The 286,882-nt window shown below is 42.9% G+C and overlaps 23 protein-coding genes and 1 pseudogene across 32 annotated transcripts in view; 10 read left to right on the top strand and 14 right to left on the bottom strand.

Moving 5' to 3' along the window:
- Positions 1–9,711, top strand: part of ankrd52a (ankyrin repeat domain 52a) — a 9,881-nt gene extending 170 nt beyond the window's left edge. Inside the window, exons 2-28 of the mRNA XM_084445456.1 lie at positions 801–884; positions 1,102–1,180; positions 1,403–1,473; positions 1,621–1,821; positions 1,948–2,035; positions 2,217–2,359; positions 2,593–2,805; positions 2,919–2,997; positions 3,111–3,225; positions 3,674–3,756; positions 3,861–3,978; positions 4,144–4,212; positions 4,541–4,681; positions 4,944–5,006; positions 5,348–5,459; positions 5,555–5,626; positions 5,730–5,943; positions 6,069–6,156; positions 6,283–6,400; positions 6,564–6,783; positions 6,908–6,998; positions 7,557–7,640; positions 7,792–7,937; positions 8,062–8,144; positions 8,297–8,379; positions 8,566–8,657; positions 9,244–9,711. Of these exons, the coding sequence (XP_084301582.1) occupies positions 801–884; positions 1,102–1,180; positions 1,403–1,473; positions 1,621–1,821; positions 1,948–2,035; positions 2,217–2,359; positions 2,593–2,805; positions 2,919–2,997; positions 3,111–3,225; positions 3,674–3,756; positions 3,861–3,978; positions 4,144–4,212; positions 4,541–4,681; positions 4,944–5,006; positions 5,348–5,459; positions 5,555–5,626; positions 5,730–5,943; positions 6,069–6,156; positions 6,283–6,400; positions 6,564–6,783; positions 6,908–6,998; positions 7,557–7,640; positions 7,792–7,937; positions 8,062–8,144; positions 8,297–8,379; positions 8,566–8,657; positions 9,244–9,515 (3,222 nt within the window). The 3' untranslated portion in view covers positions 9,516–9,711. The remainder of the gene's footprint in view (positions 1–800; positions 885–1,101; positions 1,181–1,402; positions 1,474–1,620; positions 1,822–1,947; positions 2,036–2,216; positions 2,360–2,592; positions 2,806–2,918; positions 2,998–3,110; positions 3,226–3,673; positions 3,757–3,860; positions 3,979–4,143; positions 4,213–4,540; positions 4,682–4,943; positions 5,007–5,347; positions 5,460–5,554; positions 5,627–5,729; positions 5,944–6,068; positions 6,157–6,282; positions 6,401–6,563; positions 6,784–6,907; positions 6,999–7,556; positions 7,641–7,791; positions 7,938–8,061; positions 8,145–8,296; positions 8,380–8,565; positions 8,658–9,243) is intronic.
- An 8,709-nt stretch (positions 9,712–18,420) lies between these two features.
- On the bottom strand, positions 18,421–21,534 carry slc39a5 (solute carrier family 39 member 5; the record flags this gene model as incomplete). The annotated part of the gene is made up of 9 exons (XM_084446153.1): positions 21,421–21,534; positions 20,869–21,249; positions 20,392–20,569; positions 20,129–20,298; positions 19,781–19,973; positions 19,488–19,643; positions 19,261–19,341; positions 18,929–19,119; positions 18,421–18,570 (listed from the first exon to the last, which is right to left on the bottom strand). The coding sequence occupies exons 1-9, from the start codon at positions 21,520–21,522 to the stop codon at positions 18,421–18,423; spliced, it is 1,602 nt and encodes a 533-aa protein (XP_084302279.1). The 5' UTR covers positions 21,523–21,534.
- Positions 21,535–23,308: 1,774 nt separating this feature from the next.
- Positions 23,309–27,176, top strand: rnf41 (ring finger protein 41). The gene is made up of 7 exons (XM_084445480.1): positions 23,309–23,445; positions 24,862–24,947; positions 25,160–25,275; positions 25,415–25,686; positions 25,982–26,117; positions 26,377–26,480; positions 26,633–27,176. Exons 3-7 carry the CDS (start codon positions 25,186–25,188, stop codon positions 26,985–26,987), a joined length of 957 nt encoding a protein of 318 aa, XP_084301606.1. The 5' UTR covers positions 23,309–23,445; positions 24,862–24,947; positions 25,160–25,185; the 3' UTR covers positions 26,988–27,176.
- Positions 27,177–36,156: 8,980 nt separating this feature from the next.
- Positions 36,157–47,111, top strand: dgkaa (diacylglycerol kinase, alpha a; the record flags this gene model as incomplete). The annotated part of the gene is made up of 23 exons (XM_084445458.1): positions 36,157–36,232; positions 36,974–37,050; positions 38,973–39,102; positions 39,280–39,354; positions 39,498–39,547; positions 39,650–39,724; positions 40,044–40,160; positions 41,186–41,303; positions 41,508–41,596; positions 42,026–42,145; positions 42,430–42,528; positions 42,796–42,882; positions 43,025–43,098; positions 43,182–43,256; positions 43,358–43,443; positions 43,593–43,682; positions 43,916–44,076; positions 44,168–44,232; positions 44,351–44,441; positions 45,815–46,001; positions 46,234–46,351; positions 46,741–46,801; positions 47,003–47,111. The coding sequence occupies 23 exons, from the start codon at positions 36,157–36,159 to the stop codon at positions 47,081–47,083; spliced, it is 2,202 nt and encodes a 733-aa protein (XP_084301584.1). The 3' UTR covers positions 47,084–47,111.
- Positions 47,112–49,123: 2,012 nt separating this feature from the next.
- On the top strand, positions 49,124–57,661 carry tamalin (trafficking regulator and scaffold protein tamalin; the record flags this gene model as incomplete). The annotated part of the gene is made up of 8 exons (XM_084445473.1): positions 49,124–49,333; positions 50,864–50,916; positions 52,033–52,087; positions 53,878–53,980; positions 55,165–55,258; positions 56,174–56,240; positions 56,785–56,851; positions 57,108–57,661. 8 exons carry the CDS (start codon positions 49,124–49,126, stop codon positions 57,659–57,661), a joined length of 1,203 nt encoding a protein of 400 aa, XP_084301599.1.
- A 7,594-nt stretch (positions 57,662–65,255) lies between these two features.
- gtsf1 (gametocyte specific factor 1) lies at positions 65,256–74,895 on the bottom strand (the record flags this gene model as incomplete). The annotated part of the gene is made up of 8 exons (XM_084446154.1): positions 65,256–65,345; positions 65,612–65,676; positions 72,726–72,796; positions 72,881–72,947; positions 73,141–73,224; positions 73,322–73,448; positions 73,571–73,677; positions 74,880–74,895. 8 exons carry the CDS (start codon positions 74,893–74,895, stop codon positions 65,256–65,258), a joined length of 627 nt encoding a protein of 208 aa, XP_084302280.1.
- An 8,199-nt stretch (positions 74,896–83,094) lies between these two features.
- On the top strand, positions 83,095–91,627 carry letmd1 (LETM1 domain containing 1). The gene is made up of 8 exons (XM_084445487.1): positions 83,095–83,192; positions 83,398–83,513; positions 83,628–83,710; positions 84,935–85,121; positions 85,267–85,368; positions 86,138–86,290; positions 86,545–86,641; positions 90,401–91,627. The coding sequence occupies exons 1-8, from the start codon at positions 83,186–83,188 to the stop codon at positions 90,469–90,471; spliced, it is 816 nt and encodes a 271-aa protein (XP_084301613.1). The 5' UTR covers positions 83,095–83,185; the 3' UTR covers positions 90,472–91,627.
- A 1,124-nt stretch (positions 91,628–92,751) lies between these two features.
- On the bottom strand, positions 92,752–98,422 carry cd63 (CD63 molecule). Of its 2 annotated transcripts, none has more exons than XM_084445492.1 (8): positions 98,332–98,422; positions 96,550–96,635; positions 94,833–95,006; positions 94,494–94,568; positions 94,307–94,402; positions 93,593–93,736; positions 93,357–93,440; positions 92,752–93,194 (listed from the first exon to the last, which is right to left on the bottom strand). In XM_084445492.1, the coding sequence occupies exons 2-8, from the start codon at positions 96,613–96,615 to the stop codon at positions 93,129–93,131; spliced, it is 705 nt and encodes a 234-aa protein (XP_084301618.1). In that variant the 5' UTR covers positions 96,616–96,635; positions 98,332–98,422; the 3' UTR covers positions 92,752–93,128. The 2 variants fall into 2 exon arrangements, with proteins under 2 accessions (XP_084301618.1, XP_084301619.1); XM_084445493.1 differs by lacking the exon at positions 98,332–98,422 and adding an exon at positions 97,470–97,490.
- A 999-nt stretch (positions 98,423–99,421) lies between these two features.
- nemp1 (nuclear envelope integral membrane protein 1) lies at positions 99,422–106,726 on the top strand (the record flags this gene model as incomplete). Its single annotated transcript, XM_084446156.1, has 10 exons — positions 99,422–99,622; positions 101,548–101,581; positions 102,417–102,538; positions 102,671–102,890; positions 102,998–103,070; positions 103,181–103,274; positions 103,371–103,485; positions 103,623–103,848; positions 103,980–104,156; positions 106,573–106,726. The coding sequence occupies 10 exons, from the start codon at positions 99,422–99,424 to the stop codon at positions 106,724–106,726; spliced, it is 1,416 nt and encodes a 471-aa protein (XP_084302282.1).
- A 2,338-nt stretch (positions 106,727–109,064) lies between these two features.
- ormdl2 (ORMDL sphingolipid biosynthesis regulator 2) lies at positions 109,065–112,805 on the bottom strand. Of its 2 annotated transcripts, none has more exons than XM_084445497.1 (4): positions 112,785–112,805; positions 111,616–111,790; positions 110,487–110,638; positions 109,065–110,196 (listed from the first exon to the last, which is right to left on the bottom strand). In XM_084445497.1, the coding sequence occupies exons 2-4, from the start codon at positions 111,787–111,789 to the stop codon at positions 110,061–110,063; spliced, it is 462 nt and encodes a 153-aa protein (XP_084301623.1). In that variant the 5' UTR covers position 111,790; positions 112,785–112,805; the 3' UTR covers positions 109,065–110,060. The 2 variants fall into 2 exon arrangements, with proteins under 2 accessions (XP_084301623.1, XP_084301622.1); XM_084445496.1 differs by lacking the exon at positions 112,785–112,805 and adding an exon at positions 112,431–112,742.
- A 3,935-nt stretch (positions 112,806–116,740) lies between these two features.
- Positions 116,741–127,607, top strand: pan2 (poly(A) specific ribonuclease subunit PAN2). The gene is made up of 26 exons (XM_084445499.1): positions 116,741–116,823; positions 117,127–117,429; positions 117,598–117,767; positions 117,946–118,066; positions 118,218–118,295; positions 118,405–118,675; positions 118,850–119,195; positions 119,329–119,425; positions 119,539–119,658; positions 120,245–120,364; positions 120,477–120,605; positions 120,763–120,962; positions 121,182–121,330; positions 121,506–121,612; positions 121,715–121,813; positions 121,983–122,071; positions 122,947–123,088; positions 124,392–124,529; positions 124,763–124,822; positions 124,948–125,038; positions 125,160–125,317; positions 125,660–125,803; positions 125,916–126,095; positions 126,288–126,381; positions 127,063–127,266; positions 127,385–127,607. The coding sequence occupies exons 2-26, from the start codon at positions 117,142–117,144 to the stop codon at positions 127,417–127,419; spliced, it is 3,630 nt and encodes a 1,209-aa protein (XP_084301625.1). The 5' UTR covers positions 116,741–116,823; positions 117,127–117,141; the 3' UTR covers positions 127,420–127,607.
- A 3,141-nt stretch (positions 127,608–130,748) lies between these two features.
- spats2 (spermatogenesis associated serine rich 2) lies at positions 130,749–143,760 on the bottom strand. The gene is made up of 13 exons (XM_084445465.1): positions 143,702–143,760; positions 141,152–141,464; positions 140,054–140,133; positions 139,747–139,855; positions 139,338–139,387; positions 136,757–136,979; positions 136,449–136,634; positions 136,220–136,355; positions 135,587–135,645; positions 134,690–134,799; positions 134,474–134,576; positions 134,128–134,276; positions 130,749–134,034 (listed from the first exon to the last, which is right to left on the bottom strand). Exons 2-13 carry the CDS (start codon positions 141,174–141,176, stop codon positions 133,768–133,770), a joined length of 1,497 nt encoding a protein of 498 aa, XP_084301591.1. The 5' UTR covers positions 141,177–141,464; positions 143,702–143,760; the 3' UTR covers positions 130,749–133,767.
- Positions 143,761–144,365: 605 nt separating this feature from the next.
- On the top strand, positions 144,366–146,673 carry pym1 (PYM homolog 1, exon junction complex associated factor). Its single transcript, XM_084445494.1, has 3 exons — positions 144,366–144,397; positions 145,295–145,388; positions 145,585–146,673. Exons 1-3 carry the CDS (start codon positions 144,367–144,369, stop codon positions 146,117–146,119), a joined length of 660 nt encoding a protein of 219 aa, XP_084301620.1. The 5' UTR covers position 144,366; the 3' UTR covers positions 146,120–146,673.
- A 1,440-nt stretch (positions 146,674–148,113) lies between these two features.
- On the top strand, positions 148,114–149,988 carry LOC311315487 (matrix metalloproteinase-19-like; annotated as a pseudogene). The gene is made up of 7 exons: positions 148,114–148,117; positions 148,383–148,487; positions 148,698–148,923; positions 149,031–149,113; positions 149,205–149,375; positions 149,581–149,701; positions 149,807–149,988. The product of its transcript is annotated as a matrix metalloproteinase-19-like (transcript).
- A 170-nt stretch (positions 149,989–150,158) lies between these two features.
- Positions 150,159–161,122, bottom strand: LOC311314936 (transmembrane protein 198-like). Of its 4 annotated transcripts, none has more exons than XM_084445476.1 (6): positions 158,927–160,891; positions 156,494–158,609; positions 154,717–155,126; positions 151,871–152,446; positions 151,608–151,744; positions 150,159–150,626 (listed from the first exon to the last, which is right to left on the bottom strand). In XM_084445476.1, exons 3-6 carry the CDS (start codon positions 154,871–154,873, stop codon positions 150,477–150,479), a joined length of 1,020 nt encoding a protein of 339 aa, XP_084301602.1. In that variant the 5' UTR covers positions 154,874–155,126; positions 156,494–158,609; positions 158,927–160,891; the 3' UTR covers positions 150,159–150,476. The 4 variants fall into 4 exon arrangements, with proteins under 4 accessions (XP_084301602.1, XP_084301603.1, XP_084301604.1 ...); XM_084445477.1 differs by adding an exon at positions 155,765–155,816 and having other exon boundaries at positions 156,494–160,891; XM_084445478.1 differs by lacking the exons at positions 156,494–158,609; positions 158,927–160,891 and adding an exon at positions 160,929–161,122.
- Positions 161,123–173,068: 11,946 nt separating this feature from the next.
- Positions 173,069–175,020, bottom strand: LOC311315488 (thyrotropin-releasing hormone receptor; the record flags this gene model as incomplete). The annotated part of the gene is made up of 2 exons (XM_084446157.1): positions 173,069–173,482; positions 174,232–175,020. 2 exons carry the CDS (start codon positions 175,018–175,020, stop codon positions 173,069–173,071), a joined length of 1,203 nt encoding a protein of 400 aa, XP_084302283.1.
- Positions 175,021–177,680: 2,660 nt separating this feature from the next.
- Positions 177,681–179,193, bottom strand: ocstamp (osteoclast stimulatory transmembrane protein; the record flags this gene model as incomplete). The annotated part of the gene is made up of 2 exons (XM_084446158.1): positions 177,681–177,980; positions 178,141–179,193. The coding sequence occupies 2 exons, from the start codon at positions 179,191–179,193 to the stop codon at positions 177,681–177,683; spliced, it is 1,353 nt and encodes a 450-aa protein (XP_084302284.1).
- Positions 179,194–183,981: 4,788 nt separating this feature from the next.
- Positions 183,982–191,806, bottom strand: slc13a3 (solute carrier family 13 member 3; the record flags this gene model as incomplete). The annotated part of the gene is made up of 13 exons (XM_084446159.1): positions 183,982–184,164; positions 184,257–184,394; positions 184,836–184,997; positions 185,211–185,323; positions 187,336–187,433; positions 187,553–187,657; positions 187,976–188,068; positions 188,290–188,415; positions 188,672–188,851; positions 189,138–189,198; positions 190,256–190,419; positions 190,807–191,072; positions 191,708–191,806. The coding sequence occupies 13 exons, from the start codon at positions 191,804–191,806 to the stop codon at positions 183,982–183,984; spliced, it is 1,788 nt and encodes a 595-aa protein (XP_084302285.1).
- Positions 191,807–208,294: 16,488 nt separating this feature from the next.
- Positions 208,295–209,469, bottom strand: tcf15 (transcription factor 15; the record flags this gene model as incomplete). Its single annotated transcript, XM_084445495.1, has 2 exons — positions 208,295–208,357; positions 208,984–209,469. 2 exons carry the CDS (start codon positions 209,467–209,469, stop codon positions 208,295–208,297), a joined length of 549 nt encoding a protein of 182 aa, XP_084301621.1.
- An 11,479-nt stretch (positions 209,470–220,948) lies between these two features.
- srxn1 (sulfiredoxin 1 homolog) lies at positions 220,949–221,541 on the bottom strand (the record flags this gene model as incomplete). Its single annotated transcript, XM_084445500.1, has 2 exons — positions 220,949–221,158; positions 221,398–221,541. 2 exons carry the CDS (start codon positions 221,539–221,541, stop codon positions 220,949–220,951), a joined length of 354 nt encoding a protein of 117 aa, XP_084301626.1.
- A 10,489-nt stretch (positions 221,542–232,030) lies between these two features.
- On the bottom strand, positions 232,031–236,489 carry scrt2 (scratch family zinc finger 2; the record flags this gene model as incomplete). Its single annotated transcript, XM_084445481.1, has 2 exons — positions 232,031–232,839; positions 236,336–236,489. 2 exons carry the CDS (start codon positions 236,487–236,489, stop codon positions 232,031–232,033), a joined length of 963 nt encoding a protein of 320 aa, XP_084301607.1.
- Positions 236,490–258,013: 21,524 nt separating this feature from the next.
- On the bottom strand, positions 258,014–261,251 carry slc52a3-1 (solute carrier family 52 member 3-1). Its single transcript, XM_084445471.1, has 4 exons — positions 261,185–261,251; positions 259,156–260,267; positions 258,772–258,895; positions 258,014–258,451 (listed from the first exon to the last, which is right to left on the bottom strand). Exons 2-4 carry the CDS (start codon positions 260,163–260,165, stop codon positions 258,242–258,244), a joined length of 1,344 nt encoding a protein of 447 aa, XP_084301597.1. The 5' UTR covers positions 260,166–260,267; positions 261,185–261,251; the 3' UTR covers positions 258,014–258,241.
- A 2,514-nt stretch (positions 261,252–263,765) lies between these two features.
- On the bottom strand, positions 263,766–280,651 carry peds1 (plasmanylethanolamine desaturase 1). Of its 4 annotated transcripts, XM_084445486.1 has the most exons (8): positions 280,507–280,651; positions 273,589–273,708; positions 272,166–272,257; positions 271,922–272,066; positions 271,555–271,767; positions 265,328–265,476; positions 264,881–265,006; positions 263,766–264,601 (listed from the first exon to the last, which is right to left on the bottom strand). In XM_084445486.1, exons 1-8 carry the CDS (start codon positions 280,640–280,642, stop codon positions 264,455–264,457), a joined length of 1,128 nt encoding a protein of 375 aa, XP_084301612.1. In that variant the 5' UTR covers positions 280,643–280,651; the 3' UTR covers positions 263,766–264,454. The 4 variants fall into 4 exon arrangements, with proteins under 4 accessions (XP_084301612.1, XP_084301610.1, XP_084301611.1 ...); XM_084445483.1 differs by lacking the exons at positions 263,766–264,601; positions 264,881–265,006; positions 265,328–265,476 and adding an exon at positions 267,715–271,338; XM_084445484.1 differs by lacking the exons at positions 271,555–271,767; positions 271,922–272,066; positions 272,166–272,257; positions 273,589–273,708; positions 280,507–280,651 and adding an exon at positions 266,550–266,604.
- A 2,795-nt stretch (positions 280,652–283,446) lies between these two features.
- cebpb (CCAAT enhancer binding protein beta) lies at positions 283,447–285,012 on the top strand. Its single transcript, XM_084445482.1, has one exon. The coding sequence runs from the start codon at positions 283,617–283,619 to the stop codon at positions 284,493–284,495; it is 879 nt and encodes a 292-aa protein (XP_084301608.1). The 5' UTR covers positions 283,447–283,616; the 3' UTR covers positions 284,496–285,012.
- Positions 285,013–286,882: the final 1,870 nt, after the last annotated feature.

The raw sequence follows: 286,882 nt of genomic DNA on the forward strand, positions 1-286,882 counted from the left end.
GTATCCTAGCAAAAATAGCTAGCTAGCTAGTTAGCATACACAGGGTTCAGACTACTCTCCGGAAAGGAGAGTTAGCTGGCATGGAAGGTCTCATGCGGATGTTTTTTTCTTTTTTTAGCATCGCGGCTTCTGTTTTAGCAATATCCCTCGGTGTTACCGAGCCACAGGGCCTAGCCAGACGGCTAGCAGCTTGAGCTAACGTTAGCTAGCTACTCAACCGGACCAAACGGGTATAACGTTCACGATTGTTAGCTAACTAACCTACATACAATTCCATGTTTATCTGGTTTACTAATTGTAGCTAGTCTAGCTAATATGAAGAACAACACCGATGTTTGTAATGTAAGACATTGCACTATCAAGAAACGTTTCTTCCACGTAATTGTCCATTCCAGCAAATTGACTGGGCCCGCCTCCTTATCTGCTGCAATCGTCATACTGTCACCAGCAAGCCTAAAAAGCAAGCCTAGCTATCTGGCATGGACATTGTTTTAGCTTGACAACTGACAGTAACACGATTTAACAACCACTAGCTACTAGGATGGCTAACGTTACCAAATAAATATGATACTGTTTTGATTCGGCATTGCGCTTGATTGCGACCGGTGTCACGTCTAGCTAGATGGCAAACTAGCCTAGCTAGCTCTCGCTACCATGCTAGCTAGCTATCTATACGTTAGGAAGAGGCCTGGCTAATTGCGCTAGCAGCTAGCTAACGTCTGCATGTTGTTCGTATAGAGATGATCAGTTATTTGCTGGACACCTATCTAGCTAACTAAATGTTGTACTTTATTTTCAAGCCACCTCTGGTCCAGGCTATCTTCAATAGGAATGCTGATGAAGTTCAATCACTATTGCACACAAAAGAGGATGTCAATGCACTGGTAAGTGGCCATTATTAAAGAAAGTCATTGGGGTTGGAAGATGTTACCACAGGCAGAACTATGCACCTTGTGCTATCTGTCTGTTTTACTTAACATAAGGGAAGACCCTTCCCCCCTTAAAAGATAGGACAAAATAGATACTGGAACACTGCAGTAACATGTTAAACATTTACATTTGTTACAAATTAAAAGTTTGATTTTTTTTTGAATGCCACAGGACCAAGAGCGGCGTACGCCGCTACATGCTGCTGCCTGTATGGGAGATGTCCATATAATGGACCTCCTCATTGAATCAGGTACGTTAGTGGAAGCTTCCTTTATTAGATTTTCTTTGTGGTGAGGAGGTGGATTGGGCATACACACAGCTACAGCTGCCCATTAAATCCTCCTCCCTCACCAATCACTGTTCATCATCATCATTATTGTGAAGTCATCGACTCACCGCACATACAACACACTTCTATTTTGTCTTATAATATTAATATTAACACTATCTCTTGAACTCTTCTCTGTCTAAGGTGCCAGTGTAAACGCAAAGGACCATATGTGGTTAACTCCATTGCACAGGGCAGCTGCCTCCCGCAATGAAGTAAGATGTAGTCTGATGTAGTTTTCTGGTATTACTCTCGAGTATTTAGGAATTTGTGCAAGGTATTTGGAGAACGGCGTTTCTGTTCCTACTCTCCACTGCAGTAGCCTAGATTTGTGTTTCTAATTTATTTCCCTCTAATCCCAGAGGGCAGTAGGGCTGCTGCTGCGTCGGGGCGCTGAAGCGAGTGCGCGAGATAAGTTCTGGCAGACGCCGCTGCACGTGGCAGCTGCTAACCGCGCCACGCGCTGCGCAGAAGCGCTTCTGCCGCAGCTGAGCAACCTGAACATGGCAGACCGCACTGGCAGGACTGCCCTGCATCACGCTGCCCAAAGCGGGTTCCTGGAGGTGAGGGGGAGGGGATGGATATGGTTCCTGTATGGTCTGCTGTTGATAGTCGTCCAATATTGTAGAGACTATATACATTTATTTTGCGTTATACATTTATTCTTGATTGTCAATTTGTCTTGTCAGATGGTAAAGCTGCTGCTGAATAAAGGGGCCAACCTGAGTGCCACTGATAAGAAGGAGAGGCAGCCTATCCACTGGGCAGCCTACTTAGGTGAGTCTCTGGTCTCGGGCTGCACTTGGAACACTGCACTGGGGAACACTAGCGCTTACAATCTGAACATGAGATGAATGGTTGCGGACGGACGACATGTCATGTTAAGCAGGCTGAACTGTACGAATGTGCTCCTTTTACTCTCTCTCACCATCTCCTCTCTAACTCCTCCCTCTTACAGGGCATCTGGAGGTGCTGAAGCTGCTGGTGTCTCGCAGTGCAGATAAGTGCTGCAAGGACAAGCAGGGCTACTCTCCTCTCCACGCCGCTGCCGCCAGTGGTCACATTGACATTGTGAAGCACCTATTGAGGCTCGGCGTAGAGGTGGGTAGCGCTTTATTGCAAGTGAAAATGTCGGTTTGTTCATTGAAATGACACACTTGGAAGTGTTTCTGTGCCACGACCTTGTATTGTTCTGTCTGAAATGGGTTGTATAGATGGCACGCAGGGGGATCAGTTATAAATGCCGATATTTTATCGTCTGGAGAATTATCTTTGTTTTTTGACTTCACGTTCAACCTTCCTCTTGTCTTTAATGTATGATCTGGCCACCTCAGATCGATGAGCCCAATGCCTTTGGGAACACTGCGCTCCACGTGGCTTGTTACACCGGTCAGGAGGCCGTGGCCAATGAGCTGGTGAACCACGGCGCCAACGTCAATCAGCCCAACAGGAGCGGCTACACCCCTCTGCACCTGGCAGCCGTGTCCACCAACGGTGCCCTCTGCCTGGAACTGCTGGTCAACAACGGGGCCGACGTCAACACGCAGGTCTGAGCCCAACCGATGTGATGGGAGTCTTGTGGGCCTTTTTGCCCTTCTGTCCTGATTTAATGAACGATTTGTCGTCTTCCTTAACATGTTTGTGTTACTATCTTCTGCAGAGTAAAGAAGGGAAGAGCCCCCTCCACATGGCAGCCATTCATGGACGCTTCACCCGCTCGCAGATCCTCATCCAGAACGGTAACGACGCAATGCGACCGCAATCACCGTGACAGTCCGTCCGAGGAGGTCGCGCTCTGTAGCGTCTCTCGCTTCCTGTCGGTGGTTTGACTCTCTCCTCTTGTCCTAACCAGGCGGAGAGATTGACTGTGTGGATAAGTACGGCAATACCCCCCTCCATGTTGCTGCTAAATACGGCCACGAGCTGCTGATCAGCACCCTCATGACCAACGGGGCAGACACCGCCAGGTAAGGGCTGCACAATTAATCGCGAATCAATCGAAATCGCGATTATGACCTCTGCGATTAACTAATCGCAAAAGGCCGCAATTAATGTGATTTAATCATTTTGCTTTGAATTGAGTGTGCTTGGACTACACAGACGAATCACATGCCCTTATGCTGTCTGACCAATCGCATGCGTTCCCGCTGAGTGCGCTTTGCACAGCAATTTCACTGAGAAGACAGATAGCAGTAGGTCAAGACAAGTGTCACAAGCGTACCTGAAGCCATGAGTAGTAAAAATGAGCGAAAACGACTATGTCATGATTGACAGGAGGGAGGGGCGGGTTCTTTTGAAAAAGATGACCAATCGGAGGCCTTGTTGACGTCAAACTACATACCCCACCCTTAATTTGCTGAACGAGTGAATGAAAGGCAGGGTCAAGTATAAGATCTTGTTTTGTGACCTTTCCAGACGAGGGATCCACGGGATGTTCCCCCTGCACCTGGCTGTGCTCTACGGGTTTTCAGACTGTTGTCGCAAGTTACTCTCCTCAGGTAGTCATGTTACTGCAGAGGCCACTCGTATCATACTGTAACACTTGAGCTTGTACACTCAAATCATTTGATTGCTCGTTCCTTATTGCCTGGCTTCTCTATAGGTCAGCTGTACAGCATCGTTTCATCCATGAGTAAGGAGCACGTCCTATCAGCTGGGTTTGACATAAATACACCTGACAACTTTGGAAGGACCTGTCTGCACGCTGCTGCCTCTGGAGGGTAAGAAGCTGATGCTGAATTAATTAAGTACACTTTACAATATTCTAAAACTAGACTTTGGCTGACTGAAACACCCCTTGGGCCTGGAATTCTACTCCCTACTACTACTGCTGCTACCAAATCTCATTCTCGTTCTTGTCTTCCTCTGTTCTCCCCTTTTGACAGAAACGTTGAATGTCTGAACTTGCTCTTAAGTAGTGGTACTGACTTGAATAAGAGGGACAAAATGGGAAGGTGAGTGTTTTCTTCCCATGCTAATGAATACCTAAGAATTACTACCTATTGGTGATTTAGAACAGGGATTTATATATATAAAATATAGGATAGGATTCAGTCATTTGTTTTAAATGGATTTAAGGGATTGATGGATTAGGGGATGGAGTTGTATTCTCATCTGTATTTTAAAAATGTCTGTAAATTCTGTAGAGTATCGCAATATATATTGTATTGTATCGCAACATATCGGGATACAGTCATATCGTGACCCATGTATTGTGATACGTAACGTATCCTGCGGTCCTTGCCAATACCCAGCACTAATTCTGTTGTCGGTGTCTCTCAGGACCCCGTTGCACTACGCGGCTGCTAACGGTCGGTACCAGTGCACTGTGACCCTGGTGAGCGCTGGTGCAGAGGTCAACGAGCCTGACCGGACGGGCTGCACCCCACTGCACTACGCTGCCGCCTCACAGGCCTTCAGCCGGTAGGACGTCCGTCCGTCCCTCCCTCCCTCCCTCCCTCCCTCACTCTCTCCCTCCCTCCCTCCCTCCCTCCCTCCCTCCCTCCCTCCCTCCCTCCCTCCCTCCCTCCCTCACTCTCCTCCTCCCTCACTCTCCCTCCCTCCCTCTCTCCCTCCCTCCCTCCCTCCCTCCCTCGCTCCCTCGCTCACTCACTCACTCACTCACTCCCTCACGCCACTCACTCAGTGACTGAACCAATGATGAATATGAATTTTCCAATTTCAGTGTGGACAGACATTTTTCTGGAAGTCATCAGAGTGAGGAGGAAGGAGCAAAGGAGTCGTACTTGTAAGTTTGTCTTCCTCACCTTAACCACGCCCTTGCCCTCAGCCTACCCCTCTTCCTCACCTTAACCACGCCCTGGCCCTTAGCCTACCCCTCTTCCTCACCTTAACCACGCCCTTGCCCTCAGCCTACCCCTCTTCCTCACCTTAACCACGCCCTTGCCCTCAGCCTACCCCTCTTCCTCACCTTAACCACGCCCTGGCCCTTAGCCTACCCCTCTTCCTCACCTTAACCACGCCCTTGCCCTCAGCCTACCCCTCTTCCTCACCTTAACCACGCCCTGGACCTTAGCCTACCCCTCTGTGTACACCATCTTGGTGCAGCCATCTCAAACCTTCTTACAGTTGTTTGGAGCATCTGCTGGACAACGGAGCAGACCCTTCTATGGTCAACTCTAAAGGGTACAGTGCTGTTCACTATGCAGCTTTCCATGGCAACAAGCAGAACCTGGAGCTGGTGAGTTCAAAAGCCTGATTCTTTTTTTAGACGATACTTAAATGATAGACCTCACCCCAAAATGTTATCACTCTGACTTCTTTCTCTCTGTTTAGCTCTTGGAGATGTCATTTAATGCACTGGGAGACATTGAGAGCAGTATTCCCGTGAGTCCGTTGCATCTAGCTGTAAGTGGATTGTACTTCTAATCTCTTACTTCCATCTTGTTGGATGTAGTTGATTTGAGTCGGTCCATTGAGTCTCCTCTCCTCTCCTCTCCTCTCCCGTCAGGCTGACCGGGGCCATTGGCAGGCGCTCAGCGTCCTGACAGAGACCGCGGCCTACGTGGACGTGCAAGACGCAGCAGGCCGATCGGTACTCTACCTAGCGGCCCAGAGAGGCTATGTCCGCTGTGTGGAGGTGCTGCTGGCCCAGGGGGCGTCCTGCCTCCTCAACTGCCTTCTCACTGACAACAGGCGCATGTGGACCCCTCTCCACGTAGCAGGTACTCCATCACTATAGATTCACTATGGGGGTGAAGACGCATTCAGAACGAGAGAACCCTGGTCCATCTGTTGGCGTCCATGAAACACCAAGAAACTAGTGAGGAATTTATTTGTTCCCTACCAGCTGCCAACGGCCATGCAGACTGCCTGCTGATGATGATTGACAACGGGGAGGAGGCGGATCTTACCAACGTCATGGACACACAGGGACAGTGAGTGGTCTACCATCATGCTTTGTGACCTTATCAATTCGAAAGCTTACCGGTGCAGGTGTACATGTTGTTGTTGTTGTTGTTGTTGATTAATTGTTATTGTGCATTTGTTCTCCTGCCTCTCAGGACCCCTCTGATGCTGGCTGTGCTGGGAGGCCATGCTGACTGTGTCCACCTGCTGCTGGAGAAGGGAGTCTGGCCTGATGCTAGGGACAAGAGGGGCAGCACAGCCCTCCACAGAGGGGTGAGTCACTCATACAGGGGCCTGCTGGGACATACAGACCCCCAAAACACGCCACCGACGAAAGGCATACTGTGAAATTGGAGGATGTGGCGCCACTTTTTAAGCAATAGCATCGTAACACTCCATCGGAAAGGCTGACCGTTGTCCCCTGTGCTCTGTTAAGGCGGTGTTGGGTCACGAGGACTGTGTGACAGCCCTTCTGGACCATAAGGCGTCTGTGCATTGTCGGGACGCCCAGGGTCGTACGCCAATGCACTACGCTGCATCCCACGGCTACGTGGACATCCTCAGCAGTCTGATGCAGGCAGCCGTGGCCTCCGACCCCCTGGACTCCCTGCTGGACCATCAGGAGTACACGCCGTTACACTGGGCTGCTTACAGAGGTCAGCAGGGTTACTTTCATAAAACTGCCTCCTTTCAAGGTGTCCAAAATTGATTAATTTCTTCTTTTTTTTCTTTCTTTTTTTTTTAAATTGGGGTTAAAGTTTTAATTCTATCTCCTTTCAGGGCATGAAGATTGTTTGGAGGTTTTACTTGAACACAAAAGCTTTTTGTCTCACAACGAGGGAAACTCTTTCACCCCACTGCACTGTGCTCTGTGAGTATTCCCAAGGTCCCCACCAGCCCTCATCTCAGTGGCTTCATATCCTGGGTTGTGATGGACGTTCTGTAAGGGATAGCGTACGGCCAGCCGGGGATTATGGGAAAAGAAGAGCCGGGCGGTGCGTTTGGAACCCGGAGGCGAAGCCGAGGGATTTAGTAACGCACCGAGGAGCTCTTCTTCGATAATCACCGGCTGGCCATACGTTATCCCATTTATTACACTTAACTACTCACCGATGACATTAATACTAATCAAACTACACTTTTTTATTTCGCCAGCGAAATGGTTCCGTGTGCTTGAGCAATGGGCGTTTTCAGAGATCGAACATAGCAGTCTACAACAGCCAAACCCTTATTGTTTACAATGTTCAAACTTTCAGACAACTTTCAACTGTCGCCCGCAGGCATATAATGTGTTGCTCGTAGCAGCGGTGAATATTCCTCGTTGCCAGTGAATTATCTGGAAATAATTCACCGGTAGGACGTGCGATTGACCAATCAGAATCGAGTATTTCATAGAGCCGTGTAATAGTAGAATAAACTTGGGTTGCAGGGTGAATGGCCATAGTGGTGCTGCAGAAATGCTGTTGGAATCTGCTGGCGTTCACATGATCAATACCAGAGATGCAAAGGGCCGGTGAGTATCGATCAGAAGGGCTCTCCCTGACCCGCGCACTACAAGACCAGGGTCATCGTATAGTCCAGAAACTACTACAGTACACGTGGTGTCCGAGAATCTGACCCAATGGTATCACGGTTCCAACGAGCATCCCTGTCCCCCCCCGCAGGACCCCGCTCCACGCCGCTGCGTTTGCCGAGGACGTGGCGGGGCTGCAGCTGGTCCTTCGCCACGGGGCGGAGATCAACGCCGTGGACCACACCGGACGCTCCGCCCTGATGGTGGCCTCTGATAAGGGGCAGAGCGGCACCGTGGGTAAGAGCGGGGAGTGGTCGATCCCGGCGATACGTTTTTGACTCTAGACGGCGTGCTGTATAGTGGGGTTGTAAGAATGGCGTGCAATGTGTCAGGTGGTGATGTGTGTGTCTGTGCTGCGCAGCGATCCTCCTGCACCGAGCCAAGGCAGACCTGACGCTGCTGGACGACAACAAGAACACGGCTCTGCACCTGGCCTGCAGCAAGGTAAGCACAGACGTCCGCGGGAATCAGATGACCGTCCCCCGCTGGAATCAGATGACCGTCCCCCGCTCGGCAGTTCATTTCCTGCGAACCGGGTTAGAGAAATCACTTTCCTCAGAACCGGCTGTAATTGGCATCTTCTGTTCCCCCCTCAGGCCCACGAGATGTGCGCCCTGCTCATCCTGGGAGAGATCCACAACCCGACTCTCATAAACGCCACCAACAGTGCGCTGCAAATGTAAGTTCGTAGAAGGCGAGTTATCTCATAAGCCAACGGCTACCGTCAAGTGTGGAGGGATTCAGTTTGACTGCAGGGCCAGTGGAAAGCCCCCCCCCCCCCCCCCCACTTCCGTGTGCTGTGCTCATTGCTGTGTGTGTGTGTGTGTGTGTGTGTGTGTGTGTGTGTGTGTTCTGGCTGTTCCAGGCCCCTCCACCTGGCTGCTCGTAACGGCCTGGCGACGGTGGTGCAGGCTCTGCTCAGCCGAGGAGCCACAGTCCTGGCGGTGGATGAGGAGGGTGAGACCATATTCCATCTGCACACACTCTTTAATTCTTAATGTAGAGCACATGGTTTATCAAACGATAGACTAGGGGTGTGGCGATACGCTCGGCTCACGATACGCGATATTGGGTTCACGATATCGATACGATGTTATAACTTTTTTTTTTTTAAACAAAACTTGAATGATGAATGTGTGACTGGAAAAATAATATTTTATGAAAAAGATACAAAATATGAAACAATGCTGTTGTATACCCTTAAGTTTTGTTTTGTAATGTTTTATAACTTGTGATATCAGGACTTGGATCAATTAAGACAAGCACTGATCTGTATTCTCTCTATGTTTGAGGAAACAAGGGTGCAAGCTAGTGAGTGGCTGTGGCTCATTTACAGCCAGTCCTATAATAATAATAATACATCAGATTTGTGTAGCACTCTTTTTTCTTTTTCTTTTTACCCAAAGTCGCTTTACATAAGTACAGTTTTTATATCGCGATATCTCATGGCACAATATATTGTTACACCCCTACAATAGACACCAGAGGGTTCACTGGCGCTAGCTTGTGTGATTAGAGTGTGTGTGTGTGTGTTTGTTCACAGGCCACACCCCAGCCTTGGCCTGTGCCCCCAACAAGGACGTGGCTGACTGCCTGGCTCTCATCCTCTCCACCATGAAGCCTTTCCCCCCCCGGGACCCTTCCTCCTGCCCCTGCTCCTCTCCCTCCGTCACCTCCTCCGCTGGTCTCAACTTGCTGAAGCACTGCGGCATCACCGCCGCCTGCGCGCCCCTCCCCAACGGCAGCCTCCACCACGGATACGTCAAAGACCGCCACGGCGCGCCCGTGGGCCTGGACGGGTGTCTGTCCGAGTGACGGTCAGCTACCACCCACCATCACCACCAGGGGGAGACTCCCTTTAACATAGCCCGGAGGAACCAGGAGTGCATCCCTGCACCCATCCACGCCCTTGTATGTACGTGTGTGTGACTGTGACTGTGAGTGGTCTTCTCTGAGGTGCAGTCAAACCTATATGCAATTAGATCCAACACCTCCATCTCCCCGTAGTGCTCCATACCCACTGAGACTGAGCTCTCTATAAGGTCACCGTGTGTCCAAGGTGGACGCTAGCAATCCGGACATCCAAAATCATGAATCCCTTTAATTCAAGTCGGCACAAATTTCTATCTGACAGCTGAAAGCAGAGACCTGTGTATCCCTGGGTCCCTAATCTTTCTCCATATCATTCTTTTATCTATCATTGGATTACATATCATTGACTATTACAAGTTGTGGTGGCCTTGTAGAGGAATGCCTTCCTTCCCAACAGAATGATCAAACGAGTGGTAGTAAGAAAGTGTAATTCATGAAGGAATCATGCAAGGTAAACATCCAAGTCTTGTTTAAGAGTGCAATGCTAGTGTACTACTACAGTCCTACTTTTTTTGAAAAGGAATACAAGATGTAGTTCTGTAGTATACTTTAACCTTTAGACCTAAAATTATTTGCCATTTTCGCAAAGGAGAATTTTGTAACGCTGCTGAACTTTGACGAATATGTAAGCACGTCTCCTTACAGAGGAGGACATAGTGTGGGTCGGCATAAATTTGCTCTCAATGCTGACGTTATTGTTTAAAACGTAGATAAGTGTTTGTTAAGCTAGAATGTTGCTAAGCATATAAGTTATGACCAAAGTTGATCAACACTACTATGGCTGAACATTATTTATTAGAGTTGTACTGTAATGTACTGAGACCGACAATAGATCTTAATATACCTCGTCAACTCATTTAGCAGCTGCTTTCATCTTCACCTACGGGCTGTAATATTCTCTCTGTGTAGAATTGAGAGGTACTGTAGGATAGACTAACTGACTGAGGCATTGTTCATCTTTAGATGAAGGCTTAATGAGCGATATCTGCCTAACTACATCTCATCGTTTCATCTTAAATCTGAGCTTGCAAGTGCACAGTCTCATAATTCTTTTCAAGTTTATTTCTAGTCTGTTTCCTTATGGGTAGTGTTTGAAAAATACTTCTGAAAACTGAATTAGAGTGCAATTAACATTTTGTTATGATTGAAAGCATCAATATGGCTCTTTTTGCCTCAATGCCAGCAGCATTCTGGTCTGAGGCTCTTGGAAAATTGAGTTTCATAAGAGGCAGCAGACTTGTTTTCCATCTTAAATGCTTGTACCTTGATGAGCACGGTGTTCAGCTCCTGGGAAAGTTTGAGAAGGTGGACAGAGATGCTCTTCCATTTGTTTATGTACGTTTTAAGCAATGGGCTTCTTATTTTCAGCCTTTTTCTTCATTTTTGAATAGACAATCACTGTCACAAGGGCTTTTGTTTTCCTCAATGCTTTTTTATGTTTACTCGCCCCTCCCTCTTTTTTTTTTCTTTTTTTTTTTTTAAATTTTATTAGAGAAGTGGTTCAACTCAGTGTGTGAAGGTCATTTTTCTGTCAGTGCTAGCAAACATGCACTGGACCGCCTTCATGGCATCTCATGAAATGCCTTTTGAACCATGCCTTCCGTAAAAAGGCCTGCTCAACATGACGAGTCCTAAGATTGTTCTCTTCTTACCTGCTTGGTAGCATGGCACCATTGGATCCTGGTCAGACCACCAGTGTATCTGGTGATGTGAAGACTCCCTTGTGGAAGATCATTCTTTCTTTCAAGTTCCTCATATCCTCAGTTCTTGCCTGCTCCTCAAAACGCATTACAGCAGAAGGTTGGAGGGGACGGTCCAAGGACTGTCCTCCAGTGTGGTGGGAGAAGCGTGTGGGAAGGGGGGGACAGAGGAATCTCTAGGAGACTTCAGATTCAACCTTAATGTGCTGTGGCGGCATTAATAACTAGCAGAAACTATGGGAACTGGGACAGGGAACTATGGTTACATCACCATGGCCAGTACCTACCATTTAGATGATCAGGAATAGTAAAAGCCAAAAATGTTAGTTAGTATTCCTTTTGTTGTGTATTTGTCTGGTACTAAGCATACTGAAGGTGATTGTATTGGACCTCTTGAGACTAGCATTTTCCCTCGACGTAATGTAGTTTTTAGGCATTCTGCTAAACTGCCAGACAATGGCCATGTTACAGTGATTCAGGACAATTCATTTCATAACTATCTCGAAATGGCACAATTACATGCATGCCTTAGTTTGGTTTGGCTGGATAGAAGATTGAGAACATGGCCTGTGTCATGAAATGCCACAATGACAATAGAAAAATTATATAGTCTCATTTCTATTGACCTCCACAGTTCACTGAAATTATTTGGGAATTATTTGACCCCCCAGCCCTTGTTCTCTGTGTCAAATAAAGTATAGGCACAAAGGGATAGTCGTTGGTGTAAAGGGATGAGTGTGTTCGTGTCTCAGGAGCTGTGTAACTGGTAAACATATCTCATGCATCAAAAAAAAGAAGAAAAAATGGGCTATTCATATTGAAGTTCTTCAGTGACACCTCTTACACACATAGATCAGATCCCAAGGCACTTTGTCAGTTGCACCCTGCAGCACTGTCTGTGTGCATACAGTACTGGCATACTGTACGTGTATGTAGCCTATGTTTACAATGTGTTGCTGCCTAATCTTTAGAGAAAAGGTTTAAAAAAAAAAAAAAAAAAGTTTTTTTTTTTTTTTTTAATAAAGTTTGCTTAAAACTAGGGCCCAGATTTCTTGACCTAGATTAATTCTCTTGCGTTGCCCCTGATTGGACAGTAGATGGGCTATTTTCTCTGCATATCCCATTTGTAACCATATCCTTGTGCCACAGTATTCCTGTTTGCACTAGAATGGAGCCTGAGATCACATTTTTTGTTGTAAATGAAAGAAGCGACTGGAGCATCTCTGTCTGGGGTCTGTCATGGGAAGCAAGGACAAGTTCACTTGTAGCAATAGAGAAGAGTGTGTGAGAAGTGTGCAGCACAAATATTGCACTGCCATTCATTTGGTCCAATTCACTAAATCGTACAGTAGCATAGATGCCAATGGAAAACTTATGCGGGTTAGATGCATGAATCTTAGGTCAGTCATGACCTATTTGCCAAAACAGTGTAGGGTAAATCCTTAGTAAAGCAGCAATGGATTTAGAGAATATGCATTTGTTCAAGCAGTTTACAGTCTGACCTTCAAACTGAGCCATGAATTTACTGACTGAAGTGAATGTAGGGTCGTATAAGAGCAGGACTACTATGTGCTTTCTCCTGGCTTTGCATATTGCTCTTAATTTGTCTTGCTTTGATGAAATTTCACAAGGTAGCATGAAATAGCCTAGCTTAACTCTCCTTTAAATTAGCTACATGACGGTATTATTAGTCTTCCTGCAATGGGAAATGGGTAGTTGTTGTGTAAAATGTACAAATGTAGGATAATATTCACTCATCTTCTTTCCCAATAGCTCAACAGTCCCTTAAGCTTATACATTTGTACCCTGTAGTTTATAGACTTGGATGTCATAACTTATATTGCTGTGTTTGTGTAAAAAGTACAAGGTAAGAAGATGGGAGGTTGGGAGGATTTAACATTCATCATTTCATAATACCATTGAGATTGCCTTATAGTACTTTGTAAAGAAAATAGGACCACAGTAGATGACATCACGCGTAACAGATACATGACTATATTTGACTAAATGCACCTACAATACATCCATTTAGTGCCATAGAAACCTTTGTTTGCCTTTTAAAACATGAATCATAGTAACTTGTTGGTCAGTAACAAATTCAGATCCTGCCAGGATTAGTCTATTTTGGGGGGTTTTGAGCTTTTTAGATGTTTGGAGCTGCATGTCTGATGTTCTTCACCGGTTATGGTAGTGGTGGGAGGTGGGGGACTCTAAAGCAATCAAGGTGGCAGAGAAGGTCGCATGAATTAGTAAATGGATGCAATTGTTTTGTGATAGTAGATGTAAATACTTGTATTTGTGATTGGACACCTTGCTGGGAAAATAATCAGTCTTGCTTCGTGGTATGGGCAAAACAATTCTAATGATTGTATATTTGTATAAAGAGGTTTGTAATTGTTTTATTAGAAACCTAATTTATGTCGGCAAAAGCATGGTGAATAGGGAATAGATTTGCCTCAATTGATGACTCTGTTCTTACTTGAAGTAAAGTTCCTATAAGGCAAATTGAATTCAATTTTATTTCATCCACTGTTGAGCCCTTTTGCCTTAAAAAGCTTAAAAGTAAACGATGTCTTGCAGTACTTAATAAGTTGCATCACCTCAAGAGTTATGCCTTTATGTTGGGTTGTAAAAATCTTGGCTAATTTGGCTCTTACAGACATCATCTGGTGTCCTAAAGCACACAAATCAATGTTACAGTAGCACAGAGAGCAAGGTTGCCATGGTGCAGAGATTGTTTAGGGAGGATTTTGCCATATTTGCCACTGTGAAGGAGTGATTGAGATTTCAGTGATTAGCAATTAAGACTGGCTTGTCTATATAATATCCCAAACCAAATAACACATGTTGATAAAGCACTGTACCTCACAATGACCAGAGAGAAAGGAGAAGGTCAACTTCTATTGAACTGTCATTGGAAGAATAGCTCTGCCTATATTAGACTAAACCTACCTAGCTAGAAGTGTTCAAAGTGTCTGCAGATGTCTACCTTCTAATGTAGCCTAATATTTACCTTGAGCAGAAAAAAAATGCACCTTGTACTTTCATTGGACCTGTAATTTTACCTCATTCAAACAGTGATAAGTGACAATGTTAGCAGTGGTCCTGTGTGATTTTGCTGATGCCAGTAGTTTAGATCTCTCTGTTCCGGTGCATATATCTGTGAGTGGATCAGTAGATGACCATGGTCGTGCTATACACATACTAGTCCAGTCCCTAGTTCAGTACTGTAAAGCATACTGTAACAATATCATCAGAATTTGTCAACGTTTTTTTCTTCTGAGTGACGGCAAGTTAAGTGAGTCACATTGAGACACGGTAGGCTACAGTCTCTTGGTGGGAGCAGAGGGAGAGTGCTATTTAGTCATATTCCTTTCAAGTCAGGAATATGGGATGGGATGATATTTTGACTGTCTCTCTGATGGGTTGTTTTTTTTCCTGCTGAAGCGTTTTACTTTTGTCCTGCTTCTCTCCTAGTCTAATTTTCCTCCATCTTACGGACCTGTGTGAAAACCAGCACAGTGGTGGCATGGTGCCTTTTCTTTGTTACTGCCGTAAGGTATGGTCTTCCATTTGTACTTTCCGGAAGCCTTATATACAAACGATCATGTGCAAGAAGAGACGGCTCGTCCTTCAGAACAGAATATTCTCAACCCAATGTGATGATGAGACTTATCCGTGAGCCTCAAGAGTCGTGTCACGACAGGGTGACAGGATGTAGACCCTGTTGAGCATTTATTACCCAATCTGCTGTCAGACGCGCCTACATTGGAGGGTCAGGGGACATTTGAAAGCACAAATCCAAAGATGGCACTTCCTGTTCCAAGATGGCTCTCCCAGTTCCACAGAGTCCAGAGCCAGGGAAGGTTAGAGATGTGAGCAAAGCATCAGACATAGCACGGGGGTTTGATTGTCAGCAACACACAGTAACGGTATGGTCTCGGATATCTAAGCATATCAATTCAGATTGTTTCTCTCGATTCTTTTCTATTCATAAATGACTAGTAACTGTACAGTACAGTCCCAAGTTGTGAGATCATAGGCTACATGCACCATAGTGATGATTATCTGTTGGTTGTGACTGTGTTGCAGATTGATTGTGGAGGATGTTTTTGTGTTAGGATAGATGGCTAGACTGAATTAAAAAAAAAAACTAGGGATTCTGTATTAGCTGTGTGCAGTGTTAAGTGTGATCATAGTATACAAGTGGTGTAATGTTGTCTTATAATGGCATTAAGGCATGAATCGTCATCTCTTATGATGCTGACCTCTTTTTTAAATTGACAGAAGCTCTAAGTGCAATAATATTTCCTTTTATCCTTGTTTCATCGGTTGGACCTATGCTCTCTTCCCACCGGAGATAGAATCTCTCCCTAGCCATCTCCCTATTCCCTAGAACTCAACAGCAATAGCCTAGGGACGAGGTCACTGAGAAGGAGGTCCCAATACTCATGTAGTAGCTAGAAGTGCATAGTAAGGCCAGTGACTTTGGATTGGGCTCAAATATCAATGAGTGACAGCAGCCATTGGAGGTACTGTATGGTTTGTGTGGTTGCTGATAGATGCAAATGAACAGATGTATTGGCATGTTCTGTGATTTGTTTGTCTCTTTGTTTAATTAGAAGCACCATAAATGTTGACCCCTCATTAAAACTTGCTATAACAATCCTATTTAAACTGGACTGATGCAGAAATTGATCTGCTACTGAGATATCCTGAACTGAAGAGAATATGGATAGGGTCGCCTGTGTCACAGTGGGCATCTTATCTGGGTAAATACCATAGAGCCCTTCTCTGGAGAGTTGGGGCATTTGGTCAGATACAATCAATTTGATTCACAATGCACCTTGAAGAAGAAGAAAAAAAAAAGATTATTATTTGGCTTGTCCGTCAAACATTCCAAAACATTTTTAAGCTTGGCCATTGGGAGAAAATAGCTCTTGCTTTGCTGGTAAATGGTCATGTACTATCCTTACTAACACTTGGCATATATGAATATGTGTGCCAATGACAGGGTTCCCCGTTTGACTGATTACCTCATTTACAAACCTGCATTGTATTCTACTGTGTGTGGAGGAGACAATGCTATCACCAGCATGGTTTCAACCTGAGACGACAACTGGACCAATGATGTAACTCCTTTTGAAATCAGCCTATTCATAACCTAACATACAGAGCAGAAATACACACTTCAAGTTGTGTTAGACTATGACTACGTCATATGCCTAATGGAACTATTTGTGTTAATTGTCTTGTTTGCATTTCTTGCTGTTTTCAGTCGTAGCATTTCTCCTACCTCCTTGTTTTGCAGCTTTATGTGTTGAGCTCGTCTCCACCTGTTTGATAGAAAACAAATATAGCCTATACAGTATGGGATAAGAGTTTATCATGAACAATGATAAAATACATAATGAAGTGTGCTTGATTGTACTGTATGTATACTGTGTCTATTAGACGTGAAATTATTTATGAAAAGCATTTATACAACAAAATACCACTGGAATGTGAAGCCAGAATCTGTTCTATGATGCTGATTATGATGATCATCTATCCCCTTAAACACTCAATGATGCATGGCCAAAACCAGCTTTTTGGGGATGAATAACCATACATTGGCCTTTTTTTTTTTCTTTTTTCATTGCCCATCCGTTTTAGATTATCTTGTGCATAACCTTATATATTTCATGTTGTGCACTGCAGTATATATCAAAGTTTACAGCTCCATAGAATGTGGATGTTTGTTGGGTTAGCTCTTGCATACAGCTGATTTGGTACTGCAACATATATCCATATAGTTTGAACAGGTTATGATGAGGAAGTTGGGCTATGGACGTGTTATCCTGTATGAGGGTTGGTTTTATCTCCTCAAACCATATACCTTCAACATCATCAATCCACTCCGAAGGACATTTTGATCTGGTCTATCTGCCTCCAAACTGCCCATCTATTTACTTCTTTTATTATTGGAGATTTAAGACTAGGTTTGAGGTTTCTGACCAGAACCCCTATCCTTAGCCTAGCTCCAAAACCATGTGCTTTCCCCATCCATAGCCAACTACCGATGACACTGTCAGGCTGGTCAGCCATGTTGTTCTAGCTAGTTGGTTAAAGCACATATTGTCCTGCAGCCGGGCGAACCCGTCCTGATACCAGGACAGGAGCAGTCCATCGGGCGAACCCGTCCTGATACCAGGACAGGAGCAGTCCATCACCCTCAGCTTCCTCCCACTATCCGCCTCAACCTCAAAGCCATTCATTTCTTTTTTTGAAAATGCAATCCTGAAAGCACTTTGCCTTGTTATTCCTTTGTGTGAACATGTGAATGATAATTTGTTACAAACAAATGTTACAAATATGTATATGATCATTCACAGTTTTGGAAAAACCTGCATCTGTCTTTCTGACATTAAAAAAAAGAAAAAAAAAGAATTTAATGACATTAAACCTAATTCTATTTTATACAATGTTTGCTGCAGCCAATTGGTCTTGTCCTTCAGTATTGTGGCTTAGGGTTGTTTGTGTTCAATAAAGTGCTATTGCTAGATATCTGCTGCGTCATGATTGATTTCTTACTGCCATTGTTATTTGATGTGGGATACATGTACATACATTTCATACAGGTTTACATACAGGTGACTTATCAGCTACATTCACTTTGCATTCATTTTACATCGAAGAGGCAGAAATGAGCCACATTGTGGGTAAAATTATCCAACATGATTTGACTTCATTACGTGATTTAACACACATTCCATTCTGAAACAATCATTGTTCAAAACAATGTAATAAAACACAGGCTCTCATTTCATGTTCTTACAAAATATGCATGTTGGTATAAAAGAATAAAAAGGAGGCATGGAGTGCATGTCAGTGATGAAGTAGTTCAAGTCCAAGGACTTGATTCTGTCAGGATGATTCTCAACTGTTCACATTAATCCATTCAACTAAAACAATGTGTCGATGGAGGCCATCGTGGTGATTTCTTTGTTTGAAGGAATGGTTTGCTTTTTACTGAGCACAGTAACCTGTTATCTGTGCCAAAGTCTATTCAGATAAGCAGTCATAAGGCTTGGCTGTATATCTCGAGTTAAAAGTGTTGATCTTCTGTCAGTTGGTTTTGGTGTGTCACTCACAGCGCTCCCTTAGCTTCAGCTCTCTCCCAGGTTGAATGCAATATGGTCCTCAAATAGAGCTATGCAGAGCATGATGGCCCCTCCTGTCAATAGGCCAAGGTTCTGTAGCAGGAAGCGAGTCAGTGGGCTCATCGGACCTGGATCTCCGTGCAGCATCTCAGGCATCTGTTGAGCAGAGTGGAGCGAGAAGCTCACGTTTTACATGGATGGGTCTTCCTTAGCTCTGGTCCAGGTGGGTATACTATTCGGGGCTCTACCCCGGTATACCGCCCTGCCAGGGACCATTCATTGCGCCATATACTTTTTTCACTCGGTCTACATTACCACATCTACAGACAATGGCCGGGTTTCCCGATAAAGAACCTTCTTAAGGAACCCTTCTTAAGCAACCCTTTGCATGGAAGTTAAGAAGTACTTTGGAGTTAAGAAGCTTCTTAACTCGTTCAGGAAACCCGGCCAATATCATTTTGTTGTTGTTTGAGCAAAGTGACTGACTCTTGAGTCTATAAAGACTCTGACTCACCATGTCAGCGAGGGCCACATAGAGGAAGATGCCAGCCGTGAGGGTGAGGATCCAGGGGGACAGCTGGGATGAATGTTGGCCAAGAACAGAGCCTGTCAGCAGGCCTGTGAAGCCCAGCAATGCTGACACAGCACTGAAAATAACAAGTCTACGCACGGGCCATCCCGCTCCTAGCAACACAGCCAGGTCACCTACAGAGCAGGCAAGAGGACGCCCCTGTTAGACTCTTCAAAGTGCACCACACGGCATACATCCTCCTGCATTCTATGCTAGTTTAAATCATTCACTTCCACTGAGGACAATCTGTGAGGAGGCGAGGTGTCAGTGTATACCTAGCTCATGAGGAAGCTCATGACAAAACACTGCAATTGTGGTGCTTAGACCTCCAGTCAGACTCTGAGAGAAAGCTGTACCTGAGAGAGAGAGAGAGAGAGAGAGAGAGAGAGAGAGAGAGAGAGAGATAATTAAAATATTACAGGATGTCGCCATGAAGGTAATTTTGCAGACAAGGTTTAACTGTACAAACGTATTAATGTTCCCTTGCCCCTCTAAAGAATACCTATAGCCAGTCCATCAGTAAAGTTGTGGATGCCGTCTCCCATGATCACCATCCACACCAAGCTTCCCATCCCAGCGTGCTCCTGGTCCGCTGGGCCATGTGAGTGGCCGTGGTGTCTGTGCTCAGAGGGCTGGGTTTGCACAGGGGCAGTGGAGCCTGAAATGATGAACAGAGTAGGAACAGTGAATATTACGATGAATGGAATCAAATCATCTTCAAGTTGTGAAGTGAACAAAAGTTGTGAAGTTTTAACATGGATTATTCCGATTAATTTCACAAATCCACCAACTCACTCTGCACGGCAATAAGCTCCCTCTCGGGATCAAGACGGATGTTCGCCTCCTGCTTCCTCTTATTGGAACGGACTTTGTAGTGGTTCCTCATTCCCAGAAGGCTTTCAATGACGAAGAGCAGGTAGAACCCCCCCAGCACACTGAGGCCCTTCAGGATGGAGTCGTGCTCTTCAGTGTGCGGCTCTGCTTTTGCCTACAGAACACAGACATGGCCAGCTTTCAACTGAACTCTCAACTTTCATCTGAATTCTCTGCACGCACAGACAGAATCCTGCAGAGTGAACTGTGTTATTATTACCTTCCATGGCTATGCAGACAGGTCAGAAGGTAAGGTGTGTTGGTACTTACGTGAGGCAGGAGATGCAGAAGGGCATCCCCACACAGAGTCCCCACCGCCATGGCTGCCATTGGGCAGAGGAAGGTGCGTAGGCGTGCAGGGGGCAGAAGGGGCACCAGACTTAATGCCAGCAGAGATGGGAGACTGATTAGAGCCAGAGCCAAGGAGCTCCAGCCCAGTGCTGGAGAATAGACACATAGAGATGTTCATTCTGCTTGAAAAATAAGCAATATTACATACCACCCCTCTCATGGATATAATTCTATGAATGTACCTTTGAGAAACGTCACACTGCTGTCTGTCTGGGCTCCATCAGTGTCAGTGTGGCGCAGACAAACTCCGCTTTCTATCTGGTACAGGAGGGCTGGGCACAGGAAGGTAAAATGGGCAGGAGTGATGTGGGATGCCTTCCCCAGGCCAAAGTTCCACAAGAGCTGAGAAACATTCAGGCACTGTTTGAGGGAAAAGGAAAGGGTTAATTTGTTGGGTGTGAGATGACTTTTGTATGTTGGCCGGTGATTGGTTATCTCTTCCTTGAAATACAACTGATACTGTTTGTTATTCATTGACAATGGATTGGGTTGCCACATGGCTTAAAGTATGAACTTTAAACTATGTTATTAAGACAGTGACCAAAGCGTATAGTGTTGCCTCTGTGTATGAAATGCACTATACAAATAAAGTTTGATTTAATTTGATTAAAGAATCGCTATTTGGAACACATTGACCATGATTATTATGAACCACTAACATTCCCATGAAGATGGGTCTGGGTAGGATGATTGGACAACATGGATTCCAGCTGTCCATTTCTGAGTTTAGAGGCCGAGTTTGCGGGCGACTGTGGAAGAAGATCTTCCTTCACCCCATCAGAGATGAGGCCCTCTTTGGAAGCAGATCCATCAGGAAGCCAGGCTGTGTTTGCAGAAGATGATGGGGGATTAGGAGTATTGGCTCCCTGATGGGAGGGAGGCTGAATGGAGGTCAGCGTGTTTTGCTTCAGTCCGCGGTGGCTGATCTCCAGAACACTGACCTCCCCTAGCCCAAGGCTACCCAGTAACTTCTGCAGCCCTTCATAGGAAAGAGTCCTATTATCTCCGTACTGTTGAAACAGACGGAGCAAGTAGTAGCCCTGGAGAAAGATGTTGACAATTATTTATTACAAGCTGAAATCATATTAGAACACTACTATCATGGAATTCCTAGACAGATATATTATTAAAAAGTGATTCTATATTTAATTCAATTGAAAAATGAAGCTGCAAATAGATGACCTGTGGCATATTTCACATTGTAGGCATACCTGCTCCACTAAAGCCTCATTGAAATGCTCTGATCTAGACCCTTCATGTTGGCTTCCATTTAATATCTTCTCCATGATATTATATGGTGGTGGTATATCCATGCCATTACTGAATGTCCCTTCTCCCAGTCCCAGTAAAGGCAGGCAGATGTATGTAGCAAGAACCAGCATATGGGACTTCCTTGAAGGGGGAAGCAAAGTCATGATGCTAAAACAGGTCAAACAAGGCACTTACAATTGTGAATTCAATTATCTTTATCATACCATTAGTATGTACAAAATACATAGATAAATGAATGTAATTAAATGCTTGTGTTGTGTAGTGTGGTGAAACGTCAGACTCAACACCAGTGATGTAAAATGTACTCAACCTCTTTACCTAAGGCTACAAAACACTCCGGAATCTTACTTTTATAGAAGTAAAAATCGACAGTGATAGTAACACATGTAAAAGTAATATTGTTTGTCAAATACATTAGCCTACTATATAATTGTTGTAATATTGTATTACTATGAATGAATGACAGACTGATAACGTCTAACATCAATTTAGTTGTAGTTTGAATGTTGCCATTTTTGGACCCAATGTTTCAAGCTTAAGTTTAGTCGTCGTTCATCATTGGCTAGGCTATTAAAACATGGTTTGGCTTGACTTTGAAATCACAAAGACCGATCACCTACGTTTCACCTGAAACCCAAATCAATGATTGGGGTTTGTTTTGATTAGATCATACGGCCGCTCTTTCTCATCACCCCCTCTTCTCGCTATTTTTTCTAGACTTAGCCTACTTGTGTTCCGCAGTCTGAAAATAAGTGCGTCGCTTCGTGGGCCCTATTGCTTTCGATAACAAATAAATAATAAAGAAAGTTTTAAGGAAACCGACTGAGGTAAAAACTGAGATATCTGTGCTCGAAGTGTGATGGGCCAAAAGGTAAGGCTACTGAAAATAGGCATGTAGCCTAGATCCTTTTTTGCAGGTAAGACTCATTGAGAGACCCTGCCATTAAAAAAAAGTGCTACTGAAAAATACTGCTACACACAGATCTGAAATCATTATTAATGATTAATGATAATTATTTCCATTGCTTGTCTATAAATAAAGTTTATTATACTCACATTAGGCTTCCTTGTTTTGCCAGAAGATAATAGTCGTGTCTGGTCCAGGGAAGTCGATAGACTTCAGTCAAGGGTGTTTCTCTAATAAGATGATCATTCAGAGCCGCCCCTGCAGCCAACGTCTCATGCAACGCTCGTGATAGGTTGTGTAAGGGTGGGTGGGTGGGTGTGTGTGTTTGTATGTTTGTTTGTTTGTGTGTTTGTGTGTTTGTTTGTGTGTGTGTGTGTGTGTGTGTGTGTGAGTGTGAGTGTGAGTGTGAGTGTGAGTGTGAGTGAGAGAGAGAGAGAGAGAGAGAGAGAGAGAGAGAGAGAGAGAGAGAGAGAGAGAGAGTGCACACTGCACGCACATACAAACTGAAAATGTACCCTTTAAAAACATTGGTAAATATTACACTTCACTCAATTCACCTGTCTGTATTTACATTTATATTTTAACATTTTTGTACCTTTTCAAGCTTCAAGATCTGTTTATAGCATTATATGATTCACACATACTAGGAACTAGGGTTAAGGCATACACTGTTGCTGTTGCAGACGACACAGGACAGGACAGGTTTTTGTGATGTAAACGTTTGTTTCCCATGCCAATATGAGTAAGTGAGTGAGTGTGTAATAAATATTACATTTAACTCCAAGTCTAAACTGTAGGCTAATCTGCATTTACGAACGTACGTAGCCAAAGGGTGGTCCACTTCTATTCGCTAGAGGTTTTCTACGTCGACGATGCACCCTCCCTGTTTGCGTAGGATACAACGTAGGATGTCATGTTGCTCGCCCAAGGGACGTGGCTAGCTATCTGGCTAGCTAGCCTAGCCTCCGTTAGTTTATCTCTTAGCTAGCTAGCAGCTTGGCTAGCCCATTGAAAATAAGACCCAAAATCAATCGGAATTTTTTTGGAACACAATTACGTAAGTGCTCAGTTAAATTGACTTTCGTTACATTCAGAAGACGTAAATATAGTTACCAGCTGCTAGCTTAGCGAGCCAGTGCTAGCTAGCCATCGTACAGCAACTGTCTAGTAACGTAACGTTAGCAAGCCAGATTGTCTGCGTAACTATCTATATAGCTAGTGCTAGCTAGCACTAGTTAAGTTTATGTCCATTGGTGGCGACTTTATACATGTGAAACAATGAATCTTGCATAATGGTTTGGCACATCTTTAAAACAAAGGGAGGGTAGCTATGGGTTAAAGCTACATAACAGAGGGTATCAACGCTAGCTAACGTTAGCAAAAATAGCCTGCTGCATGTAAACTAGTGGGTAACTAGGTAGCTAGGCATAGCTATACTGGTGATGGTGATGTCCTGCCATGTGTGGAATCTACATCGTTTATTTCATTGACTTAAACATAAGTAATTAGCACAGGCTGGATAGTGTTTTTGTTTTAGAATTCCACAAATATTTCCTTTGCTGGAAGCTTACCCAGGGTATTTATATTGCCACCCCCTACCCACGGGTCTGGAGGAGAGGATTTCTGTTGATCTCCCGCCCGCCCCCTCGTCCGTCCGTGTCTGCTGCGCTTTTCACACGCTGAAATTAGGTCACAATTCAACAGGGACAACAAAACATCTCCCTAGTGGAAGGAGCGTGCCCAGTCTCAGCAGTATTTCTCTCTTAGATACATATACCCAGGCCTATAGGCCTAGTCTCTGAAATCCTTCATTCACTGTGTTAAGCGTTTAATTGTACATGTCCCCGTTATACAGTATAACAATGCTTGAATCCATACTTTCTTCCCTTTGTAGGTTGTTGTGTGTGCATTCAATTTGAGGTGATGTTTGTGTAAGCATAGCTATGCCAGTCCTCTGTTATGTGATTGGAAATGTGAGGTTATTGAATGGAAAATGAAGACCTCATGTTATTATAATTATGGAGTTTAACATGATCCAGCCTACCTCTAGGTTGATGCAATATTCCACTCGATTGATTCGATTCAGATTATAAGGTCAAATAACATCCATTGTTGTTTGCTGCATCCATCTCCCACTAGCTATTTGCTGACAGAAGGCTTTTTCCATGGACAGCTATTCTTTAGACATTATGCACTCCTATCCTGCTTAATGCAATCACAAGCATTACAGGGTGCTGTAGCCTATGGTTTTAAACTTCATTATTTCCCCCACTCACAATGCAAATGGATTCTGTTGAGTGAAGTTGCTACTGTGCTAGTGCATTTTAGGCTAGTCTATGCTGAGCGTTGCTTAACGACATTGTACTTAGGTGTCTCATGATCATCCAACAGCGGTCCCTGGATGCATTTTTTGTTGAAAGGGATGGAGAAGTACTGCTGTTTGATGTTGATGCTATTCTGTCTTCCCAAACAGTTTCTCATCCAGATCGAGACCAACTGCTTGATGTGACCTTCCAAGGAGGCGGCTTAACAGGAAAGATGAGGGCATTTTTTAGTGAGGTAACTGGCCAAGAGCACAAATATTCTATTATTTCATTAATAATAACTTGAAAGGTAGCCTAGGTAGAATACACACACCACTTCTTGGGGTGCTAGGTTAAGCAATAGTCAGTGAAAATGAATGGAACCCGCACACTTTCATTAATAATAATTTGCACTGTATGAATGATGGAAAGTGCCTCAGTTACTCAAAGGGCAATGTTTTTCTGTAGGGATAGGCGCCTCTCAGTGATGTGCCATGGGGTACGACGTCAGCAGGTTCCAGGGAGAGGTGGATGAAGACCTACTGTGTCCCATCTGCAGCGGAGTTCTGGAGGAGCCTGTGCAGGTGTGTCCCCTCTTCTCTCTCTCTCTCTCTCTCTCTCTCTCTCTCTCTCTCTCTCTCTCTCATATATCCCGAGCTACAGCAGAGACTTAAAGTATCTCTAACATTTTCCTTTTCCCTCTCATTGTGTTCCTATGTATAGGCCCCTCACTGTGAGCATGCTTTCTGCAACGCCTGCATCACCCAGTGGTTCGCCCAGCAGCAGATCTGCCCCGTGGACCGCACCGTGGTGACACTGGCCCACCTCCGGCCTGTCCCACGCATCATGCGCAACATGCTGTCCAAGCTCCAGATCGCCTGTGACAACGCAGGCTTCGGCTGCAAGGCCACGCTGAGGCTTGACCAGCTGCAGTCACACCTGAAGGACTGTGAGCACAACCCCAAAAGGCCTGTGAACTGCGAGCAAGGCTGTGGGTGAGTGATAACTCTGGTATAGAAAAAGATGTCGGTGATAGCAGAGCAGCACAATTCAGCACAAGGGTTAAGAACACCTACAATTTGTTGTCTAGTGGTGGTATAGTGTTGCATATCATCTTGCTTAGGAACAAGTGTTCTGTATACCTGAGCTGTCTTGTGGACAGGTGTGTAGGAGAGGAATGCAGAAAGGCTACTGCTAGGGCTGCATGATAATGACAAAAATGAATAATTGTGATTATTTCATATCCTGACTTGCATGTCATAATTGTAAACGGTATCAATCTCTACACAGGCTTGAGATGCCGAAAGATGAGATGCCAAACCACAACTGCATTAAGCACTTGCGTAGCGTGGTGCAACAGCAGCAGACCAAGATCTCTGAACTGGAGAAGGCCTCTGCTGAGCACAAGCACCAGCTGGGGGAACAAGTAAGCGAGAACACATACAAACATTTAACATACCAGCTCCACGTCTCAGTATGTATACTGTAGGTGGCAAAACACCCCTATTGGAGCAGATGAGGCAAAGTCCAGGAGATGCAAAGACCACATACCTCTATAAAGCACATTCCAACCCAGTCGTTGATTATTATGCAAACAAATCATTCACTGAAATGATATGTGTAACTACAAGTGTCTGGTCACCCAGAGGTCTGGGCTCTGATTTTTGTGTGCGTTACTCTTTCAGAAGAGGGACATCCAGCTATTGAAGGCGTACATGAGGGCCATCCGCAGTGCAAACCCCAACTTGCAAAACCTGGAGGAGAGCATCGAGTACAACGAGATTCTCGAGTGAGACACCATTTTTCTTTTCCCTCTTCTCCCTGTCTCTTGAGCTTGAGCAGGCATTGAGTCCAGTACCATTGTTGGGTACTGGGTAATGCATAAGATGAAGTAAGTTTATGAGTGTGCTAAGAGCCCCTTGTCCTCCATCTTGCCAACAGGTGGGTGAACTCAATGCAGCCTGCCAGAGTGACACGCTGGGGCGGGATGATCTCCACTCCGGACGCCGTTCTCCAGGCGGTCATCAAACGCTCCCTCATTGACAGTGGCTGTCCTCTGTCCATCGTCAACGACCTGATCGAGAACGCCCACGAGCGCAACTGGCCGCAGGGCCTGGCCACACTGGAGACTCGGCAGATGAACCGGCGCTACTACGAGAACTACGTGGCCAAGCGCATCCCCGGGAAGCAGGCGGTGGTGGTGATGGCCTGCGAGAACCAGCACATGGGAGAGGACATGATCCTGGAGCCTGGCCTGGTCATGATTTTCGCCCATGGAGTAGAGGAGATCTTATAACCACACAGCTGTCAGGATGCCCCGGCCTGGAAAAGAGGACTACGGATGTATTGATCAAGAATAACTGAAAGTCATCAGTCCTCTCTAAAAAAAAAAAAAAATCCTTCTCAATTACGGCTATTTTACAAAGACAATGGAAATGTCAATTCCTTTCTCTCAAAAGATGAAGAAACTGTCATGAGATTGACATATTTCATATGTCATGAGCTTGACATATTTGCCTTAAAAGGACATTTAAGAATGATCCTGGAGAAAGAGAATCTGTGATAATGATCATGTAAAAGATGAAATGTTTACCAAGGCTCATCTAATTTGCTGTTTTAAGCTCTGATCATTTCCTAAGGTGAAAATATATCAAGCTTCTAGATCTCCCTGTTTGATGTCCTCCATTGTGTAAACTCTTGTAAATACAAATCTTATATCGAATCTAATATTATATTGAATCTAAACATAGGTTATGCTGACTGTAATTAGAATGTGACTTTTACCATCAGTTAGTGTCCCTCTCTAATGGCAGGGATGCTGAATTAGGGCAATGGTATTTTTTTGTTTGCATCATCAGCATCTTGTTTCTTGTTGTGGATATTTCATACTGAGACATTGGGGTTCTCTTTTAGATTGCCCAAATGTGTGCCATTCATTTTATTTATTGTTTATCACTTGCGAAAACGTTTATAAAATGAAATGTATATAAAATGAAGTGTATATAAGATTGCCATTTCAGTGATCATGTTTCTGGTTTTGCTTATAAATTTCTCTTTGCCTCGGTTGTATATAGCAAACATGAAGTTGGGTCCAATGGAAGTGTTCATTGAAGTTGAATATTTTGAATTTTAACAATGTGTAATACATTTCGATTAATACATTTAAATAATGGTTGACACTAATTTGTGTAGTTAGATGCAAAAATGATATATTATGACAAATGAAATACTGACATTTCTTTACCAAATCTTTGTTTTTGAGAGCTTTTAATGACTGTATAACAATATGAGGACTGTCTCCAAACAATGACCTAATCCTAAAGTATAACTGACATGCAGAGATGCCTTTGAAAATCTGCCACTCAAATGTTATCTTTTACAAAGATCTCACTACAGACATGCGGGTGGTTTCCTTGCTGTAGGAGGAAGTGGAACACCATTTGGCCTATGCATTACTCGATTGTTGACTTTTTAGAAATGTGACGTTGAACTCAGGAGTCTGGTTTCCTGTACTCAGATAAAAACTGTTTTTGATGGATAAATGCCCTGTTGAATTATCTATAGTTTTTTGTCCATGGCTAGGCTTAATCTGTCTCCAGGAAGCTCAGCCTGTCGGATCACTATGTTCTAAAGGGCACAGCAAACGGTGATCACTTTGAAAGTCTTTGGTCTTTTCTGTCTCATAAACTGTCTTGTTTTGTGTTTTTCGACATTTTTGTTTCGTGTCTTTATCTTTTGTGCTGTGGGGTACAGAAAAGAAACTAATAAAATACACACATTGTGATCAGGTTTGTTGTCTCTCTTGGCTTGTTACCTTTGGCAGGCTAATTTAAATCATGGTAATATTTCCCTAATTACAGCATGTCACCATTTTCAGGGAATTGGATTGTTTATTATCATCAAGACAGATTGGGATATCTTGATCTAATCAACATTATTCTGTAGTTACATATGAATTAGAGCTGCCAAGCTTTGTTTACTTAGACAACTGCAGCATCAAAGGAAATAGCTGATCGTATGGGGTCAGCTCTCTTTCTCCCTCTCTCTCTCTCTCTCTCTCTCTCTCTCTACCCCCAGGGATACTCCCACAGCAGTCATTGTCTGTTGCCTGCTTTTGCCAGCTCCAGCTCATGCTCTCTATTGAGGACTTACTTTTTAATCCTTCCAGTCGTGCATGGAATGTGAAATCATGTGCTTTGCCAAATGGCATGTTTTTTTCGTGTTAATGTTGTGTTCTCAGGTTAGTCATCTGAAAATTCAGAAAAGGACATTGCTGCATTATATGCAAAAGTCCTCATAAGGCATGGGACGGACCAACGGGGCAGCATATAGGCCTACGTCTAATGTATCTAGCAACGGGCTTGCAAAAGATGACTTGAGGCCATAAATACACTAAAATGGCCAAATAGACCACCCCCCCACCACCTATCTCTCTATTTCTCTCTCTCTCTCTCTCTCTCTCTCTCTCTCTTTCTCTCTCTCTCTCTCTCTCTTTCTCTCTATCTCTCTCTCTCTCTCTCTTCTGTCCGTCTGTCTGTCTTTCTGTCTGTGTGTGCCTATATAGGCTACAGTTAGGCTTAAATGGACCATAGGTAGTCAGGACAGGACAGCTACGCATCGTGCTCCCGGGCAAGCCCGACGTCCATCCCAGGGTCCGTCTAAGTCGGAGCACTGATGAGATGACCGTTCTAGGCGGTGCTTTATTGCTCGGGAGTCGGGAGGGACAGCGCGGAGTTGGGCGTGGGAGGCAGTAGTCAATCTTTCTTCTCTATACAGCTGACAATTTTGCTGTGCGCACACATTCGGCTGCCTTGCAGTAGACTAGCTACATATAGAAAGTTCTTTTTACTCTACCGCCGAGGGAATAGAAGGGTTTGGGCAAGCCCAACTGGTAGATAGGCTATTTTGAAGGACGGCGAACGACTCTTCGCGAAAGAAAGGTAGGCTATGACAGCGCCGCTAGAAAGTAACCACATTGCATGTCTGAAGTTCAGTTGAATCGTGCGAACTTTGCATAGGTTACAGTGTTTTACAGAGTTTAATATAATTAAAACGATTCCTTGTTGTCAAGTTTTGAATCGTGGGATAATATTGAGATTTTAGGAGACGCATTCCCCTCGCTACGCCTTCGCTCAAGTGTCTATTTATTTGATTGGGCTGCCTTAGTTGGCCATAGTTAAATTAAATGTTTACTCTGATTGGGAATTGATACAACGAAGAATTATCATAGATTAAAGCATAGCACTTTTCACAGACGTCAGGATTTGAGGTGATGTGTAAGCTACTGCCAATAGTAGGGTTTGTGTAGGCTTATTCATAGCATGCATAGTGTCAAATGCTTCTCATTACAACGCAATGTTTTGGGGGAAAAGCCATAGCTTAGACAACACCGATATCAGCTTTCCAGAACACAAAGCTGGTAGGCTACAGAGAAGAACTTTTCCATTGAGCAGCTTTCACTTACATCTGCATTTCACAGAGAGCCTTGGTATGTCGTCTCACAGTATGGGTTTCTCTTACACTCACTACACCCCTGGGAAGAACTGCTATTTAAGGGCTGCCGTGGGTGTAGCTGTCAAACAGTATAGAGCAATCTTTAGGAGGGGTCATATTCAGTATGGTCTCATAAAGCCACAGCTGTACATGCTGGTCACAAGGAAGGACTGCTCTCTGTTTTACTCTGTGTGTGCTGTGTGGTCTTGTCAGCAGGTAGTTTGCACTGCAGCAAAGGGCGCTGTCGTGTTGTGTTTTTATCCCATGCCACAGGGTAGTGTGAGCTAAAGAGAACGTTGCATGCTTTTGGGATGATTCATCCCTGAAGCCAGAGAGTTTCTGGTCTGAAAGAGCAGAGCTTTTTTGCTGGTTCTCTGCTTAACCGCTATGCCGTAGACTGTTTGTCTAAACGTGGTCCTTGTTTGTTCTCCTTTGTTAGTATGTTTCTTAGATATGAGCCCCCAAGTGTGACTGCCAGCCTTATGTTTACACTGAAAAAGAAAGGGGAAAAAAAAGAGTCATGAAAGACTGGTCTAGTTATTGTGATTCTTCTTATCCTTCATTGAGATGCAGAGCAACCATGTCTGATACACCCAGGTAAACAGGTGGCGATGCATTCCTGGACAGTCTGTGGGATAAACAAACAGTCCCTCTAGCCCACCGCCACTGGAATCAGGTCAACCTGGATGTTACTCTTCTCTCTGTGTGTAACTGCAGCAAATTCAGACCAAGGAATCAATAGTGTGTGTGTTGGTGAGGCCAGCGAGTGAGTGGTTTGTGTACATCAGGCCAGGTGATGTACAATTCAGAACATTTTGTCCCTGCGCAGAGATTTTTCAGCCACTGTGGCTGTGTTGTATCTGTCTTTGGGATAGATGTGCTCATAAATTCACAAGAAAGAGAACTAGAAATGCGGCTATAAGCCGTAGAGATGGTAATCATAACATAGACTACACGAAACGGGTTACCCAGAATGCAGCATGTCGTCTTGTCCTCTTTTGTTTGTTTGTTTTCAAAAGAAGACATGCTGTGCTTTATACCAGTCTCTTTGACGTGTGCCATTGCCAAGGCTCATACTGTGAATATAATGAGGTTGCTTGGTGAAAAGGGTGCACACTCACAAGTCCAGACTAGTTTGTTTGGGGTTTTGTATTCAATCCAGAGTATTCTGCAGGACCACTTCAACATACAGCAAGTAATTCATGTCAGCGGCGTGATGGGACACACCCCGCTTGGTTTGTCACACAAACTGAGAAGCGAGTCTCGCCTACACTTTAGTGATTAATATCGTGTTAGTCTCTTTTTCAGGCATACCTTGTCTGACATTTGACATTTTCTTGTTTACAAATGACTCATCATGCAATTCCCCCTAAAATGTGATACCTTGTTCAATTGTTCGATATGGTAGATATAGGATAGATGTTAGCTTGCTAAGGAAGTCAATAGACTAAAGGCTGTAAACACAGCGATGCATGCTACTGTCGAAAGGTCACTCTATGGTGCACCCTGAGCACTTTACTGTCCCCCAACCGATGACATCGAGGGGCGGATGGGGGGTATTAATTTGAACCTGGTACATTAGTGTGTGCATGGGGGACAATTAGTGGTCGGGCAGGGGTGTAGTGCTTGACCATGGATTGGTGGTAGGAAGGAGCTGTTTCTTTCACTGCCCTGTAGTCTAGCACCAGAGTTTTAAACTGGATGTGAGCTGCTACAGGGAGCCAGTGTAGAGAACAGACGAGGGAAGTTGTGTGGGAGAACTTGGGGCGGTTGAACACCAGGCGAGCTGCAGCTTCCTGGACAAGCTCCAGAGGGGCAATGGCCGACGCCGGCGCCCCAGCAAGGAGGGAGCTCCAGTAGTCCAGGCGGCCTGGATGAGCACCTGAGCTGTCTCATCAGTGAGGAAGGTGTGAATTCTCATGATATTGTAGAGCAGGAATCTGCAGGAGCATGTAGCCAATACAATGTTTGCCCAGAGCGACGGTCGGTCGTCCGGGTTAACACCCAGATTCCTTGCAAGTTGGCGCCGTCGGCATCACCACTGTATCGTCAGTGGTGATGGACAGGCCATGGTGCGGGCAGCCCTTACCCAGGAGGAGCAGCAGCTCAGTCTTGTCCAGGTTGAGTTTGAGGTGGTGTGTTGCCATCCACTCAGAGATGTCAGCCAAGCACACAGCAATACGTGCCTCCACTTGCATGTCAGAGGCCGAGGCCTGACGAGGCCAACTAAGGTGTCATCATACAGTTACAATGGAAGGAGATTCCAATGATGTGCTTGGCCGCAATGGAATCTGGTTGAAGTATGTGCGTCGCACGGTCAAAGCATGAGATTTGGCAGCTCTGTGTATTGTCCTGCTTCATGTCATGTCAAACGTTTATACGTGGAGCGACACAAGAAAACACTGAGAGCAGCGATAGATACTTATACCCTGTGAAAACCTGTATGCTTTTTGTCTAACCTTAATATTTGCTTACTGTGCAATCCTAGTTTGATAGGATCATGTTCACTACGTACTTTCGATTAAATGCCAAACCAAACAAAAATTTGTTTTTAAAAATTTTATTTTTTACTTTGTGAAACTCTGAAGTTGCTGATGGCATAGACTCACGAGTCAGTGTACTGACGGCATGGCCTGGTAAATGACCCCCTCGGAGCAAATGGTCCATTTATAGAGAGGGACGATTCACTTGTTCATGCGATGAGTCAAAGTGGTATTTGCATGTGAAATGCAATTTAGACTGCGGTCTCTTCTGAAGACCAACCAAGCTGAGCAGCGTGGGAGGGTGGGGGTGCAGCAGGGGAAGACTCACAACGGCTGGCTGGGCTCCCCCCGCCCCCCCCCCACCTCTCTCCCCTCCCCCCTCCCTCCCCCACGCCTCTCAGTCACCCATGATACCACTCTGATGGAGAGAGAGAGAAGCACTTTGCCTCCACTGTCAAGAATGGCCAATCTCCTCTCTGCTAACATGATGTAAGCCTGAGAAGGAAATGTTTCAGCTCTCTAATGGAAAAACCCCAGCAACATGAGGCGAACTGCTCGAAGTCCCTCGCCATCGTTTCCAACCACAACATGACAAAGTCAAGAGGTCGCGTTTTGTAAGGGTTACAACAAGGTTTCCTTGACACAAGGCGTGGGTGGGTGGAACGACAGCTTGCACAAATATTGGCCAGCGAGGAGGAAAAAAGGTAATCCCCAACCATACTAATCTAGTATAGAGATCAGATTGGCTTTCCGTATACAGTACGTAACTTGAACTATATGTGAATTATTCAACTATTAAAAAATGAAAAAGAATGCTTAGTTGTATACATAGATTGAAACTTTATACTCTATGTCAATGGTTGTGCAGAAGTAATATAGGCCTACTGTATATACTCACTGTATACGCACATTGAGGGTATGAAAACCCACAGGTGTGTGGTCTGACTTACTGATCCAAACTCTTCCTTATTCAGTTCCATGACATACAGAAATAAAGTCCAGAGTGTTTCAAAGATGTAGGGCCCCAGGATGGCGAGGCCAGGTTAGGGGCCCAGAGCATTCCTCCGTCAGATATGAACCTGGGCCGCGGCCGCTGATTCTGCATCACTTCCTTTGTCTTAATCACTGTACTCACATGTTCATCATTATAACCACATCTCTGGCTAAGTTATCTACAGCTATACACTTGTTTACAGCTGTTTATTGTATTGCACTCTTGCATATTTCGATTTTTTTGTATCTTGTACATTCTTTTTGTATATTTTTATAATTACTGAAAATATGTATTTAGTGTGTGTTTTTGTTGTCCTTACTGCTGTAACGCAACTATTTCTCCCAGGGGATCAGTAATGGATCTATTTATCTGTCTCTCTGGGTGTGTAGGAGAAGGGAGATTTTCGGGTACTATAATAAACAGAACAGGCCTGTCTCTGTTCCATTGCTGCTTAGCACACATTGTTCTGTCTGGTAGTGATTTTCACTCTGTGAACATAGTGCATGCAAATAAGTATCTGATCAGGAAGTAGAGAATCAGATTACTCAGATAGCCAGAAATCATTGTATTAGTAATGATGATGATGGTAGTGGTGCATGGACCGGTCATAAGTGAATTAGACAGACATGTGCATGTCTAGGATTAGCCAAGATCCAGAAGCATCTCTTTTTCTAATCTGTTTTATGGAAGTATGTTCCATATGGAAATATATTGTTTGCCTTGTGTGTGAAATGTGGAATTGAGGGAACATGTAGGTCCCTACTGTATATTGGATCAGTTCTGCTTTGAAGTCTGTGCCATTGCCTGCACAAAATACTGTATTCCCCTCTCGATCCCCTCAATGAATGCCACTTTGCTGTCAATTCTCTGCTGCCACCCGATTGGCTGCATAAACAAAACTGCTAGGCAACGCTGCTAACCTTTTGAGGGAATTAAGTGGGGACAGCATGACCCTTTGTTACCACAGAGAGAAAGTTGTTCCACATCATATGGAAAGAGTGGGCTATGGTTTCCTGTTCATTGCATCTGATTTCACATCCCTGTGATCTCCCTGTCAGTCCTTCCAAGATTAGCCAATGAGCTTAATGAGATCCAAATAAATCAAATCATTATATTTAATTTCTTAGTCTACCAGTCTTCAAAGTCCTCCCAGTATTTTCTACTGATACCATTGTAAATATGCTTTATCTGTGGTCTGTAGGGTACACTAGGCCTAGCCTAGGGCTCTGGAATCTTTTATCACAGCTAGATTTATTGATTTATTTATTTTTAAACATTTTATAGGAAAAAAACATGTAGCTACCTTGGGAGAAACAATGCATTTGAAAGATGAAAAATACTGTGTGACAGATGTAGACTCTACATTGCTCTTCTTATTGGGAAAATTTCTCACTTAAAACATACCATCCACCCAGCCACAAAGACTATTACTACATGATTACATCAGCCCATTCGTCTTTGACATGTAGCCAATGCATATGTCTTCACTTTTCTATTTTTTCACTTTTCTATTATTTTTTGTTGTCAGCTTCTAGTTGGGGGTTGGGTCGCTTATGGAGAAAATATCCACCGGTATATACTACAATATTTCAGAAAACCTTTCAGAGAAAAGGGGTCATTTGCTATAATTGATACTGCCCTACAGACACTTATTTAGTTGAAAAAGGCTAGATAATGAGCTCAACATTTGGAAAAAGGCTTGGAGTGCAAAACCTCTGGAGACATAGAGTCTAGGGTGTCTGTGGCCTGATATCACAAGCTATAGCCTACAGTTATGGGCCATATTTGCATGGGACGGTTAACGTTAGTCAGCAGTAGTGGGAAATGTGTTGCTTGAAGCTGTAGCTTGCCATAGTTTCAGAGTTACAATGCTGAAAGTATGTTTGGTCTGTCCGTGTTGCTCATCCTAGCAACAATCTAGTGAAATATGAGGTAGGCTAGTAAGAGGGATGTAGTTAAATAATTTCTCCTGAACCACAGGACCTTTACAAAAATAAATAAATAATAATAATTAAATCACTGGCAGTTCTAGTGGGTGGCAAGGGGTAGCAGATGCCACCCTTGAAAAAAATCTTGCCATCCCAGTTGCCATCTCAGAATTTTAAATGTGTATGGGGGAGATCACCTTGCCACGCTAGGTGATAAGCCTTGACACCCAAGGTAAAACGTGCTAGAACCAGCACTGCTAGGGAAAGGTGTTGAGGCTGAGGCTATTTGCAACTTAGCACCTGACCTCACCTAGTGTCAACCATGCACATTTGCAAATGTAAATCATGTTGGTGTGAAGCTGTTACTTTTTTTTTTCTTTTTTTGTCAAACGTGAGCAACGATCATATTTCTATCTTCTGTTTTGTTTTATCCCTCCATTTCAATTTTCCTCCTGCTTATTTCTCACCCTCTCTCTCTCTCTCCCTCCCACCCGCCCACCCTCTTGCTCTCCCTCTTTCTCTCTCTCTCTCGCCCATGCACAGGCAGTTAGTGCAGACGCAGGCACCATGTCCGCCCCCACAGACCCAGAGGTGAAGGAGCTGAACCCAGTCGACTTCATCCAGCTTCAGCACTACATTGACTGTGAGTTACAGTGAGGCTACAGGCAACCAGCTGCTCCTCAGCGCTCCACCTTCCTTCCACTTCCACCCACACACACATGCGCTGGTGTATCTGGAAGAGATGAGTGTCTCGTTCATATTTCTAAGTATCTGCAAATGTAGCAACACCCACACCGTGTGTCTTGGTAGACCTCAATTCAGACAAATTGTGAATTTATTTGTGGATATAAACAAGAAATGAAAAGTAATCGTTGTGATGAAAGGTTGCATTTAAAAATGTAAACTCCTAAGAACAGCTAGACCCTTACAGGTATGATAGTTTTGTTAGTAAAATATTTTCAGTATAATTTTCCATCCATAGAGTTCCTGGTGCTGTGTGTGTGGGCGTGCGAGAGATGTGAACATCAATTTGCGTGTCTCGTGTGCACCTGGAGTGTGTGTCTGTGTGTGTGTGTGTGTGTGTGTTGTGTTTCATATGTGCATCTGGGAGGGTGTGTGTGTGTGTGTGTGCGTGTGCGTGTGCGTGTGCGCGTGCGCGTGCGCGTGCGCGTGCGCGTGTGTGTGTGTGTTGTGTCTTATATGTGCATCTGGGAGGGGGGGGGGGGGGTGTATGTCTATGTCCGTGTGTGTGTGTGTGTTGGGTTTCATATGTACATAATGTATCTGGGAGGGGGGGGGGGGGGGGGGGGTCTGTCTATATCCTTGTGTGTGTGTATGTATGTGCGTGCGTGCGTGCACGTGACCTTTGTGTCTCTCCTCCCAGACTGCAGGCTGAAGGTTAAAGATGTGCTGAGGGAGTTTGATGCAGATGGCAGATTGGCGGAGCACAGACACGGAGAGGTGAGAGGAAACTGTAGTTGTATCTGCTCTCTAGAGAGATCTCTGCCTCTGAAGGGTGCATCACTAGATTGGATTACTAATCGTTATGGAATGGGCAGTGAGGCGCACATGTGATCTCTCTGTCAGTCATTAGTTTCCTTTTAGCAATCAAAATTGATTTTTCAAAGATTGATTATGTAGATAAACCCCACCCTCTAAGACGAATAGCAGATGAATCCACTAGGTGAAGTAGCAAAGGGAAATTCCCTTTTCAATTTTACTCATGCAGCAGAGTGCTTGTGAAGGATATGATGGCTACCTCCATGCAGAGTAAGTCAACAATAAGTGGTTTGAAAATACCCCTCCTACAGTATAATGAAGACATCAGCAGTGTTGGGCTAGCCAGCTCATTAGATAACGAGCTCATCGAGCTCTTTACCTAATGAGCATGAAATTTGTCTCTTAAATTTGGCACTTCAGCATGCAATCAAATTTATGAGCGGAGAGTGTGTGTACATGGAGGAAGGGCGAAAAGCAGGGAGCAGCAGCTGTTGAGAGTGATGCAGAGTGAATGCCTGTGTCGTCAGAGCACCCTTCTACTCTCCGCCAGGCTGCTGTGCTTTGAGGTCTGACTGCGTAGCGATGTCATTATCTATTTCTAGAGCAGCTTTGAGGCATATCAGCCAGAGAAATAGGGTTGCCAGAAATTGGTTTGTAGTTCAGTATTCTCCAGGGAACAGAGATGGTTGGAGCAAAATCATAATCATGGAAATATAAATATAAAAATGAACTCTGCCACACTTCAAACATCCCTACTAATCAGACTTCACAGGTTAATAACATCATAGAGTTAGGCCCAATCCCAATACCCCCCTTGGCCCTACACCTAGCCTACATTTTGCACGTTCACGTGTAGGGTAGTGTGTCCCATTCCTTTTAACTTCTAGGGCTAGGGGGCATATCGAGGGCTAGTGGACGTTCAAACAGCCCTCCAAAACGAGTTTTCAGATGCTGACTTGAAACCAAGGGGTAGATGAAAACTCACATAATGCTTTGCGAACCGAGGCAGTGATATGAAACATAGCTGCCAGTACCGTGAAAAAACATGGGAAAGAAACACAATATCTTCGCAAATAAACATTAAACATTTTTAAAATCTGCGGAATACTGTAGCTTAGTTTAAAGTAGATGCAAAGGAACAAGTCATTGGATTGTTATGACACGTATTTCAGAAAAAAATCGCTATTCACAATGTCAACTACATTTCATTGTTAGCCTAACTTAACAGCATGTTGATGTTCCAGTAGGCTACGGTGCAATGTTGAATCTAATCTAATCAATAGAACTTTGTGTAAACAACTATTTTTGAGTGACAGTTGATACCATGTCCCATTCATTAAGTCCGAAAAAATAATTCAGTAGCATTTTTTCTGCACTTCTCTGCTCATCTGATATTAGTGCATTTCTAACTAACTTACTAACTAACTAACTAACTCACGTTAACAGCCAATGTGTAAACATGCTTCCTGGCTGTACAATTGATTAATCTCTCTTGTTCTGTCCTGAAATCTGGTCAGATTTGTCCCTATAGATTTGTCACTATAATAATAGTAATCATACTGTAACATCCCAGGGACAGAAAATCAGGCAACTAATAAAATTCCGATTGAAGTGGTGTCCCAACTGGCAAGTGGTGTCCCATTTCTTAGGTAAAGATTTCATCCCCTATCCCTTTCTTGAGGGCCACTACCCAGTCGAGGGCACTCCAAAACTAGGGGCTAGGGCTAAGGGGAGTATTGGGATTGGGCCTTATACTCATACTTCCAAGAGTTTTACAGTACAGTACCTCCCCCCAAACCCCCCCCCCCCCCCCCCGCACACCCACGCACAATCGTCACACATGACTGAACACGATGATAAAATCTCTTTCATTTCTGTTCCAGTGCATAAACGAGGAGGGCTTCCGTCTCTTCCTCAAGACCTATCTGGAGGTGGAGGACTTCCCCGTAGACATCTGCCAGCGCCTCTTCTGCTCTTTCCAGAACTCCCAACCAGAACAGGAGGACAGCACCAGTCAGTTTACGGTCCCTATAAACAGACCTTACAGTCCTTAGTCATCAGTATCCCAACTTTAAACATGTGCTTGGTTATCTATCAAAGCCTACAGGCCGAGCGTATGTGGGAACTTTTATGTATGTATGCAGGCATCCTAAAATATTGACCCCAGCCTACTCCTCCTCTCTCTCGTAGAAGAGGTCTTTCTGAAGGACGTTTCATGTTACTTCTCACTGCTGGAGGATGGTCAGCCCAGGGATAAGCTAGAGTGTGAGTCCAGACTGTGTTCTCCCTTCTTCTGCTGCACCACACTGCAGTCCTTTCTTGTTTTTTGTGTGATGTATTTTTCATTGTGTGATGGATTGTTATTTTTTCCTTTCATTTTTCATTTCACCATGTTCCCTCCTTTTTAGTTGCTTTTAAACTGTACGACAGAGACGGCAACGGAGTCCTCGACAGCTCTGTGAGTCATCTACTCATTACCATGCTACCCTCAAATCAAATGAAGAACAATTGCACACCAGACCTCACGGGGCCTGTCTGGTCTTGTGCTGTGTTGATACAGGAGGTGGACCGGATCATTACCCAGATGATGCACGCTGCAGATTACCTAGGCTGGGATGTGTCAGAGCTCCAGCCGGTAAGATGCACACCCAGGGGCTCTGGATTTTGCAGAGGGGGACGCCTCATACGCCTCACATCTCCTCTCTGTTACAAAGGATGTGCCGCACACAAACACGGACACACCTGCACAGACATGCTCATCTGATTTTTTGATAAAAGCCTCCACGCATACTGCTGACAACACAACACCCCGACAACAACAACAATCACTACCAGGGCCTGACGGTATTAGTGGGCATAAAGACTGTTGAGATTCTGTGTGCTGACCCTGTACTGAGGTCTTTGGTACGGGCCTGTGTGTGTGGGTTGCTAAAGATACGCTGTTGTTCATGCAGGTGCTGAAGGATATGATGACAGCCATTGATGCTGACAGCAGTGGAACAGTGTCTCTGGAGGAATGGGTTGAGGGGGGGATGAACAATGTGCCTTTGCTGGTGCTGCTCGGGCTGAAGGTTGGTCAATCTGTATTTCCTTCCTTTCACTGCATCGACGGGTTTCCTGTGGTTACGGGTTAGACTTAAGACATTTGCAAATTGATGTGGATAATGTACCAAAGATTTGAATTACAATACCAACTCCACTTATGCATTTGTTATTCTGTCCATTTAATCCTTTCTGTCTCTCTCTCTCTCTCTCTCTCTCTCTCTGTCTTAGTCATATCCTCATTATGTACTAACACTAACACTTCGGTGTTGCAGATAAAGTTATCATTTTGAGGTCATGGTCTAGAGAGTTACAAGTCTGTGGAACTAGACTTTGGCTGGCCACTAGCTGACTCTGAGGTTCTGAACTCTGAAAAAGTCTCTCTCTGGGTCTCGCCTCTACAACAACGCCAGGGACTTCCCCACAGGCTATTTCTAGCCACCAATGAGAGGCCTCAGCGGCTTGTTTTAAGCTCTCTCGGCTGCTGTGGGTTGATTTAGCCGTGTGTGCTGCTGTGTGGGCTATGCCTCATACACTGACTGAAAGCACAAAGTCAATCAAGACAGTGTTTGTGAAAGCATGTTTGCCTCTGTAATCTGGGTGAGAGCTTTTGCTACATGATTAGATGAAAAATAACCTTATAATCCCAAGTACCGGACACAGGATTAGTGTGACACAGTATCCCAAAAAAGGAATGTTTTGTGGTGTGAAAAGAGAGTGTTATTAATGAGGTTGAAATATTTGTTCTTTGAGGTTCTGATCTGTTCTAAACCTGAGCTGTCTCTGTGGAACTGTGATGATGAGATGGAGGGACATTGAAGGCCATGTTGAAAAGCCCACTGCACAGATCACTGTCATTTCAGAGGGGTCCACTGACAGGGGCTATTATAGTTTTAACAAACAGTTAAACCCACGACACCCTGCTTTCAAACCGTGTGCAGCCATGAGCATATTATATAGGCCCCCGGAACATTCTTCCATGGATTAACATGCTATACCATGTCTTTACTCCTCCTCCTCCTCCTCCTCCTCCTCCCCCACCCTCCTCTTTCAGATGACCCAGAAGGATGGGCAGCATCTATGGCGCATGAAACATTTCAACAAGCCGGTTTACTGCAATGTGTGTCAGAGCATGCTGCTGGGACTGAGGAAACAGGGTCTCTGCTGTACCTGTGAGTGCCTGGTGTCTCCACCAGGGGGCGACATCGTCCTCTACAATTCTTTACTTTATTGCCCTCTGTAGTTGCTGGGTATATTTGACTGCTGGGGCGACCCCACTCATACTGTATTCTGGATTAATTAATACGTATGTGTGTAAATAGTAACTGAATATACATAGACACAATGTTTTTCTTGTTTTGTTTTATTTTGTACAGGCTGCAAATATACTGTGCATGGACGCTGTGCCAACAGGAACCCTGCACCTTGCACCAGGACCTATGTCATGTCCAAGAAAGACACAGGGGTAAGTGTGTGTGTCTCTTAACAACATATAACTAGACATCAGTAATTGCAGTACTGTCTATCCATCCATCGTCATCCGCTTATCCGGGGTCGGGTCGCGGAGGCAGCAGTTCCAGCAGGGGGCCCCAGACATCCCTTTCCCTAGCACCATCAACCTGCTCTGCCTGGGGAATCTTTAGCTGCTCACAGGCCAGTGGGGAGATGTAGTCCCGCCACCTGGTGTTGAGTCTACCCCGTGGCCTCCTCCCAGCCGGACATGCCTGGAACACCTCCCTAGGGAGGCGCTCAGGAGGCATCCTCACTAGATGCCCGAAACCACCTCAAGTGGCTCCTTTCTACTCCGAGTCTTGCAGTACTGTAACAAGTGTAATTACACAGTAATACGACTGTTATTAAGTGAAATGTCATGTTCATGTGTGTTATTTCACAGGTTCCAACCCATGCCTGGGTCAGTGGGAACTGTGACTCTGGGAAGTGTGACAGGTGCCAGAAGAAGATCAAGAGCTACCAGGGCCTGACAGGAAAGCACTGTGTGTGGTGCCATACCATGGTAAGGTGGTCCTCAGTAAGATACATACAGCACAGTACCATGGTAAGGTGGGAAGGCTCTCTGGGGTGGTCTGGCCAGACTTTTAGGAAATATCAGCGTGATTCCACACCTGTTATTCAGATCAGTGATGATTTCTTGCAGGCGCTTATTTATCCCCTACGGTTTTTTTTTCCAGGACTTGCAGTGCGGCCATTAACGACTCTCTAAGTTATTAGTCTGCATTCCTGCTCAGGTCATATCATTATGATATCATATCACCAATCATATACACCTTTGTGTTCCAGCGCCATGATGAATGTGTGTCTCAGGAGCCATGGGAATGTAACTGTGGTCCCCTCAGAGACCACATCCTTCCTCCATGGGCCATCTACCCTGTCATAAAGGTACACACCCACAGTATCATGTTCAACCACAGACCTGATTTTACACATTACTGCCAAGGCAGGCCTCGGGCAACCGCGCCCCGCCACAGCCAGTAATAGAAGAGAGCCTGTTATTGTTCTTGTAAAGATTTGCGTGACATTTCTTGTAATATCCCCATGTGATGCGATAGAAGCATTAGAGTGAGGAAAACCATAGTAGACCGTCATAATGTTACCCCGTGTTTGTGTTTTTGTTTTGCTCTGCGATGTCGTTGCTGGCCCCCTCAGGAGAGGCCAAACAGTCTGAAGAACGGATGCTTGGGGTCAGCGGAGGACAGTGACCACAACACCACCCCCGAGGGACAGGTGCTTCAGGTACTGTACTGCCCCCTGCTGACAGGACCGCTCCTTTCCCTGTCGTAGGACTCGTCGCTTGTATTTGGTCACTTGTATTTGGTCTGACGCTGAGCAGTGAATAAACTGAATAAGATTTGAGTCACGTTTTACCTCTGAACAGATCAACCCTGTTCCAGGCACTCATCCGCTACTAGTGTTTGTGAATCCTAAAAGTGGAGGCAAGCAAGGAGAAAGGTGAGGTCTGGGTGTTAAAGACGGGATTAAAGAGAATTCAATCAGGAGCCAGGCTTTTCTCAAGTTTACATTCTGTTTTTCAGGGTGCTGCGCAAATTTCAGTATTTGCTGAATCCGCGGCAGGTGTACAACCTATCAAATGGCGGACCAGGACCAGGGTGAGGTTTCAGCTCAGAGACGGAGCCATGGGCAGGGATTGTAATTGTTATGACCACTCGTGTACTACACACCCAACAGCTTGGTTCATCTGTATTTTCAGGCTGTCCTTCTTTCGAAATCTGCGGGATTACAGGATATTGGTTTGTGGAGGGGATGGCACTGTGGGCTGGATCCTTGATGCTATAGGTAGGGCGAGATTTAATATAATATACACAATTTCATTTTGAGTTCCAATTCTACGGGCACCGGACAACATCAATAAATCATTATGCATACAGAAGTGGTGTCAGAGCCATACTGGTGTCTCTCCTGCTCTCCTTTCTCGATCGATTTAGACAAAGCCAATGTTCAGGGGCGGCCACCTGTGGCAGTGTTACCTCTGGGCACAGGAAATGACCTGGCACGCTGCCTCCGATGGGGAGGAGGTGAGTGTGACACCCTCTCCATTTAGGATGCTGTGTGCTTCATGAAATTGAGTTTCCATTTGTGACTGAACATGCTTCTGTTTTGGAACGTTTGTCTAAGCTTGTGTGTGTGTGTGTGTGTGTGTGTGTGTGTGTGTGTGTGTGTGTGTGTGTGTGTGTGTGTGTGTGTGCGCGTGTGTGCGTGTGTGTGTGCGTGCGTGCGTGCGTGCGTGCATTTGTGGCCATCTCTGAAGGATATGATGGCATGGACCTAGGCCGGATCCTGAAGGACATTGAGGGGAGCTCCCCAGTGCTCATGGACCGCTGGAGGGTACAGGTGATCCCAGAAGATGATCAGGAGGAGGGAGACCCTGTGCCTTATGAGATCATCAACAACTACTTCTCCATCGGAGTGGTGAGTCAGCAGAAAAGAGGTTTGATCAGCAGGCAGAAAATAGCTGCTAACAAACTTCTCGTTTGTTTACTGTTCGACTGTATGTTGACAGGACGCCTCCATCGCACACCGATTCCATATGATGAGGGAGAAACATCCCCAGAAGTTCAACAGCAGGTCAGTCAGAACCTGGGAGGGAAGGAAAATCCTTGGCAGAGCACAGCAGGACTCTGATATTGACGGCAAGTTCTCTTGTTGCTATCCTATTTCTTATCAAGACACTTTCTGATTCCAGAATGAAAAACAAACTGTGGTATTTTGAGTTCGCCACCTCAGAGACCATCTCTGCCTCGTGCAAGAAACTGAACGAATGCGTCACAATAGAGGTCAGTACTTCCACCATCAGCACACAACCTCCCCAGAAATACATTGGCCCTCATTTATAAAAGGAGCGTAGATCCGAGCGCAGAAATTATGGTACAACAGCGTCCACGTGTGATCTATCTAACATTCGTACGCCGCCAATCCCATCGTATGAATGATCGGGCGAATGATCGGCCGTTGATAAATGTCATTTAAATATCACCGCCCTACATATTCTGACCTCGATCCTGTAGTTTACGGCATGGAAATACGAGATATGGCCAAAACAAGAAGTTTCTCCGACTCTCGTCCAATAACAACTCTTCACTCTCCATGAAAAGATCCCAGAAAACCATCTTGCATTTTACAAATTTATTTTAAGGGGTAGATTCACACAATCAGACAGCGTGCAAGCTCGGCAGCTTCCTTGTTTAATTGTGTAGCCTATCCAAACCCATTGCACATTGCTGTCAATTTGACTACTACTACTAATACTACTGCTACTACTAATACTACTACTACTACTACTACTACTACTACTACTACTACTAATACTACTACTACTAATACTACTACTACTACTCCTACTACTACTAATAATAATAATAATAATAGTAATACATTATTTTACCTTCCATACAGAAAAATGTATGATTATGACAGTACCAAAATCTCTAATTAGAGCTACTGTACCACTCAAATTAATAGCCTACCTCGCTCGCTCGCCCATCCTCTCACCTCGGCTGAACGATAGGACGCGCATAGGTCTTCTAGACCATGGCATTACCGATATGACTGTCAAAGCTCTTATTTAAAGAGCCTATGTGACTGATGCCTACCCATTGCTTTTCATTTGTTAATTTTGATTGGTAATAATTATGTCACCAGTACATTGATTGATTTGTGTAACATTAATTTCGCTTTCAGTTTAAGACTTGTAAGTTGTCCAAGTAAAGTGGGCTCAAAATGAAAGCGAAATTGCTTACACGAAAAACCTGTTTACCCTGTTACTTACAAACAATTGGAAAATAATAGGGTTGGCTACATATTTTGAAGTTATTAAAAGGCCTATGTGGCTGTGCTGCGCTTAGATGCCAGTCAGAATCAGTCTCATGACAATTCTCAAACTTGTGTACACGAGCTGAGACTTGACGAGAGATATTGGTCGCAGTCTCCGCTCACGTCCAAATTGATAAATGTGGAACTTGCCGTGGAAATGACCATACGCCCAGTTTTCTGTCCTTCGATCGCTTAGTAAATGAGGGCCCTTGAGTGTAACATTTTTCATTCTGCCTTATCGTTAGATAACCTGATAGCGCACGATTTTGTTTGCCGTTTGTTTTGTTATGTCTCTTTACCGAATATCCTGCCAGTCATGCTGTTGTTTGCTCCCCAGTGCTGTGGCACTCCATTGGACCTGAGTGTCCTGTCTCTGGAGGGGGTCGCTGTCCTCAACATTCCCAGCATGCACGGTGGCTCCAACCTGTGGGGAGAGGCCAAGAAGAGCGAAAGCAAAGGCGTGATGAGCCAAGAAGTGCCTGAAGTGATTGTCGACCCGGAGATCCTGAAAGTGAGCTCACAAGGTATGGTGGAGGGAATAATGACCACTACCTCACTATAGATTATATGCAACATAGTTGTGCCCAATGCTGTCATTTCTCACTACAAATAGTGAATCTATCCCGTAGTTGGAAGAGGGCCCCTGCCTGGGTTGTGAGACCAGGATCAGGGTTGAATGTGAGCAGAAGGTCTCAGCCTGAAAGACACAGTACCTCTGTGTGTGTGTGTATGATGTGTTTCACTCCGTTATGACAGATCTCAGTGACCGGAGGTTGGAGGTGGTGGGCCTAGAAGGAGCCATTGAGATGGGTCAGATATACACAGGACTCAAGAGTGCTGTGAGACTAGCAAAAACATCTCAGATAACCATCAGGTGAGTGAGCGTTGGAGATTTGTACTGACATGCCCAAACCTGCTCAGATATCATGAATAAGCTAATGTGCTCGTCACACAAGCTTAGAATGGGGCCCTTGAGTTTAGAATGGGGCCCTTGAGTTTATCTGGCTTTTGTCTTAGAGTAGCACTCCAGTCTCATATACTAGAATGTGTGGTTCTTAACATAAAAATGAAATTGTCTCACTCTTAATGTGTTATTTACTCAGCCATTTACAGTATGTGTAGTTTTTACAGTACATTATATAGCTTTTACAGTACATTGTTCACATTCTTCGAAATTCATTCTTCCACTCTCTAAATCATTTTACGTTAGATGAGGTGTACATTTCTTACTTCATAGTGATCCTTTTCTACTCCGTCTCGCAGGACGAAGAAAGCTCTACCAATGCAGATCGATGGAGAACCGTGGATGCAGCCTCCTTGCACAGTGAGTGGGCTACCAACACACACACAGACGAGGCTTATTTTACCAGTCCAACCTACCGAGCTACCTACAGTACCAACCACACTCAAATCACACACACACACACACACACACACACACACACACTGGTTTTGGAGAGTCTACAAATTGAATTACACATGGTAACATGAGTAGATAACACATTATTTGTCTTTACTCCCTCAGATTCACATCACTCACAAGAACCAAGCCAGTATGCTGATGGCTCCCCAGGCCAAATCCTGTAGCTTCTTCAACTACAAGTAGACTGCAGCATGCCTGCTCCTATAGGGACTTCTAGTATGCATTTGCTTATTGTACATTTAATCAAGGAATGAAGCAACAATTTTGTGATATCTGTATGTATATATTTCAGAGAAATATGAGGCACAGAGTAACCAAGTTATATCTTATAAATGGTTTATGAAACCAGCATGTGGTAATAAGTGGAAATATATGGCACACCTTACAAGTGATATGGCTTATGATTGTCTCATGATGCCTTTGGAAGATATATTTTGTTTATAGAGTGACCAAAATATTCTGACCAAACGTTCAGAGAGCTTAACACATTGCTTGTTTAGCCTCAGCGCAAGGGAATATTATCAAACCCTTGCAAACTTAAACTACGTAGTAATGCCTAATTTATGACTCTGGACATCATCACACGAAAGTTGGTTTATGTGCCTTTGATTGGTCTTATGTGTTATGGAGGGAAGAGGGAGTATGGTAGATGAGGAGGAAAGAGGGAGTAGGGTAGATGAGGAGGAAAGAGGGAGTAGGATAGATGAGGAGGAAAGAGGGAGTCGGGTAGATGAGGAGGGAGGGAGGGAGTATGGTTGATGAAGAGGAAAGAGGGAGTAGGGTAGATGAGGAGGAGGGAGGGAGGGAGTATGGTAGATGAAGAGGAAAGAGGGAGTAGGGTAGATGAGGAGGAGGGAGGGAGGGAGTATGGTAGATGAAGAGGAAAGAGGGAGTAGGGTAGATGAGGAGGAGGGAGGGAGTAGGGTAGATGAGGAGGAGGGAGTTAGGGAGTAGGGTAGATGTGGAGAAGGGAGGGAGGGAGTAGGGTAGATGAGAGGGGGAGGGAGTAGGGTAGATGTGGAGAAGGGACATAGTAGTAAACTACTGTTTGTCTTAAGCTGTCAAGCAAGATGATGGAGAAACGGATTCATATCAGTTGTATTTCTGCTGATTTGTAACATCCTGATTTTAAAGTATTTCACAGAGATGATATAAAGTCTAGTTTTATTATATTGTGTTCAAATGCATGTAAAGATTGTGAAGATAGAGGTTATTGGGACGGCTAATAAGAAAGTTCATTGTTAATTTAAGTGGCTAGGTGTGGTAAGTACATACTAACAAATGTAGTAGCCTTCATCTGAGACGACCTCTCATTTTTGTGTGTACAGAAAGCAGACCGCTCTTGTCCTGAAATGATCATTTCATCGTTTAAATAAATAAAAGAACTGAGAGAAAGGTTTTACTATGTTAAGTGACAATGTGGGTTTGAAATTACTTCAAACTGTTTATTTTTTCATTTCTCTTACTGCGTGCTTGCTAGCCATATCATTTCACTTAAATCCTGAGAATGTTCATATATTTCAAGACTATGTCCTTGAGATTTTAATAAACAATCTAGACTTGATACACTGTGTATTTATTCATAAAAACCAACAACTACTGTACAAACTGGTGCAGAGTGCCCCATAAAAAAAAAAAAAAGTTTATGCCCATGATGCCTTTGATCATGCTCCACAACCGAAAGCAAATTCTTAGTACGTTGAAAAACTGCATGGCAATAAAAAGAATTCTGATTCTGATCACAAGGGGCATTGTTCAAAGAGTGGAGACTATGGAGCCAACTCATATCCAACATAATGACCCCCAAACACCATTGTTGGATACTCTTTTTGTTGATTTAAACTCTTGGCTACTTCAAAGCTGCCTGACCACAAACGACCACATCATATAGTCCTGAACCTTTAATCAACTTTAGACTTGTTTGCATGGCAAATACAGCATGTTTCAATACATTTTCTACAACGCAAGACTCCACATCTGCCAAAAGTAGCCTAATTGAAGTTCGTCATTCTGTGCGCATTGTTCCGTGGATTGTTCCCCACACGGCGAGTTGCATTTGCCAAACAATGTTGTGTTCCTTGCATTACAGGCCCCGCCTCCAACTTGAGGCAAGCAGCTCATTGAAGTTGCACGCAGGCTGTTTAGACCAGCACCGCGGTGGAAGGCAGCGGTCGACTCCTTTCACAAGTTTAACTTGTCTCTCCTTGTCGGAGCGCATATCATATGAAGAATATGACTTTCAGAAGAGTGAAAAAAGTCAACTCCCACGACCAGGGGAGTGGACCCTCATGTCAGGACAGTGCTGAAATATACTTTTCTTCCTCAAAGTCTGACAGTTGTAAAACTATGGATTTACCATCTAATTCCTCGGACGTGTATAATTATAAAACGTTGGCGTATTCTGGCGGGACGTTGCCCAGGAATTTAAAAAGGGTATGTATTTTATGGTCTGGTAATAACCATGAGGAGAAAGTGGCAGTAACGTGTGCCATCACTCGATTGATTAGTCTGGTACCAAATGTTTGTCTACTCTACTGCATGTGCAGTTCAGTTGTGATATGCGCTTATACTGTCCAAAGCATATCCCAGTGAGTCAGTGAATTCCAAAGTTTCCTCTGCTGGTGCGTTTGGCGTACGTCTGAGGAGCATAGCGAATTAATAAATTGTACCACATTGTCAGCAGCGGTTCATTATTAGTGTTGGCCCAGGCAAAGATCTACCGTAAACTGTTAAATGAGGAACAGGGAGGTGTTAAATTAGGAACAGGGAGGTGTAGCCTATGTTATTATTTCAAATGCGTATATTTTGTCGGAGACAATAACTTCAATCTTCACACATTGAATCCTTGCTCAAGCTGGGTCTGTTTCAGAATTACGTGTCACTCCCTCTGTCTAACCATCGTGATGACCACACACACATTGTTTCCTTAACTCCTCTCTCAATGTAGCGCAGTCTGATTATTTCACGGACCTCTGCAATTTCACAACGTCTGTCTTCACAACCCTCAGCGTTTTCTATGGAACTGTGTGTAGCGTGAACGCTTCGCTTGTCGCATCTATAGGGTAACTGTACTACAGGGCCTAACAAAGTTACGCTTGACCCTCCTGCCCACACTGGATCAGCTGGAGCGTGGGGGCCACAACAGGGCATTGTGAGAGGGGCTCCAACGAGCCACTGCTCCAGCCACCCCCCCCTTGCTCTCCAGGGGTATTTGGGAATAAATGAAGTCATTGAGAGGAGCTCAGGACTATTCTGTAAGTGTTGGAAAATAAAGAAAGCAAAATGTTACTACCTTGGTAGGATGTGGCACAGAGTCTCCTTTCACAGCGGTCACACTTAAGCCCATTGAGTCACAACATAGGTGAATTGATGGTGGTGCTGTAGTACAATATCCTTGTTTTGCTAACTCTGGGTAAGTGGGGGTTCTGTGGGTCCCCCCTTCAGCGTGAGGCCCTATATATGAATGTGGCAGGAGGGCCAGTGTTATACACAGTCACGTTTGTGTAAAGAGCATAAGCTCTTCAAACTAGGGTGTATTTAGATCATTATCATAAAAAATGCAGACTGTGACATCTCGGGGTACCCTCAGTCTGGGCATCACTAGCCAGGAGACCTGGCTTCCAGAGGTAAATAAACCATCAGGTCTTCTGTGATGAAGTGACAGGGTAAACAGAGCGCAGGCAGACACACATTTCTAGTTTCAGCTGTAATGTTTTCTCACCAGTGTTTTGGCTCTATAGCTTAAATATACAAACACACACCCTGACCCTACGCACGCGTGCCAGAGCAGGTTTGACTGGGAAGGATGTAAACTCCTACGTAGAAGAGTGTTCTCTCCTGGCAACCTGGCTTACGTAGTGGGGAAATCCCCCCGACGTGTCCCGGTACTGTTAAATGCCCCGTTACGGTTGGATACCCGTTCTGGTGAAATGCTTCATATCTGGTTTCCTTTTCTCTTCACAGGGTGGTGGGCTGCAGAAATGGAAGCCCCTCACACAGACACCAGAACCACAAAGGTATGTTGGCTATCCCTTCCTCTTCCACACACCAGTTACAATCTTTCCATAATCTCACTCTGTGTAGTAGCTGCTTCTCTCAAAGTTCAGAACAGATTCAAGCCACCTTTCATCCACTACACACAGTCATGGTACTGAACGTGATTCGAAGTAGCCTTTGCTCTCGTAAGAATAGAATAAATACTATGAACCTAAACTATACTTTATACTATAACTGAAATGTACCAGCTTGGATGGAAAAAATGCAGAGGAAAAGTTCCAGGGCGACGCTTGAAGAAATCATGTGTGTGTAATACGCTGTGTTTGCTGCTCACGCATCTAGTACTAAGCATGCCACTGTGTGGTAATAAAAAAGACCCTTGAGGTCCTGGAAATTACCATAAATGAGATGCTATAAGACATTCAGCACCATGAACAATGTACCGTTTGTAGTAGTCATTGATGTTTATGATATTCTAGTGTTTCATGAATTTTGCATGTCATCTCTGGGTTTTCGTGACATCCTTACTTCCTTCCTGGCCAGCCAGACGCTTGTACAATACATTTGGCCCCTGTTGTGACGCAAGGAGGCTGCTCGACACAAACGAGTGCTTGTCAGCCTTCTGGTCTGACAGTCAAATCATTTAGATAAGACCGCGCAGGCAGAAGAAAGTTCTGGTGTATTCAGGCAACATCCTGTCGGGCAGCTCTCAGGCTGCCTCTCAACACACTTTACATTTGTTTCACTACCACCACGAGCCCGCCTCTACAGATGATTGTGTGTTTGTGTGTGTGTGTGCCCTGCTTTACATTTCCTGTGCTTCTGTTTTCATGCTCTGCAGCATTGTATATTATAACATTATACTCCCCATAACCATAAAAGGCTTTATCAGAGAAGATAAGGTGCATGGCTCTGTCGCATCTTATTCACATAGCTGAAATTGAGTGTGCTGTTGTAGGAGAGGGACTGGGGAAGGGTGGCATAGCCATCCTGGATGGTTGAACGGTGGAGAGAAACTGAATGGGAGCTCACGTGATCAGGCCAGGGGAAGGGTACTGTCTGGTGATGCATTACAGTCAGAACGTACGTCTCAATACTGATTCCATTTTATTCCCTGTGCTCCATCTTTGTTTCAGGAGGGTGGTTGTCCTGGAGAAAAAGGAGGAGGAGACGTTTGGATTTGAAATCCAGGTAAGAAGATTAGAAGTGAGGTGGGGGGTCAGACCAGTGGAAGGGTGGGATAGTGTCATTTATCAGGATTTCTCTGGTGCATCACAATCACATCAACACCGATCAGACAAAGTGATCCAACCATGTGAATTTTACCCCATAAAATCCCGTGAGAGAGTGTGAGTTTCGCGTGCGTGTGTGTGCGTGCGCGTGCACGTGCTTTGAAGGGTCACGTCAAATGCACAAAGACGATATTTGTCTCATCATGGCTTGAGCCAAGTGGCTGTGGTTTCCTCTGAGTCTATTTGCAAAGCGGCGTGGTTGTGAAGACTCCTCTCACACGGCTGCCATGTTAAACCTGCTTTGCTCTCACCGCCCCGGGCCATACTGGTCTGCCAGACTTCTGCACGTGTCTTCGCAATCTCTCTCTCTACTCGTCTCCCTGGAGCTCATCCTCATAATGGACCGTTGTGCGATTTAGATACCTCCATAAATGCCCTTAAATACCGTGAGCGCTATTGATTTATTCATAATGTACTAGATGGCTGCGGTTGCGTGATGATTAGAGTAATTCCAGGGTTGCTTTCGGGTTAGATGGATTTCTCCTCCTTTCCTGCCTGGCCCAGTCCTACAGGAAGTAAGATCATCAGGGCTCAGTTTGACGGTCGAAACCGATAGGCTCCCTCAGTCTCGCTCTGCTCTGACGTGGCCTGTACCCAAAATGTAAATGGTGGATTTGCATTTCCAGCATCGTTTGCATGGCATCTGTATCTCTCTAGCCAGGCAGACCTCGGAGAAGGACACTGGGGTTTAGAATGTGGAATTATAGACATGTCTACATGTTTGCTTGATGACTAAACCAGAAGAATGCAACAAATGTTGAAATCAACACTATGTATAAGATGCTGTGTAGTCAAGCCTGAGCACTAGCATCAGTTTGTCTGATAGTTTTCTCAGTTTTCCTTCTGAGAATGAGGCCTGAAATGATTGTCAGACATTGTATGTTATTCCTCAGCAGTTTGAAACAGACTGACTGCCATAGTTTATGTTTTCCAGGGGGAAACCCTGAGACACAAAAGTCAGACCAAACATCATCATAAGACAATAATTACCCAGACAACAGTGGCATGTTGACTGATCTGATGCACTTGACAACGGGAAACTAGTTTTGTTGACGTGTGACTTTTGCTTTAGAGGAATTGCCATGTGTGTAAAATAAGGAAGGAAGATTCAAATAGAGTTTCAGTGACAAACATATTTTGTCTTTACATGTATTCAGTTTCAGCCATGCAGGCGTTCGGAGATAAGAATACAACAGCTTCTAATGACAGTGGTAAACCATGTTGTTATTGTTCGAACCATAGGAGTTTATAAAGCTGCTGGCTTATGAAGAGACTGAATGTCCTTTATCATGATGGACAGTAAACTGCTATTCATTATTCATATTTAATTTTGATTAACCAGAGGCGGACTCTGAGCCTCCTGTTTTGCATGTGAGCTCTAACTCCCCATGTTCAGTGAACTACAGTAATGTTTTCCGTGTTCCTTCCCCATCAGAAGTTATTGTCTGTCTGAAACAGCTTCCTATGGTCTCACAGTCCCCATCAGTCACATTAGTCCTTCACAGACTGCATATTACAGGGCTACATACTTTAGTTCAGTGTCACAAATATCAGTAGGAATTTGGAGTATGGAGTATTTCAAACTGAACTGGTGATAGTTATGTGCACACATCATCGCTGAGAAAATTATACTCAGTGAAAAGTAATGTGCAAAAATGAGTAGTACTGATCCTCTGTGTTCTCTTCCAGACTTATGGGCTGCACCACCAGGACCAGAACTCAGTGGAGATGTGCACGTTTGTGTGCAAGGTCCATGACGAGAGTGCTGCCCAGCAAGCCGGACTCAAAGTTGGTAAGTTGAAAATATTTTTGTTTCCTCCATTGAACTGACCCTGAAATAACCTGAACGTGCTGAAAATAGATACCAGGGGAAGTCGGGCTGACACGTGTTTTTTATACAGTCCCACCCTTTCTTGTTTGCCAGCCGGGAGTCTGACGTTCTCTATGTCAACACATGGCACAAATGACTTTCAACCTGCTGTTTAGTACAAATATGACGGTGTGCCTACTCATTTTGAAGTCAACACACACTTAGGGAGGGTCTATTTGAACAAAACACATATGTGTCCTCTCTCTCCTCCCTCCACTGCTAGATATAGTAAGTCAACAGTGACATGAACATTTCTATTTTTATGTAAAAAGTATTTGTATATTACTGTATTTATTTTGTTGTATTAGACATTTTACCCTTTACCTTGTAAAATGCAAGGGGGGTTAACCTTTTCTTCTCCTATTCAAATATTGTGAATTACATATTTATAAGCTTGAATATTCAGTCTCTGTAGATCTTATACATACATATATTGCACCACTGTCTCTCTCTGTCGTAGAGGAAAGGGGTGAGAGAGAGATGGGTTGGGCTGTCTGGCCTCCTCGCCATCAGGCTTCCATATATCTGTTCAGTTTCACTTCCTACATTCCCCGCATGCTCAGCTTATTGTTCCCTGTGTCTTTCTCTGAACCCTATGACTTCATGATCCCAGTGGGGAGAGAAGGCAGTGGTTCTTAAAAGGGGAACAGCCCCATTGTGTTCAAGCTTGAAAGAAAAGCAAGCCTGAATCAGCATGCAAAAGCAGATCGTTCACAGACTATCTGAAAGCGACAGCGCACACAAATCTAGACTGGAGAGAAACCTGCCACCTGACAATTATTTTACCAGACAATTGCAGACATGGATACGAATGAGAATGAGACTTGTCTATCACTAGATAGATGGCCAACCTATTTTCAAACTGATTTGAATGTGCTAGAAGAACGTATACCTCGCACACGGGCTGATTAAGGAGCTTATACGAGTGGGGCTGATAAACTAAGTGCTTCTGATACCTCAATGAGGCCACTGGTGGGATCAAACCAACCTCAGCAGGCCCAGTCATGGTGAAGCCACCATGGAACAAACTGTTGGTTTTCTATATATAGTAGCAACTCATTGGTCTGCTAGCACTGTGTTAACATGCATGTTGTTTGTGGTCTTAGGGGACACCATCGCAAGTGTGAACGAAGCAGCTGTGGATGGATTTCGACACAAGGAGATCGTCCAGCTTATCAGAGCATGTGGCAACACAATAAGGTCAGCAGATCCCTCTCTGTAGACATGCATGCTGGGAAGAGATGTGAGACGTTTGAGATCATCTAACTTCCGTAGTTTGACGTGTTTCCGACTCAAACAGGCGAGACACAGCTTTTAGAGGAATTCGATTGGAACATTGGCAAGTGGGCGGGTTATAACAATTTTAGACCGATTCGATAGGCAGATAGCGTTGATTGATGGGTGGATGTCGTGAGATTATTGGTTGACCATTGCTGACGTAAGCACTCGGCACATTTTGTTGTACACGAGGTTCCAATATAACTATATATATTATACTGGAACTCATTTGTCCACAGGCTAGGGGCATGTTTGAAGAAGACTCTTGCACATTGAGTGCTGAATAAGAACCACACATCCCCACTCCCTTACCTCCCTCTTCAACACTCTCTCCTCATCTCACTTCTTTACTGCTTGTAAAAGATAAAAGGACTAATAGAGTGAGGCCTCACTGGAAGCAACTGCACTGAGCATTGAAGTCCGCCACATGAAAGGACTAGCACGTGCTTCTTCTCTCACCACTGACTTGATCAAATTATTGCCACCACTAGTTGTTAAGATAAAATGTAAACCAATTTAAACCATGAGAGTTCAAGAGAATATCAGCCCTATAAAACCGGCAAATTCCCCTCATGTGTGCGTCAGTCAAGACACTTGAGTGGCTAACTGGAAATTGGATATGTTCTTAAGCCTTCCTCCTGCTAGTAAATGGTTGAGACTAAACTAAATCGTGTTGGGGTCTCATAAGACAAGTCTTTGTTGTTTTTCTTTCTTTTTTGTTGAAATTGCGCTGCGCTTTTAACTGGCCCCGGAATGTTCTGTGTACCCCTTGCTCTTATTGCCCCAGCGCCGCCGTGTTGTATTCTAGCAAACAACATGTCTCTCTGTGTCTTCTAGGTTGGAGACGGTATACAGCGACTCCATTCGTAAAGCAGAACTGGAAGCCCGTCTGCAGTATCTGAAGGTGAATGCCTCTCCCTGTTCCCTTCCTAGCCCAGGCCTGGTTCTGCAGACAGACGACGGTTGTCCTTACTGCCGTCTGGGGGAGGGGGAGTGTGTGTGTGTGTGGGGGGGGGGGGGGGGTTGGCCGGCCAGCAGACATAAAAACACAGCTCTCCCGCCATGCCGCATGCTAGATTTAGACCAATCCCCGGTCCCACCTGCTTCCCCTCCGCCCCACCTGTCTCCACGTAGCTCCTGCCGTCTGCAGCTCGCTTACTGCTGGCCCAACACAGAGACCCGCAGCAGAGACGCGTACATTCCTCCTTCCCGGCTGTTAAAAGTAATCTTTTTAGTGAAGCGAGGTAGCTTTCCTCAAGATGACAGCAGCTGTCTCCGGCCTCGTCCCCCCCGGCCTCGTCCGCCAGGCCCCCCGGACTCCAGCCTTCTCAGCCCCCACGAGAGGTCCTCATGACGGGAACATAATTACCGCCTTGTCAGTCGTTCTGCTTCACGGTCCCGCACGCAGCAGATGTCTAAAATGGTTTTAATTTGATTTCTTTCATTAGCAAACCCTCCACGAGAAATGGGATGAATACAGGTCACTGATGATGCAGGAGCAGAGGCTGGTTCATGGTAAGTCATTCACAGTTACACCATGTGTATGAATCTTTACAAGATAAAAACACAAGAGAGGGCATGAATAAGAAAGCATGTGTTAAACCAGCGAATAGTGATTGGAACCCTCCCTCCCTCCCTCCCACCCCTCCCCCTTATCTAGTGTCTTTTTTGTTACTCTCTATCCAGTGTTTCTTTTCTTTCCAACCTTCCTGTAATTTTCAACTGCTGAAATGCCAAATCAATAAAGTATCCATCTCTCTGTCTCCCGCAGGCATAGTGATGAGTGACGCAGCTGTGTACGAGTCTCTGGAGTCGGCGGGCGTGTACGGCAGCCTGGGGGCCCCGAGCCCGGCCGCCCTCCGGGCCATCCGCTGCACGGGCAGCACCAGCAGCAGCGCCAGCCACCTGAGCGCCGCCACCGACGCCACGGACGACCCCCTCTACCAGACCTGCCTGTACCAGGGCGGCGAGCAGCAGAACGGTGACCTCACCGGCCGCAGCGCTGCCTCCACCACCACCACCACCAGCGGCGGCAGCAACAACAAAACCACCACAGACAAGCAGCAGCAGAAGGAGCCGGCGTCTCAGAGGAGGCTGATCAGGCCCGCCAGCGAGCTGTTCACCACGGCCAAGACGCACCTGAGCCGCAGCGCCAGCACCCGCAGCTACCTGCGCGGACCCTCGTCGACGCCGGCGCCGGGAGAGAAGCAGGGAGGGTTCGGCTCGCTCCAGAGGAAGCCCAAGCAGAAGAGCTTCCGTCGGCGTCTCCTCAAATTCATCCCCGGCCTGAACAGAGCGCTGGAGGAAGAGGAGAGCAAGTTTTGAGGGACAAACCAAAGAAAGAACGACGTCCGACGACCAAGAGAATTCAACCCGAAGAACTGACTGTCACTTTCAGAACTATTTCCCAAAGATTGCAAACAGTGCCAAAGAGAGTGCGATCTAACATCTGGTGCACTGCATCATGTTTAAAGCGACTAGACATGGACCAGACAGAACCTCCAACCAAGTTCTGCAGCACACTGTGTGATAGGGTTTGACACCTGTACATTTGTTACCGTTTCTTTATTGTTCTGTAAGTTATTTATTTATTTTGCCTCATGTACAGAATGAAGGAATTTTTCTTTTTGAGTTCGTTTCACAGTGAAATAAATGCCAGTGTGAGTTTTATGCAAGACATAATTTAGTAAGGGACCAATTTGTTACAGTTTTTTTTGTATTTTGAAAAATACAGATTGTTCCTTTGTCTTGCCAGAATCATCTAAGAATAAATATGTGGCATTTTTGATTTGCCTTGCTTATTTTTGTCTTGGAATACTGTAGTAGGCTTACATATATAATGAAGACTTTGTTTTTTGGGATGCACTGTGACTGGGTCAGCTATTTAGTCAGCTGACCTTAGATGCTTCAATTCACTCACATTTTAAGACAAGTTAAACAAGCTCAAACTTATTAAAAAAAGTATTATTTGTTCATCTGTGATGCATCCTCATTATCTAGCCCTGTCCTTTCATAACCCTCATTAGTGTCTGAAATAATGTGATGTGTGAGACAGAAGGGTGGTGATAATGGTGGTGGTGGCGGTGATCATGGTGCGGTCCTAACATTCCCCTGATTCTGAGGCTCTGATTGCTGGAGGCATTCAGAATGGAGGCTGTTGTATTTGGTCTGACACAGTTTGTTGTTTGGGGAGAATGCAGAGGAATGTGCGGAGAAAGGAATGACTGGGCATTCCAAACCTGACCGCCTTCTCTCTGCTGAACCCTCCGATTCCAAGTTCCCACATTCCCATGGAGCGGGCTCCAATGCCCCGGGGGGTGGGGGGGGGGCGGTAGAGTGTGCCATGGAGCTTTTCATACCAGGGTCACAGCTGACCCGTGAGGTCATGGTGGTCACTCTGCTCTCACTCTCTACTCTCCAATCCCTTTTGTCCTCTGCCGTCCATTCACAGTTGCGTCACGACTGCTGAGGCTGGTGAGCAATGGCATCCTAGCCATGTGCTCCTGCCCGGGAGTCCAGGACCCACTCAGACCCCCTCTGCTGTAGTGCACGAGGGAGGGAGGAGGTGCAATCCAAGATGACGTAAGGGATTATTGTGCACGTTTGGTGGTGCTTTTTACTGTGCGTGTTTGGTGGTGCTTTTTACTGTGCACATTTGGTGGTGCTTTTATAGCGAATGGGCCTTTCACATAGTCTGAATGGATAACAAGGGGGTAATTGGACAAGATGGCGATGACCCAAGCAGAATGTGTGAATGGGCCATCTCACAAAGGGCCAAAACAAAGAGCATGTCGTTAGTCCTGGGTAATTAACACAGTGGGAGGTAAGACATGGGGTGGGGGGGTGAGGGGGCGTGTCTGGTCAGAGGACGAATATGTTGATGTTTGCACATCACCCTACTGTTAGTGCCCCACTGCTTATTTTAAGCCTAAGTGCTGTATTTGTTTGGGTGGATAGTTAGTCTCTTCATGAGCCAGGAGAGGAGGCCAGTGTCAGCTTTGGAGTCATTTGAGTGTGGCTCTGTTTAGTCCTCAGTTCTTTTTGAACATTTCCACTGCCATACAAGTGGATGTTGTGTAGTCAAATAGGAAATGTTGCTTAAATAATGTGGTCATGCCAGTAGCAGGTCAATTAGGAGAAAAAGAGAACCAAAGTTCAATCCGGAGATTGTGTTGGGCCACCATTTCTGAGGAGTGTGGAAATATGTCTGAATATTTCAGCCAACAGAGAAAGGTAGGTTTGTGGTCAATGGGTTGTAACATGATTCCCTGTCAATGAGGAACTCTGAAAAGAGGAAGTGGGTGAGGTTCCACAGTGAGGCTCTTGTGTTGCTATGGGTGAGGTTCCACACACAGTAAGGCTCTTTGTTACGGCTGCTTAGATCACAAAGTTCTCTCACAGGCCTGACCAGGGTACCGAGTGCCATGAACAGTGATGGATCGTTAGAGTTCAGGCCTTTAGCTAAATAGATACATGCATCTGTGTTAAAATGAGCAGATATGCTCCTCATAGCTCAGTCCTGGAGTCAAACCCAGGGTGGTCTGACTGATGTCACATCAGAAGGAAAGTCATGTGTTGAGGGAAATGTATCATGAGTTTCAATGAAAATAAACAGTGGAAGAGAATGTTTTAGAGTGTAAAATATTCTTACAAAGGATTTCAGAATATTTGTTTGCATCTGTCTCCAAGATAAGAGATGTGTGGTTCTGCTATGTAGGCAGACAGGATGTGGGTGAACATTGGGCCGGATATCTCAAATAAAGGACTCAAGTTGACAACAACCCCAAAAACACTTGCATTGCATCTGTGTTTAGAGAGAGAGAGAGAGCAAGAATGCAAAACAGATGCAGGGGACAAGTGCATTGCTAGAATGGACACTTGTGGCTCACAACTTGACAGGTGTGAATGCAACGACAGATATAGGAGGAGGACATATAATCAAACATGTATACAGCACCACTGTCCCGGTATGTCCAACCTCATGCCTGATGGGACAAATGAGAGTTCTTTCAAGGAGTGTTTCTGCAGAGGAACCAGCCATTAGAACCCTGTCATTAGAATAAGTATCAGTTCATTCCCCAATATATTGAGACCCGCCAATCTTTAAAAGCTGCTCTGTGATGTGGAGGCCTGCTTTACGCATTTTCTATAACAATCACTTGATACAAGCCAAGGTTTATATGGCTCCCTTGCGTGGGGAGAGATGCCACCTTCGTTGTGGTAAAAGGTGTCAAACTACTATAGCTTCAGAGGAAGTGATGTATTTCTGCATGTGGGTTTAGTGCAGCAAATAGAACAATAGTATCTGAGGGTTGAAAAAGATGCTTGTCAAGATAACTGATTAGCCCTCCAGGCCAAACCATTGACTGCCAATGTTTGTTTTCCTATGCATGTGACGGTTTTGGGGTATTTTCAGTTGGTGGCTGTTTGCTTTCATCATCTCTGCTATGGCTCATTCGAATACAGTAGATTAATGTATGACTTGCCCTCAAGATGCAAAGCAGGACAGTAAATTATTACCCAGAATGTACACACATCTATGCACACAAACGCACTTCCCTCCCAAGGGGGTGACAGGTGTCAATGCATCTGTTTATGAATTTGCCCCTATTTCCCTACACCGCTCAGCAGTTCACCAGGCTTGACTGTTAAGCTGATCTCTGAGATTAAGTCGGAGAGAAAACACAACAGCTGCAAGTGGTTCAGTCTGAATCCAGCCTGCAGGGATCCATAATGTCCCCTGACCAGCATTTCATTCCATATGACAAGGCAGGAGAGTAAGCTTGACAAACAAGTAACCTGACTTTTTCATTTGTGGTCTACATCCAGATTGAATTCGCTCGTAAGTAGGAAGTGCAATCTATTGTTTGTTTTCAGATGTAGGCACAGGTGGCTGTGATGATTTTACAATGTTTGCTGACAGAAATGTTTGATATCCAGCTGCCGATGTCCTCTCTCCCCCTCCATATCCTCCTCTCACTCAAGAACTGTGCCACATTCACATTTTATATTTCAAAAAATCCAGCTGAGCTGTAACAGACCAAGACCAGACTTGTGACACAAAGAGGGAGATGACTGAATTTGAACCTGGTAAAAAAAAACTTCTGCAATTGCTGTTGCCATTAGTAACCCATTAATACTTATCCAGCAGCTGTGCACGTGAGGACAGTGTTTGTCTGTATTACACAAAGGCCAAATTTTAGATTAAGAAAATGTCCTCACATACAATAGCAGGAAATGACTTAAGGTGAAAGATCTTGCTGGACGTATTCTACCAGTTTGAAGCCCCCCCCCCCCCAAAAAAAAGAATGTATATTCATATAAATTTCCTGTTTACCTCGATGTGATGAAAACTGTTTCATCAGTGACGATTGGCTAATTCAGCTCTCAGTGGTTTAGACTGAAATCTCTCAGTTATTGTGCCTTTGTTGAGAGACGTTTCACTTCAGTGTGTTTTGTTTGAAGCATTTCTATTAGTCTATAGATTCTAGAAGAAGAACAAGACAGGACTTGACATCTCTGGAGATCTGTGAATGCTTGGCTATATTTCATATCTTTTTTCAAAGACCACAGACTCAGCTAGAGACAGAGGAGAGGAAGTAACGACAGTAGCACCTTTCCTGTCTCCAGTGGAAGGAAGTGATAGGGTTCAGGCTGTTCTAGACTACAAGGAGGGTGTTGAAACAAATACAAACAAATGTGTACAGCACATTACAGTAGAGTACAGTACATTACACCACAGTGGAGTACATTACATTACAGTAGAGTACAGTACATCACATTACATTACAGTATAGTGCAGTACTGCAGCACAGTAGCCAGTGCAGTGTAGACAACCCTCAATATCTTAATCCCCCTTAATTCCAGAGCAATGTAAACTAGCTCTAGGTGGACAGAGACTCAGATATGGACACACTATGGAAAGAGTTGTGACTGTGTGTCAGGAACACTGTGTGTTATAGCCAGCCAGCTACTCTGTTTGTCCATGCGGGGAAAGGATGTTGACTCACCAGTGGTTTTCCAAGAACCAGCACCCGGAAAGCTGAGAGAGGATGGGAGCCCAAGATACTACACTGTGTTCCCGGACATTTATTGTGTTTGCAATGCTTTAGAAACCCTGTGCGCTGGTGCACTTTCTATTACAGGTCATTGTGTCCATGCCAGTAATGGCTGTGTGTATAAAGTACAGCATGAATGTAAAACAGATTACAGCGGTAATATGCTCCCTGACACCGTTAGTGTTCTGGTAAGGATATGATTGGAATCTTGCACTGGGAATGTGCATGCATATAGTGAACCTCATCGGCACTGATTTAATTCCTCAGGAATTAAAAAATATTCACTGTAAACATGCACATTCTCAGTGCAAGAACACTTCAGATTTTGTCCATGCAATTATACAGCTCTGTTACAGAACATTGATTCAAAAACAGGCCAAATTACTACACTTTCAAGAGCCTACCCTACCATCCCACACACCTGAAAGAGAGTTTCTAGCTGGGTTGTGGGATGAGTTAAGCCATCTGTGATCATGAAGAGATACCTCAGGGAAAGTATGATCCCAGGAGAGGGAGGTGACAAGATTATGACGACAGTGAAAGTGGCGGTGGGGGGATTCAACACAGAATGATAATGAACTGATGCAATAAGTCATTTGTTCTAACCTGACACACAGGGGAATAGGGGAAGTGAGACAGAAAGGTTGCCTGACTGATGTGTGGTTTCTGAGCTGTTGTCACAGTTTTTCCGTCTGGTTTCAGATCCCATGATTGCTGCCACTGATGTCAGAGCTTCAACTCACTCAGCCAGATGACGTGGGTTGAGCATTTCATTATACATGGTACCTGCATCTTGTACATATGAGAAATTAAACATCCTTGAATCCTCACTCTTCACTGAATATTCATATACTTGGTACATGAATAACTGTTCTCACTCCATTGATGGTGTATATCACTTTCTCTCAACTCTTGGAAGTGCTATCCAGATGATTATTTCCACAGTGTTTAGAATGGTATAATGGTTCTTTGCCTTCATCTGGTCGCCATACCTTTCTCTGGATGTCGTGAGAGCAGTTTTCAGATTGGATTTAACATTGAAACAGATGGCGACAGTGCTGTCCTCACATGAGGAATGCAATGTATTTTGAACAGAGACCAAGCATGCACAACATATTTTGTCAATTTCCAACTGAATACTAGGTCTATATCTTACTTTGATGTGAAGAATCTCTCAACGCTAAAAGCTTGTGTTGTTTTGGGACTTCCCACTGGGCACTCACAGAAATTAAATAAGATAAACACAACACTTTCTGTAAAGTCCCCATGATTTGAATCTCAATAACTCCTTTGGACGGTGACCCTGAGCAGGTCCAGGAAACTTTGAGACAATAACGCCACTATTTATTGCACGAGTTGCAACTGGGCCAGTGTTCTGAGTACCCAAGGGGAAATTCTTCTAAAAGTCGTCAAAGACAGCCAACAGCAGTATGTGTGTGCATGTGTGTGTGTATGTGTGTGTGTGTGTGTGTGTGTTAGTCTGTAATGGCTATTGTCCCAGACTTGGAGAGAAAAAAAAGCATGCCTCTGGTCCACCTTGACAGCAGCACTGTCAAAGGGCAAAGGGAGTTGTAAGTGTTCCACCGCTTCATCGTTGATTGACCACCAAGTCCTAAAAATCCTTAATGAACACATTGTTCTTATATACTGTATGTATGACCATGTCAAGTGGGACATACAAGGGCAAAGACCATGAATCATCACATCTTGTGGCAAAAGAAGTGTCTGACTTCTGGAAGGCCACAACTCCTAACAGGGGTAATTTCTCTGGTGAGTTCGCTGCTGTCTTCCAGGATGTAAAGCCAGGGAAAGCTCCGGGGCCTGAATCTGCCCAGAGCTTATACTCCATGCCACGCCTGCCTTGAAGTTTTGGTTAAGAACATTCCTTTCTTCCTGCTTGCGCTAACTCAAGATTCCCAAAATCTGGAGAAGAGCCCTAGTTGTCGCGATCCCTAAGCCGAACAAGCCTGAAGGGGACCCCAAGAGTTATCGCCCCATCTCTCTGCTATGTAGCCCCTTCAAGATCCACGAGCGCCTCATCTACACTTGCGTCGAACCAATCATCGACCCGCTGCTCCCACAGGAGCAGGCAGGGTTCCGACGTGGGAGATCATCACTTTGATGACTAAAGACATTGAGGACAGCTTTTCGGCCAAAAATAAGGCCAGAGTCGTCTTTATAGACCTGACGGCTGTCTACGACACTGTATGGCACCGCGGCCTCACCTGCAAGCTGCTCCGCCTGCTGCCAGACAGGCACATGGGTCATGGAGCTTGTCCGAAACCACAGCTTTACCCTTACCACCGGTAGCGGACAACGAAGCAGGTTGCGACGCCTTTAGAATGGCGTCCCCAGGGATCTGTCCTGGCCCCTCGCCTTTATAACATCTACACCTACAACCTGCCAAACACAGTCTCCAGGTAGTATGCCTATACAGATGACCTCGCACCGGTGCACTCCACTGGAGACTGGCAGGCCGTGGAGGAGACCCTGATCCAGGACATGCAGACACTAGCAGCATACCTCCGGAAATGGAGATTGAAGCTCAGCGAGGCAAAGACGGTGTCTGCGGCCTTCCACCTTAACAACAAGGAAGCCAAACGTGAGCTCTGAATACACATCGATGGAACACTCCTGGCATGCTGCGCCGAACCAACCTATCTCGGCGTGACATTGGACAGGTCGCTCATGTTCTGCCGACACCTCGAGTCACGGCGCAAGAAGTTTACAGCTAGTGTGGCATTGATGACGCGAATGGACCGATCAGGCTGGGGCGCCGGGGCAAAAACATTGCGTACGGCAGCCCTAGCCCTGGTCTACTCCACCAGTGAATATTGCGCACCGGTGTGGTGCCGCAGTGCTCACACGCGCCTCATCGATCCACCTATCAGCGAAGCCTTGCGCATCATGATAGGATGCTTGCGTCCCACTCCTTGCAGGCATCCAGCCCGCTGGCCTCCGCCACACAGGAACCACAGCACGTGTCCCCTGCCAGGCTGTGGAGCCTAACCACCTGCTCCACGACAAGCTCACTGCAACAGTGGAGCCTCCCCGGCGTCTCAAGTCGAGACACCCTTTTGTGCCTGCCGCACGGGATCTCCTACAGTAATGTTGAGATCTTAACATCAGTGAGGCAGGATGGGCGGACTACACCTGGCGTGCGGAGTGGGAGGCGAACACCTCCAGACTCTATCCTGGCCGCCAGTCCTTCCCCTACCGGGATGGACTTACCCAGACCGGCGTGGATGAGGCTTAACCGTCTCTGGACCGGCATCATCATCGCTGCACAGATGGAGCTAAGCATCCGCAGACCATGTGATCTAGGACTGTCCGATATATCGGACACCCAACGGAATGTGTGGCCACGGTCGTGGACGACGAAACGGTGACGTGGCTCCTAAGGATAGTCCCTCGGCCCCAAGCCTGGGGAGAGAGGACGAAACCAACCTACCCATACGGCAAAGTGGAAGTATGTATGAGACTGATAAACACCTATTTACACTTCTTGGTTATGACCGATTCGAGATATTCCCCATCATGACACAACTTTCAGTTGCAAACCATATCTTGCAAGCCTGCATCTGCATATTCAGACCAAAAGCTAATTAGTACAGTGATGACGTCAGTAGATCTGGGCCTCAAAATGAAACCACTTTTGGATCCTTCTCATGTCTACATGGACCCAGTTGTGTGACCCAGGCTGTGTGGGCAGTGGATGGAGGAAGAATGTGAGAGTGGGAGAGAGCTCAATAGAGGCATTCTTGCAACTCCCAGAACAATGACAGAGAATCTGTTTTGTACCAGAGTGCAACAAAAGCCAAGCTAGAAGAGAGAGCACATTATTTCAGTTGTCGGCCTATAATGTCCATGATGAATACAGTACTGAGTTGGGAGTTCAACAGTACATTTTCAGCAGAAAGAGCTTTATCAACATTCACCCTTTAATTCTAATTACAGATTTGAACGAGTTATCTATAAAAAGAGCCTATAATATTTCATCTTGGCATAACAAAGTTATTATTTGTTTGATGACGTGCTATAGCCTACAGCAGGTCTAAACACTGGTAGAACATGGGTACCAACAGCACTAGTGTTTATGACTGTTGTCATATCTATTACAGTCCACTACTGCTGTGTGTATGTTTAAAAAAAAAAACAATCCTATTGACAGGTCACCTAACTTTGTTGTCATTAGCTCAGACAAGTACAAAAGCTTAATGTCTGATGTGAATGATGACGAGCCCGCTTGCAAGTTGTCCCGTCCAGCCACTTGCTCATACTGCCATCCAGTGGACAACCTGCTCACAAACTCTGTATGCTGCTTTTCAAGAAAGCAGACAATTACTGTAGAGTGGTTGTTTATGATTTGTTTTAGCAGGACATGGAAAAGTAGATATGTCATTTGCCAGCTAATAAATCTTAGATGATGGGCCTTTAAAAATACACTTGGCGTGGCCATTGTATTGACACTGACGTTGACATTGTTTGAGCTGTCTTGTATGACAACCGATTCATAACCAAGATGACAACCTGACATACAGTAGCAGGCCTGCCATGTTCCGCCCTGTTGACTGTTCTCCATTCCCCTTGTTGATTCAGTTAACCATTCAGTTCCCTGCCCTTGTTTCTGTGTGATTGCCTGCACCTGTCATTCGTCCTGATTAGTCTCACCTGCACCTCCTTCCCTCGTTAGGCCCCTCTTGCTTTATATACTAGCCCTGTTCCTTTGTTCTCTTGTCCAATCATTGTTTTTGTTTATGTCGTGTTGCATGTACCTCAGTTTTTCATGTACCTTTTGGATGTTACTTTGATTAAATGCTGAACCTGCTCCACCTGCCTCCATCGTCCTGCATTTGGGTTCTACTCCTGCCATGCCTTAACAGGCCATAACAGCCTAATTATCAAACTTAAAGAAACTATTTAGCTTTATGGATTATCATTACATTAAACTGTCATACAATATGTGGTTGAGTTTGACATTGGCTGTCATGAGACCATTAAAATGATGTCATGAATGTTTCCCTTGACCTCAACTACAGTGGTACAATTTGGACTAGTCATAAGAAAATCACTGTTATTCCACTGTCAAATTCTTTTCTAACCGAATAATGAATAATTTCCTTGACTTCAACTACAGTGGGGCAATTTGATCTTATCATAAAGATGTTATTACGTTATATTATAGTGTTAAAAGATTTTATAACGTTTCATGAATAATTCCAAGTCAAAATTTGTAGTTGAGGTCAATGGAATGGAATGGAATGACGCTGTTATAAAATCATTTGACAGTATCCTTCATTTGAGACATTGGACTCTATTTTTAGTATATATGTCTTATTTTGAGTAGATGTATTTCTATGTATTATGTCATTTCATTCATCTTAATTTCATTCAAACTTAACAATAGCGCTTATCAGTCCCAACCCATTCAGCTATTTGTTCAATTCATTGTCTTGTTTGTGATTGGTTTTATTAATTACCTCAGGTGCATCAATTGAGGTTGTTGTTTTGTTAATTGATTTAAGTGTGTCAGATTGACTCAACAAAGCAAGCCTCTATATAAACCTGGGGTTTATGACTGCTTAGAGAAGACATGTCTGCAGTTTTGCTCAAATAAACGAAGACTTAGTACTAAGTATTTTGCTCTCAGCAATGCAATAAAAGCAATAAAAGCCTTACTGTATGTGCACAAGGCATGGCTAGCTTTGTCACACAGTACAATGCAATGCAATCTTTATGACAATATCAAATTGTACCACTGTAGTTGTGGTCAAGGACATTATTCATGACATGATCATGGTCTCATGACAGCCACTGTCAAACTCAACCACACATGACAGTTTAATATACAGTAATGATAACCCATGAAGCTAGTTTCTTTAAGTTTGATAATTAGGCCTAATATGTCACATTTAAAACAGGTTATGTCTTGGTTAATGTCAAGTTATCATAACAAAGACAACTCAAACAATGTCAACTTTGCATTAAAAATTACATAATTGACCAAATGACACTTAATGACAATAGTCATAAACATTCATAAAGATTGCTTCATGTGTCATGTCATTGTCATGACAGAGTAATGTCAGTCTAATGCACATCCCTTCAAATACAGTGTTAGCGACATCTGACATCATCAGTCATTTGCTCGGAAAGTGCTCCCTGGCTACATCACAAACAGTATCATCTGTCTCTCCAGACTGGGGAAATAATTTACAGCTTGAATTAAAATAAATGTGTGAGCTGTCAGAGAAGAGCCGGTGCCAGGATTAGCACAGATGATTGAGTAACGTGTCATGGGGTGATCTCATTTGACAGATTCACACAATCTACCCAGTTGAATCTCAAGCGTTCTCTACGAAATCCAACACATGGGGCCTCATTTATCATGTGGATACACCCTTTTTCATTTACACCTTATTTTTGTACTTGCTTTTCTCCACAAATAATGTGATGTATCATGCCAAAACTCGATGGGAAATATTGTGAGATATATACACAATATTTCCCATCGAGTTTTTGATCAATGATAAATGAGGCCCATGGTGTTTATGGATGATTGCCAGAGCTGAACAATGTGAACATAGCCTACAGTAAAACACACTGTAAACTAGCAGCAACCAATTCACAGGTGCTAAAATTTCAGCTAGATATCAAAGTTGGATGTTTAATGCTTCCCCAAAACCTCCAACTCAACCCCTGTGCTGTACAAGGAACAAAGAGAATAGATTTTGTGCACTGTGTATTGTGCAATATGTAATTGTTTTTTATGACACATTATACAACTTTTGATTAAAATATTTTTTGTAGCCTATACACGGAAAGCCTAGCCATACCAATTAGAAATTAACTAAATTAATCAAATTATAATTTGGGCCTTTTTTCCCCCCTGAATGTAATAATACTTATAATTTACTAACTAGTTGCTGTGGATGTGATGAGGCTGCTGCGGATGTTCTGCCAGTCTGTGGTCGCCAGCACACTGCTCTTTGCTGTCACCTGCTGGGGAGGCAGCACCAGGTCTGGGGAGACAAACAAGCTGAACAGGCTGGTGAGGAGGGACGGCTCTGTTGTGGGGCGACAACTGGACAGCCTGGAGACTGTGGTGGAGAGGAGGATGAGGGACAAACTGAAGTCTATCCTAGACAACCCCTCTCACCCCCCCTCTATGACGAGCTGTGGCAAATGGGGAGCACCTTCAGCCACAGGCTCATCCCACCTAGGTGCAAAACAGAGCGGTTCAGGCTCTCCTTTGTGCCAGCAGCCATCAGACTCTATAACAGTCTGAACCTTCCTGAGTGTTGTGGAGATGTGCATGTATGTATGTATGTATGTATGTATGTATGTGTGTATTCAATATTTTAAACATGCTGTGTATGTACGTATGGATATATTCCTTGTTCTCTTTTATGTTTATTTGCTACTATCGGTATGCATATTCTGCATTCCAAAATTTACTGTAATTTCCCACTGCTAAAACATCCAAATTTCCTCCTACAGGGATTATCAAAGTTCATAATATTATCTATGTTAAGAAATGTAAGGAAAAACAGAGTGGATAAATGTACATTTTACGAGTGAGCTCTTGCTGCCTGTCTGGCTGTACATCAGACCACAGCACACTACTTATATCACAGAATAAACTATGGAGCTGCTATCCACTCTATTTGTCTGTTCTTCTTCCATCTCGTCTGGATGGAAAGTACCACGAGCAGCATGATGGATTCAGATAATTAGTTGAAGTCAGCATTCCATAACCGCTCTGACAGTGAGTATTGTGCAATAACTGGTGCAGTCTTTCTCCAGTGCTCTCTACTCTCAGTGTCCCATCATTAAGATGGACAAACAAGCATGAAACAAAATGGGTGGAACAGTTAATGAAGTGCAGAACAACCAGCATACAGGAACAAACAGCTGCTCAGGACAAATCATTCTGGTGCAGCAACAGGTGGTGTCCCCATGCACATGTGATGATGATGACGTGTGTGTGTGTGTGTGTGTGTGGAGTGGTGTTGTTCAAGGTCTGTTCTTCAAAATGGTGAGCTATAATCTAATAATATGTACAGTTCATTAAAAGTAAAAACCTGAATATATTAGTGGAGATAAGTGACTCTGAAAGAGGGTTTATTATTGGGACACAGATGGCAGGAACTTCACAGCTCAACTGGCTAGTGTTTCGATGACTATCTATCCATCTATATATCTATCATTTGTGCAAAAAACATTTTTTTCGACAGAGATGTGGAAAAAGTGTAGGCTGTCTGTGCTGTCAGAGTATAGGTCTACTGCCTTCTGCAAGACGCCTGCTGAGAGTAGTTAACTCAACACTTCCTCAGTGACATCAGCTCATTACCCCATACCCCAGAGAATGGTGGGGTTATGAATGCCATTCAGGGTCAAGCACCCCATTAGGGGCCCGCAAGAGGAAATCCACACACACGAGGAAATCCAAACTCCAGGTGCATTATAGTTGTCATGCTATACGCACAGAGGCCAGAGAGTAGGTCTATGTCCAGTCAGTGCTGTCATAATAGGCCTTCCATTAATATATTTATTTCATCACACTTGTTGACTGCGTGCAGCCTGGCTTCCAGACCCATCCCAATAAAGAGTATGCCAATTTGGATAGCTTATGGTGGCAGTATTGGTTTGACCAACTTTTCATAAAATCTTGAAGTGAGATGTGTCTCCCCCCCCCCCATTTGTGTGTGCGTGTGTGTGTGGCGCGGGGGGTGAGAAACGCTGTGCACAATTTTGTAATTAAAAAAAAAAAAAAAAACATTTTTGTACTTGAAGCAGTGGCACGTATGAGCCAATTTGTGCTGGATTAGCCTGTCTGCTGCCATCTTAGCAACTCATAGACGTAGATTTCGGGGGGTCACAACATGCAGGAGTCCACAGTCCTGGACTGTGCTCAGGAGATGTGTTGAATGGTCTAAGGAGAGCCAGCTCCAACTCAACATCAGCAAGACCAAGGAACTGGTGGTGGACTTCAGAAAGAACAGGAAGCCTCCAGCCCCCATCACTATCAAGGGGGAGGAGGTTGAGATGGTGGACTCATACAAGTTCCTGGGAGTGAGCCAGCTGAGTGAGCAAGCCGAGTCTAAAAGTATGTTTAAACTAGAAAGGGCTTGTGGACCCGACCCGTGATTCGGATCCTCTCTAAGAATTTAATGAGCAATAAGTTGGCCCTTACTACACCCCTCCTCCGAGTTTCATTAAAATCGGTCTGGTAGTTTTCGCGTAATCCTGCTAACAAATAAACCAAGAAATGGCTCATGGACCCGACCCATGATTCAGATCCGCTCCAAAATGTAACGGGTTCTAAGGTGGCAAATGCTACACCCTTGGTACATAGGTTTTGCGTTATCCTGCTGACAGAAGTACAGACATATACACACGCCACCGAAAACATTACCTGTCCTTAAACATTACCACCTTACCCTCACCCTGCGCTGTCCATCCATGCTGGTTTCATTCAGCCAACAAAACGGTGATATAAAAATCAGCTACGACACATCTGACAGCAACAGTAATGATGACAAAGATATCAGAAACAGGCATTCCCTTTACTTATTAGATAACAATCTGAATACATGCATTTCAGATACATTGTGCCCTGTGTTACGAGGTAAACATGCTGGCTCAGCAAACTTGGTGAATGAAAAGGTGAATGGTGCTACCAACAATAATGCTTAAAACAAAATTAAAATACTTGACATTAGGAAACATTTTACAAGCAAAAACATGTTTGAATAGAGGCAAATATGACAAGAACGTAGAGCACTTTGGCAAACAGAGCCATCATTTGAGCAAATCCTTGTTGTCAGAGAAGCTGAGTAGCTCAGAGCTGGTGTGCCCAGCTGCCACACTGGGTTAAATCAAACTAGCTAGGATGTTTACAGGGGCAGGCCTGTGGCTCTAATATATCCTCAATGTAGCCTACATTGACCGTGATGATGCTCACAATAGCCTTTCAGGAAAATGCAACGAGTACATCTTTAATACAGGCTACAAAAAAAACACCATATCCATTTTGCTTCTCTGCCCCTCGACAGACTGTTGCACATGTATTATAGTCAGTTAGACAGTTTAGTCAGTCTACTCCGCATTGGTTTTAAGGACACCAAGCTTAAAAAGTATCATAGAACATTCAGTTACTGAATGGTACTGGACTGCCATGTCCTTTTCTCTCTGAAAATGCACAAAGACACATTTGACAGACTGACCTTTTCTTGTTACATTATTCCACAATACTATGCATTTACAATACTATGTATTTGTCACATTGTTTCATAGAGGCTACATTTACTAACCAAATCAAAACTTACAGAATTTCCAGGGCAGAGTTCTTGGACAGCGGAGTCCAGGTGTAAAGCTGCTTGTGGTGCTTTGCTCAGGCCTGGAATGGAGCACATTAGAAACTCAGAAAAGAGCAATAAACTGTTTTAATATGTGGCCTGTATATTCAGAAAGATTATCTGACCTGATCTGATTAGCAAGGGAGGTGGATACGCCCCACACAAAAGGTGTAGAGGTAACATCGTCGGCTTCTGTAAAAAACAAAAACAGACAACTGGACCTATTCCATGAACTGTATGGAAATCACTGAAAGGTACAGTAGGACACTCTGCATAGACTACTTGCAACAACAAAAACAACCTCACAATCTTAACCTTGTGTTAACAATGCTCTCACAATCATACCCTTGTTAACAATGCTCAAATTCCTATGAGTAGTGCTGACCTTTATCCCAATCGTCGTCAGTGTTGTGATTGGTCCAGGTGCTGACAGGGACCTTCCACTTGCTATGCATCTCAGCACTGCCCACTGCAAACCATACCGCTTGGTTAGACTCACCCAGACTGGCCATGTGTTCAACATGGGGACACGAAGAGATCTTTACAACAAGAAGGACAATCCTTACAATTCTCTGTATTGACATTGCTTCTGTCCACACAGTTGGCAATATGGTGTTTTATCTCATGCTTGGGCATCAGGTGACGGGCATTGAAAGGACATGTTTTCAATTCGCTGGCCAGTTTTGGGTGGTTCTATGGGAGTATAAATGTGAACGGTAGTTAAACAACTTGTATTAATTAATGTGTGGAACACAAAGTCAAACTTGTTCTAAAACATGTAGACAAATACTGTACAGTCCTCTTCAAACACTAACCTTTCTGCACTTAATGAGATGGTAGGGGAAGCGACAAGCACGGATCTTATGGTTCTTGTCATATGGACACTGGAGCATCTTGTGTGGGTCACTCCCATCTTCTCCATCTATGGACAATGGTGAGAAAGTGTACTGTAAGCTACATATTATAAGGACAGCTTAAGCAAGGTTTTGGAGGAAGAATTGTTTTAAACAGTGAAACTTTAAAGAATGCTGATATGCCATGCAATGTCTGGCTGCTTCTTAAGAATGTGAAGGTATCTTAGGCCCAATCCCAATACTGTGAATTTTTACCCCTTGGTTTCAAGTCAGCATCTGAAAACCATTGTTTTGGAGGGCTGTTTTAACGTCCACTAGTACTCGATATGCCCCCTAGCCCTAGAAGCTAAAAGTAATGGGACACACTATCCTATACGGGAACGTGCAAAATGTGGGGCCAGGGGCTGGGGTTAAGGGGGGGGGGGGCGGGGGTGTTGGGATTGGGCCTTGGCCTACGTCACGCGTTTACGTTTTATCCTTGAACGAAGCTGTGACCTCCTATGGCAGTTGTTGATGCAGCAGCAACAACCTACCATGGCAATGTTTTCCATAATCACAATAGAAAAACAAAACATCCTCCAACTCAGCTCCAATCTACATCTATGGCTCCAACTAACCAACATCCTCACAAGATGGCGCCCCGTCACAATGTATGAAAAGAACTGGATGCGGCGTTGAAAGATGGCCAGCCATTAATTCCAATGAAAGTTGCTCACCCAGCACATTAAACATTTTGAACATAGGCTACTTCCGTGGGTCACACAGTACATGCGTAATAATGTTTTTCTTGGCTCCGATGCCCACGGCACCTGTGCAGTATTTTTACTTGGCCTCTCCTTTTTTCCTCATAGACCAGCGCGGCGCTGCCAGACATACATGGGGAAAGAAACAGCTGTAAACTCCGGCTCTTTGGTGGATTCTAAAAATTGACCAAATGATTTCAAACTTTATAATTTAAGTAATTTTGACTGAGTGATACCCAGAAAATGTTGTTTCTTTCCCCGTGTCTTTTGGGGCTGTATGGCATCACGTGACTTGCAAAACAGAACTTGACCACTGTGCCAAAATAAATGTGAAATGTTGTTTCACACAACCACTTGAGAAAGCCCAGTTGCAAACTGTTTGGAAAAGGGCAGGCACTTTCAAAAAATGCAGGCAGGTGATTGAATGAACCATCTGTCTTATCACTGTCTATCACAGGCTAACTTCCGACCTAAACCACCCCTAGCTGCTAGTATTTCTTTTTGCTAGAGTCACGAGGCCAATTTACCAGTCTCTTCTTCCATGTGTTGAAATGTTTCAACAGCAGGGCTGCAACTTGAACCATATCTGATGCTTGACATCCTTCTCGGTGGCTTTGTCTCTGAGGAAAGTCTTCGGCTATCCACACGTAGTGTAGGGAGGAATGACACGAACAAAAGCAATTCAGTAGTTCAGGAATTTAGAACTGCTATCCTTACGTCAAGATACACCAAATATTCGCAAGGTTGATGAAAAAAAATCCTCAAATATAAACACTGAACATCATACCTCCATGCCACTGAAAATAAGCTAGCTAGCTAGTTCATAATTTTCTATGTTAAAAGTGCACCCACCACGATTTTACTTACAGGCAGCGACACGCACATGTAACTTCTACCTTGATCAAGAATGCCAATCTAACTTTTTGGATCAGGTGGTGACCACTGCCAATCAGCGTGTATCTCTGCAGGCCGGAGACTTTCGAGGGGGCGGGTCAACTGTCAATCAATTTTTACTTTGGCCAATCACAGGCTGACAATCGTCTTTTCAATCAAAAACTAATTTCGCCTGAAACGGTTGTCAATCACTTTCTATTTGGCGAATCGCCTTTCTCTAAGGGCGTGGTAGAAATGACGCTATAGCTAGTTCGCTAGCTATTTACATTTGCTAGTTACGTAGCAAGCTAAGCTACTTAATAACGTAGCTAGCTATCTACATTGACTTCGTTTGCTATAGTTAGCTTGCTAGTTACGTAGGCCTAATGCAATTTGTTATGGAGTTAGATTTACTGGATTACATGACTGTGTGTGAGAGAGATATTTTTAATGCAAATCATGTATCTTGAAAGACTTAATAAATCATGATGATAAAAGCCTTACCAAGACTCCCCTTGGTATTCTCTTAGTAGGCTTATGATCAATTTCCTACCCCCACCCTACCCCTGACCCCTGCCTCTACCTGGACCCAGGCACACTCACACACACACAGACATACACCAGTCCTGGGCTGAGATCCCCCCTTGTTCTCTGTAAAGCGCATTGTGTTGCCTCTGGGTATGAAATGCGCTATACAAATAAAGCTTTGATTGATTGATTGATTGATGTAATGGAGGCTTGTGGGTAGAGGCCCAAGCCCCCAGGATCAGCTTGGCGCATTGAAGCCACCATGGGCTTTCAGGCCAAGCCCGGTATTGCAAGGCACGTCACGGCATGCGGCCCAAGAACCTTATTTCCCATGTTAGTGGATGATGATAGATAGGGCTAGAAAAGGAAAACAAAATTTTTCTCGGTATCATTCAGCATCAGAGACCAATCTAATCAATATAAACTTTTAATTCAATGGGGTTTTGTTTGTTTTTGAAGCCACCAATACCTGTAACGAGCCCATTTGAAACATGTGCTGTGCACGAGCCTCGGGGACGCTGGTCGCGCGTTCGTGAGTCCTGCGAGCTCGGGAAAGCACGTGACCATAAGAAGACCCGCCCTACTCTGCCTCTGATTGGATAGGAAGTCATGTAATGACGTCGGCTAACATGCTAAGCTTTTAGCAATGAAGCTGCTATGATCATGCTAATCATAGATATGAACGTATGTCTATGATGCAAATGATCATGACATGTGGTTACTTTAGGACATCGTTGGAAAAGATCTAGAGGGTAAGTGGGTCAATGTTGAATAACTTAGCTAACATTATCTAATGTTACATTTCTTTATATTAACATCAACTATATTGATAGGCTAGCTATGCTAACGGTAGCTAATGCTAACGGCTTAGGGTTAACGTTAGTTAATGCTAACGTTACGTTCGGAGGTCTGATGTATTTCAATTTTAACATAATGTTGAGCATGATCAATGTGACATTGTTCATACATTGATTACAGTCTGTAATCTTGTCTGGCATTATTTAGCTATAATGGGCTGATGCTACTATAGCATTTGCCACATTATACATCAAATTAATCAAGCATAGTTAGTGTTATTACCTGAAGGCATTATTACCATTGCAAGTAAGCATGCCATGTATATGCCATACCTGGAAATCAAATTAATAGTGTAATTCTTCCCCATCATAGCTCATTGTACACTGATATAATCATTCTCCTTGCCTTTGCTAATACTCATCTCTTTTATCAAACTTTGTGCTAGGAAAGAAATCTGGCTGTGATTCGGCGCTAGTGCTCATCCAGGCTGTTGTCATCTCCCGCCTGGACTCCTGCAACTCCCTACTTGCTGCCATCCTGCAGCGTTGGCCATCAGACTCCTGGAGAAAGCTGCTGCTGACCTGGTGTTCAACAGCCCCATGCTCTTCCACAAAACTTCCCTACTCCGTTCTCAGCACTGGCTCCCTGCGCTGTCCCATCCAGTTTAGGACTGTGGTTCAAGCCTACAGGGCAAATGAACAGCTCCCTCCGACCTCCAGGCTGTGGTCAAGCTCTGCTGCCTTGAGGTGATTTGTTCCCCAGTTGCTCCAAGCCCCCCTACGGCAGATTGTAACGGCCATGGCTCTTTTCTGTCCTGGCCTCACAGTGGTGGAATGAACTGTGCACTGATGTCAGAACAGAGCCAATAATACACACTGTTCATAGTGAGCCTAGTTATTATTGATTAACTTGTACTGTTTCCTCTCTCCTTGTCAGTCATTAAAATATGTTCAGTGTTTCACAATACTGATGTATAACATTTCATTATTTTGTCTCAGACCATTTCTGAAACAATCAGTGTCAGTATACATTTCCCTCCAATGTTATTGCTTGCCTATTTTTAACCATTTAACTACCAGACTGTACAAACGAATTGCACACCTATAGTATTTTCTAGGTATAGCCTACTTCTCCACTTTCTCTTATTGTTGGTATGAAATGGCAGTCAAACTATGCAATGATGTTCAACACTATTTCCACCCAAATTCCCAACAAATGTGGCCACCACACTGTTCAGGACATTCACAGGTCTTGCTTTCAGGGATCGGTAAAAGAAAGGGACATGGTTCCTCCATAATGTGATAAGGCTCTGCTTAGATCAAAGGCTTGGTCATCAGAAAATATCACAAAGACAGTGATCACAAAACAATTAAAAACATGTCACCAGTGTATGCCTTAACCCTAGTCAAATTTCTAGTATGTGTGAACCATATACATGGCAGTAAACAGATCTTGAGTCATACAAACTGGAGGATGCTTGACCCATACAAACTACTTTAACTCAATTTCAATAAACAACTTAAAATATGGCAGACAGAAGAGCTGAGCAGACTTGGTAGATGACTGGATGATCTTACAGAGAACCAAGGGAAATTGACTGGTATTAATGCTAAGAGTAATGAGGGATGAGGTGCAGCTGGGCAGAGCGGAGACAGGTGGCAGGTGATGCAGGAGATGGGAAGGTGAGTAGGCAACAACCAAGCATGAACAGGAACTGGACCACTGGCTCCCCTTGACTGTCCAACCCATCCATCAGCGCCAGCAGAGTGGACACGATAGAGCCAAAGAGAGAAAGACAAATGCAACGCAAGGTTAGTTTAGTTCCAATCGCCCATGTGCAACATCAATCAAGTCCACACTGGATCACCCTGTATAGGCAGGCACACTCAATTGCAAACACACTAGATATCACCCTGAGTCGGCACACTGGTACATGGGCGCATAGTTTAAGCTGGGCTAGACAGGCATGTTATCCTCTCCCGTGAGTGCAAGTTAACAATTGCTTCGTCAGACTAGTTGCCCTGACGGAAATGAAGCTCCGCTCCCCAGACTGCCCGACTGGCTCTGCTTTCTTAGTCCACCCCTCAGCAATCAAGTCCAGCCGAGGGTGATCAGAGCCTCTGTCAGCGGCCCAGTTCAGGTGCACCCCATTAGTCTTTCATTAGTGACACTGCAGCTTCACTACAGTACCACTGCTCGCTAGAACTCATAAGTGCATCTCCTTTCTAAACAAGCGTCTAAGAGCTTAACCTGTTGCTAAAGACAAAGTACAAGAACAAATAAAATAGGTGTTAAAAGTAAGGGTCCAGGGCACATCTTGAACAGGTGAATTTTCAGCATGCGGCGAAAGATGGGCAGCGACTCTGCTGTACTGACATCAGTGGACAGTTCCCACCACTGTGAGGCCAGGACAGAAAAAAGCCATGGCCACGCCAATCTGCCGTAGGGGGGCTTGGAGCAACTGGGGAACCAATCACCTCAAGGCAGCAGAGCTTGACCACAGCCTGGAGGTCGGAGGGAGCTGTTCATTTGCCCTGTAGGCTTGAACCACAGTCCTAAACTGGATGGGACAGCGCAGGGAGCCAGTGCAGAGAACGGAGTAGGGAAGTTTTGTGATAGAGCATGGGGCTGTTGAACACCAGGTCAGCAGCAGCTTTCTCCAGGAGTCTGATGGCCAACGTTGCAGGATGGCAGCAAGTAGGGAGTTGCAGGAGTCCAGGCGGGAGATGACAACAGCCTGGATGAGCACTAGCGCCGAATCACAGCCAGATTTCTTTCCTAGCACAAAGTTTGATAAAAGAGATGAGTATTAGCAAAGGCAAGGAGAATGATTATATCAGTGTACAATGAGCTATGATGGGGAAGAATTACACTATTAATTTGATTTCCAGGCATGGCATATACATGGCATGCTTACTTGCAATGGTAATAATGCCTTCAGGTAATAACACTAACTATGCTTGATTAATTTGATGTATAATGTGGCAAATGCTATAGTAGCATCAGCCCATTATAGCTAAATAATGCCAGACAAGATTACAGACTGTAATCAATGTATGAACAATGTCACATTGATCATGCTCAACATTATGTTAAAATTGAAATACATGAGACCTCCGAACGTAACGTTAGCATTAACTAACGTTAACCCTAAGCCGTTAGCATTAGCTACCGTTAGCATAGCTAGCCTATCAATATAGTTGATGTTAATATAAAGAAATGTAACATTAGATAATGTTAGCTAAGTTATTCAACATTGACCCACTTACCCTCTAGATCTTTTCCAACGATGTCCTAAAGTAACCACATGTCATGATCATTTGCATCATAGACATACGTTCATATCTATGATTAGCATCATCGTAGCAGCTTCATTGCTCAAAGCAAAGCATGTTAGCCGACGTCATTACATGACTTCCTATCCAATCAGAGGCAGAGTAGGGCGGGTCTTCCTATGGTCACGTGCTTTCCCGAGCTCGCAGGACTCACGAACGCGCGACCAGCGTCCCCGAGGCTCGTGCACAGCACATGTTTCAAATGGGCTCGTTACAGGTATTGGTGGCTTCAAAAACAAACAAAACCCCATTGAATTAAAAGTTTATATTGATTAGATTGGTCTCTGATGCTGAATGATACCGAGAAAAATTTTGTTTTCCTTTTCTAGCCCTATCTATCATCATCCACTAACATGGGAAATAAGGTTCTTGGGCCGCATGCCGTGAGGTGACTTGCAATACTGGGCTTTGGCCACTACGTCAAATGGCTTCATGCGCCGGTGAGCAACTTTCATTGAAATGAATAGGCAGCCATTTTCAATGCCGTCTCCAGTTATATTATACCTCCATGGTAGAGGCTAGCAATGGCCTACACTAGCCCAGTAGTCCAGGCATTTTATGAGACAAAAGGGGTCAATATGGAAAAAATTGAAACAGAAATTATTTCAACTGTTTTAGTGTCATACATATGTTCTTTATAACATATCAAAAGTCCCCCAAAATCCCAGTGGTGGAAAGTAATGAAAAATGCAGATAAAGTATACCAATTTCCAATTTTTGGAAATTTGAAAATCAGAGAATGATGGGAGGCTTGTCCCTGTCCAGACGGACTTACCACCAGCTCCACAAGAACTTCTTAAGGTCTTCAGATGCACCTGCAAGACAGACTGCAGCAGCCTGAGGTGCACAATCAAGAAACATGGCCTTGAGTGTTCTGTTGCATGTAGCAGCTGTAAAGGATCAGGGTGTGCAAATTCACATCAGGCGGCATGTGATGATGAAGATGATGATGAATGCAAGTTATTATTATTATTATTATTATTATCATCCTGCTCATGTTCTCTTCTCTCCTGAAGTGGACCCTCTAATCGTGTGTGTGTGTGTGTGTGTGTGTGTGTGTGTGTGTGTGCGCACGCGCGTGTGATTTTCTCCCACAGGTATCTGAAGTGGACCCTCTAGCACCTGGCTGCTCTGCTATGGACGGTTCTACGTCTCAGACTGTCCTCTCCAGGGTTCTACTGTTCTCTACAGGGCTGTAGACTGTTCTCCAGGGTTGTAGACTGTCCTCTCCAGGGTTCTAGACTCTTGAGCTATTTGATTAATACACGTCAGATTTTCTGTTGCAATATGTGTGAGATTCACCCCTTTTCTCTTCACCAAATGCCAATAGAATTAAAAATATATTTCTGTATATGCACTGTGATGCATCCTATATAGTTTCTGGTTGATTGGGGACAGTGTTGTGTGGACATCAGACAAGAAAACATGCATAAACCTTTTTCTTTTACATAGGCAAAAATTGGAAATTGGTATACTTTATCTGCATTTTTCATTCCTTTCCACCACTGGGATTTTGGGGGACTTTTGATATGTTATAAAGAACATATTTATGACACTAAAACAGTTGAAATAATTTCTGTTGCAATTTTTTCCATATTGACCCCTTTTGTCTCATAAAATGCCTGGACTACTGGGCTAGTGTAGGCCATTGCTAGCCTCTACCCACAAGCCTCCATTGCATTGATCATAAGCCTACTAAGAGAATACCAAGGGGAGTCTTGGTAAGGCTTTTATCATCATGATTTATTAAGTCTTTCAAGATACATGATTTGCATTAAAAATATAATCTCTCACACACAGTCATGTAATCCAGTAAATCTAACTCCATAACAAATTGCATTAGGCCTACGTAACTAGCAAGCTAACTATAGCAAACGAAGTCAATGTAGATAGCTAGCTACGTTATTAATTATCTTAGCTAGCTACGTAACTAGCAAATGTAAATAGCTAGCGAACTAGCTATAGCGTCATTTCTACCACGCCCTTAGAGAAAGGCGATTCGCCAAATAGAAAGTGATTGACAACCGTTTCAGGCGAAATGAGTTTTTGATTGACAAGACGATTGTCAGCCTGTGATTGGCCAAAGTAAAAAATGATTGACAGTTGGCCCGCCCCCTCGAAAGTCTCCGGGCCTGCAGAGATACCCTTCTCTCTCAATCAGCCCGCCACTGCCACTAAGCAAAAAAAAAACTAAAACGCGCAATTTAATCATATTCGTGGTATATTTAGGCTATTAGAGCTGTGTGACATTTGGGGGGATTTCGGCGGGATACAGACCAGTTTGCTATCTATTCGTCACAAATTGATACGTATTTACACGTTTTTATGTCAACAACTGCTCCTCGCGTCCATTACGGTAATTGAACAGTGGTGCGCAGAGGCACCAAAATGGCGCTGTCCTGTTCGGGACTGTACGGTGGTCTGTCTTTGACACTTCTGCATTGTATCCGAACAAATGGAGTTGCAACCAAGTTATACGCTCCTCTCAGGGTCACTTCTCAAGCGAGGTAGCTATTTAGTAGTTCGTGCAATATCCATCTTGTTGATATGAATGTTGTCATTGTGGGGAAGTGTTATGGTGTGGCTAGCTGTTAGCATGCAGGCTAGTAGCTAATGTGTCAGCACTATCTTGGTAGCAGGCTGGGAGTTTATTAGAGTGTAGCAAAGGAAACATTTTATGTTCCTGAGCAACCACTAACAGTTGTTTAGCTATTACAGCTAATGCGTGTTTAAATCGACCGTGCCTTGCTGGTAGCCCCCTATCCTGTCGGATAAAATTTGGGGAGGGCCATGACAGGGCTTGAGTTCTGTTTAATTTCATAGTTATCTAGCACTCTTCTCACCTTAATCAGGCGAGTTTCACTCATGTCATAACTACAGCTCAGTTTGCTGAACTGTATGATATTTTTATGACCAGGTAGGTTTTGTTTATGGTTTGAATCCCAAGCAACCTGCCCAGTGGGTAGCCTACGTTGTTTGAAGAAGTAGGTGACCAACATAGCAACACTGTAACAGGTGTCAAAGACGCATGCTGGGAAAAACCTGTACATTTCACTGGTAGCTAGGGTTGTGGAGATCATGTTAATTTCCTGTCTTTTGAGGCTTTTGTCAAACTCTAACTCATCACAAAACCCATTTGTTCTATTCTATTTCACAGTTTGTGCAGGCACTACTCAGTCTCCAAAACCACAGCAGGAATTGTACACCAAATTACTAACAGGCTCCAGTGGGCTAATGAAAAGTATGAAAGCTTCCTCAAAAGACGTTTTCCCCGCTTCTACATACTCTATCACACTTTCATGAAAGGTAAGATTGACCATGGCACTCTGGTAATGATTTATTAAACCTCATATAGATACTTTTACAAAATTTCTCATTAGTATCTTCATGTCCAGGCTACATCATCTTGGCTTTAAATGGTATAGTGATGCATCACAGGGTTATGAGAATAATATGCTTCATGTTCTACAAGAATTTTAAGTATCCACATCTTTGTTTTGTTACTGTTCAGGTTTCCGTCTGCTCTTCCAAGATGCCAATCAGGTGAAAGTAATCAAAATAAAGATGGCCACTTATGGTGTCAGATTCCAAAACCTGCCCTATCGGGATATGGAGAAACTTAGGCAGGTTGGTTGAATAATTAAATTAAATAAAAAAAATAAAAAAAACATACAAAAGTGAAATGTTTCTGTGCCCGAAAATTTCTCCCAACGTAATTTCTTCTATATTTGTCTTTCTCAGGTCCGCAGAGACTTGCTCAAAGCCATTCCACTGGGGATGATCTCTATTCCTCCCTTTGCCAACTACCTGGTTTTTGTCCTAATGTGAGTTTGGTGAAATGACAGCTTCCTTGATCATCGCCTCAGTATTCCTACACCTCTTTTATATTTAGCATTCAAATCATGGGCGTAGAATTTAGGGGGGATACTGGGGACATGTACAATGTAAAACATTTTACAACGTTTTTTGGAACGCTGGGTATAAACTGACTGTTCCCATGATACACACACCCCGTGTTGCTGCTGTCGCTGTTGGTGCGTTCTGGCTATGTCAATAGATTAATACTGTCTTGTTCTGTCCTGCACATTTGGTCAGATTTTTCGCATTCTATTATGTACCCTACCATAGTACACAATAGTAAATAGCTTGCTAACGTTAGTCAAACCAAGCTCATTCATACGGGACTTGACAAATAGAAAATGTCCACTAGCTGTGATGCTAATTTTCGCTATGTTCTACTTCGTTCACTTATGCTAACAACGTTAAAAGGTTGGTATTCCCAATGATTGTCACACACCTGACTGTGAAATTTGTTCTCTGCGTTTGACCCATCCCCTGGGGGAGCGGTGAGCAGCAGCAGTGCCACGCTCGTGAATCATTTGGTGATGTAACCCCCCAATTCCAACCCTTGATGCTGAGTGCCAAGCAGGGAGGCAATGGGTACCATTTTTATAGTCTTTGGTATGACTCGGCCGGGGATCGAACTCACGACCTCCCAGTCTCAGGGCGGACATTCTAACCACAAGGCCACTGAGCTGTTAGTCACTGTTAGCGATCAGGACGGTTTTGCTGATCTAGCAGTCAGTAAATTCAACCAAATTTCAAGAGGTGGACATCATTGGATTACTCTCGGCCTACAAAATCTAGTAATGTGCTCTAATTCAAGAGCAACTGACTCATGTTTACAAATCACTAACCAACATAGCGCTCTGGTCAGCGGCACTCTCCAGTGAAGTGCTCAAAATGCTAACGCTAAAGTTCACTGTAAAATAACAAAAACGTAAAATAAATAAAAAGTACCTTTGAGAAACTGCACGTTATTGCGATGGAAGTTGATATAGTTAGTCGTTTATCTATCCAAAATAGTATGTGTTGTCATTAGGTTTTGTGTTGATATCGATTTATAATTATTTCAACGTTTTTTCCCGTCCAAAAGATAGGGCGGGTGCAAACCCAACCCTCCCTTGTCCTGCCTGTCTTGCACATTCTTCCCATCACTCCATTTGTCTCTCCTCTTTTCGCTTCCCTCCTCTCCTGTTCACTGCCAGGTACCTTTTCCCTCGCCAGCTCCTGATCCCCCACTTCTGGACCCCTCAGCAGCAGGCAGAGTTCCAGGAAGTTTACCACTCCCACAGGGCCCAGCACCATGGGGCAGTGCTACAGGGGCTTGAGAGGGCAGGTTCCCTTGCCAAAGGTGGACACATCCAGAGCAGTCTTCGAAACCTCTGTAGCAAGGTGGGTGAGTGCAGGTGTATTCCAAAATATTCAAAGGTATCCAGAAATTGTGTGCCTCTTGTTTTTCCCTTTGTCATAATGCCAACACAGTGCCTCCAAGTTCCTTTTGTACTGGATCCTCTGATGTTCAATCATGGGTTTTTAGGTACAAAGAGGAGTACACCCCAACGTGTCTGAAATCCTTGCTGTACGGGGCCTGTTTTCTGGACCTCCCCTGGGCATCAAGAGAATGAGTGCACATCAGATGGTCAGTGAACAGATTCAGATTTTATTTGACACTGTATGCACTACAGTAGCTAGTGTCATTCAGGTGCCGGATGGCCTGGGGGAAGAAACTCTTCCTGAGTCTCTGTGCCCGCCATGTGGGTGCGGTACCTTTTCCCTGACCGTAGGGATTCTGTTGGCCTTGGTCTTGCATCTCTTGGTGTAGATGTCATTGAGGTGAGGGAGTGTCCCCCCTAAGGTACAGTACATTCAGCTGACCGTACCACTCTCTGAAGGGCCTTGCGATCCTGAACAAGACTAGGTTAAAGGTTTTCCCATATGCCCCAGCACACTCAGTGCAAACCCAAATTATTATTTGCGGCCTTTCGTGATTAGTTAATGTCAGGGTTCCTAATTGCTATTACGATTAATGCACGATTGATTGTGCAACCTTTGTATGGGTGTGTGAAATTGTGGCCAATTTGTTATAGGGGATTATTACTGGGACCACTATATAGAAAATATACACTTTTCTGTATAGTGGTCCCAGTCATATTTGTTGTTAACGTGTACTGAAGTAGCAAATCACATGACATGGTTATGCTACGAGTTGGTATTGTGTCTTTATATACTGTATGGTCAGATACTTGCATGTATCATCATATTTCACCAAAATATCTAAAATAAAATCAATCATTTTTCCTGTCATTGAATACATTTGGCCAAACTCTCTTGTTATAAAAGATGAAGTGTCAACAGGCTACTGAAGACAAACCTCATCACTACATCCTCTTATCTTTATGTCCAATCAGAGACATCTCTGCCACATGCTGTTCCTCACTCCCTACCTCCCTTCTTTCCTGATTGGCCGTCGCCTGAGCAGTCATGCCTTGGAGCTGCTCCAGCTCGATCTTGCTCTCAGTAGACTGGGTCCACACCAACTAAGTGAATATGAACTGAAACAGGTTAGCATCACACTTACTACCTAATCCTAGTCCATAGTCACAAACTACTGAACCCTAGTCTATAATCACACACCACTTAACTCTAGCCCATCCTTTTACTCTAGCTAATAGAAATGCATCTGACATAGTCCATGTGTGCTTGCATACTTAAATATTGTACCATTATTAGCTATCATTAGTACTGTATGTCATAACTTGAACGCGCACGATTGATATGTTTTGTACTGATGATGGCTTCATTCCCCTTCCCAAAGGCTTGTTACACCAGAGGGCTCAACTCGGACAGACTGAGCATCAACCAGTGCCATGAATGGCTGTCAAACTGGCTCAGGCTCTCCACTCAACTTAAAGGTAATTCTTTCTATTCTAACTCTCCTCTCCTGTTATTCAAGATTCAAGATTTCAAGATCCGTTTATTCACCATGTATATGGTTTACACACACACTAGGAATTTGACTAGGGTAATGGCATACGCTGATGAAGGCGGCATAGGACAGGTTGCAGGACAGGTCAGTGCAAAGTCATGACAGTGCAAATGCAGTACAAAAACAGTGCAAATACAACATACGGTGCAAATACAAAATACAATAGAACTATTAAAAAGAGGCACAAATTCAATTACGCAATATAAATAATAGCGTTTGGTGAGTGTGTGTGTGTGTGTGTGTGTGGTGTGATAGATGAGCAATGTTTTATGTGTGTGCCATTGAGATTGACATATCAGAGGTTTAGTGCAAGTGGTGCAAAGGGTATAGAGTGAATGGAGGGGAGTGTGCGTCGTGGGGGCAAAGCTTTGTTAATGAGTCTGATGGCTGTGGGAAAGAAGCTGTTTTAGTGGCGCATGGTCCCGGTCCCGATGGAGGGGAGTGGTTCAAAGAGACCGTGACCGGGATGGGAGGTGTCGGCCACAATCTTTCTGGCCCGTTTTAGGGCCCTAGAGGCGTGCAGGTCCTGTTACTGTACAACCGATCACCCTCTCAGGGGAGCGGATGATGCGCTGCAGTCTGGCCTTGTCTTTATCTGTTGCGGTGGAGAACCAGAGGGTGGTGGAGTTGGTGAGGATTGAGTCAATGATGGAGGTGTTGAATTGAATTGAATTGAATTTATTCAGGGAAGACAATTGAGAGTAAGCTCTCTTTTTCAATCACGCTCTGATTACAATAGAAAACGCATACAAAATAGGAACATGATACAACAAAACAACATAAAATCAAGTACGAAGTTCTAAGATCCCAGAATAAAAATGACAAGACACATGAGCAGTCGACATAGAGCACACCTGCTATTATAACCATGAACCTCTCTAGCGAGACAAGTTGATCAAGCCTTTCGGGAGTCCTGCAGCCTGTTCCACCTCTCTGGTGCATGAATACCAAAGGCAGACTGTCCTACCTTGGTGTTACGCCATTGATTGTGACCTAGAATGGTGTTCCATGTCTCTAAAACTCAAAAGTGATGACAAGTATAATGGCAGCTTGCCAGACGGTGCTTATAAATACAAGAGAATGTCGTTCTCTTCGAGTGGCAAGGGACAGCCATCCAACTTTGCTATACAGAGCACAGTGATGGATGAGTAAACCCATCACCAGTGATGAAATGCAGAGGACTATGATATACTGCGTCAAGAGGTTTTAGAGAAGTGGGCGAGACATGCATATACAGAACATCACCATAGTCAAAGACAGATAATATTGTTGATTGCACAATCATTTTCTTGCCAACAGTAGAAAACAGGACTTATTTCTCAAGAGGAATCCTATCTCTCCCCTTAGCCTCTTGGTGAGGTGTTCTACATCCAGGCAAATACCCGGGTGTTTATAGGAGTCAACCATTTCTATTTGCATCCCCTGTAGAGTGTGAGTACCCATGCTGGCATCAGTCCCATGAGACCTTCAAAACAAAACTTTGTCATTTTTTCAACATTTTGTCTTGTCGGAATTTATGGCCAATAAGAGACAGCTGTAAAGAATCAAAAGCAGACGGCAGATTTGCAGCGGCCATTCTAAGAGTGGATCCTGCACTGTATAGGACTGTGTCGTCTGCATAATAATAGACAGAACAGTGTGGGAAGAGGGGCACAATGTAATTAATATACTGTAGATGGTAAATAAAAGTGGACCCAAGATGGACCATTGTGGGACATCACGCTGATCATCGCAGTTGTCTGAAGTGCAACCAGTCTGACAGAAGGTCAGTATGTCTGGCTTTAGACTAAGCCAGATCTCTGACTTGGAGAGCTTCTGTCAATTCTGCAGAAAACCAGGGGTTGGAATTATTTTTATCCTATAGTTCTTATAGGGGGGCATGTTTCTCAGAGAGAGAATTAAAAGTGTAGGAGAAGTGATTAATAGCTAGCTCGGAGTCCGGGACCGAGCAGATTCTTTTTACAATAAGTCGGCATTAAATAAGTCATGCAGAAAACCCAGTTCGAAAAAATCTTTAAAATTACGCTTCCTAATGACACATGCTTTGGATTTAAGACCCTTGAAAACACAAGCAGTTAGACAGTTATCACTAATTCCGTGTGTAAATCCTACACTATGTGGGTATTTAAGCGTTTTCTTTGTTAATTTAAGGTGGATTTAGACTGATTCTTTGCATTTTGTCTACGAGGCAAGTGAAGAAATCAGTTTGCAGATGGAGAATGATAAATACCAATGACCGTGAGTTTAATATTACTTCCCAGACCAATATCTAAAACAATATATTCAAAGTTCTTAGGAAAAGAGGAGGCTGCCAGTTCTCGTGCTTAGCTTGTAACCAGCCATGGCAACGTCTGAATTAGAGACTTTCTCCGAGAGCCAAGATTCCGTCAGGACAAATATGTCTGGGGAGACTTCATCACTCAACACATTAATAAAATCAATTTTCAGTAACAAACTCCTAATGTTTAAGTGCAGTTGTTTTAACCCACAACATGCTTGAAAATCCTCTGGCGATTTTAAGTCAACTGAATTTACAGCAGAAGGGGTAGACACATTTTCAGTTAAATGTGTTGCTGTAAATGGCCTTACAAGGCTATTTACATTCACACATTGCGGCCTGTATTCCTGACGCAGCAGACGAGTACCGCTGGGTGTGATGACAATAATAGGCTTACTATTATTTGGCCTACAATTGGAGTTATTGGTGACATGTCATCCCATGCAAGCAGCAGTAGATCTATCAAAGCTAGACACAGCAGGCCTATGTGGACTTGTTATCAGCACAAAAATCAGGATCAATGCCCTGAGTACCATCATTGCCTTTGGCAGGTTGAATTTCTTCAGCTGCCTCAGGAAGTACATACTCGGCTGTGCATTTTTGGTGAGGGGGAGCAGATGTTCAGCTCCCACTTGAGGTCCTGGGAGATGGTGGCGCCCAGGAAGCAGAAGTAGTCAACAGTAGCCACTGGGGTGTCATTCAGAGTGATGGGGAGGGGGGAAGCTGGTTTCTTTCAAAAGTCTACAACCATCTCCACTGTCTTGAGAGCGTTGAGCTCCAGGTTGTTTTGGCCGCACCAGGACAGCAGCTGGTCGATGTCCCTCGGAGATGAGTCGGATGAGGGTGGTGTCGTCCGCAAACTTCAGGAGCTTGACAGACTGATGGCTGGAAGTGTAGTGTAGTCATGTACAGGGAGAAACGTAGTAGGGAAAGAACACAGCCTTGCAGTCTGTGCTGATGGTCCTGGAGTCCGAGACATGCTTGCCCTGTTTCACCTGCTGCTTCCTGTCAGACAGGAAGTCTGTGATCCACCTGCAGGTGGAGTCAGGCACACACAGCTGGGAGGGTACGCCCTCCAGAATGGGCAGGAGGATGGTATTGAAAGCAGAGCTGAAGTCCACAAACAGGATCTTGGCGTAGGTGCCTGTGGACTCCAGGTGCTGTAGAATGTAGTGAAGGGCCATGTTAACTGTGTCGTCCACTGACCTGTTGGCTCTGTAGGCGAACTGCAGGGGGTCCAGGAGAGGGTCTGCCCTATTGTGTAACTTTTCAAGCACTGTACAACTATATAATGCAGACAGAGCACTAAGCTGAATATGTACCTTTATTTCATGACGTTGTGGGGAGGATCATGTTTTAGTACAACTGCATTGTAATGCTTCTCTCCACTGTGTTCTGCTTTCACAGAGTCTGAGGTCTCTCTGCTTTTGCATAGCATGGTTTTTCTTTCTAACTACCCAAAAGCCAACCGCCACTGACGGGAAGGAAGTTGAGAAGACCAGCCATTTCCCCTCGGCTTTCTCACATACTGTGTATGTACTGGATAGGACAACTTTCCACAGAGGGTGTCAACATCTTCTACCTACAAAGAAAGCAACATACAGCACAGCTTATTGCTCAGAAGGCTAAAACGTATGACTTGAAGTGTGTTAAATGGTGAATAAAATGTGTGTTTTCAACATTTGCAGTATCCCAAACAAGGCTTCATTTTGAGGCTCAGACTTGTTTTTCTCTTTGCTTTTAAGCTAAGGCTTTCTCATAGAGATTTTGAGAACGGGTTGTATAGTCAATAGAGATTACCGGCAACAATACATCTTTTAGTCCCTGTTAATGTTCAGCTTGCCACATGACAGGTAATATGTAACATTTGAAGAGCAGTTAGTCTGGAGACATTCCAATCCACGTTTAGGACAGAAGATATATCCCAGACAACAAACCTTTTTGGAGGGTATATGGCTTGTTATTCTCAGCTGTCAAATCAAAGATGTATCATTGTAACCTTTTTTTTATTCAGTTTTTTCATGCCTGTGAATTACTAGTGTTTTATATCCTTTTCCTATTTGTCTTGTGGCAAACTTAATACACAGGAGGGACATAGCACTTGTTCAGTGATAAATGATTGGTACAGTATCTATCAAACTTTCTGAGGTCTGAACAAAGGCTAGAAGACCCTTTGAAGAAAGTAGTCAGGGTTTTTTTTTGTTCAAAAAGAATGTATGAATGCACTTTGATGAAGTCATTATGTACTGTAGATGCATGTTATCGAAGTGCCACTCAAGACACCAGAGTTATTAACAAAGATCCCAATGCCTGATGCTCAAAAATGGGATACTTTAATTTGACTAGTATTTGCTCAATCAGACAAGTTTCTCTGCTTTTGGGGGTGTAACACTTAGTGATCAAAGAATGACAGTGTCAATGTCCTTTCAATCGCTGTGCCTTGATCAAAAGTACTAATGCAGTCCCTTTGGAATGGGCTATTTGTCCGTTATATGTTTGTGCGTGTGTATAAGTTGCCATTATGCTCATATTTAACGTGAAAGGTTTTCGTTACAGGTTATTTTGTCTTATTCAACTTATTCTGGTTTGTGTTGCTGTGATTTATTGAGCTCACAAGTGTAATGTATTAAGGAATGTGCCTCGTAAATAAATACTTCTATACAACAGGTCTCTTTATGCTTTCATTTACGGTTCTTAGACAGGGCAACAGCAAACATGCCATTTGCACAATGCTAAGACACTAGACAGTCAACAAACTGTCTGTGGTACACTACATATATATATATACACACAGACGTAGACCAAATTGTTGGTACCCTTCCGTTAAAGAAAAACACAATGATCACTGAAATTCTGTACTGAAACGGACAAAAGTAATAATTAATAAAAATTAACTAATGAAAATCAGCCATTGCTTTTTAATTTCAACAGAATCATAAAAAAAAACAATCTAATGAAACTGGCCTGGACAAAAATGATGGTACCCTTAACTTAATATTTTATAGCACAACCTTTTGAGGCAATCACTGCAATCAAGCAATTTCTGTAACTCTCAATGAGACTTCTGCACCTGTCAACAGGTATTTTGGCCCTCTCCTTGTGAGCGATTCTGAAGTGGCCTTCTATGAGCCCTCATCTAAATCCTATTGAACATCTGTGGAAGGAGGTGAAACATGCAGTCTGGAGAAGACACCCTTCAAACCTGAGATAGCTGGAGCAGTTCTCACAAGGAGAGGGCCAAAATACCTGTTGACAGGTGCAGAAGTCTCATTGAGAGTTACAGAAATCGCTTGATTGCAGTGATTGCCTCAAAAGGTTGTGCAACAAAATATAAAGTTAAGGGTACCATCATTTTTGTCCAGGCCAGTTTCATTAGTTTAAAAAAAAATGATTCTGTTGAACCACAATTCAAAAGCAATGGCTGATTTTCATAAGTTAATTTTCAGTATATTTTATTTATTATTACTTTTGTCAATTTTAAGTTATTTCAGTGGCCATTGTGGGTTTTCCTTTCTGTAACGGAAGGGGTACCAACAATTTGTCCACGTCTGTATATACTGTAATTTTCATTTTATAGGAGAATGAAATATCAGATCATGAGCTTTCCTTGTATAACCCAGAACCCCCCAAAAAGAATCCTTTCACTGCACTTTAACCAATATTCTTGTGTAAAAATATACAATGCTATGGTTTTACACTACATCTTGATTTCCTCTGATCAAGTCAATGCACAATCATAACGTAAAAAGACAAAGTAATGTAATTTAGAACCTTTAATAAAAATAGAAACTAAAAATAGAAACTGGAGAACCAGCAAGACAGAAAAACAGCCTCTTACTCTTTCTTAAGTCTAAAATAAAATATAAGTTCTAAGGATATATCAAGCTTCAAATTAGTGCAAAAACATCGCTGCTCTTCTTTAATAAAATGTTTTGTTTTGCTATCTAACATGTGGATATTCTTGGCATGTGCCATACATGTATTTCACCATCAGAACAAAGGCACATGTTTATTGTGTTTATATCAAGAGTAAGAAATGTCTAATTGAAGGTTATTAAAGAAGCTGTCAATAATGAATGTATATCTACTCCTTTTTACTTTAGGGTCACCATCCCATTTGGTGGCCTGTAGAGTATCACATGACTTCATAGCCACTGCGGATGCTTTTCAACAGCATGCAGGCAAATGTTACACCCAAGATCTGGAATACACACAAAAACAACAGTTAGCACTTAAGGTGTGTGTGAGTACAGTATGTATGTGCATGTCTCGCTGTGCTTTTAATTAAGACCAACTACAGGCACATCTTCAAAGTCCTTAAGGATTTCAGTGAGTGTGCACTTAAGACTTTGCTGGCTCTTACCTGCAAGAAAGCAATCACTAGTGCTGCAACTATGACCCAGAGAAGGTTCTTTTTCAGCAGCTCTTCAACAGCAGGTTGACACCCCTATAGACAACAATCACAAAGAGAGTAATTCATGTCCACTGCCCTTGTAGTAGACTTTATATAATGCAGAACACATTTGCTGTTACAGGCTTATGTATGTCTGTGAATATGTGTTTGGTTGTTACAGAAACTTTCCATCATTGAAACCTCACCGTTGTGTATATCTTGCTTCCATCTTTCATGGCCCCGACCCCACAGCTTTCAGTGACGTTGATGCAACAGGAGCTCGGCACAGAGTTCTGATCAGGGCCGAAGTTGATCCAGTCAGAGGAGGAGTTCACACCGCAGCACTTCAGCTGGACAAAAGAGCACGATCAGTACAGTGAGATCATAAGCATTAGCATTAGTGAACATCAGACATGCCGAGGGGGAAATACAAACAGTACATGACAGGAGACTGTGGTACTGTAGTTACTTTTAGACAGTAAGCAGGATATTGCTACACAATGTCAACAGTAGAGGAAACACCCAAAGATACCACACTGACCATATTATTGTACATGAAGGAGGAGCCAACATAAGCAAATAGGCTCCAGAAGGATTTACACACTGCAAAATACATGATGACAGCTGTAAGACGTAGGAGCTGTTGTAATATAATGAAGAATATACATATTTACTGATCATAACCAAACATATGTTTTCTTATCACTAGATTTATGTTGAACAAAATAGGTATAAAGGCCACACTAGGGTATGCACCATGCACATACTGTTGATTGTTTTAAGTGAATGATCCATTCATTGTGTTGTCATGAGGCAATGACAAATCCTCATAGCAGGTCCTAGATTTTACTTCCAGGAGTTACATGATCACGAATTGGGAGTGAACTCAATACTACCAGTAGCTAATGATCGATAGTCACCTCCTCCTGCAGTTTATCTATGGCCTTCTGGAAGTCTGTGTTATTCTTGTAACCGTTGATCGTGTCAGTGAGACTCTCCCGGACAATAGACGTTATCTGGAGATAGGATACAATATGGTGATCAGAATGTTATTGGTAATTCATGCCAATGTAACTATACTACAAGCATATACAAAGGTATACTCACTTTGCCTCTGCAGACATATCCAGCAATGGCTGCCGCGATCTCAATAACGATGATAAGGCAGAGAAGGATGGTGAACTTAGGGGAGAGTAGAATGAAAAAGATATGCAATAATTATTCAGTTTTGGATTAGGACACACAATCTGTTGCAGGATGCGACAAAAAAATCATAATTAGCTTTCAATGAGGCTGGGTTTGCGCATGTTTTATTCATGCCAATATAGTCAATTATATTTTCATAAAGCTAAAGAATGATTCAGATTGCTGTTACACTGCTTACTTCCCAGATCAAAGGTTCAAAGTGTATCTATGAGGAAACACAAGTTATATGAATTTGCCTACCATGGTAATCATGCATTGGCTCTCTTTCCAGGCTCCGCAGCAGCCAAAGAAGGCGATGAAGAAGATGACGACTCCCACCCCGATGATAACGAGTGGGGCTGACGAAGCAACTGCATTCTTGATCATCATGGTCTTGTTTAGGATTCCCACTACTATCAGGGCTATGCCACACACCTACAGAGAGAGAGAGAGAGAGAGAGAGAGAGAGAGAGAGAGAAGGAGATGTAGAGAAGGGAGAACTCATGTTTATGCGGACCATACAAATATATACCATTTAATTGTTATTTATTTAATCTACATGTGTTCTAGAATGTGAGAATTAACTGTATGTGAACTAATATCTGTCATAACCTTCCAAGATGTTTTTGACTAATATTAGTTCACATATTTCCCCAGATGAGATGAGTCATCCAGATCGGTAGAACTGTAATCACTTTATTGTATTTGCCAATGGTGTTAACTCCTTGTCAGAAAGGGAAACACAAACAAACCCACCTCAAAGCAAACAGACAGATCACAAACACACTCCTCAACATAAGCATTCAGTGTGAAATAAAGCTCTTATATCGCCACAGCGGAGAGGTGGATATGTGTATTGTTATGTACAATGAATATCGTGATTATTAATTACATAATTTCACTAAAATGTCTCATCGTCCAGTGTTCTATTTAAATATGGAGTTTTGGAATGAATGTTTTCATGCATACCATCTGTACAAACAATAATAACATGTCCCTACAAGCAAATGCAGATGCATTTCTGAGCAAACTGGTCTTGCCACTTTGACTTACATTTCAGGACACTAGTCAAGCACATAAAAAAAAAACACTGTAATCTCTTTCTCAGGAATTAAAACCCAGGACCAACTTCCTCTCCCTCCTTCCAGTTCTTGTCGACCATAATATACATCTGTTTAATTAATATAATGCTGTAGATGTGAATCAACCCAGTTTGTAACCAGGTACTGAAGGGAACACCAATGTAAATATTTGAGTTTAAGCAGCGGCAGGTGGAACAGGAGGCGAACACAAAGTCATAAGCACCCTAGCATATGAAGGAGGAAGTATACTGTAGGAGAATGCTGCAGGCTACATATGTGGAGTAGGCTACAGTACCTCAAGTTTTATCTCCTTTTTATCATCACTAATTTAGCTTAATGTGAAAAAACAAACAACTTTTAAATGTTTATATAATCTTTAACTGTTGCGTGAAATGTTGCAGTGCATGATTAGTAAGAACATTACAATTCCATCAGCAGAAAAAAAAAGATTTTGACAAGTCACGTGATACTGCTATATAACACTCTGGTGGTCACAAGATTCAGATTCTACTATTACTCTCTCCCCCACCTCTCTCTCCTCTCTCTCTCTCTGTCTCTCTCTCTCTCTCTCTCCTCTCTCTCTCCTCTCTCTCTCTCTCTCTCTCTCTCCTATGTTTCCCATCATGTCTTAGTCATACCTCAGTGCTGGACATCAACTAAATAGTTTACAGTGAGTGAACAATAAACCAACAGAGAGGAAGTGAAAAGCTGAGTGGAGTGGGGGAGGGCGTATGTGTTATTGTGTGTTGTGTCAGCTTACAGACTGCATTTACCAAGCCTACAGGAGAATTACACAATCACAAATGTAAGCGTTTAGAAGAAAATGAAATAGTATGAGGCTCAAGAATATCTCACAAGTAAAGCTAAAGTGAATTTGTGGTTAAATGGCAACTCACCCAGAAGATGAAGTTGAAAAGGAAAAATAGGAATTTCACACACTTCATTGCCCCCTCTACAGCCATGGTTGAGGACGATCGGGTCCCTTTAACAACACAGACATCAAAGACCATCAGATCAAAAATAGTTCTTCAATATACAACAGAGAGATATGTGTCAACAATTTATTACAAACCTTAGCTGTCAATGTGAGAAAGCAAACTGTCTGTAAGTGTTGACAGCGAGGGCCTACTGCCTCAACAACATCCTCTCTACACCAGATTACGTGATAAAACCACATTTGCTTTAGATGTTAGTCAAACTAGTGAGCACAAGCCTATGCATACTGAATCCGTAGGTCCTTCCTACCTTCAGACTTTTTTAATGCATCTCCTGACTGGTGGAATGCCACAGTCTTTAACTGACCTTTTAGATTCTGGTTTTATTGTTTTCTAATACACATTGAAATAATGATGACCGTGCCTTTTAATGCCCTTGTTTATGCCTTTGTCTATGTAGCGCCAATGTGTTCCATCCCAGCAAGCCAAATTACTCATGATGATCGTGATCATCATGATAGTCATGATGGCGTTGTGATGACGTCTTTTAGTGATGTTCAGGGCTAGGCCACATCATACAGATAGGACATGACCAATCATGATAGGACATGACGTTATCTCTACCGAAAACAGCCAGCCGGTTAGAATTAAAAGTTGTCGAGATGATGGTGATGACATCCTGGAAATAATATCTAAATATGGTGATATGCTGGGCCAGAACTGACTAGTCATGATATGACTTGATCTGGCCCCTATTGGGATTTCTATGACCACCAAGGGATTAAGCTACTTGAAAAAACACTTTGGGGTTGATCTACGGTTGTCTGGACTCTGACAACCATTCAATTTGGGCCTACATGTGTATTTATTGTTATACATACTGTTTTAATTCCTCAAGGGGGAAATCGGTCTTCTGCTCTTCTCCCATCAGATGAGTCGAGCACATGATCAGCTAGCACGACGAGTACCGGTGAATGAGCTGGCGTTGGTGTTTCTTTGCTCAAGGGCACAACGTTAGGTGATGACTCACTGGTTAATTAAGTTCCCCCTTTGTAAAGTGTCCTGGCCGGGTCTAGAGCTGCTCTAGCTAATGAGCTCTTGTATTTTCCCCCTGGCGATCATAATCTTACCGCCTCAAAAGTGGCTATCGATTTGCCTCAATGGTCATATATTTGCCACTAGTGAGGTGTTACAAATTAACAATCAAATAATTTGTTCAAAGTCACCAGATACAAAACAAGATGTAGATTTAGGCATACAAGACCCAGAATTTTGGTCATCTGATTGGTCACCTTGGTTGTATATAGCTAATCATAATGCTACAACAAGGCTACAACACAGTATGAAAGAAAATTAGAAAACAATATCACATAACTATCCCAAGTTCAGCATAGGCAGAGCTATAGGCTAATTGGTAACAGATTATGGTGGCTCGGATACAGAATTTGGCTTAATGCGACATGCGAGAGCGGACCGTTTATTATCGTGATCAGGAAACAATGTAACTATTGTTGCAACAAAATTACATTTGTTATCCAGTTTATAAGATACCGTAATGAAATTTGTCATATTTTGACAACTAATTTATCGAAAAGCAAACAAAGCAAGCGAATTTACAGTAGGCTATTAAGTTCTTTATTGGAAAAACGAATCACTCTGTTCTTTCAGTTAAATTTGTATGCCACTAATCTAAATATGGTTTGTTCAATTAACAGATTTAGATGTACAAAAGCCAAATCTTACCTTAGTAAGAATACGTATTCCTTATTCCAAGGAAGAAGTGATGAACTAATGGGTTGTTGGTGAAATTTGGAATCAACTTCGTGAAACTTACGCAAATGTGTAACTCCTCCCTCTCGCGTCACCCTCCTCTCGCAAACACACAGAATACGTTAGGCCCACAATCGGTTGGCTACATTCAATAAATTAAATAAGATATTCGGGGCAAACTATTAGAATCGTTGTATTTTAACCTGCAACATGTTGTTTAAATAGGATACATTGGGTATTCTTGATTGCATGCTGCATATCGAGGACAGTGAAAGGCTGAAACATTTCCTCATACATGTTCCTCATCCAATAAAGAAGAAGTCTCTGTATCTGGTTAACCCGCTACACCAGGAAACTATCCGTTGGAAACTGTTTGGAAAAGGGCAGGCACTTTCAAAATTACTTTGCCGACCAACTGGCTCCTGTGTTCAAAGCGATATTCAACCTGTCCTTGGTCCATTGTCCCTACATGCTTCAAGAAGTCATCCATCACCCCCATAGCCAAGAAGCCAAGACCAGCCTGCCTCGATGACTACCGCCCGGTAGCTCTCACCTCCGTGGTGATGAGTGCTTTGAGAAGCTGGTCAAGGAACACATTTGCTCCTCACTGCCCAGCACACTAGACCCCCTACAATTCACATAAAGTCCCAACAGATCCACAGAGGATGCAATAGCTCACACCCTCCACTCTACCCTATCCCGCCTAGTCAAGAGCAGGGGAAATGTATCGGGTTATATGAAACTGCTGTTCATTGACTGCAGTTCAGCTTTCAACACTATAACTGCCATCCAAACTCGACACCAGGCTCAGGGCCCTGGGGCAATGATTGAAGATTTCTTTGTCACATGTAGCCTAATGTATGTATACAGTTACAGTGAAATGTTGCTGCTGGCTCCAGAATTATGCTTAATACAGATGAACTCCAATACTTCAATTCACAAATTACAAATGTATAAGTTACACATTTAGAAATTACACAATAAGTACCATTTCTATACAGTATAAATAAAGGATAATGCAAATGGGGGCTGTATTCTGTACCCATTACTGTACTCCCTGTACATGCACGACTGTACAGCCACCTTTGACTCCAATAATGATGGGAGGGCCTACCTGGAAGAGATGAGGCTCCTGACCCAGTGGTGTCAGGAAAACAACTTCCATCTTAACGTCAGCAAGACAAAGGAGATGCTGGTGGACTTTGGGAGGAAACAGGAGAGGAAATACACCCCCTTAATCATCAACGGGACCCCTGTAGAGAGAGTACAGTTTCAAGTACCTTGGCGTCCAGATCACCAAGGACCTGACATGATCAACACACATAGACACTGTGGTGAGGAAAACACGTCAGGGACTGTCCACCTCAGACAACTGAGGAAATTCAGACCGTCCAACCAGATTTGACAGAGCTTCTACTTATGCCCGATTGAGAGCATCCAGACTGGGAATATCACCACCTGGTATGAGAACAGCAGCACACAAGATCGCAAGGCCCTACAGAGAGTGGTACAGTCAGCAGTACGTTACCTTAGGAGAGCCCCTCCTCCACCTCAAGGACATCTACACCAAGAGATGCAAGACCAAGTCCAACAGAATCCTGAAGGACCCCAGCCACCCAGGCAATGGACTGTTCTCTCTGCTCCGGTCAGGTAAAAGGTAACGTACACACATGGTGAACATGGAGAGACTCAGGAGAAGCTTCTTTCCGCAGGCCATCTAGCACCTGAATGACCCTAGCTAATGTATACAGTGTCACCATATCTAGTGTACACATCTACCACACCCATAATGCAAATGTAGACACAAACAACAACATATCTCTCAATTATAGCTATAGCATGTACAAAATAAATCAATGATGTTGGATTTGGGGGTGATGGACATATAATGGACTAAATGGCTTGTTACTGATTTCTCCAACAGGTATCAGAACTACAGTATTTCCTCTTTTATAGCCAACAGTGAGACACAGTCATCAAAAGAAGAAATGGTCTCAGTGACAGTTAACGTTATCTTCTTCTGTTGCATGCAGCCGCCTCACACTATGTGCAGGCAGCCTGTTTATTTTGAACAGTAGGACTATTATTTATTAATACAAAATATTTAAATTGGAGTGTGTCTTATACATATTGCCATACTTGGTGACCATTTTATAAAACCAATAGCTCACTTCAGGCCTGTGGTATATGGTTATTATATCACACCTTGCACCTCTGCTCTGCGTCAGGCCGGACAAAGCCCATTAGCTGTGATATGGTTATCATATACCACAGCCTGTCGTGAGCTACAGTATTGCTTACTTATGTAGCCGGCTAGAGATATTGGCCCCAAAACCAGGTAGGCTATAGGCTACAGGTAACACAGCATGGGTAAGATACATATAGGCTACTTGCCGTTCTGTACCGTACTGTGTTGATCAATGGAAAAGCCCCATATCTAGCTAACTAGCAGGTGGCATTGATTCTGAGCCCGCACGCAAGCATCACACAGTGGTGGGTTGTGGGGTTGTGGAGGGATACAGGTAGGCAACATTTCTGGCATTATAGTACAGTAAATATAAAGATAGGCCTACTGGCTTAGGCCTACTTGATGCTGTTATGGGGGTATGGGTCAAACTGGTTAGATAATTGTATTTAAGAAGAAGTGAGACAAAGTAAAACAATCTGAAATCCAGAACAAGATTATTTAATGTCCATCCATTGAAATACATGGAAATTAGGTCATTATAGGTCAGGGAGTGGTCATGGCTACAAGCCAGAGAAAGATCTGATTCACAGATGTGAATGAGGAGCAACTAGAGTTCCTTGTATTTTTATCAAAGTTAAGATGTTGGTGTGGGTGAGCGTCACCCTGACACATACATTTTTCCATGAATAACAAAACAGGATTAAAGTGACTCTTTAATGACCTTGCTATGTGGTTGCATGATCTCATGATCTCATGAACTCATGATAAAATAAAAAGACAAAATATTTTAAAATGTCAATTTATTTCATAGTGTTATATTGTCCACATATTTTAGTGATCAACTCCTTAAATTATGATTCATGTCGCCAACATATTTCAATATTGTTTTATGTAAATTATAATCTGACTCTTTGGTGATGTAGGGCAGACCCTTCAATCTCAGCACATCTGACAAAGATAAGATTCTCAAGTTTTTTTTTTTTACACCTTTCCCCTTTCAGATTGACCTGATTTTGCTCTTTTTCAGAGATTGTGGTAACGTTAGGTCTAGCCTTACCCAAAAAATATTTAAGCCCTAATAGTTCACAACAATCCATTTCATCAATGGTAGACATATGGTTTATGAAAAAGCACTGTTGTGTTTTGTTTTAACTTGAGTATCTCAAAAACGAAAGACGTTTTAATGGCTTTCTGCTATTGCTGTCCAACATTGCTGCAGATTATTTTGCAAACATTCACACAACGTTTTAACAATCTTGAATGAACCCCGATTGTTGACCTCTTATGTGATTGGCCAGATAGTCTGTAACTCAACTCGGTTGCTAAGCGAAGAAAGGCGGGTCGTCTCCTGTCATGGCGGGACACATGAAACTGAGAGGAGAATTTATTTTCCAAAGTGAAAAATTAATGTTTTTTCTAGTCATGTTCTTATGTCTCCCTCAATTCGCAGAGCAAGGCTCGGGTATGGCAAATGTTTTTACTTAACAAATGCATTCGTGAGGATATAGCCAAACATTGAGCAGCCAGCTAACTTAGCTTAGCTAACCAAGCAAGCTAACTACGTTAGCAAGCTAGCCTCCAAGTAATGCTAGTAACGTAGGGCTCAGTCTTGTTTCTGGAACATTAACGTTATCTAATTGTTTTGTCTAGGTACAAACTCCATCCAAATTATTTTCACTGTATCTTGAAATATGAAATTATATGTAGTATTTAACGTTACCCAGCTAATTTGTGGAAGGCAACATCTTTCCAGGGGATATTGTTGAGCCGTCTTTGAACTTCTCTTAGAAGTTAACAGTCCTACTAGGCTACATTACAAAATAACCGTTATGGGGCTTTCCAAATCTTTTTTTTTTTTTTGTCTTTGCAGATTCTACCCTTCAAATAATCGAGATAAAAGATGGTCAACAATATAACAGATCAGGGTCAAATCACTTCTGTTACCACAATTCTGTTGTGCCTGGTTGGAAGTTAACTTGGACTAGAATTCAGGTATGAGGAATAGCAGATTACATGTTGTATAATTCTGGCATCACACTGATTAACTTTACTTCCACATTAGAAGCGTTGTAGATCAGCATGTGTGTCTATTGCTGAGTTTATTGTGAGATTTGGGTTGTTTAGGTCCGAGTATGGAGCTCGAAAGAGCTGAAGGTGGCTGTTGCAGAGAACGAGGAAAAGCTGCAGGAGCTGGATCGCTTCAGTTTCTGGGCCATATTCCAGCGCATACTGCGGGAGCAGTCCAATGAAACCACCATCGGCATCAGCCTGTTCAGCAAAAAGATGTGTTTCAAGATCGACCCCGTTGACCCCAAAGCTGTATACACAGTGAAGTCTGTGAAGGGTAAATCTCCTTGGAATAAAAACGTTGTCCTTACAGTTTTGTGTTTTTCTTTCTTTTTACAGTTTTTGAGGGTAAATAATGTTTGTGCGCTTTCTTTTCTTCTACAGAGCTGGACATATCTCTGATTACGATGTTCTTTGCCGGGGTGCTGCTGTTCATCTATGCAGACTCACTCAGCAGGTACCTGATGGTAGTGTTCACCGGCTGCTGGAGGCCTACTTATGTTGCCTTGGTGTGACCTGTGTATTCCCTGTAGTTGCTGAGTGTGTTGTTTCCTCCCTGTTAAACAGGAGTCAGCTGTTCTATTACTCTGCTGGCATGAGCACAGGCATGATCGCCTCCCTCATCATCCTCATCTTCATCATGGCACGCTTTCTGCCCAAGGTTAGAGCAGTGCAGCAGCTCGTGTTTGATTAATCTACACACCTAGCCTAGTACAACAATATGTATAATGTGTGCCCATCTATACTCCTTCCTCAGAAAAGCTCATTTTATTTGGTAATAGTTGGCGGCTGGTCGCTCTCCTGTTATATCATCCAGCTTGTGTACAAGAACCTGCAGCTTATCATCAAAGAGCATTGGGAACTGGCTTTTGGTAAGTGTTGATAATTAACATCACAAGTTTGTGTGTGGCATTCACTGTAAATTATGTTGAATAAAGGAAAGCAATTGCTCCATTTACCAAGAGATGTCATATCTCTGAATCTGTCCGTTTCTGTCGGTTTGTCTTAGGCTATGCAGCAGTGGTGGGCTTTATTAGTTTTGCTGTGTGCTACCGTCATGGCCCTCTTGTGGAGGAAAGGAGTATCAATATCCTCTCATGGACACTCCAGTTGTTTGGCTTGCTGCTGATCTATACTGGGATCCAGGTTCAGCAAGTGGCTTTGGCCATTATCTTGGCAGCCGTCTGTGCCAAGAATCTGGAGTATCCCATCTTCCTGGCTCTTGCTGCTTGGCGGTAGGTTTTTGCTGTCAAGTCATCTTATCTAATATTTCTCGACTGACATGTTTAGGTATCCTCGCTAGACCCCCTGTAAAGTTTCATGCTGTCAGAATCTTTAATGTTGGAGCTCGTGTTGTATTTTGCAGTAAAGTCAAACCGACTCTCCGCTGGAAGCCAGTGCCCCGTCGCTTGCTGACCGAGGAGGAGTACCAGAAGCAAGGGGAGGTGGAGACGCACCGGGCCTTGGAGGAGCTCAGGACGTTCTGCTCCAGCCCCGAGTTCAACACCTGGAAGACCGTGTCCAGAATTCAGTCCCCGAAGAGGTGAGAGTGGCATTGTTATATCTTCTGACGTTCATTATGTACTAGTGTTTTTGGGGGGGATGGGGGGGCAGCCCGGCTAGCTCAGTCACTAGAGCATGAGACCCTTTAGCCCTGGTCCAGGTCGGTATACTATTCGGGGCTATACCCTGGTATACCGCCATACCGCCCTGCCAGGGACCATTCATTGCGCTGTAGACTTTTTTCACTCAGTCTACAGACAATATTATTTTGTTACTCGTTTTTTTAGAACGTTTTTAGCAATTAGCGAACATTTTCTGACTGGGAGTGAGAGATGATGAAATTAAAATATTTTCGGTTGCTGTAGCAAGCTACATAAGTAATGTAACCACAGTTTAGTCTATGTCTTCTGATTTTAGTAACTGTTACTGTTCATAGTTACTGTTAACTGTTCTTACCGTGGGGCAGAGGTGCCCACATTTTTTTGGCTTGTGTCAGCTACTTTTAAAATGACCAGCTCATCAAGATCTACCGCCCCACCCCACGCCCCCGGAACCCCCGCCCGAAGTCTTAATTCACGTGTCATTAAAGTCATACCTTATCTTAACCAGGCCAGGTCCAGCCTGGCTTATGTGCATGGCTGGCTTGTTTCTGTTCAGGACTGGACGGAAGCTAGTCATGCCACTGAAATAGCTGCGAATTGAAATTACATGAAATAATGTGTGATAAATTAAGAAGTCTTGTCTCCTGGACACATCAGTTCCAATGCTTCCAATGCTAATCCAGCACAATAAGAGCGTATAGCCAGTTAGCTCATGAGCTCACAACAACTAGCAGCAGCTTCCATAACATTAATGGCAGCGGTCAGTGGCTAAAGCACACTGATGATTCCTGTAACATTAGCTATTTTGCTGCAATTGGTTCAACTTCTGTTTCTGGACAAAAGTCATTACCTGCTGTATGCACTTCCCTTTAGGTGGTGAAGTAAGTGGTAAGTAAAGGTTGGAGTGAAAGGATGAACATGTGGAGGTTTGGGGTATAGTCCCATGAAGTCATCCCCACCGGGTCTTGAACCCCGGTCTCCCGGGTGGGAGTCCAATTCTCTGACCACTACTCTACTTTTGCAGTGGAGATCGGTGGGTTGATTTTGGTGTCCTTGATTTTGGTGTGCTGGGACTACTGCCTCTTGTGGTGCCAACAGGGAGATGCAGGCCAACATTGTCGGGAGGGAGGGACGGATGGAGGGAGGGAGGGAGTCATAACCCGACAAACGCTACACTAGCTGCCCGGCTGGGCACGCACAAAAAGAATCCCATTTAAAAAACAACATACAACCGAAATAACATACGGCTACTGTTTCAAAATCAAAGAATATATTAAATAATCAAGCTACCAATTACTTCACACTGGAAGTGACACGTGCATTTTGTTGTATATAACACAATCTTAACAGGTAACAGTCAGATAGTTGTCAGAACAGTGTCAATACACTGACTTGCACTGAATGGATCAGCCAGGGTTGCAGGGTTGAATCGAGTTTCTGATTTTGCTAGGCTACTATCAGCTACAGTATCAGATACATATACAAGCCTAAACAATGATGAAATCAGCCCACACGTGATTTAACCATTAAAATATTCAGCTGAACTGCAGTATAAAAGGTCACACTTATTATCTACAAAGGAGCAGGAGGAAGAAGTTGCTCATTTGGACGAGAGGTAATTTGACTGCTTGCCTGCGCACGCAACTTCAACATGTGTCATCAAGTCGCCTTTTTTATGGCTTTTCTTTTGAATGGCTCGAGATCTAGCAGCATGGCCTCTGCAACCTACTGGTCGATCATGATCGACGTATTGGCTACCCCTGCTGTAGGGAGATGACTATCTACCACCCCCCTTCCAGGGGGACATTATCAAACACCCTCATACCTGCTTGGCATGCAGTTGAAAAGAGAAACATCATACTGTAGATGAGCTTGCCAGTGTGTAAAAAGTAGCACTAACGATAGTGATGGCTGGACAAGTATCACACAGGATCACTATATTACAGTGACAGTCCACTATGTAAATGAAGGCCAACAGAGACAGAAAGTCCTATTGACCCAGGCAGTGTACGAGTCCCAAAGTGGTAGAGTTGTATTGATAAGAGTATCGATAAGTATTGGTATTGATAAGCAATATCGGTATCAATACCAGTATCGATGAAATCCGATACTCATGCCTAGTTGGGATGTAATGAGAATTGCAAAAAATATAGCAAAGTGCTTCTGAGCCTGACCGCATACTGCACCTTTAACTGTGCATGCACCATTACACTGGAGGGTTCTTTCCTGTCAGCTGTGGGACCTGTCATCTCTTTCCTGTCATGAATCTATTTACCTCACCCATTCAGGATTTGCAGCAGTTTTGTGTGTTGCACAGATGTTTTTGCTAAAGATGTTTTTCTTTGTGTTCCACAGATTTGCTGATTATGTGGAAGGCTCAGCACACCTGCAGCAAAATGAGGTGGCCGTCCATGCACAAGAGTATGGTCTTGGAGGATCCTACTTTGAAGATGAGCTTTTCGCCACAGATGACGATGATGAGGACAATATGGACGATAAGGATGAGTGAATATGGACTTACATGGTGATATTTCCTAGCAGCACAGTCAGTGGAGCACAGTGCTGACTTGCCTTCAATCCTTCCAGCTGACTTCCAAACCATCAGACTGTTGGATCACTGTGGGGATAGTGGTTAAGAAATGCCATTGACAGCCCTCTGAGATTATGAGGTTAGGCTGGGGCATTCCCACTGAGTTCAGCATATAGAAGCACCGATGGTAGGCTACCTGACAGATGGCGCTAACATGTAAATTGCAAATCAGATTTGACAGTAGTCTCTTCTGGCCAGTGGTTCGGCTGAAAATTAAAATTTTCCGTTTTATAAACTTTTAGACTTTTATTAGGTTAGAATTCAGGATGTTTCACAAAGGAGTCAGATTAATGTTAAAATTAAGCTGGGAGACCAGCTGATTAGTGTAAAAGAATGTCATTGAGATTGTTGTTTAGTTTTCATGGAGTAAAGTCCAATTTCACCCCTTGTGTCTTAAATCTGTCACAACCAAACTCAAATCTGTCACAACCAAGGTCAAATGTTTTCTTTAGTTGTATTTCATACAGTTCCATTGCTTGAGTGTTTGAGTGTCAGACAAGAGATGAAGTACTATGTTTAAAGCCATTGAGCATGAATTTTTTAATTTATATTTTTTTTACATCTATAATAAACAACAAAACATGAGAACAGGTTCTTATGACTGTACACGCACATGCTGAGAATGAAGGTTAAACATAATCTGAAAGTTCTTGGAAGAATATATTTGCTGAAATAATTTGAGCCACCATTTAGAATACAGAATATTCTGTATTTATTACATTTGTGTGTATGCTAATTTATCAAAACTGTTGTGGAGTTGGCTAACCTACTGACATTTTAACTTGGTTCTGTTGTCACCTGTGGAAAGTGTTTGTGTAGAATCTACAGAATCATATGTGTGATAGATATCACATGCATTGCCTTAGAAAATAATGGAACTTGAGAGATGGAGCATTTTATTTTTTGCACTGTGATATACTATATTGTACATTTTGTACTCTAAAATGTAAATAATATGGATATCAAAGATTTTTTTTTTGCTTGACAATTGTTTATTGTACAGGGAATATTGAGAACAAGTAGCCTACAAAGAGTAATGGGAACCGTTTTCCTCCTGATGAATGTTCAGTTGAACTTGCAGTATATTGAATGTTTTGTACTCTGCAAACAGCAGGGGGCTCAATAGCACTTCTGAAAGTAAAAAGTGCAAGCACAAAATATGCGTACTTGAGATGTCAGGCATTTCCTATGTGCTCAGAGTACTATCCTTCAGAATGTTGTGGTGATCAGTGTTGACATACGTTTGGGGAAATCTCAATTCATTAGGGGAAGACATGAATGGCTTCTCTAGGATGCTTTGGTCAGTTACTTGGAAGCTAGAAGTTACTTTCAAACAATCCATGTTATGACTAGTGAATTGAAAAGTCCAGGCCCAACCAGCATCCTCTTTTCTTCTCTCATACTTTCTTCAATTCACATTGGTTTTTCTTTGAGTTAAAAGGACCTTTTGTTCAACAACAGGGAAGATCTGCTTTCAGTGTTTTTTGGCCATCCTTCCTCTGAAATACCATATGACAACACTCATGATAGAATTATTTACATGCATTACCTGTAATTTGATTACTTTAGACATCAGATTCACCTTTTTTCTATGATGTATCATGCTATGACCCTTAACTCATTCGAACAGCAGTTCAGCAGTATCCATCCAGCCATACAGTGGATGCTCTTGCTTATGTTCATCATATTCACAATGACTGGGTCCAATCCACGTAGACATGCAGACGTGGGGAACCAGAGTGGATGACCTAATTTCCTAATCAGATGTGAGAATGTTCGAAAATATACTATGATATCCATCACATTATCTGTGATGTCTAGTTTCGGTGTATGATAGCTGGGGACAACAATCCTGTTTACTAATGCCCCTAACCCCACTGTAAAAAACAATGAATCTAATTAGTTGGCCTTGCTAGCCTTCAATGAGATTGAAACTTCTGTATTTTCTTTTCTCTCTTTAAATCAATGATACAAATATAACTTGCCTTCCACGCACGGTGAAGTCGATCCCATATTGATTACACAGCATTTAGCAGTTTGCCAGCTGTGAGCAATGAGGTATGAGGTCATTTGAATGTGCTTCCCAGGTACATAGTAAATTTGATAGCGTAGGCTTCATTTCCTCTGTCCTACTTCCCTGAAAGAATGCAAACACGCCTCAGTAGGAAGACACTTCATTACTGCAATGCAAACATGACCACAGCACAGGCGGAAGGGGGGAATCCCTCATATATATCAGCACATCACAAACACTGGGATACCCCCCCACAGAGACCTCATGTATATCAGCACATCACAAACACTGGGATACCCCCCCCACAGAGGCCTCATGTAAAGTGCTTGGAGTTCCCCACAGCGCACAGCCAGGCCCTCACTAGCAATCTGAGAATGTTCATGGTCCCTTGCTGTGCTCCTCTGAAAAATGGTGCTGTTGTTATCACTCCTAGCCACTCCTAAATTGGTTCCTCTTGTGAAATTCAAGACATTCCCCTCCTGTTTTAAAGATTTACAGTTCAGTGATTTTTCAGAATGTTGCATGGAATACACTTTCTTAGACTTGGAAGTTCAGTGAAAACCAAGATATCAGGACAAAGACTGATATCTGTACTCCTTGCTACATTATAGTAATATTTCTTCAAGCAGCAATGATCACATGCATAGATACATACAGAGAAGTAGAGTATGAGTATGGTGAGTGAGTGAATTGATAGGGGTGAGGATAAAGAGCTAAAAATGTTGTTTATTGAAAAACATTCACTGAGTGCATCACTAATAAGGATCTTCATTAAGATGGTTTCTGGTCTTGTTTTATGGTCTTTCTTAAGGAGTCACAAAGAAGGAATGTAACTTCACATGCTGGGCTGCCACTATCCCCTACCATAATATAATTTCAAGGCACATAAATGATGGTCTTGTGTTTCAAGGAGATGCAATTCACATTTTGCCCTTTTCAGAAAACCTTGAACGTGTAATTTAGCCAGACAGATGGTGATGACAGATACACATATACACATGGAATGTCAAACAAAGAAACATAAAATGAAACTAAATAAAGAGGCACTCTGTATATCATAATCATAAACATATATCAGTAAGCAGTGCATTTTGGTTCATTTGTTTTAGGGCCCAGGCATGAACTGTGTAGCTAAATATCTCTCAAACTTCCTTCATACAGTTCATACAGAAACTCTCCTTGGACCTGAGATGAGTAGTTCACAGAAACAGAACTAATGATCCAGAACATTCAGTGGTGTCAGTACTTGTTAATCCCAAATATCCGTACTCCATGGAACTGGGGTAGCTTAGGGAGGAGGACACTGAGCAGAGAGCCCGTGTTGATCAGGAAATGTGTGGGGTCGTACTTTGTGTAGAAACTGGCAAGAATATACCTAGAGAAAGGGAAAACAATTTAGTTTAGCCTTGAATTTGAAGCCTTAAAGAATTGACATTTACTGAATGTGGTTCTCAAATCAATATATGTGATATACTGTATCATGTAATGTATAGATATCATTGAGCATAATGTTGGGTTATCAGTGAGCATAATGTTGGGTTCAATAAAATAAAATAAAAACTGAATGCAAGAGCAAGGCAATCTATCACTGTTTCTATCACTGCAATGCTAAAGATCATATGTATATCATGTATAGTTCACATTGTGAGCTGTGAACAAACTTACAGCACTATGGGTGAGATGGTGAGGAATTTGCGTGAAGATGTGAACTGGATGCCATAGTCCATCTGCTCCCAGTGTGTGAGCAGACGAGCTTTTCCCTGGTCTGGTGTCTCAAAGGGAGTGCCTTTCACTGTGTGCAGGAACAAGTACATCACCTGTGGAGGGCAGATCACTCACGGCATTAGGACACAGCTGCCAACTAGCAGCTAAAGTGACAAGCTGGGTCAACCACAAAATATGGCATGATGAACACTGCCTTGATCACAGAGCACCTGACCCCATATCAAACATTAATAATACACAGGTCATTCAAGTAAAAACAAACAAACATACACACCAACACAGGTGTGAGTGAGTGGCGACATGGAACACACAGCACACAAACATGCGTTTTTCAGAGGCCGTTGGTGGAATTTGTCCTCTGCATTTCAACCATCCAGACTGTCCTCCTCCAGGGGCAGCCAGGAACAGTGGGCAGCCCCATCAGTGGTGCCCGGGGACCTAGTCCAAGTGCTCAGTCCAAGTCAGGGACAGGACTGAAGAGCATCTGTTCTTCTGCATTGTTTTTGTTCTTTATGGGGGAATCCTTTGCGAACACAGGGAGCACATGCAAATTCCACACAGAAAGGCCCGGGAGATACCCCACCTGACAACCCTGGGGGAGAACATCCCCAGTGCTGACATCGTGTGCGCTGTAGCTCAGGAGGTAGAGCGGGTTGTCCAATGATAGATGTAGGGTCGGCGGTTCGAAACCGGGCTCCACCTGACAACATGTTGAGGTGTCCTTGGGCAAGTCACCGAACCCCAAACCCCAAATTGCTCCCAATGAGCAGGCTAGCATCTTGCATGGCAGCTGCCACCACTGGTGTATGAATGTATGTGTGAATGGGTGAATGAGAGACCTTCATTGTAAAGCGCTTTGGATAAAAAATATAGGTCTATTTACCATCGTCCCAAGCGGGAGTCGAACCCAGGACCTTCTTGCTAAGTACTGTGCCACCGTGTTACTGTACGTAGAGAGTTAAAATTCACCACAGGTCCCTGCTTGAAATACTGACCTCTGGTTTGACCTGGTCAGGGTGAAGGGAGTGTATGCATAGTTATTAAACAAACAACACCAAATTGGGCTTACCAAATTATGGATAACATTAGTGAGGGTCCATACGAGGGGCACAGTGAAGAACGGGATGCTGAGGAGGACGATATGAAGCACGGTGGTCAGCAAGAGGTAGGCCAGCCAGATACCTCGGCTGTTCATAACCCGCGTGTTGGGGTTAACCTCGCTGTGAGCCACGCCCACATTCATCCTGAAGACAAAAGGAAACGTATATCTTAAAAACTGTGATGAATGCTTTATGTTCCCCAAAATCTGCATGCAGACACAGGCATGCAAGCATGCAAACACACACACAACCACACACACACACACACACACCTGACAACATAAAAACACTGGATAAGTACGTATACAGCCAAACTGTAATAGCTATATGGCCCACGTCTAAGAACACTTTGCTGAGTTAGATTTGTAATGGGAAACTTCACAGCCAGATAGCTGGTTGTTGTACTGTAAGGAAATAGGCCTATAGCAGCTGATGCAACTTCTCTTTGCAAGGAACAAATAGGAATAGGCCTATCTGATTACTTGTTTGACACTTTTTATACCTCTAATGTAGACTTAGTGCTTACATCACTCACAACAGTAGGAGGTGAGGTCATTTGTCAAATATTGTATTTTGACAGGAAGTGCAAAAAACCATAGTTCTGTATATACTAGCTGGGTCATGTCACTTACCACCTAGCCACATTAAATGCTTTTCACATTTTACAATTAGCTTTTCACAGTGACAATTCAGTAACGTGCTTGTTGTGGTTATTCACCGCTGGCTTCGTGGATTTTGAGTTTAGTCCTTTTTGTTTGAAGCAGGCCAAATATGGTTAACTTACAGTGATTCAAAGAGACAGAGGAACCTTTGCCCAAAGGTCTGGAATTTCGTTGGTAGTTTCATGTGATTGTATGTAACTACTTCCTATGATTCCCATTGCAGCATCCCAAACATCGCCCACACACTCAAAAGACCAAGCAAGCTAACGTCGTAGCTATAGCTCGCTAACGAAGTAGCTAGAAAACTAGCTCAACAAGCTAACGTTAGTTGATTCTAGTCGCTGTCGTTTGGCTCGATCAGCTGTAATGTGAAAACGAATACAAACGTTACGAATACGCACGCGGTAGGCTACTACAATAATCACTAATCAAGAAACAAAAACTTTCATCGCTATGGTAGCTAAGTAAATACTTACCTTCTGTGAAACCAGGAAATCCCTATACTTCTAACCCCGCCCCTCCTTGTTTTGGATTGGCTAAGAAACGACACTGGTGAAAACAGTAGGCGAAATCTTCAAAAGGGACTTGCACTGCGCTGCATGATACACAAGTGCCATTCATAAACTACACAATTTAAAATCGAGATAAACATATATAATTACTTCGATTCATAATGATAGTGCAATTTCACTGGTAATATACATATGGGCGCAAAGCTTTCCATGGTAAGCCTACATGCGTCATTAGCTAAGTTGACTTAACTCAATTAGCCTAATTATTCTAATGAGGAGGTTAATTGTCATATTATACGCCCACTCCAAACTTCCTCATTAGCTCATCTATACCAAGTTCCTTTTTTGGAGGGGATGTGGGTAATGATGACATTATGACATAATTTGGCAGTTTGAATTACTGTTAACATTACATAATACTTATTTTAGGGAATCATAATCAGGTATTCACTTCTGTATGATAAGCATACATTGGTATGTAACAAACAGACAAACATCCAGGAAGCTATATCTACCTCCATAACAGGAATGTTTTAGGAAAGCACAGCTTCCCTTCTTGTGTTTGGGCTGGGCTGAGGGGCTTGGGAAATCCAGTTACAATGAATAGAGCTTTCTCAATGGTAACTTGGAGCTTTCTCAATGGTAACTTGTACTATTATTAATACTTATCTTCTTCTTCTTCTTCTTCTTCTTCTCCTTCTTATTATAATTAGTAGTATTACTTATAATAATATTAATTATTATTATATCATCAGATGTGAAATTATCTTCATTACTCATATTTAATGGCATACCCTTTAGCAGATACAGTATAATGCACAGCAAGAAAATGTACTGTACCATCAACCAAAGACTGTCTGATGCTTAATATCTTTAATTTTTTTCAAGAACCATGAACAGAAATAAATACATTTTGTTTATATAAATATCACAACCAAAAACAACCACATAAATACAATTTCAATAAATACATCAATAAATATATTAGTTCAAAATTAATTCCATATATTAGTATCAGACATATAGGCTTAGCTACAAAGGTTGTTGTAATAAATAAGTGATATCATTATCCTTCAGTGATGATTAACATTTTTAGGGACCAATATGATCATACATAGTATGTAGATGTTCATCGACTATAACATGTTAATACTGAAACAGACTACCAGTCTACTTGTTTTGGTTTGGATCGCATGCATGCAGTTCTAGTGACACCCTTCAGTTCCAGTGCCTTCAGTGTGCTGGGCTGGATTACCAGGGGCAAAGACCCGAGCCGCGAGGATGGAGAAGGAGAACAGCCTGCTAATGCTGAAATCGTACAGCTCACTCTGGAGCCAGTCTTGGAGGCATGTCAGGTCAAACTCTGGCTGGGGCACCTATAATGATAAAGTCCCAATGAGGAGCATGTTCTCAGTCTGATTGTTTTGACACTGAGTCCCTTGATTCAGATAATTGTGTTATTTATTGGTCACAGATGCATTGCAGTACAATTTTGATGTTGATGAAAATGGTTATGTAATAGCCTATCAAAATATGACAATGAAGACAATCCTCTAAACAGCTATACAAAATCTGTCAAATGATCATGATAATTTCATACACTTCTCTTTAGCGATGTACTTACCCCCAACTGATACATGAGATCTCCCAATGCACTGCTCACATTATTTGCAGCCTTTGAAAAGGTCTCATTGCAATGGCCAATCATTCTAAAGATAAGGGAGTAATTCTTCAGGGCAGCACCTATCTTCTCGAGACAAGGCTGTGGAGAACCAAGAAAATAATTGATTAGAGCTACTTGTCCAGATATAAGCTATTTGCACATCTATATGAATATACAACTGTATACCATGCTGAGTCATCAGAACAGTTTGGATCATAAATACATTTTGCACAGCTTACCTCTGAATTGGACCTGAGACTTTCAGGATCACATTTGTCCTTGGCCTCCACCATCTCAAATGTGACATTGTCCATGTACAGCTGCAGAACATTGATAAAATGTCAAAGGCTATTCAATTTGTCCAACAAGAATCAACAACCAGCCAACTCAGCATTACACTTTGCCAATACCACCGTTGATGACAAACTTACCGTTAGATTTTTTGTTAGATTTTTTGCTATTTCATTAAGTCTGGTAGCATTTTGTTTTACATTATCCCACTTCACAGCAGACACATTACGCCTGGTATTCACTGTTGGAGCACTGAATGCACTAGTAAAAAGTGCAAAAAGAGCAACAAAAGTTGTGAGCCGCATGTACATGATTGTCTATCTTCTTGATTGCGAGTGTCCTCTGGTATCAGTGTCGCAAGGGAGTCCCTGTTTAATACTGGACATATAGGCTTGGCTTTATAGGCTATGCAACATAGTGAGTCACGCGTTACAAACCATTTGGCGCGTCAGGTGAAGTCAAGGGAGGACTTTCCCAAATACCGGGGCATCCTTCAGGTGAGTTCATCCAACATACACGGCTGGTTTCGCTTTCGCAAATAGATGGCCATACGATAATGAATAATTAATTACATTGACCAACAATCAAATAATTATCTAATTTAGCATATGCTAGGATTACACTTCATGAGAAACGGGAAAAATATGATTTTTTTCAGCAGATATTCTCTTTCCATCTACATTTGAAAATAATCATCTAGACAAAATAACCAGCTTTAGCACTATAGGCTAAAATTCCAGCTCCTTGATTTATTTTAATAAAAAGGCAAAAAAAGAAAAAAATGTTATGTATATGTCAACTGTGAGCCTACATTCAATAACATATTATTGTTATGTTGTTATGTTTCCAAATTGAGAAAACAGTAGGCTATAGGCATAATGCAGTAATGGGAAGACAAACTGCTATAGAAAATACCTATACTAAAAACTGTGAATGTCCAGTATTTTGCTGGGACCATTTGCCAGTAGGCCTACTGTAATATTTCAACAGTCTATAACTGTTAAATTACTGCAAACTAATGTCACAACTCGATGCACATAATATGATAATAGATTGAAAATTTCAGCAGCAGTTCATTCTGTTTTTCATTGCTTCCTATTGCTATCAGAGTAGCCCACAATTTCTGTAGTTCTGTGCTTGCCGAATAAATCCCAATAGTGATCCCTAAAGAATTTCCATTGATGACATAGCATGTTTAATGAATGACTGCTGTTGTTCAATTACTATATCTCTGACAGCTTCCCTAATTAATACCACTGCAGGCAGCCCGGTTTCCTCCTTAGAGAGTTGGCCCAGTTAGTTTCGCACATGTAGGTTGGGAAGTGAGGCATATAACTGTCAGTATGAGTTATTGAGAACGTATCTTCCGCATGGTGAAAGTTAGATTACGATATGTAAACTTTCCATGTGCGTCTTGTCCCTCCTTCAGAGATAATGTCACTATAGTGACATTTTACAGTGAAAAGTACGCAAGTGACCATATCAAATTATGCTTTATAAACAAACATCTATTGTTCTCTGTCAAAAAACATGTTTTTGTTTCAATTTGAATGAGCAGGAAAGATAAAGAAGAAGATATTTTATAATGGCAGACTTAACTATAGTCTATAGCAAGACTACAGGCTACGCATTTTCCATTCACACATGGTAATCATCAGATAGGCCAGCAATTTTATAAGACTACCCAACTTGAATTTAAAAACAGATAGGCCTGTTTTAAATGGGCAATATAATGCTATGACATTATTTGATTATTTAAAATTATAAAAACAAAAAGTGTATTGACTTAACATTACAGTTTAAAAAGGTCTTCTAAAAAGCACAGTGTGGCTCAGTGATTATACCTGGCCAAATTACCTTTTACCAATAGGTAGTTTATCAGTGGAATCATTTCTGCAACGTATCAGAAAATGTTGACCTTTTGAATGTACCCCATTTTACCCGGAAGAAGATCATTGTTATTGTTATGATTGGAGGGATCATAAACATGAACATGAATCCAGTGAAATCAACTACTGCATAACTATTTACAGAATTAACGGATAATAGGTACGTGTAAATTCTGCATTTAATATTTTTCCCGTTTCGAATACAGCTATTTGGAGCGATGGTTTGCTAGCTAGCTAGCTAAGCAAGGTATGGAAGCTACTGTAGCTAGCTAGCGCTTGCTAGCTGGTGACGCTAGCTAACTATCTACACTAGCCTACTGTTAATGGACTTCTGCTCATTATCTACAGCATACATTGACAACTGTTTTAAACAATTAAGCAATTATCCACACCAGCGTGAGCTAATGATTTGTGTAGAGCTAATGTTCGCGAAAATCGTTGAACCTCTTCCCATTGTTCTCAGGTTGGGTGTCCTGTCATGATGAACTTTGAGGGTCTTGACCCAGGAATGGGCGAATACACGCCTGCTCTGCATGGCAGCCTGGAGCCGGGGATGGAGCCATCCATGGATCCGCGGCTAAATCCCAGTTTGCTGCAAGGTGTTGAGCTCGATCCAGACGGCCTGCCTGTGACAGGGCCCGAGTCTGTCCATTTGCTAGAAGGAATGTTCTCTGAGCTGCACAGTGTGGCTGCAGAGGTTGGCATCCCTGTCACTGCTACTCATTTCGACCTGCAAGAGGAAATGCTCTGGATGGGAAATCACAGGGTAAGAGAATGACACAAGGATGGAATGTCATGCGCGATGCAGTTTGGAACAGCTGCAGCTCCTCTTCGTGTGTGTGTGCTAGTAGTACCGCAACATTTCTTCAATGCCATGCAGACTGACCCTCTGACTTGTGATTATAGCCAAACTTCTCACACTTCTTCTCCATAGGGACACGTAAGTTCCTTCTTTGGTCCCACAATGGGACGCTATTCCTCTATCCAGGTGCACTCAACTGATGACATACGCCGCATTCAGAGCATGGAGACAGGTGTGCTGTTTCTCTCCAAGGGGAACCTCAAATGCTTAACCCGGGGTGGCCTAGTACAGTTTGACTACCCGTGAGTAGCACATATGATTAATGCTAACAGATGATGGGGAGTTGTCATGCTGTTTTGATGTCAACACAGTTATTATTCATTCAGTTTACAATTGAACCATAATGATGGCTATTAAAAAAGTTTTAAATGAATCCGAAGAGTAACAATTTATCCTGGAATACTGTTTTTGTGTTTTCAGAATGGAGGAGGGAGCCGATATGCATGATTTGCTGATGACCGACAACAACACATTAATCATGGGTGGACTACAAAACTATGTGCTTGAAATGGACTTGAATACTGTGCAGGAGACTCAGAGGGTGAGATATTGTCAATGTACTCTAGTTCACGACAGCACCACACCATATTTCCATGTGCTATTACCCAGTGTATTTTAATTATCTCGCTGGCCTTCATAGATGAAATGTCATGAATAACGAACAATAACTGACAATAAAATGTTCCTTCTAGTTCACGGTTGAGGAACCAGGGCTGGCTATTATGCGCCAGTCCAATCGTTTCTTTTTCTGTGGGCACACATCTGGAAAGGTAAAGATTACCATCAAGATTGCCGTCCACTGTGACATTACTGCTCTACGGAATAGGTTGCTAAACATCTCAAACCATGTATTTCATCTTGTATCCTCTCAAAAATCAGGTGACCCTTCGTGACGTGCGCTCCTTCCAGTTGGAACATGAGTTTGACGCCTTCTCCGGCAGCCTGTCGGACTTTGACGTCCACGGTAACCTGCTGGCCGCGTGCGGCTTCTCCAGCCGAGGGATGAACGGACTGGCGTGTGACCGTTTCCTGATGGTGTACGACCTCCGTATGATGCGTGCCGTGACTCCGCTTCAGGTGCACGTGGATCCCCTCTTCCTGCGTTTCATTCCCACATACACATCGCGCCTGGCCATCATCTCACAGACAGGTAACAGACAGGGAATATTTGGTGTTTCATTATTTTGATTCCTATGATTTGCTCTTTATCATCCAATTTAAAGCGTAGGTGGGGATTGTTAATGAGAAAATTCTGGAAAACTGTATTGGATCACCTGCTATATGATTGATACCTGGAATGAGTGACCTTCTCTTCACTCACCAGGTCAGTGTCAGTTCTGTGAGCCGACAGGGCTTGCCAACCTGGCCGACGTCTTTCACGTGAACACCGTGGGCCAGCTAGTCATGAGCTTTGACGTGTCGTCCAGCAAGCAGGCCTTAGCCTTCGGGGACTCTGGGGGAGGTGTGCATCTGTGGTCCGATGCCCCAGAGGTGTCCTTCAACAGCTACTCCAGGGAGACAGAGTTTGCCCTGCCCTGCCTGGTGGACTCCTTGCCTCAGCTTGACTGGAGCCATGACCTGCTGCCCTTGTCTCTCATCCCCACACCCCTGACCAGCACAGAGCCACTGCTGTCTGACTGGCCTGCCGCATTGGCCAGTCCCAGCCCAAGGTACCTCAATGTCTTCCAGACTGACTGCCTCAGAAATCAATATTCTCTGGATTATTATGTGGAATATTGTCTTGCGGCAAAATTGATTTGTACACACATACATACAAATATATTCTCTCCAATTGTCCTTTAGGCGAGCACCCCCTGTGGACCCAGAGATTCTGCGTACAATAAAAACCGTGGGGTTTATTGGTTATGCTGCTAATCCTCGCACCCGTCCCCGGAACCAGGCATGTCAATTATCTACAGCTAAAAAAAAAAATTAAGTCTTGGCAATTTCACGCAGGAAAGGTTGTCCATTCTCTTGTGTTCTTTACCCAATGCCGGGTTCCCTCTATTTCAGGTTCCCTACAAGATTAAAGAGGTGGAACTGGACTATGATAATTACAACCAGGTTCCTGAGTCTCCTATAGGTCGTGATGAAGAACCTCACCTCTACATGGTGCCCAAGAAGTTCAGGAAGGTTTGTCTTAGCTTATTACAGGAAGGGGTGTCTTAGCTTATTACACATAATTAGTCTGGAATAAAACACTACTAAACATGGGCATAGGGGCGGAGCCAGGGCCTACCTTTCAAACCCAGCTGCATTGTCATCGGGAGCGTATAGTTGGGACTAAATGAAGAACTGACCCACCCCATTAAAGAAGAAAACTGTAGCTAGCCAACAAAGTGAGTTAAGAAAGTCCAAGTACCCTAAATCTCACTTTATGTGCCAAATATGTTGACAGCTCACACGAATGCAGGAGTCATTAGAAAAGACCAAAGCTGTGGTCAGTGACCAATTAGAGGCCAAATCAGCCACCAAGCACTGCCCGCTATCTGCATGGGCCAGTCATTCTTGCGTGCATAAAATACAATAGTCTTTTCATTGGTGTCCACGAATATCGAGATTTTTTCAAGAAGTTTTCGGCACAATGAGAAGAGAGAACTTCTGGGTACTCCGATTACATAATTCTTAACCTGAACTTACTTAATGCAGTGACGTTTGGTAGAGTGAATAGTAATGAGAAGTTATTGCCTGAATATATGTTAATATCTGTATCCATCAGGTCACCATCAAATACTCCAAACTTGGGCTGGAAGACTTTGACTTCAAACATTACAACAGAACCCTGTTTGCTGGCTTGGAGCCTCACATCCCCAATGCCTACTGCAACTGCATGATCCAGGTGAGAGTTGAAAATTGAGCTCATTTAGATGGTTGTTCACGATTTGTTTCCATACATTATGTTGGTTGTTATAGAAGCAAGAGGGTTTTCATATCTGTCACCTCTCTGTCAGGTGTTGTATTTCCTGGAGCCGATTCGCTGCCTGGTCCAGAATCACCTGTGCCAGAAGGAGTTCTGTCTGGCCTGTGAGCTTGGCTTCCTCTTCCACATGCTGGACCTGTCCCGAGGTGACCCCTGTCAGGTAGCCAATCACAACTAAGCATTCAACTCCATGGTATAGATAGATGGAGAATGTGAATCCAGACAGGTATACATAAAATGCATTATACAGTATGACAATAACAAAACAGTTTTTTTTAACCAGCTTACTACGTTGCCACCTCCGCCCTCTCTCCCAGGCCAGTAACTTCCTCCGAGCCTTCCGCACCATCCCGGAGGCATCTGCCCTGGGCCTGATCATGGCCGACTCGGACGAGCAGACGGGGAAGGCCAGACTGGGCCGTCTGATCCAGAGCTGGAACCGTTTCATCCTCACCCAGCTGCACCAGGAGACCCAGGAGCAGGAGGGCCCACAGGCCTACAGAGGGGCCAGCAGCAGGTCAGAGCCCAGCAGTTTGAAACCAAACACTTAACATGAAGATACACAGTTCATTTTTAGTGCCAAGTCTTTCCAGCAATAATTGAATTGTTGAATATGAAGTAAGCCCATATATCCAAACACATAACATGCAACAAATGTGATGGCTGTCTGATTGTTATTTTGATTGTGAGTCTCTGGCCTGATAACTGAGTTGTTCTGGTTCTGTTTGTGCTGCAGTGCTCTGGGCTCCTCAGGCGAGTCTGTGATTGGGCGCCTGTTTGGGTGTGAGGTTGAGAACAGCAGCCTGTGTCGCTGCGGCAAGGAGACGGTGCGTTCCTCCCTAACTCTGCTCTTCACCATGCACTACCCAGAGCACAGTTCGCTCGGTGAGTTCTTCACTAATGGCGAGTGCTACCGCAGAATTTAGCCACTTACTGTTGATAGAGTGTATTGATACAGTGACATTAATTGGATCTGGCTAGTGACCTGAAAAGAGCAAACTTTCAGTAATGTATTTGTTGGTCACATTGTCTATTGATTTCCAATGTGTATTCTTGTCAGATAAGACCATCAAGGAGTATGACTTTGGTGAGATCCTGAAGAAGAGCATATGTCTGGAGCAGAGCACTCAGGCGTGGTGCGAGAACTGTGAGAAGTACCAGCCCACAGTCAGTAACCCCTCAACCCTACCGTCGGTTCAAATAAATCTGACTTCAGAGTGAATCCGTTCTGCTAGGAGTTTTGTCTCTCTGTGTCTTCATGTACACTAGGTGCAGACCCGGAACATCCGCTGTCTCCCAGATGTACTGGTCATTAACTGTGAGGTGAACAGCGTGAAGGAGGCGGAGTTCTGGAGGGCTCAGGCAGAGGTGAGTCCGAGAGGCCATACTTTGTGTGTTCACTCACATAACAGCAAATGTTAACGTGTATCTTAAATGTCATATTTTCCTTTGTTATTGTTTTATTGTCAATATTGGTCATATACAGCACTGTGGAGTAGAAGTGCTAATCAGCCTATTCCCGATGTTCTTTCCACAGTATGCTTTCAACAAGGCCATGGAAAAAGAGGCCAATGAGCCTCCTAAGCCCAAAGAACCACCTCCCATTCCAACTGAGTGGTGCTTAGAGTAAGGACGACCTTTATATCACCTACACAGCAGCCTCATTTAAACCCCTTCAACACCATATCATATATTCAATAGGTGAAACTGTTGATGCGGAGGCTTGTTGGAAACTTATTTTTAATTATTTAATTTTATTGTTGCACGGCGACAGCCGAAGCGGGGGGGTCTTTAGTTTGGCCAGTGAGTGGGTGGGTGGGTGAGTGAGTGAGTGAGTGAGTGAGTGAGTGAGTGAGTGAGTGGGTGGGTGGGTGGGTGGGTGGGTGGGTGGGTGGTAGGTAGGTAGTACCTATCGATAGGTAGGTAGTACCAGAACCCACCACATAGGGGCTGCCTTTCTCATTATAGTCTCAGACATGTTTACTCGGGAAACCATGTACTTTCTACATCCGCAGAGAGTGGAACTTGATGTGTTTAGTTGCGCTAGATATGTCTGTATTTCAACATTCATTATAGCACTTTTGACCATACAGGTGCATGGACTTGTTTAACAACTAGCGAATGTGCGTCTAAGGGTCACGCCTCTCGATTCCAGATTGCTGGCATGCTGTATAAAATCACACATTATGCCGTCTTTCTTTGGTTCATTATAAACAAACAAAGCCAGAAAATGGAGGGGTCTTCTATATGGCAATATGGTGGGATCTTTGTATTAAAACACCTAGTGAGAGGCAGAGGGCTTGATACCACAAGGGAACATGCATAATGTTTACATGTGTACAGTACTTGTTTCTTTTAAATCTGTTCTCATTGTGTTTACATGATATATGATTTTAACCATTTATTTTTATATAAAGCACTGTGCTACATTGGTTTGTATGAATGGTGCTATAGAAATACAATAACATTGACATGGACACTATGACCCTCTTCTGTATCAGGGAGGAGTTATGCAATGTGGCAGGTTTGACCTTTGACACAAGAGCGGAGGACTTGCGGCATGTGTGGATCCCCCTTACTCTGAAGATGTCCATCAGCAAAAGCCAGGGACTGGAGGTCAGCAGCTGGCCAGAAGGCGAGGAGGTGAGAGAGGATCTAAAACTGCACTTGGACAGGGCTCCAGAGTGCCACCGTTGCATTCAACAGAGAAATGGCTGCCAATGGGACCAAATTATAACACTGCCGTTTGACCAAGTCATAGTTTTCCCATTTGGAGGAGGAAAAAAGAAAGAAAGGAAAATCTGAATATTACCAGCTACACCTCCGCAACACTTCATAGGACCAATGAAAATTTGACATTGGACAGAAATGGCCGCAAATGCTACCAAAGGAGGTGTAGCTGGTCAGATTCACACTTTTCTTTATTTTTGTCACCCTCCAAATGTGAAATCCATGACGTGGCCAAATGGCAGTGTTGTGATTTGTGCATCCTGCTATAACTACCATTTATCATTATGTCTACCATCCTGTTATGTTGCCCTGTGCTTATTTTATTCGCTACCTGTTTTACCCGCCAGTAAGCTTTTATGGTTGTGCCAGGTCTGACTGCATGAGAATTTTGTCGTTTATGAAGAAATCACACCCAGGTGGTGAAGTAAGCAGGTTTATGAGAAATCTATACTGTCCTCTGCTGGTCTGCAATGGTATTAAATCTCATGCGACAAACGGACAAACATGTATGAGCAATCTCTACTGCCCTCTGCTGGTCTCGACACATGGACACACATGGACACTTGTCATGGCTGCACTGCTTTAAAACCTAATTTGACTTTCCAAGTAGCTTATTTTCTCAAAAAGTATCCTTTATTGGCAAAATGTTGGTGCCACCAAATAATGTGCTGCACTACCTGAAAAAGTTGGTGCAACCAGAGCCACTAATTAGTCGGGAGCCCTGCTGGAGGACTTGCTTGTAGGGCTGCACAATTAATCGTGAATTAATCGAAATCGCGATTATGACCTCCGCGATTAACTAATCGCAAAAGGCCGCAATTAATGTGATTAATAATTTTGCTTTGAATTGAGTGTGCTAGGACACAGACGAATGACAGGCGCCTATGCTTCTGACCAATCACATGCGTTCCCGCTGAGTGCGCTGTGCGCAGCAATTTCACTGAGAAGACAGACAGCAGTAGTGTCACAAGCGTACCCGCAGAGTAGTGAAAAAATTAGCGAAAACAAGGTCAGTGAGTTAGTAGCAAGAAAGGGATCAACGTCCGTGATTTGGGAGCATTTTGGTTAATATATATTAATATTATATATTAAATATTAATCGCAATTATTAATCGCAATTACCATTTTGAAGCAAATAATCGCAATTATTATGTTTTGTCATAATCGTGCAGCCCTACTTGCTTGGTAGACATGCTGAAGCCTGTCCATGTTTCAGCTGAGCTCTGCTGAGGAGGCCGAGGGGGCTTCTCTCTACGACCTGGTGGTCACTGTGCCCCACATCCTGGACGCTCGCACTGGCGGCAACTTAGTAGCACACATCAAAGTAGGAGAGACCTACCATCAGAGAAAAGAGGTGAGTGGATTAGACTGAAGTGAAACCAGACGTTTGTTGAGACTAGAGGTACATTTCTTAGTCAATGAGGAGATCAAAAGACATCTGCAAAAAAAACATTGTCAACTGTATAAGCTGTATATGGAAACAAAAGATCAAGATTCCTTTATTTGATCAAAGATTAAGATCGAGATTCATTCTACAGTGTAAAAATGTTTGAATACTGGTTCATGGCCTTTTTTCTTCGCCCTTAGGGGGTAACGCACCAGCAGTGGTACCTATTCAATGATTTCCTGATCGAACCGATTGACAAGGTGAAACCTCACCTCATCCATCCTTGAAAACGGTTTGGTAGATGATTTTAACCACAGCAGTGGCAATTTTATAGAATTCGAGAGATGGTGATGAAGTGAGTTTGCATTCCTGTTGTGTGTTTCAGGCTGAAGCAGCTCAGTTCGATGTGAACTGGAAAGTGCCAGCCATCCTCTACTACGCCAAGAGGAACTACCATTCCAGATATGACCTCCGCAGTACGTTACAGCTCATATAAATGAGACCCGGAGTTCCTTTCAGTGGGATTTAGTGGTCAGGAAAAACTTGTCCAAATGTAACCTATATCTCAAACCTAGGCCTGACGCTTGTCTCCCACAGTTAAGAACCCCATCGAAGCCAGTGTGCTGCTGACGGAGGCTTCGTTGGCACGGAAACAGAGGAAGAGCCACGCTACCTTCATCCCTCTCATGGTCAGTGAGATGCCCCAGGTTGGAGACCTGGTGGGACTGGATGCCGAGTTTGTCACACTCAACCAGGTCAGTCTGGTATTATATACATTATAGTATATAGTTATATACACTGTAAGTGAATCTACTGTAGCTTGATCACTGGATTACCAGTATTGATATGCCAGGTTGACAATGTCTACATTAAGAAATTTCCCTGCGTTATATATCTATGATCATCTTATGCTCCCCTAAACGTAAAGTATTTAGTGTTGGGAAAGAATGCAAAACTGACTGTAAAACCCTTGTGTCCATGGGGGGGTGATCAACAATGATCAGCAACAGTAATGCAATAGGCACTCTGCTTGGAGAGTTGCTGTTGAAAAGCCTCTCCCATTGACCTACGGTGTGCGCTTGTGTGTGGGCCTGTAGGAGGAGGCGGAGCTACGCAGCGATGGCACCAAGTCCACCATCAAGCCGAGCCAGATGTCTGTGGCCAGGATCACATGTGTGCGTGGTCAGGGTCCCAACGAAGGGGTACCCTTCATCGACGACTACATCTCCACCCAGGAGCAGGTGATGCGCCTCATTCTCAGTTGCCATCACATTCTGTTGTGCAACACACCAATACGTATGGTCTTTAATGTAGCTCCTGTGTCTCACATGCCGGACTGTTGTGCTTGTACAGGTAGTGGACTATCTGACGCAGTATTCAGGCATCAAACCAGGGGACCTGGACGCTAAGATTTCCTCCAAGCACCTGACCACTCTGAAGTCGACGTACCTGAAGCTGCGTTTCCTCATTGACACGGGAGTGCGCTTCGTGGGCCATGGCTTACAGAAGGATTTCCGCGTCATCAATTTACTGGTGAGTTTGACTAATACATTCATCTGACCGACATAAAAGCCTACAGGCAGAACTGAAACAGTTGGACTTTTGCTTCTTTCCTCCCCCTGACCAGTAGGGTTAGTAAACGTGGAGGGAGCCTGCTCGGTTTACAGGAAGTGTACAGTGTTTACACAGTGAGAACTGATCTGTTTTATTACGTAATTTGTTCAGGTGCTGAAAGATCAGGTGGTTGACACTGTGTACCTGTTCCACATGCCCAGAAAGAGGATGATCTCCCTGCGTTTCCTGGCCTGGTACTTCCTGGGTAAGAGCTGGTACTTCTCACCTATTGTCTACCTTTTTGTCCTGGAAGCCGGTTGTAAATAAATAATACAGCGATTTTTAAATGACTTGTAAAACCACCCTGATGGTTGGTTGATGATGACCATAGTGAAATAGGAGCACCAAAGCTGCTTTATTACCTCCGCCCCAGCGACAGCGCAGGGCGAGAGGTAATGTTTTCGGTGGCGTACGTGTGTGTGTGTGTGTTTGTCTGTTAGCAGGATTACACAAAAAAACTACTGGACTACTTTTCACGAAACATGGTGGAAGGGTGTAGCAAGGTCCAACTTAGAGCCCATTACATTTTGGAGCACCTTCGAAAATGGATCAGGTCCATGGGCCGCCCAAACATGGCTGGCCATTCAGGGGTGTAGCATGGACCAACTTATAACCTCTTAAATTTTGGAGTGGATCCGAATCGATTAGAATGAAGCCAGCTTCCTGTGTGGGGGTGCTAGAGACAGCACTCCAGTCATTTTTAGGACTAGGATTACCCCAAAACTTCCAGACTGCTTTTCATGAAACTTGGTGGAGGATTTAGAACCCATTCAATTTTGGCATGCACAGAGCCACGAAATGCTCTTTGGGCACCATTTCTTGTTGATCATTACTCTTGAGCTGTCCTGGCTAGTTTCCTGATACACTTCCTGGTCCTTGCCTCCAGACCTCAACATCCAGGGTGAGACTCATGACAGTATTGAGGATGCTCGAACAGCCCTGCAGCTCTACAGGAAGTACCTGGAGCTAAGTTGTGGAGGTGGGAACGATGACGTACGGAAGGTGCTGAAGGGACTCTACGAGAAGGGCCGCAAGCTGGACTGGAAAGTCCCTGACTGCGACACAGGAGATGGTCAAGGTAGCCCAAAAAGTACGACGATGACATTACATTAGATGTAATGTGAATGGGTTGTAGATACAAGTGTTTGTGGAGCTCCGTAAGCAAGGTACTCACATTGGTGATCTCAGTGAACTCTGTTTCTCCGCAGGTAACACTGTCTTTCCCTCTGTGATGGGGCTGTGAGCAGTGATTCAAGGGATCAAGACATTCAACCAGTTTAATTTCACCTGGAGGTCATTCAGCCATTTCTTTGGCTTTTTTTTTCTGAACGTGGACTGGTTAGCCAGTAATCACAGTTATGGAATCTTTTTCACATGTGATCGTCTTGCATGCCTGTACAGTATCTGCTTCCCAGAGGAGCCTCTCACGTGATATCCATTTGTATTTTGAGATTTTTTTGTGCTTTTTTATAATGATGTTTTATGATCTCTGTAATAAAAGTGATTAAATGGAGGATTTGTTTCAGATAATGTTCATGTCAGTCCTGCCAGTAATGTTTCATAGAATATATTGTACAAAATTGCAGCAGAGAAATATTGAACACATTCACGTTTTGGCAAAGCAAGCCCTTGATAATCAACACAATTATAACCGCATAATAATACACACAATTATAACCGCATAATAAGAGCACATTCCTACAATGTGCAGCTCTTCAAAGCTTTTTTTTCTTTGTTTTCTTGCTATTATTTAAGTTGACGACTACAAGAGTTCACTACATTTTCAGTAACTTGCCGCGATTTGCTTTTCTTTCTTGATGTCACCAATGGTTGCTCGACCTTTATGTCAACAGCTGTCAGTTTCTCCAGCACTGTTTCCACAATACCCTCTCCTGTTGGAAAACAGCTTTCCATAGAAGTCTACATTTTCCTCCATCCTCTTCCCGCCAGTGGAGATCGGTTTACCACCTCCTGTGGTCATTTTACGAGGGCTTGCTCACTCCTTCTGTGAGAGGCTGGCCTTCATGCAGTAACACTCCACCGGAACGTCTTCCATATCACCTCATCTGGGCCCATAACTAGACGACTCTTCTATGCCGTGGAAGGCAGTGCAATCAAACACAACATAGCCTACTCTTAGGCGTGCGCCCCCCCCCAGAGTCATCTAGGGTTGCCTTTCACACTCACGAAGTCACTATTTACTCCACACGGGTGGAATCGGTCACAAACATTCATAACTCGCTCAAGCACTATCTCTATACCGGTGGAGTTTCTCACAATCATTCATAACCCGCGTGAGTTTCACTCCTTTTGGGTCTCTCAGTCTGGCGACGCTTTGGTGGTGGCTGCTCAGAGCCCTGAAAAACGGGGAGGGGGGGGGGGGGGGTCATGATGGATCCCCTGACGAGGACCAAGCGGAGGTCTGGACTGTCCTGATTAGGGGGCTGCTCATGGCTCAGGGTCAATGTCAACTTTATTTATATAGCACATTTAAAACCAGTGGTTTGCCAAAGTGCTTTCCAGTAAAAACAATAAAACACAATACAAAACACAATAGGGTGGCAGGAGAGGACTGTGTAAAACGAGGAGGGGATCCCGTGGGACGAGGGGTGAACTGAGCAGAGCCGGGACGCAGAGTAGGTTTGCAGCTGCTCACACTTCTGGGCCTCCTTGCCATGGGTGATGGCCCAACGGGAGTCCACGGCGGAGTGTTGATTCAATTGCTAGTAGCCTACTGCCTTTAAACGGCAAAGTTTGGGAGAGCTACTACCGGAGCAAGACACGCCGACTATGGTCAGTATGGAGGAACTGGAGAGTCTTGCATTAGGCTCAAGTTCGGGTCCTTCTGTGTACTGTATATTTAGCAACTCTCCCGCCTCTCCTCCATTTCACTTGGCTGTGTTCCGTATTACTTTATAGGTTCTTTACTGGTGACATCTTTGGCACTATGGTTACACGCTTTGAGGTGACGGCAAAGCCAGGTGTCTCCACAGAAACATTATTCCAAAGCAAAATTTGCTTACCTTTGCACACGCTTTTCTGTGCAGTCACCTTTGACCTCACTGTTGCCTCTCAACTTTGGTAGCAGGTTTCTTTATCCCGTCCAATCCTGTTCATGACACCGGATTATGTTGAATATTTATTACTTTAAGGATGGGTCAGACAAACAACAGAGTTGCTGTTATGAGACTTAGTGTTTTATTGACAAACCATCAAACACCACTTTGTTGGTTGCAATCAGCTGATGTAATGATGGATAACACAAGTACATATACCCTTTGGACAATGACACATTGACAAAAGATGATTGGACAATTAAAGGGTGGTCTGCTGTTTGCGGTGATGAAACTGGCCCCTATCCGCTGACCAGTCGCCATGAGCCTAGATCAACGTTAGGAGTTTTCTTAAGCGTCCAGCTACCTAGCGCAGAGACCAACTAAACTTGTAACCTCAGCAGAACCAATATAATAGGCCGTAGCCTATGATATCTAATCATGTATGAGAATATGCAATTTAATACATTATAGCAGGTCATTAAGGACCAAAAACCACGTCTTCATATGCATGGCTTGTCAATACAATACATTGTGATGGATTTGTCTCAACTAATACTGTTTACTATGTTTAATTTGTGTTTACATGAAGAATGGTAACTCAGCTCACTTGCTCTTTTCTAAATGCCCTCTCATAATCAGTCATATTAAGGACAGATATCACCTGAGGCTACTCATTAAAATCCGTCAGTGTGCCGATTAGGCTACATACAGCCTATGACTATTATTTTACATTAAAACATTCCTTTTCATGGAGATAAACGTGGCGGAGGACTAGCAATGCCAAGACTTGTAACAAGCCAGGCTTCAAATGATTTGACACAATTTGCCTAAATAAAGCTTGCACCTGGAAGACATGCAAATGTTAAGTATAGTCAGCAGAGTGTGCTATTGACCCAAGCCAAATTCTCACTGGTTTCAGGGTGCCAAGTAACCGTGAGCGCTGAAACCTTGGAGAAAGTCATATCTGTTTATCCTTTAATTTCCCTGGCGCATTGTAATATTTGTAGCTACTTTTTCTATTAGACAGAAAATAGCCTGTGCACGTTATTGAGTGAATTATACAGGTAGCATCTCTCAACCCTGCGAGTTCAGTTTGACAGACCTAAACAGCCACCTAAATCCAGCAGCCTTTAAGATCCACACCCCTTTGATTTCTATAAATGTAACCAAGGTCCATGATGCTCCACTGAAAAATTTTGGCCAAGATTTAAATGTTTTGGCCAAGGTCCATACTGTCCAAATACTACCCTCTAGGGTAGAGTGATTATGTTCCATGATAATTCCTCAGGGTGAGAAATGTTTTGTCCATCAGCCCCTTCATATGTTGGATCATGCGATCATTGCAGCTCAGGCTGGAAACAATGTTGTCCAGCTGGACAACATTGTGTCCAGCTTTGCGCCTCGCCTCAGTTGCACACAATTATCAAGTGGAAAGAATCATTCTACTCTGAAACACAAGACACCGGAATATATTGCAAACATTTTGTTTTATTTATAGTAAATGAAAAGTGTGCCATTCATGTGTGGGAGAAAAGTGTGGGGGGGAAGAGAGTCCAAGTGCTGCTTGTACGGGAATGGGCAGATGTCTTTGGTCCATATTTGTTGGTGGAGGACATGAATGAATTAGAGGGATACAAGAGAAGGCACTTCAGTTTTGACATTTTTGACACAAAAGAACTAGGACATAAAGGTCTTAGACAGGAAGAATTGGACTGAACTAGATTTCAACCTCCAGAGGTAAACCATATGCTCAACATGAATATCACATACAAAATTTGCCCCATGTGAGCACAACAAAATTATATAGCTACATATATACAATGTATATTCAGAAAAGCAAAAGGACAGAGATGGTTTGGTAGGATGAATGTGTTATTCTAGAAGATAATCCCCTTGGGACAACAATCACAAGAGTTAAATTCTTTACAGGCCAAGGAAGAAAAAAGGCAGCGACTCAAACAGGAAAAAAAGGATCTCTTTGGCGATAAACTATATCCCCATAGTTTGGAATGTAGAAAAAAAAGAAGCTGTGAACTTTGACCAGTGGTGGCTCTAGTGGGTGGAAAAAGGGCTCACCACCCCAGTTGCTGCTCTATTTGTATGGGGGAGATGACCTCTGCACCCCCCCCCCCCCCAGCTGGAACTCCTGCCACCTTTTTGCCACCCCAGATAAAACTTGCTAGAACCGCTACTGTGTTCAAATCAATCAAGCCCAGCATCTAGAAACGCCACACAAACAGGAACCGGAAGGTTCCCCCAGTGTTTCGTTGGAAAACGCTCTGTAGTGCATGCATCTCCAGGAACAAAGAGTACAGGGAATTTATACTATATCAGCAATGAAGAACTGAAATGAGGCCAATCTTACTAGTACAACTAAGTCCAAACAACAAAGGTCCAGGAAGATCTTGGTGTTACAACCAACTGGCATCAGCATAGACAATACACACTAATTTCTCATTATCTAGTCCAATAATCTGACCGTTCCAGAATACTTAACAAATTAACAAAACCTGAACAGTCTCCTACACTATACAGTGTCACAAACTAAAAGATTGCTGTAGTTGTAATACCCATGTTTACAACATATCTTAAATGCGGACTGCAACACAGGCATGTTCCAACTAGCAAACGTGCGTGAATGGGGAGGGGGAAAGAGCAGACAGGCTGTTCTCATTTCATTCACTCGTCTTAGTCAAAGGCCAAGACCCTTACTTACACGTAAGACACAGATACTGTATATTGATTGGTTGCACACAATTCCTTGCAGCTAGACATGACACAGCACTATTTTCAAAGATAAGCAAATGTGGCATCACCAAAGGTCACTAAATGCAAGAAAAAGTATACCAACGGGCAGTGTACAAGAAGGAACCGTAAGGTAAATCACCAGATTTTCTTCAGGTATTGTAGACATTAAGAAATTCAATCCATGCATTAGCATCAATTTCACATTTGTCCAAACTTCGCAGACATGAAAGTGCTCAGAACCTGCTTGCCAAAATCCACAATTTATCTTTTTTTCCTTCTATACAATATGAAGTGTAAAGAGAACATACAGTATCACAAAGGGACTTTTTTTTTTTATACATCACAACTCTAATGTAAATGGTCACAAGAGTTAGCTCTATGAGTAATATCAGCTTAAAAAACCTTGTTTGTGATGCCGACATTTGTGTTCACGAAGGCAAAGGTGAAGTTGTTCTGTGATAGAAGGCAAGCATGTCAAAGTGTGTGCTGTTTTGTGTGCATGATTCTGTATTTGTGAAACACAACTTTTAAGAAAAGAATCGGTGCACACAGAATCACATCTATTAGTACTAACAAGTCTTAAACAGAGAGCGTGTGGGGAGTGTCATTTCTTTTCTCAAACCTGAGACTTCAGAAGTGATGTCACATAAAATATGAATATGTAATGAAGTCAATTAGCCCCCTCTTGATTATACAATAACAATAGAGAAAGGCGAGAACTACAACACACTAAATGGACTCTCTGGAAAGGGGGAGGGGGGGTTACTGCCATAAGGCAATATCTAATCTGATGACCTCTGGTCACCAAATTCAGAAGAATATAATATTAATATTGTTTAAGCCATTCTGATAAGTATACACTTTGAAGGGCATCTATATGGAACTCCCTTACTGAAACCCATTTGATGTCAATGTGTTTTTACATAAAGTTTAAACATCGTCTGTAGTGTTGATTGGCTGCACGTCAGTGCCATTTACCAAAATTCTAATAGATGCTAGAGCTACCAGCAAGCAATCAACTATATTTTCAATTTTATGTTTTCAACTATATGGCAAAGGAACTGAAATAGCTTGATGGATCTTGAGTAAATAAAAATTGATTTGATACAGAAGAGAAAATAGAACACAAAATAAAAATATCAAAACAAATAAAGAAAAATGGAAACATGCCCTTCAGTAGTGCACAGAAAGCATATAATCATGTCAAAAGTCTTGAACTAGCATTCTCTCTGCAGTACCAAAGAATAACTAGGACCAGGTGGAATCTGTGGAGACTAAATTTCTTCAGACCTTCCAAAATAATTATCAATAGGTAATAAAAGAATCAATCCATATATTGGTCAATATACTTCTACTGATCATGTACAACTAGTCTGAAGAACTAGAAATCCATGTTGTAAAGACAGACAAAAGAAGCATCCTCTATATTCTATCTGGCCTAAAGAATAACTAACACAGAGGCTGACAATGGTAACTGTTCACTAAGGGGAAGAATGGAAGGCTTCTACAATAGGCATGAGAGAATGTTTGTTTTATTAGCTAATACCAAAATAATGGGAAATAACAGAAAAGGGTAATAGTGGTGGTGGTGGGGGGGTTTCAAGTTTGGAGGATGAATTGGATAAACCTATAGGTGGCACTACAGCTCAACTGACAAAAATATGTAAACTTGTATTCTATTCTTCATGACAGGAGTTAGTAGGGCGGGAGAGTCAGTGAACAGGGCACTGAGGGGTGGAGTGTGAGGGTTAGTAGAGGAGGTTAACAAAACAACAGGGATCCCGAGGTCAGGGGACGTTTGTCCGCGGAGGCCTTTGGGGGAGGCCGTTTTGCGAGGGACGGTCTTGGCGGTAGGATGATGTAGTGGAGTAAGGGGGCCCTCTTGAGGTGCTGGAGAACTGTGTAGAGGTGGGCGCTGTAGAGCCAGGGCCCTCGCCCTGACCCCGGTTAGCCTGGTAACGGTAGTTTGAGCGGTTGGGGTTCCTATCATGGTAGGAGCCGCCATTATACCGTGGACCGGCATGGTATACCTGGCGCCTGTTGCCTTGGAAACTCTAAAAAAAAACGCATATTAAACACAAATGTAATGACATGCCTAAAATTCATACTCTTTTATAATTTATGGTTGCCGGGCAAGGTGAGCGGACCTGTTTGTACGGTTGAGTAGGGCGACTTTCATTACTGGAATTCTGGGTCTGGGAGAGGGGCGGAGTCTCCAGGGATCCTGGCCCAGTAATGGAGGAGGAGGTGGAGCTACAGCGAGAGCGGTTGGAGTAGCCAGTCTGAGGGTGGTATACTAAGGAGAGGGAGGCATCAAGACCACAACTGAGTCTAACCAAGACTGACTGAGGACAGCAGATCTTGAGACTTCAAATGTAACAAAAATACTTTTGTTTTGTAAGCTCCTGTAAGCACAAGTTTCTTTCTCTGTAGAGCCACATTAGAAATTTTCATGGAGAAGTGATTTTCTAGTAAAGGAAAAAGGTGCTGTACCTGAGCCAAATCCTGTAATGCTCATCTTCAATGGCTCAAGCTCAAATGTGAACTTCACAGCCTTGCCCAGGTCCTCATCGTACTTACGTTCACTCACAAAGTGCTGAAACAGAAGCCGTGATCGTTTATGGTTTATTAGTCTACACCCGCTTGCATTGGGTCAACTGACACAATTGTAGATCTGTCTACAAAGTATAACAGGAATTATGAACTCACCTTAATGTCAGCACGCAGTTCAGTTAGCTGGTCCTCAGACATGGATGCTGATTGGTCACTTAACCTGCGCAGTTCCTCTGCTCTCTTTTGGCGACCATCCAAAATGGCCACTAAAGAAGGGACAATTTGAGCTCAAACTGACAAAGGCATTTTGAGTTGGGGAAAAAAAAAAAATCCATATGCCAACCTCACACAAAAACACTGGCTATGCATGCCCCCTACAAGATAAAAGGCATGACCCGCTCCTTCAGATACAGTAGATCACATTATTACTAAACACAAATCAAACTCCTGCTCCTGCTTCAGTGGAAGTATTTTGTACATCAGTTGCTAAGAAGAGTCAACTGGCAGAGTATATTTGAGTATATTTTCGCAGCAGAGGGGGGAAAAGAAAGAAACCCAGTGGAGGACTGGTAAATTTGGAGGAATGTGGGTTTTGTAATGTCGAAGAACTACTATAAAGTTCCCTCTCTTCTCCCAATTCCCCACACGCTTCACACAAAGAAAGCATTGAGTCTCCCTCGACACCTGACACTATTCACTTTTTCCAGACCTAGAACACACAACACTCTACACTGGGAGGACCAGGGAGAATGGCCTACTTGTGGAAATATGCAAGTCTTGCTCTGTCATGTTTCACTAGACTGAAGACTTAAGGGTGACCCTGAGGGGGCACCTACATATGTCAGGAATGCTCATACACGTTGCTCATAGGGCAATTCTACTTCATGGGTGTCAGTGACTCTGGGAAGAAAGCTTTACTCTCTAAATCCATGTCATTTTAGAAGCCTCAGGCAAAAGCAATGTCTGAGAATAATAAAAACACAACTTAATCCAGTATCGTGAGTTTGAATGTGATCAGTCTGAATGCTTATTATTGTGATGCGTTGTACTCACTGGCCTCTGCTTTCACTTTGTCCATCTCTGCCAACAGAGTTACCTCTCTGTCCATTAGGCTAGAGAGAGAGAGAGAGAGAGAGAAAAATGTTTCACTATAATAAAGTCAATTGAATTATTTACATTTCCAAAAATAAGATCCCGTGTACTCTGACTGCACTACAATGAAGAGGACTATGAAATGCCCATGCTTTACCAGTGGGCAGGCCAAAAAGCACCCCAGTTTAGCAAACTGAAATAGGTCAAACAACTGAGCAGTCATATTCAACATAACCTGGGGCTTAGATGCGACTGCCTGTTTCCTAAGCCATATAAGGCGCTCTCATAACTATGCAATGTAGGCCAGAAGTAAGAGAAATGCACTTTGATTCATTGATGGACGTTGGACCCTTTAAATGAAGTTCAGAATTGGCGTAGATAAACATCCTATATAACACGTACACAGTATGCAAACATAATGGAATAGGTCATGTCTATCAGCCTCGAACGGCGTAGATAAACATCCTATATAACACGTACACAGTATGCAAACATAATGGAATAGGTCATGTCTATCAGCCTCGAACGTGCTACACTTACAATGATCCCCGTCCATCAAGTGTGACTAAATCAGATGTAATGGAGATAACGTACCAGCTTTGGAGCTCAGCAAAAGTCTGCTTCATCCTCTTGATCGAGGTGTCCATCTCATCCCTGACCACCACCCTGTAGCGCGTGAGAGAGGCAGTGCATCTCTGCAGGTCCTTCACAGAGCGGTCGATGTTGGGAGCTGGGAGTCGAAGTTCAGGGTTAGAAGTGACAAATAAAAACATTATTGCGGTGCACACAACCTCGTTTTGAAAAGGGAGTATGGCAGTCTAACCAATCTTCCGTGCTCCAGATGATCCTTGTTGGCTCTCATCGGTGCTTAGCATGGATGAGGTGTCTGGGGGATGGGAATGGAAGCCTGGCCTGTGACGGGACTTGCTGACACGGGGACCCTGGTGATTTCTCCCCCCTTGCTGAGAGGTGGGGCTCAAGGCGCTACTTTGACTTTCGGCTTCTGCACCTGCAGTGAGACAATTACATGTGGGCTTGATATGTTCTGATGGCAGAAAATGGGCTTCTAATTTCAAATCAACGACAGAAGAGTTAAAACCAGCACTGGTGTGTCAATCATCAGTGCAATACCTGTGGTTTCCGATGTAGCTGGTTCAGAGTCCAGCTCTACTGCATCCAGGGAAGCAGAATCCAACTGCTCGCTCAGCGAGTCTATGGAGTCACCATCCAACACTGAACCATTGGCATGATAACCATTCACTGCATCCTTCGTCTCGGTGGCTGGCGGGGCCTCAGGCGGAGCAGGCTCTGCTGGAGGCTCAGGCTGGGGCTTGGGTTTCTTTTTCTTCTTAGGCTGGAGATCAAGGAGAGAATCAAGGTCAAAATGGCAGCACTTCACAAAAAGTACTTGTGAAGATGTGAGGGCTTCGGGAAGTGTAAACAATGTGGTCACAGCTCAAACCAACCTGCTCAGAAGTGCACAGGAGACAAGACTTTGGAGTAGATACACAACTACTGTACAACACATGCAAATGTAAATGCATTGAATTTACCATGTATTGGGAGTGTTTTTTTCATTGCAGCCTTTAGTGATGCTGATAAGTTTCATTCACATTTCATGTTTACAGATGAAAGAGAATGAGTTGTCTTTAATGTGTGATAATCTGTAGTCATTGGCTCGTTTCTTTGATGTATGGCTTACTTATTAGGTTTGCTTTGGATGGGGAGTTCACACGATAGCCTGCAAGTTATACAGTGCATCTGGAAAGTACTCACACCGCTTCACTTTTCCAAGTCTCTTTTCAAGTTTCTAAATCACTTTTTTCCAATCAATCTACCTTATAATGACAAAGTGAAAAAGGTTTTTGAAATTTTTGCAAATGTATTAAAAATATAAAAACGGTAATATCACATGTACATAAATATTCAGACCCTTTACTCTGTACTTTATTGAGGCACCTATGGCAGTGATTAGATGAATTATTGATTGGAGTTCACCTGTGGTAAATGCAATTGATTGGACATTATTTGGAAAGACACACACCGGTCTACTATACTATGTAAAGTAGTAATAACCCACAGTTGACAGTGCATGTGAGAGCCAAAACCAAGCCATGATGTCTCGGAGGTCGACACACAATTTCCTTGACATCTGGGAATGGGTATAAAAAAAAAAATAAAAAAAAATAAAAAAAAAAAATAAAAAAAAAGAATCTGCAGCACTGATGGTCCCGAAGAACACTGTGACCTCCATCATACTTAAATGGAAGACGTTTGGAACCGCCAGGACCCTTCCTAGAGCTGGCTGCCTGGCCAAACTGAGTAATTGGGGGAGAAGGGCCTTGGTCCTTTAGGTGACCAAGAGCCCGATGGTCACTCTGACAGAGCTCCAGCATTCCTCTGTGGAGATGGGAGAACCTTCCAGAAGGACAACCATCTCTATAGCACCCCACCAGTCAGTCCTTTATGGTAGAGTGGCCAGATGGAAGCCACTCCTCAGTAAAAGGAACATTGACAGCCTGCATGGAGTTTGCCAAAAGGCACCTAAAGGACTCTCAGACCGTGAGAAACAAGATTCTCTGGTCTGATGAAACAAAGCGTCACATGGAGGAAACCAGGCACCTCTCATCACCTGGCTAATACCATCCCTACAGTGACGTATGGTGGTGGCAGCATCATTCTGTGAGGATGTTTTTCAGCAGCAGGAACTGGGAGACTAGTCGGGATCGAGGAAAAGATGAATGGAGCAAAGTACAGAGATCTTTGATGAAAACCTGCTCCAGAGCTCAGACCTCAGACAGGGGCGAAGGTTTACCTTCCAACAGGACAATGACCCTAAGCACACAGCAAAGACAACGAAGTAGTGACTTCAGGACAAGTCTGTGAATGTCCTTGAGTGGTCCAGCCAGAGCCCAGACTTGGACCCGATTGAACATCTCTGGAAAGACCTGAAAATAGCTGTGCAGCGACGCTCCCCATCTAACCTGAGAGAGCGTGAGAGGATCTGCAGAGAAGAATAGGAGAAATACCCCAAATACTTGTAGTATCATACCCAAGAAGACTTGAGTCTGTAATCACTGCCAAAGGTGCCTCAACAAAGTACAGAGTAAAGGGTGTGAACACAATGAATGTTTGTGTGATATTTCAGTTGTTTTTTTATAAATGTGCAAACATTTCTTTAAAAAAGGGGTTTTCACTTTGTCATTATGGGCTATTGTTTGTTGATTAATGAGGAATAAAATAATTTAATCAATTGTGGAATAAGGCTGTAACTTAACAAAATGTGGAAAAAGTGAAGGAGTACGAGTACTTTCCAGATGCATTGTAAACTACTCTGGTACCTTGGGAGAGCCAATAGGGAGACCTAGGTTATTAACACGTACACCCACAGTTTTGAAGCTGTAGTTGAAAGATAAAGGGCTGTGTGTTGGAGCTAATGTGAAGACCTAGCTAATGCTATTGCCGTAGTTGGGCCTTTATATATATATATATATAACCTGGGTCTAGTTGCATAAAGTTTGAACAGCAGGTCAGGATTACCTGAGTGCTACTGTAATTTTTTCATATTGAATCAATACAATCTCTATTTGAGATTGGTGGTGAGAGGGTTACATAAAAATTACTCAGGTCTTTTGAATGAAAATCAAAAATGGATGAATAAAGATGCGTCCTAACCTACCGATGAAGCTGATAAAACATTCCTGACACTAACCTTCTTTTTACCGGTGACATTCCACTCCTTCAGAATTTCAACTGCACTGCCTGGGGGAGAGGAAACAATTATGCTCACTGAAGGACAGCCAAGAGTACATATCTTGTACAGATGTGATGCTTTGAGAGGAGGATTAACTAAATGTTACAAAAACCTTTGTCATCTAAATGTCCTTTTGATGATATACCATAAGTAGTCATGTAACCATGACGGAAGAACTACCAGCCAGACGACACCCTCTTTGTGCTATAATTAAACCTTCACACAGACGTTTTAGCTCATTGCTTGTAAAAACAGGTTGTGAAATAAATAGACCAGGTATATTCACCTGCGTCATAGTACAAGTAATCAAGGAGGTGTAATCTTACCAACCACACAGGTTTGACTTTGGAATTTGGAACCCCCATACCTTCTAGAAAAGCTTGGACGGCCTTGTCAACACAGTTCTCAAAGTGCTGCAGCACCAGGACAATCTCATTGTTGCTTTTGTTGGGAACAACAGCCCTGACTGCACTGATCTGTAAAGCACAGAAAAGGAGTAGCAATTTGAAATGAAATTAAGTCAATATAACATACCTGAGGTCCTTGATTAAACTAGCTTCCCATGGAGTTACACTTTGTGTGCTCAAAACAGTAAAACTGGCATATTTCATCCACACTTGTAAGCCAACAGAGAGACCACGTGTGGTTATTTTTGAGCGTTTTTAATGCCTTACCTTTTCCTTCATCCTCTCAAAGGTTCCTCCCGAGGACATTACCATTTTGGAGTGTGTGTCAAACTCCACCCCAGAGGCGTCTGGGACAAAAGGGCACAGAAAGGCAACATCATTGTCTGGTCTCCAACGGCTGTTTGCAAAACTATTGAAATGCAGAGGCACATCATTTGCAAAGCAAAACTCTCGTCACACCTCATCTTTCTGCCAATTGTGGTTTCCTGTACACAGATTAGCCTAAAGCCGAGGACACCCTTTAGTTGAAGATCATGCTTACTCTGTGTCCAAGAAATGGGTCCTCAATTGGGACCACATTTGGATAATGACAATATCTGTTGAGCCCTATTGAAAACATAACTCTTCTTTTAACAACCAATTCAAAGTGAGATGATTGGCAGACGCTAGGACTTAAATTTATAAGGGACTGATATAAGATCACTGGCCCTGTATAAATTTGGTATAAGAACTCGTTGATCTGGGCCTAAATGACCGAAGATCTACATTAAATTTGAGCCAGTAATAACCAATATATAGATAATGAAACCGAACGAGTCAGCAAAGTCTGGGTTTATCCATCAAAGGAAGGGGGATACTGCCATATTCAAGCTAATATCAATGAGATGAGAAACAGCTGAGTTACAGGAAATGACAAGTGCAAATTCACAATAGCTGCAACCACGTATGTGCATGTGCAGCCAGACCATATTATAGTGGACCAACCAACCAAACGACAGAGCGAGCAACAGAACTAAAAAATAAATAAATAAAAGCTTAAAAAAAACAGCATGACTAAAGCATGCTGGAGGACATTTCCTCACATACCTTATAACAGGAAATAAAAGATGTCCAGGAAACTAAGTACAGTCCGAACTTTATCTGATGAAGCTGGAGTGAAGGTGTCCAATGTGGCAGCATGCGTTTGTTTATATTCATTTCACAGTCCATCACTTGTTAAGTTAAAAATCCGACAACAGTGGCAGAAGGAGAATGTGGCTAGGCACTAGGTGTGGTCTACACCCAGCCATCATTTTGGATTTGATAAGCAACTCTAAGCAAGCAAACACAAACAAAGAATGAATAGACCTGTAACAGAATACATACCCTTTTGGCTGTTTTTCTTGGCCATCTTCTAATCCACTATTCCAAGTACCTGGCAAGTGTCCCCCACTGTACAGCTCCCCGAGTTAATTAATATAATGCAATCTTCAAATATTCAGTTTCAACTGGTTTCTTCTCATGGATACTTTGAATACTACTACTAATTTGACTTATCTTTGACTTCTCAGACAGGATGCCAATGAAGGCTTACAAATGGCAGTAGGAGGGATTGGGGAAGGCAGGGTCAGATCAGGCCCCCTTCTCTTAGGCTTGGATTCAACTTTTCTTCACTGTTCTCCGCAAACTTGATCCAATTCTGGAGGGGGGGGGGGGGGAGATTGACATGGGCATAAGGAGAGGAAACAACAAGAAGGCTGCATGCATGGCCAGATACAGCGAATCAAGAACCCGTAAGCCTAGATCCACACACTGAATTTCTTGTAGGCTAATATATTGTCAGATACTAGATGGAAATGTTAGATTGAAAGATTTAAATATGATACTGGTTGGATAAGGTTTTCTAAAACCCTTGTTATTCACAGTCTTAGAACTTTATAAAAATGTCAGTAATGCACATCAACTGAAACCCCCATTTCCTTTGGTCATACAACATGAAATGAAAAACAGATTTAGATAAATTACTGTCTGGCACACTTCTAGACAATCTGTATTCAATAGCATATTTGGCAGCAATGTATTTTCAATGTGGCTAAAGAAAGCTACATGATACAAGTACCTTTGAATCATGCTTCCAGTCTTCTTCTATCTAGGCTCATGACCTAGGCTCAGTGGAATGGTTTTGGTAACAAGAATCCCAACATAAAAATGTTTTATCCTGTATCATCACTCTGACCCTGTATTAACCAGTTGTCGTCATAACTTTGTCATAAATAATTACCACTACCACTCAATGCAGCCTACAGGCTTGTATGTACTTATGAACCCTCTAGTCCTTGAGTAGCTTGAACACCTCCTTCTGTAAACTGGACTTGTTTTATGAGCCAGCTGTTTCCCCACTAAGGTTTCCCTTTCTGACCCAGAAGCCCAGGAAACGAAACTTACACTGTACAAACCCACACCCTTCTCATTCTCTCCTTACAGTCAGAATCCTGCATGACGTGCATGCCACCACCACCACACCTTTCCACACGTCAAACACAAGCACTGTCAACAAGTGAGGCACGACTGCCAAACAATGTTTTAAGCAAAGTTTAAACCAATGTTTATTAAGAAGGTTGGAGCTTGCACTGTGTTGATTTGGGCAAAATCTTGATGAGAGGGCCTGCACGGTTCAATAAACATGTACGTGACAAAGTTGTACAGTCGAGGACACAATTTCGGAAAAGCCTAACTGATGTGCAACTGCCTAACTGAAAAACACCACTTATTTAACTTGTCACTAGGTATGTGATGTGGCAGATTCACAGAACAAGAGCATGAGTTCGATCGTGTTTCTAACACTGGAGCCCTGCAGGTATGTGAAGTTGTGAACCACTTAAGTCAGCAAGTGAAATCTATTCTAACCTCTAACCAAGACCAAAGACCCCTGCAGATAAAGAACAATGTAGCTAGCTATATTTGGCTCTCCGAATACTGAAGTTGTGACTTCCCTGTAAAAGAGCGTTCATTTTGATAACTGGTCTTCTAGGGCTCTGGCTTGGGAATACCGTAACGTAACATACCCATGGCCCCGAAACAAACTCGTTATCATCTGATTTTGTTGGCTAACGTTAGGCTGCTAACCAGTTAGTAACTGTAAGCAAGTAAATAGCTAGCTAACGTTTTTCACGCATAGCCTGTCTAGTGCTGTTCTAACAGAAGACCTGACGATCATCATAGCCTAGGCCCATTTTACAAGTATTTCTGCAGTGAATGGTGTTGATCTTCCTACTAGCTCGTACGAATTCGCTAGCTAGCTAGCTAACGTTAGCATTGGCAGGAAGACTCGCCTCTCGATTTGCAGTCTCCCTCCCTCTGTCACTTAGCAACGATTTCACTGGCTAACAATAGAATTACAATATCGTTAGTGCTAGTTAGCAAAATGCCTAGCTAGCCGCCAAGATAGTTAACGTCGTATGATGAGTCCATTCAAACGTGTTCATTTTCACGATATCTGCCTAATGATGCAGCTAACAAGCTAACTTAGCTAGCTGGGTACAACTACGTTTGGTCAATTTATCTAGGCAACGATAGCTAAAGCTAGCTAGTAATGTCAAAGAATGAGCTAACTATAGCTAACGTTATGCTAGCTACTAGCTAGCCAAAACGTTCCCTGACCATTGTTAATTAGTTAGCTAACTATCCAAACTCTTAACGCTAAGATAATCAGTCCAATTGTTTGCACCAGACAGCGAACACGTCGTTAGACAAATTGACGTAACTAACGTTAGCTATCTTAGACATACAACGTTATCAGGGATTCGGGAAGGCTAGTTAGCTTAGTTGGCTACCTGGTTACCTTAGTTTGTGTGAATAAAATATAAAGTGAGCTTATAGAAAACCAACAGGCCAAGATGCGTGAAAATTTTAGAATAACGTTACCTCACTTCTTACCTGGCTGCCTTCAGTCAACGATGCAAGTCGTCTGACTAGTATGGACTCAAATATTTTCCTCAGTCAGATCCTTCATCAATACTCCACGTCGTCATATCCGAGGCTCGAACAAACACAGTACGGCGAGACTAGATTTATCCAAGCAGCATCCCTCAACTGTGCCGCTAGTCAACTACTGATAGTTAGGTGCTAGAAATCGGTTTCGAATTAGGCCGACAGTACAAAGGCACAGGAAAGACATTTCAAATCAAACGAATCAAGTCAATGGTTAAAGTAAGCTTTATTCGTCACGTACTCCAGTGCAGTGAAATGGTATTGCTAGCTGAGTGTGCTTAAGTAGATTACATGTAAAGTAAGTAAACAATGTAGTAACGTTAATATTTTTATATACAAAAAACCCGAATCTTTACTCTTCTTCCAAAATATTGGGCATTATATTACTAGCACTACATAGTAGACAAACTTCGTACTTCAGTTGGAATATATATACACGATGGATAAGCAGAAACATGTTGTATTTTGTAACCTGTACTTCCTTTCATTCACACTTTTATCAAAGTGAAAAGATTATTGAAACATGAATCTTTTATAAACTTAACCCAGTACGTTCAAATCACTGAAAAGATTCGAATCATTCGAGAAGTACACTTCTGTGTCTGTCCAAGATGGCAACCCCCTATCTAACAGATGAATCTGGTAGGGCTAATGCATCAGTCTTTCGTTGAAGCTAACTAGCTGTTTGATTTAACATTATACGAATTAACAAGCACGATATGATAGCTTTGGTAGCTTGGACAATCATTGGTTCAAGACGGGTAGGTAGCTGGAGCTGCCTCCCTGGTACTAAGCTAGCGTACTAGCTGTTAGCTAGCTACCGTTAGCTAGCAGCAGCCAGTAAGTGCTATTTAGTTTAGCACGCCACGCGAACGTTAGCTTCATAAATTAGTAGTATGGTAAAGCTTACTAGTGACAATTTGAGTTGGACTATGTTTGCATGTTTGTAGGCACCTATCTAACCGTAAGATAGCTAGCTAGCTGTTGTGAAAGTATAGCTAGTTAATTCAAAATGATATAGCTAAGACTTGCAAGCTAGCTAACGTTAGCTTGTTACCTTGCTAACATTGTTCACTGCTTGGCAGCTGACTAACGCATAGATAAACTCTAGCACAGCTTGTGAATCTGAGTTCAGTATACCCTTCTCCTTTATAGCTAAGTTAGCTAAAAGTGGTTGATAAAAGTTAATGTCTTCAGACTCCTAAAAGTGTAACAAGCTAATAATAAATATTGAGTCAATCTGCTTTGGAGATCCAGACCAGCTCTAGTGTGTGTGCATCTGATGATCATTAAACTTAAATTCATTATATAAGCATATCTGCTGCGTGTTTCAACCCCCAAATGGATAGAGATTGCAGCCAATAAAATCATTGACTGTTATCTCTATCCATTTGGGGTTGAAACATGCAGCAGATATGCATACAATAAATGGCAGGGGTTTATATTCAGGGGAAAGCCGAAGAACAGAAGTCTTGTCTACTTGCACTGCTAAAAGGGAAAAAAGTAGTCTGCTAATTTTACACTTCTCTCATCATACAGGGAAATACATTGCTGCCACACAACGTCCAGATGGAACCTGGAGGAGACCTCGACGAGTAAAGGAAGGATATGTCCCCCAAGAAGAGGTCCCAGTGTAAGCTCTTGAACAGGCCTATGTTACATCATCTCCCGTTTTGAGCTTGATTATATTGAATTAAGTTTGGAATCTTCTGCGTAGGAATCAGGCGTGATATTTGGCTGTTGTTGAAAATGTTATTTGTATTGACATCTTTCTCAATCTCTTCACATATTAATGATCTTCCTACACTGGTCTGTTTCTATTTTTTCAGCTATGAAAACAAGTATGTTAAGTTCTTCAAGAGTAAGCCAGACCTACCACCAGGTATGAGCCCAGAGGATACAGCTCATGCCAAGCAACCACAGCAGCAAAGGATTCCTGGCACTGGAGAGAATGAGATTGCTGGGCTCTCCAAGACAGCCAAACGTAACATCAAACGCAAAGAGAAGCGCAAGCAGCAGGTCCCGGATGGTAATGTTGACGTGGAAACGGTGAGAGATGCGGTTGAGAATGTGGCCATTTCAGAGGGTGGTGGTGATGATGAGAAGACCGTACGGAACACTGCATCCACCCCTGCTGAGGCCTCCGACGACCCCTCCACCACAGCAGCCGAGAAGTCCAAGAAGATCAAAAACCTAAAAAAGAAGCTGCGACAGGCTGAAGAGTTGGAGCAGAAAATTGACTCTGGTGAGATCAAGGAGCCCACAAAAGAGCAGCGGGAAAAGGTGGGAAGAGTCAAAGCTTTACGGGATGAGCTGCAGCAGCTTGAGAAGGATTATTTAGAAACAGAAGTGGCAGGAGAGTAGGTGAACTGTACACCCTAAAAAAACACACAAAAACAAACATTTTCTGTGTTTGAGTTTCCCCAAAACATACTCTACTATCTTGGTATTACTAGCCTATCAACATGAACTCTGGCTTTAGAATATCAAGTGAACATGAAATCCATCACTTCTCAAGTTACTGTATGTCGACAGTAAAGACTGGTTATGCAGCCTCCTCCACCACCACCTCCGATAGTGACAGAACATTTTGTTTTGTTTTCTTCATTTTAAATGTACAAATAGGTGGAGGTATGTGTTGACTCGTGCTTGTTTATATTGGCTATGAACTCAAAACAATTGTTTGTGCATTGTTAATTGTGCTTTTTTTGTACCTTTAACTGACGGTCAAGACTATTCTATATTAGAGGTATCATGAAAGACAGAAATATCCATTTCAGAGACGATCGTTTTGTTGATGTAGACCCATGTCAGTTTGAACTGAAATATCGGGTGATTGGATGACTTGAATTACAGATTGAATATGCATTCATATTGAAGACCTCTGTTAGACATCCAGTTACTCCATTAAAACTCTGTACTGCATTTTCCTCATTGTCGTGTGGTCCACTTAATAAGGGTGGGCGGACAAAGTCTTGTGAAGCTTTGGGGCTTTCCTGTTTGTGCCGGGAAAAGATCAGAAGCTTCAGGTCATTGAAAACGGAGAGCACAGAGACATCTGGTCTTTGCAGAAAGTATAACGGCCATTGAAACGCGAGCCTGGACACCAATTTCAATAAGTTGTTGCAACAACATCGACATCAGAAGCAACTAATGACTTGTCAAGATTCATCTTCAATTATGTACTTCAACTTTTAGAACAAAACGTACTATATTCTGCGAGTTTCTGTTAAACACAGACCTTATTTTCAGAATTTTGGACTAAATACAAAATGACATCACCTTACCACGCTATTGGCAACACACCACATCCATGCGACACGTACCAGCGTCTAGTCCAATCCATCATCACTAGTCCACTTCAATCAGTTGTTGACTCTTCAGCCTCTTTTGTCAACCAATTGAACAATAAGTGGCTGGCATAGTGCTAAAATGTGATCGTACTTCCTTTTTGATACATTAATGGGAAGAATATTATCCTACTTTACGCAAGTGTGGTTGGCTCCAAAGAATTTGTTTCAACAATGTCAATATTTAAAGGCTATGTTGTCTATGCCATACTGTATTAAATTAATTAAAATAATGTAATTAATCTAATTAATTAAACACATTAAACTACATTAATATTATATATTAAATATTGAATCAATTAATTATGAAATATATCACAGGAAATGTTATTTTCCTTGCATGCATTGTTAGTATAGGTATGTAGCTCAGGAGGTAGAGTGGCCGGCTAGGGATCGATTGCAAGGTCCCCGGTTCGATCCCAGCTGCCGGCGTTGTGCCGAAGTGTGCAAGACACTGAACCCCCAAAATCGCTGATGTGCGGAACAGTGGCGTAATACCTAGTACTGTGACCTTGCAGCAAGAAGGTCTGTGCCTTTCTGTGCAGAGTTTGCATGTTCTCCCTGTGTTCGCAAGGGTTTCCTCCCAAAGAACCCAATACAAAAAAACATACAGAAGAACAGATGCTCTTCAGTCTGGTCCCTGACCAAGACCTGGACTGAGCACTTGGAATTGGTCCCCAGGCGTCATGAACGATGGCTTCCCACTGCTCCTGGCTACCCCTGGAGGAGGACAGCTTGATGGGAGAAATGCAGGGAACAATTTTCACCGGCAACTCTGGAAAATTGCATGTGTTTCTGCTGCGTGCTGTGTCGCCTCTCACTGTGTGTGCAATGTGTGTCACTGTGGCCCAATAAAGACCACCTATTCCTCGGGTCCAAAGTTAATTTTAAACAAGTGGTGTCCTCTAGTGGTGAAGTCAGAGATACTTCTACCAGTGCTGAGAATAATCACTCAACACTGTAGGCTACTTTGGAATAGTGAAGAGACATTTAGGAGACATTTTAATAATGGGTAAATTGACTGCACTTATATAGCACCTTACCTTACCTTAACGGACAAAGCACTTTACAATGGCCTCTCATTCACACAGCAATGGCGGGCAGCTGCCATGCAAGGCACTAGCCTGCTCATTGGGAGCAATTTGGGGTTCAGTGTCTTGCTCAAGGACACTTCGACATGCTACCTCTTGATCCACAGCCACCCCTAGTACCCTAATAGATTGTCCTCCATAATTATCTGTTGTCTCTTAATGGCAATGTGGTCATCCAAACTGAAGTGTCACCCCTACGATTCAAGGAGGTGCAGCGGGGAACGGCAGACATCAAATTTTCATTTTATAGGAGAAAAGAGAAAACATGTCCAGAACCATTTGATGGGTGGGGTAAGAGCACTGTTACATGTCCACTTGTCTCAACTGTCTGTCTGTGGTGTGGAAGAGTGAAGTGCCTTGTGTTGTGATATTTTGGACTCATATCTTTCTTCATCATTCGTTGTCCTCTGTCAGTCTTCTCATATTGTATGTTATATCTGCTTCTCATGTGTTTGACCTGTTTTGTCATTCATATTTAAAATATGTTCTCTTTATCTTAAGGAGAGGTGTTGGCACATGCAAATGCTCCTGTGTCTGGCATGGTGCATTTTGATGAAGACGAGTGGTGGACAGCGGGGAAGGACTCTTAGGACTCAACCTAAGGATTGTGGCGGCACATGAGATTGGCCACGCCCTTGGCCTAGACCACTCAGTACCACAGAGCCCTGATGGCACCAATCTACACTGGTTACCATGACAACTTCAAGCTTCATCGTGATGACATACAGTACAAGGCAACCAAGCTTAATTTCCTCTGGCAAAATACTGTAATCTTCCTTTGTACGACCTGTCTTCTGTTTCACTAAAGCCTGTTAAGCATCCTCCTGTATCCAGGAAAAAACCCAGTTGGTCAATTGCAGTAACGAGCCCTCCAGATCCCTGCAAAGCTACCATGGATGAAATCATATTGGGTATCGGTAAACCCCACTTTATTTTGTCAATTTCTGACTACAGATATATAGCTCTAATTCAGAACGCTGCTTGATTGCTTTGTCTTAATCTGTCTAGGTCCTTTTCGCAAGACATACTTCTTCAGTGGTCAGTATGTGTGGACAGTGTCTGACACAGGCTTATCATGCCTATCCTGACCTCTGTGATGTGGAAAGATCTGCCAGGAAACCTCAATGCAGCTGTTCACTCTCAGAGAACCAACAAGGCTGTCTTCCTGAAAGCTACATTGTTAACTCTTAATATAGTTACTTATAATTAGAGTTTTAGCCAATTATGTTACAGCTTTAGATGTTATGTTAGACCTGTTAGATCTTAGTGTTTGACTATCTTAATGTGATGTGTGATTGTTATTAGCTCTGGAACATTGCTACATTACGTTTACTCATGTGTTTTGTACATCTGTCTTGACTGTGTTGTTTTCCTCTGGGGACAGAGTGTGGCGGTATTCAGGCTACAAAATAGATTATGGATTTCCCAGATTCTTGTCCAACATTCCCTCTAATATCGATTCAGCGATGTACTGCAACAGGACCCAAAAAATTATCTTTCTCAAAGTAAGGAACACAATCATGCCTTGGGTTTCTGCTATTATACTAGATGGAAAATGTAAGATATTGTTCCCAGATAAGTTTATGTATCGCTCCTCTCCTCTTCACTAGGGCTCAGTGTACTGGCAGTGGGATGAAACTGGAGCGACAGACTTCAGCTCACACCCCAAACCCATCGCACAGCTCTTCTCAGGGGCACCAAGCAATCCAGATGCAGCCTTCACCCGGACAGATGAAGTGTTACTGCCGTCTAAATACAATCCATTTAACAGTGGATGAAAGTTACCCTCTCAGCACAAGACGAAACTGGATGCAATGTGATAACTAGGTCACTATAAACACTTTGGCCACTAGAAAATGTTTCAACCTCTCAAGGCACAATAAATGGTCCAAGTAAAATTTTGTGAAATGTAAAAAACTACAACTTAATGTTTGTCTTTGAATTAATGCAATCGCTTACCTGTGTACACAAATTACATTGCATCATCATGAATTACAGTACATGGCAATTAATTAAAAGGTAATCCGCATCAGTCAGAGTCAGGTTGCAACTTGAGTGTGAAAGCTATTGCAGACAAGAAGGATGGGGCTCCCTGGATGCAGATGATCGATGCAGATCCCACCCATTCAGACTGCTGCTGTCAATGTCTAGAGACCAGCATCCAGCATAATGCAACTATGTAGCCATGCATCAAGTGTGACTGTCAGACACCATTGACATGACTCGTGATTCAGCAAAACTTTAAATGGAGAAAGACGGAGGAAAAAAGGTTGGGCTCCTTTAGATCCTAAAGATGGGTGTGGAGGTGGAGACAGTCAGAGGTACCAAGGAGCCTGTTTCAAAGTCAATCAGGGTGTGTGTGACGGTGCTGATGCTGCTGGAAGAGGAGCTTGTCCCCAACTGGCGCTCACGGATGCTCTGGATGTAACTCTGGAGGGCAAAGGTCAGGAAAGAGTAAAACAATCTAGGCTGACCGGATGAAAACATAACATTATATTAAAAATGTACACATGTAAACATGTTGTCCACAACCATTATGCATGTTTTCCTGTGGTAATAAGCCCTCTGCCTCTCACTGACTCTGGGAACTCTACTCCTCCCTCCAACCCACCCTACTCCATCTAGTGGGCAAACAAGTCCATGGTCTTAAGTCGAATATAATGTTGAAATACAGACATACCATATCTAGGGCTACTAAACACCTCAAGCTCTGCACTCTGTGGATGTAGAAACTACATGGTTTCCTGAGTAAACTTGTCTGAGACTACTGAGACACCAGGCATAGTTTTTTTAAAATGTAAAAATCAAAATCAAATAAAAAATTCAGTCAATGGAAGAATGAATTGAAAAGGCGTCCCTTTTGTGGTGGATTGTGGTACTATGGGGGGGGGGGGGGGGGGGCTGACTGACTGACTGGCCAGTCTCACCACACTTCGATTACGCTGTGCCGACGCTGGAGAAAGGTTTGGCTGAACTCATTACCATTCGGGGATAGGGGGGAAAAAACACTGACTTTCTTTAAACAATCACTATCATCTTGGGCAGAGAGGTTGCTATGTTGTTGTTTCTCATAGTCTGGATTGAATCTGACTGGGCCATTATTCATTATCAGATCTGTCGAGACTGAGTAGGCAGTAATAAATTAATGACAAGGCTTATCCCCAAAACCTATGTCCGTTGAGTGACAGACTACTGTCTGACTGACTGACTGACTGACTGACTGACTGACTGACTGACTGACTGACTGACTGACTGACTCACTCACAATCTCTGACGACGTGACAGACTATCTTAAAGCCCCCCCCTTAGGCTGTTGCTGGATGGGGGACAATAATTGCTCAATAGTTTCCTCAAGATGATGAAATAGTTGTATATGAATGAATGGCTGTGTGGGTATTTATAGTAACTCACAGGGGCCAGGACGTCACCAGTGTAGCGCTGCAGGGGTGGAGGCTTGTGCCGACGGTAAGTTCCCTCGGGTCTTCTCCTGGCCTCTGTCTTTCTGATCTGCACCAGCTGAGCCCGTTTTTGACGTTTGCTGACAGTGACTGGGGTGCATCCAGAACAAGTGAACAGGAGAAAGAAAACACGATTTAGTGTGAAAAAAGGTCATCTATGAGTCAAGGTAATTAAACACCCGTCATAGAGAATACTTGAGACATTAGTGCATTCACCTTCTGTGTGAGACACTCGATGTGCTGTGAGCTTCCATTGAACCAATACACCCGTCAGGCCAAGGGCAGGCCAGATCCCTATGATCGCCCAGCTGAACCAGCACATTGGACGTGGGTCGACTTGAGACAGGATGCTGTACAAATGCTCGGCTATTAGCGACATCTCAACCAGGTAGTCCACACACATCATTGCCATAACTGCTCCAAACACGGAGGTGGAGAGCACCGTGAAAAGCTTCTGCCACTGAAGTGTGAGGATGGCACAGAGAACACTTGCGGCCAAGAGAACGCTGAGAGGCACCCATGCTGGAGTAAGGCTGTAAAACTGACCCACGACCAGCACGTTGGCCAGAGTGAGCAGACACCCCAGCTGTAGACCTATGAGGAAGAGGCCCAGAGTGCAGACCAGCATGGTCACTAGGCCACACAGCACACCCATACAGAGGCTGATGCATGTCTTGGTATTTGTTCCCAGATAGGTGTTCAGCAAAGTCTCCTTGTAGTACACCAGGAAGACAGCTGAACATCCAAACATGAAGCCAGACAGGAACATGACCATCTTGAAGCAGCGGTAGCCTAAAGAGACAGAGACATGTGAGAAATAATCACTAATAAGCAATACCTGTGTCAGCCGAGGTATAGGAAGAAGATGATAACTTTTTAGATCTTTAGGCCTGTAAAAAGAAACATATTCTGGACACTTTAGCAGTACCAAGTAAAATCCAATGGTGGCAGCAGAGTATTATGCAGATATTTCTTTCTGAAAACACAACACAGAATACTACTCTTTATCATGAGTTAATTAGAGATTCTACAACGAACATCTGAGAGACAAAGTAGGTGTCACTCAACTGTAAACATCAACATTCACTAGAACATCTGTTGGGTGTAATGTGCTAGACCGGGCCATGAGACTGCATGCTCTAGGCGGCCACTCTTTGACACCGTCTCAATCTAGGCGTCCCATCTTCTGCCTCCTCCAGCTTTGGACTTATCTACCTTAAACCCCTGGCAGATTCCAGACACCTGGCCATTCTGAGTTTAAGCCTGTCAATGGACTCTTGTGGGCTGATGAATCATTTCCTTGTGTTGTCTTAAGGGTCAAGAATGACCTGCTACTATGTTTAACAGCAGAGAAAACCCCCTAAATTATATTTTTTGAACTTGATATTTGATTACTTTTCCTAGAGTGAGCCCAACATTAGTAAACATGAAACATTGCCTTTGTTCATATGCCCACCTCTGGGGCAGACTCCTCCAACGTTTGAGGCCTTCTCCTACACCCTCCCACGCATGGCTGCCACGGCCAAACCGAGTGACTCAGTGTCAAGAGGTAGTGCCCTTGGACTTGTCTCTGCTTCAGAATCTAACGAGCCTATCCATGAGTGGATTGGACCCATTTCGGACAAGTTATAGGCACGGACCCACATCCCCATTGAAACCCATTTAGTTGGGATTGGCATTGGCATTCACTCTCTAAGAGGGGACTTTGGAGACCTCGAGCTCGGCTCCCGGGGGAGGGGGAGGGGGGCTAGAGACACTGGTTCTTCGCCGGAGGGTGCAGGGGCTGCTCCGGAGGCCTCCAAGCTGTCCCCTTTTTACAACATTTTTACAACATTTTTGTTTTGTATCTATTATTAGTTAGATTACAGAATGCAAATCACACTATAGTTCTCTTGCATACTTATGAATATTATTCCTGTCACTTTTTTGGCACCTATCTCAAAGCGTTTAAGCTAGAAACACGATTTAAACTCTATTCAGTTTAGCTTTACATGATTCTTTATGCTATGACCTTTTATGTTGATATCACTACCAACTGAGCTACAGCCGCCACACTTTTTGATGTAGGCCTGCTAGACCAGGCGCTTCCACTTAACTCACTTCCTCTCGACCTCAAGTTGGTCTACCCGGGATCATAGTTAAAAATGATCAAATGTTAAGAAGTGGACATCGACCTCGGCCTACAGAATCTAGCTTCCATTGTTTGTAGTCGAATGGTGTCATATAGCCTGGTGGTGTCTAGCTAGCGGTAACAGCCTGCAACTGTGGAGATAATAACATGGGCACTAACGCTATCATGTTTAGTCAGGGAGACAGGACAATTAAATTTGTCACAGTGGCATCGAGTGTGGATGGTCTAGGCTAGCCTGCTATATTTGAGGTAGCATAGTGCCGTCAACAGCCTTTGTCCTCTAGGCTGCCGACTTGATTTTAGCTGAGCTCATTTGCATGTGAAAAAGTGCTCTATCTGATCTCGTGGTCAATGGAGGGGTATAGAGGCATGCTAGAATGCTTATTCTTAGTGGTATTTTCATAAAAAATACTCAAAGACATGTTTTGGGGACCCCAAAGACATTAAATTGTTGAGAATTAGCGTAATAGGACACCTTTAACACTATAAATTACTATACATGCTTTCAGCAATCACACACATTTTCTTCAAAAAATGTCAATGCTACCATTCTAGTCATTTTATTCTTATTTAGTGTGTGTTGTAATAAAAAGTATTGGTGTCCTAAATGCAGTCTTTCTGCACTATGAAGAGGGTAACAGATATTTTTGACAAAGTTTGTGATAAATGACAGGTTGCTTCATGCAAAATAGATTTGGGGACATTTACAACTGTAGCCAACTCGGAGAAAAGGCTTTCATCTTTTGAAAAATGTCTTCACTTCGGTGAGTAATGAAATAATATTGTCTGTAGATGTGGTAATGTAGACCGAGTGAAAAAAGTATATGGCGCTGGCCCCGAATAGTATACCGACCTGGACCAGGGCTATCTCTCGCCCTGCGCTGTCGCTGGGGCACCTAAGGTAATAAATGCCTCTATCACAAGCACTTACCCAAAAAGCAATAGATGAGCCCAAACAAAAGGCATATGGAGCAGATGACAGTTGGGATGACTTCATATTTTCGTCTAATCTCAAGATCACATGTGTCCACTTCAGCCACGCTCAGGTGTCCCGCATCTGTGATCAATAGTGAAGATGGGTGTGCCATTTTGGAGTAGCAGTTCAGATGTTGTGTGATGTGATTATGAAGATGTGCTTTTATCAGTTAGGCCAGTTAGGCCATCTGTGTAATCTTGTGAACATCTCATTGAGATGACATTAAATTAGGATATTAGTGTAATCCCAATGGGACTGGGCTTTGTCTCAATTATTGAAGAAAAAATGCTGGAAATGTAGAAGCCAGGGAAAAGGGAAGCCTCGGTGATTGAAGAATGTGAACCAGGCTATTTTCTGCCCTGGACCTGCAAAAAGAGAAGAGGATTGTTTACACAACAGATTCTGCCAGCTAGCCTCTCCCAGAGATGTGTCTTGGGCATTAGATATTTCCTGGTACTGTATGACAGATTTTTTCCCCCTGGTCACATGGTTAGGAAAAGCTCCTGGCCCAAGGCACTGTTTGGGGTTCTGTAATTGCCAGTATGTGAGGGATCAAACTGAATAAATACATCTGGAGTAGATCGCAGTACCATAATTGTGGCACTGTTGTCTGAATTATATGAATGGGAACCTAACCAACAGTATACTCTCTCATATGCAGTCCTTCTCTTCAGGAACCAGAAAAGGAAATTGGGATCCTTAGTCCCATGCTTGCTCTTCCTGACCTTTGTTAAGGTACAGGATACAGATGGGGACATGAAGGCTGGCTGGATGTAGACTACACCATTGAACGTCAGTGTTTTGAACATGTGGTAACTTACTCAGTTTTACAGAACAATGCTAAACAAACAAGCACCCCAACAATAGAACATACTGTTCCAAAGACAGAAAGGAAATAACAATGATGCATGCAAAGTAGGGTGGTACAGGCTGTGGATGATTATTAACGAAAATCATAAGTATGTTATTGATGATCAAAGAGCAAAATAGAGTGTACCCCTACATTAAAATCTCCTTGAGGGTAATGCTTACAGGATATCCAATTTACTGTGCATCTACAAACACAAAGGAACAAAATAGCCTTCTTTTATAGTAGTCTGCACTGTGATATATTTCATTATTTCAGTAAACAATATGATGAAAATAATTTATTCAACCCCATCTACAGTGATTGCTGTGAGGAAATTAGATACATTCTGTTGACCAGTCCTGTATCTTTACTCAGATACATTTTGTTTAGCCACTCTTCTCGTAGCCTTCTGGCTGCAGGTCCTTCAACTGATATTGGCTATTATAGGCTACTGGCACATGTAGCCTAGTATATCCGTTGAAGGATCTTATAAGATTTTTAGACAGATTCCATAGTCAGTAAATTGAATTAGAAGTGTATTAGCTGAGACTAGTGACGCTCATGCCCTGATGCGCCCTGCCGTCCTGCACGAACTCTTGGGTTAAGTAAACAGAAAACAACTGTCACTTTCCAATGAAGTAGCCTAAGCAATAGAACTCTGTTAATACATCGATATCTTAACTTTTAATCCATTACTAGTTGGTAAATATCTGTAACTTTATTGAATTAATCACTGTTAGACACTGATATGTGACAGGTGGCGATGGCACAAATAATTTTAAGTCTTGACCAGTCATGGTCATGAATTTATGAACATGATAGTAGCCTTAGGCTAATAAAAAGGCCAGCTTGATGTTAAAATCTGAATATTGAATGTCTTACCTCAAATAAGGCACATCTTGGTCAGACGTCCCCTAGCCTACAAGGCTACCACGTGGATCGTGAGAATTATTTAAAAAGCATATAAAGCCTCTTTCACAATCTCCAGTAAATTCTGTCAGAAGGTTGTATAGGCTAGGCTACTCCCTCTCCTACGCGTCAGCACCCGACGCAATGCCTGGAATTGTGGATAGCTGAGCTGACAGCGTTTGGCATTATTGGGAGAAACCATCTGTCCCGCGCAAGAGTGCGGCACGGATGTCAAGTTCAACAATAGACCAAAGGGGTATTCCAGAAATCTGAGTTTGCTAACCCTGAGATGAGGGTTTCCATTCCAGAAAGAGAGGTAACTCAAACTCTGAGTCAGTTTCCATGGTAACTTGCTCTGTGAACCAACGATTCTGCTGTGAACCTGCTCTATCCAAAACGTTCTCATTAGCCTAGGTAGATGAAGCTGCTAAAACTAGACGTAGCCACAGTAGCCCCATGTCACTGAAAAACAGTTTGAGATATTTCCATGTAATTCATTATTGTATTAAATTATTATTATTATTATTGTTGTTGTTGTTATTACAACAGAGTTCAGAGCTTGAGGTGTTTATGCAACATTAAAAACACAATAGAAGTCTGAAGTGTTAACAATGGACTAAGCTAAAATGCATTGGTTAATAGCAATGTTATTGCGTACCAATAGGGCCATAGCATCTGTTATTAGCAACAATATAATTTCCCCCCAACATTATCATCAACATGTTACTAATAAGCTTGACTTGACTGCTTTAAAAATACAAAATAAACAAATAATAATATTTATATTCATAATAATAATAAAAACATTGTCACAATATGTATTTTGGCTGTACAGAAAGTTTAAATCGCTTGAGGTTCTTTTTATTACCGCCCAGCTCTCGTGTGTGTGATTCTGTTAGTTTGTTTGTTAGTTTGTTGTTAGGCAAGATTACCCCAAAACCACCAGACCAATTTTAATGAAAGCATGGTTGTACATGGGTGTAGCATGGACCAAGGAAGAATCCATTACATTTTGGAGTGGATCCGAATCACAGGGCGGATCCACAAATGAAGACAAAACCAGATAGCAAAGTCAGCTCCTTATGTAGGGGTGCTAGAGACACAGGGTTTAGACTGAGGTGTGCGGGGGATAGCCCGATGTGAACCAAATTGTTCCCCTGCTGGCTGCGACCTGCTGAGGGGTGCACCACAGAGCCGCCTGCATATGGCCGCCTATTCACCTCCATTCATTTTTTGGACTTTGGCTGAGGAGCGGGGCAACAGACAAACTCAAGTGGATGAAAACAAAATGGAACATTAAATTGATTGATTTGATAGAAAACAATATCTCTCACGCATTTAGTAGCCTAATGGTGTAGTGTCAGAGCAGTCGAAAACTAGAAAATCCCACTCCACTGCCAATCAACAACTGTACTGATGACATACATCATGTTTAATTTTGCCATGGAAAGTATTTAGCTGTACATACTCTGGCCTTGGTGTGGGCTTTTCCTGCAGAGGCAGTGGTAGTTGAACTTCAATAATCCCCATGGGAGCTTCCAAGTAGCCTACCAACTGCTTATCATTCAACAACTGTACATGCTGACGACATGCATCATGTGTGGGAGACGACACCATGTTCATCCACTTGGTGTCTCTGTAGTCATGGATATTTTCACCCACCAGCAGAGGGAATTCAAGAGACGCAGCACCAGATAGTGATATGGAGTTAGGTAGAGAACATGGTTGAATCCATAGTAAGGTTTAATGCTATAATGAGCTCCCCCTCATTCTAGGACATATACATTTAAGAGGTTTCAGTAACCTGACATGTACATGAAGAGATGGAAATAGACACAATTGTCATTAGGCTATGAGTAGGCTATAACTAGAAGTATCTAAAATCATGATACAGTAGTTATAGACCAGCGCAGTCTAAAAACAGGATAGTAGTAATGGAGGAGATCAACATGTGAATCCACATATCTGTTTGAGGAAGCAAAGCCATTATGGTCTGTTCATGCTCTCATAAAAAGCTCTGCTAATGGCAGAAATGCGGTGCCTGCTGCTCTTTAGAATGTATCAATGGAACACTGAACTTTGATCACATCTAAAAAAAGAGAGAGAGAAAGAGAGAGAGAGAGAGAGTTAGAGAGGGCAGGATGGGAAAACAGTAAAGAAGATGATGGGTTGAAAAATCTAGAATCTGTTATGTCTGTGTTTTAAAGCTGTAGATGGTTGTTGATAAGATATGGGATCACACCCAGGATCTTTGCCTAATAAAATGATATAATTAAGTGAAGACAAAACTAACAGATAATTTTACTGAAGGACACTCATACTATTGTACAGAACTTAATATGATAAGGTTTGTGTCCCAGAATATGCAGACATACAGTATAATAGCAAAAAGATTAATAGATTTACTGTAGACATCAAACTGATATTGGAGGTTGGGCGACCGAAGGATCTAGAATATTTTTCACCTCAGTGGAGCTTGTCTTCAACAGCTTGCTAGAGACCATGGCAAAATTAAGGGTTAACCATTGGCACAAACATTAGGACAAAAACAATGGGCAAAGAGCAGATAAAGAATGACAGGAGTGGGTGGTCTCATAGACTGCAGACATACTGAGCTGCGATTATGTCAAAATCACCAGTGAAATAGGGCTGCCATGCAGCATTAAGCTCTTTTAGTGAGAAGCAAATAAAGATTGTATCAGCTTGCAACTCTTCCATCAGTCAAGCACTGTCGCTGCATTCACCACAAATCACTGTAGAAAGACCAGTCTCTCACTTACAGTGAGAATAGTACAATTTCAGATCACTTACTCATGTTATAAAATTGAATAGTCTGCAATCAATTTCATAAGCTCTGTACTGTCCCTGTAATCTGTATAATAGTGAAAGGAATCCTGACAAACGACCAGTTTCAGCATACTCATCCAATCTCAAATCAATTCTTTATCTCAATTTTTAAGACAACCGTGACATTGATCAGAATTAGAATCAGAATTTGTTTACTATAGGAATTTGTTACAGGCATGGTGCATAACATGGAGATAACATTAGACAGAGTGCAGGGACGAGACAGGACAGTGCAAAGACAGGACAGTGCAGAGAGGAAGTACAAAAAGGAGTGCAAAATAAGATAAGATAAAAAAACAATATACAAAATGTAGTGCGGTCAGTGTATACAGTGATGTGATGTCACATATAATAGATTTCCCCAGAAGGAATGCTAATTAGGCCTATGGCATCAATAGGAAAAATAGAAGTTTCCACAAGGGGAATGATTGACTTTTTGGGGTATAATCTGACTAGATGTCCAGAACCTGCTGGCAAATGGAAAAATAACTGTCCTTGTTGCGCAGCATGTATGTAGCAATATTTCACCACTCATCACACATCAAACATAAAATTTAATCAATCCTCCAGACCTCTCTATGTGGGTTTTTTATGGCTTTGCTGATTGGTAAGATGAGACTATTGATTATGACTGCCAATGTCACCTCCATAAATGCAATGCATTTCTCACCTGAATGGTCTGGCCACCCAGTGGAGGTAATGTAGGATGGTATTGACTCCATGAATTAAAAATGGCCATGGTCAGAGTCAACAGAGAATAAATTCAGCTGGATAATTCAAATAACTCATCCAGAGTTTCTGAAGTAAAAATAGCATATTGGTTGCACTGCATGTGCAAGATCCTTTCTTTCTCCAGAACCATAGAGTGTGAAATCCCATGGGGCATTAAAGTGCCATGTATGTTTTAAACTGATTACTCAACATTGTAATAAAATATAGTAATCAGATATATAGCAATATCTTATTCTATTCTAGCGTAGTAATTGGGTGTGTACTCAAAACACAGTACATTGTTGCATTTGTAATTGGATTGTAAAGGAGTTCAACTCAATTGTTATTATTGTGCAGATGTACATCGTACATGTACAATATTGCTACTGAATCTTGTTGATCTCTTACAATTTCCATTCCATCTCATATTGATAGTCTAATATTGATAGACTGGCCAGACTGGACAAATTGGGGGTATTTTAGCCAGGCAATACAAACTCATTGAACGTGTCCGGCTCTGGAATGAACAGATGAAGAGTAGTCAGAATATTCCCCTAACATTAATTTGAAAGCCACTGATGTTTGAGAAAACAGGTGAGTATCTAAATATGCCGCAGATGTAAATCACCATGCAGTGTTCATTCAGGTAGAGATACATAATAGTGGATTAGCAATGGATGGTCAGGTTTCTAATCAAGGGGGGGAAGGGAAAGTGTGCACGACCACTCTAATACAGAAATTATGGATTTAAGTAACTGTTTTGCAAATGAATCACAACCAACTAGTTCCTTTTCATAAATATAACACATGCCTTTATACCTACCGGAGTAGTAATATACATCACACTTACCAGCAGCTGGGTGAAAGTAATGAAGTGTAGAATGTACAGTAGCCTACTCCTTACTTCTAGGTGGCTCCAAATGTGTTTAAAGCAACAAAAAAACACAAGACTTTACAAAGTTAACTTGTTAAGGAGTTAAACTATAAAGGCATTAACAAAGAATTCAGACTTCATTACTAGTGAATGCAACAACGGAAACATCATCATGCTAATACCCAAACAAACATCTTATGCGGCCTTAAAGGAAAGTTCAAAGTACAGTTTGGTAACCACAACATTGATCTTAAATGTTTGCTGTAGGTTAATGACTCCATGTTGAAAGCTTTTGGAGAGCTAGCATAGCATTTGTTTTACAGACAGACTATGCTTTTCTTCCATCACCTTATGATCAATAAAGCTGACTGACCTCCTTCCTATGTACTGTACAGTGATAATGTGATATATTCATCCAGCTGGAAACAATTAAACAGCTGAATTGGATGATTCACTATCTGGTCCCAATACATAGGCTACTGACCTGACTTGTATTCTGAATTGAGATTAACCAGTCCAATATGTGCGCTGAGCTGAAATAGGAATAGGCTGGGTGGCAAGTGGTTTCCTTTAGGATCCACATATGATATACACCTCTGTGATTGATACCTCGGAGCCACATGCTCTGGGAGGAACAGACAAATCTCCAGAGCCACACACACCATTACTTTATACGGTGACAGGGGATAAAAGCAGATGACTTGCACTATGTGAACCTCTGGCCGTTTCCTAGCAACTGCCCTCTAGTCCCGCATCAAATGAGCATTGTAATGCTAATAAGAGAGCAAATATGAAGAAAAGCCCACAAAATCTAGAAGTAGTTTTTGTTTCTGAACAGCTTACCTTTTATAGAATTTTTTTTAATTGCTTGTTTGTCAGACCCTTGGCTAGATATGATACTATGAAATATTGTTATATGACTGTTATTGATGTAAATGATCAAACTATTTACATTTTATATTTCTTCAACCAGTAACCTGGACCAGTGATTTATCATTTATCTCAATGCCCTTCTTCATCAACTTTGGTTTGGCTTGAATAGCTCAACAGCCCCAACCTTTTGGTCCTGTCTGAAGCTTTCTCTTATTCATCATGCAAGCATGCATGCATGGACTGCACTTATATAGCACTTTTATCCAAAATGCTTTACAATGGCGTCTCATTCAACCATTGGCAACAGCTGCCATGCAAGGTGCTAGCCTGCTCATTGAGAACAATTTGTGGTTCAGTGTCTTTCCCAAGGGCACTTCAACATGTGGACAGGACCATACAAACCATACAAACATTGGACGATCCGCTCTACCTCCTGAGCCACAGCCCCCTCAACTAAAAGCATAATCTAGTGCTAAAGCCAAAGTGCAACAGCCCTTAAAAAACACTGTTGGTTTTGATGGCACCAGCTGTCAGGTGTCAGCTGCCTGGTGGTGAGCGACCAAAGGCTAGGGCGACCTTTTCAAGAGCGACTTTGTCAAGAAAGACTGTAAGACTGTGACAAAGACTTATACTTCTTCATTTGATAAGTTATTTGTATCGTTTGGTTACCACTATGTGTTTGCATCCCATTCCGGTCCTTCTCTCTGTCCAGGGGATAGCTGGTCATGCAGACATTGGGTCACCCCCCAGGCTCTGCGACTCCTCTAATCTCATCTATCCTGCTCCCTCAACTCATGGTGAGCAAGTGGTGACAGGGGGACTTTGGAATTCCCAGTCGGCGGTGCTGAAAGCTTAGTTAATCTAGACAGTCAGATGATGCATTGAATAGTCTGATAGCAGCTAGTACTGTATGTTTTGTTATTGCCATAAATCAGGAAATTCTCCTCTACTTATGTTTCATTTTACTGGAATGAATATAATTCAGGACCAGTGGGCTACTGAGCTAGCGGTCAGACTCAGTGGGGTCATTGATCTGTATGCTGCTAAGGCTACCATGTCCACAGTTACAATTGTTTCTGTGTTGCTCCTGTAACCTATACTTCCATCATGGCGCCTGTAGAGGAGGCGCTGAAGTCTATCATCTCAATAATGGCTGAGAACGTGACAGACATGTGGACGAGATCAGAGTTGTACTCCATGTACCTCGCTGCCTCGGGCACTGTGTCAAGAAGACAGTTTGTGTCCAGCGTTACAGCCTACTTCAGTGACGAGCTGCTCATGCTCCACATCGAGGGCTGTGGCAGCGTAGTTGAATTTAAAGCAAGCCTTGGTTTATCAAACTTATCAAGATGAACAAGAGCAAGTGGGCTGATGATGATCTGGAGAAGCTGATGAACAAGATCTGGAGGAAGGTCATAGCGGTCAGGTTCATGAGCAGCGAGATGTGGCGGGGCTGTTGCAAGTCCACGAGAATGAGAAGCCGGTCGAGTGGGCAGGCTTCAATGATCAGCAAGACTGACTGGTGGCAGGCGCTGCCCAGAAAAACACTGGAGGTGTTTGGACCAATGATCAACTCGCTATTAGTCTGGTCATGTTGAGAGCTGCAGCAATGCATGAGGAGAGTTAATCAGTTCTGTAAGAGCTGGAATGCGAGATCGGTTTTACAAGTTTTGGTGAGTGTCAAACAAGTGTAGTGTCAGCTAGATAATATTAGCTAACTTGAGAGTTAACATAGATGAGTAAAAGGTATGTTTTAAATTGACAAACATATGTAATGGTCACAATTAAACAGGTTCAAGAAATTGTCTCTGTCGTGATAAACGGTTCAATATGAGACCCTAAACCTGCGGGTCCTGAAACTGCTGGCTCTCTGCAGACTACTCCATAAGATGGCCCTTCTGATGGAAACAGGAAAGGACTAGGGTTCTGTCCAATCACCAATGAGATGTGTTGCTCCTACCCTTTACCTAATATTTGAAATGTGTTTTTGCAAAATGTTGTTTTTCTGAAATGTTGTGTTTTTCTGTAATGTTGTGTTTTTCAAAATGTCATGTTTTGTGAAATGTGTTTTGTTAAATGTTGTCGTGTCTTGCACTTCAGGGCCACCATACTCTTGAGCTCTCAATTGCCATAGCCAAGAGTCACAAGGGATGTATCTTGATCTGTGGGTGATGTTTTGTGAAGAAAAAGTTCTACCCGCTGTATTATTCTCACCTGGTGAAAATGCTACTGGCAATGAAAATATTTACTAAGAAATTGTATTCGGGTAAAAACTGCCTAAAAATATTACTTTCTAAAGCTCGCTTACAATTTGCCCCTAGTGTGAAGCACATTCCTCTGAAATGGACATTAACTTGAAATGATTGAATAGTAATCTAAATTTTAGAGAAAGCCCTCACAAAGATTTGAAGCTATCTGAATAATTCTGTACATTGTTGGCAATCTTTCTAATGCACAAGTGGTGGATAAGAAAATATACCACAAGAGATGCCTCAAGTGGGCTTAAACAGAGATGACTGGTCCTTGTGTCGTTCGGGGCAATATGCACATTGTTCTAGTCTGGCCCCCTGCGACCCCCTGCGGCCTCCTGAGCGGCGCCGTTGATATAGGGGTTCACTGAATATCACTGAAGTGATCTATCAAGAACTGATGAAGTTTACACACTTGGCCTTTAAGATAGCACGACATATTCAGTGAGCCATAGGGCTCCGTTGTAATCGCCAAGGTAGAGATCCAAGGTCGCCGGTTCAATCCCCACCTCCGACGCAAAATGTCCAAGTGTCCTTAACAAGACGCTGAACCCCAAATTGCTTGTGGGTGGCTCTCAATTGACTCCCCTGACTAAATAAAGGTTTCCATTCAATACCAAGACATTTCCACCAGCTAGTTATAGCTATGAACGATCTATTCTATGAATGAATTGAAAATCAACACATTATAAGTTAACAAACAAACATGATATAGGGTGTATGTTACACACTTGGCCTTTAAGATATCAATACATATTCAGTGAGCCATAGGGCTCCATGTCCAAGTGTCCTTAGCAAGACGCTGAACCCCAAATTGCTTGTGGGTGGCTCTCAATTGACTCCCCTGACTAAATAAAGGTTTCCATTCAATACCAAGACATTTCCACCAGCTAGTTATAGCTATGAACTATCTATTCTATGAATGAATTGAAAATCAACACACAAGTTAAAAAAAGAAACATTTTAATAAAAACAGATATTCACAATAATAACATATATACAATATAATACAACTCCTTCCTCTTACTTCCTCTTCATCTCCTCCAGCCACTGTTCGACCGTCTTCCCCCCAGACGTCTGAGCACAGAATGTGGTGTTCTTAAAACGGCTGTGCCCCGTTTCCTTTGTTTTAGGCAACCCACACTTTTTGCACCTGTATGTGTCATAGGCCTTGTGCGGCCTGACCTGGGTGGCCTGGGCCTCCTCCATTTTCTTCTTCCTCCAGGCTGTGGTCTTGGGGAGCTGGGGACCTGGAGGAACCGGGGGCACAGGGAGGGCCGTAGCAGGAGGCAGAGGGGTGGTGTGAGGGAGTGGGGCAGGGAGGGCCGTAGCAGGAGGCAGAGGGGTGGTGTGAGGGAGTGGGGCAGGGAGGGCCGTAGCAGGAGGCAGAGGGGTGATGTGAAGGAGCGGGGCAGGGAGGGCCGTAGCAGGAGGCAGAGGGGTGATGTGAGGGAGTGGGGCAGGGAGGGCCGTAGCAGGAGGCAGAGGGGTGGTGTGAGGGAGCGGGGCAGGGAGGGCCGTAGCAGGAGGCAGAGGGGTGATGTGAAGGAGCGGGGCAGGGTCAGAGGTGGACCGGTGTATTGAAACCCTGCCCCTTTGGGGAGCCTCTCCACTCCTGTCCTCTGGCACAGTGAAGAAAGTTTCTGTATGCTGCTGCTGACGCACTCCACTATCAGCTGGTGGTAAGTGGGCGGGGGCGTCAGCAGCAGGTACCTCCACACTGAGTCTCCATGGCGTTGGGTCCAGGATGGCCCGCTCCTGGTTCCTCTGCCTTTTGTTGTGCCTGCACAAACAGAGCAATAACATTCAGTACACCAATTAATTAAATATATATTAATAACATAGTTTGAATAGTATTGGTTTATTATAAGTACGTACCACTGGCTGAGGGTCAGCTTATTGACCTGAAACAAGCGGATCTCTGTCTTGGCCTGGAGGTCTGGACTGCCGTCGACCAGGTCTTTGATCCTCCGCTAGTCCCGGAGGATGGTCGCCCAGCGGTCCAACCCCCCCCCACAATGGTCCTGCCGGCAGGGTGGAGGAGACACAGCTCTCTGAAAATGGCCTCCACAAGGCGGCTACTGTCCGGCCACTGAGAACGCCCTACACCTTGTCCAAGAAGGCAGCTGGATGGAGAGAAAAGGCAAATAAGTAAACAAATGGCTGCTATTGAGTAAAGAAGTAAACAAATGAGTGTTATAAAGTGTGTGACTGACAAAATACAGCTCTCTCTACATACCGCTTCAGACTGTCCACTCCTGGAGTGACAGCCGTCTTTGAGCGACTAGTCCAGAAGCGCCCCTTCACTAGTCGGTCCCGGAACCTCTCAGGGTAGGTCACCGCCTTCTTGTCATCCGGGGTCAGCTTCTCCCAGAGAGCTATGATCTCCAGCACCTTCTGCCTGGAGATCCACGCCTGGTCCCTCAGACTGAGCAGTGCGTGTCCCAGGCGGACCACATGCTGGTACCCCGGCGCTCCATCTGGTCCCAGGAAGTCCTGAGAAGAAAAGGAAATCAACAAGATGATTATTAAAAACCAAATTCAATTTTTTTCAAGGTCAAGGTAGTTTTATTTGGCACATGTACAGTAATACAGGGTAAAACATGCAGTGAAAGGGGGGTGCTGAGTCACTGTGCATTTCCCTGCATGTCTAGTGTGATCTACAGTAAATCTTACATTGTCATCCTCTGGCGCCGCAGCACCCTCCTGCTCGGCTGGGTTGTCCCTCGCTGGACCGGGCTGTGAGGGAGGCGCTGGACCAGGCTGTGAGGGAGGCGCTGGACCAGGCTGTGAGGGAGGTGCTGGACCGGGCTGAGAGGGAGGTGCCCTGGGTAGAGGAGGCAGGAGGTCTTCCAGGACAATGGTAGGATCTAGATCCTCCTCGTTGCCCAGATCGATCCCCTCGTCGTCCTCCAACTCAAAGTCCTCCTCCCTCACTCCATCAGGCACCTCTGGGTCCCTGGTGAGCTCTTCTGGTTCTTCTCCAATCTGGGAGAGGAGGTAGTCCAGTCCGATGAGCTCACCTGAAACAAAGTACAGAAAGGGTTTACTTACTGGTGTGTGTGTGTGTGTGTGTGTGTTCTGTGTAAGAACCTGAGAGAGTGCAAGGGAGAGAGAGAATACATACCAGTGTATGGAACAGGGTGCGTGAAGTCCTCAGCTATCTTACAAGCCAACAACTCTTCAGTGAGGGAGTTGCCCGGGCCATGGGCAGAGCAGCAGTCCCGGTCCACATACAGCAGCACGGGAGGTGGGACCCCCGCGTCCTGGTAGCGCTGCTGCAGGCCTGCTGTCATGGGGAGCAGGTCCACTCCCTCCGCCTCTGTCAGGACCGTTATGAGCACCTGCCCCAGCTCGTTGGCCACGTTGGTGGCCCAGGCTGCCCTCCCCTGGAGCTTGCCGCCAGCTTCTTGGTCACCTAACAACAAACAGATGTATAACATAGGGATGACATTAATATATCTATATTTCACAGGGATACAATTCATGTTTTCATTCTGCCATTCATTGTTACCTTCTTTGTGGAGTCCATATTCAAGATGGACCCATACACGGAGGTGATCCGGGCCTTCATCTCCTCCATCCTGGGCACCAAATCAGCAGCGCGGACGGTCAGCAGCCAACGGGGTGAGGGCACAGGGATCATGGGAATCGGAGGCAGGACGGTTCTCACCGCAGCACCCGGGACAGCAAACTTCTTGCAGGTGCTGAGGTAGAGGATGGTCTGGGCCTTCCAGCGCTCGCTGTGCTGCTCCCTGATCTGGTTGTACAGCCTGGTGGTGCTGTTCCCCAGAGTCCTCTCCCTCATCAGCTTCACCACCTTTATGTCACAGGCCAGACTGATGGAGAGATGGGCAGATAAGACAATCATTAGTTATAGGATAACTTGAATCAGCAGGGCTTTTTTTTTTTATAATCTATTTTGCATAAAAGCTGTGTGTCCACTCACTGGTAGGTAAGAACAGCTGGAAACAGGCACCTGCGTCCGGGCTCCAGCTGATCCAGGATGTCGAGGGACCAGGAAGTGTACTTCTTGGTACAGCGTCGGCACTCCAGGTACTCCGTAGCCAGGAAGTACCACCCTTCCAGGTCCAGGACCTTGCGCACAACTTTATAAAGGCCACAGCTTGTGAGCGCATGCTCCTTGCACGGCCGACTGCAGGACTTCAGGGCGTGGTTCTTGCAGTCTGGCTGGGTGCACACAAACTTGTAGGCCCACAAGCGGTACGGCATCCACAGGCAGAGCGGGCGGAGGAAGAACCCATCTGGAGAAGCCGGAGGTTGGTGGAAGATGTTGGGCAGCGGAGGGGGGTGATACCAGAGGGTCAGGTCGCTCTTGATGACCGCTTTCCCACTGGCATCGGCTTTGAAGAGCGCCTTGCTCACCCACTGGTGCTGCTCTTTAGGGAGGGTTTTAATCCACCCATCAGGCAGAAGAACCTGTGAAAGAGAGAACACATTAGGTTCAGCTCTCTGTGTGTGTGTGTGTGTGTGTGTGTGTGTGTGTGTGTGTGTGTGTGTGTGTGTGCGTGTTTGATTACCTCTTTGTGAGTGACAGGCGGAGGCTGTGGCCTGATTCTCAGTCTGTCCAAGGCTAGGGATGGAGGAGCTGGCAGGGTGGTGGCGGTTGGAGGAACAACCTGTGAAAGACATTAGGTTATTACAAATTATTATTGTTATTAATAATAATAATAATAATAATGATAATAATAACAATAAGAATGATTGATTACCTCTGGCTCAGTGATGACCTCTGGCTGAGCAACAGGCCTGTCAGCCAACAACAAGGATGTTGGAGCTGGAGCTACACAGTTAATAAAACAAAGGTTAATCTACCATAATATTGCACAAGAGTTTAACTTTAACACAATACTTTAATTTGGTACAGAATTGCATTAATTTATTACTACAATGCAGTGTGCAAAGAGTTGAATTGAAATGATTGCAGCCAAATAGCAAAGTAAATAGTGGAAGCCACACCAAGATGAGTGTTTCTCAGAGTGTTAATATGATTGGCTAGATGAGAAGACAAGACGAGCTATAGCCAGTGACTATACCAGTGATGGAGAGAGAGCACCAACACTACCATGCAGAGCAGGAGTAAAGCAGTGACATTTACTACAACTACAACGTACGACTACCACATGATTCCACTTAACATGTCACTTACAGAATAACCTGTTTGCAATGACAGAAAGAGGAGTAAACAAAACCTCTATTCATATATTCATGATACTCTATAGAGCGATAAAGACAAATATACACATTGACATACCGACTACATCTGGGAGATCAGACCAGAATGAGCACTCCTCCATCAGCTCTTCATCAGTGATCTCAACTGCCACTAATGTAGTTGGACCTGACTGAGTTGCTGCAAAGAGACAGAGAGGTGAGGAGAGGACACACACACACTCCTCCAAACTACTGTATTTGTGGTCAAAAACACACATCTACAATGTAGATCATTTTAAAACTCACAAATGTAAAATCTGAATCAAATGTATTCTTACACGGCTGGATGGTAGGGGGTGAAACCCGCCGTCTCACAGACCTGGCCACCACAGGTGGGAGAGCTGCAAAAGATTATGGGACACTTTTACACACACATTCACACACAAACACACACACCTACAATGTAGATCATTTTAAAACTCATAAATTTAAAATCTGAATCAGGTTTGAAATCCATTATTTAACAAAAAAGGAAAAAGACAGAGAGTTAATATACAACAGCTAGGCCTTCAGTTGATTTTTCTTTTACTGTCTCTACAGAAAACAGGGCTCTACCACCCCCTCCCCCCCAGACACACCTCTGCCACCCCCTCCCCCCAGACACACCTTTACAGAAAACAGGGCTCTACCACCCCCCCCCCAGACACACCTGTGCCACCCCCTCCCCCCAGACACACCTTTACAGAAAACAGGGCTCTCACAGGACTCTAGCCCCCTCCCCTCCCCCACACACCCTCTGCTGACGAATACACAGTCCCAGTAGTCCTTAACCTTGGCACAAAACAGGTCTACCACCCCCTCACCCCAGACACACCCACACCCACACCCTCTCCACAACTCCCTCTCTTACAGAGTGTACCAGAAACTAAACCAAGACACCAGCACTTTCACCAACTAGCCATAGCTATGAAGTAACTGTATGAAAGAAAGTAAAAATGATTTCTTATTTTATTTTTAAAAGCTTCACGTTTTATTCTGACTGAACTAGGAACGAGTCCCAGAGTCCCAAACACTGCTGTAGACTAGCTCACTGTAGCGTTACAGCCAACTAGAGTTGGATCGACCGTGCGCTCACTGTAGATCACTGTAGATCACTGTAGATCACTGTAGCCTACTGTAGATTACTGTAGATCACTGTAGCCTACTGTAGATCACTGTAGATCACTGTAGCCTACTGTAGATCACTGTAGCCTACTGTAGATCACTGTAGATCACTGTAGCCTACTGTAGATCACTGTAGCCTACTGTAGATTACTGTAGATTACTGTAGCCTACTGTAGATTACTGTAGCCTACCCTTTCACCAAAAATAATTCATTGATGCCTTTCTTAGCTCATCGGCGACTTTTGGCGTTGTAACGTCGCCAGCATTACCGGCCACCGAGCCTCACTGTATGCATCACTGTGATTATACTGTAAGTCAACATGCGGCAAAATAACGATCAACAGTGCGGTCGCTGTAGGTAAGGCTACTGTGGCCTACCATTTCACCAGAAAATAATTAATTGAGACTTACTTTTCCACGCCAACGACGTCGTGTCTCTCAAAATGTGTCTCCGTCCGTCTCCCGACTGTAAATCCGTTCCCGGTGTCCCGTCTCGTCGTCTTTGCTATTGCCGTTCGAATGCAGCGCCAGCGCGCGAGGAGCTCACTTAAAGGCGGAACCAGACGCGCCGATTGGCCGAGCAAACATTGGAACCATTAGAACAGAGGCGGAACCAGACGCGCCGATTGGCCGAGCAAACATTGGAACCATTAGAACAGCCAATGGCGCTCTGCGGCCAACATTGGAACAGCCAATGAGGGCGCGGCAACATTGGAACCAGAACATTGGAATCGGCCGAGAAGATCGGGACGCAGCCAGCGCAGACTAAGAAATGCCTTCGACCAGCAGCTTGAGAAAAACATCTGGCAGCGGATTGTGTGGATGTGGTTTTTAATATTCATTAGATTTGCTGTGTGAAAGGGGATGTAATGACGGCTATACATACTCATTGTTTATTAATTGCTATAATCATTAAGGCTGTATTAAAGGACTGGGGGATGTCAGCTCACTGGCAAGTTGGCAACTTTCTCACTGGTAATCTGCAGAAGTGGAGTGTGTTTAAATCTGTGATCTGACAAGACCCAGTATAGAACTGCTACTTACCAAGCACAGCATTACAATCAAACAAGCTAACTCGACAGGGGAGGGGGTGGATGGTGAAAATTGGGATTGGGTATGAGCCATCTCAATGGAAAATAAAGGAATGTTTGGCCATTACATAACACAGTTGATGACGACAAGGTCAGCATTGCCCACAACTTGAATGTTGATGCTGTGCCGTCCCTTTCTGTTGACAAACTCTCATGTGGTTCTTGTATTCATAACACGTTTAAAAAATGTCGGGCCCAGGTGCTGCTGAAGTTGATGGTGGTTGGTTACCTCAGGACTGCTATCCTTACCTTATATTAAGCTCGTTAGCCATGCCAATCAATCCGCAAACAGTGACCCAGTCGGACAAAAACAGTCAGGGACTAACATCGGACCTCTGTTCCTTTGATGTGTGTATGTGTGTGTGTGTTGCATTTCTTAATACAAGAGTACCTTGAACATGTGCACTTCAGTTGTCTCGATAGTCAGGGTGGCTGGTATTAGGGTGGCTGGTATTTCAACTGAGGAATGAATTTAACCAATTGCAGGTCTTTAATGGCGCCCTCATTGAACAAGGCTCTACAGACACTGGGACGACCCCCAAGGGGTCTCGAAAACCTTTGAGACCAGGTGGCTGGAGTCCAATGAATTCTGAGAATATCTGGCCTACAGTATGACTCAAGCTCATGATGAAAGTGGAGATGAGTTGGTGGAGTATGCAACGTTGACCATATCAATTCATATTTTGGGGACTTTTTAGAGTGAAAAATTCCCCCCATTCATTGTTAATTGGGGGGATTGAAACTGCCATATCTCGACGGTTGCAGCGAGACGTGGTTTGGACTGGCATAAAGCTCTCGACCTAATGAATGCAAAAATACCACACATGTCCTGCTCGCATGCATGTCCTGCAAACACACACGTGCGCATGCACAGTGCCATGAAATGCATTGATTAAATTGATTTTAATTAAATTAATTGCAACATCAAATAACAGCAGAATTCCCCCAAATTCAAAGATTTTCACAGAATGCATCATGCAAATTGACTCACCGTTTGAGAGAAATTGCTCAGAGCATGAGCTTACATATTACTGCATCACAAACACAGTCATATTTCACAACAGCATTACATTCTTCTACATGTACAATACCCTGTTGGGGGGTGTCAAGTGACCATGCCAAACTCAGAAGCCCACAATTTTCATGAATTTCATGATACTTTTGGAAACACTAAAATGCTACATGTAAAATCACAATAGTACAGATCGTCAAGGGAAACAAAGACAAGGATTTCTAAACCCTACACCTAAATATGGTATACAGCAGATTTATATATGGATTGAGCTGTACACTGTATCAGGCAGCCAGTGAAATAACAACACTTAGAAGACTATCTGGCATATATAATCTACATCGTATGTAGTCCAAAGTGATGCTTTTCACAAGCACATGAACACAAAACTGTTCTAATTTCATTCCCCTTCATCCACCCCAGTGTTTCCCAATGTGTTTGTAGCAGGAACCATAAACACATTTTGTCTCCTAACTGGCAGGCTGTAACATCCTGGGACCCAGGGACTGTACACATACTGAGGGCTTAGAAAACCTGATGCAATGGCCTATATCAAGCAATACTGAACATAGTGGTGGTATCATCACACTTATCTGTAAAGTTAACCCTCTTCCCGGTGTTCCTGTAGCTACTGGCATACTCCTGCTCCGTGACGGGCTCAGTGCTCTCGTGGGAGGAGTCCTTGATGATGCTGTAATACACTGGCACGTTATACTTGGTTGTCCTCTCTGGACGTTGGCCGGGGCACTTGCACAGCTTTTCGAAGGCAGCACGGAACTTCTGGGACATGGCGTTGTAGATGATGGGGTTGACGGCGCTGTTGGTGTAGATACACATCCGGCACAACAGCAGGAGCCAGATGTTCTCGTAGGGGGGGTCCATGAAGGAGTTGACCAACACAAGGGTTCGGTAGGGCATCCAGAGCAAGGCAAAGAGGATCACCACCACTGCCAGCATCTTGGTGACCTGTAGACAGAGTAGCGAGAGAAGACAGGACAGGACATAGAACAGATAGGACAATGAACAGGACACGGTATTCAAATTCACAGGCTTTTCAAAGGCAATTTCAGACTGACTCAAGGAGTAGTGGAATAGATTGTTATTTTCTTTACAGACCAATGAAAGGTTCTTCAGTTCAGATATGATATTGACATAATGCGTTGCTTTTATACTATTATGGTGATAGTTTATAATTACATGCTGGCAATAACATGAGGATGCTACCCTCACAGGCACGATAATGTGTCATAAGAGGAGTAGTCTGCCATGACCTTTCCAGGTTATTGTTATTCTCCTACTTAAGCTACACCCACACTCCAAACACCCCCATTGGAAAATGATGAATTGCATGTTCATTGTGAGAGACTGTAGGCTAACAAACATCATTATTTCATTTTAGCCCACCCATTAAATGGTGCACAATGAGACCAGACTCCGGCCTGTATGTGAGAGACTATAACAAACATCATTATTTCATTTTAGCCCACCAATGTAATGGTGCAAAATTAACTGTGGACCTATGGTAAATTATTTAAGGCATGGCTTTTTAAGATGACTAATTATCATGAGACATAGGCCTATAGACTTTTTTTTTAAAATATATATATAGGCCTAGGCCTACGAATATGAATTCCATGATTACCCATTTGCAAAAGCGATAGGTTGTGTGGCTGTGGGGTTAGTTAACTGTCATCCGAGGTAGGAGTCCAGCCCACCTGTTTTCTTGAAGACGTCGCACCCTTGTTCGGCTTACCCGACAACTTCACGGTACTGTTGGTGCGCCCTTGGTGCACAGAATCACCTCTGTCGTTAACATCGGACGGCAGCGGGCTCATGAACAGAATTTTTGCGATGAGGCAGTAAAGCACAGTTGCCACACTCAGGGGGATAACGAAAAACAAAGTGAAGTCCACGAAGTAAATTGGCATGTAAAGATTTCTGGAAACACGATATCCGCAACTGACCATAACCCCATTTGCGTAAACAGTTTCCTCCGTGTCCACTAAAAAGAACCACATAATGCAGTAGAGGGAAGTGAAGATCCATACACACGCAATGATCTTCTTTGCCCGGGATACCGTGCAGATAAACTGGGCTTTGATTGAGTGGCATATTGCAATGTACCGTTCAATAGTGAACGCTGTGATGGAGCAGGAGGACACATTGATGCCAAGGTATTGCAGGTATGTTATACAAAGGCACCCTACGTAACCGTATATCCATGAGGCGACTACATCAGAAATGTTAGGCAAACCTGCAGCCAAAAGCACGATAAGGTCCGCAACAGCAAGACTGACAAGATAACAGTTAGTCGGGGTCATCATGTGTTTGGTGCGCAGCACAACCAACACTACCATTATATTTCCCGCGATTCCAACACCGCATATCAATAGTGCAAGGAAGATTGTTATAACCTGAACTTCCAGAGGGTTTTTTGGTATATCTTTCAGTTCTTCTCTCAGCGTAAAATTAACATTTCGGGCGATGAAAGTGTCGTTCTCCATGGTGTAAAACTTAAACTCGTTTCCTCTGATTTTATTGTCCTACAGGAACTCTGCAAGGATATAAAAAAAATATTTTAAAAAAATTAAATGTTCATTTCTTCAAAAATGTAATTCGTCTATATGATAAATGTATTTCTTAACAAGAATACACAATGTAAATCTGTAGCCTATCCTATTGTGAAATAAATAGGCCTAAAGCAATTGACAATGTTTACAAAATAAATTCACTGCTTACCATGAGTTAGGATTACTCTGGCTGTGGAATTGCACCTCATTAGAATCAATCAGGATCAGCCATGTCCAGGTGGGATCAACAGACCCAACGAAATGAATATTGGCCCCTCAGTGGCGTTCAAGCTATCCAACCATCTCTTCAAAACACTGGTCTCTCTCTCCCTCTCCTCCATCTCTCTCTCTCACTCTCTCTGTCTCTCTCTCTCTCTCTCTCTCTCTCTCAGACACACACACACCTCCCCTCTTCTTCAGCCACCACTATCACACAGTATAGTATATAGTATATGCCATACAGTATCAGAGAGATATAGTCCATTGTCCTGCACGCTCAGCCAACATCTTTTCAACTGCCACGCCTGCAATGTAATGATAAATAATAAACTTCAATTTAGCTCTATTTTATCCAGATCATTATACCAGTAGTGACCCTATAGGAACTAAATTGTGTGCACAATGTTTTCTGAAATGTTTTGAATGCTTTTCCCCCTTAACACAGTATACTATGGGGCACACAAGTAAAATCTTACTGTATCTTATATTGGGGAGCTGAATCAGTCATTTCAATGAATGAAAAATTAATCACTGATAGGATTGGCCACACCTCAAACAATGCAGTGTCCTTCAAAGCACATAGCAGGGATTGTGTTTGGTCCTTCGGGAAGCGTGCCTTTATAGCTGGCTGTCTGGTGATACAGAGGATGCTGAAGATAGTGCTTACTGTAAGTTTATAATGAAGCTTGTCAGCCCTCAACCAACCAACTTCACAGAGGAATAGAGGAACCTCATATTGCTCTTTTTACAAGAGCAGATTCTAATGGGCCACTGTCTGAGAGGATTGCTGTGAGTGGGTGGATTTTGTAGTATTGTATATTTTCAATTTTCACAGACAGGATGAAGATGAAGCGGGGTGGGGGTGGGGTGCACACAACACATCATACATCCCCCATTTTGTAAGTAATACAAAATGGCATACTTATTTTAAGTTGGAATATATGAATAGAGTAAGCCTATTTGAGAAATTATAATAATGATATTGAATGAGAACAAATTGCTGTATTTCTGACATTAGCAGGAGAGATACAGTGTGCAAGATATCTGAAAAGGTATTGCTGTGTGTAGCAGTTAAAGTAAAAAATGAATATTTCATATTGTCTAGGACCCACAACAACAAAGAATGTTATCATGAGACAGACTCCAGAATTTGGCGATCAACATTCAGAAGTAAGGAGAAAGAGAGACAGAATTAGGACAAAATGGCTGGATTAAAAATAGATGAAGAAGCATTTTATTAATATAGTGATATGGTGTTAAAATAGTTTTATAATGGCTCATGTGAATTTAAAGCTGTGCTGGTGAAAAGCAGAGGACTTCATGTGATCGGTTTTGTAATATACTGTACATGAAGTCACAAATGGACTGACAATATTTTCATTCTAAGGAATAAAATAGGTGTTTAATGAGTACAGATTTTGAATACATCCTCTCCACTGATCGATCGATTGTCAATGTGTAATACTGATATACACTTTCAATTGAATGGTTAGCATTTATAATCATGACTAAGAGACATCATTATAATGGTTTTAACATGAAATGTGTTTATTTGAACACTGATGATTGCAATGACCATAGTAATATGAATCTAGTGATCCATAGGATAATGCTACTGTACTGCCAAAACTGCTTCAAAGGTAAAGAAGAGGTGCTTAGTGAGTGCCTTATCAACAACAATGTGTCACTAAGTGCAACATTTAAGATGCACTTAGTGACACCTTGTGGGGATATACTGTATGCCCAGTGAGCATGGTGTTCTCAGTAAGAAACACAAGACTTTGTTCCACCAATGAAAAACTTACAGTATAGTACATTAAGATCACCTTCAAGATGCTCTTTGTAGATTAATAATAATAATAATAATAACTTTAATATATATAGGGCCTTTCATGAAACCCAAGGTCGCTTTACATCAGAGCAAATAAACAGACAAGAGACGACAACAAGAACAAACACCAACAACAACAAGAACAACCAATTTAGCTGCCAAAGGCCTGGGTGAACAATTGTCTTTTCAGTGTAGACTTGAAACTGTCCAGTGTTGGCGCCTGGCGAATCTCTGTGATTAGCCTACTACTGTGTGTGGGAGCACATCCAGCAGATAGTGTGCACAACCAGCCCACGCTTGGGGTCTCAGATTCACCAATGCTGATGGCAGGTGGGAGTAGAGTTGTCTGTCCCCAGCAGGCACTCAGGATGAAACACAGGATAATGGCACTACACTGACAATAACCATGACACTAAGCTTCAAACCTTTTTACTTCATTCATACCCGCATAAAAATTTTAGATTAAAATATTAATTTAGATAAATTATCATGTTACAGGACCTACACTTCCCTGTGCAATTGTAATATGAAAAATATCTTTATTCTAATTTCTTGCTTGCTTTATTTGCATTTTCTTTCTAAAAAAATCCATCCTTTTTTCCTCCTGCTTTCTGTAAAAGGATGCTGACACTGCTCTGCGCACTCTCCTGGTGTAGATCTCCAGGAACACCATGGCGTTAGTCAGCAGGAAGAGAAGTCCTAGCAGGACTCTCATTCCCAGGTCAGGTGCCAAGGTCTCAGCATCACAGAGGGGAGAGGAGCTTAATGTCCCCCCATAGTCCTTCTTATAGTTGATGAGCTCCCACCCACATGGGAAAAGACAGAATTTGGGGTCAAACTGAACCTGTCAGAGAATTAAATATCTGGCATTATTGTCTGCATCAGTTTGATGCTGGTGTAATCTTAAATCTGCACACTTTACTTATATTAAAGTGTGGTTATATGCAATGTTATAGTACCAAATTATTGTCTTAGACATTTAGAATGGATAAATGTGATCTTACCTTATATTCCACACCAATGTTGATAGAGGTAGCTGGAAACTCCAAGAGCCAGGGCTTTATTTTTTCTGTAACTAGATAGTACACAATGTGATCCGAAGCGATTATGAAGATGACAGCAGTGAAATATAAATTCACCACTACAAGTGAGGCGAGGCATTTGGAAAATTCCTGTCTTGTTATTTTAAAACCAGTAGAATTAACTATATTTTTGGTGCCAGTTATATGGACTCCATTATTAGATGCTGTTTGCTTCCACTCCCCTGAAAGGTATACATTGTCAAATTTAAGTGATGTAAGATATGACTGCAAGTAGCATGCTGATTCAACAACCAAATAGATGAAAAAGATTGCAGTTAGAATCCTGTTTGACAAATGTTTGCACTCCTCTAGCAGGTTCTTGGCATATGAAAACTCGAGCTCAATCTGTCTGCTAATATTGATGAACCGACTTTTGACCTCTGAAACATCAATGTCTGTAGAATGATCGAATACCGTCAAATGGGTCGCAATTTCCAGGTATTTCTGTTTTACTTTAACTTCTGTCTCTTTAACAAGGTCTCCCTTTGCACCATTCAAAAGCTCAGATGAGTTTAACAGACTCTGCGCAAACCCCTCAGAGGTGCACTTCAAAATGTTCATCACTGTTGCCATGTTGATGGCTATATTGGGGATGACGTTCAACACCAGCACCATCACAGAGGTGGAGATGACCAGCTGGCGCCCCTGTTTGGTGCAGAGAGTTGGCAGTGTCATGGTCAGAACACAACGCAGAGGGTGGAATAGGAAGGTGAGGAGACAGATGGCCGCACTGTAAATGCAGGCAGCGGTGCTGGAGGTGCCTGCGCTATATCTCAGGACCTCTGACATCAGATGGTAGAGAAGACCACCAGTCAGCACAGCTATGATGAAGCACAGAGAGAACAAAGTCAGGACCTCCTTGGCAGCTGGATTCGGTTTTGAGTAAATGTCCCAGAGATGCTGGAGGGTGATTTTCAGGGTACCTCCACATGGTCCCTTTCTGAGGAGCAAGGAGCAAGGAGAATGTCGCTTCATCTACTATACTGTATAAATTGAATTAAATATAATAGAACAGATGAAAATTTATGCTTTTTAAATTTAATTTTGAAATGGCATTATACAATTTTCAGAAGAAACTCAATTGAAGCATGCAAACTTTTGCCAGATACAGTATATCTTCTGGATTTAATAATAGTACCTAAAACATACAGTATATATAGTCATGAGTTCCAGTCTCATGGCTAACAGTATGCAAAGCCAACTTTCTCTCTCAAAAAGGTTGAATATTACAATGGCCTACCTTGATGTAAAGGCAAAGCAAATAGGCTTAGTGATGAGCTTCATTCTGCCTGTAACCTTGCATATGAAGTTTGGATTGGGTTATATTGACGTTGAAAAACAGGAACTTGACCACTACAGTCACTGTCACAAAGATATGTGTAGCCTGTCCCTTAGATTCCACGTGAAAAGGCTCTTGCTCAAACCCTCATGCTCATGTCCTCATCAGTCATATGTATGACTATGACAAAGCCACACATGACTCATGTAACCATTTTTTGAAAATGATAATGGATGGATTCTAACACAATACATTTCCCTTTTCAGTTGTATCACATATTATTGAGTAGGTGGCATGCCCTTAATGTTGGACTTCTTTTTATTGTGTAACAATAAACAAACATTTCTCATGTTTACTGGGCCCTCACACTATAACACTGAGTAACTACCACGGATTGTGCTGTGTTAACCATGTACCAGACCTTGAGACTGCTGACGGTTTACAACACCAAGCAGACACTAGAAGTGACTTACAACAGTTCTCCCCTCAAAGTAATGGGTGCCAGAGTTGTGGGTCTGCAACATGGATGTATTATATAAACTGGATACAGCCACTCCATTCACTGGCCGCTATCAACAATGAAGCCCTATTGAACCGCGCCATCTTGGCAAAATTTGTAGTCATTTGACTATTTCCGGTTACTTTTGACTTGCGCAGTTGAGCTTCTCTGGCCGACGCGCGTCCACGAAAAAGTTCACATTTTTTAATGAAAATGACCACAAGACAACCTCCTGTGCATAGTTGAAATGGTAGTGGGATACGGTGATAAACTGGAGTGATCATTTGACAGCAATTATTAGCCTTTTCCAGGAATGGACAGAAATGGGATATTTTTAGAATAACAGGAATTTATTCACATACAATGTAAAGGAGTTGATGTGTAGCATGAAGATGAAACGATACACTGAGTTTGGGTGTTTTCAGTCAACGTTGGCGTTCACCGCTTCCAGCTATCGAATGGCCGACTGGTGTAAGATGGATAGCCTAACGTTAGAGAGATAAATGTAGGCTATGGTTATGTTAATAAAGCTAACAATGATGTTGTAACATGCATGCAGCACTGCCGATCTGATCTGAACGATTGATTCATTATTACCATGGATCGGTATTGGGATTGATCAAGGGCGAGTGTGAAATAGCAGCCACGAACTCAGCGGGTTTTCCGAGATGCGGTAGCCGCGGCCAATGCTCCTGCTGGCGGGGAGTGAAGCTCTTCAACTCGCCGGTCACTGGCTCCCTGGAGGAATTTAGCCTGGCTGCAATAACGTTATCGCGAACGGAATGAATACCATCTACTAGCAAACCAAACATGTTCAATTATATTTAACTTGTTAAAACTAAGATGCCAGGATCAAAAAATAATTTCTCCAATTGATATATTTGACAAAAACAGGTTAGCAAGCCGGTTTTCATTGCTAAATCAAAGCGGGGAGAGCCGGGAACGTGCGTGGACGCGCGTCGGCCAGAGAAGCTCAACTGCGCAAGTCAAAAGTAACCGGAAATAGCCAAGTGACTACAAATCTAGCCAAGATGGCGCGGTTCAATAGGCCTTCACTTTAGATTTCGATTCCTGGGGGCTTGGTCTGCAATCTGCTGCAGCTCACCATTTCACTTGTCCTGTGTGCCGTATGAGCAGTTTTTGGGTATGTTGCACAATTTTAGTCCTATAGTCAGATTCACTATATGATTTTGTCAGATTTTTGGGAGGATTTGCAAAACTATAAATTTTTGGAAAGGTTATTGTATAAGGAATCAGAAAATCAATGTTTCCATTGGCCCAGATGTCTTTATGTTAGCCATATTGGAATTTAGAAAATGGTCATGGTAAAAGGTTTTCATTATTTTACAAAGCGAGAGTGCTGTCTGTCCAGTAATATCCCCGATGTGCCAGGTCTAACTGTGTGCCCTTCTCCGGATACAGTGTTAATTGAAAGAGTAGGCTAATATCATCCCATGCATTTTACTGACACTGATAAATATGACAGGTGGAGTCCAGTCTTTAGATTTTTTCTTGGGCATGCCGTATTGACAGCCGTGTAGGCTATTTAGTAGCCTACATTTTTGTAGACTGTAGGCTATTGTATATTATATTCTATCACTTTGACATTTTGCACTGTTCTGCCTCGTAGTAGGAAGCCTACTTGGCTAAATTAAAATCAGATTTTGATGGTGGACTCAACCTGAAGTCCTCTGAATTGTCAACGCACCTGACACAACCCTACCTCATGATCTGATTCAGAACGCTGCTGCTCGAGTCCTCACTAACACTAAGAAAGTGGATCACATCACTCCAGTTTTGAGGTCTTTACACTGGCTGCCTGTCTGTCAAAGAATTTACTTTACTAAATACTGCTGTTGGTTTATTAAGCACTGAATGGTTTAGGGCCAAAATATATTTCTGATCTGCTGCTACGTTATGACCCATCCAGACCTCTCAGGTCGTCTGGCACAGGCCTGCTTTCTGTCCCCAGAGTTAAAACAAAACAGAGAAGCAGCGTTCAGTTTTTATGCTCCACATATCTGGAATAACTAAAAGTTGGTAAGTCAAGGGTGCGGATGACCGGTATTCATTCAGAGAAGTGACATCTGCACACGACCCTGTAGTTGCATGTCCTTATATGCGGATGGCAGGGAGTTCACCTATGCTAATTCGGGTGAGTGGCCACACGCTTTCAACGTGCGAAACCATGGGATTCACCATTAAGAGAAGGCAGGTGAGAACTCATCCAGTGGTTTACAAACGTTTTCTTTAGAAACGTTCGTAGGAAGAAATTTAAGAACGGAACTTTGTAAGATATTGGTGAATAAGGCCCATTGATTTTCTGATTCCTTATACAATACCTTGTTTATAGTTTTGCAAATACCCCCCAAAATCCAATGAAAATTAAAATAAAAACATACCTACTAGATCTCCATGGAATTTGTGTTTTTGATACAGATCACTATCTAGATAACCTCAATACCCCCAACTACGCAGACTGCCCCAAGAGGACAGCTAGAAGGCATTAGTCATTGTGCTTACTTCTTAACAATGATTGAAAACAATGATGTGACATGAGTTACAGGTCTCTCTTAACATTAACCCATAATGAGCAAAAAGTTAAGACACAATTAAATTATAACTCTATTCCATTTATTTCACAGGTAGTGTTGTTAATTAGTAAAACAAAATACATTGATATTACAATTTACTGTACATATTGCTAAACCGTAATTCAAGTAGAAAATATTCCCCATTATTATGTTTTTTAAATGATTCAATCATTCAATCATGATTAAAAAATTCAATCATTTTTTAGATTTTATGATTTGACTAAAAGCAAAATTGATCCCTTGTAAATATGTAACATACTGTACGTACAGTAATACTCTGTAAAGCTTTCACAGAGACCATTTCAATGTTTCTATAAACTATTCAGTCTTCTGACCTTCTGTCATGCCTCTGGGCAATCCATGTCCAAAAGAGTCAATCAGTTCAATCTCAACAAAAAGGAAGCAGCCATGCATGTGTGCATTGTAAAATGATTAATTTCTTATTAATAAAAGGACAGCAAATACCTCAGTAAGCCCTGACCAAAAATATTTCATTCAACTGTCACTGTCCAGACAACATGGGCTGTCATGTCCGAGATGCTCTCCAACAAGTTGGCAAACATGACCAGAAGACGTCACTTACATGACCAGAAGACGTCACTTAAACAGAAAGCATGGGACATTTACATTTGAGACAGATCCAGACAGTGTATGCAAGATAAACTAACCTACCCGTTACAGTAATGTCTGTGGCTAGTCTCACATACAGCCTCACATTTGCTTCTCTGTATCAAAACTGTACAAATGGCAAAATCAAACTGAAAGAGGAACCAACTAAAGGGCAATTAAATCTTAAACAATTCCTTATTAACAGATCGGTAAAAATTCTATGAACACAAATGTTTAATAGCCTGTTAGTAATATTTCTGTTCACAACTTTAAGTAACAGCGGCTTCCACTTTTCTGATTAATCTACATTCATGTTCTTACTGTTTGAGTTGACTTTAGTATTGTTTATGAAGTTGTTCACATCTGACCACCAGTGACCGCCTCCACAAAAGGTGTGCCAGATGGTGGCCCAGTCTGGAATGGTCTGCTAGGTTGGGCTAAATACACGTCACAGTCAACAAAAGATGTTATCCATCAGTTGCACAAACTCACTGTAGTCAATCAGAGCTGCTACACCACCTGCAGTGCAGCGTCAAGGTAGCCTACAGGTGTATCACCCTGGTGACCTTGGAAGGAATATGATGGTATGGTGACAGGACAGTCCCTATGAAGTTTCCTTAGAGCAAAAAAGTGAGCTGCTACTAACATCTTTTTGTGAGTGTGAAAGGTGCTTAACGTGACTACCTTTGTACATATAAAGAGTGAATAGCAGATCAAGTACTGTACTGTACAGTATATACAATGTAATTGTGCTTATTAGGCCTTGGGGTCTGTGAAGGGCTTCACAGAGTGGCATTGTAGGTTGGTACAGATGGGATACGAATATCTATGACAGTACTGGACATGTTGGCAGGAAAAGCCCACTCTGGAAAACTGTTCAAATTGAACATAGCAACACCCCAAGTGTTGATAGCCAAAGACATTGATAAAATGCCCAGGATGTTCATTACAAAACCAGTTTTCACCTGCAGATGGAGACAAGAAACACCAGTGAATTGTATATCTACTCAGTTATTGTGTGTGACTGTAGAGTTAGATATGAACAGAAGAGACTTACCATGTCTTTAACCTCAAGATGTCCTGAGGCAAAGGCGATGGAGTTCGGAGGGGTGGATACTGGTAACATGAAGGCAAAAGAGGATCCAATCGTTGCAGGTATCATAAAGTAGAGAGGGTTCACATGGACAAACTTGGCCTGTGGAGACGACAGTATCTTGTTATTGTCTCAGCAAAGTTGTATAATACATTCAATGTGGGTACCTTGATTTTCATTAAAAAGAGATCATGCAATTGCAGGTTGTGAGTTGTGAAGTTGGATTAGATGTTGCCATGCATGAGTTGTTGTTGTTTTACTTATATTGCAGTACATCGGTGCTGACGCCTGAGATAACTGGTTACTGATAGCTGTAGTTAATGTCCAACAGACATACAAATACGCATAACAGATATTTTGTCTGAGACTAACAAGTTCATTAACCCTTTGGCTAACACATGATCATCAGTTGCTGTGTATGAATGGACAGGGCCCTGTGTGGACAGGGCCCAATTCTCTTCTTGATAAAGGTCCTGCAACTCATAATTACCCTGATGCTTTAGAGGTGATCTGTAAAATTATGTTTGTTTTTCAAATACTAACCAGTTCAGCTATGACAGGCAGGAATATAATAATGGTGGCAGTGTTGCTGGCAAACTCTGTAAAACAGGCCAGAAAGGCTGTGATCAAAATGACAGCTGCTGCTGGTGGGAGCTGACCCAGCGGCAGAAGATGTCTTCCTATCCAAGAGGCCAGTCCTGACTCCTGCAGGGGCGGAGGTTATACCATTAGGACAGGATGTGCTATCTAAAAAGGTTTATATTTGCTAGTTCACAACCAAAAATTGTGTGGTGTGACAGGTTCTTAGGTACCGTACACATGATGATTTTGTGCATCACTGAGAACAAACATTGACAGTGCATAGATACAGTATATTGTTTTTCTGTCTTTTTGCTCAAAGTGGAGAGAGGACAGTACCTCACAGGCCTTGGCCATGGCGAAACCTCCCCCCAGTAGCAGAATAATGTTCCATGGGACAGAGTCCTGGGCTTTCTTCCAGGACAGGAGAGGAATATATGGAGCATTTGATGCTGTGGCAAGAAATATACTATGAATACACACTATTAACATCTTCAGTGTCATCTGCCATTACACCCCCGTTTCAAAACATTTAATCTGGGTCAGAATGATCCAGATTTTGTAGTCCCTTTTTTTGCTATACCAGATCACATTGATCTAGGTTTTGTCCTGGTTTTTATACACATTTTCAGATAGGATCATTCTGATCCAGATACCACAAGATCAGGATTACAGAATATAGATTTGCAGTCTTTGGATAGGCCTCCGTTGGTCAAAGTAATACAATATTTCACTGACAAAGACGTGAAAATGTTGGGAAGTGTAAATCAGCATATTATTCATATTAATTTAGCTACATTAGTTTACAATACATAGGCCAGAATTGCATAATTTGAGGGTCTACTACTCTACCCTACAAAGGCCTTAACTTCATTTTTGGTCGAAAATGTGGACAAATATCTTGAGTCAATTGTGGGAGGTTTTCTTCTAGAAAATAGTGGGTTGCCTTTGCCATAATCTCCAAAAGCGCAACAGAACCAAGGTAGGAAGCCTAAACATCAGTTAAGGTTATTTGTATTGGCTTTACAGCACTCTGAAATGTTAGTTCAGTTATGGTACTCTGCCTTTCTTTTGCTGTGCATCATATATAATATTTATGTTCATATTACATGAAGCCTAATTGTGCCATGCTCGCTAGATTTTATGTAGATATCATTATTATCATATAATATATTGTAGGCTACTGATTCAAGAGTCAACATGGCTGGATCTGGGTGAGGAAAGAAACTGAGAGAGCAGAGAAACATATCTCTCTATCTGAGGAGCAGATTAGATTAGATTAGACTTTATTGAGATTAAACTGACCTTGCTTCAACACAGGGAAACAAAAGTTTGCATTCACCTCTTAGAAGAGAGGCTGAAAGAGGACGGCATTTTGGATGAAGATGTGACATTCTTGTATTTGCACCTACCTATTTTTCTAAGGGCTTGGGAGTGTTTTTTGAGTTAATTGAAAATATTGTATTGGTTAATTATTTAAATTAGAATTAATATTGTGTTGGCATGGTCTATGTTAGGCTACCTTAATATGCAATCATTGAATAAGAGAATGATTAAATATGTGCTATGTATCCTACATGTCTCTTGCACCTACCTATTTTTCTAAGGGCTTGGGAGTGTTTTTTTAGTTAATTGAAAATATTGTATTGGTTAATTATTTAAATTAGAATTAATATTGTGTTGGCATGGTGTGTTAGGCTACCTTAATATGCAATCATTGAATAAGAGAATGATTAAATATGTGCTATGTATCCTACATGTCTCTACATCCACCTTGAATCCATGCTTGATCCACCCTTCCAGTGGGATCAGGATAATCCTAAATGATTTTTAGCATCAAAACTATCCTAATCTCCACCTTAGAATTTTGAAATACCCAAGAACATTTGATCAGGATTCTCAATAGGATTGGATTACCAAATCCATATCCCAATTTAGGAGGATCAGGATCACATATCCTGGTTTGAAATACCCAAATTTGAGATTTAGGCCTAGCTGACATCTTTGTGGGCAGAGGCTAACATTTGGTCTCATCCCTTGGGCAGGGATATCTCATCACAAGAGCTACATACTTACTATGTCAGCTACAACAAGGAAAAGGAATAAACCTTGGTGGTGGTGCTGGGGGTAGCACAAACTCAACTGTGGTGGCATATTTTTCTGAGATTAATATAATCACACAAACAGAGGGGCTACAGTCTCACCTCACAACAGGACACAACTCAGACAGCATAATCTCTGTCATTAACATTCCTCAGCTTATTTACAGTACCTTACAATAGCCACTATACAAGTTCTGAACTCAAGAAATGGACGAACAACATAACTTTATTTGTGGCTTAATAATGTCATTTTGTCTGGACTACTGTTTCAGTTTATTATATCTACATACCCATGCTCCACACCCATTCTAAAATCTGAATGATTATTATTCAGAAAATTGCTATTAATTTCCACTACTGACCTTGCGGATCAATCCACCATCGGAGAGATGGCTTCTGGGAAGGGAAGAAGAACAGCACTGAAACGATGATCACACCAGTAACGGCATCTGACACATACCTACAGGGAGACGAGATTCAGATGAGGGAGACAGCATAAACTACTGAAAAACAGTGAACTTAATAGTTGGCAGTGGACTGGATTGTTATTGTAGCTTCCAGAGTTCATGTCCTTCTTACCCTTTGTTGAAAAATACGGACCAGCCGGTGATAAACTTGGGATCTCTTGTGAACAGGAGAACGCCAAACAAAATAAAAAAGAACAAGATGGATTTCTCTGCGAAACTAATATTGAAAATGGAAAATGATGGTCAGTGTAGTACATTACACCTGACAATGCAGGGGGTCTGGATCATTGGTCAGCCTTGGTCATGAAGGCTTGTAGAGTGGAAACTTTTGTACGAGCTAAAAACACATCAGGTCCAAGTTATCAAGCTAAAATACAGAGGGCCTATTCAGAGGCGTTGGGGCTGTACTGGATGAAATGCTTTGCATTTCTAGAAATCATGTGAAGCATGGTGAGACAGGTCTGTCAATATGCACACCAAATCAATTCCACATTATCCCATGTTGCGAGATATGGAGACATACACAAGTCCTCACATTAAGGGGCCAAGTTTTCTGTAGTCTTCATCGATAACAGCTTTGGCTTTGGCCTCTGCCTGAGCTCTCTGGTCTTGTTGCTTCACACACAGCCTTGACACACGACAGAAAGACATTGTGAAAAGTCAGAAAAGAGAATGTGTCATGTAAATTACTTCATACTGTATATTTCTACAGCAAAGCACCAGCCAGTGGACTTTCCATGTGTAATTTAAAAACTAAGAAAATATAGATGTCTACAGATTAGGAACAGAAAGAACATTAACACGTTAAATACATTTCCAATAAAACTATTGTTTTACAAGTTCCCATACCGTGCATTCAACCCCCCATAGAGGAAAGCGATCCATATCCAACTCACGATCAGGAAGAACACCATCAGGGGGAAGGAGAACGCAAACCAAGATCCGAAATTGATAAGGTCACAATCTGGAAAGTAGCTAGCAAATAAACATAAATGAAAGATACTGAAAAGTTTGATAAGTACTGTTCAGATACACTTTCATTAACACTTCACACACAGCTACAGTATTTGTCCGTCAAATCATATGCAGATGCCTTTAAGATGCATCTAAGGTACTGATCTTTTTAGACAATTTCTACAGAACATGTCATCTGGATTTCTCCTGAGGATTAAAGGCCCAAGGGCACATTAGTGTGAAGCAGGATGGGCCAGCCTAGTATTTTACTCTGTACCTCTTCAGCTGGCCAATGAGGATGAGGTTTGGTGCTGTGCCAGTCAGAGTGGCAGTCCCTCCAATACTGGCAGCGTACGGGATACAGATCAGGAATCCTTTCCACACCTTCAGCTGATATTGCGACTCAGTCATGATTTCCTCAGCGGTCCTCCCATCGGCCATTTCCATCCCATCCACCCTTGAGAAGATACATGTGGGGATGTAACCAATAATCACATAACCATTATCTCCCGTCACTGATGGTTTATAGGACTGTATGCTTCACATAGGATAGGACATGCAGGGGTATAGGGTTCAGTAAAGGCTGAGCTCAATTAGTACCGCTAGGAGCAAGCTGAAACAGGTTACAGTATATTGTAAACTATGAATTGTGTCGAACTGAAAGCATGCAAGTAAAAAAACTTACTGACTTGATCTAAGCATGTAGTTTTAAATGACCTTGTTTGTTAAATTTGCATTCTTACCCTTCTATTGACAATTGTTGCTTTTCCGATGCCAGTGCGTGCAGTTTTACTTCGGACAGACCTGATGGATGTTTGAAAGTGAAGTTGTGTTATTTCTCTTACTTTCCTCCCATGATTAAGTCTGTAGTGACAAAATCATGTCAATGTGTAATAACATAAATCACTCAGTCTCGCTTTCAGTTCTCTGGGAGGGCTCTCTTCAGACCATATTTAATATATGACTGGAAAGGAACCTAACATTTTCAATCAATGACCATTTGAATAATTACTAACTTGCCCTAAACCCAAGGTAATAGAACAAGTTGTACAAAGTTCACACACACACACAGGTTACATATTAGAGTTTATATGAGTGGACATGTTGTTAGGGTTGAGTGGTGGACGCAGGACCCAATTGCAAGACGTAGGCAGCCGGTACCGGTTTAAGGTTTTATCCAAAAATACAATAAAACAGGGAGCAACACCAAACATTGACAATGAGCCAACAGAAAACAAAGGAAACGGGAGGGCATATTCATGGGTACCAAATGTAGTCCAAGATCTGCCATATCTGTGCCCTACACAGGTGTGTCAATTTGTCTGATTGCATAGGATTATATGCACTAGAGCCAATTAGACCACTTGATACACCTGTTGAGGACACAAAGATGGCAGGTCTAGGACTACATTTGAGAATGAGAACTAGACAAAACTAAAACTGGGACAGGGACTAGAACTGGGGCACCGAGTGGGGGGGCAGGGGTAGGAGCAGTAAGTGGGGGGACAGGGGCTCAGAGTCCAGGGGCAGGGATGAGGGTGCGGGGTACCGGAGCTCAGGGTACAGGGGCAATGGTCCAGGCCGTGAGCAGGGGGGGAACGGCTAGGACCATAACACATGTGGAACACGCAAGCTTCAAGAAAATACACCATTCCTCTTTGCTTTGGAAAATGGAAGTGGATTGTTTGTTTTTGTAGTAACACATACGTCTAGGCTACAGTGTTCCTCTCAATCCAAGCTATGCCTCATTTAATTTTCTATCATGTCAAGAGATGAACTATGACACACTCAAGGAATAAGTAGCCTTGCCAATGACCTGAGGACATCTTTAAGGACAACTTTAAGCTTAGCAGTCACTCACTCTCAGGTTCTTCTGTGGCCTTGCATTGCTTTTTGAGAGTCTCCATATCCCCAAACAGACTCTCCAGGATAGCATTAGCGATAGGCAGCATCATGGCAGTAGTGGCTGTGTTGCTGAGCCACATGGACAGGAAGGATGAGGTTATCATCATCCCCAAAATTAGCCTGTGAGACAATGGCAAGCATGGATATTGATATTCACAGTCAATATCTCTGATACAATTATTTACAGTGACAAATGTGTGCTTTTTAAGATATGGAAAATAATTAAATATGATTCATAATCTATATCTGAACAACAAAAAGGAGAGCTGCATAGCACCATTTACAACAGTATAGGTGAAAAAAAGGGAAAAAGGTTCCACATAGAACTCTAAGGTTCTAGATAGAACCCGGCCTGAAAAGGAATACATGTACATCTGAAAAGAAAAATTCTGAGGGTTGTTCTACTGTTACAAATGGTTCTATATACAGTGTCACTTTTCCTAAGAGCTTGTATACCTGGTAGTTGTCCCTTGAGGGGATGCAGGACAAGTATTATAGAGTTCTCACCAGGCTGGTTTTACACCAACAATCTTTAGGACTTTCAGAGCTATCCTGCGATGCAGGCCCCATTGTTCAATAGCTGATGCCATCACAAGACCACTGAGGAAAAGAAAGTTGGTTTCGAGGAAGTACTGGGGACAGACTGTTTTCGAGGGAAGAATCCCCATAGTTGGAAAGAGGCAAACTGGTAGCATTGCAGTGACGGCCAGAGGAAGAGCCTCTGTGCACCAGAACGTAGCCATCAGCAAGACCACATAGAGACATTTTCCCTCCTGAAAAAGATACAGACAGTATGTCTATCAGCTCTGTTTAATAACAAATCAAATGTTGGAATGACCCATTATGCATAGGCAAACTGGGAAAACCAAAACAAATTGGCCTCTAAGGTTAGCTATGGTTCAGGTCATAATGCAAGAGAAAAGAGAAGTCATATCAGGGAAAAAGTACAACAGATGGTGGTCTACATGTGGTCTAACCATGCATAAAACAACTCAGCATTTTGTCACTCAGCTGGAATGAGAAAACCTGATGCTGAACATCTCTGAACTACGCTAACTGGAGATAGAACCTTATAATTCTAATATACTGTAAAACTCTGACAATTTGGTTTATGTTTTTAAATGCACCTGCGTCTCGTACCTGCCCCTCACTCAGCCTGGCTTGTCTTCACCATAGTTTCAAAAGAAACACTGCATAGCGTTAGTATTACATATAGGCTACACATTGCCCTGTAAAGTTTTTGCTGACAACTGTCGATCACTAGTCCTTTTATATTTCACGTTTTGACACTAGAGGGGGTCCCTACATTACATGGACAAACCGTCTCTTACAGTTTACCATATACATGTTGTCTATTATTGTGATATGAATATATATAGCTTCAAGTATCATACAGCCAGCCACTTACCTTTTCCGGGAGAGAAAAAAGCAACGGGAGAAGAATTAGTGGAGTCAGGAGAAGAATAAACTGTTTTCTAACGCTCCACAATTTCTTAGATAATTCCATGTCAAAATCACACTGATCCCTTCAATGAAACACTTCAGACTCTGCTGAAGATGCACAGAAGAATATTGAAGCCTCTATATTTTTTTCTTTCTATGACTGCAGTTCTCTTGTGGGAAGATTAACTATTAGCTTATAGGTTAACTCCTCGCGCACGTTGCTCAACTTCACAGGCCGGTCTGCTTTTGTAGGGTAACTTGAGGACCATGCCTCTGGGAAGTCACGGTAATAATGCAATATAGATAAACTGATTCTTTAAACATTAGGCTACTTGGAAGTTCCCATGGGGGCTATTACACTTTAGTTACCATTGCTTCTACAGGCAAAGCATTCTAAGGCCAGCCAGAGTATGGGTAGATATTAGGGCAGTCAATCGATGTAAAGAATTAATCTTTATTAATTACATGATCTGTAATTAATTGATCTAAATGCAATTAATCACATTTTTTTCTGGGAAAAGAACCCCAAATTAAGATATTTCAATTAAATTGCATTACATTGTGGCAGAGGAGTAAAGCATTGAATAGACATTAGGCTACAAAAGGTGGCTTTAGTAGTCAATATATTGTTTTATTAAATTATTTGCAGTCTCTCATGTCAGGTTCAGTCAATCAATCAATCAATCAATCAATCAATCAATCAATCAATCAAAGCAACAAATTCAGCTTGCGGCAAAACGTGGATTTTCAAAACTATTGTGCCTCTGTGTGCATGAGGAAGAAGACAATGACAAAAACATGAGGGCGTGCTCATGTATTTGCCCAGACCATATATAAACCTTCTTTAATTACAAAAAAAAAAAAACCTGGGTATGCATTAGCATTTCTATTCTGCATCCCCCTGGACTTGAACTCTTGTTGAACTACCTGCCATGTGAAGCCACAAATGATTTCACACTGACACGCAACCAAGGGTTGCATGTAGGCTAAATGTCACTGGTGTATGTAATATGGAGACTTCATAAGTTTCCACAAAATGTTTGTTAAAGGCACCACAGGGGTAAGCAACTAAACCAAAGTCTAAACAATAAAACTAAGGTACACACTCAAGTGGAGAACACAAGACAAAGCTTATAAACTTACAAGATGGCACAGAAACACCAGGGACAAACAGCTACAGCAAATAATGAACAGACTAAGAACAAAATGGGTGCTAGATGTAGGCTTTATACACAGACGACAACAGATGAAAACCAATCAAAATCAGTGGCACATGTGTCCTCTCTATCAGTCAATTTAGCAAGTTGTAGTCCTGTGTCCACTATTGGGGCGGGGTTGCCAGCAACATCTGATTGGTGAAGACATTGCTGTTGCACTATAGGACTGTGGGTAGTGTATTTTTCCTGTATGAATAGCAGTAGTTTGAGGGGACAAAATGATCAAAGACTTCAACATACTATCAAAAATTCAGTTTTTGAGATAAAATTCTGAAACATTTCACACTACATCTAACATGTAATTAAAATGTTGTCATTTTGTTCACGAGCATTGTAGATTTATCAAGTGCATATTTGCAGTAGCTGCATACAGTACTGTTTACAGTAAAACATTTTGATGTGCTGTGGGCTCAATTTTTGATATTTCAGATCGGAAATATATTTTGGCCCTAAACCATTCAGTGCTTTATAAACCAACAGCAGTATTTTAAAGTCAATTGTTTGACAGGCAGGAAGCCAGTGTAAAGACTCATCATCATCTACGGGAATCAACCAGGGACTGGGGGCGGCAGGGGGGGAGGCTCTCTGCCCAGTGCGAATAGGTACTCAGCATACAGAATTATCTCCTGTTATGCTTATTGTAAATTGTAAGAGTAGGCTACAACACTTCTTGACTTAGGCTACATGTTTGTCTATGTAATGTAGGGACCCCATCTCATGTCAAAACGTGACACATAAAAGGGCAGTTTTTACAAGGTGGTTGTGTATATTTACTCTAATACTAACGCTGGTCCAGTGTTTGTGGTAGCCTTTAACATGTGTGAGCTGAAACATGCCTTTGAAATATGTTTTTATCCAAAGTCTAAGTGTACAACAATTCTTAATACCAATAGGAATTTGTAATGTCCTTTTCTCTAGCATGCTACCAGCATGGTACGTATAGAACAAATTCCTAAGTTTCTCCAATATTGTAGATTGTAGACAATGAAAACAAAGCTGAACAAAAGTTTGTGAACAGTACAAGTAGGCTACAGTGTACCACTGTGGAGAATAATCAGGATGACAAGCCAGGCTCAGTGAGGGTCAGATTAGAGACACAGGAAGCCATATACAGTACCATACAGCCACAAGCACAGGGCATTGTGAGTTACCTTAACAGCAAGTGCTACAAGCAACCGTATACTGTCTCAAAGTTGAACCTGTTCTGACATGCACTATTACCTATGATCTTTGGCTGCACTGAAAATGAACCATCTGCAAGCCATCTCAGATGACCAGAATCATACTGAACACGCTGAGTGTAAAGTTGTGTAATGTTAGCTTCAATGGACTGCAAACTAACTGTCCCTTAGCGGAGAAAAGGTTGAACCAATAATTATGGTTATATGTTCTGACAAGTGGGGCATGGCACAGTACAGACAAAAATAAGACAGGTACATATCTATACTATAGCATATATATATATATATATATATATATATATATATATATATATATATATATATATACCAAACTCCTATCTCTCTTTATTGTTATTCTTTGTGAGTGTCAAAATATACAGTACCTTAGATATGATTTCAGAATATTTCAGAATGTATTGCTCCGCCCAAGAGACAGTACATTACCGGAAAGGTAATGTTTTTGGTGGCGTTTGTTTGTTTGTTCATCTGTTAGCAGGATTACACAAAAACTACTATTTTCATGAAACTTGGTTGAAGGGTGTAGCATGGGCCAACTTAGAACCCCATTTTGGAGCAGATCAGAATCACGGGGCAGGTTCACGAGCCACCCAAACACGGTCATGCTGGCCATTCACCTCCATTAATTTTTTAGACCAGGTTTACGCTAAAACTACCAGACTGATTTTCATGATAGTTGGTGAAGGTGTTTAGCATGCCTCAACTAACAACCCATTAAATTCTGGAGTGGATCTGAATCACATGGCGGGTCCACGAGCTTTCCAAACACGGCGGGGCTGGCCATTCACCTTCATACATTTTTTGGATTTAGGATTACGCAAAAACTACCTGACCACTTTTAATGAAACTCGGTGGAGGGGTGTAGCATTGGCCAATTTAGAACCAATTTAATTTTGCACAAGCTTCTTAAGGCAAAACTAAACATTTTCAGTTTTTCCCGGATCAGGTTGCAGGTATCCCAACTTTCAGCAGCAGGTCACGGGTTGCCCTACGCGATTTAAATTTCAGCTTTTTGAAATACGTTAGTAGACACCTTTACAAACACATTGGTGAAGAAATGTCTTGGTAAGGAATTTGTTCCAACTTGCAATATTCCGTAACTATAAGCAATTTACAGAAATAATTCAATTTAACCTAGGTAGTCAGGTGCATGTGTGGGGGGGCTGTTTTAGCGTGGTTGGCATGGGTGTGTGCAATGGCAGCAGTGATGGTGGGGCTTAATACTGCTTCATAAATAGCATATATCAAACCTTTAATGATCTGTCTTTGAGATGAAATGGCCTGCCAGCCGGTCTGCCATTGGACAGGCCCATCAGAGGGACTCTTCAAAGACAGAGAAAAGAGAACTTCCCCACAGTTTCACTCTGACTGTGACTCTTTCCTGTGAAGAAATCAACATGATTTCAAGGAAAAAGAAACGTTGAAGAATGACCACGTGACCATCACGTGATCTCTCTCCAGATAAAGAAACAGCATGTGAGATCATGATGGTGAACATGAAATGCTGCATTCCTTTAACAATACAAACAAACAAACAAAAGAGAGAAAAAAATGTTTTAAAATAAATAAAATAAATAAATGCTGATGATAAATGTGCCAGGGTTAACCTCCGGCTGATGACGTTTGGGAACTTATGTGCTGGGGCTGAGCCCTGGATAGCTGTGGTCCAATTTAACCCCTGGTCAGGTGTACTACTCACCAGAAATCATAAGTGCATCTCCTTCTAAATAAGCATCTAAGGGTCAGGGTAGTACTTCTTGAAAAGGTGTGCATTCCACCACTGTGGGGCAAGGACAGAAAAGGGCTGTGACCTGCATGTTTGACCGCAGGGGCCATGGAGCAACGGTGTAACCAATTGCCTCAAGGTAGCAGAGCGAAGTGGTCAGGCAGGGGTGTGGGGCTTGACCATGGCCTGAAGGTAGGAAGGAGCTGTTCCTTTCACTGCACTGTAGGCTAGCACCAGAAACTGTATACGAGCTGCTACAGGGAGTCAGTGGAGAGAATGGAGAAGGGAAGTTGTGTGGGAGAACTTGAGTCGGTTGAACACAAGCAGAGCTGCATTTTTCTGGACAAGCTCCAGAGGTCTAATGGCTGACGCCGCGCACCAGCAAGGAGGGAATGCGTTGTCTCGTCAGTGAGGAAGGGGTGAATTCTCCTAATGTTGTAGAGCAGGAATCTGCAGCAGCGCTGCAATCTTTGCCAAGAATGGTAGTCGATTGTCCAGGGTCACACCCAGATTCCTCACAGTCTGAGTGCGGGCAACCCTTCCCCGGAAGGAAAAGCATCTCATCCCAGCCAACTATTTATCCATCCATCATCAAAGGTCATTGTTTTGCTCCAGCCATGGCATGAGGAAAGGGTCTAGGCATGAGGAAACGATCACGGTCTCTGTGGAGCACCGTGGGAGGATCAGTCAGCAAATGATTACGCTCCTCTGCCTGACCTGAGTGTCATGTCAAGGGTGGGAGAGATTGTCCATGATGGCCAGCAGTTTGGACAGCATTCGTTTTCTACTGCATTGCATTCAACAACCTACTACTCACTCAAGGCCACCTTTTGGGCTGGTGAGCACGCCACTCACCCTAGAGGGCGTGCTCTTCCAGATGCGCATGCCTGACCCCACCTGCAGGTGGATCACAGACTTCCTGTGTGACAGGAAGCAGCATGTGAAACTGAGCAAGCATGTCTCTGACTTCCGGACCATCAGCTCAGGTTCCCCCCAAGGCTGTGTTCTTTCCCCTCTACTCTTCTCACTGTACAAAACAGCTGCACTTCCAGCCATCAGTCCGTCAAGCTCCTGAAGTTTGCAGACGACACCACCCTCATCGGTCTCATCTCCGAGGGCGAAAAGTCCGCCTACAGGTGGGAGATCGACTAGCTGCTGTCCTGGTGCAGCCAAAGCCACCTGGAGCTCAACGCTCTCAAGACAGTGGAGATGATTATAGACTTTAGAAAGAAACCAGCCCCCCCCCCCCCCCCCCCCCCCATCACACTGAATGACACCCCAGTGACCACTGTTTACTCCTCTCGCTTCCTGGGCACCACCATCTCCCAGGACCTCAAGTGGGACCTCTACCTCAGCTCCCTCACCAAAAAAGCACAGCAGAGGATGTACTTCATGAGGCAGCGGAAGAAATATAACATGCCAAAGGCAATGATGGTACTCTTCTACACCTCCATCATCGAGTCCATCCACACCTCCTCCATCACCATCTGGTTCTCCGCCACAAGACCAGGGCAGACAGCAGTGCATCTTCCGCTCCACTGAGAGGGTGATCAGCTGTAGACCTGCCATCCCTACAGGACCTGCACACCCCCAGGACCCTAACATGGGCCAGAAAGATTGTGGCCAACTCCTCCCATCCCGGTCACGATCTCTTTGACCCACTCCCCTCTGGCAGGAGACTGCGGTCCATTGGGACCAGGTCCACGTGCCACAAAAACATCTTTCCCGTGGCCATCCGTCTCATTTACGAGGCTCGTGTTTGTCTGTTGCTGGGCACCCTTCTACCTCCACCCCATCCTCATCATCGCCTGCCCTAAGAGTCCCCTCTGTGTCTGCTACATGTCCCACTTCACCACCTACCTGGTCCTGATTAGGTGCAACTCAGTCATCTCATAGACCCTATCATCTATGCTTTTCGCAGCCTGGAGATGCGAAAGACCTTTAAAGAAATCCTGTGTCGTTGCTTCAGTGCCATTGGCAGGCTCCAATGTAAATACTGAGCAGAGTTGTATCTTAAAAGTGTGCAGAAAAGTGATTTAATAAAATATATATATATATATATATATATATATATATATATATATATATATATATATATATAAATATTGAGACACATTGACATTTTAGTTTTGGCTTAGAGGCATCAATGTCAAACTCATGTTTTTAATGTCTGTACATGTTTATGAGTGTAAGTATTGTGAAAATGTAAGTACAAAGTGAAGAATGTTGAGTTATCTACAGTATGTTTTCCTTACTGTGTCAAATGTTCACCTGCTGACTTTAGCTGCATGTCAGATCTCTTACCATGGCAGCTGTTACATGGTGGGGGGTCAAATCAAACAAACAATTTAAAATGAACAAAGTTGCGCAACAGCAAAATGTAACTATTTTAGAATAAGACGAAATCCTACAATCCTAAATGAATTATGATGAAAAAACAAAGACAGTGATGACATACTGTGTAGTCTCTGACCTGCTATTAAAATCTGGGGAAATTAATACAGCGCTCCGAAGAAGTCAAAGGGAGCCCTCAAAGACAAACACTGATTCCCAGGAAATCAGAGAATACCCAACCTAAATCAGTATATATCAATAATCCAAATACTCCAAATACAAACTCTTGGACCCAATGGAGTTTCACAAAATGTAAAACATAAAAGCAAGTGTTTTTTTTCTAAACAGTCACCAATAGGTGGAGTTGTAGACTTGTTCATTACCCATCTAACAATTGACTAAAACCTCAATGAGAAGACACTGCTGAAATACCATTTCAAATTCAATAATCCACGTAATATTTTTTCATACATTTCATACATTATAATAGAGCAGCAAACCAGTGGTCGTCATCGGAGAGACAGAGTTGACTCTCTGATCAGTGGATGCTGAGAGGCCTATGCACTCAGCATGATAGCATCTAAATCAGCTGTACTCCCCACACAGCGAGGCCAATGCCAATACTGGCTGGAAAACGATCAGAGAAAAGCGGCTGATTAGTCTTTTACTTTCCCTCAGAAACAACAAATAACTTAATTGAGAGAAAGTTTTATTTTTGGCATTAATCATGTATTAATTATTGAATTGAATACTGATTGTGTACACCGATAAATGCATTATGTTTAATGTATACTGATATATTCCTTATATTCTGTCAAACACCAATAAATGTACATGTATGTTTTGTTGTCTCTCAGGGGCTCATTAAATATGTGCTTCATCCCTGCTCCTATCTAGGTGGGGTGTGAGTGGAGTGTACAAACTACACCACTACCATATTTAAAAAATATATATTTTTTCCTTTTAAATTTAGAAAAACAAATCTGAAACAAACTTGGTAATTCAAGTCAAGTAAAGTTTATTATACTGTAGCATACGACAGGCATAGCCTCATCAATGTCCTTGCACTGCACAGCCAGGAGTATAAAAGTATATTTTTAAAAGGATAGCTTCTGCAAATGAATACATACAGTATAGCTTAGCGCATGAACATCCAAAGACACACACACACACACACATACACACAGACAAATCACTGTCTGAGCAGAGGACCTTAGCTCAACAGCAGAGATCAGCAGGGGCTGCAACAAAACAAAACGCGGGCATGGTTTATACCTCATCAGGATCAAACAGTACAAAAACAAACACAACAATGTACCTTCATCCATCAAATCAAGTATTGGCAAAGTACACCTTATTTTTTACTAAAAATAAAAAAGGAAATGATTATGATAGTCTGCATTCAGACTAATCAATAAGTACAGTCCTACCCTGTACGAATATACAGTATAATATACTGTATGTAGCCTGCTGTACAAATAATTTGATGTTAGTTTATTGTGTGCTTTTGCAAAGGTTACTATGATTACAGTAGGATTAAAAAGGAAAAATACTCAAAAGTTGCTCATGTTTCAAACAAGCAAAGAGAGACCAGAGATAGAATGGTATTCAGATTCAGTCCAGTAATTCAGGTACAGATAGTGAATTTCAACAACATTTTAGAGGCAACGTACATTTTTGCATTGGTTTTGCATTGTGATGCTCATAAACATGATCTTTATGTGCTTCCATATTATCTCATGGCTTGATAGTCTCTTACTGCTTATACTGTTGCTCTTATACCATAACTTACGATCTTGAGATGAGTCTAATGCCTACAGACTGAGCTAGCTGGAAAAAAAACCCATCATAGCTACTGCTGTGGTTTTCTCCTCAAGCACTTCATCTTGATGACTCGAAAAACCTGGCAAAGAAAAAACGAAACTGTAAATGGCAAAAACAAGTATTTTTTTCAGTCGATTTGTATCTACATACTGTGACATTTCCTCTGACAGCCCTCACAGTAGAGTACAGGATGTGAGGGTATCCTTTTTTTCACACAGTGCAAAACATGCAACACCTACGCGGTCACCTCACCTACTTTATGCTGTAGCAGCCCACCCCTGTAAGATATTTTCCAGTCTCAGAGAACAAACTGCACAATATTATCTTATCAAATTTAATTGGTTAAACTCACTCCTCAGTATAAATACTGCCCAGTGGTCATGTGATTGAACCCAGGGTGGGAGATACTGACGAGCAACACAGTGACACATACTGTCATTGAAGCTGCACAAAACTGTCCTGTAACTGTAGGCCTACATATAATATATATGCCCACTATACGGTATGATGTCTCCATTACGTGCCACAGGGTCTAAGCCTGAATTTTGAATAATGCTGTATGTTATGTTATGTTATGTGATGTTATGTTATGGCACCATGTGGGTGATATTAACAATACATATTTGCCATTATGATACATACATAGGTGAGGAATGTGGATTTACCAAAATGGAGAGGAGACAAAGGATAATTTTGACAAGGGAAACCACCAAGGACCCTGTAATGCTCCATGTCATTGATAACTCCTCCATGTGTATGGAACATTGTGGGGTCATGTGCGTGGAGGTCGTGTGTGTGGCGTTGGGCCCCTCTGTCACCGGGGTCACACAATCTGTGGATAAATGACAAACCAAGAAAGTTAAAATTATTATTCAAAAATATATTATATTATTTTTTTTAAATATAGTAACATTGTTCAAAAAATAGTAGCAATATAAAATATATATATACAGTAGTAGCATTATTAAAAAATATATTGTATCATTATTCCCAAAAATATAGTAACATTATTTTCAAGAATACATTTCCATAAAACTTGATGTCAGTGGTGATGACAAGGACAGCAGCTCAATTGGAAGAAATAATACCGAAATAAACTACAGTATGTTACTGTAAACATGGCTCATTTTCCCTACTCATATACCAACAATCTGTTTGTACAAACTGAAGAGTACCTGATACAGTCAGGCTGACATTTGCATCTCTATCTTTCTCTCCTACTTTTCCCCTGATCAGACATTGGTAGATCCCATCGTCCTCAGGCCTGACTCTGGGAAGGAGCAGACTGTTATCTGGTCCACAGTCAGGTGAGAGATGGCGTTGGTAGTCCATATAGAAATTAGAAATCGTGCCAGCCTTCCTAAAAATGCCAATCCGGGTAAAAATGCCAGCCTGGTTGTTGAGCTATACAAGGAGGAAACAATTGGGGGTGATTTGATTTATTAGGAAAATATTGACCAAACTAGACTGAAGCATACCTGTAAATCATGTCCAGTCTGACACTTGGAATACAGTACAGTAGCTTACCTTATACCATGTGATGGAGTGGTATGTCTTGTTATGAATGGCCTCACACTGCAGATTGATGTTGTCATTGCAGTCTGCCTTTATATGTGTCAGACTCTGGGATAGGGCTACACTGCCCAACAGAAGCTAAATCAAACAAAACCCAAAATTAGGCCTACCTGTTGAGACAGCTCTTTAATATGCCAATAGCCATGGACTTGAGAATGTGACCAAAAGACTTAGCTTTGACAAATAGCCTTGTATTAAATCTTCTGATGATATGACATTGTAAACAAAGTAATGTTGGTAACGCTTGTCTGTTAATTACGCCGCAATTAATTACTAGATGAATACATGAGAATACAATGTATTGATCTAGTATCTATATCTTGTTTTTTCCCTCCCAAGTACCTTTTTGAGAAGTGTTTGCCAAGGTATTTATCATATCTAAGCAATAATGCAGTACATTGTTAAGTGTTTGCCTGTCGCAGTGACTACACTGTACAGTAGCCTACATCAGGGCCTAACAGAGGCCCCTAACAGGGTCATTAAAAGGCAATTAATCACACCCTCTTTGCGCACTTGGTAAATACTTTGTTCTTACTTTACAGGTTCTTGGTACTTCGATATTAGAAACAATTATTAAATAAATACTTGCTTAATGTATTTGAAAACTATAGATACAAATATAGTTTTGCCTCATTAGGCTACTAGAGTTTAAAATATGTGATCAGATTCCCACTTACCCCAACCAACATCAGGTGACATGTTTCACACATCATCAAGGGAGAGAAATAACTGTCACTTTCACATTTGGGTTTAAGAGGACTAGAAGGAAGTTGATAATGAAGCTCTCAAACTGTTAGTCTCGACTCAACCAGAAGTGAGAACTACAGTACATTTATATTGTGGGTGTTAACCACACATAGAATAGAATGTTAACCCACAGTTGTTGTGTTATGCCATCATGTGGCGGCTCTTGGTAATGCCTGTGAGGCCTGTCCTGCTGGAAAGCCTGCTACACAGTGCCCTGATTATTGACATTATAGTGTTTTGCAATCTGACAAAGCTAGAATGTAAAACACTGGCTATGGTCAGTATGGTATGTAACTGTATATAAATATCCCTCATTCCCTCAGTCATCATGATACAGTCACTTCAAACACATAAGGGTCTGTCTCATGATCATCCTGTTGTTTTCATCCAAGGGACCTTCCCATTGTCTCTCTTGAGCTGTATTATTTGTATGTGTCGCTCTTGTTGACAAAGGAGGTAGATATATAGTTATTAATAGCAGCCTGACTTAATGGAAAAGGGAAGAGATGAGGTTTTCGGATTCCACCATCTGGATGAAAACAATGCTTCCTTCAGTGCTGACACAATGAACGGCAATGAGGTAGAGCAAGCTTGCTTATAGGACCAAATAACATCAATGGATGCTGTAGTACAGTTAGCCACTTCCTCCTGAAAGAGGGTCATTGCAGCTCGGCATGTTTATAGTTTTTTCAAGAAGTGATTATCTTGGGGATAAATTAAAGATGTAGGCGTTACTGTAGCTAGATTTTACTTTGTCTTTCCCTGGTGGAAAAGACATAGTAAAAGACTGAAAAAATGTTGCATGTAGGAAATATGTTCTCAATTATTTTTGTGCTGATGCTTGTAACACTTTGTCAAAATTATGCAAATGTCCAGGTGTTCTGATGTTATGGTCAGTAAACCACATCTTATTCAAGAGCTATGGAATGTGCAACTGATACAAAGGGTGTTTCAGATGAAAAGGGTGTTTCAGATGAAGGACATAATCCCAATCAATGTCAAAAATATTGGAGAAAATGTTTAATAAAAGTATTGTCAGTGCGAAAACTCTGCAAAGGCTTAATTGACTGAGCTGTGGTGTGTGTGTGTGTGTGTGTGTGTGTCAAGTTTTAGTCTGATCCATGCACTGTACATTGTTAGTTAGTTACAGTGCGTAGTGTTACACACCATAGTACTGTAAATCCCAGAGGTTGTTAGCATGTCCAGCTGCAAATATAAGGCTCCATGTTTCTGTCAACGAGGTTGTTCATTGCACACTCCGTGGCCTCTGATTGAGGATATCCTCTCAGTGTTTGCTTTGGTGCCGAAAGGTAACGTCCCAATGGCTCCTCTGGCTCTCGCACAGGCCCTGTGCGGCTTGGAGACTTTCCCATGAAGCGCCAAAACACACCCTCACACACACACACAACACACACACATACACACACATACACACACACACACACACACACACACAAGCACACAAAGCACACACACACACACACAAGCACACACACAAACACAGGCGCGCACACACACCACACACACACAGACACAGGCGCGCACACACACCAACACACACACACACACACACACACACACACACACACACACACACACACACACACACACACACACACACTTTCATACTGTATCTTTCATGTCTTTCATTCATGTCATGGCAACCTGGGGGTCATGGATGCAGAGAAAAGAAACAGTCCCTGATACTGTAGATAATTACATTATCTAAGTCAGTCCCACATTTGGAATGGAACTGCTTGCACATACAGGCCTGTCTCACATTGTTCAATTGTTTATACAAGGAAGCATACTCCTGCAGTCTCTGTTTCTGACTTCTCACCTCTGTCTCTGAGCCCTGGCTTGACTGCCGAATTCTGAGGGCTGGGTCGGACATGCATGAGCCACAGCAGAACAGCGGCGAGGATAGTCTGTATTGTTCTGCAATCGCTTCTCTGGGAATTCCTTTGCTTTCTGACCCGCCCCCCGCCCCTCTTGAATCACTATACATACCCCTTCCTCAAGGCCCTGCCAAACTCATTGGCACATGAAAACAATGGTTCCTGTGTACAGGCTTGCCTGGGAGGGTCTTGCAGACATGACCCGGAGCTCAGGAGGACATTCTCCCTTCAGAACCTCAGCTGCTGTTCAGACGGGCTTCCTTCACCTCCTCCTCCTCCTCCTCCTCAGGAAAAGCAGTCGTAAAAGATTGTAAGCGGGGTATCCAAGCCTCAGAACAGGAGAGCCACAACGCGTGTCTTATAGCCATTAATATCTCTGACATGCAGGTTGAGCGAGGGGCCATCTCCTTTGTCAATGGGTGTTTGAATTATGGAGAAACAGTGTTTCTTTCGAGCTGAGGGTCTGGAGAGGATGTTATTAAAATATTACCCTTGCGCCCCATTTTTCCAACTAGAGCTCTTTAGCACTCTCTCTGGCCTGCAAATGTCTGGACGCAAGCACACGCCTGGGAATCAGGGCTCTGCTCCCAAATGATGTTGAAAAAACTTTTGACTTCCTTCCCCCTTTTTTCTGGGGCGGGGGGGGGGGGGGGGGTTAAGGGGAGCCCCTACTCAGATTCTTGTTTTAGTAATTACAGATGGCACTTTTTCCTGAATATGATTTAGTTCACATTAAATGTATATCTCCATATACACCTGTGCATTCTTGTGGTTGTGATGATTGTACCTGATTCCATGCTACATCTGGATACGTTATGATCCTGAACTCAGGTACTGTATGTTCCTGTTGATGCACTGAACTGAAAACGCCCTCTTAATGAACAACATGGTGAAATATCTCTACAGCCTTGTGAACAGCACCAGCCAGTACCACCACTTTACTTCAACATCCAACATTGAACTACCACCAAATTGCCTTTCATGGTAATGATTATTGACTCTCCATGACCTTGTGCTAGTCAGACCCAGAACAATCCTAATGGGATGTCTTATGATCACCTGAGCCCAGAACACATTCAGACTGTCCTCTTAGTTAAGCCTAATGATATGAATCTTATAGTGATCTACTGCTTGCACTTTTGGAGAGACTCGCATATGGGTGAACATATTTCGAATTCCCTCCCACACAAATTAAAATATACCAGACAAGAGACAAGAATCATCTGATGTTTTTCATCTCTCCTCTTCCACAAACAATAGAGCCCATATGCAGGCAATTCATCTCTGTGTCTGACAGGGAGGAGGTGGAAGTGCTGTCTAGCTCCATTTCACCCCTGCTGAAAGTCTTCCTGCAGGAAATCTTTTTAGGCAGTGGGGAGAGGCAGCTTCTGGGGAAGAAAAAATCACAGAAAAATAAAGTGTAAACCTCTTCAGTGGTCCCTAAGGAGGATCCATCGTTGCCTGTCAGACAAATTAAACTGATCCTCCACACTAGCCTTATTTTGCTGACCTAGCTTTCCTCCTTTTTCTTCTTCGAGTCATCGTCAATTTCTCCCTGTCATCTTCGAATCGCCTCCTGAATTTGTTGTTTTGAAAACACATTTTTTGGTTCACTCACCCAGTCAGTACCACAGAGAGCTATACATCTGCGTCCCAGTGCCGGAAGATATCAAGACTGGCACTGACCCAGAGCGTGCCGCACAGAGAGTACCTCTGAGAGGTCGGCTGTGCATGTTTTTCCTTCCTGCGCCTCTGTGATATCTTCCTGCTGGAGGGAGACTGCTGGGAGTCATTTGGGGAGGCCTGGGCCTGGAGCATGAGGGCCAGAGCACAGCAAATTCTAATTAGGCTGAGCTTGACAGGGCAGGTGGGGAGGGAGTGGGCCATAAAGACCCCCAGCATTTACCGTTTAATATGTGGGAAATGGACTTTCCATATAACCTACCCTCTCACCAGGGAGCCTTCCTCTGCTTATTCAGAGATCAGTCTGTACTCTGATTCAAAGTGACCCTAGACAGGAGCCGGTGTGAGCAGTAAGCCTCCACTGTCTGTCTGCTGGACCGATCACAAACGTGTCTACCCGAGACTTGGTAGAGAGAGGTGGAATCCCACAGAGACTGGCTAAGAAACCAACCAATTGCAGGTTTTGAAACGTATTATGAAATGGATGAAGTAGAAAGTACCTATAAAGGATTTGCTATGGAGATCACTTTTCTTAAATAATAACTGCATTAGATATTTGATTAAAGTACATTAACTGGTAGTTACCCAGCAAACACGGGGTGCATGTCAGCCCAGTGAGGGCCCAATCTGGGCTGCCCACATTAGCCCAGAACCTTTGATATCTAAAAGATTACTCTATAAAAAAGGAAGAAGAAGAAAAAGGTATCCCAAAAAATGCAGGCCTTTATGCAAACATATTATATTGCAGGCCATCTATTTCATACAGATTGAAGTAGGCCTCTGTTGGAAGGGACAGTGACAAAACCCTCCAAGATAAGTAGCTGAGTAACAATGTTATGTGTGAAGAATCACTTCACCAAGTCTCCATCAGAAATTAATGTGTGCTTTGATGTCTGATTATTCATCTCACATGATTGAATCAAAAGGAAGTGTTACATTTCATATCCTCATGCAGAGATTAAACTGTGATATGTGCCTAGATGTCAACAGGGTCATATTTCACTTCTTTAGCCTTGTCCTCTGTGCTCCACCAAGACCTCCAACCTCTCACCCCATCTCCCTGTCCACTGGGTGCACAGCAGTGATTTATACCTTAGACATCCCAACAGCTGTGTGGAGGGCTCCAAACAGAGTGAGGGCTACTATTTGCCGTGACTAATCGATACCAGACTTCAAAAACGGCAACCGTGAGATCTGCTAAAATGTACCAGTCAATGACACAAGAAACCCTAACCCTTTGCTATGGGTCTGCAGACTTCATAAACAAGTTCTTGGAAAAGCTACTGGAAATAATGGATAGAGAGCAAGCAAGAGAGTTCATTGTTTTCCCTCACTATCAAGCTATAGGCTAAATAGTATCTTAAGGTGAACACTGTAGGTCCTATATCTGCCTTCTGAAATACCTTGGCCATTATAGCTCCAATACAGACCCATTCTGTAGGCCTACTTTTTTTTCCATGTGTTTTTTTCTATGTACTGATTGAGACTGAGGCTTTGGACCACGCAAAAACACTAATGTTTCCATAGTGCAGAATGGTAAGACCTCAAAAGTTGAGGTTTTAACACATCAATGTATACTTTAAAAGTAAGCTAGCCTACGTATTAAGGACAAAACATGATTTTTTTTTTTAAACGTGTACATTACATTCAACAGAAATTCCATGCTGGACATGTTCCCTTTCATGATACCATGACAGCATTGTTTCCAGACTGACCTCAGCCCAAAGGGTAGATAAGTCATTTAACAGAGCAAACCATGAGAGTTTTCCAATCTTCAAGGCATGAGTCAGATGGAATTAACAAAACTCCTCAGCAAACCTAAGAATACACACACGCGCCAGTGGAGGGTACAACGGAGTATACCAACTTCTTTATCCATGGATTCACAATATGCCCACTTCTTTAACCACCACTAATGTATAAACTGTAACATTTGTGCAACATCAACACTACACCCCTGACACACACAGATACAGTAATGTGACAGAAAGCAGTTTAATCTGCCCGGACTGAGGGAGAAACCACTGGATTGAAGCTAAAAGAAAACTAGCAAAGTCGGTGAAATTTAATCTCGATAAAAAATATATTTTATTTAATGTGTAATACATGTTTTGTTTTCACACAAAACGATACATCAAAGGGCTACATTGTGTAAATGCACTGCATTTTTGAAAGGCTTGTGCCTTAGGCCCTCGCACCGCTCCTCTCACGGGCGTTTTAGTATAAATAATCTTTATATTTCCATTTTTGTCCAGCATGGGTATTGTTATGTTTGACCAGCTTTGAGTTTTCCCTGAGAATGTGTATGATGAGTTGATGCCAGCTGCTGAGTGTTTTAGCGGTCTTCTGTCAGCGACTCATTCTCAGTGAACCAACGCCTCGCATTTTTACGCAGTCTTTGCCATCCTTTATCTGAAAAAAAGAAAAAGAAACAAATCAGTGTGATTGAGACAAGTCATAATATGAGATGCCTGTCAGCGCTGATGCTTGAAAAACCATACGCATGGCAGTTCCAATGAGTGTAGGTCTTAATTTCACCCTTAATTCATTATAGGATGCAGTATAGTGCAGAATACACAACCTACGCGTGTTTTAGTCCACCTATCTGCATATGTGCTTTAGTCTAGCCTATGAATATTTATTTCAGGAATTAAGCCGGTTAATAGGTCACATCTATCCAAAAGCACAGTGCTTTATTCACATGTGGAGTAGCTAGTGTGACATAATTCTATAATAGACTAGGCCTCACTTAATAACCTACGTCCTCTAAACATCCAATCGGCCTATATTTAACCAGCAAAATATCCATGGAGAACAATCCTGTGCGTAAAGTTAGTTTTCGCGCACATTGAATATTGCAAAGCCAAAAAAGACTAGGCCTACAATTGTACTTGGAATTGTCATCAGATAAGAAAAAGCATTCCAAGGCGTCCCTTGCCTAGGCTACTGGCTGAATTAAATATAACTTTTTGTGCTCACAACAATATTTCTTTCACTTAAGTTAAAATTCAGTAAAAACCCAGTATGCATTAAATTACCCCTTTTCTTTGGTTGCTCAAACAGAAGGTACAGATTGTGCGCGGCTGCTTTCCACGGCTCTCTCCTTGTGCGTAAACCGCGCCGAGACATGGTTGTCCATCTCCATTGCCATCTCCAAGCAGCAGCACGTTGGCTAGATGTGAAATATAGCTGGATGCCAGGCGGAGCGTCTCTATTTTGGAGAGCTTTCTGTCCACTGGCTCGGTGGGTATCAGAGTCCGAAGTGCAGTAAATGCTGTATTGACGCTTTGGGTTCGGTCTCGCTCCCTTGCATTGGCTGCGTTCCGCTGCTTCACAACGACAACACCATTCCCTGCCGACTTTCGGGAAATCCTCCGTCGTTTTTCAGCGGTGGCGCAACACCCATAGCTCTGATCTGAGCTACCGTCGCTCTCGCTTCGGTTTTCCTCATCCTCGGACATCATATTAAGTTCTTGGTAGATCAGATGAGTGGCCATGGGCCGCATCATAGCAAAAGTCATCATCGAAATGGCTTGGGTATCTTCAGTAAAGCCCAAAATCAGTTTTCATATGCAATCGTCGCATAGCGTAATGTAGGCGGAATGAAATTAGGCTTATATAGTTCCAACGCGTTTAAATATTTACTTCTTAGCCATGTGTCTTTACAACCTTTCAGGGTCTTTAATCTGTTCATCAAATGGACTGTACGTGGACTCGGTGCGCATGGTCCACAGCTCTCTTATATCTTGATGGGAGGAGTTGAACTGCAACGCTCAACTCCCCATCACCAATCGAGGTATAGCCTGTAAATTAGGCTTACAGCAATAATTCCACGATGCAATATATATATATATATATATATATATATATATATATAGAGAGAGAGAGAGAGAGAGAGAGAGAGAGAGATAATAACGATTAGCCTACAGCCAATAGTCTAAGCCTATAGTCTAACTTTTAAACTTCAAAAACTTTTGACACTTCTGAAATGAAACTGGCTGTGACCAACATTTCAAAATCATACTGAGCAACACACATTTAATCAGGCCTATGTGAAAACGGGCGGCTGTATTTGCACAGTAGGAATAGACCAGCCAATAGCCTGCAGCACGGTGTAGCCTAGGCCTACTGTTACTTTGACATTACACTTTAATGACATTTAACTGAAATAAAAACAATTATCTGCATGGTGTTTAAAATTCAAACTGGGAGGGATGCAAAAAGCCCGCCTTCGCCATGGAAGCAGGAAGGGGGAGAGGGGGGGTGGAAAAAAAATTATTATTTTTTAATATAAAAAAGAATCAGAATAAGAAATGTATCAAACAATATGAATAATGAATAACTTGGGATATGACAGATGAAATGTTTAGATGTGGTAGACTGGTGTAATCTCAGAAATGTCTTCAGATGAAAATTAGTTACCTAGTGTTCAAGGGATGGGGGACGGGGGGCGTCTTAGGCTACCTCAGCCTCTAATTATATTCAGTGAAACTTTGTGTTTGAAGAAGTTAAGATGACTATTCCATCACAGTTTTCCAAAGTTTCCAGTGTTGTCTACCCAGAGCACTCCCCCTTCAAAAGTTCTCTGTTGCTGCCACTTCATGGATGAGACTGTGAACTCCCACTACCTGTGTTTTTTGTGCCTGAGACCTCATCCCTGTTACTGCTATGCTATGCTCCCAGGTTCCAAGATGTCATCAGAGGTTGACACAAACAAACACAAAGGCAAGTTTGGGGAAACCAGTGATAGCCCTATGGCCCAATCACTACTGCTAACCCAGGGACAGAGACCCCCCTCTCTCATTTGGAACGAGTGTGCAGTGTCTCCAGCACTCCGTTGTTCCATAATGAGGAGGTCTCTGAGGACCTCAGCAGCCCCCTCCTCCTTCCTACCTTCTCTGTGCTCTGACTTCCTCATGGAGCCCACTGAGAGGTTTGACAGCCACCTGGGGATTCCTCTGACTCCTCCAAAATCTGCAGGAAGGAGGTGTGCCAAAGAATGGCGAGTGAGCCATGAATATTTCTTGCCGAAAGTGGTCCTGAGCGCGTTCAGCACGCAGCCGGACTTGGAGCCAAGTGCCTTCAATCCTTCGCCTCATGCGAGTGAGGAAGAGGCTTGCTTGCACTTGTTGTGTCCTGTATGTGCGATAACCTCAGCTATATATATATAACTGGCAGCATCTGAGGCACGCAAATCGAGTCCTCTGCCTGGGACAGTGCATTCGGCCATTGAGAGATGGGCCACGTGTCCACAGACATCATGGCCATCACGTCCGCATACCACTGCATTCAGTGATGGACGGGTGCTATAGAATCACTGATAAGCCCTCCGACCACACTCTGGCTAACAATGGTAAGATTAGGCCCACTGGTGGAAAAGCATACAGTAGGACCTTTGGCAAGGGGGCATGCGTGAACGCGTCCACTCCTAGCAGAGACTGATCCCACTGACTCGGAGTCAGTGGGATCGGAGGAGGAGTTGTGTGGTCTCGGCACACTTTTATAGTGGTGCACCTGTTCTAATTGGTCGCAGGTGCGTATTTTCTGATTCAGTCAATGTAGCTAGCTACTATTGGTTAAGCCAATAAGGAGATTGCCCAGTGGGGCGGATAGAATATAATGTTTCACCTATCTATAATTAGACTTGGTGTATCATCCTCTTCAGCTGCTGGTTGTCCCCTGTTTTCTCAAAGCAGACCTAGATCATTGAAGAGGCCTGTGCCCATGGGAAGGGTGTTGTAGTGCTTTCCAGTTTTCAGGGATGCTTCCCTGACTGAATGGGGTGGGACATGCCAGATACTAGCAAAGTACCTCAGTCAGAGTCTTATTACATAAACCTCCTGGAGCTAAAACAGTGTTGTTGGTTCTCAATCATTTTTTCCCCAGACTGCTGGGCCACAATATGTTGGTTTGGTCAGATAATCAGACATCAGTGGCTGGGAAGAATCAGCAGGGGGGAGTCAGGCCGCCTAAACCACTTGGTAGAGAAATTGTGGTTATGGTCCCTAGATTTGGGTACGGCTTAGTACAACCAAGTTCAACCTTTTTGCGTTGTGTGCCAATAAGCATTGCTGCCTTTGCATGGTTTTCTCTCTGAGCACAAGACAAACCTCCACTGGGGATGGATGCTTTTGTGCACTGTCCGTAGCTAAGAGTTCTACTGGCCTTCCCACTGATGTCCTGCATTCCCCCGCTGCTGACACAAGTGCGGTCAGAGGAGTTATCAATGATAGCTCCTGATTGCCCAGGAGCACCACGGTTTGCGGAGGTGATGCAGATGCTGGTCTCGGAACCCTGGCTAATTCTACATCCCTGAGAGGTTCTTTCCCATGTGGCAGGCTCAACAGGACAACTACCCGTGTTTGGCAAATGTCTGATGTCTTGGTTTCTGAAAAAGACAGGCTGGAGCACCCTGATAGTCTGTCTGCTGCTGTCTTTAGCACCATTCAGAGCACTCAGGCTGGTTCCACGTCCAGGACTTATGGCAGCAAATGCAATGTGTAACACCAGCAAATGTAATGTGAAGGAGAGAATATTGACACAGTGTGTTGCCAAGTGGGGAGTTATTTTCCATTTACTACAGTTCCTGTCCGAGAAGCACAGTCACTGTTGACACTTGCACTGGCAATTTCAGCTTGTCATTTTTATTTTTACAATATATCTCTTGTATGGTGGCCATATTCGACCATCCTTTCATGAAAGCTTTCTCATGATACCGATCGCCCCAGCTGTTTGGTGCTTTATTATTGAAATCATTATCAAACATGTCTGCCATGGCCCTCTGGTGAAGATGTGGTGAAGAGGTATGAGAGGGTGCTACAGTATGAGCTGTCATCATCAAAAACCACCAAACTGAAGCATATCACTCGGTAGGGGTTGTCCGCAACTACTGTCGATACAGCTCCCATTGCAGAGCTACTGGCAGCTGACCTTGCTGCCTTTGACAATTTCAGGGGCATTAAGTGTGGGGAAAAGCTGGCTGTGTTTGTGCAAGCTGCTGCCGAGATGTCTGTGTAATATGTCTGTGTAACGTGAAAACAAACAATGAGAGACATAATTATTATTATTTCTGAAAAATGTGTAGTTTGGTTTATGTCTGAAGTTTATCTTTTTTATTGGTGTCCCTTTGTCATTCTATTTATGGCAGTATGGCACTTCAAAAGAGTTATACTGTAGATACACAATTATATTAATAACAACCAACAATGTAATATTGTATTTCAATAAAAAAACGTTTTCACATCTCATTACATGATTGTTATTGTAACTCTTTATGAAGTATCATAACTCTCTAATAATACTCTTTAAAAAGTAACACATAAAAAAAGAACTCTGTCCATCTATCCGCATTTTCACCATTGGCCTGATAGTATTTATATTTGGCATAGGTATTCACAGGGGTCTTAGGCAGATGGTGACAGGGCCAAATTTTCAATTAATTTATGTTTTGGCTCATTTTAACCAAAAGTACTGCTCCGGAGCCGCCGCCCCTTTCACAAAGCCCTGCTCTGGTGTACATATCTACTGCACCCAAGTCAAGCCAGCCAATACAAGTACACTCCAGTAGTTTCGCAGAACTTGGCTGCGTGAGTCTGAGTGACTAAGCTTGAGGAACTGCTCCTGGCTGCCCCAGAAAGAGGACAACTTGGATGGGAGAAATGCAGGGAACAATTTCCATTGGCGACCACTGAAGACGTGTGTGTGTGTTGAGTGTGCTGTGTTGCCCCTCACTCACATGTGAGTGAGGGGCCAATAAAGGGCCAATAAAGACCCTTGAGGGCCAATAAAGACCCTCGAGGTCCAGTTAGTCATTGATGTCATTAGTCATATTCCTACTTAAAGCTCATTAGTTAATCTTTGGGGCCACAAACAGTATGAACAAATTATTAGGTGGTTAAAGGTATAGATAATATTTTTATGTAGATATAATAGATATCATAAAAATGAAAATAAAAACTCAAACGATGCTTTAGAGTCAATAGTAATTTCGACTCCCGATCGCTCCTGACAGAGAGTGTGGTACCAACATCGTAATATCCCCACCTCACAAGCCTTGTTAGAGGGGGGAACCAAACCTCAGACATCTCAGAGGGATAAACATTTATTTCAGACCCATCGACATTTTTAAAATGATTTAAAAATATATATTTTTATTTATTTATTTTTTAGGGGGGTCAACTTTTATTCTGCACCTTTCTTAAGTGGATACATTATTATTTTATTTATTTATGATTTGTCTACATACAAATGTAATCTATATCACCTTTAATGATTTGACATGACACTGTCATGTTGTCATAACAAGTCATTGCAAACAATGTCAACTTTGCATTAAAAATGACATAATTGACCGAATGACACTTAATGATAACAGTCACAAACATTCTTAAAGATTCTTTCATGTGTCATGTCATGGTTACAGTATGACCGTGTCATGACAGTGTTACGACATTTTATGTATACCTATGCAAATAATGTGTTACTGCAGTAGGCTACCAACCATTTCACATATTTGTTAATCAATAATGAACCAGAGTAAATGGCTGCTCTTGCTTTCTACTACATTAGTTGAAATTTAGAGTTTATGGTGTTTTTGAAGCATATTCTATGTGCCCATAGAGATCCATTGTGTACTCAGCTGTGACGAGCAATGAGCACTAATATCTGCACAGTTGGTCAAGATTTTGATATGGACCATTGTACTGTATATGATCATAAATAACCTTATAACAGGGCTTATAATGCTTAATTACCGAACTAGTCCTTTAAAATATGTCACTGGTGTGCATTTCCCTCTTGAATAATCTGTCTTTTTGCATACTTATGGCAACTTTCAAAAAATCTGACTGTAAAGTGTTGGTTGCACCTGAAATTCTATAATGCCCCCAAATATTTTGATCCATATTTGCCAATCGGGTTTACACGTGCTATGAATATATGCATATATTGAATATGCCTGTAACCAAGATCAACAGCATACAGAATGTCACATGTTCCTCATATATATGGACTTAAATAGGATATAATGAGCAAATAACAAATTAATATAATTGGTGTAATTACTGTATTACACAGCATATATATTGTGTGTTCTCTGTAATATTTTTTTGAATGACCCTAGATTTAGCCAATATATATTTTGAAGCCATCATCATCATCATCATCATCAAAAGCTACACTTTTGTGACTTCATGTGGAGTGCTTTGCTTGAGCAGTAGGAGAAAGTGAAGTGTTGAGTAAATAAACATTGAGCAGATGTCCAGAGGAGATCCAGCGACACCCATGCATTCTTCGAGTCAAGCTTTGAGAAAACAAGTGAGAGAGGGCAAATGGCTGGTTTAGAAAACCTGACTTTTAACAGCTATGTCACCAAAGGGCAGGTCTCACAAACATGTCCCCAGCACCCTCTGCCACCAACACATCAAACCACAGCCATGATGGTCAGCTGCATCAACAATGCCGACCTGCCAAACATCTAAAGTAATTCATTAAGAAACACGAAGGCCTTTTAAAGTACTATAAGACAAACTGCAGGGCATGTGGACATTGACCCACCAACCTTTATAAATCTCCAAAGATTACAGCCTATTCTCCCTAAATACCTGTTTTATAGCCTAATCAATAACATTTTTCTAATCCATAGCAGCCCTAATTCTATCGATTAATTGTCTTTTATGGTTTGATATACTTTATTTTCATGTTAACCAATGACCTACAGTAAGTAGCATTTAACTTTTTTTTCAACATTAATAGGCCTACAGTAATCACTTAATCAATTAAATACTTTAATTCAAAAGCAACTTCTATGTAAACACATGAAATCAGACTATTGTTGTTATTAGAGTAATATACAGTAGCTTTATTGCAAAGACAGGAAGTGCTAGCATCCCAACCATCAGTCAATAACAAGTGTTACTAGTCTTACAACCTTACCATGGCCATATGGTTAAATGATCATACGATGGCACATGAACGCTAAATGTTTCCATGTGTGCTTGTGTGTGTGTGTGTGTATGAGAGAGAGAGAGAGAGAGAGAGAGAGAGAGAGAGAGAGAGAGAGAAAGATAGAGTGTGTATGTATGTATGTATGTATGTGTGTCAGTAGAAGGGGAAGGTTAAGCCATGCTTTAGAACAACACTCGTTTTCATGGGATTTTGTAAAGCTCATGTCTATCCTGAGGAAGTGTTGCCATTTATCCATGGTGATGAGGAGACAGCCCTAGTGGTCTGGCCACCTGCAAAGGTCCATGCTGTTCTATACCAGCGAGTTCTGAGAACAGAAGATTAGTGTCATGGAAGACAAAATGTAAAGCTGTCCGCATCCATTTCACCCAAAATATCTTGAGGAAAACATCCAATACAGAGTCTCAATGAACCTTTATAGAAGGGGTCAGGGATAGGTTCCTACCACAGAACACAAAGGCTATTATTCATAGAGCTGTCTAAATTCACCAGATCTAAAATGAATCTAATTCACTATCTACTCAAACATCAAAAGACCTTACTGACCCTATAGACAGGTTTTTCAGAAAGTTAATGTGTGCTTTGACATTAGGCGAAAAGACATAGGAAAATCCTGGTCTGGCACAGATTACACGCCTATGGTGGCCAGGAGTCTGCTGGAATTCCGGACAGGGAGCTCTGGAGAGGCATTATCCCCCATACTCCTAATGACCACCCCTCAGAAGGACTGGGCTAATCCCTCCAAAAGTGGAACAAATGGAGGTCACTTTGCAGTCTTTTATAGACTAACTCGATGAGGCCATAAGTATCAAGGGGTGCCATTAAATACTCATGTGAACAGGGTCGAGGGAAGGACAAAGAAAGAGCAAGCTTCTTAAAGAAAGGATCATGTTGTAGACCCACCAATGGCGAGAAGGAGACAACTATTTACAGTATGGACTCAAGGATGGGATATTCTCATTCACAAATAAAGCAACAGATATGATATAAAAAGCGCTGCTGCATAATCAATGTGATTCTAACTGCATAACTGTGGAGTCTACAACAAAACACACAAACACTCAGAATCAGAATTTGTTTATTGCCATTGTACTTTACAAGCAGGAGCTTGATAGAGCTACAGCTACAGGTATGGGTACATTGGAGTTCTTGTTATTGCTTGTCCTTACAGTAACTTATCAGCACTAATCAGTTCCTCATTCCAGTCCTAGATACATACTGTAGCTAGACATATAAAGGTTTCCAAACATGCAATTTCCTATCCATAGTCTAGGAGTCTATCAAAATCTTAACACATGAAAACAGATCTGTTTTTCAGAACTAACCATTTATCAACAATCCCTGAAACACTTCCCCTGCTTACACCCCTAACCCCACTCATCCTATAAAAAACACAAAGATGAAGCACACAGCCCCCCCACCCATGCAACTAAGTTCCAAAAGTAACAGGTGCAATCTTTTTTCTCTTCATCTGAATAAGCATTTTGCGTGTCAAGAATCCTTTGAGGATATGGTTACTTCCAGACAGTAAGGGAGCTACAGGAAATCGTCTCACACGCCACAATTCTTTGGAGAAATTTACAGTCCTTTAGGGATACTTGCCGAAGACTGCCCCCAGTCTCCCTGCATTTCCTCCATGGCTGTCTAGGGAGGTCTAAGCCTTGCAAAGCTGGGATATTAAGCCTTATCTCGGTGTAGCGATCTGTAGCGTAACAATCACCCTACCGTTCTCTGCTCAGCTACTTTCCTCCTAGATCAAAGGTTGGATTTGTGAACCTATAGACGGGAGCCAGATAATCAGAGGCCTTTTTCTGTGACCCTAACTGCTCTGACTGAACCTATTAAGCAGGGTCAGGCTTGATGTCTTTATGTCCATATACTGTATCATGGTAAAGCTGCATACCACTCTGTTATGTTATGTTATGTTATTTTTATTTATAATGCGCCCCCCAACCAACTGTTACATCAGCCCGGGGCGCAGCCCGGGTACAAAAAGAGACAAACAAAAACAAAGGACTGCAGAGACACAAAATAATCAAGAAACTACATTTAAGACACAAGACAAGGACATAAATTATAGATCGTCTGCGACAAAGAGGTGAGTTTTAAGCTGTGCTCTAAAAGAGTCCAGGGTGGTGGCGGACTTGATGTAAGCAACCTGACAGGCCGACCATAGATCGCTCTTTTCCCAATTGACAGCAATCCCCAGGTCGGTGAGATTATTCACTACCACAGCGGTAAGCTTCAAGGCCAGAAGAGGCAACGGAGCCACAACCAGCAGGTCATCCAGGTATGCAAGGATCCTGATGCTCTGCTGGTGTAGTGGTCTCAACACCGTCTCCACACAAATGGAGAAGGTCCTGGGGGCGCGAGCATATCCAATAGGGAGTCTGGTATACTCGTACACCATGCCCTGGAAGGCAAAGTGCAGATACTTCCGATGCCAAGGTATCGGCACATGGAAGTAGGCATCTTTCAGATCTATGCTGGTGCAAAAATCACCAGGAAGGAATGCTTCCAGCATCTGGTGTACCATAAGCATGTGAAACCTCAATTTAACCACCGTCTTGTTGAAAAGTCAAAAATTGGTCTCATGCCTCCCATTTGCTTGGCACAAGGAAGTAGTGGGAATAATATCCCTCATTCCTCTGCTCCAATGGGACCACAGTCACCGCTCCCTTTGACAAAAGCTTCGCAATCTCTGCTGACGGAGCTGTGGCCTGGTCGAGGCATCACCGTCTCCACAATGCCCAGGAAAGGTGGCGGAAAACAGTGAAACTGAATGAAATAACCTTCCGTCAGATCATGCCGTAGCCAGCTGTCCAGGAGACCCCTCTCCTGCCAGACTGTGAAGCGGTCCGAGAGAGACTGCGCCAGAGACGTGGCACATGATCAAGGAACTGTACATAAATCATCTTGGCCCTCACCGCCACCGGACAACGGATGAACTTCAGTGTCTCAGCCCAAGGCAGGCCACCCTTGAAAGTGACATAATGAATCCCCATAGGATTCCTCATACTGTGCCTCTGCACGAGGGTGAATGGCATTCCGGCCAGGAACCACTTCACTCATAAAAAGAGGAAGTGAGTCGGCCATGTCCGCATCACAGGCAACCTTCCGCAATTTTGTCCATTCAGACAAAATGGTGGTGCCCTGAGACAGATGCAGATCCCTGACGTTGTGCAACTTGAGAACAGGGAATCTTTGCATCTTTTTTGCATATCCAGCCGAGGCTGGCAACGCATTCGATCGATATTTTTCCTAACTGGAAAACTCGTCCTGGTGCACTGTGCCTACTAGGAGCGGCGAGATGGCGAGCAAAGGGGGGGCCTGTCTTGCTCCTGACTGTGACATTGCTCCAGGAGGTTGGAAACAGCTGCACCAAACAACCCAGACTTGCTTACTGAAGAGTTGAGAAGGACGTTATTGCACGCAGACCGGTCAGCGAAAGCCACAGATGGCGTTGTTGGACGACAGAGGTGGCCATAACCCCACTGAGGCAGACAGCAGAGACTTTCACAAGCTGGGCAACGGCCCCGGCAGCTTCAGCCATTTACGCTCTCTGCTCCGATGATGCAGAGCACAGACCCTATGTGGTCTTGGCTCACTTTTATAGTGGTGCGTGTATGTTTTTTTTTCTTCAGTCAATGTAACTAGCTACAATTGGTTAAGCCAATAAGGAGCTTGCCCTGTGGGGCGGAGCTCCACGAAAACCTTTCCACAACATGTTTTCTTCCTTATGTATTCATCCTCTGGCCCTGCATTCTAAGTGGTCAGTTTTTCCCTATTCTCCCCTATCTTTGGCAAACACAATCTGGATAGGGTTAGAGGGTCAACTCTGCATCCTTTTTACAGACTGTGGCTGAGACCACTGGTGCACTGAAAGGAAGGGAGCATGCCTCACAGTCTCAAAATAGCAGCTTGTAGCGTGGTACTAACGTTGTCTGGACCGTGGAAGCAAGTTCTTATGAATCCTGACCCCTCCCACAATGTATATGTCCTATCATCCTATCATAGAAGCTAATGAAGACTTGGGACTGTGGCATAATTCAACCCTCTCCCTGAGCTGTGCACATACTCCCTGCCATGTATGTAAAAGCCAGGTTCATAATACTAGAGGACGTCATGTTACAGGGAATATAAGTTATCTTGTTTTATTGTCAGTCATTAATAAATTAACAATCTGATCATAAAATATGTCTTCATAGACCTGCAAATGTAGGCACTCCTCGTTTAAAATGTTGTATTTATGCATGGTTTAATAGTCAATCATAGATAATAGAAAGTCTCTTGCACACCTGAATTGAGTCTCAGTGACAGGTACATCGGATAAATATGAGGAAACAGAAAAACCTGCACACTGTCTTCACTTTCTCAATGGCATCTTAGTTTAATATATACAACGTTTTGGTCCAACAACTTCCTTCTTACTGATAAGACTTCAATCATCCGATCCACCAAACAAGAGTCAATAGCAAAATAAGCTGTTTGGCATTGGCAGAGAAGATGTATCTTTTTTTTTTTCCATGAGGGGCACCCACATACTCAGCTGTGCTGCTCAACCTGTTCTTTACAAATGGGGAACCATTTAAAACAGAAATAAACAAACAGGCTTTCCAATGGTATTAAATCTACCAAAACCAGAGTAAAAACCCTACCAAACACACATTTCCGAACTTTTTGTTTCATGTTTAAACTAAGATTCCGTTGAGCAATTGAAGCCAATCATCAAAAGTTGCAGGCAGTATATGGGTACATACTGTAATCATCAAAGGGTACAGCATTTTCAGCAGACACCTGATCATTTAAAGACCTGCAGTTCCATCTGCTGGTCAGAAGGCCTACTTGATCTACAGATGCAGCTGACTGAACTGAAGGTGTATGCTGGTTAAACCTAGGCTCCGTGGACTACTGGCCAGTTCAGGGGAATGTCCTGAATATCCTTTCTAGACAGAAGTAGGCTACAATTATATATAAAGAAATATGGTCAACACCGTAGGGGACAAATGACAGTAAAGCTCCAGCTTAGTTACTTTAGCTTCACCGTAGGTCTGGGGTTGAGGCACCCAAGTAGGTCCGTAGGTCTGAAATGTTTGACTTGACTATCTTAGCTGGAATTGTACTCATTTTCAAACGCTGGTATGCCTCAAATCTGTGACAGCCACCAAAAGAGTAGTAGTAATCTCCTCCATCTCTGCCTTTGATCCAGAGTAGGTCTATTGGAGGCACAGTGCTGATATCTAAAGAATCCTGTAAAATAAAATGATCAGTGGATTAGATCTGTAATTATCACAGGTTCAGTTTAATGTTGCAAAGATCATAAAGAAGTACAGGCTTTGCTACAGTGTGGAGGAAATGGTTGATGAAGTTAAAGGCTGCTGTCATTATGAATAACAGGGAATAAGGTAAATATAGGCTAGTGCCTGAATCTCGTTCTTAATCGGATTTAATATCAACACTATCACGCCTTTTCAACGACTAACGTTTACCTTTAATGTGTTCATAAGGCTCTGAACTTTCTGCTCATCGAGTACAGGAGGGAAGGGGCGTATGATGACATCAATTGGCACATTGTGGACGTCTTCAACGTTGTCCGAGTGAATCGACCTATTCTCATTATTCTTACGGTCCATACTTGATTGTGTAGAGATAAACAACTGTACAACAGGTGGCATTGAATAGTTTCTACTTATAGCGCTTCTTACCAACTGAAACATTGGTTCAGTGGTTGTAAGTCGTAAGCTACTTTTTCAGCGAAGCTCCTCGGAACGCGAAAGCATCAACGCATTACGTGCTGAATTACGCAGAGAGCTTCTCTTTCGCCTTTATCACTGTCCATCAGCGCATTGCCCGCCTGTTTTCACCCGACACCGATGGGCAACAGTAGCCTAGCCTATATTTTCAGTGCGTAGCCTAATTAAATAGGCTAGTTTTCTTTTCAGACTGAGTGTAATTCAAATAATACAGTTGCCTATCATACCCAGGTCAGTCATCATCACCTTATCTTAAAGGGCCATTGTGTAGAATGGGAAACTAGTGGAATGGACTTTGTTAGGTTTACGGGCTATGACCGAAAAGCAGACGTGAACGTGTTAGGAGGTGAAGCCCCGAGATGTTTATTGATCTGTGAAGGTCAGACAGGATCAGGTTAGTGGGACAGGTGAGGGTCAGGAAGGGACGTGGTAGTCAGACAGTCGTGGATCAGGCAGGAGCATGGCAGTCAGACAGGTGTGGTGTTCCGGCGGGTACGTGGTAGTCCGGTCAGGCAGGGTTTAGGCAGTGGCTGGGAGGTCAGGCTAGGAAGAAGGAAAGCAAAAAGGGTAAGGCAGGGTTCGGATCAAGGTAAGATAGGTCACAGCTACAGACGTGATACCCACTGGTCAACGATCTGACTCAGACTGGTCTGTGGAGCTGCCAGGAGATTGGAGAGTTGATGAGCTGCAGGTGCGGGAGGTCTCGGTGGCTGGTTAGGGAGAGGCGCAATCACCGAGATGAACGGCAAGTGTTGGTTGGGAGCGCACCCCGCTCGAGTCCTCTGCTGATGTGTTCGCAGTTCCCTCTGCGCCCTCCAGGAGGTGCTCGGGGACTCATCTTCAGGGACAGGGCCAGGCTCCGAAGCAGGGACAGGCTGAGAGACAGGTTCAGAGACAGGGTCAGGGGAAATGGACCTGTGCGGCGGAGCCATAACAGACTTTGAGGAAATGTATATAATATTCATAAGTAGGCTATGTTTTAATTAGTGTATAATGCCATTAAAATACATGTTTTTGTTACCTTAAAATCTACATAGGGAGCGGGTCCTCTTCCACGGCCGCCATGTTGTAGCCAGCCTTTAAAGAGGTGTTTCGAATGCGCTGGGTTGGAAGATGAAGTGGTTGCTGGTGTGCAGGTGAACTATTTTGTTTTGTGAGAAGTTTTGACAAATGGAGAATCATAGTAATTATTTACCACAAGAAAAAGGCGATCTCAGAAAACAAGGATAAACAATGGTGCGCTTTCCCAAACTGAAATGATGAGGGACAAATGCTTTCAGAGTGCCCCCCGAAGTTGCATGTTTTCTGCTGGACAGGTAGCCTAATTTAGCCAACAAATCTAAATGCAGTTTGTTATTTGATAGCATAGAACAGGACCAACCCATGTCAATATTGAACCAGGCCAGGTCCAGCCTGGCTTATGTGGGTGGCTGGCTTGTTTTGGTTCAGGACTGGTAGGACGGAAGCTAGTCATGCCACTGAAATAGCTGTGAATTGAAATGACATGAAATCATGTCTGATAAATTAAGACAGGTCTTGTCGCCTGGACACATCAGTTCCAAAAGGTAAGCAACAGCGTTTGTTTAGCTACATATAGACTTGAGGAGTTTCGCTCAGCATAGACGGTAATCTCTGAGAATGTCCCGTGTGGGAGTCCAATGCTCTGACCACTACTCTACTTGTGAAATTTAGGTAAGGGATGAAAAGGTTGGAGGGAAAGGATGAAAGTGTGGAGGTTTGGGGTATAGTCCCATAAAGTCATCCCCACCGGGTCTTGAACCCCGGTCTCCAGTCTAACATTGTGGGTGGGAAGGAGGGAGGGAGGGAGGAAGTGATTATCCAACAAACACTAGGTGCTGGCTTCCAGCCATGCACAAAAACAGTCAAATTATATGTGATGCTAGTATATCATACAACAATTGGTTGCAATCTGTTATCTCACCACTAGATGCCACTAAAATCCGCATACTGGTCTGGTCCTCTAAAGGGAAGAGCAACACTGTAATACTTGAAGCACATCAAGCAGCCTGTGCAATATCACAAGACAGACCAAAATATACTGAAAGTGTGTAGTATGTATGTATGTATGTATGTATGTATGTATGTATGTATGTATGTATGTATGTATGTATGTACAGTAGCCTAACTATGTCCAGCCAAACTGTCCCTCATTAAAATGCATTCAGGCAGCTAGTCTTGTAGTTGCAAGGAAATTAATGCAGAATAAATATGGTAACATATTCTTTAGGTGGCTCTTTTTTTTAATGATGAGTATTTTGTATTGTTGAGCTTTAGAACATGATGCCTGCTCCTTCAAACACTTGGATGGGTGAATAAATACTCTATTTTTGTAGGGATTTCAAAGAGCCAGCCAGGTTGCTGTGGTAACAAAGAGGACGTCTGGGCTCAGAGCTCTGCCCAGGTAAGTGGGAAGCTTCAAAGATCTGTAGCTCAACAGTGGAGACAGAACCATTGTTATGTTCTCCAACCCACAGTCATAACGAGACAATTAAAAATGATTTCTTGGACAGAGGAGGCAGGGTATTGCATTGAATTATCACAAACACTTTGAACTACAATGTTTGCGCATAGAGAATGTTGTTGATTAATTGGACACAAGAGGGATCAGCTGCAATGTAAGGCCTATTTGTGCTGTGCATGCTCAAAAAGTTGGAAACACCTATTTCCCACAAGATACTGCATATATATCGTTAACGGAAATAATGGTTAGAACACCACATTTTTGTAAGGTAAAATATTGAACAAAGCACATTTACTGGAATCTTGTGAGTATAATCAACTTGTTGGCTTTACCATTATGGGGATGATATAGTCGATATAGTAGAAATAACAAAACAGGACATGATCATAACATATGAACTAAGTATTCAAATTCTAGTTTCAATAGAAAACTTCACTATTACTCATTTTTGCATATATCAGCTACAAGCCCACCAATGTTCCCAGACATCGACGCCATCATTTATCATCTTGCAAACATAGTGTGCTAGTATAAATATTTGCTGTCCTTTTTGTTTGCTGTTTCATCACTTTGTGCAAATATGAATCAAAGTGGAACACATTCCTCCACTCTGCTGTTCTGTAGCTTCCTGTCTTTATATGCAGTGTCACATTCAAGTCAGTGCTTTGCTGTCAATCACACACACACATTCCCACTCTACTATGATGCACATCAAAACATCACAGGAGCAAAACAGGCCCTGTCACTCAAGCCTTATTGACATGTAAATCAGCAGCAGTGCCTGGGTGTATCTAGAGTCCCACTACACTCTGTGTGACCCTCAACCGTCACGGCACCACGTTATTCCAGTCGCTAACATATCTCAATTACTCAGATTGAGTTAGTCACACAGGTACAGCAGCAGGTCATGGAAGAATAGTTCCCACATAATGATTTGCTGTTAATATTAGATTTCAGCCCCCATGGGAACCCCATGGAGCCGCTGAAGAAAATTACCTGCCAACTCCCCAACAGGGATATGAGCTATATTTATTCATACCTGAGGTTTTTTAACACATTGACATGCTCTTAAAGTGAGAATTATTTTGACGGTTATTTTCAGTCTTCCAGCTAACTTTGTGATAGATGAAGGTGTCCTTAATCGTGACAGCATTCTTTAACGTTTGGGTGGGTGTACCCGTTTTTTGTGTTGAATCTGTGAGTGACTTCTTCGTGTTGGCTCTTTGCTGCTCATGGCAATTATTTTCAATACTGTTTTTCCAACAATGACCCGAATGGTGGCTGAATGGTCCACTAGTTTCTGTGGAGAGGACTTTGTAGAGAGGACATACAGTACATGTAGTACACCAACCTATCTAAAGGACATATTCAGAAAATGTTATTGTTTTACAGTACTATCTACTGTATATTGACCTTGATTATAACATAAAACCTGTAGTTTAGGTCGACATCAAACAACAAATCACAGGGTTGTTTTTCCAAACAGAAATAATTAGCACTATAGTCGCCATTGCCTATTTGTTGTGGCAGATGAAACCATTTAACTGTTCACTTAGCTAAAACCTACAACATATTTAAACAACCCTGTGTTAACTATTCATGCCTATACGATTATAAATGCAGTTGCTTTCTACTTGAAACCTTGAAACATTTCATAAATCATTAATTTGTCTATTGAAAACAAACATATCAGAATGGGCTTCAAACAGTGCCTGAGCGAATGGACAGTGAAGCTTTCAAATATTTCACACACACACACACACACACACACACACACACACACACACACACACACACACACACACACACACAACAGCAACAAAAAATTGACATGACTTCAAAAAGGGAAGCATAAGGAGGGTGAGGTGGACCCTCTGCCAGCACAGAGAAGAGGAAACAGATGGGTTTTACACAAATAGCGCAAACATCAAGAACAGTGAGTTAAAGAGCCTGGCAGTCTCACTTGATGAAGCAGTGAGGGATGGAGATACTTTAATGAGCTGTTCTCTCCTGTGATGCAGAATCCACTCATACTGAATGTGAAAAGACAAACTGTTAGCTCTTAAAGGGACAGTTACAGTTGGTTGACCTTGACTGTCTGGAACCAACTGGTGTTTCCAACAACTCTTTAAGACTTTGGTCAGTCAATCAATGGCATTTACTGTAGTAAGCAGAGGTTAGTATTGACATGGTAATGATTTAATATACAGTATATTAAGTATGAAGTAGTATCAAATTGTTTGCCTATTTACGTAATTTTTTTTATTGCATTTTTATAGAATCACTACATAAGAGTTAATGTTATCATTGTAGAAGAACATAATTCACACTTTGTGTTTTTTTAACACTGTACAATGAGCACTTACAGTAGGTCCTATTATCTTGCCAGTGAGATTATATTTAGGGTGTACTGATGGTTTCATTGTGAGGATCAGGAACCTTCACATGGACATTGACCTACCATCAGATGGCGCCAGATGGATGCTTTGAACCAAGCTTTCCAGCTCTAAAATACATACAAGCCAAAATCTTCAAAGATGAAATTGCAACCGTTTAAGAAAGTTGGTACAATCCAGATTCTTATGTGAATCAACAAGTTCACTGGGTTACAGTGATGACTATTAATGAAAACCTGTTTTTCAGACCATGTGCTGGTCATAATATAGAACTACACTTTCTAATGGCTTCTATTGTCTTTAAGCAACTGTTCAGGAGCTATTTATGTCGTTATTCACCAGTATATCACAAATTAATTGTGAATTATTGGGACTTTTATGTATTCCTTTGTCTGGTAGCCCTGTCCATGGTGCTGAATTCAGACAGTGCGTCGTGTTGCAGCACTCAGTATGTCAGAGGAGATAGACATAGATTTTCTGTTTGACAGTGACTTTAAAGACGGATGTGGTCCAAGGTCAATCTCCTGTGAAGATGTGTGTGTTGCATGTTCAATATTGCTGATGGTATTCAATAATTCAGCTTATATTCTCTTAATGGCCGGGTAGAGGATGAGAGGGCCGCCTGTCACCCAGCAGAAGGATGTAAGGACATGTGCAGAGCTGTGACAGTCCCCCTGCTCCACAGCCTGATCATGTACATCTTATTACACACAGACAGGCAGCACACCCAGGGGTGAAGTAATTGGATTCCACAGATCCGCACTTTACAGTTTATTATTACCGTGTAATGAAATCACTTCGTTTATTTTCATCATAAAATCAGATAAGGTACAACATCTGCGGTGTTAAATGTGTGAGTGTGTCTGCTGTGTATGCATTTTGATATCTACAGGAAACGTGCAACAGTTATGAGATGCATATGCTATTGACAGCAAAGTTTTGCTTTGGTGAATTGCATGTTGGTGTTATATTTAAAAGCTGTCCCTAGTAAATGCATCACCATTGACAGTTTTTTTTAAACTGTGACTAATACGTAGGATACTTTACTGCTTTTACAGCAGATATCTTGTATTTTATTGGAACGCTTATTTGTGGAGAGGGAATGAACGTATAGTAGGCTACCGCCTCTGACTCCCTGCCCAGCTCTGTCTCATTATTCTGTTTCATGGCTGCTGGAGGACACTGAAGGACACCACCGATTGAATTCAAGTCTTGTATATTCCCTGGAAACCAATCAAGAAAAGCCCCAGAATAATAATCCCTGTCTTCTTTCATGATTCATTTTTATTTTGTTCCTTTTTATTCTGGCGTTTGAGTCACTCTGAAAATGTGACTCCAGCATAAAATCAATGTTCCATTAAAATTTAATGATCAGGAATGGCTTATTGTGCTGGAACAGATGCCTCTGCTTTTGATATCACCCTACATTTCTGTAGCTCTTATCCGACATATAGCATGATTTTGAAACATACTTTTGTCAGATACACTGTTTCCTGCAGATCATGGGAAGTAAATAAAAACGGACCTGTGGATTAATTGTGCTATTGTTTTTATTAACTTTATCATCGTTATTGTTAATCATCAGTATTAATTGTAGCAGAACAAGATAAACCAAAACACCCCTCAGCAATCATGGCTTAAGTTTCTTCACACTCGTTTGAAACGGAGAGACAGTAAGAAATAGAAAAATAGAGAGAGAGAGAGAGAGAGAGAGGAGAGAGAGAGAGAGAGAGAAAGTGGAAAATTTGAATCAGTGTTTTGAGGACCATATGGAAAGTTTCAGGCAGCCCACCATATGTTGAAGGCTTTTGTCATGGAAATCATACTTTTTTGGCACTTTTCATCACTGCGCAGCCAAGCCGGGCACAAAAATGAAAGAAAACAAGAAAAGAGCATTCAAAAGAACATGGTAAACTCTTTCAGAATACACAGAGTTTTGGAGTTTTGTTGGTAACGTACAACAGATAACTTTTAATCCCACTCCCTGATTCACATTGCCACCTAGTTGGTACCTGTATATGTCTTCTTTACGAAATACAATATGGATTTAAAAAAAAGAAAGAAGATAATTTAAATGTCCACATGCATTGTCATATTATTGCTGTGATATACAGTATGTACACACATATTTACAAAATCAAAGAGGAACAATGTTTTTCATTTAGACCAGGTTTACACTACCAGGTTTCAGAGCCAAATCTCACCTCCTAATCAACATTCACCATCTATTTTGGGATGATTTAAGTTTGATTTTACAAACCAAGAGATACGGATACGTCTTGATTGTGATCATGCTCATAACAGATAGAGAGCCCTCCATCAAGTAAGAATGAGCTCAGAGCGAAGTCAAGCCTTCTGAAAAGCATATACTGCTACAGGATACAGTATTTCAAAAGCCATTATGATGGTGCACTGTTCATGGATGTACATAACTAATGTACACAACTGTGCTGTGAGATGCTGAGGAGACAGGTGGTTCTGAACAACTCGCACAGTATAACCAATATCACATCTTGTGAGGGAAAGTCAGTAGTTGTACAGAAATCGATAGGGGGGATTGGTAATGAAAAAGGATGAAATCATAAAAAAAGAAATTCAGTTTCTTCCTCCCAGGTTTTAAAGTGAGCTAACCATTACTGTGATTGTGTCATCCGTTTAGTATATGCAAATAGCTGACAATGCATTTGCCTGCTGGCGCTTGACCTTCTCATTGGAGGTCGCTCACCAACTCAATTACTCTCCCTATCTGCAGTCTGTCTGAAAACACCTGTTATCCTCCCACACACCACAGCCCTCTGCCAATCTCACTTCAGCTCTTCTCATACCACACACGTCTGATCAGAAACAGTTGGGGTGGGGTGGGGTGGGGCGGGGTGGGGTGTGTGGAGAGGAGGAGAAGGGACTGGGGGCGTAATTGGATGGGAGCAAATACAGTGTATTGCTGTTTTTCATTAGATGTCTTATTAAAAGAAAGGTCTTCTGGCCTTCTCAAGTCAATGGATATTAGGAATTTCAGTTCCATTACCACCATGCACAGCAATACTTTTCATTGTCTTCCGTTTGGTGTAGTCTCCCATCCAGTAATTTCAAACACTTGTCTCGCAGTGTCACACAGCATTCATTTGGAAACAGTGGTGACTGTTACTATGGTGCTCTGAATGAGGATTATACAATCTTGGTGTAACAGCACAGCCAAGTTACACACTTTTGTTACCCATGTTATAGTCTCGGGGTGCCAGACTTTCGAGATCTCCGCCTCTCCGTCACCGCAGGTTGAGTGCAGAGTTTAGAGACTGACTGGTGAGTCTACCTATGTTATTGCTATTCATACTACAGGAGACATTGGAATATACTGAATCTAAGAAGTGAAACTGCTCTTGTCCAGTCAACTTCTGAAGTCTATTGAGCAGATGTTTCTCCTTGCACTTTTCAAACCAGGGCTTGTGAGACTGGTGACACAATATCAGCAGTACAGTGCCTCTCTCTTACAGATGGCATGGCAAATTCAGTGTCAAGATCTGGGGGATCAATACTTTAATAAAGGTTACAATAAAACAACATTTTTAATTACTCCTTCACTACTATTATTATTATTATTATTATTATCCACCTGGGGAAAATTGTCATAACCTCCTCAGGGACATTTGCTAAACTTAATAGTAAGGTTTACCATCTCTGGACATTATTGCATGACTTTTGCAATCTTCGGTTATGTGCATGGAGGCAGTTGACTTTTACATTTCGAAACAGCAAGATGATTACTTAGCATTTCTTGGTCATTTGTTTCATTTTATTGCCCTAAATTGACTGCGAACAGGACAGCTATGATTATTATACATGTCAATTGCCGTACCAGTGGAGTTATTGCCGTGAAACAAATATAATCTGCATTCATTAGTTTGAAGTACCACTGATACTATACATTGTTCCTCTTACAAAACTAAGTCCCTTGGACTCTCTACAGTTTCATGCATATAAACATTTTCTTTGTAGATCAGCAGCATCTTACAAGGTCAATGGATGGTTATATTGAAGAAAAGACAAATAATGACATAAATAGATGAATAAATAAACAAAAAGGTCAATAAATAAACAAATGCATAAATATACAAATACATAAATAAATACATACATCGATGAATAAATAAATAAATATAAATAAATAAATGCAGTAGATTATTTACAAGATAGTTGGATGCTCTACACCAAAATGGTGGAGAGCTTTCAGCAACGTACAAACAGAGGGACTGGACAGTTACTTTGTAACTGAGGGTGCGTGTGTTCATACCTTCTTCTATCTGAGGTAATCATAGAGGAGTGTGGAGTGCCTCAAGGAGTGGATGAACATTGCTTATTAAGACTGAGGGAGACACCATAGAGTTGGCAGAGTTCATGCATGCCACCATGGTGGAGGAAGAACAGAGAGGGTTTTCATTGCTATAGACAGGTCACTACACATGGCACTTATATCAACAGATCATTTGGTTTGGCTCCCCGTACTAATATCTTAGCTATCTGTGTGGTGAAGAATGGTACTTTGATCATACTATTTTCAAACATCTTCTCTCACAGAACTGAAAATGACCCTTAGTCAAGCTGATGTAATTTGCCTGAATACTGGTTTGTCCACAAATATAAGTTGTCCACTAAATACCCACAGTTGCAAAGATACTTTTGATTTTGATCATCAAGTGATAATTGGCACCAAAAAATAAGAAATTCAAACTGACATTAGAAAAATAGCATCCGTTGAATTAACACATATGTGACAAAAGGGGTATGTTTTTAACTTTCAAATTATCTCCCTTTTTTGCAAATACTGTCATAGTTCACATTTTCATAAAAAGTTCATGTTGGCAGTTGCAAAAGAATTCAATTCTTAGCAAATAAAAAGCAGCATAAAAATACAAGAGGTCATTTTTGTCTCTAGAAAACAAAAGAACACTGTTACAGTCCTTTTTATGTAGTTTTTTTTTCATTTTTCTCATACTATTTGCTATAAAATATCAGGAATCTAAATATTATTACTATTGATATCAATATCATTATAGTCATTGATAAAAATTCACATGCCAGGCCTCATATATAATTGTGAGTGTGTATGTGTAGTGTATGTGTGTGTGTGTGTTTGTGTGTGTGTGTGTGTGTGTTTTTGCACACGTGTTTTGCGTGTGTGTATGTGTTCAAGTGTATAGTAGGTGTGTGTTCGTTAGTTATTTGTGTACAACTAACAACTACAGTTTTTATTTGGGGGATGGGTGTTCGATTGTATGTTTCTGTGGACGATTAGCTACTGTGCAGGGAAAAAAATCCAGCATCTTTTGAAATTGTCTTTGCCATAATCATAAGAGTTTCTTCACGTAATCTCAGTGAAAATATTGCTTTCTAAAAAAGGGAAGAAACAAGGCATGGAGGGCAGAGTGAAAGGGGTTATTGGTTAAGAACCGACAATGGGGGTTCAAATTCTCCTTCCTTCCTGTAGTTAAGTCAGTTAGTTGTCAGAGCCGGAGTCGTCTTCGTCCGCGGAGCCCTTGAAGCAAGCTGACTCATAGTGCTTGTTCAGGTAGGACTTGAGAGCGAAGGTCTTATTGCAACGCTTGCATCGGTAGTGCTTGAAGGCAGAGTGTGTTTGCATGTGGGCGCGGAGGTTTGAACGGTCAGCAAAGGCTTTGCCACAGTGGGCGCAGGCGAAGGGCTTCTCCCCAGTGTGCGAGCGCATGTGGCCCTGCAAGAGCCAGGGCCGGCTGAAGGCCTTGCTGCACACGTCGCACTTGTGCTTGAGGTCGTGGGTAAGGATGTGCATGGCCAGAGCGGGCATGGACACGTACACCTTGTCGCAGGTGGGACACTTGCGCGCCATCTTGCTGTCCAGGCTTCGGTGCGTCTGCTTGTGCCTGCTGAGGTTGGAGGAGGTGGCGTACGTCTTGCCGCACTCGTTGCAGGTGTGGCGCGCCGTCCCGGCTCCGGCCTCCCTCTCCTGGTCTGCCGCGGCGTCCGCACCGCCTTTCGCTCCCCCCGCGCGGCCCTCGCCGTCGCCCTTCCGCCTCGACCTCCCGTCGGAGATGAAGAAGGCATCCATGGTGTAACCCTCGGCCAGTGCCTCCGACTCCCCGCTGTAGAAGCCGCTGGCCGTCATGCCAGACTGGGGGCTGTCGGGGTGCTCCAGGTCAGGGTCGCAGTACTCCTCCCCACCGCTGCTCACCTGGGCGTACAGGGGATCGGAGACTGGCGACGCCAGCTTGAGCTCCATCTTCTTCTCCCCTTGGTATACAGATGGCGTGATGTAATCCTGGATATAGCCTGGAAGAGACCAACGCACACAATCACAGTTGGCCAGAGGTTGCAATGGGTAAATATAGGCCTTGTGTCACAATTGTTACAATGACATAATCATATTGGATGATTGCCTTTTTGTACAAGGGTGAAATAATGGATGATACAGAACAAATGGCAATTTTCCAAATCATACAGGTTTTGAAATTTTACCATCTACAACAGCCCTGTGATGCAAGAAAACACATTGTCCTTGGCCTTATTTATGAAGGCCCACACACTATTACCGGGCAGATGAGCACTGGCTGTGAGTTGGAGATAATAGCTCATTAAAGGAACCTCCAGACACACATAAAAGCATCTCTCACATGAAGTGGTCTCATTGATTAGAGCCTCTTCCCTTGATAAGATTTTCCCAGTCTACGGTATGTCAATCCTCTGTGACTGAGGCCGATCTCTCTGTTTGCTCAATTAAGCCTCGATGAGTAGAGGTTTGACTATGCTGGGCCTAAACAGACAGAGCACATTCTCCAGGGAGACAATGGCATAGAGTAACAGTGATTTGACAAGGTGAACATCAAGGGTGCGGCTCTTGAATAAATTACCTGAAGCACTGAAATGCATTTTTGTTTTCAGTGTTGTTTTATCTTTTTTTCCTCATTACTTGACGTTCATATTGTCCATGTAATATCTGACCTTTGCTACTGTATGACAACATCCTCATATCAGACAAACCACTGAACAGAGAGGCACTGTCAATTTAGTTTTGATATCCCTCACAAAAATATTGACTGGTTTTACATTATGAAGTGCACTCTTAGTCTAGACTACTGTACTTCTAATGTCCATCTCTCTTGTAAGACAGCCAAGTGGACCTAAAAGGCTTCCTGGCAGCTAGAACGAGCTTAACGTCACTGAATATCTGCTCACATGAGCCTAGTGCGTCTCAGCAGCTTCGTATATACAGCACACAGATACAGGGCAGAAATATGATTATAAGCCTGATGTGTGGTCTGAATCTTACCCTGAGAGAAATAGTGCATAACTGCAGAAAAAACCATTCCTAAGCACTGTGTGCAGCAAACGGTGGAAATTAAGTATTGACTGCTTTTTAATGGAATTCAAAGTTTTGCACTGATCAATAGACCATCGTCTGTAAAATAGTACAGCTGTTAGAAGCGCCGCATGGTGGAAGAGAAGATAGAAATAATGGTAGGAACAGATTAAGTGCATGGACCACACAATGATAGCCTATTGAGCATGGTTTAGTGGCAGGGGGGGCTAAGCTGCAACCTGATACGTGGATTACAATGGTGCAAAATCGCTATATTGTTTGTGAAGAGGGTCACCTGCATCCAACAGTGAGCATGCAGGAGTGCCTTTAAGAATCAGGTCATTAGAAAATCAATGGAAGTGCTCTCTTAGCATACCCATATCCATTTCTGAGGGTTTGTCGTCCCAGGCTACTGAACCTGGTCAAAGACATGACCATGTTACAAGAGGCTGGGAGGCCCTAGATCCTCTACATTCCCTGTTTGGTCATTACCAAGCTTCTTGTTGAGTATCTATCAAACATCTAAAAATGTTTATTTCAAAATATTTAGTTCCAGGAGGTGTATTATTGCTAGTATTCATTGCAGCCTAGAAATACATGTTTATATAGTCCATATATAGGCTATATGAATATTGTTTTTTCAAATGTTTGTTTAAAATTACTGTCTAGTAAAATATTTAAATGTGATTGTGTAACAAGGTTCAATTACTTAAGGTCAGACAGGGAGTTCATCATTTAGGGCTGACACTGTATCAACCTGTACAGCTCACAGACTCATTCCTCTAATGCAAAGCAAGCATGTAATTAATGGACCCTCCCAGCCACCCTTCTTTGTTGCTCGACAGACACTCAAGTCAAATGTCTCCACAATGGGGAGAAAAATCTGTTGGCACAGCAGAAGTGCTGACGCAAGGCATTTCAAGAAATCTTTTATTTTGCATTTCACAGAGCACAAAGGACAGGCTCCTTTGTCTGCATTAAACAGTCATTGCTAAAGCTAATGTAGTAATCCATAATATTGTTTTATTTGTCAAAAGCTAATTTCTTGCCTGGACACTATTTATGAAAGACAGAACAATAGAAGATTGGAATAGCACTTAGAATTTGATCAAATGAATATTTTTTTTCCAACCTTCCACCGGAGCTTCACAGTAAAATGTAGTTTTAGTGATAATAACCTTATGCATTTAATTTAAAGAAAGAAAAACACAAGTTTTTCAGTCACAACATTTTGATACTCCAATTACTTCAAATTACAAATATCTCACTTCAGCCTTGTTTTATTTTTAACAACCCTCTTCACAAACACGTGTTTTTGTTTCCTACTGACCTACAGTATAATGTACTGGCTCATGTATGAATAACGGCTGAATAACAGGTGGGCATTGACATGTCGTCCTGCGCTGTGGAGCTGGATCTGCCCATGGCGTGGGTGAAATCATAACAAAGGGAGACAGACATCTGGCATTTAAAATATGGCCACAAAATGGAAGCAAGCCTAAACCTGGCTCTCAAAGTGAAGAACGTCTCTAAGCCCTGACCGGGGCTCAGCGTGTGTGTGGCCAGTCTCTGTGCTGACCACTGTGCTGTTATGTGCCTTTTCTTCGTGTTTACTGTACTGCCCTTCTCACGTGACTACTGTCAGTGCTGCCCCAAGCATTTTTCTCTCCTTTTTCTCCTTCCTCTCTCTCTCTCCCCCACCATGCCTGATCTGCCCACCTCCCCCTGGCTGTGCTGTACAGTGCACTGATGTCTCCTGTGGCGGCAATAGGCCTGCATGGCTGAAACTCTACCCCTGCTAGTTTTCAAACGCCCGGAAGGAGCAGAAAGATGTAACGGAGGGATGGGGAGGGAGATGTATGGGGGTGGGGAAACTATGCACGCTCCAGTTGGGTGGAAAGGGAGGGCCAGGAGGGGCTTCGGACACTGATAGGAACTCAAGGACAACAACAGCTAAGGACAAATGTATCACCAGCCACTCATCTCTCATCTTCATGGATTTTAGCACAAAGATGCAAAAGAGAGCCAGCCGGTGTGTTTAGAAACCACAGTGTGTGGTGCGGTAATACAAACACACAGCCAGAACCTCTTCTGGTCAAAGACACGTTTTGTTCTCCATTTGCATAAGCTAATCCGTGGCGGTGACCTGAATTGTGTCTGCCCATCATCAGAGTAAAAAAAAAAAAAAAAGTCTAGGAACATGGTGGGGGTGGGGTGCTGATGGACAGGATAACTATGGATACTGATGCGAAAATCTGCCAGCTTCAGTAACATCTGTTGTTAATTCACAGAAAACAGGCATGTCAAGGGGTGAAGCACAATTTCACCTAACACACACAAACAAAGGAGAATTCCCTATTGTGTTCACAACCATGCTGAAATCAACTACTGTGTGAGGGGCAGTGGTCCCAGCACACCCGTAACAACGGCAGGACCGTCCTCAGCCAGTACATAGGTATGCCAACTCACCATTCTCACTGAGACGGACCCCCAAGCTGGTCACCGAGTCTGTGATGGAGCGTGCAAAAGTGAACGAGTCGTCCAGGTGGTGATGGTGACTGGAGACATTGGACGAGGAGAAATCATCAAGCTTGATCTTCTTCACCAAAAACGAACGGGGCATGTTTCAAAGGATGAAAACACAGTGCCGAGAAAAACGCATGAGAGAAAATGAAAGACCCCCACAAAGAAAGCAAACAAGCAGGGCTGGCTTGACGGTAATCCTGGTGTTTAACGTAAAGACAACCTCCAAAAACATAAGAGAAGAAATAAAATGGAAACCAGAGGTGAGGGAGGCTGATGCCGATGCTGTGTGGTACTCTATGGCTCCCCCAGCTTTCAAAAAAATAAAAAAAAATCCTGTTCAGCACTGGATAGCTCCTGTGATGCAGCAGGCTTAAGGGACCAGAGAGAAAGAGAAGAGATAGAGACAGAGAGAGAGAGAGAGCGGAGGGAGAGAGAGAGAGAGCATGCGAGAGGGAGAGAGAGAGAGGGAGAGAGAGAGACTGTCAGACTAGCTGAGATCAGCAATCACGCCAGCCTTTATATGGGGCACAGGCAGTGGAAGATCAGGTGGTGCAGCGAAATGGAGCTGCTTAGCTTTAATCCATCAAATGTCCCCGGGGACACACATCAAATTACTACTGAACCGTCTGTGCATTCGCACACAGACACAGGAGAAAGAACACAGCCAGACCCCCACTGCCCCCACTACCACCCCCCCACCCCTCCCGACAACCCCCCCCGTCCCCACTCCCCACTCGCTCCCTCCCCCTTTCACCTCCGCTTATGCTCCATGCTCGGAGGAGGAGTAGAAGAGGAGGGCAGACAATGGAGACATGTGGATGAGAGCACATTCAGCATCCTGTTCCCCATTGTTTTCACATGAAGTGGCGTAGTTTATGTTTGCCTTGTGCAGGCGCTACCTCTCTCTCTCTCTCTCACGTCCTCTGTGTTACCTCAGACACCCTCTCACACCACACACACGCACACATCTCTCCCTGGCTCTGAGGCAGACGCACTGTACTGGAGAACACAAAGCCCGGTGTAACACTACTGTACCTAAGCTCTCACACTGGACAGTTTCAGGGCAGTGGATACGTGAACACATGATGGCACACTATCCACCCCCCCACCCACCCACTCTCCTGCAGCTAAGCCACAGATGTGTGTCCTGCTATGCATGACCACTAATTATCAGATTAATTAATTACATCTTTCTTAATTAGAATGAAATATAGAATTAGATTCACATTTGCTAATTAGGTCAGATTTTTTTTTTTTTTACTGGTTAGGGTTGATGACACAGTATCATACCATGGTTTTCAAATGTTTACTTGCTCTATGTTATTTTATAAACAATTAACATTAAGAAGAAAAAAACACTATTATTTAGCCTTATTTGCTATGTAACGATTGACTGTATTGCTGTCCACTTTGGCATTGTACTGCTGCATGGTCATCATAATTCAAAGATCAGCTGCGCGGGTCATGCGTACTGTAACAATGCTGACAGTGCTATGCTGTGCAAAACGCAAAGCATTTGTAGCAGTTACATTATATAATTGCACGCAGAGCCGATAATCACAAATTGGAAGTGACAGCTTTTATGAGGGTGCTTTGTTCCATTCACCTGGACATGCTTTACGAGAGATGTCAGGGCAAAGTATAATGATCTGGACCATACATCCAATAGCCTTTACTGGAAGAGATGGAAATCCAGAAAGATAAAGAGGGAGACGGTGTGCTTGCAATGCTCTCATAAGGCTATGCATTAGATTAAGTGTTGTTGTTGTTTTTCAAAATTCTCAAATATTATAAAAGTGGAACTGGGGGCTAAATGAATGATGAAACATTTTTGACTGATGCTGAGCCTCTCCAGCCCACATGTTTGACGGTGATTGAACTGAAGTTCACCTCCGGCAATTATTCTGCCTGCCTATGTACAGTGCAGTGGAGCACAGACAGTATACTCCTCTTAGGTACAGACCTCGCATGCAGACATCAATATTTCAAACTTAGGGTGAGCGTTTGAGGAAACATGGAGGCGCTGATAGCAGCTCAATCTAATGGAGAAGACCGACAGTACAAACAACCATGTTCAGCACGTATGTACTGTATAAGTAGCAGCACATGTTGCATGAATGTATTTGTTTGTGATATAACTCAAAATGCAACTATCACATGGTTCACTGTGGAAATCATGAATCTTGTCAGTGAGCATTTACATAGTGTTACTTAAATCATAGAGAACGGAGAAGGGCATTTAGTGTGTCACTAATGCATCCACTCTCACAATGAATCATTGTAATTGGATATTGAGAGCAACAAGTGATAACTATAGGTTATAGGCTAGAAGTTAACAGGTTAAGGGTTACAGGTTACAAATCACAGTTTGTAGGGTACACGTTGCAGGCTACAAGTAACAAGTTGCCTATTGTCCTTGAAAGCCTCTCACCCTTGCCCCAGCCTGGGCTCCAGACCACTCAGGCTCACTCTGACATCTGGTCACTGCCTCAGGACCTGGGTTTCCATGGTGACTCATCACCCCCTTGAGCTATAGGAATGGTTTTACCCTCTCATATTGGAGGGGGCTTGGGTTGTGTCCACAGTCTGGTCAGACAGGGGGAGGGGGGAGCAATGATACAATCTCAACCTTATTAACATACTGTATGGCCTCACGGGATGTGAACGGCCAGCTTAATGGAGTCAACCTCCCCTGTGTTCGTACCTATTTTAGATCTGGATACTCTACACAGGCTCATAGAGGAGACAGTCAAGGTTACATGGAAACACAGGTTACTATGTCCTCAGCTCTCTCAGATTGTCTTCATTCAAAGCCAGTTACTCACATACTGTATTTTAAAATGAAAGCCAGTAGTATTGTCTCCTTTTCAAAGATTTTGCAACCAAAGGACCAATAGTGACTCATAGTGCCATTTACAATATTACCATGAGCATGTGAGGCAAGGTGGAGCAACGCTATATGTCCATTAGGCATGGCTATCTATAATTAAGTTCACTTCAGCTTACTGGGTCACTACTACAATAACCCCCATAGGCATATACTACCCCACTAGGCTTGGTCTCACAGATTAGGCACTTGAGTTTTTATTTTGGAATAAATAAAAAATTATCCGGTGTTAAAACAGATAACCCTGCCCTCAATATGATATATACTGTACTTATATACAGTATCTCATATTTATATAGTATTTCTTATTTACAAAGAAATGGGCACACGTAGCATATGGGGAGTGGTGACCACTGGTGAGAAACATGTTTCTCCTCTCTCTCCCTCTCTCTCTCTCTCTCTCTCTCTCTCTCTGCAGGACGGCATATGGTAGACAAACTATTTTTCTCGTATATACAGACACTGATCAGATATAGCAGGGAGGTCACACAGACAATATTTCGACTTTTATTGAGGTCTCCCAGCCCAACATAAGAGAGTAAGTGTGCTTTAACTGCTAGCACTGCCAGGCCTACACTGTATCAAATGCTACTTGGCAGGTAGTTCCATATATCACTCATGCCCTATTTGGCTTGTGTCTGCCTGTTGTCCTGTGTGCATCAGAGAGAGTGTGTGCTTTTGTTGTCCATGGGCAACTGTACAGTAAATGGGGCAATTAAGTGTGAAAGGCAAAAAGAAGCTAACACGTTCCTATCTCTGTGGCGGGTGAGATAATTTATGCTAATAGCGTCTCCACCGCTCAAGCTGCCCAAAAATGATAGCAGACCCTTTTACTTGCTGTGATTCTTTTCATCCTCTTGAAAAAGCTATTTCTCAACACCTTGCAATAAAGCAGCTGCATGGCAATGAATGAATCTCTCTCTCTCTCTCTCTCTCTCTCTCTCTCTCTCTCTCTCTCTCGTATTTTCTGAAGATGATAATCTTTCTCCATTTCTGTTTTATGTAATGAGCATTTGCTCCTCAGTTAGCCCACTGAATACTTGAAACAAATGTATTTTTCTCTCTCTCTCTCTTTCTCATTCTCACACTTACGTTCTCACTCCTATCGCCTCTATAAAAGGAATCTACAGCATGCATGCATGTATTAAACAGAATGCAACATGAATGATGCTCCTTAATAACACTTAGGCTGCAGCTCAGTATGCTGTTCCTGTGGCGTACATTCCTTTATCATGCTGTGAACGAGGAGGGACTCAATGGCTGTGCCGAGCAGGGCCATCGTGGCAGTTCAATAAATAACACTGGAGAAAGTGGGAGCAATAAACCATATGAAATCTCTGCCATATGGGAGCGAGCTGCCCACCATCATCCACAGTAAGGAGCTCAGTTGTCACCTTCCAAGACAAATGTGTTAAGTTACAAGGGTAAGGTGATTTCTTTTCTCTTAAAGAGGATGATAAAAGCGGAATGGAAAGCAGGCACAAACTGCACAGCATGGAATGGATCTAGGATGGATCTGATCTAGAGGCGGGCTCATGTTCTACCTCTCTATCCAGTCTGTCTATTGCATAAAGAACATCTTAATTTGATCAATGTTCCAAGCCACATTTCAAAATATTTCCAATGCATTCATACACAAAGCATTTTCCTTTTTCTGATAATACACATTTTATTAATAGTAAAGATGAATTATAATAGCCATCATCACACCTTGCTCTGAGTCATCTGTAAATGATTGTTTTAGTAATCTTATTCTAAATTAATTGGGTTAATTAATCACCAACAGCCTCCCCTCAAATGAAGGCATTGTGGGTCTATCATGTCCCATGAAGAAGGTCATACCACCAGGTAATAGACTGTCACTGGCAATTTGCTCTACCACGGAAAATAGGAGCAGATGTATTAGTGCGATAGTATCAGTCTGTTTAAAATCAAACAACAAATGAGAGAATTTGCATGCATGCTTTCTGCAGGAGGGCTAGAGAGGACTAGCCAGTCAAACGGTAACACAAACAATAGATTTTACAGGTTATTGTGAAGCATCTCTAGAAAACATTTCCATTCCAGTATAATACATTCCCTTTGTGAGGACTGGGAGATTCAGGGCACCTGTTTACAAGGGGAAAAACAAAGAGACAGATGCCTGATGCCAAAGAGGGGGCTCTTTTATAAATACAATGAAGGTATCTGCAACCAAAAACATTTTCCATCAGGATACATTGAGCTTTTCCCTTGTATGTGTTTTTCCTACTAGTGCATGTCAGAGAGAGAGGTGAGGATCAATTTCCACAGGATTAGGCTGCCCAGGGAGAATGATTGCTTTTTCTAATACTTAGTAACAATTTTTCAATTTCCTGTGGTCTTTGTTACTCTCAACATTTTCGCAAATGAGCAAAACAGAGGCGAGCAGCATTGCTGCTTTGCGAACTTCACCTTGGGACCAGCAATCATTTGCATATATATTGAGAGCATACGTTTTTGGTTTATAATAGTCGCCTTCCTGGGTTGGGGGCAGGGAGCTAGGGGCGGCTGGCAGACATTCTGTCACCTGTTATGAGGCCCTTGTCCACGAACATCCCAGAGAGACTAAGGCAGGCGATAATTATAGTGCTGAGACTACCAGCACCATCCTGCTTCACTGGCATGGTGTTGCTCTTTCCCTGCACAGCCCCTTGAAACTGAACAGACCAGTACAGGCAAAACAAAGACCCTGGCTTCGTAACTTCACAGAGCCAGGTAGCTCCTGTGCCTTACAGATTTTTTTGAAGGTAGAAAAACAAAAGATGACCTAGAAAATACACCCATCAACCGTTGCACATTGCGCTTACAGTATATTGAACAAGAGGGGGTCTGCAGATGTGTGAGTATTCAAATCACACCCCCATCTTCTCCAGTTACAGTAAGACTGACTACAATGAGATGGAACAAAGAGAGAGGCAGTGTGGAGAGTCACATGACATTGGCTTTATTGCTGTGTTATGGAGATTTGTATGGTAATTGAGTGTCTATGATTAGTATGTGGCTGGTATGACTCATACATGGTTCCACTGCTGAAGAATGAGAACCACTGTAGCTGTGCTGCTGCCTTCACAGAACAGCCAGTTCTGCTGGTTTGGATATTCATTTGAACTTAAATCCCTGGCAGTTTCTCATGGTTTGAGACTCTTATCACTTTATGTATTTCTGGCAGGACCAGGGACAAAAGGCTGACCGCCAACCTCAACCCTTACTTTTGCTTTCTGCTAGATACAAAATAAGTTACATGATTTACTTCCCCTATATATAAAATTATGATAGCCAATTTCATTGTGTATGTGAATATACTTTTTTTATTATGCATTTTAACATGTGAGTTTGTGTGTGTGCGCGCGTGTTTGTTTGTGTGTGTGTGTGTGTATGTGTGTGTGTGTGTGTGTGTGTGTGTGTGTGTGTGTCTGTCTGTGTGCCTCAGTGCGTTTGTATGTTTTGAGCTGAGCTCTTTTCAAAGGGCACACTTTTGTGCAGGCACCGACGATGCAGCTGGCAGAGGCATGACTGTTGCTGGAAGCGTGTCCAAGTTGGCAGACTTTCAGAAAGCCCTGGCTCCCGGGTCACACTTTATATAGGGTACTGCCCGTCTGCTGTCTCCTCCATTGATAACGGCTGTACAGCACAGATTGAAAAGAACAGGAGCAATATGAAGTGGTTCCATCTCCTCATACAATTTCTGTCTAATCTTATCATAACAAAATCCTGTAAAACACGAATTCTGCCACATTTTGTTCCTCCATCGCTTAAACTCGAGATACAGTAAATGGCTCACAGTGTTGCAACTGATGTATATTAAGGTGTCGACCAAAGACTTCTGACAATTTCAGTCCTTTCTATATAAATTAGAAATATAATGTGTTCATCATATTCAACTCATGATGTGTGATTCCACACATGAACAATTAACACCAATGGCTGCTCAAATAAGGATAGTGCAAGTGATTCTGTAATTGCCTGATAAATTAACCAGAAAAGACACCTGTCAAAACAGCAGACAATCTCTTTGGATCCTCCTCCCAATAGGCCTGTAATGATGGACTGAGTTGGTAATGACAACTCTCCAAGTCTGTCGCCTTAGGCTCAGTGGCGAGAGCTCCACAGAGTTCTCTTTCCCCATCCGTCCCTATTAAGATAATACATCAAATAGACATTTTAATTTGAAGTTCATTTTCTCCTCAAGGGTCTGTAAATGTCTGCTCGAACGAACAGTGAAACAGCTAACCTTTCATTTAGCAACACTGGCAATGTATGATATTTCATTTTTTTTGTCCTGATTTTCTTAATATTTCCACTCACACGGTCAGCTATTGTTTAATCCTGTCTGATAAGCATGCTTTAAGTCGACCTTGATGTAAATTGCCTGTTGTGACTCACACTGTGAAATAATCCCAGAAGATAGAGATAGAAATAGAGAGGGGATTCTATCCTGGATACCAGAGGTTAGCTCAGCTGGAGTTATGTGGGTCTGCATGTGAAAGTGTGTAACGATAGATATCCTCGTGGTTTGAAGAGCACCCACCGCCTTCAGCTTGACTAAGAACACTATAGTGACTCATTGATTTTCAACAGCAAACCAAAATTGCCAGTAATGGCGGACACCTCGGTGACTCTGAGGAGCCCTCATCACTCAGCAGTTATATTGCCGCTGTTCACCCGGCGACCTCCTTTTCCAACACAGCTTGTGTGTGCGGTAACAGGCGTGAAATGAACGCCGAGGCCCGCCAGCGGTGCCTGAGTGCTCGGCGGGCTCAGCACCTGCCCGCGTTCAGCTGCTCCCACCACGCTTGACCGAACGGGGCTAATAAACAGACCTGTCCTTATCGCTGGAAGACCATTAACGGGAGGGCCACGGTCACCTGGATCCCGCCTGGGCCGCCGAGAATTATAAGGCAAGTGTAATGGGTTCCCCGTGTAGAGCCGCGGCACACTGAGAATCTGAATTACACCAAAGGCCTGATGTTATTACTTGTCCCCCTGGAGCTCAGCTCTGTGTTTTATGATGGCTACAGAGGAAACCGGGTCACTGCTCACATTGTCGTGCTCTTTGCCCCTGTCGCTCCAGTAGACTACGATCTCTCATTCATCTCCATTCAAACTGGGGATAAAGGCCTGGAGCAGGTACTGCTCCTCACATCCAGGCTGGTGGGTTCTCACACTCCAGACAGCTGGTGGAGTCTTGGACGGATAGGAATGTACAATACTAAGCATACATTGTAGTAAATCTGAGAATACTATTTCTATTGTACTATGTCCTTTGTCTGATTTTGACCTTTGTCCTATTGTAGCCCCCCCGTCCCCACCCCCCACAGCCCCCCACAACCCCTCCTCCAGTGGCCTGCAGTTGATATTCCCCCAGGCTCTTTGTGGTTTACAGTTGAAACAGCCCATAAAACTGATACGCTGAAAAACAGGAAGGGTTGTTTTTGATTAGTGAACCCTGCGTCCTTCTCTGACTGCACGTTCTGCGGTCCCTGAGCTCCTCGGGGCCACATTTAGGCTAACAGCACCGTAGAGAACAAGAGCCGTATCGGTACCTGCTGCTACCCAGCCCGGGCGAGGAGATACCACTGGGGCCCAGTTGACAAATTGTCCTTGTCTGGCCGCCCGAGAGGATGGGGATTGCAGTAATTGCATATTTCCCACTAATTGCATTTGTCACATGTGCAGTCTGCTGCAGCTCCGGGTCTGCGGCCTTTCTCAGTGATGTGTTAAACTAAACAGCTGAACTCTCACCTGCCCCACGAGCAGGAGATGTGCAGAGACAGAGAGAGGACCCGCAAAAAGGCCAATAAATTATACAGTGGCACAAAACATCAGCAGAGCAGCCACAGTCAACAGCAGCACAAGAGGGTCTTGGCAGACGGAGCCATGCCGACTGCAGCCCCATTAAAGCTTCAGACGTGGCCATGGAGTGCTTTCCTCTGTGACATCATTGAAGGACGGTTCCAGGAACCAACAGAGCACTTGTTTATCCACCATGAGACCTTTGCTAAAATGACTAGTGCAAATGTATTAAAGTGCTAGCTATAATGTCCTTTAAGCCTTTACTGAAGCATTTCTAATGCCTGTCTGTGCTTTCATTTTGATGCACTCCCACCACGTTACATGTACTGTAATATGGTTGTTATTCTACATAACTGTCTAGAACCAGATCTTTTTATTGTACATTATGATACATTATTATACAGAAATAAACACATGTAGTGCTGCTTCGAGAGCACAAGGTTGAGTTTAAGGTTCCCCTAAATGTTTTATTGTGGGATGTGGGATTTCCTTGTCTGAAAATACTGTGACCCCTATCAGAAGGTGTTGGTTGTAACCCCGCGCCCCCCCCCCCCCCCTCCCGTGTCTCCACGATGTCGTCCTGGTTCAGTGGAGTTGAAGGGGGGGCAGTAATGAAGGGCTCACTTCTGGGCGTCTGGTGCCTGGCGATACCAGGCTGGGATGCTACATTATACAGGAGGGTTGTACAACTACATTTTAATCCACTCGTGTTTCAGGCCTGATAAAAGGATTCTCTCCATCTCTTTCTGTTTAATTCACACCATCATCAATCAAACGTGTCCCACCCCCCTGGGTTTTGGGGTCTGCTGCGGATGGGCTGGGGGTCCCCCGAGGGGGTTAGAGACATGACGGACTGGTCACAGATGCTACAAAAATTAAAATGCAAGAGTCTGTGCAAGGTGTTTCATTTCTCAGACGAGCTCTTTGATGGAAACACATAAAACCATTCAGGAAGGTTTTTAAGGATTTATAGGACAGTTGCTATTTCAGACCCTGATAAAAATGTAAAGCAATTTTGCGTTTTGCCTTTAGTTTGGCTATAAGTGTAATATTCCCAGTGTGGCAAATATACTGTTTTTGTTTCTATCCATTGTCTGCAACTCAGTGACAGCGGCCACAGGCTACTTGTGTAATGAATTTGTGCCTTTGGCATTTGTGTGTGTGTGTGTGTGTGTGTGTGTGTGTGTGTGTGTGTGTGTGTGTGTGTGTGTGTGCGTGCGTGCGTGCGTGCGTGCGTGTGCGTGCACGCACATGTGTATGTGTGTTTGGCTCACGCTCACACACACACACACACACACATAGCACAGAGTATGGCAATGAAGGAGACAGTATACACAGCAACAGTATTGCACTTACACACTGTACACAATAAAGAACTGCATACATTGACAGCTAGTCTGTCTGCCCTCTGATGATGATAATATTCCAAGTAAACACCTATGAGCCTGTATCTGATCACTTGTATATTAACCACAACCTTAGTAGCCTAATACTGTACATGATTTATAAAAAAACATCCATGACTTACATCTGGTACTGAATAACTGAAAATATCCTTCTTTGGATGGATGCACACTTACACATACTGTAGGTCTGAAGAAGCCCTCCTCTCACCTAAACTCATCTACAATAGAGACTCTCTACCCACATAAGAATATAATATATATTCTTTTTTCTCCAGGAACTTTGTTGCTCTCTGGTTCTATAGTTTTTGTTAGTAGTTTGTAGGGCAATAGCATAAATATTTGATGTTAAGTAAATAATTCAGCACCTGTGTATTCCTCTGTGGCTCGCTACCCACTTTGATAGTCACTTCAAGGCGTCTTTTGTGGATGGAGAGCCCTTCAGCCTAAATGACACTTGGCCAAATAGCACTTAAGTACCTGCTCAATATTTTAACAAGGCCATGAATGAAGGTAGCACAGGTGGATAGTGTCTTGGTGTGGCCATAGCATGGCTAGAGCCCTTCCATGTCACTGGCTGTTGAACCTCTGGTCTGACCTGATCTTTCAACATTACACATCACATACTAAGGCACAGCTAGCAAAGCAAACCCACACCATCAAATGACTGACATTTTTTAATTAAAAATGTAATGTATATAATGAAGCAAATTCTGTTCTGCTGTGTTTACACATTAAATGTATTCTATAAAACAAAATACAATTATTAATAATAATTGAAAAACATGCAAATTACTAGCAGAGTAAACTAATTGACTGAAATGTGTTTTCGAAACCATATTCCCTGGGTCCAGAAACTGTTATTGTAGGAGCTTTTATGAACATACTGTTGATGAGAAAAGGAACTTATGTACACTTCATTATAAACCCTGCAGACCTCAAGGACCCGGACCTTTATGAAGCCAGGACCAGATGTCATCCAGCCAAACCCCCAATTAATCTCTGGGCCTTGTAACACGGCCTGAGAAACAAAAAAAACAAAAAAAATGGATTGGGTGAGAAGGACAGAGACGGTGAGTGGGAAGCGAGGGTGAGAGATGCTATCCAGGGAGCAGCCGGCCCCGGCCAGCCTGCAGAGGGGGAGATAAGAGGGGGGTGGCGGTGGAGGAGGCTGGGTCCCAGAGAGGAGGCTGAGGTTATTCATGGCCCTGCCGTGAAAGCTTGAGAAGATTACCCAAGGCCTGGCTCGCAGTGATACTGGGGGGGGGGACAGGCAGAGGGGGCTCCCTCTCACCCCCTTTGTTCCCCATCCATCTGCTTGGATCTCACAATGGCTCATCGGGATTGAGGGGGGTGACGGGGTGGACAGGGATGGAGGGGGGATGGGGGATGGAACGGGGAGGGGGGGGGGGGCGGCATGGGATGCATCCTGCAAGCCAGTGGGACCTGATGGAAGGCGGTGTAGGGAGAGTGAAACCAAGAGGGAGGAGGAGGAGGAGGAGGAGGAGGAGGAAGAATAAGAGATAGTGGGGACAGAGAATGAGGACTGGAGCACACAGCCTGTTGAGACTGAATGAATTGTGCCGCAGCTGACAAGCTCTGACAGACTACATTGGGAGAGGCCATGGAGGCGGGTGTTCACATTGTTGTTTTCCGGGAGGTAATGGGCTGGCAGCTCCTCTTCACTCTGAATAATCAGTACTTTCGATAGACTCAGACGGCACTTCAGACCATGATAAATAAACCACTCCAAACCCTCCGACACTGAGAGGACAGCGTTTGTCTCTAAATGCCATGACCGCCATATCTGTCTTGTTGAGGAATGATCAGATGCTAGTATGTTTCTTCTGTCTGCATGGAAGTAGGCATAGAAAAACATTGGCGTTAACTGAACTCTGCAGTTAGCGGCCATATATCACAAGACAATTGATGACAGGTGAAATAATACTTTTGTAGTCCTTCATATTGTAAATTTAGTTGATCGGAAAATAGATCAGGTTTATTCTTGCAGCAGTCAATGCCAAGATAAGTGTGTGTGTGTGTATGTGTGTGTGTATTGGTTTGTGTTTGTTTGTTTGTGTGTGTGTTTGTTTGTTTCCGTTCTCCCATAGCCCCCAAGGAACTTTAAAGTAATTATACCAAGGAGATGATAACTCACCATGATGCCACAGTCATTGATGATTCACTGCATGCATTTCAGGAAGCAGAGATATCGTACAGTATACTTCTCCCTGTGATGGACACATTTTTAATTCAAAGAGCAATCAGGTTCTATTCATGGCTCTTTATCATAATGCATGATTCAGAGGCCTGTAACTCACCACCAATTGCTTCTATTGTATAATGTGACTTATATTTAGCATCTATGTACAGCATTTTAGTATTTGAATTTTAGCTGTTGCTGTTAAAGCTAACTTAATGTCTATCAAAATTTTTACTAACTGTGAGAAATGTGAACATTTAAGAATAGAAATTACCGGGTATCTGTAAGGATTTTATTATCTTATTAAATCCAATAAATCAGGTTATTTCTGATATCTCAGAGTGCCCTATACTGAAAGAAATGTGACATTAAGGTCAACCCATCTTTTGATTGTCCTCAGTGTAACTAGTTCGTGTGTGACTGTATGAATAGCCTGAGGCTATTACATTTCAGAAATATGAATAGCAGACCAATTACTTTGGCCCAGATGGAGTGGTGTGCTCCTTGGAGAACGGCCTATCCACATATAGCACCCATGTGCATGCACACACTCACACACTCTCTCTCTCTCTCTCTCTCTCTCTCTCTCACACACACACACACACACACACACACACACACACACACACACACATACACACACCTTTGAGCTATCCCTCTCGTAGCATATACTATAGATTATGTACAGTAGGGGAATGAGCAAGGCTAATGAGGTACAGTAATGTGAAAGTCGAGAAGGACATCCTAGTGATTAAATAATGACAGACATGAAGATTATAAATCTGCTTCTCTCTTGTTTCAACTGGTGGTTTAACCAAAATGTGCAATTAGATATAATAGAAGCTGTTTGTCCCAAAGGAGCTTTCACTGGGATGTCCCCTGTAGAATCGCATCCTGTCGCGAAACCAACCTGGTGAAGCTGGCACTCAGATATACAGTGGACATATGGCCAATCTCTCTTCATCTGCTCTGTTATTTACGGCCCAGTAGTCTGTCATTTACGCTGCTTCTCAGGAACCAGGATGACACCTGTTTGCATTCACAATCAAAGGCTTTATCAACTGTTACACAGACTCCGAAATCCAGACTATGTAAGAGTACCAATTGTAGCAATTTTGTATTTTTGACGCATTATTGAACAATGCTAAGGTACATCCACAGTTACTCAGATGAATAATTTATAAAAATAAAAATAAAAAAAAATAAAAAATAAAATTCATAATAACGATATTAGCTGAATGATTATTCTACATCTTCATCTTTGAGTTAATTTTACTTTTCTGCTCAACACCAATTGGAGCATCAGGAATTCCATTTTGGTTTTAATTCAGTCCCGTTCTTCATCCGCATTTCCTGACTTAATGGACTCTATCTTTATGAACTTGAAAGAGAGTCGTCGCTGGTACTTCAAAGGATCCTTCCGAAGCCAAACAGATGTTTGGTTAGAGCTCTGTGGGCCACGGGAGGCGGTAGAATAGAGCCCACAGGGGCTGGGTGGCCTGGATGAGGAATTCTCTTTTGTAAGTGTAGGCCTACTGAAATGCCTGCCACCTCCAACGGCAATGAAAGCGTGAAATAGCCAAGGGGCAGATGCACACAATGAAAGAGTAGCCTATATGAAAAAACAACAAACATGCACTCACGCACACACACACACATATTGAAAGACAGAGTAGAAAGGGAGTGCAGTGAGAATGGTGGGGTGCATACAGTACGGGGGGGGGGGGTTGTTAATAGAAGGAAAACAAGAGGAAGAAGTGTGTGTGAGGGAATGTTCCGTGGCTGAACACAAGGTCCAAGGAGCAGTAGACATACGTGTATGATGACGTCAGGTCTACCCTGTAGCGCTTCATCTGTCAGGGCCGCATGGTAGCAATATCGTTATTATCAATCCGCTGTAAACAATGGCTCACAGTTATCTAGGTCATGTATTATCTAACATGATACATGGCTCAGTTGCTATGATAACGGATTATCTTTGCTTGCAGTGTATGTGTGTGTGTGTGTGTGTGTGGAGGGGGGGGGGGGGTAGGGGGCGATCAATGACAAATCAACACACTTCCGATGACATCCTTTTCCTTGTTTGTTTCTCTCAGTCTTCCTGTACTGTCGTAACCACACGGGCCTCAGAACCAGAACTGAGCAGGGCTCTCAGGCTCAGAACCTCCCCCCCCCAGGCCAGCAGGCCACTGTGTGCTGAGTCAGATGCCAGAGACAAGGTCTCCCAGCCCTGCTTTGACTTCATCCTCACAGCTGAATTATTCATAAGGAGAGAGAGAGAGGGAGAGAGAGAGAAAGAGAGAGGTAGAGAGAGCAGCACAGCGCTGCTAATTTCTCAATGGGTTAGTTGGCTGTCCTCATGTCTTCGCCATAAAATGCGCGCATATAGAGGCGGCTGGGATTCATTGAAATGACCTGCCCTGCTGTGATTTTCCTTGGTGCTCTTTGATCACTCAAAGATCTAGGAAACCAGGAGACAGAGGTCAGGGAGAGACTGGTGCACAAATTGACAGGGCATATCGTCCGTTGCTCACGCGCACTCTCAAGGACATAGTGGACTCTCTGCCTGCCGCCGGGACAGGATAAATCCTAAATCAGAGCTTTGTAGATTTATGGAGTCCGGTCTCTCCATCCAGCAGCCGTCTCGCAGGTCAGTTTAAAGGTCGGAGACTCTGCCAATTGTCGTCATCAAAGAGAGTATGCTTGTGTTCCTGTGTCCTTTCACAACTGGCACGGAGCAACGGAGACGCGCAGAGGTCAACTTAGCATACGACATTCTTTCTCACACTCTATCATCATAATGATGTAAACCATAGTAAAAGAAGGTTGCAGGACCAGAGACATGAGCGTCACACACATGTTTTCTTATCGCCAATCATTCGGCTTACACTGCTTACTGTAGAATAGTGATGCGTGAATTAAGCAGATCAATCTAAGGATGAATGAAAGAGAATATAAATCATTAAACTCCTCGAGAGATAGGCTACTATTGAATAATTCACCGCACATCGTCCTTTCTGAGATAGCAGATGCACCTTTTAAATGTCAAGAGAGATGAAAGCGTATTTGTGAACGCACACTCCGTGCCCAGTCATAAAAAGAGATAAGAACAGAATAGTACACCAAATTCTCTGGAGGAACTATTCAGTAATCCCCTGTCCAACCCTAAAAGCTTAATCAATGCTCAAACAATGTGTGAACAGATACACAGAGATCCATTTCCTGATGCCGAGACTCGACGTCTCAATCACACAGGTATGGAGGAGCACCCTCGCTGTCAATGGTGTCGGGTTGAACTTAAACCGAATCCAAACAAGACACTCTCTTCATTGTGCAAGCCATTAATGTATAACAACATTGTCCTTTGCCGTGTGCTGCTGGTGGATTAATCATAACCTGAGGACATCCATGTGCTCCCTCACCTCCGTCTCTCTCACCTCCTCCCTCCATCCTCTCCCATTGTCTCTCACCCTCTCACCTTAGCTGCTAAATTGAGTGATGGGATTCCGGATGGAACAGAAGAATGCCCTTCATTACACAATCTTTTCATCAGGGCTTTTCACGATCAACCAACCATCTACATTTCTGTTCTCTCACGAACTGGCTGTCACAAGCAGACGCTTACATGTGTGTCCTATTTACAGCTCAGGGAAACATTTTAGCATGCAAAGGCACTTGTGGTCAAACACATGTGCGCACACACGCATACACACACACACACACACACACACACACACACACACACACACACACACACACACACACACACACACACACACATACTCAATCTCTCTCACTGAAAGGCCACTCAGGGAATAGAACATGGCACCATCAAAAGCCTCCAGTAGATAACACTAACATCCATTCAAGGAGGGTGAATGGCAGTGTGCTGTCTCGGCAGAAAACAATGCTTGGCCTTGTGGCACTGTCAAGATAAGATGTTTCTTCCACTGGTTCAGTTTTCCATCAGGCGATAATAACGAGGGGTTAATAACCTTGCTTCACTTGAAGTAAAGTCTAAGTATATCTCCCTTGACTCTCAGTCCTACCTCTGTTTGTGCTAATTACAGTCTCTGCATATGTTACCACCTTTACCTATCACTTCCCCCCACTTAGACATCAGTGTCCAAACTTGGGGAGTGTTAGACCCTCTCTCTCTCTCTCTCTCTCTCTCTCTCTCTCACACACATACACACACACACACACACACACACACACACACACACACACACACACACACACACACACACACACACACACACACACACACACACACACACAACCACAGTCATTCCAGCAGATGGACCACCCCGAGGCAGAGCTGTGAGGAGGGTAAAACTGCCACATTATGTCCCAGAGATCAGGTGTGCTCCAGCACAATAACACCTCCTGCTCCCTTCAAGTACTACACACATTAGCCTCTGGCCAAGTTCCTGCAAGACGCAAAACAACAGTGGCATCTGTGGCTGATAATGGCCCTTCTACAGTATGTCTGGTCAGTAGCATACCGGGCCATTTGTCGCAAATGAAGTCACTGTTGCACATTCAGAGCTCCACATGTGTCCCCTAGTAACATGTGTTGCTGCAGTGGAAGTAGGGCAGTGTGGCGTGTAGTGTTAAACAGCATTCTCAGGTTCATTCTGCCGTGTTGGAATCGTTCAAGGCGAAGCTCAGTCACTTATCTTTTGATGACAATCAAGTTTTACTGCATCTATGAATATTTTGTTATAGAGTGTGTGTTACTCAAGGTCACTTTGTAAAACAAGCTCTTTTTTTATTTGCAAAACAATTAGGGCAATAGCTATGAAAGTGTAATCCCAATGTGACAAGAAAAGTCACTCCATGTGTATAATGAGGCAGTGATCACCCATGCACGCACAGTACAGTAGGTAGGTGTACCAGCTGAGTTCAGAACATGGGACTGCTCTGATGGCATATCGAGGGCATGTCATTCAGCGCCCTACCTTCAGTGGAGGGCTTGTTTACAAAACTAATGGCACAGCTGACATATTTAAATTCAATATCCACCTGGCTGTGAGTAATCACATGTTTCATTCTCATGCTTTCTCTCGCACTCTCCCTCCCGCCCTATGATGGGTCAGACAAGCCCCCTGCCACTCTTGGCTTCAAATATCAACCAAGGGGGTCTCTCCTTGATCCTCTCTTCTCTCCCCCTGCTCTAGTAAACAAGATAATAGCCGTGCTGTGTTCATGTGGGCTCCATGTTAACACTGTGGCTGTCAAAGGCCATCATGCCCCTTCAAAAGATGACGGCTCTCTGAAGTGGTCTCTCTCTGGAGCGGCCATTTTCCACTTGACTGGCCCCACACACAAAGGAAGCAAGGCAGCCCCCAGCAGCTGTGCTACTGTGTGTAGACTGGTCAAGAGAGGGGGAAGGGGCGGGATATAGGGGACTGAGCAGATAGAGTGGGAGGGGCATCATTAGCATCATGTACCAAAAGGGGCATCCAATATTTTTTATTCCAAACCATCCTTTACTGGGCCACTTAGGGCAGGTATCGATTATTTATGCCTTTTATTGTCAGTTATCTCGTAGTAGTACACCTTGCAGTAAAAAAGTTTATTTTCACCTGTTTAACAGCCCCGTTCAGAGATACTCTGGCCCTAATGTGATTTTACAGTGCATTAGTGCTAGTGTAGAAAATGGCCCCTGGAGTATGCAGGTTCAAGCACAGAGTCACTTATTGACTGTGCCACTGCAAACCTGGCAAGCATTCTGTGCCCACTGATGTGGCACAAACTGCCGAGGCCTTGTCACATAATTCAGACACCAAGAACAAAATACCACAGGGGGAATATGATATCAGCGCAAATCTATAAATGGCTGGCAGGCTGGCCGTATGGACTTTGTGTCAATACATCAGGTCTAGTAAGGTCTAACTTGACACAGAGAGTAATTTTCTAACACCATCTCAAGGTTACAAGGCAGGCAATCGGTTGCCAGTAGATTGCCTTTGGATTGACAATGCAAAGAGCACCATGGGATTGTATTGATGCTATACCTGTTCATGGTTTGGAAATTAGAATAACCTTTTCTGAAACTGTGATGATAGCATCCTGAAGATCCTAACCGAAAACCACTGAAATGAGAGCCCACACAGGCATCCAGACAGGCCATTGTTTCTCGCCCATGATGAGCGCTTGCCTTTCTACCAAGAGGGTAAAGGCGAATAATTAGCTCACTACAACAGCGTAACAAGTTTGCCCCTCCTCCCTGCTGTGCAGCCCTGTAATTGGTCCCCTCGTGTGGCACAGTCAGCCCCCAGAACAAAGGGTTCCCAGAGGAAGGGGAGTGGGGGGGGGGGGTCTGTGCTGACCCCAGATGACCCCACCACAACAATGACAAGCAGGAAACATTTACATATGCTGACAGACTTCTCCTTCCTAGGGTGGGACGGTAGGCACTTCATTAAAGCAACATCAATATCTGTTGATAGAAAAAGAGGAATGGGGCCTCTGTACGTAGGTGTCTACTGAGGGACACTATAGCGAAATGACAGAAGGCTGTCACATTCAATCTGATTTAATGGACAGTGTTATTAAATGGGTTCTGGTGGAAATTGGTAGAAAAGGGGGCTCTGGAGTACTGTCAGAATATTGTCTTGTGTCTGTGTGCATGTCACTAAATTGTCTGCATGCATCAGCAATTTGTTTCCCCCCACAAGCTGTTCACCTGAATATCAGCTGCCAAAATCTGTCTCCCTCTGGGTTTGCTTGCCCATTTTCAGATTTTTGTCAACATCTTTGACAAACCCTTCTTTGGTTCCCCTTGCTGTTAAATAAAGCTGAAACTCAAACAAGTGTACTCGGGGATAGGATATTATAACCCCATAGACTTTGATTCAGGGTTGATACACTACACTATTCACTCCAGTGAACCTTGTATGACATTCTATATTGCCTTAGAACTTAACCAAGGGGATCCTGCACTGTCAGGCGCAGGTTAGTTATTTGTCGATTCAGCAGACATGCTACAGGGTATCTGGAGTGGAGAGACACCAGCATAGCATCACGCTTCTCTGAGTTCATTCTCTTATCCAGTTAAGGAGAGGGTAAATCCTCCTTCCATTTGACACGCTGCTCATTTAGCTGAGAGGCCCAGTGGCTGGCTAGGGCTGGGGATGACAATGAGGCTGGGGCAGAGGCTAAGGCTAGGACTGGGGCTGAGGGATAGGATAGGGGCTGGGGCTGAAAGGGGATGGGGCTGGGGCTGGATCTGAAGGATAGGATAGGGTTGGGGCTGGAGGATAGGGTAGGGGCTGGAGGATAGGGTAGGGGCTGGAGGATAGGGTAGGGGCTGGAGGATAGGGTAGGGGCTGGAGAATAGGGTAGGGGCTGGAGAATAGGGTAGGGGCTGGAGGATAGGGTAGGGGCTGGAGGATAGGGTAGGGGCTGGAGGCTGGGATGGGGGTGGGGGGGGGCACTATGGGTGGTGTCGTCCTAAGCAGATGGAGCTCTCAGTGCCGTAGTAAGTGGAGTCCTCACGTGGCAGAAGAGACTGCAGGATCTCACAGGACCAGCTCTCAGCATCCAGGTGGCCACGGCCCCTCCTGACCAGCTGGAGGAGCGAAGCAGCCATCTGACACTCTGAGGAAAATTATACACTTTTCTTGCTGCTTTGTCTGTCAATGCTTCGACACAAAAGCCAATGGCCAATCAAGGAATTTAGCTAATGAAGCTAGTGGAAAACCTTTTGGTTGCACTCACTCAGATATTCAAGGTCAGGAAACAAAGAGAAGCAGCATTTGCATGTAGCAACATGCAGGTAATTGGCTGAAGCACATTAGTTGGCAGCGATGAGAGAGAGGCTATGAGAAGCATTTAGAAAGTAAAATGAGCCAGATTGGACTGTTTTCATGGGTAAAAAAAAAAGACGATCATATCTCAACACATCTTCAATGTGAGGCTTTAATATCCCTTTATTAAAGCTGTAGTAAAAACCTTTTTTTTTGGTGGTATGAACAAACAACTGCAGTGGATTCATAATGCAACAAAAGTGAGAAAGTTGCATCTGTGCTTGTCCTCTGCTGATCCTCAACCCTGGAGGCTATGTGGGGCTAATTAAGCTCTCTTGCTTTTTTTGTGTTTTTACTCAGTGTCGGGGTCAACGAGGCTCCCAAGTGACCAGCGACAGGGGCAACAGCTGACTGGCCCCGTCTCCAGAAACCCTCCCCCTCCCCCCCCCCCCCCCCCCCCCCCCCCTGTGCTTCCCCACAGAAGCCGGACTGCATGGGGACCTCTCAGGCCCCGTCTGATGGGAAGGAGGGGAGGAGAGAACAGCTGCTGGTGGGAAACCACTCTCTGGTTCTTATGGATGTCTAGCGTCCTCCTCTGTGAAGAAGTCCTAGCAGCCGTGAGAGGGGACTGGCTGGATCCAGACATAGAACCTTAGTCTTGTTCTCACTCACCCTGGACAGCAATCATAAGCCAATAAGCCATTACTATTCTCCACCAGAATTGTGTGTGTATGTCCACCATCTTTCCCTGCGCCCGATCCTATGCAAACTGAAAACAAAACAGTAATGTATTTATCTTAATTATGCAATTATTTTATTTCAGTGTATGAACTTGGAGCAAAGGGCAAGAGCAGCCTGCATTATAAATGGCATTATTTTAACTTCAAATAGACACCAAACAGAGAAATCATAAGTTGTCATAGACAATATAGATGTATTACATTTGTTCAGGGTGATAAGCATGGAGTGTGACATGAGAATCATGGGGAAGAGCATACAATTCTATATGGAAGGATACCCATGCCATCTAGTGTTGAAATACAAAACATCATTGCACACAGTAAAACCCCAGTGTTAAGATGTATCACTAAATGTAAGGATATGAAAGGTTAAAATGTAATTTGTGTTAAAATGTTTATCATAACTACTTAAATTATCACTTTTTACAGTAATAGTTACAGTAGTTACAGTTACAGTAAGATAATATATTTGCAATAACAGATATCAAAAACAGAGGGCCTCGGGGCGGCTGCAGCTCAGTAGGTAGAGCGGGTCATACAATGATCACAGTGTCGCCGGTTCCAATCCCAGCTCCTCCTGATGACATGTCAATGTGTCCTTGGGCAAGACACTGAACCCCAAATTGCTCCCAATGAGCAAGCTAGCACCTTGCATGACAGCTGCCGCCATTGGTGTGTGTATGTGTGTGTGAATGGGTGAATGAGAGGCCTTCACTGTAAAGTGCTTTGGACAAAAGAGCTATACAAGTGCAGTCCATTTACCATTTACCGTATGCTAAGTATAAAATAATGTGTACCTACAGTGTACCCACACTATCAGTGCAAATAAAGTGCAGTTATGAATCATCACATTTAGCCTGCTGCTTTATTCACCAACAGATTGAAAATGCTACTTAGTTATGGTCCATTGATCCATTTTCTCTCACCAATGTCTTTGACGCATCCTTGATTAAATAAAAGGCATAATTTCACAACTCTGGAAGCCTGTGATCTCGCCAGCTGTGCAAGACACACCACAACGTGGTGGCTCTAAGGGTGACAATCATCAAGGACACTTGGTATTGCAGAAGTCCCCTGACTTAAACAGGCTGAAGGTGTTTACCAGTGGAAACATCACTACAGAGCCGACCAGGGAGCCCGCCTGCACTGCTGCTCCACACCACACCAAGGCGCTGTGGCTCTCATCTCTTAGAATGACCCCCACCATCACCTTCACATAGGACAGGGATCCAGTAAAGAAGACCCATGAGAGCACCTGATGGACAGATAAAGATAACATACTGTACATTATCCTTATGATTCAGCACTTGCTCTGAAGGACAATTTATGTGTTTGCTTGTATGAGGTTTCAAGCAAACTTGTTTCTAAACAGCTGAGGCTAACTGACCTAATAGCACATACACCTTACTCAACAATGAATGTGAAGGTTAATAACAGAGTTACTCAGTAATCAGTCTTCTGTAACAGAAGAATTGGATTTTAGGGAACCTTTTCTAGGAACGTGTCTCTGAGGGCCTGTATAATGATGCCATCAAGTTTAATGGGCCTATCTCAACAGATGTTGTTTTCACTCACAATGATAGCTTGTCCCAGCGCAGAGTTTTGAAGGAGAGGACAGGGACTCATGGCAGCCATGGCCATGTTGTAGCTCCCAAAGCCAGTCCCCATCAGAGACAGCAGGCCCAGGAAGATCAGCGACCTGGGCAAAAACACAGGAGAGAAGAAAACAGTTTGGTATTTGTATATCTTGTGGAAGTAACTACATAAAGAAAAACCATCAAGATGTCCATCCGTCAGAAACTGTGCCCATGATCATACTGTAATAGTTAACTAATTTAGATCACATTCCGATAATGGACTACTATCATAAACTGGCATGATAACCCATGACTACTGTTTCTCCATCACAATAACTGCTTCATCATTAACAAAAGTTAATCCACCTATTTGGTCTTTTACCTTTTAGGTAAGAACATGGCAATGATACAGGCCACTGGGTTGGCCACAGATGCCAGGGCAGCGGAGAGGTGATAGGCCAGGTTCCCGTAGGGCATGCAGGAGTACGTCTGAACAGAGGGCAGCACACCATTGGTCGCCCCATTCACCCACACCACCAGGAAGTAGATGAATGTCAGTTGGTACACGGAGTGGCCTGGTTTAGGCAGCAGGGGCCTGGCCTGGCCGATCTCCTGGCTGTGGCATTTTGGACTCTGGTCACCAGTTTGTGCTACAGTGTTATCCAGGCCAAAGCAGACAGACGGCACCGTGTCTTGAATGAGGTTCTCTGTGGAGAGCTCATACCTCCGTGGAAGCCTGTTGAGTGCCGTGAACGCAGCCAGGCTGATGCACATCATAGCAGACAGGAAGAAGAAGAAGACCTCAGTGGAGAAGTTGGGAGGGAGGTACTGGGTCTGCACAACATACGTGTCTCCGCCCTCAGTGTGGTTATCAGATGAGTCGGAGACGTTCACACACTTTGCAATGCCCACCCCCTGCGCCAGGGCCACTAGGCCAGGGATGAAGCCACTCAGGCCCTCCCCGATGAAGTAGGTGGTGATGTAGTGGGCCGGTAGCTGCATCATGAAGGGCAGGAAGGTGACGGAGGAGGTGCAGTCCACCAGAGCCAGGAAGAAGGTGATGATGAAGAAGGCCGTGCTGCGCGGCGCCCCAGCCACCACCGTGGTCTTGCTCCAGAAGAAGGCCAGCAGGAAGCAGGCCACGACACCGATGCCCAGCACGGCGTAGATCACAACGCTCTCCCTCAGCCGGCCTGGGCACAGCTTGTGCATGAGGGTGACCAGCAGAGGGCCGAGGTTGGCCAGCTGGATGATGACTGTCAGATAGGAGGGCAGCTCCCAGCCCTCGGGGAGTGTGTTTACTATGAGAGGCAGCTCCACCCACAGGCCGTTGATGGCCACCCAGGAGCCCAGACCGAAGGCGCATGCCAGCATGTGGATGAGCAGAGCCATGCTGTAACTGGTCCCAGTCAGATGAGATAGTCTTGAGAAGCCACTCACGTGAAGTGTAGATCTCTCCAAAGTAGAAGATTCAACACTTCCAGTCCTTGCAATCTATGGAAAGAGGATATCTAGCTAGAGACCATTCAGAAATTCATGAAACTGTTTATGACTTTTTACAAGGTTAAGTAAACAATCAAGTTTGATAAGCAGATCTAGGTCAACTGTATCACTGCATTCTTGATGCTTTGTGCTCTATATTGTATGTGCAATAGAGCAAACATAACTTGATTCCAAGCTTTGATATGGGTTTGCCAAGTTAATTAGTTACAATCATCTGACTACATCGTGTCCATACAAAAAAGACAACATTTTTCTAGTGGAGGGATCATGCCAGAAATTGCAACAAAAGTGTATTTTTCAGTGAACACATTCTTACTTCTCATTCTTAAACAGCTGATATTATTACTCACTTCCCTCCAACACATAATTTAGAACTACAACAAACCATATGGCTCTCTTCGCTTTGTGTTACTTGTGAACACCAGATTTCTACATTACAAATAAGAAAATATCACATACTATAATGGATTTATCTAACTGGCTACACATAGGTGTCAAATACATGGAGGATGTGGGACTTCACAAGTTTGCTTTGGATCTGAAGGGCGAGCTCCATCATTGCAAATGTAACTTTTTGTTCATTAATTTGAGGAACATTTTGCCAGTCCACACAGACCTACAATTTGTTCTATAACTGATTGTGTATTTTAGTTTACTGTTTGTTATTTGTCTTGTTGTTTGCCTGACTGTTACACGGTCATATCTGTTACATACAGGACTATCTGTTTCATGTCATTTACCACTTGTTTTTCCATGGAAGCCAACAGAAAATTAACAGGTTTATAAGCGAAATGAACAGTAAAGCGTGTTTGCCATAAACACTGAAGTAAAATGCATAGCAGCCTACCTAAAGTGCCTCACAAAAGACTATTCTAAACAAGGCGTAGGCTACATAATGGTATACTCACAATACTCTGTTAGCGAATCTCTCTTCTCTCTCATTTTACATGCACAGCTTTGTAACTTTGGGACAATGAGACAGCTCTCATTTAAACACACGCTGGAAGAGACCCTGTGTCTTCTGGGTAGTTCAAAGTCCAGTCCAGCAGCCTGATCCACCATGTAGCCTATGAGCCATCTTACTGAGCGGCTGTCCATTCCATTTTAAAGCTTTGCAAAAGCCATAAAGGTAAATCAGCCAGGGGACTTTTCCTTCCCCGCCTCCACAGCTGCTCTAACTAATGGAATGCAGTTTGAACATTGCTGAGGGGCACCTGCTGGCCTGGTACAAAAAATAATTAAAAAAAAAATCTAAATTCTCCACTTTCTCCGTTGCAACAGCACTTCTAATGTCCTCTGCTTCGAGGGGTTGCGTTGGCAGTGTCGCCAGATTAAGAGGGTCTTTGATTGGGTGGTTGGGAAATTGTAGATCCGATCTGGCAACACCCGGATCATGTGAGTTGACAGCGCAGCTAACGTTAGTTTCGTCTGCAGTTAGCTAGTAGCTAGCCTGACGTCAGTTTGAGCCTGTTATTCCTAGTGTAGCTAAAATGGCATACAAAATCCAGAAGAAAGTCCAGAAGAAAAGTCGACAGTGAAAAGTCTGGGGCCTTTCTCGTCCGGTGTTGTTTCGCCGGTATAGAGCGGAAGCGCGATGACGCATCGCATAATCATCCAGTCTGGACCGGAAGACGAACAGTTGTTGTAATGTTTTTACTGCACATTGTGAAGTTTCGAGTAGATAACATTCGCGATGGCATCACCAGGCATAATACCGACGAAAATTGTAAAAGAAGATGCGAGGAGAACTACCGGTTAAGGAAAAATAAAGCAAGCGGATGTTGGAGACGGGCTCTACAGGCTCGACCCGGATGATGGGGCGGGCTTAAGGCAGTGAAGTAAATAGATACCAGGCTCTCCTCCCCGAGGAGAGACTGGTGACGCGAGGCTAGTGAAAATAGGCAATTCAGATGAATGGAGCACCAAACCAATGTGCTTAATATGCCACAAAACGGTAGCTCTTGTGACGTAGCAATTTGAAACGCCACCATGAAACAAAAGTCACTTTGAAGCGACTTTTCCTCATAATTCAGAGCCAAGAACTAGAAAAATCAACGGGATGAATTCGGACAGGAGAGGATAGGATGTGAGGAGATAACACAGGAGCTGAGGAGAGGAGACAGGAGATGATGATACATGAGTTGAGATAAGACAGGAGGAGAGGAGACAGTATTTGAAATAGGTTGATTCACCTTTGGTGGGTGGGTGTGTAAACCGGTTGGGGTAGGGGGTGATGGGGGAAATGGTGATTTGTATTATTATTTATTTTTTAACGACTGACCTTTTGATTATTGGAGAAAACATTTGGACTTATTTGAGTACCTCATAGTTTGGTTTGGACTGAATTTTGCATACAGACCAAGAGATTGTTATCCAAACCTTCCTGTTAAAGAGTATGAATGACTTTAAACCCAATCACACTAATACGCAGAAATGGAAAACAACCTACAGAGATTAGACCGTGAGGAATCCAGAAACACAAAGATATTGTTTAAATCCGATTAAATCCTTCCTGTTAAGAGTATGAATGGCTTTAAACCCAATTACACTATTAGTCTGAACAAACATGGAAAATAACACAGGGATTAGACCCTGAGGAGTCAAGAAACACAAGTTATGTACTCAAACGTAAATGCATGAATGCAAGACTGATACAGATACTGTATGAAAAGGTTGTTATCCTCGTGGTTGTAAAGAAGACAGGGCTGCTGGTCAGATCTGCTCTCACATAAATGCAAGACCAAAGGATGTGGCTTTCTCTCTTTTTGAGTGCTTTAATTATAATAGGTTTCCTGGTGTGTAAACTACCCAAGATGGCATGCATGTTCATTTGAAATTAGTTTATTAACCAGGAAAATTACGAATGTAGTCTCATGAATGAAATAATCACTGGTATTTTGTTGTGTCCTTTTAACAGCCATGTGACACTTGACCAAGGTGACAGTTTGAGTGGCCTACTACTACTGTATAGGCATCCTGCCATAAACTGGGCTATGGGGGCAAACAAACTTCTACACAAGTGAACATATCATGCACAAAGCCTGGGCAAACACTTATGAAATAACGCCCACTTTTTTGTCAGGTCAAAGGCTCCAATTCAAATATGAAACAAGCACAGATGAATATACACCGATCAGCCACAACATTAAAACCACCTACCTGATATTGTGTAGATCTGCCTCGTGCTGCCAAAACAGCTGACCCATTCAGGCATGGACTCCACCTCTGAAGGTGTCCTCTGGTATCATGTGTATATGTATCTACTGTATATTTGATTTGTAACTGATATTTTGTATCAACTGTAAATTTGTATGTGTTGCTGTGTTGTCTTTAATGCTGCAACAGTGCAAATTCCTCCCATGGATCAATAAAGTACACTACTACTACTGGTACTACTACTGCTCCTGCTGCGACATTGTTTTTTTTATTACATAAAATTTTTAAAATTTACATTATTGAGTTATTACACTATTGGTAGTTTATTACGTGATTAGCTGCTAAGATATTGTTAGATGGTGAATTATTTCCACAAAAATCAACGGTCAGAGCCGTTTTGGTGGCATGAAGGGGACCTACACATTATTAGGTAGGTGGTTTTAATGTTGTGGCTTATCAGTGCAAATCTTTGTTTATTATCTTGAATTGAACATCCACAATTACCATTACCTTTGACGGGTGAAATCTGAACAAATCTGTAAGCTGTTGATAGAAAGGCTGTTTCCCCGTTACAAAAAGGCAGCACACAAGATGTACACTCAATAAGATTATTTATGTTATTGTACAATCTGCATTCATAACAAATAATAATAAAAAAAAAAGATTAGTAGGATGTACAGTATTCGAATGATCAGGTCTGGTATGGACCAATGACTCCACCTGCCTAGTCATATCTAGTCCAACCAGAACTCCAGTGATGGGAAAGGGGAGGGGCCAGGGCCTCTGAGAATGGCAAGTACAGAAGTGCGTTCATGTTTGTAAATGTGTTTGTGTTTGACAGTTTGTTTTCAAATCTTATGTGTGCATGCCGAGAGTATCTTGTTTGTTTGTCTATGTGCACGCCACATGTATGTCCCTAGATCTGTGTGTGCGCACACTAGTGTTGGCAAGCAACTGAATGTAACGAGGTGGTCTATGGGATGAAAACAATGGGGGCGGGGGGGGGGGGTAGTAGCCAGGGCTCAGTTGGTGTAGATCGCGCCCTCGGGTGGCTGAGGGAGCTTCATGTTCTCCTTGCACATCATAAGCCGTCTGAGCTCCTGCAGAACCACCCGGATACTGTAGGAGTTCTGCCACTTGGCCAGTGCAGACACAGCTCGTGTGTCAACCTGCATGAAAGAGCACGACGAGGGGAGAGATGAAGCATGACACCACGCCGACATTCACACTCTTACAGAAACTGAACTCTATTTGCCACTTGTATTTTACACTGACTTGTCTTTGCACTTTGTTTATTGTTATGCACCAACAGACCTAAGCAAATTCCTAGTATGTGAAAACCATACCTGGCAATAAACCCCTTTCTGATTCTGAAATCAAAACCAAACCAAACCAGACCGCTTTGCGACAGCATTCACCTATTTTTAATAATGTAGGCTAATACTCACCACACCATTGGAGTTGTGCACACCATTCAAGTTTATCTTAGTCACAAATCTGACAAATGGAGGTGTCTCGGGGTATTTGGGCCCACATTCAACCTTCAGACTGTACATCCTATTTTCATAGATTGTCTGTGAATCATACAAAAACAACAATCCAGTCACATAAGGCAGACGTTCCTGCTGGGGACAAAATTACATTCCTGAATACCGGTCATACCTGTATTTTCAGTGTGCATGCCGATTCATTAGTCAAAACAGAATGCCTAACACAACTACATAAAAAATTTAATAGTTTCCAGGCTTGATGAGTCCCAGTTATCTTTGATTTAAAACTAGAGTTAACTGGGCAATGACACCCTATTCCATCAAGTTGGTAATATATTTACTGAGCAACATAGGATCACGGAGACATATGACAAAAAACTCCCACATGTGGGTCAGAGCCCTTACCCTAGGAGGGCCTATGATCATCCCTCTCCATCGTGTTAAGGTCATGTCCTCATCATCTTCCAGACCCCAGCTCACTGTCCCGTCCCCCACACCTTTCTGGCCCTCTTCCAGCTCTTCAAGCAGCCGGAAGTTACGAGGAATCGTAACGCCTAGTGATGAGACAGAGAAAGATGAGAACAGTTACTGTAATGCTTAGCTAAATTACAAGAGTGACCGAACACATTCAATGTGTAGAGTGACAAGCCCTTTGGGTTCCAACTGTTCAGTGTGTGTATTCTGAGTGTCTATGAAACAGTGTTAAGGATAGGGTAATGAGTGTTACAGATAGGGTAATGAAAAAGGGCCAAGTGACAACATGTTAGACCAGTTTTTCTTTGCTTTTTCTTTGCAGTTTGCTCTGATGGTTGGGAGCTAATGTTAAGTAGGCCCAACAACCACACATCAGTGCCTTAGATCAGATTAGAAATTATAATAAAGTTGGTTCGCCGTCTACATGGAATAGACTACACAAAGCTAAATTCTTGACACTTTTTTCTAGCTATCCATTTGAAATAATTAGGAAGTGCATTGCATCCTCTGCTCTGTCCATAGACAAGCGTTATCTAGCTACGTTTAAGTAAGTGTGTTCGCTTGGTTAACTTAGGTATGTAATCATTATATTCGGTATGCAATCATTAAATTCTTGCTAGCCAGCTACACAAAGTTAACAAGCTAGCTAAATGGCTAGCTACTAGCTAGCTACTTAAATAGCTAGCTTACGAACTGGCCAACATTAGAACGTTAACCGAAACTGCTTCAGACAAAAACATCATTTATGATACATACTCATAAATATTGTAATTTAACTAAGTAATTAGATAGCTAGATAAGCAAATTAACACGTTTAATTCCTGGTGCCAAATATGAACATAACCGTGTAGCTCGCTCGTTAGCCAACGAGGCTTGCTAAACAAAAAGCCTTGCCAGTTGGCACGTTAGCTAGCTAGAACTTCTAGAAGCTCATAAGCTAGTCTAGCTAGCTTCCTCATGCTAGCAAGCTAATATTTTCAGTGAGTCATCTATGCATAGCCAGACATTTTGTAACAGTTAATTGAATATGCAGATCTATGTAAGATACGTTTTCTGCAACACATACACTTTGCCAGCGACCGTCTTTTTGAAATCTGAAACGACTGGCTACGTTAGCCATTTACTAAGCAAGCCAGCTATCTGAATCATTTACCTGATCCGGCGGCGACCGCCATCTTTTCGCTTGATATCGGGGGCGCGCACGTAGTTTGCCATGGTTGTTGCAGGGAAGGAGCGAAGGAGGGGAAGAAAAAATAAATAAATAAATAAAAAGGAGGGGTGGATCCGACGGACAATTCGTTTTAGAAACCTGAGCAATGGCCCGGCGGAGCGGAGTCAAGACTGTCTTTGAGTGGCCACTGGCAAGCAAATTGCGATGGAGCAGTAGACTACGTGGACAAAAAGGCATGACTGATGTTCTTCGTGTGAAATGGTCGTCAATTCATAACTTTCGATTGCAGATATCAACCTAGTTATCCAAGTATCTGGATACAGCATGTGTGCCCGGTTTGAATGATCCGCTCAACTGGCGAGCGCACTGGGCGCTCTAAACGACCAAAATAGGCTACCCTCTCCCACCAAATTGTGCTTCATTTTTAAATTAACTATATAATTACTAAAATATACCAGAGTGAGCATGTTCCAACCGTAAAGGGTTGGGTTCATATAGCTACTGAAGTGTATCACTGTGGGTTTGTTTATAATTTGACCTTTCTTGCTGCAACACAGCTGTTTAAGATCAGCGGTGATTGCTGCAGCTCATAAACCTGCACCGCTCGTCACAACCTGGGTGTGCTTTTTTCACTGCATTGTAGTAGCATATTTTGGGGTAACACGGTATAATAACATTCCATTCCTAAAACATTTGTAGAAAATTAACAAACATAAATACGTTTTGTAAACAGTTATAAATGGTCAGTAAATCCTATACACACAGAACCACTGTATGAGGTTGATGTAGGACTCAAACCCACATCTCAACAGAGCCCGGCAGTTGAACCTGATGTAGAGGGACATTTCCTGTATCCATAAAGTACATCAGTGCATCACTATATGGAGGCCTGAGTTTGATGTCAACCTCATGCAGTGGTTCTGTGTAAATAGTCATTAATCATTTACATCATTCATAATTGCTTACAAACATTAGTTTGGCCATTTGTCTTTTATGATTACTTTTAAAGTTACTGCAAAAGGTTAACATCACACAGTCAACAATAGACAAAACAATGTTGCTGTTTATTTTAGTTTCCTTAGAAATATACAGTCCTCCATGTGGAAGACAACAAAAAGGCATTATTTCAGTTATCTAAAACCCCATAACAACCCATGTCACATACACAACCAAGAACAAGACTCGGACAAGAAGTGGGAGTTAGAAGGCAGTATCAATCAAATTAGAGTGCTGTGACAAGTACCAGAGGCCAGTAGGGTCAATATGGTTGGGCAAATTTACAACAAATTCAGGGAGAGGATAAGTTTACTCAATAAAACAGTTCAGTCTACTATTTAAAAAAAAAAAATCAGACAAACAGATACAAACCAACAATCAGCAATAGCCATTTAGACAAGATAGTTGAGCTCTTTGTAACAAGGCAAATCTTCCTTGGCATTCAGCCTTCATATCTATCAATGAAAATGAATTGCAAGATCATCAAAATAAACAAATCACAATTTCCATCTTGATGATATCTAACAGTATAAGCACATCTACTGCATGGCTTAATGCACATGCCAGCACTTAAAACCTAATATACTTCGATTCTGCAATGTCAAATGACATTACATGTGGCCTACAACACACAGTAGCTATTGATAACAAAAGCCTTAGGCATATAAGTCAAAGAAATTATGTTAGACACGAGTCAACAGATGACCTGAAACACCACACTGTAATAGAGATTAAAGAGTGACTATACAGCAAGACCACTTTCAGTGTCAATGTTTTAGGCTTGCACATAGTGAAACTCAGGAATATTGGTCTTCATTTCGACATGTCATTCCAAAAGTGACATTTGTGGTCTTTTAATAGTACATCGTTCTCATTTTGGCTCCTATTAGTTCAAATCTGCAGAAGAAATGTATGACATAGAATCATCTTTATAGATGCTCCTATTTCATCCCAGGGGGTAGGTCTGCATGTAGGCTGACTTGGGTGTCTGTAGTACAGTTCTACCTGCATGCATTTTTTGAAAATGTCAGTGTTGGGCAAAGGCTTGGATTGGGGTAGGTAGTTTTACTTCAAGCTTTCACAAATTCATAATTACTTATCTTATTTTACTCCTAGAATTATTGAGATCAATGTATAAGCCACATATCCATCCTCTTATGATTTACTTATAAGCAAAGACTCAGCAACAAGATCCAATCATACTGTAAGTATCTGACACATAAAATACCGTTTGGAAGTCACCCCATTACTTAAGGAACATTGCACCAGTTTTTCTACCCTCATCCTTATGAACATAAGCCTATAAAACATCACTTATATTGTATTTGCTTTGTAAATACACCTGCATCTTTGCTAACATTTAGATCATAGTTAGGGTTAGTTCATGAGAAAGATGAGATAAATTGTATTGGATTCGCCATGTCAATTTCAGTAATTACAATAGGGAGCCATTTATTTCACTAGGACAGCACAAGGCCATAGGTGGGACTTTCATAGTAATATTTTTTTCTTTTAACTTATGGCTGAAAAACTGGATCCACTTGAAAAGACCCGTTAGCCTATACATAAAAATAACATAACATAACATAGCCTCATGGAATCTGAGGTAGTGAAAAAAAATGGTATCACTTTCCAATCACATACTGTAATCTTTCAGAAATACTTCAATAACAGACTGACTTCCGTAATAGTCTACATTTCCTCAGAATAATTCACATTTTTTCTGAATAGTTGAAAAACATTATCAAGTTATAAATTTGTATTTATTTAGACTTTCAAATAAAATTAATAATATAATTAGCAGAGCAAGTGAAATTCTGACTCAAACAAGCAATAAGGTCTACTTTCATAACCTTCGACAATTATTAAAACCTCGACAATAAGGTAAGCCAACAAATTCCAGTCTCACCAGTTCTACAGAATGTATTTGTATCTGCTCAAATAAAGGAATATTTGGCAACAATTTGGGCGGTTTCTTTTCTGATGGTACGACTGAAAGTCACTTACAGGTTTACACCAGAATTGTGCCATTACACAGATAGTAAGCACAACTGGTGAGCAATCATATTGCTTGCACAAGCCAACATGTCATATGCATGCATGCACTCTAGCCAGAGTTAAAGTGGCATTTTTAATGTGTCATTTGAGACTAGAATGTGGAAGGAGTTTTGGCATGCAGTAATTAATTAAGTGTTGTCCACAGTCAAACCTAACGATTTCCTGGAAATAAAAGACTTTTATACTATACAGAGTGCCTCAGGACCAGCTTCTTGCCACCCACCCTGGCTAGTGCTGTTTTTGCTTTATTTCAATTCTAACCATTTCCTCTTTGAAAAACTGTGGGGGAATATTAAAGGAAAGGGGCAATCTTGGCCAATCAGACTATAGATGAAACACCCATTGTCCCCCCACAGGGATTATTAAAGAATCCATCCATCTATCTCTGCAGTATCAGTATCTATCGATTATTCAGTTTTCTAGTTAAGACATACGGTTCAGGTTCTCCATCAGTCACACTGCATAGTTATTCTGCTGTACAATACATTTACAAGTCTAGTTGCTGAAGCAAAGACAGACTTAACTCATCAGCCAAGCCATCTAGTTCTGTTTCTAATCTCTTCCATAGCGCTCAAGTAATTATTGGGCCATCAAGCAAACATTACCAATCCTACTTACAGTATCAGTGAGCATAGATGGGCAAGATCACTGATGGGGAATATCGCTGAAGGGGAATGTTGTGTTCTACTACTGTACTGTCAGGTTCCTCTCTGGGTCGGAAATGAAAGTGTCCAATATATGTCAGCAGATAAAGTGACATAATGAGTGCATAACTTGAGTGTGACGAAGTTTAAGACAGGAAAAAAACATGATTGTGAGAAAACAACCACATGAGCATCACAAATAGATTCTGTAACATGCTTACTACATCTGTGATACTTAAGGCTGCTTGAGAAAAACTGCACATATAACTATGTCCACCAAACAAGGACACTAGGGCGGGTAGTTTCCCAGATCATGCCAAAAACAGCTTTCTATGGATAATCTCCATTCATGATGCTTTAGTATAATATTAAGCTGAAACAAGGCCTGAGAATCCAGCCCTAGTTAGTGACACTAAAGCCAGCACTTAAAGGTAAAAAAAAGTAATGAAAGTGAAGAAAGCACTTTTCCCATGGGGTTTACGTGTTGCTTTGCAAAAATCTTTCTTTTTCAAGTATTTATGTTAGCGATCATGAGTTTTATGACAAGGGAAAACCTCCCACTCACTTTGAGTCTTAGTAAAGTGAATTAAAATGGTTTACCATCCCTTTTGGGGACAATGGCTTCAGTGTATCACCAGAGGAAGGGTTGAGTCTAATTAGACATACAAGACCAGCATTGAATATAAAGCTGGTCATGGGGCTAGGAAGAAGACATTGCGATGAAGTGCGCTCAAATGGTGTATCAAAAAGCAAATCCAGCCCCAGTTCTCCATAGTAGGGTTAAGAAAAACCTCCACCAAAACTATCTCACAGACAGAACCAGACAAGAGGCAAGATTTAAAGCTATGGCATCTCAAACTGGTCAGAATGTTTCCAATAGATTAGTTCTGCAAAAAAAAAAGGCAGGCATGGCCAGCGTCTTCTGAGGAAGGCTGCAGCTTGTCTTTTGTGTTACTTGGTTTTATTAGCCCAGTTGAGGTCATCTGCTCTGGGTTTCTCCCCTGTGACACCTTGGATCAGATCCTCAAGGTTTTGCCAGAAACCAAGCTTTTCCAGGGGATAGTTCAGCCAGCCTGGGGAAACGAAGTGCACAACTCATTATCACCCCCATAAACTCTCATCCCACATTTTACAGCATATACCATTCTACACTATATTGTACAAGCTAACAATTATTAAATATGAAGCTTTGACATATATTTACTTTATAACGCATATTCCAAAGCTGATGTTTTACCCAGCAATCACCTAAAAGGCTCCACACAACCGTTTAGTCTGCTGGTACTGACCTGTGGTGATGCAAAAGTATGTCTCATGCGGGGACACATGGTGGATGCGGTGGTGCTTGCGGGGCAGGATGATGTGGCAGTTCTGGAGAAACACCACCCAGCGCGGCAGCCCGAAGTACGTGTGGGACCACTTGTGAATCTGGTTGGTCAGGGTCACAAAGATGGCCAGTGCAAACAGGTAGCAATACCAGGGGTAGTAACGGTACAGCTCCGCTATATATAAGGAGGCAAAGAGAGGAGGGGAGAGATAGAGGAGATATATATGAGATATATTACAGTCAGTCAGTATATATTTTGGTTATATGCATTTCTCTTTAGCATAGAGCATATGGGTTCCAAAGAATAATGCTATTTGTTTGTAGCTCACCAGGGGAAAGGGTAAGGAAGTTGAAGGCCATGTTTGCTAGTGGGACCAGCGTCAGCATGCAGTTGTCACCATTGGTTTCAATGAAGTCATGGCGGGTGATGGCTGTGGGGTCGATGTGGTGCTCCCTAAATGGTCGGATAAAGGCCTGCAGGGACATTAGTTATATACCATTAAGTGAGATACCATGGACACCCACTACATACTGACATACAAGGTATGAATGTTTAAGAAGGATTTCTCCGACCTTTCCAAAGATGGGAAAGTCGACAGACCCCCAACTGTCAGCCCCCCAGTGGACTAAGCCAGAGGCAAAATCAGCAGTGAGTATGCCAGCCACTGAGAGCGAGAGAGAGAGAGAGAGAGAGAGAAATAAAATTGTGACAATTTTAGACATTTCCAACTGGTTTAAAAATCATGTCCATTAGCTCGGCCATAGGGCAGATATCCGGGCACCATAATAAATATCTTAAACTATGTGTTAAGGGAGCCATGTGTATCTGAGTCATGTGGGAGAGGCTCAGTTTATACACTTTTAGCCATGACCTACAACACAGTCCCTTTGGTATTGATAAGCAGTACCACTGATTACATACTGCATGCATGTCAGTGATTACATATTAGGGCTGTACCCGACTCTGAATTTTGTGAATAGAATCAGATTTGCGTGCTCAAACCAGAGATTTGACGATTCATTCATTTGTTCGTTTCTCCTATGCCTCAGCTGAGGGGAGACCGCAGGAGTCGGGACAGCTATCAAACTTTAAACTCAAAAGTAGCAGGCAGCACAATAAAAGACGGTTATTTTCTTGCTCCTAGTCTCCTCAAATGTGCATTTCAAAGTTTGCACAAAAAAGCCCATGCATTGGGCAGCAGTCAACAAGGAAATGTTTTGTCTGTCACTAAAGCATGTTCGCAGATATTAGAGCTCAATCTATTGGAAAAATTATTTTTTCCAGTTGATATCTTAGTTAATATAAGAAGATTGATTTAGGAAAACAATTTTGTGTTGTGATACTCCGTTTGGGAAATGCATGTGATTGCTGGCGCATAGTAGGCTAGGTGTGACGCATAGCAGAAGGGAGAGGGATTCCCTGCCTTCTTCTGTCCACTATATCAGTCTTAAGTCTCTTTTTACTGCACAAAAATTGGTTCGGTAATACACTAGGTCTAAAACCAATGATTGGCCTGTCCTATATTAATTAATCACAAGGCAGGTGAGTGGTCTTAGTCCACCAGCATATTTTGACAGTGGAGCAAAAAAAACGACTGCTCGACTTCAGCAATCTCAGTCGACTTAAGGGTCTCCGACTGATGATTCGACTCGTCGACTTTCAGGGGGCAGCCATATTACATATGCACGCCAGTGATTACATGTGGAAAGCAAACCAAACCTTAATCGGAGTATGTCAAAGGTTACACAGGCCTCTACACAGCAAACAAGCATTAAGGTGCCTACACACTGCCCCAAACAACGGCAACCAACTCCCAACACCCAACATTCTAAAGTTGGCGGTTGTTGTTAGAATGTTGGAAGTTTAAAATTCAGCTGCAAAATCCATCCAAACAACGCCAGCAATCACCAAAAAACATGACACACCAATTCAACCTTGGTGTTGGTTGGCATTGGTTGGGGCGGTGTGCGGTGCATGGAGGTCATCTCTTCTTACCAATGCTCAGGAAGATGTGCCACGAATGACCCAGGTGGAAGTTGGCAAGGAGGTGAAAGAAATTGAAGGCCATGAGAGAGAAGCAGAGGACAACACTTATCCATTCCTGACATCTTTTTCCTGTAAAATAACGAGAGGAAATAGACAAAAAGAGACATATGCACACCATGGTTAATAAATTGTGTACTATGCCAATATAGGCTACATCCAGGGGTGAAAATTAACTTTTTCGCTCACGGTGAGTCACCTGCCAAGGGGACTGTAGATGAAAAAATCTACCGGACAAGTTTTTTTTTTTTTCAGATAGCCTTCCGAAATCTAGTCGCCAATTGGACATTTTACCTGCATTTGGCCGGTGGCAGGTGTTAATTTTCAGCCCTGGCTACATCTAAGTAAATTACTTAGAAAAACAAGACAATATTGTAGGCTGTGATGGTGATGTAATCCAACATTCCTCCATGCTTTTCTTAGATACAGCAGGTAACATGGATTGTGACTTTTTGTAAATTGTTATGACTCCAATTCTTGCAGCTCAAAGAAACCACACACAAAGTGAAGTTGAATACACCATAAGGAAATCACAGCATGTGCTAAGACACTCTGACCACTGCTGAGGCCCAATGTACGGTGGCCGACGCGTGCAAATCACAACGGCAAATCCGGAACACAACGGCAAGTTCAAAAAACACAACCGCAAAGTTCAAACACAACAACAAAGTTAAAAAACACAACAGCAAGTCAGAAAACACAACTGCAAGTCGGAAACACAAATGCAATACAGAATACACAACAGCAAGAGAGAAAACACAATCGCAAATTGGAAACCACGATTGCAACTCCCAAAAACACAACGACAATAACCAGAAATCACATTAGAAATGTGTCAACCGGAAAGGGATTTACTACTTGTTGAATCTGATTGGGCAGCTATAGTGTCAATAACAGTGGGACATGTGCGAGAAGCGTATATTTAAATTAATTTGAAATGATACGTTTAATGACTGGGTTTAAGAAGGGAACTATTTTTCTCCCACATGCAGGAGCCTATCTTGCCTCCTGCCAGGCTGTTGTTATAAATAAGAAGTTCTTAACTACTTGCCTGGATAAATAAAGGTTATTGATTGCTGATGAGCTAGCTAGCTAGTTCATTGATGTCATATCAAATATTGGACATTTGTATCTATAGCTAGTGACCTGCTTTAGGAGGCTAGTGGCCTCTAAGTAGTTTGCACAAAACAGCTGATCAGACGTTACGATGCATAGCCAGGCTCTTGGCTAGTCTGTGACACCTAGATGGCAATAGCGAAAATAATGAAGATATGTTTAGAGTATATCTGTGGTGGTGATGGGATAACATTCATATACAGAGAGAGGACGAGTAGTTGTTTTGTTGTATATTATTTCAATATACAACAGAGATCATTCTCTACAAAATAGATTACATCCTAATTCGTAGCATCATCATTCATTCATTGTCCTAGTGATTTTGACGTTAGCTGGTTGGCTGGAGTAAGGGCCGACTGCTTCATGTTGAAACGCAAAATGTCGCAGCCCAGCAAACACCCCAAGGAGGTTGGTTTGGTGCAACCAGTAAAACCAGTTGGGTGGAGTGCGTGGTTCACGGCGCTATAACGAGCCAACATTCTTAAAAGTGGCTTAAACGCAATTGATTGCTGTAGCGCCCCTCTGTGGCTAAATGGGGTTCATAATGCTTGTATGGGTCGCGGATGGCATGCTCTACAACTTACTAATTGGGCACAACACTGTCAGATTACATTTTGATGTTTATATAAGCATTGTTGTGCAAAGGGACCACCATTGCACTTTCATTGTATTTTCATTGCTAGAATTAAACCAATGTGTCGTCTCTTCTTATATGAAGAATGTGCTTGTTTAACTGAAATAATCAAGATCACTACAATTGAATGCATATGGACTCCACGTTAGTTTGACAGTAGTCATTCAGGTCAATTGGATGGAAATGTAGACCTTAAATTACATAGCCTACTTACACCAAATGTATGGGTAGGAGAGGGGCATTCTTCTGAAAACTGTGAGGTTAAGAGAGAAACAAGAATTGTGAGTGTTGTTCACAGATTGCTGAATTGTCAAGCTATCCTTGCAGTGATACTTGATGGTAAAGGTGGGTCTCCCAGGCAGATGTAAGGCCTGGACAATGACCAGGTGGGATGTTGACATGCAGAGAAATAGTCACATGCATAGCTCAAATGTGGCTATGGCAGATGTTAGCCATGTTTCTGTTACACAAATGCAATCAGTGTTCATAAAGAATTGATGTGTGTGTACATCTTTAAAGTCTGCTTTAAGACTGGATATTGTGTAGAGCCATTGTAAATGAACTGTCTTTTGTAGGAGTCAGTGTGTGAGAGGCATTTAGTGTAAAATGTGACATAGGTAGAGAGGTAATAGTTGGAGAAGGGTGCAAATGAGATTAAACTAGGGAATGTTATGACAGGTTTGATGGGAAGGTTAGTTGTCCAAAGAGTAACGAGTGCAGTGGTGTGTATTGTATGTGGCATGGGTGACAAACTGGATGGTAGAGTGGTAAAGAGTATCAAGTTTGGATAGTGTACCTTTTGCAGTATATAGCTTACACACTTCAACCAGGGAGAGGGTTTTAGCCTTTAATCTAAACACTTCATCCTGGGAGAGGAGAGTAACCCACAGACTACATAGCCTACTTACACCAAGTGTAGGGGGGGCATTCTTCTGGAAACTGTGAGGTGTAGAGAGAAACAAAAGTTGTGAGTGTTCTTCATAGGTAGCTGAATTATCAAGAAATCCCCGCACTGAGACTTGATGGTAAAGGTGGGCCTTCCAGGCAGATGGAAGGCCTGGAGAACGATCATGTGGCATGTAGACATGCAGAGAAATAGGTTCTAAAACATATGTACCAAAATATAATGAATGTAATGAGATTCTAAAAATGACCTGACTCTCACTTGACGCTGTCAGATGAATTGAATGTGAATGCAGTTGTATAATGATGATGATGATGATGATGATGATGATCATGGTGATGATGATACTGTTGCATGAATTTGACCTGATTCTCCTGGTCAGGCGACATAGATGCTCACATGCATAGCTCCAATGTAGCTATGGCGTGTTTTCCTCGTTGGCTTTGATGCGTTCATTGTGCTTGGCCCCGTTATTGCTGCTTGCAGCTATATTTAGGGGCCAAGCCCCGAAGGGGCGAAGACCCTATTGTTATTGGTAGTGTTATTATTAGGGGCCAAGCCCCGAAGGGGCGAAGACCCTATTGTAATTGGTAGTTTTATTATTCTTTTTTCTGCCATGGAAGTCTATGGCAGGCCCTATAGCCGATTGGTCACTTTTTACGAAACTTTGCACGATGGTAGAGGCTTAGGGCCTGAAGCCATGGAGCAAGTCTCACATTGATTGGCCAAAAGGGGCGCTATAGCAGCCGACTGAAGTTGCGAACTTTGAACAGGCATATCTCAGGCCCTGTTTGACCTACAGACATGACACTTTGCACACATATGTCTCTCCTCGTGATGAACAAATTTGCCTCAAGGAACCATAACTTCCGGTTATATAGATTTTCCGCCATTTTGAATTTTTTGAAAAACGCTTAAAATCTATCTCCTCCTAGAGACTTTGACCAATCTAAATGATACCCGGTACACACAATCTAAGGACCGATATCTATAATTCCATCTCGGCAAAAGTTGAAAAAGTTAAATTTAACAGCAACTATGAGCCAATGAAATTTGCAGAGGGCGTGGCTTTTCACATAAAGGGGTATTATTTCTTAAGGGTTGTGCAGAACACCATGCCACTTTGTAGACATCTCTGCAGATATAACCTGAGGCGGCCACTGCATTATTGGCCCAATAAAACCAAATGGGGGCGCTAGAGAGCTCATTTTCATTTTAGGCCTAACCGCCATGCATAGTTTTCCGAAAAACAGTACAGTGGTACCACGGTATGTCTAATGGTGACTGGAGAAAGAAGAGCCTGATTGGCCACATGGTGGTGCTATAACAAGCCAAAATACATAAAAGGGGCTAAAATGCCAACTTTGAACGGTCATATCTCATGCCCCGTTGGAGCTAGATTCTTGGAAGCTTTGGAGGCATATATGTCTCATCAGGTTGAACAAATTTGCCTCAAGGAGCCATGACTTCAGATTATGTTAATTAGCAACAAATAAGCATTTTTGGAAAAACACTTGAAATCTATCTCTTCCTAGGAAGTTTTGTCAATCTACATAAAGCACAGTTTATAGAATCTAGCAATGAATATCTAAAGTTTTATCTCGGCATTATTTACAAAACTTGATGAAAGTAGCCACTGTGAGCAATTAAATATTGCAGAGGGTGTGGCTTTTCACAAAAAGGCATATAACTTCTGAAGGAATGCATGGAACATCACAAAACGTTGTGGTCATATCAACAATGTCAGCCCGAGGCAAAGCCTCCATTACTGGCCAAATTAAACTGAATGGGGGCACTAGAGAGCTCATTTCCTGTTTAGGCCAAACCGCTTGGATGGTATTTCCGAAAACAGATATAGTAGTACCAGAGCATATCTTGAGGTCACTGAAGAAATATGAAGCAGTTAGGCCAAAGGTTGGCGCTATAACGAGCCAAAATTCTTAAAAGTGGCTTAAACGCTATTGATTGCTGTAGCGCCCCCCGTAGCTAAATGGGGTTCATAATGCTTGTATGGGTAGTGGATGGCATGCTCTACAACTTACTAATTGGGCACAACACTGTCAGATTACATTTTGATATTTATATAAGAATTGTTGTGCAAAGGGACCCCCATTGCACTTTCATTGTATTTTCATTGCTAGAATTAAACCAATGTGTCGTCTCTTCTTATATAAAGAATGTGCTTGTTTAACTGAAATAATCAAGATCACTACAATTGAATGCATATGGACTCCACGTTAGTTTGACAGTAGTCATTCAGGTCAATTGGATGGAAATGTAGACCTTCAATTACATAGCCTACTTACACCAAATGTATGGGTAGGAGAGGGGCATTCTTCTGAAAACTGTGAGGTTAAGAGAGAAACAAGAATTGTGAGTGTTGTTCACAGATTGCTGAATTGTCAAGCTATCCTTGCAGTGATACTTGATGGTAAAGGTGGGTCTCCCAGGCAGATGGAAGGCCAGGACAATGACCAGGTGGGATGTTGACATGCAGAGAAATAGTCACATGCATAGCTCAAATGTGGCTATGGCAGATGTTAGCCATGTTTCTGTTACACAAATGCAATCAGCGTTCATAAAGAATTGATGTGTGTGTACATCTTTAAAGTCTGCTTTAAGACTGGATATTGTGTAGAGCCATTGTAAATGAACTGGCTTTTGTAGGAGTCAGTGTGTGAGAGGCATTTAGTTTAAAATGTGACATAGGTAGAGAGGTGATAGTTGCAGAAGGGTGCAAATGAGATTAAACTAGGGAATGTTATGACAGGTTTGATGGGAAGGTTAGTTGTCCAAAGAGTAACGAGTGCAGTGGTGTGTATTGTATGTGGCATGGGTGACAAACTGGATGGTAGAGTGGTAAAGAGTATCAAGTTTGGAAAGTGTACCTTTTGCAGTATATAGCTTACACACTTCAACCAGGGAGAGGGTTTTAGCCCTTAATCTAAACACTTCATCCTGGGAGAGGACAGTCGCCCACAGACTACATAGCCTACTTACACCAAGTGTAGGGGGGGCATTCTTCTGGAAACAGTGAGGTGTAGAGAGAAACAAAAGTTGTGAGTGTTCTTCATAGGTAGCTAAATTATCAAGAAATCCCCACACTGAGACTTGATGGTAAAGGTGGGCCTTCCAGGCAGATGGAAGGCCTGGAGAATGATCATGTGGCATGTAGACATGCAGAGAAATAGGTCCTCAAACATATGTACCAAAATAGAATAAATGTAATGAGATTCTAAAAAGGACCTGACTCTCACTTGATGCTGTCAGATTAATTGAATGTGAATGCAGTTATATAATGATGATGATGATCATGGTGATGATACTTTTGCATGAATTTGACCTGATTCACCTGGTCAGGTGACATAGATGCTCACATGCATAACTCCAATGTAGCTATGGCGTGTTTTCCTCGTTGGCTTTGATGCGTTTGTTGCGCTTGGCCCCGTTATTGCTGCTTGCAGCTATATTTAACTTTGTTGTTGTGTTTGAACTTTGCGGTTGTGTTTTTTGAATTTGCCGTTGTGTTCCGGATTTGCCGTTGTGATTTGCACGCGTCGGCCACCGTACCAATGAGCATTAGTTATATACAGCCTTCCTATGCATTCAAAGTTTATCAATATGAGTCAGGCTAAAGAGAACTAGCCTAGCCTCAGTCCATTTGGACATTATAACTAGCTTACAATGGTTGGCTAATTAGCCTCACACAAATCGCTGTAAATAAATGCTACAGACGTATAAAGAATATCAGCGTTTATGTAGCCCCAAAGATAATATTAGCCTACTAGCTAGAGAATAATTTTTACTACAGTAAAAACATCCGTCTACATGCGTTTACTTTTTCGCGAGTTATCCGAGTTTCGATAGGAAAAAAAATACAAAATACTGTAGATGACCTTCTACACGGATGGCCAACATGATATGTGACGCTGACACAATCATATAAGAAGCTAGGCGTCACCTCATCGGGCTAAGCGGTGTACGCAGTGACTGTATGCCCACATGAGAACAGCTAGCTGGCAATCCCTGTTAACATTATCTAACGAGCTAGCCTAGTAAAACCACTTTTGCGATCAACACATCGACTCACATGCAACTGAACTCGGTGTCTGGGGGCCACATGAAAACAAAGTTAACGAATTCAGTTTAAGGGTATGTTGACAGTCAGCTAGCTCACTGCCAAGAGAGACCAATACCAACAGAACAATTGACCCACCTGGCGAATACAAATTCGCAAGTTCGCGAGCACCTGCGTGTTGTGGACCCCATCTCGCCGCACCCTGGCCCGGTGTCTGAGGGTCTGTGTTCTGTAATTCTTGTTCCCTATCGTTTTCGCTTACCATACTCGCCATGTTCCACACTCCCCAGTCTAGTCAGGAAGCCAACACAGATCTGTCAACTTCTCTCAGTCCTACCATAGCAATTCTAACCCAATCGCGTCCATCCTTCTATCCTGAACGCCCAATTGACGAGCTGGAAATGATTCCGTAATAACTCAGATAACCAATAAGGTGGGAGACGAAAGACTGCATTTCCTGACCACACCCGCGTGGGCCTGACTATTCCCTAACCTCATTGGCTGATTCTCTTTTAGGAGAAATATTACAAGAATTTATGCCGCGTTCCAGATAGGATTTTGAGCTCGCAAGTTACGACTTCAAGTCACGACTCACGACTTCATAGCGTTCCAGGCAAACTGTCTGAATGCGTGGTGTAACCAACTGGCCCAACTACCCATCAAGTTGTGTCAACTTACCTGGAGATTGAAGTCACCGCTCCAGTCCTGGCGCTGCTGTGCTCTCTCACCCGTCAACCATAGACCTTTATAATGTCTATACATTCAACTCCAATTCTGCCCAACAGCGAGAACATTTTCCTGATCCGAAAGCAAAGAAAATTGATTCGCGAACACAGAAAAAAAATTGTGAGCAAAGACAGGTTTTGAGAGAGAAAAAAGAGCATCGGAGAGCAAAGTAAAACTATTTGAGAGCAAAGACAAACAGTTCGCAAGAAAAACCTTTGGATTTGCGAGCATTTTTCAATGGCATTAATATATTTTTAATGACACTTTTTTTTTTTTTTTTTTTTTTTTTAATGTTTATTAAACTTTTTTGATCGCCTTGTCAATAGTTTTGCTCTCAAATCTATTTTTTTTGCTAGTATAATAAAGACACAAATCTAGCTCCATATATATATATATATATGTGTGTGTATACAGTATATTACCCCCATGACAAGATAAGAGGCCAGCAAAAGGCTCTTGAGATAGAGCACTTATCACAGGACATAGTCCAGAAATACGTTACACGTTGGTAAGACTAATATAATTTGTTATAGAAATGTGTTTGTTTATACAATTGAATATAACCACAGGGATATGCTGGACCACGCTTGACCTATGAGAGGCATTTCCTCATGTCTGAAAGAAGTCATGCTGCATATTCTCTTGAATAGGCCTACATCATCAATCTTTCATTAATGTAGTAACTTTGTACATTATATATATTATACTTTGTATTCAACTGTTTTTATTGTATTTTATTTATTTTAATTTTATGTATTTTGTATTTATAATTGTAGTTTGTCTCTATATTGTATTGTACTTTAGTACTTTTTCCCTTCCTAAAGAGATATTTTTCTTAATGGGACTCCTTGCATAAATAAAGGTTAAACAATGCACAGTGAACCTGTTGTCCCCCATCGATGATGCATGTCGTCAGCATGTACAGCGCTGAATGTGTAAGTGGAGTGGGCTTTTCTTGTTTAGATTTATCTATAGAGCCGACCCATGGCATATGGCCATCCTTCTTGTTTGTTTGGCCGAAAATGTAAGTATTTATTCGAAAGTAAGTACTGCACAAGATCATATCAAGCTAGGATTGCACTGTTAAGCAACCATCAAGGTTAGACAAAATCCATACCAAGTATGTTCACAGCAGGCTTATATGTATCACTGTTTTCAGTGTTTTCTTGTCTTGCTCTGCATAAACGTTTGACATGACGCGTGACACTACAGATTCCATTGCGACCAAGCACGTCCAACAGTGCTCACCAGCCCTCAAGAAGTTACTGTACAACTTTCACCTTTTACAATCAAAAGCATACATTTTTTAATTATTGTGAGTCTTGTGGTCATTTTGAGTCCATCACGGTTGTGTTCTGTCAGTGTTTCAGGTCAGGAGGCTGTTCATTGCCCAGTGTATGTCTCCCTCTGCTGCCCATGCAGTGTTACTGCCGCCATAGGGGATATCAAGACTCAAGATCTGTTTATTGCCATGTAGCCTATATGGTTCACACATACTAGGAATCTTACTTTCCAAGTAATATGAATCAATCATTGGGTGGAGGACAATAAGTGTAACCTGGGGTTGTTGTTTTGTGTCTTTTAACATCAGACACCGTAGCCCTGGTGACACAGCCGACTCAAGGCTGACCAGACTTTAGTTTAAGGCTAAGTAGCATTACATGGTCTGGCCCCTATGGATCTCCACTCTTAATCCAAATCTTGAGGCATTCTACTGTATGCTGCCTAGATGGTGTTACTGATGCTTTCGATCTCCTCGTTCAAGTGATGCCCAGTGCAGTTATAGTTGTAGAGGATTTGCCATATGAAACATCTCGTTTAACCCGGAAAGTAGTAAAAAGGTGCACACCGTTTCCACACGATTCTACCCCGAAATGTAACTTCTGTTTTGATTCTTGCTCATAATAATACCACAAGATGGCAGTAGAGGCATATTTGATGACCAATCAATGCACGTTGAACAAATCAGCTCATGTTTTAGAATAAATGCCAACTATGTCTACTGTCCCCATACTAGCAGAATGATGAAATCGCAATTTTAATAGTTGTGTCAATACAGATGGGGGAAAAGAGAGGAGAGAAGGCCACTGAAATACATATAGCCTGCTGATTTGTCAGGATAAGAATTACATGTATTTTTAGTAGGCTATTATAGGCTCACATTCTATGTAAATATTTATTTTATTTAAATACTTAATTATAAGTCCAGTGTCCACTTGCAAAATTCCAATTTAGTGATGTGCAAATCTGTCTGTCTAGGGCTAGGCAGTCCCATGTGCGCGTCACATCAGTCCGCCCACTACCCTATAAAATCCCCAATACGTGCAGGCAGCTCATTTGACTGGAGCATAGAGCATGTAGAGTAAATACTTCTTGAAGCTGTTTAGATAACAGAATATCAACAGAGCAGCTTGAAAAAAACACTGCTTTGCCAAATAAAGCAACTTTGTTGTTTTCAGCAAGTTAGACGAACCTGTAATCTCGGGCTAGATTGCCCCGTATGTTCCCGGGTGTTAAGATCCATGGAAGTTGCCAGCATCTACGACGGGGACAGCTTTGCTTTCCAGAGTAGAAACATTATTGGTCCCTACAACGACAGAATTCCCAGGCAGGTCACTGACGGCTCGATGACGGAGCTTGGCATCGCAGAGCACGAGAAAGCGATAGATTTCAGTGCTTACCTGGACCCAACTTCGAACTATCAACAGCTGGTGACACACCACGAAACTCAACAGCAGCGGGGAGTTGATCTATACGCAAATTTCCTCAACGAAGAGACCAAAATCAAAAGAATCCAATCATTACAAAACTACAGAAACTTCATATCTGCAGACGACCGGGAGTCGAGCCCGTGCGTCAACCCCAGGGACCCATACGTTCTGGGTTATCCTGAACTGCAGGAGACGCGCGTTGGCACCGTGTTCAGCCCAGACCTTCCCGGGAACAATTACAAATCCAGTGAAAGAAACGAAACTACAGAAGACACAAGAATGGACACTGGTTCGTCTGGCTTTGACATGAGGTCTTATCTTCATTACCAGTCGACTCCCTCTGGCAGTATTGGCAACATCTCCAATGCGTCCTCCTCCTGTTCCAGTCCACCCGACACACCTACCCCGGCAGGTAATGGCAGGTCGCCCAGCTCACATAGTGGGAAATTGTCTAATGGCAAGGGGAAGAAGAGACTGGACAAAGACAGCGAAGAATATAAGCAGAGGCGGGAAAGGAACAACCTTGCTGTGAGAAAGAGCAGGGATAAAGCCAAAATTCGCAATATGGAGACTCAACACAAAGTGCTGGAACTGGCAGCAGAGAACGATCGTTTACAAAAGCGCGTGGAGCAGTTGTCAAGAGAGCTGTCCACCCTGCGCAACTTGCTTTCAGCAACCGGACAATGCTGATAGTGGGTTAACATGCAGATTTCCCACACCTCTCTTTGGAAACTGGTAGGCCTATATCCCTACTGGATTTATCAAGAACGGACATTAAACGGATTCGTTGAGGTGGCGTTTCACTGAAATAAAAGTGATTCAAGATGGTACATTTCATGTGAAAACAGACATTACGTTTACGAAGACTACTTGAACGAGAGAGCCTAGGGTGCTTGAATTGCGCAACGAGATTATGATTCTTGACATGTCACCAACATGCCAACTTGTCTTTATAATTGTGTATATGCAGTATTTCTGTGCAGATTTCACGTTCAAAATGGTGGTATTCAGAACTATTGAATACATGTTCCCTATCTGGAGCAATGGTTGTCAAGGGAGAGTTGTACTGCAGCGGTATGATGCAACTCTTTGTAACAGTATTGGCAATGAAGGAAGTCATGTATTTAATATTAAAGAGGTACAGATGCTATAGATGATAATGTTATAAATATTTTATGAAATTAAACAGATTTATACTTTGTTGATATCCTTATATTGTATTTTTCTTTATTTGTGTCCTTAAAAACAGGTGGCAGGCTAACTCAAAAGAATTGTTTGCTCAGCACTGCTTTAATTAGGCTACCTCTCCTCCTGTCTACACACAGAGACAGGATTTCAAACACTCACATACACACAATTCAAGACATAGGAGTCAGGGTCTCATATTTGAAGCTACAAGTTCAATGCCAAGTCTGTATTTTATTTTATGCTAATACCCTAGTGAAAATATGAATTGGTGACAGAAAATGTGGCTATCAAAATTCCCACTTATGACTAAGGAGAATAATAATAATAAATAGTCTACTGAAGCGGGAAATTCAGAATAACATTTCATACTGGATTAAATAATAATAATAAAGGCTTCAATGAACCATTTTCATTCAGCTGAAAAGTATGAACATTATCTTCTGCAGCACACACCTCTGTCAACAGTCTGGTGGGTCCACTGACCTAGAGAGGGGTTCAAGGTTGCACAGATTAATCAGCAACTAACCCCCAACATGCCACAATGCAGCTTTCAAACCATTTTAAACATGTAGTAGCCTACATAAATGTTTGAAATGTGAAGAGATACAGAACTGATATTTTAAGCTGCTTTATTTTACATTATTGTAAAAAAACAACAACAACAAAAACACTTAAGGATTAAAGGACTGTCCATCTCATTTAGAAAGTAGCAATAGGATGACAATGTGAGGAACATGACTCTTTTATTACTCATTAACCTGTACATAATCATGAGATTATCAGACCTGACCAGACAGGCTATTTTCTGGACACAGACTACACCCAGTCACGATTTAAATGGAGCTCCTCCATTGAACATAAAACTCCAAGTCCAGGAATTGTCTGCCCATTAAACTGGCCCCACAAGTAGCCACTTGAAAAATGAAGACAAACCTGTGGGAATGAAAATACTGACACACTTGCTGACAAGAGAACCCCTAGGCCGAGAGGAAAGAGGGAGATGATCTGTTTTAAAGGATACCTTGAATGTGGGACAGAAAGACCTGGATTCATAACAATGCAGGGTGGGGGCTTGCATCTTGTTTACAATTGCCACTTGAAAAACAATAGAGGATAAACATGCCACTTACACCGGAGAGGTCTCATCGTCAACATCTACTTTGATGAGTTTTTAAATGTACACCCACAAGTGACACTGGCATAGCTATGTCAAATAGTCTACAATGCAAATGCTATAGGGTGCACTGGTAGAGTGGATTTCTCTATACTAAATGGATATCAGAGCTTCTACATGTTGCTTCACATGTCCTGTTTTGATGCATAATTAAATTGAAAATGCTACAGCCAATGTGATATAAACATTAGGAATTAGTAACAATAGTTTCAGATACAGTTCCAAAAAAGTATTATTCACCCCAATTATTAGTTATATGTTGTTACCTTTATTTCCACTCTTCTCAGAGTTCCCCCTACTCCCCTCTGGACGCAGGTTTAGAATGGCCAAATCAAGGACAAAACGAGCCAGCACTTATTTTGTACCAAGAAGCATTAAATTGTTGAACAGCTGTTGATGCCTGTTGCAGTGATGATGATGTTGATGCGATGATGTTGGTGAGGATGGTGATGACGATGATGGTGGTTGGTGACATTGTAGTGTTGGTGATGGGCGTACATTTTAATGTTTTCTGTATGCTTGACGTGTGCTAAACAAATTCCCCTCTGGGGCAATAAAGGTTTCAATTCAATTCAATTAATTTACAAGAAGATAATTATCATGTTTTGCTGCATCATGACACACTTGTGTTACTGAGTTCTCTGTTGTATGACCTTTTCAGCACTGAGTGAAGGAACATGTTTCCATGTAATTATTATGATTCTGACACACTTTG

Source organism: Borostomias antarcticus, assembly GCF_949987555.1.
Source record: "Borostomias antarcticus genome assembly, chromosome: 11".
Taxonomy (NCBI): domain Eukaryota; kingdom Metazoa; phylum Chordata; class Actinopteri; order Stomiiformes; family Stomiidae; genus Borostomias; species Borostomias antarcticus.

Bases quoted from the DNA above. Each gene is read 5' to 3' on its own strand.
- rnf41 (XM_084445480.1), top strand. From the start codon at position 25,186: ATGGGGTACGACGTCAGCAGGTTCCAGGGAGAGGTGGATGAAGACCTA. The intron at 25,276-25,414 runs GTGTGTCCCCTC...TCCTATGTATAG, and splicing joins TTCTGGAGGAGCCTGTGCAG to GCCCCTCACTGTGAGCATGC. The intron at 25,687-25,981 runs GTGAGTGATAAC...ATCTCTACACAG, and splicing joins AACTGCGAGCAAGGCTGTGG to GCTTGAGATGCCGAAAGATG.
- letmd1 (XM_084445487.1), top strand. The intron at 85,369-86,137 runs GTCAGTGAACAG...ATGTCCAATCAG, and splicing joins GAATGAGTGCACATCAGATG to AGACATCTCTGCCACATGCT. The intron at 86,291-86,544 runs GTTAGCATCACA...CCCTTCCCAAAG, and splicing joins GTGAATATGAACTGAAACAG to GCTTGTTACACCAGAGGGCT.
- cd63 (XM_084445492.1), bottom strand. From the start codon at position 96,615: ATGGCTGTAGAGGGGGCAATGAAGTGTGTGAAATTCCTATTTTTCCTT. The intron at 95,007-96,549 runs GTGAGTTGCCAT...CTCTCTCTGTAG, and splicing joins TTTTCAACTTCATCTTCTGG to GTGTGTGGCATAGCCCTGAT. The intron at 94,569-94,832 runs GTAGGCAAATTC...CTCTCCCCTAAG, and splicing joins GCCAATGCATGATTACCATG to TTCACCATCCTTCTCTGCCT.
- ormdl2 (XM_084445496.1), bottom strand. From the start codon at position 112,492: ATGAAACTACCAACGAAATTCCAGACCTTTGGGCAAAGGTTCCTCTGT. The intron at 110,639-111,615 runs GTAAGCCCAATT...TGCCCTCCACAG, and splicing joins CTAATGTTATCCATAATTTG to GTGATGTACTTGTTCCTGCA. The intron at 110,197-110,486 runs GTAAGTTTGTTC...CCCTTTCTCTAG, and splicing joins ACCATCTCACCCATAGTGCT to GTATATTCTTGCCAGTTTCT.
- pan2 (XM_084445499.1), top strand. From the start codon at position 117,142: ATGATGAACTTTGAGGGTCTTGACCCAGGAATGGGCGAATACACGCCT. The intron at 119,196-119,328 runs GTACCTCAATGT...ATTGTCCTTTAG, and splicing joins TTGGCCAGTCCCAGCCCAAG to GCGAGCACCCCCTGTGGACC. The intron at 125,804-125,915 runs GTGATGCGCCTC...GTGCTTGTACAG, and splicing joins ACATCTCCACCCAGGAGCAG to GTAGTGGACTATCTGACGCA.
- spats2 (XM_084445465.1), bottom strand. From the start codon at position 141,176: ATGGCCAAGAAAAACAGCCAAAAGG. The intron at 134,577-134,689 runs GTGAGTTCATAA...CTTCTGTTTCAG, and splicing joins AACTGCGTGCTGACATTAAG to CACTTTGTGAGTGAACGTAA. The intron at 134,035-134,127 runs GTCCGCTCACCT...GTTTTTTTTTAG, and splicing joins CTACTCAACCGTACAAACAG to AGTTTCCAAGGCAACAGGCG.
- pym1 (XM_084445494.1), top strand. From the start codon at position 144,367: ATGGCAACCCCCTATCTAACAGATGAATCTG. The intron at 144,398-145,294 runs GTAGGGCTAATG...CTCATCATACAG, and splicing joins CTATCTAACAGATGAATCTG to GGAAATACATTGCTGCCACA. The intron at 145,389-145,584 runs GTAAGCTCTTGA...CTATTTTTTCAG, and splicing joins CCCCAAGAAGAGGTCCCAGT to CTATGAAAACAAGTATGTTA.
- LOC311314936 (XM_084445478.1), bottom strand. From the start codon at position 154,873: ATGGCACACCCATCTTCACTATTGATCACAGATGCGGGACACCTGAGC. The intron at 152,447-154,716 runs GTAAGTGCTTGT...CTGTCTCTTTAG, and splicing joins GCTCATCTATTGCTTTTTGG to GCTACCGCTGCTTCAAGATG. The intron at 150,627-151,607 runs GTGAGTTACTAT...TTTGCCCTCCAG, and splicing joins CTGGTGACGTCCTGGCCCCT to AGTTACATCCAGAGCATCCG.
- slc52a3-1 (XM_084445471.1), bottom strand. From the start codon at position 260,165: ATGGCTCTGCTCATCCACATGCTGGCATGCGCCTTCGGTCTGGGCTCC. The intron at 258,896-259,155 runs GTAAAAGACCAA...GTTTTTGCCCAG, and splicing joins GCCATGTTCTTACCTAAAAG to GTCGCTGATCTTCCTGGGCC. The intron at 258,452-258,771 runs GTGAGTGAAAAC...TCTGTCCATCAG, and splicing joins CGCTGGGACAAGCTATCATT to GTGCTCTCATGGGTCTTCTT.
- peds1 (XM_084445486.1), bottom strand. From the start codon at position 280,642: ATGGCGAGTATGGTAAGCGAAAACGATAGGGAACAAGAATTACAGAAC. The intron at 272,067-272,165 runs GTCGGAGAAATC...ATGTCCCTGCAG, and splicing joins ACTTTCCCATCTTTGGAAAG to GCCTTTATCCGACCATTTAG. The intron at 264,602-264,880 runs GTGAGTATTAGC...TCTTTCATGCAG, and splicing joins TGCACAACTCCAATGGTGTG to GTTGACACACGAGCTGTGTC.
- cebpb (XM_084445482.1), top strand. From the start codon at position 283,617: ATGGAAGTTGCCAGCATCTACGACGGGGACAGCTTTGCTTTCCAGAGT.